Source organism: Phasianus colchicus, chromosome 8 (genome assembly GCF_987193195.1).
Source record: "Phasianus colchicus chromosome 8, bPhaCol1.hap1.1, whole genome shotgun sequence".
NCBI classification, from domain to species: Eukaryota; Metazoa; Chordata; class Aves; order Galliformes; family Phasianidae; genus Phasianus; species Phasianus colchicus.
The window spans coordinates 31,509,934-31,764,865 of record NC_143443.1 but is presented as its reverse complement, the minus strand read 5'-3'; the positions used below and the strand labels follow the sequence as shown (position 1 = coordinate 31,764,865).

At 42.2% G+C, this 254,932-nt stretch overlaps 4 protein-coding genes across 20 annotated transcripts; 2 read left to right on the top strand and 2 right to left on the bottom strand.

The window, feature by feature from the left end:
* Window positions 1-13,519: 13,519 nt before the first annotated feature.
* LOC149917119 (uncharacterized) lies at window positions 13,520-27,588 on the bottom strand. Its single transcript, XM_090145609.1, has 5 exons — window positions 27,410-27,588; window positions 26,282-26,398; window positions 25,961-26,034; window positions 20,370-20,455; window positions 13,520-14,309 (listed from the first exon to the last, which is right to left on the bottom strand). Exons 1-4 carry the CDS (start codon window positions 27,462-27,464, stop codon window positions 20,438-20,440), a joined length of 264 nt encoding a protein of 87 aa, XP_090001735.1. The 5' UTR covers window positions 27,465-27,588; the 3' UTR covers window positions 13,520-14,309; window positions 20,370-20,437.
* A 412-nt stretch (window positions 27,589-28,000) lies between these two features.
* TACC2 (transforming acidic coiled-coil containing protein 2) lies at window positions 28,001-143,357 on the bottom strand. Of its 8 annotated transcripts, none has more exons than XM_090145602.1 (24): window positions 134,270-134,398; window positions 129,094-129,169; window positions 127,747-127,806; window positions 119,338-119,510; window positions 107,563-113,067; window positions 93,685-93,810; window positions 88,945-89,076; window positions 66,429-66,586; window positions 59,245-60,562; window positions 57,108-57,143; window positions 55,174-55,234; window positions 54,011-54,212; window positions 50,082-50,143; window positions 49,140-49,255; window positions 48,193-48,364; window positions 46,823-46,963; window positions 45,814-45,903; window positions 41,160-41,303; window positions 40,341-40,417; window positions 36,434-36,477; window positions 31,107-31,267; window positions 30,476-30,582; window positions 29,354-29,474; window positions 28,001-28,582 (listed from the first exon to the last, which is right to left on the bottom strand). In XM_090145602.1, exons 1-24 carry the CDS (start codon window positions 134,395-134,397, stop codon window positions 28,517-28,519), a joined length of 9,276 nt encoding a protein of 3,091 aa, XP_090001728.1. In that variant the 5' UTR covers window position 134,398; the 3' UTR covers window positions 28,001-28,516. The 8 variants fall into 8 exon arrangements, with proteins under 8 accessions (XP_090001728.1, XP_090001725.1, XP_090001726.1 ...); XM_090145599.1 differs by lacking the exon at window positions 57,108-57,143 and adding an exon at window positions 142,897-143,357 and having other exon boundaries at window positions 28,002-28,582; XM_090145600.1 differs by lacking the exon at window positions 57,108-57,143 and adding an exon at window positions 142,958-143,357 and having other exon boundaries at window positions 28,002-28,582.
* Window positions 143,358-146,220: 2,863 nt separating this feature from the next.
* On the top strand, window positions 146,221-155,736 carry NSMCE4A (NSE4A component of SMC5/6 complex). 2 transcript variants are annotated; one of them, XM_090145608.1, is made up of 11 exons: window positions 146,221-146,766; window positions 148,647-148,727; window positions 149,286-149,416; window positions 151,003-151,154; window positions 151,435-151,534; window positions 152,468-152,558; window positions 153,183-153,277; window positions 153,749-153,797; window positions 154,461-154,552; window positions 155,074-155,162; window positions 155,649-155,736. In XM_090145608.1, the coding sequence occupies exons 1-10, from the start codon at window positions 146,496-146,498 to the stop codon at window positions 155,152-155,154; spliced, it is 1,143 nt and encodes a 380-aa protein (XP_090001734.1). In that variant the 5' UTR covers window positions 146,221-146,495; the 3' UTR covers window positions 155,155-155,162; window positions 155,649-155,736. The 2 variants fall into 2 exon arrangements, with proteins under 2 accessions (XP_090001734.1, XP_031453234.2); XM_031597374.2 differs by having other exon boundaries at window positions 146,625-146,905.
* Window positions 155,737-155,791: 55 nt separating this feature from the next.
* Window positions 155,792-226,374, top strand: ATE1 (arginyltransferase 1). 9 transcript variants are annotated; one of them, XM_090145607.1, is made up of 13 exons: window positions 155,792-155,925; window positions 156,895-156,958; window positions 157,836-157,898; window positions 158,559-158,662; window positions 159,423-159,695; window positions 165,543-165,775; window positions 167,395-167,523; window positions 168,563-168,691; window positions 180,449-180,481; window positions 186,137-186,318; window positions 190,218-190,317; window positions 209,877-209,997; window positions 223,099-226,374. In XM_090145607.1, the coding sequence occupies exons 1-13, from the start codon at window positions 155,838-155,840 to the stop codon at window positions 223,275-223,277; spliced, it is 1,698 nt and encodes a 565-aa protein (XP_090001733.1). In that variant the 5' UTR covers window positions 155,792-155,837; the 3' UTR covers window positions 223,278-226,374. The 9 variants fall into 9 exon arrangements, with proteins under 9 accessions (XP_090001733.1, XP_031453231.2, XP_031453229.2 ...); XM_090145606.1 differs by lacking the exon at window positions 155,792-155,925 and adding an exon at window positions 155,944-156,272 and having other exon boundaries at window positions 223,099-226,373; XM_031597371.2 differs by lacking the exon at window positions 167,395-167,523.
* Window positions 226,375-254,932: the final 28,558 nt, after the last annotated feature.

Sequence of the window (254,932 nt, the reverse complement as noted above, 5' to 3'; positions counted from 1 at the left end):
CCTTGAGGGGAGCGCAGACAAAGCTCTTCCCTCCTGAAGCCAGAGGAGGAGCAGAAAGCATTCAAATCCCTGCACATATAAGCACAGGCTTTAATTCAGAATCTCCTTCAAAGCATAGATAATATGCGTTTTAAAGCCTCTATGTGAGAACTAAAATGTCACCTCTTCTGATAAAATTGCATAGACGGAGCTTGAAAATTAAATCTCTCATAGAGTTTGGATTCATTCATCCAGTCATTGGATGGTGCTGGATCTTGGTGCTGCTATAACCACTGTATGAGAACTGGCACACAGCAATGAAGCGAGTTCTCAGCCTTCTGAGTGGAGAGCTCCATTTCCTGAAAGTCACATTCAAAGCATTTTGGGTTCATTAGCACCGGAAGCTTCGTATGCTTATTTTGCAATTATTTCACTCCTTTGTACGTCATAGCATTGTACCAAAATTGATGTGACGATACTTCAGTTTCTATGAGACTATGCTGTTCTAATTTTCTTCCTTCTTTTTTTTTAATTCTTATTACTGAAAACCAAAAAGCCCTTCTTCTATTTTAGTTCATGGTCATTTTGCTAAAAAAGTGAATTTTCTTTAAAGTGAGTGTCTACAATAAAAAGTTTGAAGTGTCTTATTCGGTTGCAGACTATCCCTTTTTTCCCAAGGATTAAAAGATGAAAGCTTAATCTTCAGAAAAGGGCGTATTCCACACTGAAATCTATGCAAACCGCCAGGAGGGCTCTCAGCTTGCATTGCTGTTGCCATCACTTACTCAGCTCAGAACTGTTCAGTGCCTCCCTTTGTTCCTGTGCCCAGAGATAGTGACAGTCACGGCCTGCTGGGTGGAAGTTTGAAAGCTTTCAGTTTGTTACAGCAAGACCCTGAAGGCATTTGCAATGCCCTGCCCTTAGCACACTCCTCTTGCTCAGCTGTGGCTGCTGTTTCTCATGCTGGGGAATCCCTCGATGATGGCACTCTGGGTGTTTCCATCTGTCTGTGGGAAGCAACAGAGCAAGGCAGCTGCAGTCCCATTGCTGGTACCTAATACCTTAGCGTGGTTTCTCTGCAGATCCTATAATGTAAGGGCTCCTGGCACAACTATCCAGAGAGGCTGTGGGTTCTTCTCCTTGGAAATCTCCAAATCCACCTGGATACGGCCCTGGGCACCTTGCTCTGAGTGGAGCTGGAGTGGGGAAGTCTCTCTGTCCCTGCCCACCTCAACCAGTCTGTGGTTCTGTGGAGCCCATAAGTGCCTCATCTCCATGACGCTTTCTTGCTGGAAGCTTTCTTGCTTTCTGTATAGACAGGTTGGATGTTAGGAAAAATGTCTTCTCAGAAAGAGTGGTGAGGTATTGGCACAGGGCTGCCCAGGGAAGTGGTTGGGTCACTGTCCCCAGAGCTGTGAGGATGTGGTGCTGAGGGACATGGGCAGTGGGCACAGTGGGCTTGGTGATCCTAGGGGACTTTTCCAACCTTAATGATTCTGTGATTCTGTGAGAGGAAGAATTTGCAGGGCTGGAGAACAGCTGATATTGGTGGCCATTAAAAAATGCACGAGCACTAAAGAGTGGGAGACTTTGCTTAACAGCTGACAATGTAACTTGGAAGTTCATAATATGCGATGAAGAAAGCAGTTATTACGGATTTATTAAAGGATAAGTATACTTTATAAAATCCACAGTATTAAATTACTTCAAAGTCCCAGAGAAATCAGGCCTACGCCTGAGCACTGATGATAGATGCTGGAATTGCCCAAAACCTTCAGTTACATTCTTGTTTTTAGCAGCAACAGATAATGAGATTTAAATTCACTGCCACATTTACCATATCAAGTATATATGAAATTCTGAGGTTTTGGAGACTTTCCCAAATTCCAGCATTTTAGCTCTTGATGCCTCCTTCCTGAGTTGTTCCCTGGGTGCTGTTTTACATCTTCAGATAAAATCCTTTTGTAATGTCTCGTGTTGGTTTCTGAGCAGAGGAGCCCTGACCATGTAACTGCTACCCAGGTTCAGGCTGGGATCCAGCTCATGGGAGGTGGGGATGGGTTTGGCACTGAGATGGCTGCCCTGTTCCTGGTGGGCACAGCAGTGCCCACTTTGAAGCATGAGGCAGTTAGGGCCTCTCCTGCTGGGCACCACAGGATGCTCAAGGAGATGATTTCTTTCCAATGCCATTTTCCTAAGCCTCGGTCTCATCAACAAATACACCCCTGGTTGAACATTGCATTGAGAGACATTTAACTGAAAACACATGTGGCACCATTCCAGATGCTGCTCTAGGTTGTCTGAGTTCTGAGCATTTCTTTTCCTTCCACAGATCTTCCACTCTTGCTAAAACCAGCTCCACTGGTTGTAGGAGTAGCTTTGATGGGTTGTGTAAGAAAAGAACTGCTGGGTCATGTCCAGCTCACCAAGCTGATGGTGGTGCTGGCGTCTGCTTTCCATGCAGTCTGTCATCGCAGAGGTGACAGATGCTGACAGCTGTTTGCCGTTGGGCTACCATGCTCATCTCCAGCAACAAGGTCACTGAGTCAGCCAGGTGTCTTTGCATTTTGGAGGAATAGTGTATATTTTCATGGTAAGTGGGCTGGATTTTTGTTTCCCCTGCTATCTGGAATGGCAGCATTTCCAAAATTGGGCTATACTGTGATGCTCTGGGATTTTATTATTGTTATTCTATAGGTAGTTGGGCTATGAAATTCTTCAGTCCTTTTTGCTTTCCGACTGCGTGCAATTCTGGTATTAATAATGAAAATGTGGCTGGTTCTGTCAGTCCTACTCTGTCCCAGGGAAAAGATAACAGGAGTGATTTAATTCTTTGAATTATTTGGTAGGCTCATCACACTTTTAGAAACATCTGAAAGCAACTGTAATGGCACGGGCCATGTGCACGACCTCAGTACAATGAAAATACATCCTCAGATCTTAAATAATGTGTGAGGAACAACTGCACACTGGGATGAATTCAGGTTAGAAGGGAGCAAGATAGGACGATGCTGGGAAAAAAAAAGATAAATATTTGATGGCAGTGAAGATGAATATCTCTCATTTTAATAGAGGTTAGTTAAGGTTTTGTTAAAAGCATCTCTCAGTTTTGTTTAAAGAAACTAAGTGTGGTGCTGGTAGCTTTTGGGGAACCCCAGAGTGCAGGTTCCTGCCCAGGGGAAAGCCAGGCACCAGCCACCCCGGAGCTGCTGGAATTGAGAGCCTCAGCACTGTAGAACTGCTCACTTACTGAGAAATCAAGGCTGTGATAGGAACCAATTTATTCCACAAAATGAAAGAGCTGAGATAAGGAAGAACAAAGGACAAAAGGAAAGAAAGGCAGAAAATAATGATGGCTAACGATTATATGACTAACCAACACCCCCGCAATGATTAAACATTAAACTCCCACAAGCTAAGTAAACACAAAAATACCCTCCAAATTCCCCAAAGGCTTTGTCTTAGCGGCAAGGGCTGAACTTGAGAGAAGAGCACAGCACGTGGTGCCTATGGCTCCCATACAACCCCTGTAGGCGCTCATTAGAGTCCCCCTTCCATGGCTGGTTTCTAGCCCAAAGAAGCAACACGGTGGTATTTTTCCCCCTAAAGGAGTAATTTGGGGTCACGCATCCTTAGCTTTGGAGGCATCCTTAGCTTTTTCAAGGCAGCGGCTTCCCATGCAGCCCCAGTACTGCAGCATGCACAGGCATGCCAGGGCAAGCAGTGCTCAAGCACGTTCTCCTTGCCAGGCTCCTTGCTTACAGAAAACTTCACCTTCCCACCTCCCCTTTGGTGTGCAGCCATGCTTGTGTTGCAGGCTGGAAGCGGGGGCAGCAGGAGGTGCTGAATGGTGATTCAGAGCTGCTCTGAGGTTTTTCCTGTGGATGGCAATGAGTCACTCCAAGGAAGAGGGGATGAGTTGTTGGCAGGGGGGGCTGGGGCCATGGGAACACCTGAAAGTGCTGCAACACCATTCCCAGTCACCTTTAGGCATGTGGAGGAGGTACACAGGGATGTCCTGGCTGCAGATGTGTTGGCAAACACACCAGTGTGGTTAAATTTGTGCCAAAAATCCAGGTGGGCAGAAGGTCAGATGTGCCAAACTGATTTCCGCTTGCAAAGTCTGAAAATAGTTCACTCCTAAAGCTCACCTCCATCACTTCGCACAAAACAAGGCATCCAGAATCAAACTGTTACACATGATATAATAAATGTTCATTTCTTTCAATGCTGCAAAAAGAGGGCAAACCCATGCGGCACTGAAAGTTTGCCCCATGCAAAAGTGGAGCTGTGCACAGTGGGACTGTTCCTCAGCAGAGTAAAAGTCGTGGCTAGACAGATGTAAGCAATTGAGTTATTCTGGCTAATAAATTAATTCAGCCCCAAGGAAGGCAAGTTAATACATAGATAATGTAGATATATACACATATATATGTATACATGTATGTATGCGTGTGTGTAGGTATATATGTATGTGTATGTATGTGTGTATATATATTTTCTTATGTTTGCAGTAGGCTGTGGCCTGCTTGCATCTAGAAAATATGGCTCCGTGAGTGAGGAGTGGTGTAGAAAGCTCAACTGGTTGAACAAATGTCTGTGCAAATGCCCATAGTGTGCTAAAGACTGTTTGAAGGCATAGAAATGTGGGGAGCCAAAGAGGTTGGCTAGCGGGAGAAAAATAAATGAGAATAGAAGGATAGAAGAGCAAAGAAAAGAATGGGAATGAATGTTAGAGGAGTTTAAAACAAAAAGGGAATTATGGAACAGACATCAGGGGAGATTACAGGGAGAAAGCAGACCGAGTTGACCTCTTTCCGATGGCAATGGTGAAATAAAATCCATTATTGGTACCTATAGTGTTTGTGTAGCTCACAGCTTGGCAAATCCAGCCTGGCACAGCCAAAGGCAGAGAGCCGAGTGCTGCTGCTCTGCTGTTTTGCTTCCTTGGACAGAGGCCGTGACACTGCTATTTTCCACTAGACTGGCCCAGTTTGGGTGCTCAGCTGTTTGTTTACAAACAGAGCAGTGTCTCCCACATCTGTCTGCATTCTCCTCGCAGCTACATCATGTTCTCTGCAAGTTCCCACACTGCATGCTGCCCTTTATAGGATGGTTAGTGAGCTGGTGCTCGTCAAACACTGTCCAGCTTAGCTCACCTAACAAAACAGAAGGGCAAACTCGCACCTGATGAAAGCTGTCTTAGCTGTGACATCATGTTTTGCTAGTTTGAACAAACAATTCGAGAAGGTTGAAGAGGAATGAAGAGATGACACAGTAGGATATTTCTGGAAATGTCTAGATTTCTACAAATACAGATGAAATCATAACCAGAACGAAGTGCAGCTGTGCAGGGAAGAGGCACCTCTTGTTTCACCTCTGTCCTCAGGCCAAAAGGAGCCCCAACCTGGCTGGAGAAGAGATGTGGCTGCTCAGCATCACAGCACCCAAAGCAGCCTTAGTTCTTCTTTAACTTTGGGTTATGAGTATGAAGAATCATAGAACAGCTTAGGTTGGAAAGGACCTAAGAGATCATCCAAGCACTGTGCTGGGCTGGGTGCATGCAGCAGGGTGCACAGGGCCCATCCATGGCCTTGGGCACCTCCAGGTGTGGGGCATCCGCACTTCTCTGGGCAATCCTGCATGTGAACTCAGAAGCATTCTGCCTATAAGAGTTATCTGCTAGAGGACATCCCCAAATGTTTTACATTTCCTAAACTACACCGGTGTTGTAATTACACAAATAACCAAACAGAGGTTTTATTAGGAACAGTTTAGACTTACATGCTCAGCCACCTGTTATCTGCTAAAATGGCAGAAATGATTGCTTTAATTCCCTCTTGGAGTAGTGATGTAGTGCAAGCACGCTGCCTTTTTGTTCACAAGCAAAAAATAAATCTTATGCTGAAATGAGCACGTGGTATTTGGCACAGTGTTTTCTTGACCCCAGAATTACCATGAAACGTGTATTTTAATGTTGACAGTAAATGCATTTACAGGAATAGAAGTCCAACTGCAATGATAGGTGAATCAGGTTTAATCAGAAAAAAAAAACAGTGTCCTATTCATAGCTTCAAAGCAGCAATAATTTTGCAGAGGTCGTTATGTCAAGTTATATAAAAAGATGGTTTATAACAAGCAGAATGTGGGCGCTAATGTCAAGGCAAGCCCTCTTGGACACATGTTTTTCCCATAGCTAAGTGACCCTATTCCCAGGTGGCCTGGAGACAAACTCTTTTCCATCTGTTACCATTGCCCTACCCCCTTTGGCTGAGAGAGGGCTGGGGAGCACAGTGGGAGCATGGAGGGACATGGGAAGCTGCAGCTGGGCCTAAATCCTCTTCTTAGCACATCTGAGCCATGTTCAAACAAGCTTTGCCCCATCCAGAGCAGAAGCCACTCTGGTTTTAGGCAGGGTCCAATGTAGCTCTGGCACATCCATACGTGCATCCCGTATGCTGGGACATGCTCGCTCAGAGGATTTGCCCTTCTAGAAAGGACATTTGTTGAAATAAATAATCTGCACCTTTATGGCAGCATAAAATGTCCTGAATCACACCTCTGCTGTATAAAAGTAGGTTGCTGAAGAGGAAGAGTAGGAGACTGATGGCCATGGTTGACCAGTGTGGGCCCAGAGCATGGAGTGAAGAGCTCATACAGCAGTGACAGGGGTGGCCAAAAGCTGTGGACCAAAATTCAAAGTGCAGAAGCAGGAGAGGAGGAGGGGATGTAGGATGGAGGTCAGCAAGGGCACTGAGCAGCATGTAAACCTGCAGCAATTTGCAGAACCAGTTCCACAGGTTATCTAGATGAGGCTCATTCATGGCTTTTATAAAGCCATCTCGCTTGGAAAATATCATTCTATTAAAAAGAAATTAGATAATATGTGTGGAACTGTGGGAAATCTGAGATCTGAACGCCTCCAAACTTTCTTTTCCCATAACCTAGAGCCAGGTTTTGTCACCCGAGCCCATGCCTAATACAGAGGAAACTGCCAATTTTCAGCATGAACCTGTGGGTAATGGAAACAGGCTGCTGGTTGAATTTAACCTTCAGATAAGCATGACAGGAGGAGAGGCTGCAGTTGTTTGTTTTCGCTGTGACAAAATGATTATGGGGCTTCGCCAGTCCTATCAGGTGCTAAAATCAGTTCTCAAGTGAGGAAACACCAGTCCTTATTTACTCAAGAAGGTGGTAGAGGATGAGCATGTGTCATACAGACTGGGATGGAGGGATGGTGTCCATGCTTCAGCTCCTGCATCCCAAACCAAATGAGAATCCATATTGCAGGAACTGTTTTAATTTATTACTAATTTAAAATTCTAATGGGTCTTCTGGTTAAGGACTTGGGTCAGCAGAACAGCTGCAATCTCATTTCTTTGAACTTTTCCAATGACAGAGAGGTAAGCCTGGGCTCTTTGCTTTCCTGCCATGAGGCAGACAAGTGTGTAATCTGCACCTGAAATCTGAGTTTTGCAGACAAAGTAAAAAGAAACAGCCTGACTTCTGAGTAACTCTTCAGAAGTTCTAAGGTGCACACAGACAGCGTCTCTTAAATAACCTTTTGCAGCAGCCACGCAACCTATTCAAAGCTTTTCACAAGAAGCTGGCATTTTGCTGGGGAGCACAGCCTCTTCTGAACACTAAGTGCTAAATTTTAATAAGCTCTTTCTTGTCTGGTGGTTAAACCACAACTCTACAACTCCCAACGCAGGGGTCCCGTGCCTGCCCTTTGTTAGCCTCCCTTTTGACTTCAGATAAGACCTCTGCACCATCAGCACTAACATTTTAAGTGTTCATCTATCTCTGCTGCTCAGCTGAAGTCACTTTGCAGAGCGCTTTGGCTTTGTCGGATGAGAGACATTATTCTTGGTGTAATTTCTGATTTCAGTTCCACCCACACAACCTGCTTCTTCATGCGTAATAGCAGCATCTCTCTGACTTCCTTTCTGCACAAAGGTTTGGCGTTATCTGCATTAGGAAGCACGATTAGGGAAAGAAATATGCTTCTTTATAAAAGTTTTTTAATGCTGAAACATCTGAAAAACTTGCTTCAGTGAGCAGCTTTGCTGAGATAACTCATCGGTATTTTCCATGAAGGTTTGATCCCATGTGCCACCAGCATTTTCTTCAGGGCGCTAAGCATCCATTTTTATCATCAATTTCCATTTCCACTCTTTGAGAGGAACGATTCCAGCAGAGTTTGTACATGCTCAGGCAGCAATTGCATAAAGCACACATGCACGGAGTGTTGTATTTACAGAATCTATGCTTATCAGCCATCTAGCTAACTGTCACCCTTGAAACACTGCTGCTCCTATGAGTCAAGTGAGCTGTGGCTGTGTGTAGATGGAGGGATAAGTGGGCTGAAGAAGTAAGTTGAGCAAAAGTCCCATCAGCAGCTGTCTGAATCTCTAAGCAAACTGCTAGAAGTTGATGTGGAGATTTAAAGTGTTCTGTGCTGACAGGCCCTCATATCTGCCTGTAATTGCATTTGTCATCAACAACAGCTGAACAACAGTAATCAAAGCCAGCTTTTTGTCATTGATTCAGTAGGTGTTGCAACACATTGGACATTTCTCTGGTAATCTTTGTTTGCAACCACATTTGAAAATTCATGGCCTATGCCTTTTTAAAATTATTTTTTTGTGTCTTGGAGTCCAAGCTCTTTTGTTACAGTAAACATTTGCTTGCCCCAAGTACCACATCAGTGCTCAGACATAGCAAGAATAACTGCGGTAGAGTTGATGCTTTTCCAGATGCCTACCTGGCTTCTGCAAGGGGATCACATCGCTCCCGTGTTGTGTGAGCTGTTCACTACTGTGTCTGTGGGTCTGACTTTCTGAAGAGGCATTGAATAAAATTCACTCAAAATTCTGTAATGTGTATGGGAAAACCAACTGCTGCAGTGCCTCTAATTTTGTGCCAAAAATGGCCTACAGTTCTGTTAGAGGAGAAAGCGTTCTGTGGGCACTGCGTAAGTAGTGGGTGACCTGGTTGATGAAGTTCTCCATGGCAGCAGGAAGAACACTGTATTCCATGCTAAGGCATCCATGAACACATCTGATTTTCCTACCTTTTTTGCTGTTTTTCCAAGTTAATGGGATGCTCTGGAGTTTTCACTCACAGTCATGGGATCTTGCAGGATACGTGGAGAGCAAATTGCAGCACAGGCAGATCACTTATGCACTTTTGGTTCAAAATGTGCCTCCTTTGTGCTGAAACTCTGCTCTGAAGGCACCTTCCTGGCTCTGAGGGCACACAGTGCACCTCGGTGAACACTTTGATTGTGAGGAGTAGGCCACTGGTGTGCTGGAAAGCCCCAGCATCAAGCTGGCAGCAGAATCTGCACGGTGCAGGAAACCCATGTTACCACCATCACCAATATTATTAATCAGCCCACGGTTTGCTCAGGCAGGAAATTGTTGCTGGCCACTTTAATTTAGCTAAACAAATGAAACCACCCCATTACTCATTCAAATCTAATAAACCACAGAACACAGAGGAGGAAGTGAGCGCTTTAAGATGGCTTGGAGAAAAGTCCACACGTTGTTTTGCCATTTAATTAAAGCCAGACTCTTTACAGGAAAGGGAGTAATTAAATGGCAACAACATGTGCACGATGATAACCTTCTCAACTGGCATCTCAACGTGCAACTTTCTGCTGGAGGTAAAGGGACTTTTAATGCTGCTCTTCACATTCCCAGAACATTTTGTGCACCTCAGAGTAAGACAAGAATCAGAAAATACACTGGGTACCAGGATGCATCCATTCTGTAAGGCACTGTTGGATAATACGGAGCTTCATTAGAAAGGGATCCTCACACTTCAACCATCTGAAGACTGGCCCTAAAAAGCATCTCAGATCCATCTGTTTTCTGAATATCTTGGTGTATGCTGATCATATTGTGGGTACCCCATGCCTGAAGGTGCTCAAGGCCATGTTGGATGGGGTCCTGGGCAGCCTCAGCTGGTGTGGGGCAGCAAGCCCATGGCAGAGCGGTTGGAACTTGGTGATCTTTAAGGTCCCTTCACCATAAGCCATTCTATGATTCTGTGATCAAGGTTTTAAAATATCAACCTAATATCATTGCGGTTTCAATTGTTGCAATTCTAGTGTTAGTTAAATACTTGATGTATTTGTATGCATATGTAAATATTGTCTTTGCAGTCAGGAAGCAGAAAAAGCATGAAAATACTTGCACTGCAGGACGAGGTAATTGTTTGCTTTCCTTCTCAACATCAAATTACTCCTCCAGATGAAGGTAATTTCACAAACAGCAGAAAGTACCATTTTTGTTGTGGGAATTCTAACTTCAGCATCAAAGCAGTGTAATGAAGCTTCGAGTGCAACTTCTTTCACCTGAAAGAAGAGTTCATAAGTGGAAATTACTTCCTTTGGCATTTTAGATTCCAAATACAAGCACATTTAGACACAAAGGTACTAGCAAGGGAGGTATTGAAATGCTGCAAAAACCATGAGGGTTTTTTTTCAGATGTATCTGAGTTTGTTCCTCTCTGTACAAGGCTCTGCTTGGGGTGTTCACATGTAGCTCCTTCTTGCTTGGAGGATGCTGGGTTTTTGTTGGAAGGTCGTTGCCAGTTTGGGGCTGATCTGACCCAGCTCTGTCACCTGGTTTGCCGTAGGCACTTCATCTGCTGCAGGATGAATCCAACACACGTGGGGAAGGTCATCAGGAGTGTGTATTAGTTGTATTATGTATTAAAGAAGCTCGTATATTTTGTAGAATCCTCTTTCAGTCACCATTAGAATTCATTTGACCCCTGGATTCTTATCCACACAGCACTTGCCTGTCTTTCACCTGCCACAGGTAAGCTACCAAATGGAATGGAATCTGCTCTGCTTCCCATTCTTAAAAATACCCTCCTCACCAGCCTGGATAGTCATACTTAATTTGTTTTGCTATTTGGAAGGGGTTCCAGATTTGACATCCTAGAAAACAGCTGTAACTTTGACGGGAAGAAGAATGTGATTCATAATTTTCCAGAAATAAGCGCATTGCTTTTGTAACATATTGGCATTCCCAAGACAACACATTAACACTTAAAACTCCTAAACATTGCTTGTGATTCTCTGCTATGTGCACCTGTTCCAACACCTGTGCCCCAGCTGTGGGGTGAAGCACGGCTGATGGAAGCAGCCCATCACAGCGAGGTGTGGGGCAGCAGTTTGATGGGCAGCTCTCCTGGGCTGAAGGGCTCCAGCTTCCCCCTTGTTGTAGCAAGAGGTGCAGCTGCACACGTCGCACAGAGAGGAACAAACTCAAAGGAACTTGAAAAAATATCAATAATTAAATACAGTGACTGTCTGAGTGTGACTCAGTCCCAGAAGGAATAGTTGGATGTTTTGAATAATGCACTCTTTGGAAACTTCCAGAAAGTGAAACGAAAAAGATTTATAAAATGCACGCAAGGATAAGAGCAGTCAGTTCTCTAGGCTGAAAATATATTTCATTCTGTCCTCATTTACATCACTGACAGGGCTCCTAACATCCAAGGTGTGTCACCAGAGCTATTTCACACCTGCAGCAGGGAAGTACAAGCTTTTCAGTTCAGAGGTTGTTCCTGACACCTCTCTGTACAACTTCGGACGTATCACAACCCAAACTCATCCAGCCCTTCAAGCTGCTTCCTGAGGCCGTCATACAAAAAGCACTAACCCAGTTTCAAAGTACAGAGTTGGATGTTTTCTGTGTCTGTGTCCAACCCATCGTACGGTGCTGAGGGAGCTGGAGAAGAGCTGCCCTTGTCAGCCCACGTGTACGTCACAAGGAGAGATGGCAGAGCCTGCTTAAACAAAATAATCCAAGACCTCAACTTTCAGAGCATGTTTAGAATCCTTGCTGGTATACTTCATGCTTCATGTTTGCTTAAACAAACTTTTTAAACAGTTTGGTTTTTCTTAAGCAGCCAGATTTATGTCCTGGATTAGTAAATAAACTTGCAGCAGTATGTTTTGCTGCAGTCACTTCTACCCTGCCTATTGCAAAATAAAACAAAACTAGTAGAAAGGCGTACACAGAGCCACAGTACCTAAATTGACATCTTCAATGAGAAAGATCAGAGATTTTAGATTTGGTTTGTTGTTTGCAAACAGCCCATCATTTGCAAGTGCTTAGCTCCAGGGTTCAGGCTCGGTAGCATCACTCTAAGCAAAAGCAAAATGATGGCAAAGTGAAAATGTTAGAGTGGATGCTAAAGTGTGAATCCAGAAGCTGTGTGGCTTAGGGTTGCCTCCTCTTCAGCTGGCACTGCTGGGTTCTGAGCAATTCTAACTTAGGCGCTTCGCAGCAGAGCTCATCACTTTCAGTCCATTCTGCAGTGTCATTCTGCGATAAATATTCATTCTAACGACTGGATGAGAATAAATTTTTTCAAATAAACATTTACTTTGTCCACGCGTGGGTGAGCATTCAGAAGAAACCCCTCACGGGAGCTGTGCTGCACACTGACCTGGTGCAGGCACGCCAAACCCTTCTGCTGAAAGGAGCCGGTAAGGTTTAGATTACAAACACACGATAAATCGTACTTGAAATGATGCCATGTAAATGAAGGGATTGAAAAACAGCTATGTATCTCTGTCCTATTTCCCTTTCCAGGAAGGAACATCTCTTGGGTAATCTAAAAACAAAACAAAGTAGCTGAAAACTTTACTTAACCTCAAGCTAATTTCCTATCCGGACTAAATTTAGCTGCTCAGATTCAGTTTGGTGTGTGTGCCTCCCAACGCACTGCCTTTATGGGGATGTTTGCCTGCTGCAGCTCAGGGCCCTCCAGCTACAATGGGCTGGCTGTGTGCCGTTCCTCAATGCTGGCTTTACCTTGAGATTTCCCTCTGTGGGTGGAAGGAGCAGTGGGGCATGGCTGGGAGAGCTACTGTTGGACTTCTCTCTGGCAAAGGCTCTGTGCAGTAAACAGCTGATGAGAACGCACTTGAGATGGCTTCTGCTTCTCAAGGAGCAGGCAAGAGGATAAAAACATTATCATAAAAGCTTCTCCACACTTATTTTGAAACAGTCATTAAATTCAAGGAAGATCAAGTCTGGTTCCAGCTCAGAATACTTAGATTATTTTTCCGTGAGTCAAGAGTTATTCTCAAACCAGAAATTAGCCTACAAACACCCAGGCCATGCTGATGCACTGAGCATTTCCCAGCACAGGTCACTGCTGCCAGGCTCCCGCTGCAGGAAAAAAGCCATCTGACAAATGGGCTGGAAAGTTTGCAAAACTTTATTCATCCTGCCCGTCTCTGTCTTTCCTAAACCTTTAATTTCAAGGCCAGAAATTATTTGTACCATTGTCAGCTCAAAGCGTATACAATCTGGAAGGACCATCAAAGAGTAAAAAGTGCATTTAAGGACTAAAATTGAAAGCACTTCACTGGATGCAAGGTTTTGGGGAAGCCAAGAGCTTCTTTCATACCTGAGCACTGCACCTTTTTCAAGGTGGCAATCTGGCCAGGATAAGGACATCCAGTCACCAATCTGTCACTGAAAATAGGCCTGGGTGGTTTCTGCTGCACTTTTGGTTGTTCTGGAAGGACTAACATCTGACACAGGTGTTCCCAACACTGTGCTGGACATCCTGCTCCTGGCAGGTTGTCACAGACCCAGACAGCCCCCAGGAAGGCTGTGTGCCATGCGAGCTGGAATGGAATGTAACATAGCATTCTTTTCCCTCTTGCAGCAGTGGCTTCCCTATGTGTCCTTGGCTGTAGCAAACAAACACAATCACAGGCAGGGCAAGCAGATTCAGCGGGTTACTGGTAGGACATGAAGTGGGAAATGATTCAAACAATTAGCTTTAGGAAGGAGAATGTAAGAAATTGTTTTACTGTAACAGTCCCATTTTACACCTCGTGACAACTTAACCTGGCTGAGGGCTGTGAACACTGATTCAGAGCTGGTGATGTGCGGGTGGTGTCAAGGTCTTGAAAAAGGAGAGCTGTGCTGAATACATAACTAACCACTTCATTGAGTAATTAGTAATAGGAAATAAGTGATTCAAGATAAGTAAGTCGCAGGTGGCAAAATGTGGTCGTGTGCTGCCAGTGGTGAAGACCACAGTCCTACTAAAGTTACTGATCCACAGGGCTGAGGTGGTGTTCTGCTAAAGAGGAAATTTATTTTCCCCGCCGTATCCCCAAACAGTTGTTAGTGGAGCAAATCGTCATCCACAGAGGAGGAGAAGTCTGTTTCTGATGTAACATCCCATGTGTTTCCAATCACAATTTTCCATATGCTGCCTTTTGCTGGTGGCTGGTTGCAAACAGTGTGCACACACCGCTTGGCTGAACACTGCTGTGCAGACTGTAAAGGAAATGAAAGAGAAGTGTGAGTTATTTGCCTCTCCGAGCAGCCTACACTCACAAGCCCTGTCTGTATTGAGGCAGGGCACGGCATTGCAAATTGCCAAAGAGCTGCAATTCCTTCACTTTCATCCAATGGACAGCACCAGGTCTTGGTTGGCAGTCCATATGAAGCACTGGAACAGGTTGCTCAAGGAGGCTGTGGATGCCCCATCCCTGCAGGCATTCAAGACCAGGCTGGATGTGGCTCTGGGCAGCCTGGTCTGCTGGTTGGTGACCCTGCACACAGCAGGGGGTTGAATCTAGATGAGCATCGAGGTCCTTTTCAACCCAGGCCATTCTATGATGTCATAGAATTGTTGAATCATTTTCAGTTGAAGGACCCTTACAGGTCATCTAGTCCAACACGATAAACAGGGAAAATGTTATTATATCTCACCTCAAAAAGTGCTAAAGGATCCTAAATGCTGTTTTTCCACCCAAAAAGAAAACAAACAAACAAACAAACGAGTGCAACTTCAATTTTCTGAAGAGGTTATGGCCATTTGTCTTAGCCATGCTATTCCTGGGAACTTGGCAGCCTTTGGTGAGAAAAGAGTTAAACAACAAGTTTGTGCTAAGTGGAAAAAAAACCAAAACATGTTGTTGGAGCTCCTCCTTTCCAGGGTAAATAAGCCTTGGAACTCCATAGCAGCTCTTCTCTTTGAGGTGCTGCACCCGTGGCTTGGCTGGCTTTTGTTGAGTCCCATCTCAGGTCTGACACAAATAATGCACCACATCTGGAAGATGTGGAAAATACCAGCCTAAAAGAAACAAGAAAGGCCCTGAAATGTTCTGAAAAGTAGACGCCTCAGCATGAAGTTCAAGGCACAAATTATTTACATTATGAGGGCTCATCCAGTGAGCTGTGCTGAAAACCTGGACGAGCATCCGGCAAACAGACTTTTACACTATGGCCTTTTCTAGTGTTGCTACAGCAACTGCATGGCTGGAAAAGTCCCAGGTCCTATTTCTCCTTTTTTTTTTTTTCTTTTTTTTTTTCCCTGAAACAGCACCTCCAATGCATAGGATTACATCTCACTCTGGGTCTCGTGTTCAGACCCAAACCCACTCCATGTGGCATTGTGCTTTGGTGAGCCTCTCCTCTGCCCACCAGGGCGTGATGTGGGCCATGTGCTAAGGACTTCCCAGCCCCAATGTAACATAGGCTCTCCTCGTGCTGCCATCACAGCTAGATGGAAAGGAGGTTCCCACAGATGGCTGAGGCTGGAGGCACTTCTGGGTCCCCCTGTCCCAGCCCCTCCCAGAGCAGGGTGCCCAGGACCACGTCAACATGGCTTTGGACATCTCCAAGGAGGAGACCCCACAGCCTCACTTATATATAGAAGTGCATTAAAACATGAAATTAAATCAAGAAATTAAATTAAATTTAGGGCACTTTGTGCAGTGTTAAATTAATCTCAAGTAAGTCAGCAGCATGAACCCGCAATTCCATGACACCACTTTTTCCTATGGGACACCCACCTGCTTCACTGTGTTGTATGGACCTGTTGTGGGTATGAACCAGGTTTGTTTAGGAAGAGAGTGGGTCGCCTGTAAAACCTGGCCCCCTAGGTGAGATAAACTAGATGATTATCTCAATTCCCCACAGAGTCACCAGTTACTCACACTTTATTTTTCGTAGACCTCTGATTCAGAGCTTCAGAAATGTCAATAACTCACTGTAACAGGAGCCACCTAAAGATGCATGTCATGTACATCGAAATACCTCTAAATCCTTTGCAAAGACCTATGTTGTAGCCAGCCACCAAATGCAGAAAGTGGACATTTCTGAGCTTCATTTCACTCTGTCCTTGTTCCCAAGGGAGGAACGTGGAGGAGTTCAATTATCACACCTCAAAATGGTGTAAAAATGCATAATTAATAAACATATCCAGTGTCTACTGAGCAAGACCGAGGGGATAGTTGCAGTAAACCTGATGGTGATGTTAATTATCGTGTTTTCAAATAAATGGTTAAAGAGCATATTCCAAGATGCAGCTGGCAAGAAGAAGCAGAGGGAACATACAGAGACCTCATATTTTGGGTGCTTTTCTACTCCGAGGTCTGATGACAAAAATGGGTCTTTAAATATTTAGTATAAGGCTTTAGTATGTGCTTTAAACAAATGAGTCTGGGATTAAGATTGCATAGGAAGTTTTAATGATCTCGTTGTTTCTATGGATCTGACTGTGCAACAGCTTATAGTGCTATCACTAATAACTAATAGCACTGTATTCTGCATCCTGTGCTTACAGAGCACTTGCTGGTAGTCAGCTGGTGGCTTTACAGAGGAAGCTGTGGGAAGCACTACATTTTCAACTGCCTTAACAATGAACAAAAACATAGCTTATGGTACTAATGTATGTACAGCTCTGCACATTGTTCCTGCTTTGAAAAGGAAGAGGAACGTGGTTGGCTTGTTCAGAAATGAGGCAGAAATGCCATAGAGATTTCATTTCCTGTAAATTAGCTCGCAGAAGCTGCAGTCACTGCAGTCCTACCAGGGGTTTGAGTAGTGTCTTGTTTTGTAATGTCTGCTACATCTTTCTGAGATCACTCATCCAAGGTTAAAAAGACTAAAAACGGGTCTGCTTTTAATTAGTGAAATAACCCAACAGCTCGAGAAGATTGGTGAACTGGTTGGGCTGAGGTCAACACCTTTGGATGGGGAAAAGCGATCATTTCCCCTGATCTGATCTGGTGAGGGGTGGGAGGGGACTCTCAGGGCTTCTCTGCAGCCACCGTGGCCTCGATGTGTCTGGTAATTAAGAGAGTCATTAAATAATCATCCCTGATGTGGCCAGTGACGGTCAACAGGCCGCCGTTCTTGCCACGAGCAGCAGTGCATGTACCCAGTTGGATGTTAAACCCTTCTGAAGTAATTGTTTAAAGTACACGCAGCCAAGCGAAAATAGGAAAATGTTACATGCTGTTTGTGTGCTAGCTGTACACACACCACCGTTCAGGCTCATTAATCAGACTCCAGAAATCATGGGATGGCTCAAAATCTCATTGTTGTTTGGAAATCATCCTTGAGGGGCTCTGCTTGTTTAACTTGGGCTTTCTGCGATTCTAGATGTTTTCAGGGTGCTGCCAGTTTAGCTGCTTCCAGCTAAAAGCATTCTTCTTCCTATCTACAAATCATAGGACTTGTGAATAAATACAAGAGCTGGTGACGTTGTCCAAGTATTTGGTTGGCTTTTATGGGAAGAGAGGTCACCAATGGCTTCTCCTTTCCTCCATCCCTTGCAAGGAGCACAGAAAGGCAAGATTGCAAAAATATTGGCAAATCAAAAATTGTCATCATATCACAGAACATCCCGAGTTGGAAGGGACCCACAAGGATCATTGCATTCAACTCCTTGCTCCAAACAGGACCACCCAAAACGTAGGTAGAAATGCCAACTCTGCTTTAAAAAACCCTATTTGACTCCAAAAGCCATCCTGGGGGAACTGAGCTGAGAATGATGCTACAGTGGCCACTTGAACCAAGAGAAAACACTCTGATAAGTGTTTTAGCTTATACGTATACAATTAAACATATTGTGGGCTTTTTCTGGGAAGTTCATTTCCTCCTCTCCTCTTCCTTCCCTTCCCCTCCCACCTGAAGCGATGGCTACCATAAAAGAGACGCCTTGCTCCCAGATGTATTGCATTTCCTGCAGTAAAAATTAAAATCAGAGCACTACTTAAGAACTTTCTGTGACCGCTTTAGTTCCAAGTGAATAAATCAGTAGGATTTGGTGAGCTTTCCAGCATTTTCTAATTTGTTTCTACTGGCAGAAGCTCTGCAGTGAGTTTCATCCAAACAAATTTGGTGGCAGCATCTGCTCTGCAATGACCTACATGTCTAACTCTAATTTTAGAAAGCGACTTGTAAAAGGTTCAAGGGAGGCTTTCACGGCTTGATCCTGATTTTATTTTCACTCCTTTGAGTGAAGAGCTGATTCATGGCCTTTACGTGGGTAGCATTGGCTCACAGGCCCATGGTTGGCCCCACTTGGGATGAGCTCGTGTCATCCACCTGCACTTGATACCCTCAGAGGGGGACCTCTGTGTTCCTCCAGTTCTTCCCCTTTTTGTGCTTTTTTCCCACATTCCTTTCAGCCATCCATCACAGAAGCTGCTGCTGGGGCATTGCCTGACTGTTTGGTCAAATTTCTGTTGCAGATTTTTGTTCTGATTTCCTCTTTTATGGCTGGAATTCTGTTGTATTCCACATCAGGGTTTCTAAGCTTGGATGGGCCTCAGTGCCCAGGACTTCTCCAAATATATATATATATACATATATATGTATGATTTAATGCAGAGTGTTTAAAAAATGCCTTTTTATGTTGCATCATACTCAAGAAAAAACATAAGCAAAGCCACGTTTTTGAGTCATAAGAGAAAATCTCAGAATCATAGAACCTCCTGAGTTTTAACAGGTGTTTAGGAGGGTGGATAGTGATAGGACAAGGGGGATTGGTTTTAAACTGAGACAGGGGAGGTTTAGGTTGGATATTAGGGGGAAGTTTTTCACACAGAGGCTGGTGAGGCACTGGAACAGGTTGCCCAAGGAGGCTGTGGATGCCCCATCCCTGCAGGCATTCAAGGCCAGGCTGGATGTGGCTCTGGGCAGCCTGGTCTGCTGGTTGGCGACCTGCACACAGCAGGGGGTTGGAACTGGATGAGCATTGTGCTCCTTTTCAACCCAGGATGCTCTATGATTCTGTGAGTTGGAAGGGATCATCGAGCCCAGCTCCTGGCTCCACATGGAGTCACCCAAAAGTCAGACCCTGTGTCTGAGAGCTGTGTCCAGATGTCCCTTGTACCCCATCAGGTTTGTGTTCTTGAAGGTTATTTTACAAAACTAAAATATTATTCTGAAATAAAATTAGTTGCATTGATGATGCTAGTAAAATGTAGCAACAGACATAAGGGATTATTGCTATATACAATGCAAATAAACTGTTTAAGAACATGTTCAGTCCCATGAGACACATATAGGTCTGGCCTTGTGTTTCAAGGATCTTGACTGATTTTCTTTTTCTTTTTTTTTAAGCTAGTGGTAAAAACACAGTTCAGGTCAAAATAGTAAATAATGAATCACCCAGAAATCCATCTCATTTCCTATCTCTCACTGAAAAAACGTTGATCCCAGGCATGGGAGCGTAACTTTGAGCCAAACAATAATTTCTTTATGGTGTGTGTGACTCATAGGAAAGAATGCCTCATGGGGACGACAGTAGAAAAAAAACTAAATGAGAAACCCCATAAGTAAATGCACTTTAAAGGAACAAACGTTCAAGTAAAGGGCAAAAGGTCAGCAGCTGTGTGCTCTTGCCTTGACGCGTCCTCCCTTGGAGCTGAGATGGGGCAGTGGCCAGGAGGCATTGTGGTATGGTTGGGGCCAGCTTGAGCCCACCCACAGGTTAAAGAAACCAAAATCAGAACCAAGACTATGATGTGACACTAAGCTGCAAGGTAGCTCATGTTTTGCAGCAGCTACACTCTTCATTAATGCCACACACTTAAAGACATGTAGAGGACCAATTAATTTCAGGCTACGACTCACGAATCATCGAATGGTTTTGGTTGGAAGGGATCTTCAAGGTCACCTAGTTCACATCCCCTGCTATAGGCAGGGCCATCTCCCACTAGACCAGATTGACCAAAGCCCCATCTAGACAGAGTCCTTAAAAAATTATTTGATGTCTCCCACCCATTGTAGGAGCTTTCACAAAACCACGATTCAGGTTCCAGCAGAGCACAATGTGGGACATTAGGGTAAGGGCCTCTTCTACTCACAGCAAGTGAATTATGTGCTTCTGTACCATAACTGCTATTAGATGTAAAGCAGATAAATCTGATTCTCAATGAACACTTAAAAGACAAAATAAAAAGTTGTGCTTTGGAACAGTTTCTTATTTAAGAGTTAATTCCTGCTGATGTAGGAGAATGCAGAACAAAACTAAAATTTGTCTTTCAAAAGAAGGTGATGGAGATAATGCCTACCCACTGCCATGCACTTCCTCACCTTCTAGAGCAGCAGGGCTGGGCTCATCCAGATGCTTGGGTTGGGCTGGGAAGGTCCACCAGGGAGGCTCACAGAGTGCAGGTAACCTGCAGGAAGAAAACAACAGCTGAGTATTAATTAATTATTGCCTTGTAGGGGTCAAAGCCTTGCATCTACAGTCTGGAAGCCTGCTTCATCATACATCCTTATGAACTGATAAATACAATAGATTTCCATTCACAAACGTAGATTCTTAACTGCTAGAGATGTATTGGCCTTCCTAGCTTATTAAATGGTGATTTCTTTCAACACAAGGAATTGTTTCTATTTAATCATTGCACAATGAGCTCCAATGATGCTGTGCTTGCAGGGACTCACATCCCACATCCTATTCTTTCATTTCAAGTTAATTTAACACTTTTGAAGAATGCAAAGTTTGCACAGATTAAGGGATGGCTCTTGGGTTGGGCGTACCATTGGGTTGGCTGCCACCATCCATCTGTCCATCCATCTGCCAAATATATTTCACTGACTTTCAGACCAGATTTTCAAGGCAGAACCCTAGCAGGATTTCTCCTACATCAGTGTTCGGGGTGAGCAGCTTACAGCACTCCAATTATTTCTCACTTTCATTAAGTCCCAGTTTCTCCCTTATTAGAACAGCATTAGCCAGATGGGGTTTTGTTAGAGGGAAACCACGCTGAGCCCCAGCAAGGTGTGAGCCTTCCTGCAGCCCGCAGACAGCTTCGCCTGGAGGGGCAGCTACAAGAAATCCCATGGAGAGCTTTGCCTTCGTGTTTTCGTGCCCATCGTCATGGTGTTTGTTTGTTTTACAAAGCTCTGCTCCACTGGTAGACGTGGTGCGCTGCGTTACAGCACAGTGTTTCCAGACATGGAAGAATGTTTATAAATCCGTGGGGAAAGATTTAGCTATCTTTGAAAAACAGGCTATTTCTGTATCTGGGTGTCAGGGTGACGTTCCCTCATGAGCCTGCTCCCATCAGCTCCCTGCTGCCCTGGGTCACCACAAGCACTGCTGTGGGACCACTCAGGCCTGTCCTTGGGGGAAAGACTTCTCAGATCCCCAAGCCCAACCCCAGCCCACCCCACCATGCCCACGTCCCTCAGTGCCACATCTCTGTGGCTCTGGATCACCTCCAGGGATGGTGACCCCAACACTCTCTGGGCAGCTGTGCCAATGCATCACCACTCTTTCAGAGAGGAATTGTTTCTTGCTACCCAACCTGAGCCTCCTCTGGCACCGTTTCATGAGGTTGCACACCTCCAAAGCAGCACTGGCACAGCCTCCCTGTGTTGGACAGGATGTGCTGCTTCTGAGGACGAGAAAGCAATGCTACATTCCCGTTTTTTTTTTGGGGGGGGGGTTTAAATAAGTAGCAGAGGGCACAGGCAGCGAGCGGGGACATTTGTGAGCCCCGGGTACCCCCTGCTGGTGGATGTACTAAATTTCAAATTAATTCCATCGTACTGTTCTTACATCTCAAACTGCAGGAGAGACGTTCAGAGTCCGAAACCATCACAGTCCAGGTAGACATAAATTGATGGGTGACTTGCTCAGCATCTTACATTCGGATGGGTGCCATGGTTTACAGGCTTCAAGGCCCACTTTAGTCAAGTACTTCAAAACTCCTCTCCGTCACTTCTATCACTATTCCAGATGTGCAAAAATGAGGTTTCCAAACCAGACATCTGAATCAACCCACTAAGGCACATTATACACACGGACAAAGAAGGGCACCGTTCACTGTCTGGCTGCTGCTTTCCACGAGGTGTCTGCACTCCGGGGACAAACAGCGCAGTGCTGGGGGTGGGAAGCTGGCAGTGAGGAGTGGGAAGGTGGCACTGCTGTCCCTTTGCCATCAGCGAGGTCAGTGGCCTCGTGGGGGTTAACACTGCTGTTTTTAAAAGCAATTAAGATTCTGCATGCTCTCTCACAGCACTCTCTCAGGAGTCTCTGCTGATTGAGGTGGTTTCCTTCAGCTAATGGTGATGGTTGTGATCCCATGGAGAAATGCAATTCAAGCTCCAGCAAGCTCGTTGGAGCTGTGTTTTACCAACAGACACCCACCTCAATGCAGGGCTGAAAGCTGTTCTGGTTATAATACAAATGCAGATATTTCTGCGCTTGCTGAGCAAACTTGAGGAAAAAAAAATGGAGAGGGAGAACTATTTTAAGAGCTGGGATTTGCTCCTGGAGAGCACTCAGCACCAGCCCGGCACAGAGCAGTGAGCATTTGTTGGCCCAGGGCAGTAATCTGCCACTCATCCTGAGCAAAACAACTGCAGGAGCTCACCGGGATTTGCCCCAAATAGCTCCGGGTGTCTGCAGAGCCAAAGTTTGGATAAGCATAAATGGCTTTGTGTAAGCCATGGGGAAGGAGAGGAGTGATGAGATCACAGGGTGTCTGGTCACGTAGGAGCAAAGTTTTATTTTCAGTTTCCACAGAGATCCTGAGATTTGAGCAGACAGAAGATGGCTTTTTAAGGGCTTGGGTGATGCTAACAGTTTTCTTTTTCTTTCTTTTTTTTTTTTTTCCCCATATTGTGCACAACCTCCCACCACGGCCAGCTCTGAAAGCCTTCTGGGTGTGCACAGCTCCCAGCATCACAGCTGAAGCCAGGAGGCAATCAGCAGCAATTGCAGGGCTGCACAGCTGCTGCCCATTGTGCATTCCCCTGGGCTCCAGAAGATGCAAAAGGGGCTGAGGATGATCTGCTGTGGGAGATGACGATGCCCCTCCAGGGATGGGAGGAACCTCCAATAAGAACCTCCAATGAGATGCTTATACTCAGCCCTCCTTCCCACCAGGCCAGGCTGACAAGCACGTTCTTCTCTCTGACCTCAATTCCACTCAGCTCCTCCCTTATCACAGAATCACAAAGGCTGGAAAAGACCTAAGAGTGTTTGAGAAGAATGGGAAAGAGGGAATCACAGTCTGCACTGACAATAGCAAGAGGACAGAAAGCACCCATGGAAACTATTGGTTTGGGCTGTCCCTACATCCTATCAGCTAGTTGTAAGCGAGGTTCTTTCAGTAATAAACATTAAATTTTTCCCCATGCTCACCCAACTGACCCAGCACGCCGATCCAGTGGGCAGAACAGAAGTGCCACCATTCTGAGTCACAGCAGAGCTCACCTCACTGCCAGCTCTGCTCCTCCTCTCCCAGCTCCCAACATGAAGGAAGCCATGAGACTTTGAGACTTCAGAGCAGCCGAACTGAAGACGATTATTTTCTGCCTTACGTAGCTTTGCACACTCACAGTAATGACAGTTTTAAAATATTCCATTTATTTTGTCCCTGTGTTCATCTCCCTGTTAACGTTAATGCCGAGAACTGCTGCAAAACACCTCTCACATCTCCATAAACCAACAAACACAGTGTAGCATTCATAGATATAAGTACACGTGAACAATTCAAGTTCATAAATAGGCAGTAAAAGCATCAGAGCTGTACAAAGTGCTGGATGGCAGAGCCCAGTGGGAGCACACGGTGACAGCTGATGCTTGGCAGGACACACTGCCTCACCTGGTTTCAGCAGAGAAGCTTCATAAGAAATCATTTGCTGTTTTATCTAACACATTTGAGATATAGATCCCTGTGGAGAAACTCCTGCTGGAGCAGAGGCTGCTGGATGAGACTGGCCATCACAACACTCCCATTTATCCAGAGACATTGTCAGACATTGCATATATTTTAATTTGTCTTTAAGGAAATGCATGGAGCATTACAGAGATTGCATTCGATAGAATTTTATCATTACAGAGCAATCAGAAAATAAAGGTAGCATCAATACCTATTTTGTGTAGCGGAACAGATTGAAGGAGCTGATTCAAACTGAGAATGAAATGAAGAATTCTTGTCAGCTCAAATGATTTGTGACACATATGAGATATTTAAGCCTAAATTAATATTCTCAGCCAAGGTGTGGCAGTACAGCAATCTTTCTTTTAACAGCTGTGTCATCCTTGTGATAACAACTACCACAGAGCAGAACCCCCAGGTCTGACAGCCCCTCCCAGCAAAACCCTGAAGGAACGGCCCCAGTCTGACCCCACAGCCTACAGAAGATGATGGAAGGATCCATGCAGAGTGAGCACAACAGAACGAGGAGACAGTGCAGCTGTGGGGGCACAGTGCCCTGAGCATTCATTGATTTCATTTGAAAAAGCTCTCAAGAAGAACCCTGACCAAATTTTGGAAGACGTGCAGGATCCTACCACATGCTGCCTAGTACTGATCTTGCAAAGAACAATACTTAGAAACGAAGTCACGACACATAGCTAGCGGAAAATCTACTTTGTCACATAGTTTGTGAGTTCCATAAACTTCCTTGAATTCCAAATGGGCAACAAAAATCAGAACTTCTCACTGGAAGACCACCTCTATGAGGTGACACCAGCTGGGCTGAAAGCCATCATGTACTGGAGATTAGACCTGGTCAGTACAGCTGGATGCTGACATCTACACAGATCAACCACCTGCCTATGTGTCACTGTGCTATGAATCACCTCTCCTGCCAGCTCTTTGCCAGCATCACTGACCCAACAGCAGCTCAGTGCAATCACGTTGTGTTACATCACTATGGCCCAGGTTGGGCACCACCACAGCTATGGCTGCGCAGTGCCACAGCCCACTCTGGGTCATCTACTTGCTAAAACTGCAATGAATGGGATTATTAAACATGTTAATTTAGTTCCTCAGCTCTCTAGGCATCCCCATGTAATTTCACTTTGCAAAATTAAAAGGATTATATAACCCACCACACAATGCTCTCTTAATGACATCAGTGCAAGGAGGGCTATGCACCATTACATTCTTTAGGACACTGAAGAACACAGTTGAAATACATTAGGAATTTGGGTATACCAAAACACTGTTACCTGTTTTATTAGCTGCCTACAGCACAGCGACTGACCAAAGCTTTCCAAAAGTAGCAGTAGAAATAGGCAGTCTCCAGAAGGCAGATTACCTGCTGAAAACAGCACCCATGCTGCTTTTTTAGCTGCTGCTTCCAGTGTTGTGCTAAGATCTTCGAGTATCAGAGGAGAGGAGACTGGGAAAGTTCTTTTATCCCTATAAATATATGTAATACAATGTGTTTCCAAACATTTTTTTTTTCTCTTAGTAGCTTTCTCTTAGCACTTTGTATCAATACTAAACCATTCTTACATCAAGTTTTCTGCCTTTGTCCAGACTGGAGATATTCTCTGAACAACTCAAGAGCATGCTAGAATTCTCAATCACTTTGTGCCTGAAAATTGTAGCTTGCTTTTGAGTGCATGCCAACAGCAAACAGCAGTTGGAGCACATCACTCCTTACCTTAACTACAAGGCTGCTACCTGCAGCTAAGTCTGCCTACAGCTTCTTCCTACTGAGAAACGCGGTATGCGGAGTAACGCGATACAGTAATGTAAATACAACCATCCCTTTCTATAAAGGCAGTTCCAGGATCCCGTTTCCCCTCACGTCAGTGGGTGCCAACACAGGGACAAGAGGAGGAGGACGAAGCAGCCGCTGGAGGGGCCGAGCCTCACGCTGCGGCTCTTGGCGTTGCAGTGGCTGGAGTAGCAGCAGTGGACGCTCACCCCAGGTGCTCTGGCTCCATCCCTCATCGCCCTCTCACAGAAGGAGCGGAACGAGCAGGACTTCATCACACCACCTGGAACAGAGCACAGTGAGCACACAACGCAGTGCAACGCAACGCAACACACCGCAGTGCCCACCCAGCGGGGACCATCCCACTGTCACACGTTTGGCATCAAGCTGCTGCTAAGCCAATAGAACCAAGATTTGTAAACAGTGCTCATTTAGAGGGGAAAGTGGCTACGCTCTTCTCCTTCCAGCACTGATGACCTTCCTGCTGCTGTTAGCGATGCGATGAGCTGGAGCTGTCCATGGTTACTTACTTGCTTGTCCTCGCATGACCGCACACGCATCGGAATGCCCCGGGCACTGCTGTGTCCCTTGTCTGTTGCAGTCATCATCGCTGGAACCTACACAGGTGTAACACTGCAGTGCTTCACCTGTCGTTAGGAGAGAAAAGAACTCTTGTAGTAGTGGTAGTTAAGAGTTTGCAAAAAAAAAAAAAGACAAAACCAAAAACAACCAAACCCTTTTAAAATACCATCCATGCAGACTTTATGATTTTGCTTGAAGCACATGTGAAAATTGCTAAAAGATTATAAATACCTAAATATTTTGCAAATCCTATCAATTTCCCTTTTTTTAAGGTGCCTTTAAAGATTATAACTGACTTTAAAGATTAAAAAAAATGAGACGTGTTATGATTGCTACAATTGCACTGAGCGTAACTCAAGAATATCACAGAACCACCAAGGTTGGAAAAGACCTCCAAAATCACCCAGTCCAACTGCCCACCTGTGTCAACATTCCCCACTAAACCACATCCTTCAGTACAACATCTAAACGTCCCTTGAACACCTCCAGGAACGGTGAATATCTGGTGCTCTGTGATTGCACCCACATCTTCTTGTAACAGTTGTAGAACAAACTGGAGTCTGATGGTTTTCCCCCTCCATCGTGGTCTTTGGTCCACAGCAGCGTGAGAAAGTACACTGTGAACACCTAAAATCATACTGTGGTCCATACTGAGTCTTCTAAAGATTCAGCTCCACTGGAAGACTAAACAGTACATCTTACGATTTTTGCATCTGTTTAAACACGACAGCTATAATCTAATTTTCCTTATTCCCAAAGTTTATCTTTGGTTGAAACTACACAGAATTTTCAAAGACAAACGCGAACGTGCAGCTTCTTTACAAAGCCCTTGGTGGGCTGTGCAGATCACAAGGCACATTTGCCATCCACAGAGATAACACATTTACATTTCTTTGCAAACATCTCAATATTTCTATTCCATAGCAGAAGTGAAATGCTGCGCTGCTAACCACACACACAAAACACTCTGAAAACCAACCAAGCCGGAAGGAAAGCCCAGAACAGCAGAGAAGCTCAGCCACGTCTGAAACAGGAAATAAGGAATAAAGAACAAAGGAAGAAGAGAGCTGACTTACTTCTGATGACAAAAAGGGAGCTGATGAGAACCAGGCTGAAGACTGTCCGCATCATGGAGATACAAGAGATGCACCATTAGACAAAGAAAGCAGTTTGTTTGCTATTAAAGCTTTAATGCTTATCTTACATACTTAATCCTCTGCAGAGGATGACTTAGAGGATAAGGAGGTGTGCAAGAATGCTGCTTATCTAGCTTATTCTGGGTGTACTTCTAATCACACACACTGCATCTCCACAAATGTGGCAGCAAATTCTTCCATTGGCAGGAAGAACAAAATGTGTTCACTCAACAACAGATTTGCTTAAAAACCACCTCATGTCACAGCACCCAACACAGACAAACAGCCTCACTTCCCTACGTGCTCTTCTGGACCAGGGTGAGAGAATCAGTCATTCCCATTGGATTAAGCTCAAACCCGAGGACAGAAAGGTCCAAATCTAGCATATATATTTGTAGGGAATGCAGGATATAGAAATAGGTGCTCACAGGCAGTATGACCTTGTGGCCAATCCCATCATTGGGCAAGGAGTTCCTTACCAAACCCCGCTGTACCTGGCACAGCAAAAGTAGTCAGCAAGCAAAATACACAAAATAAAGCCACTTGTTTTCAACTTCCAACGAAAAAATTTATTTACAATAGAGAATTTCATTTAAGTGACATGCATCTTGATTTTTTTTTTTCATTTTTCATTTTATTTTACAAATCAGCAAATGCAGATAAAGTTTACACTCCTTAAGGCAAGAGTCCCCATGCAAGTAATACATGTTTATATTAAATCCAAAAGACATCCAACATGGGAACTCATGTACAAAGGGAAGGCTAGGATCAGCAATTTGTAATTTCTTAGAGAACTTGACAATCTCCCTGATACAGGAACTTTGAGATCAACTTGCTATGAATTATACTATGAAAATGCAAACAATAGCAAGAAATTCTGATAGTCATCTTAGTACTGCATACAATTAAATCAACTTTATTTAGAAAGAAAATACAGTAGTGCATACGAAAAAGTGAAAATATAACCCGTCCACATAAATGTATGGACATCAGTGTGCCAATGGTCATATTGCACTCAGTGTTGAAGTCCAGAATTTTGGTTAAAAGTTAGCTTTTCCCCATTTTGGCAATCAGTTCGTCACAAATCTTTGTTAACTCTTCTATCTCTTTATTCTGGAAAACAAAAGGCAGTATTAAGTACCATGAAAAATAATATTATATTGAGTGTATTTAAAAATCAAGCTTTCCTGTATGTGGAAGAACAGCATTTTCTCCAATACTGAGAAAAGTATAGATGTATGTATGATATATATGCACGTGTAGTGCAGCTGTGCATAATGCCTTCAAACAATATGCTTGCTTCTTTCCACACAGAGCTCATCTTACTGCAGTAAATACAACTTAGCACCAAATCACATGATGATTGAGGACCAGCGTGCAGCAGCCACTCCTGGCACATGATAATAACACATAGCATGCTTTTGTTTCAGCCTGTTCCCCATAGCATTACTCTCATTCTGTTTTCATGGGGCTCTAAGCAAGGACCTGCTGTATTTTACTGGAAATAAGCTCCTTTGCTAAGCTAGAGAACGTGAGATATATGCTGGCTGGCTGTGCTTGAGGAGCAGGACAGGACCTTGGGCAGACTTCAACCTACGTCTAAGCTCCAAAGGAGAGCTGGAGGCAGACAGTCCGAGGAAAGGTCATGTCACTGCCTTAGATCCAGACTCATGAAGGTTGGAAAAGACCACTAAGATCATCTACTCCAACTTCCAACCCATCCCCACTGACCACATCCCTGCACCACCTCCACGGTTCTTGAACATCTCCACAAAGGCCCTGTGTTCCTGGGCAGCCCATTCTAGTGCCTCACTGCTCTTCCTGAGAAGACATTTTTCCTAACATCCAACCTGACTTTGTTAAAAGAGCAGAGCTGCTACTTACCTTCTGTTCCAGTGTTCTTTCCAATGCGTCCACCTTCAGCTGCTCTTTACGAAGGCTGGCCTGATAAGCTGCTTGCTCTTGCTGAGCCTTGCCTCTCACTTGTGCAATTTCAGCATTGGCTCTAGAAAAACACAGATTCTTGTCATGTCAAGAGGTCTGCAGGAGAGGATGAAGGGTATCCAAGGATGGACAGGATACCCTTAAGAGATGGGCAGGGCTGCTTCCTGTGTATCTTTGAAGGCAGCCTGAGCCTCACCCCTAGAGACTTTTTGTGGCTCTTTCTCTTGCTCAGCAGTCTGCAAAGCCTTTTCTCTATGTCTATAAGAGAAGGGGTCAAAGATACCACTCAGCAGGAGGTGTTCTGTGAAAGTTTCTCAATCTGATCGCCAGTTCTCACAGATGAGATTCACAGCTGGGAAGCAAATCCAAGCCTCGCTTTACTTTAGGCACTGATCAGTACTAGTGATGTCTTGCAGACATCTCCTGGGCTTAGAGGACGGCATGTGGACTCTAGAAATGCTTACTTGATTATTACACGAAAGCATTAAAGATGGTAACAACAACAATCCCAACTGACCTGCCTGTCTTAAGGCACAATCAGATGTTCACACCTTAATGGTGGCTTGTGGATTTACATGCACTTTTGTGCAAGTGCACATCACCATCAACACAAGCGGGCAAACTCAGCATAAACCAGGGGTCCAGAATTAACAGAGAGATGCCTGCTCTGAATTGCACACTCTGTTCTGCTGACTGATGTTCAGGGCAGTAACACAGCACAGGGCAACAGCAAAGCACTGGGGCACAAATATCAGCTGCAAATGCAAATATCTGAGCACAGCCCTTTGTAGCTGCGTAAGTCTGGCTAACAGCTTCTTCCTCAATCTTCCCTGCCAAATACATGAAGATATTCCATAAAGAGAATTTTAAGGTGCTCAACATGGACCCCTCCTGGGGGATTTTTTCTATGTGAAAATAATTCTTTCTTTAGCTATGGTCAGAAGCTGGAACACAGCGTCTGGAAGGAGCAGTTTTGGAGTGTAAGGCTCAGCCACAGGGACCTTCCTGCAGCATGGAAGAATGGAGATATGCATACCAATGGAGATATGCATAAGCAATTACCTGTCCAGTTTTTCCTCGGCGTGGATTTTGAGTGCTTGATACCTCTGTTCTTCTTTCTTTACTCGTGATAAATACTCCTGCGCACATTTCTTTAATACTTCTTCGTTCTGAAATGAAAACATTACATTACATTTAATCCAAGTCACATTCAGGCACTTGTAAGGAGGCTGTCCAATGCTGACAACTGACATGCCCCCAGAGATTTCATCTGAAGCAATTCTGCACAATGCAAAAAGCTTTATGGTGCTTTTATTTGTGTTTGGTACCTGGCTGGAATCCTCTGTTTGAGGATTACACCACACCATGCACTTTAGACATAATCTCTGAGTGGAGATATAGATTTCCCAGAACCCTCAGCCTGCAAGCCGGCCTCAATATGTGGTAAAATCCAGCAGGTATGTGATATTTATTGCAACTGTACCATCGTATACAGGAACAAGCTATTCTTTCTCAAAGAGAAAGAAAGCACAGTGGGCATTCCTGTTGTGCCTGCCTGCAGCACACTGCAGGGCAATGCAGTAAATCAGTCTTGTGCCCGGAAACAAAAAGGTGCCCCATGTGAAGCAGTGCTGATTCACCACCACACGAGAGCCCTCTCTGCTTTCCTCCTAACAGGAAAGGAGTGACTCACCTTTCGAAACCCCTCCAACACTTCCTTCATTTTTTCATATCTCCTGAAAAGATCTGCCAGGGATTTCTCCACCGAGTTCAGATCCGCCAGCGCTTGCTCCTTCTCCACGATCAGCTGCTGAACCGTGTGATGGGAGACAGACTTCTCTCTCTGCTCATCCTCTGGCAGAAAGAAGATGGGGGAGAAAAAAGAAATCAATATGAACACTGATTTCACTATCATCTATAGTTTCTACTACGCTGTGCTCTGTGCTGTATGTTAGTTAGTCTGCAGAAGATCCAAATGTCATTGTTACTCAAAGATGATATCATGTTTTGGAAAAAGCTTGCTAAATACAGTGATAATTAATTACTGTATTTCCAGGGAAAAAGGTGAAAACATCTTCTTACAGATGATTTATTTCACTTGGAACTCAGCTGCTCCCACAAAAGAGGCGCTGGATTCACTGGAACAGGTTGTCCAAGGAGGCTGTGGATGCCCCATCCCTGCAGGCATTCAAGGCCAGGCTGGATGTGGCTCTGGGCAGCCTGGTCTGCTGGTTGGTGACCTGCACATAGCAGGGGGTTGGAACTAGATGAGCACTGTGGTTCTTTTCAACCCAGGCCATTCTATGATTCTGTGATTCCTCATTTGCCAGAAGAAGCACAAGCTGGAGGAGATTACATGCAGCAGTACTTCAATTGCAGGCAATAAATTATTTGCCACTTCTGACCCATGTTGTGATCTCCCACCATCTTTTCTAACCCCATGCAAACTTGCCACTTCATTTCATTCAGCCCAGCTCAAAATTCTCCCCTTGGAAAACTTTGTAAACTTTTCTTCTTAGGAGCTCTGCAGACAAATGCCAGGAAGGAAATCTGACTTTGGGCAGAGCTGGTTTGTGGAGAGCATCTTCTTAGCTTAAAGAGTGTTTAACTACTACATTTGAGGCAGGGAGGGTGGGAAGAGTAAAACAGGATTCCAAATCCATATGGAAGACAATTTTTTTCAAAGTAATAAATTGGAACAGATTATAACAGTAGGAAAAAAACGTCTGCTATTGCCTACTTGAGTGTTACACTGCTGGCTGCAGATTCTAAAATAAGATTTTTATGTCTCTGTCTTAAGGGCTGCTTTGAACGATGCTGCTATGAGATAAGCTCAGAGAAATGAGCAGCTTTATGTTACTGTTCTCTTATACCTCTGACAGAAATTAAAATGAAGGAAAATGTTCTCCCATCTAAAAAAGCAGTTTTAGAATGTACAACTTTTCATTTAAGCCTCCTATGTTTTGAAATATTTTGACGGGTGTTTAGTTTTTCACTCAAAGAGAAAAATGAGACTGAATCAGAGAGTATTTCATGGCGTTGGTCAACCCTGAAATGTCAAAGTTCATGCTATGAATTCTCAAGCTGCAATTAACCTCTTCCTTTTGCATACTCAATCTCTTTGTAGTCCCCTGTGTTTGTGCCAGCCCAGCAAAGCCCCAGGCAGTGACAAACAAACACCTTTGGGAGGGATGAACCAAGGAGTGCAGAGCTCTGCAATGCCCCATCACTCTGATAACTCTTCTCCCTTTTGAGTACTCAAAGACACACCATGATTATTTGTAATACTCAAATAAAGAGAGAAACCCATCGATTTCTCTTCCCTTATTTATGTAATTCTTTGAGATCTGAGAATCTGCCACCCCGTGCTGCAGCAGAACCTTCTGTAAGCACACTGGAGATACAACCTGCCCAGCTCATCCCCCAAGCACTGACTGCAATGATGCCGGTGTCAGGCAGCACCTCTGCTCACAGCTCCATGCAGGAGAAAGGAGCCATCTACATCACCAAGTGCTTTAAGGCGTTCAAAGTGACAACTCACATCAATAAATGAATCTCCATTTACTTTTTCTGAAATTACTGTGGTATTTTAGCAACTTCTTCCTTAATTGGAGGGCAGCTGAGGCAGCTAGCGATGCAGCCTCACTCCTCATATCTAGGAGCTCTTTGCCTCCCAGCATCATGGGCTGCAGAGGCTGGGCAGACCCACCAACTACTCTCTGCAGCTGTCATTTAGCCTTAAGTAAAAGGCTGCTCAGTGGAGCTGTGCAGGCAGCTCCAATCTCAGCTAACCAGTTACAGCTGCTTATTTCTACACTGTTTCTAAGGCAGTTTATAAAGGCTATGTGACCAGAGCATTTTAATTAAATGGCTTCCATGTCCATACCACACAGTGCCTGTGGGTCACTACCACCACAAGGATGCTCAGGACTACGGATGTCCAAATGGACAGAGTGAGGCCACCACCACAGGAGCAGCAGATCCGCCCCAAGGCTCAGCACAGCATTATCACATAACTGAATGGGAATGCAGCAAACGGAGAACAAAAGCAAAAGAAAGGAAAAATGCAAAGTGGTGGTGTGAAAGTTGGTGAAAAGCTTTACTTACCAGGCTTGCCTGTTTGTTTTTGCAAGCAAATAGCAAGAAGCAACGAAAACGGAAGCAAAATAGAAAATCAGGAATTGTTAGGAAAGCAGAAAATAAGTAATGCAACAACCCGTAATGCACAAAGCATAACATTTGTTTGTCTTCATAATGAAAAGTTCATTATGTCTTTCAGCTTACAAGTACACGGATACATTTTTTAGCAGGAAAAAAAAAAAAAGAGAGAAAAAAAAGCCCAACATCACAAATCCAACAATACAAATAAATCTACAGCAAGGATTTTGGAAGGGGAGGAGGTGAGTGTGCATGTGCTGCAGGGGCCTCTGTGAGCTCAGCCCAGGCTGCAGCACAGCAGCATGGCTGTCCTTTGTCTGCCCAGCCTCAATGGGCAGGAGACTGTGTCAGAGGCTGAGTGTGAGGAAGAACAGTTAAAGCAGCAGGAAGAAACGATGCAGAGACTCTCATAGGGGTCTGTGCACTGACAGCGTGCAAGCTCTGCCTGTACAGCATGGGACTGATTGTATGAGCTGAGGTGGGTTAACATTGGGCTCTGAACATGGCAGCAACAGGAGATCCACCAGAGCCCTTGAAATCAATGGCAATGACAGCTTGCAGGGCATGTTTTCAGTGCTTTATATGCAAACACATCCACAGTCTTATTCCATTAGCATGAAATATTTTCAGTGCTCACTCTGCATACACACGACAGTCTGTAAAAGCTGAGCAGGATCGCTCAACCACGCTGAATATTCATTAAAGGGATTTGTGAAATTGGTTCGCTTGCAATGCCCTCCTAGCAGAGGGCTCTGTAAATAGCTCAGAAGGGTTAGGTCATAAATAGAAAGAGCAGAGGCATTTCTTTTGTGAAAATGCATATTTTGCTCCAGCAGGGAGACGTTAGTGGGATAACAGTTCAGTGAAGTATATGCAAATAGCATGCAGACAATCACTTCCCTCACAGTGTGGCATTTGGGTAAATTCTTTCATCGGAGAGGACAATAATTTACAGCAAATGTCAGGAGAAAGTGGGATAATTAGATGGAAAATTTACACTAAATGCAGGGAGAAGCAGCCTCACATTTATCATGCTGTAAAATCTGCATATTGCTCTAATTAGCACATGCTTTCTGTGTCGCTGCTGTTGTTTCAGTTCTTTTGAAAACGGATGGCAAATTATGTTATTTACAGCCATAACTCTTAAAAACTTGCTGTACATCACTTGGAAGACTCTGGCTGATACTTTGAATTAAAAGTCTGAAATTCTATTTCCTCAGTGGCCAAAGGCCCGATGCTTTAATATCCTTGATTTCTTTAAAGATGATGAATTGGCAACTGCAGAATTTGCCATGCATGCCATGGCTGTGCTGTTATCTTAGAATCTCTGTTCCATACCTTCTCATTGCACTACTCACAGCTGATATACATACGTTTAACCCATTTCTTGAAAAAGAATTTGGGTTTGCAGCCAAAAGAAAGTTCTGTTGCTAGCTGCATGCAGATGCTTGGGGAGAATGGGGCAGGTCCTGTGTCTGTCCATACAAATGGCCACTGAAGCTGAAGAACTCCCTGCAGAGTTCCTGGGCAGCTCTGCACAGGGTAGATACAGGACCTACATGCTGTAAGCACTCAGATCAAACTGCTTAAAAAAAAGAATCACTTGACAGCAGTAGGACACATAAAATAGGAAAAAATGTCCCCAGTGTTTGAAGAAGAAAATTGCATTTTGGAGACTGTGACCCTGATTCTTTACCACGCTTGATAATATCCATAATTGTGCATGAAGCAGCACCAGAGTACACCCAGTGTAAAATAAAGGGAATCAAATTCTTGGCATAGTCTGACCACTCCTGCCTTAACACTTGTATGATGAGAATGACAGAGGTTACATCAGAAAGCAGGCAAACCCATTCAGGTTTACACACAAAAGGCAATGGAGGCAGAACATTGTACAGAGAACAAAGCACACAGATGAAGACTTATTTCTAGACCCTTTTTTTTTTTTTCCCTTTTCATGAAAGGAGGTTGGGGTGCCTCCCATGGGCTGTGAAATGCAAGAAGGCAGCAAAGCAGCAGGCACTTAACAGCCCCTCCCACTGCTCTCCTTGGGCAAAGATAAGCAAGTCTGCTATAGAATTTAGAGAGAACTCAAGCATCAAATGCTAACAAAACAATGGAGAAGAAACCAACAACTTGGGGGTTATGCCAATTTTAAAAGGGGTAAAACATACATATATATTAGAACTCAAAAGCTGTGATAGAAGGCTTTCTTGTGTTAAAACCTTTTTAGAAAGATGCACAGATGCCTTTTGTGTTGCAGGCATGCAGTGCTCTCTATGACAGTTCTCCCAGAGGAGTGAGAAGAATAATTTCTTGACTTCTGCAATAGATTGTGCAAATAGCTTGGAGACCTTTATGTCAGTAGCTGGGGAGGTGGATTGGCCACTCACAATCTCAGCTGGGATTGAAGTTAATCTCGGTTTTGGTCCAACCAATGCACTTAGCACAGATAATCCCTGTTGTTGTAAAGAGCTAAGTTTGGTATCTCCTGTTAAACAGCTGTGAGCGGATGACTACAGGGTTTTCAGGTCATTTTATGTCTCTCCTGGAGATACCTGTAAATGCTGGGCAGTGTTTGAACATGTTTCCCATGGGACACTTTGCTTTGACACAGAAGAAAAAGCCCTGACCTTTCTGCATTACCTGGACTGCCTCAGGGTTTATTTCTGTAAAATGAAGCACCAGCTTCACATCACCACCTAGAAGCACACAATGGATCCTCAGATGCATCCCGATTCCCAGCAGCATGAGCGGGTGGAGCTGGCATCAAAATGAAGCCCACAGACTTAAATCCCATTTCTATGCCCTCTTCGGAAAATCAGAGTGCAGGATAGCATCTTTCATGGCAGAAACACCTACCTATCATCTGAGCAATCGTCTTCTCATATTCTGAAACTATTTTCCTATAAGAAGAAAAAAAGAAAAAAGAAAAACTTTTGGCAAACATCATAATAGCTAATAATTATGTAGAAAATAATGCTACTCAATAACTGAACTTTGGTATAAAAACAGGGTACAGATCCTGCTCCACACTTCTATATGCTCTTTATTCCTATGCAACAAATGAAATTGACAGCTTAAACGTCACTCTTGCATGGGGAGGGAAAAGGAATTACTTTGAATCATACCCGAAGTACATTACTGATCTCAGTTTAAACATAAACAAAATTGCATCAATCTAATTTCAGAGTTGCATCAAGTCTCCTTTTCCTATTGCCTTCTTCCATCCCCTCTTTATTCTCCGTGTCCGCTTACTTTTAATGTAAACATGAACCAAAGCTATCATTGGTAGGTAAGTAAATCCAACAGGGGTACAGCTGGCCCTCATCCAAAATATATCCACTCTTCCACTCTCCAAACGTGAAGAAGTGACCCATCAGCACTTAAAACAACACAACCAAAACATTCGACTATGGAGCACAAAGCCCACCGTGTCCAATTTCACACATCTTTTGAAAAACAGAGGGGGTAAAATGTTACTTTTAAGACTATTTTATTTCGCAGGCTCGCAGTAGGCTTTGAGTTTCCTTCTTGAAAAGAGGTTAGCCAAAATAAGCAGATTAAATGTGATTTAGAAAGATGATCCATCCCTTTCCAGAGCCAAATAAAGCTAATGAAATGGGACTAGCTTGATCTGTGCTTTGATTTGTGAGCCACATAGGATTGCCTATGAAAAACAAAATTACTGCACACTTCATCTGAAGTGAATATTCCAAATAGCCCACTGGTATTTGAATACGTATTTTTTGAAGTCTTTGCTCGCTTTGATTTGCTCCATTTCAGCTAAGTCTGCTGCAGACAGTGAGATTGCAGTAAGGATAAGGGGAAATCCTGGGACAAAAGTCAGTGAGGAAAGGAGAAAGCTGTGGAGATCCCCCAAACCCAGCACAGCATGTATGAAATCTGGATCACAAACAGACCCCAGACAGTGGGATCATTTACACATAAAAGGTAAGCAGCAGGGATTTGAAAGCCGTGTCATCTCCTTGTAGTACCAGCCACCTTCAGGAAGTTTGATCATCTTAGAAAATGAAGCCAAGGACCAATGACAATGAGTACAACACTAAACGTTGTTAGAACACCATACAGCTTCCCAGCCTGGGCTGCACCATATAAGTAGGCAGCAAAGTCAAAGATCCATTTCTTATTTTCATCAGTAAATGTGGATATTACAACGTCACAGCGATTTCAATACTATTTGATTTGGAAAATGAAGTTCTCAAGGCTTGCTCCGTATTCATCACAAAGCTCTTTTTCTGTCAAGCAGACTAAAGAAAAGACATTGCAGGTGGGGAACCCAGGATGCTGTCTGTGATGGAGCATCTCAACTTTGAGGTGCTACATAGGTTTAATTTCTTATATTTTAGACCTTCGGTTTTCCACAGTTTTATAAGTCACGAAAACACAGAAATCCCAGGCTACCTCTCAAAAGGTCTTCTGCTTGACATCCCACACTGAGGTATGGTCAATCAGACCTCCAACAAACCATGTTTAAACATATCTGTCCTGACTCTGGTTCTACCCTTGGGCACAGCCCTGGTTATCTGCTTGATATGTACTGTATCATTATTATAACTTCTCATTCAGCTCCTCTCCTCCAGCTTGGAATCTCTTTCACACTGACATTTTGCTGAAAACTTGGCTAAACTCAGGATATTCCAGGTAGAACAAGGAATGCTTGCATAAAGAAGCATTGCTTCTCCTCCTGCAGAAAAAGTGATGCTATTGTGCTTGCAACTCAATAATCCCAGCCTTTCCCTTCATTCCTTTCTTCCAATTATGTCAGGTCTAATTTCTACATCTCTAATTTACCACACATGAACTGTTTCAACATTTAATCTTCCCAATGAAATCTTGGTGTACACATGCACATTTCATCATTTTGAGACAAAATGACTTCTTCCCCATTTGCCTGTTGAAATTTGGCTTACATAAGGCTTTTTTTTTTTTTTTCCCACAATCAAATCTTATTGAGGACATAGACACAGAAGCAAATTACTGCGAGGTACAGAAAGGAACAGATCCTACAGTGTGTCAGACGCTCTGTCTCTCTGCTCTCCTTTCATTAAGGGATAAGCAACCTCTGCCAGTGCCTGTTTGCAGCCAGCAGGCGTGCGTACCCTGGCAGCCTCCAGAAAATAGACAAAGTACTGCACTGGAGTGTGTGCAATGAACTCTGAGTCATTCTTTACATAATTCCTAGGTTTTCTTCATTCCATGTTTTGTTTTTTGGATTTGACTGCTTGCAGCAGTTCCTTTCCATTTTGCCTCATTATGCACTGAGAGAGCTATGCCAGGGTTTTGGTTCCTTTCCCAGGCGGAGAGCAAGAGAGGTGAGAGAACTCAGCGGGTGCTGGGAGATGGTTCCTCTCAAAGACATAAAGGGGCTGCCCTCGCCTTCTGCAGATGCCTCTCTTAAGATGCATTGGCTCAGAGCCCTGTGCTCCTCTATTCAAATCTGCCACGTGTGACACTTGGCACCTTTGCCAGTGCTTCTGATTTGTGCAGCACAGTGTTCTTTTACCCCTGTTCCATCAGCACAAGTTTCCTGGATGCCAGCAGAAACTGCAGGTGCAGATCACCTCTAAATACAGCTTTCTGGCTTTTGCTTTAAGCTAACTTGGTCTTTAACTCTGGGAAGAAGCAGGTGCTAAAACAGAAAACTCAGTCTCAGAAGGCACCATGGAAATTATAATTTGAAAGATAGATGCTAAAATAATCTGTCTGATCTCTTTTATTTATGAGTTAAAGACAGAGGTAGGGAGAGGGCCTGTCTGTTTGAAGGCAGAAAATAATAGGCTTTAAAAATTCCACACAATACTCCTAAAGAGTCTCTTTTAAAACTGATGACTTTCTCAGATTCAGGTCAATGAATGGGTCAAACTTATCTGTATGCTGTTCTTAAGGCATTACCACTGTGTACAAAAGGAATGGCTGAAACCCTCAGCTGACTAGATGGCAAGCAAAGGTGATGCTTTGAGCAACTTTATCCACTACAGTGACTTTGTTTATCACTTTTGCAAATGCCAGGGACCTTGGCTGGGAAGAAAGGCCAAACCAAGCAGATACAACTAGAAAGAACTGAAAAGTTCAGGGTGCTTCTGTCAGCTCTCAAATTGGGTAGCAAAATCCAAGATCAACACTGGTTAACTGAAATCAAGTTTAGTGTGTGTGTTATAATTAAAAATTCTGTTCAAAGAGAAGGAAGTTGAAACTCTTTGAAAGTCAACACTCAAAGGCAAGAGTGGCTCCCTTGCAAGAAATGTTTTCCTACTGGCAATGGGGTTTTTGTTCTTTAATGTTAAAGAATCTTCTTATAATAATCTCCTGAAGGGAGCCTCTGCTGCTCATACCTGTATTCAAACCTTCACATCCTTTCTTCTGTTGGCAAAACTTCTCATGGAAAGACAGCTTTAAATTAGCAGACAGACACCTCTACCAACACTGCAGGCACAGTCATTCAGTCAGGCAACAGAAACACCACAATGCAGCCCATGTGAGAATTCATAAGTGAGGGGAGCAGCGCAAACTGGAGAAAACTCTTTCCTTATATTAACCTGGGCTAAGACTCCTTATCTCAGTACAGCAATGTAGAAGTTCACAACGATTACCTTCAACAAGTTTAGGATCAGTTTGAAGCCTGCAGTTAAATATAACTAAACAACTTCAGTTAGCCAAAGATCTGTATGGCCATGGCACTCTGTGTGCTGTCCACAGCCTCAAATGAGACTACATTGTTGTGATTAGTGACAAGTGAATAACTCACCTCATTTCCATCACTTCCCTTCTGCTTTCTTCATATTTCTCTTTCCACTCAGATACTTCTCTTTCCTTGGCCACAATCTGAAACAAGGAAAAAGAAAAGTGAAAAGAAGTGATCCATCGAGGAGGAAACAAAGTAAGTGTACAGTGTATGGATATCAAATTCTGACTGATACAGGTACAGTTTCCAAAGGCACAATGGGTTCAAATACGAGCATCCCTGTTGATTTACAGACTGTAAGGTGCAATTTTAAGAAGTTCAGATGTGAAATCATGATCACTTAAAAATACTTCATACAATGCCTGATTTGCAGCCAAGACTGAAATAATTTTGTCCGTGGCTTTGGAATACAGTCCCATGATTTGTTCTCTAAGGGGGTTCCATTGCTTCTCGTCCATATGTAGGGCTGACTATCCATGAGATTTTATACATGAAGGACTTGCGTTCCTTTGTTCTCCTTTCATTCACACTGGAATGGTTAGATGCTGGAATGGGTTTCCTAGAGGTGGTTGTTGTCTTATGCCTGTCCACTTTTAAGTGACTTCTGAATATTGCTCTTAATTATGTTTTTTTACTTTGGGTCAGTCCTGAAGTAGCCCAAAGTTGAACTCAATGACTTTCATAGGTCTCTTCCAGCCAACACTGATTCTCATTTACATCCAAACAGTGTAGCACTTTTTGCTTTGGTAGCCTCCAGCGTGGCTTTAGAATCGCTGAGAACAGTCTCAAGAATGGTAAATGTAATAATAATATGAAGAGTTTGGGAGAAAACAGAAAAGAAGGAGTGCCACATATTTCCTATTCCCAATTCTGAAAAATTACCTCTGCTCTGGCAAGTCGTAGTGCAGCATCCAAGTCTTGCTGGGGGTAGAGAAGACTCGTGGTGCCTTCTGCATCCGAAGCGCCGATCCGTGAGTACAGCACACTTTTAGAGATGGAAACATCTGCTGGGATAGCAGGTTCTCTCTGTGTGTTTGTTTTTTTTTTTAAATACAAAGAAATGAGCCATTAAATACATGTTGAGCTGACGTTTTCTGTGTGCTAGGCACCAGGGTCCTGAGCTAGGACTGAGAGCCAGTGCACTACTAAACTATAACAGCTGTAACATTGACAGGAACATTTCAATGCACATTTAAAATTCATAGTAAGCATCAGGAGAACTAAATTAGCCTTACAGAGAGAAAATAAAGATAGTGCATCATCCACAATATTTTAGGAGCTTATTTTATTACGTCCTGATACAGAAATGTCATGAAAGCATCCACAAGAAACACATGTCAGCAGAGGAAATTAGAATGGGGGGCAGAGAGCTCATTAAAGGGAATTCTGCTTCCATAAAAATAGACGAGAGAAAAAAAACAAAACAGAAGTGAGGAGATGTCTATCTTCCTAGTTCTCACATGCTGATATATTCTGTCATAAACAGTATTTTGTAAGAAGTGTGAATTTGCAGCTGCCATTGCTGCACATTGCTGCTGGTTATTTAGCATGCGATTAATATGTTAAATGATGTTTTGTTAGCAGCTGCCAATCTTGTTCATGCTGGTGGTCAAAACTGGGTCAGAAGGATACAGAATAAGGAAGAGAGCCCAAAAGAGCCGAGTGAAACTGAGATGCCTGACCCTGTGAACACTCGAGATGTAAACAACTCACATCACAGTGCATTAAAAAAAAAAACACAAGGAGTTTATAAACACCCACATCTTGAAACACCATATCCAGCACGCTGATGGCCTGGATATAAATGCTTTCATGCTGCAGCTGCTGCATACTCTTCCCCAAACAAAATGCTGCACCTCCTCCCCTACAGCACTGCCCTCAGTGCAGACTCTCAGATTTATCCCATGAATGGTTCATTTGCTCACAGCCCTTCTCATGTATCCCAGAATAACAGAAAGGATCCAAAGCCACAGTTACTCCTTTGCAGCCCTTTCTGAGCTCCCACAGCACACCTTCCTGAAGAAGCTGTCCTAATGACATGCTAGGAAAACACAGGAATAGATGTTATGAATTCCACATCTGTGAGCAACATGCTGAAACCGTGCCAGCAACACTAAAAGACGAGACAAGAAAATTTAATTAGAGCAATAACAAGCTCAACAGCACTTCAAAACACCACGCTGAACGCCTGTTTATATAGGAGACTTGTTAATTTGTTCTCTATCTTTTGTTCATTTTTAAACACAGGAATCATCTGACTGTGTGCTTTCAGCTGCAGGCCATCCCTCTCTCTTTTTGTCACATTTTACCACACGCACCAACTATTGATCAGTTCTAACAAGGAGGCACAACCTCCAACCCGGTGGCTTTGCACAGTGCAGCAAAAGGCACCACAGGATCTACCAAAATTACACAGCTTGTATTCTCCAGATTTCTCCTGATATACAGTGACAATGCAGGAAAAACACATCTTGGGCACAAGCTCTGTCATCTCTGTGTACGCATATATATAAAAACAATGGTGCTGCCCACAGATCTCAGTAGAACAGGCAAGAAACCAGACCTCTGCTGCTGAAATTCAGTATTCCAGCTTCAAAAAATGCACTTTATTTCCTACTCAAACCCAAAGAGGAAAACTGAGAGACGACAAAGAGCCATTAGAGCATCAAAGCTGCCCTCAGAAGAAAGGCCATCCTGCAGCTCAATCTGTTGAACCACACATATCTTATTTCAAAAGCCTCCTGCCGTGTGAGCTGCTGGGTCTCGTGAGGAAACTGCTGGGAAATATTAATTGTGGCAATGGAAACACACATTTCCCCAAGCTCCTGTAAAAACTTTTGGAAGTAACTGTCAATATGGTGAAGAATTTGAAGGGAACAAAAAAAAACCACCACATTTCAAGAATTTAATACATATTCAGGGATTTCTGTATATCATAGAATCATAGAATGGCCTGGGTTGAAAAGGACCTCAATGCTCATCCAGTTCCAACCCCCTGCTGTGTGCAGGGTCACCAACCAGCAGCCCAGGCTGCCCAGAGCCACATCCAGCCTGGCCTTGAATGCCTGCAGGGATGGGGCATCCACAGCCTCCTTGGGCAACCTGTTCCAGTGTGTCACCAATACCTTGCTAACATGGTTTTTCTAATTCTCTCCTGCAGTTGAGTGAATTTTACAAAAGAATTATTAGTGGCGTATAATAAGCCAAATATTTTCCCCCAAATAACTACTGTAAAAGCTCTTGGAACTGAGCCAGCTCACAGAATCACTGGTGTCTACTGGCCCAACCAGCATTGTCCTGACTCTGGAAGCAGGGCATGCAAACCCCAGCTGGGTTGGCTGGCTTCTTTCTTTGGCAGGAGCATAACTAACCCTCTGTCACAGTCTCCAGCACTGGTCTGATTGGTTTTATCTAAGAGCCAGTTTTACAAACTGATGGCCAGTTTCCTATCTATTATTTTCTGCCTTCAAGTATTCCTATCATCTGAAAACAAAGCAGCCCAATAGGATGACAACATTACCTCAAGTAACTTCACCTATGCTTTAAATTCAATGTCTAACTGCCAAGAAAGTAAGCAGTTAATTGGGGTAATAATAAGCATAGGGATTTATAAACCACTGAACCTCACACAGAAAGATTAGAGTCTGCAGGGGAATTACTACGAGATGTAGGTCACTGTGATCTTAGTGTAAATATTTGAGAGCCCAATGCACTTCCCCTGCACTTCCCAGCACCTTGCACAGAAACCAGATATCTGATCAGACAGAGAGTAAATGTATATTGATTAACCAGCTGTGGTGAGCTCACTTCAAGAAGGTCGGAATGAAAGAAAAGTGAGGCTCTGCAAGGAAAATCATACATCACTTTTATCATACTGTTTAGGGGAATATGTATTTAGCCTAACTGAAAATTAGTATGAGTGCTGGCAAAGGGTAAGCTAAGTGCATATCAAATGATCTTATCTTGTAACTAATTGATGTGTGCACACGGGTCGATAGAGGCATAACAAGCCTAATTTATGCCTGCAACTTTATAGAAAAATGGTGATAGGACATAATAATGTGGACTGTTTGTTATCCAACCTGTAATGGTTCAGCAAATGCTAACCTTGGTTATAAAACATGAAGAGAAAAACTGTGGGCAGCCAACCAGAAGGAAATCATGCCAGATAGTGTCCGAATTTAAGTCACTGCAGTCATCTGGTGGATCCTATTATAGTTAATCCAGGCCACTAGTCACTGCAGGTCACAAGGGTTGCCACCACAGGCTAATTTAATATCAGCAATCTCCCACCTAACCAGTAGAGTTATACAGGGACAAAAGGCCTTTCCAGCCTAGCATGGCACCCATGTTGTTCAGCCAAGAATGCTCCTGTGGCTGGACTGAGACAGGACTTTGTGTCCAGATGCTTCCAATTCTGTGCCAGAGGGTGGAGTTTTGCTTATTTTTCCCTCATCATCCCTACTTATCATTTTTGCTATCTTTGCTACAAAGATTAAATTCACATGAAGCCTGTCCCCCATTTCTAACTTCCAAGGAGTTCATAAATTTCACCATGAAACTACACCTTGTCATCAGCTCAAATGTTGTTATGATGCAATGTACTCAAATATTAAGATGGTACAGGACGAAGCCAAAAGCTTCCTGACTTATTAATGGCCACTGTAACATAAGAAAGGTCACTGGAGAAGGATGTGCCACAGCACATGCCCCTCGTTTGGAATAAAATGACTCACTGCAGCAGGACACTGCCACTCCATCAGCATCCTCCTCAGCTGACAGCACCTCCCAGGAAAGCCATTAACATTTTTTGTTTGACTTTTTTGTTAAAAGCACCGCAAAGGACAACACAAACTAGCTGCACAACTGGCTAATCACCAAACATAGTGCATCACTGCAAGCTTTTCTGTCCTGCAGTAAAGGCAGTAAGGACTGCACGCGTCTCTAAAGCCATGCAATGCATCACTCTGAGGAGGCACTAGCCAGCGTGCTAGAGAAAAGACAATTAAAGGAAAGCTTTAGATCTTCATGAGTGAAACCCCATTGTGTTAGGGAGCCCTTTTCCCTTGGTAGCTCTACAGCCCTTGCAGATCTGTTGCAGTTTCTTTCTTCTGAAGCCTGATGGTAGGGTTGACTCAACTTCTCACTTCTGTACTTGGGTTTCAAGCTGCAGAGACCAACAGCCAAAATCTATAGCATTCTTATAAGGAGTAGGTTTGATACTGTTTTGTTACCAAGTATTTTAGGACAAACCTTAGGATAAACATTTAAAAAAAGCCATCTGGTTGCAGAATCTTTCTCCTGTGATAAGTGTATGCCTGTTTTTTGCCTACAAACTTGCTTATGTTAATCTTCCCATTGGTGGACAGCATTTCTGTGTGCAGTACTGCTTTCAGCATGCTCTTCCATGCCACGCTTTGGTGCTTGTTTTAGTTTTCCACTGCACTCTGAGCAGTTACCTTGTTAAAGAAAAAGCAGCACTCTGTTTCTTAGTCTCTGTGCACACTCACACACATGGCAGGCACAAAACAGATACCTCGGCATCTAAGGAGCGGAAAGAAGACAGGGTAATCTGCCTGGCTAACTTCAGTGCTTCTATCCTCATTGCAGCAAACTCTAACTCCTCCTGTCGAGTGTTTGGTCGTCAGTAATCCACAGAAAAAAATGTATTAAGAACACAGCGAAAATGTTTAACACGTGAAAAAAACTGAATGTTATATCTTGATGTGCAATTCTGGCAATTCCTGGGTGACAAATATCCTATATTACCACCTTTGTTTTGAGCTTTGGTGCAAAATGTCACTTTGTGGGTATTTTTGAGATGGCTTTCTAGGCAATTTTTATTACAATAATTTTGGATAATGTGTTTGTTTAAAAAAAAAAAATGTTTTCTGCAGTTCAAACTGTTTTTCCCACACTTCTCTGCTTCCATTCTCATTTATGCAAATTTATGCCAGCTGCCACCCTCAATTCAACCTTTGCTGTTTTGAAATTTCATTGTGAATATTCTGGAAAATAGGTCCTGACACACAGAACTGTTCTGCAGATGGATTTGCTTTTACTAGAAGAAGCCACACCAAATTATGCATCAGATAGATTATTAGAGTAAATCCTAATTTCCATTTCAGAAGAATCAGGATCTTCATCTCCAAAAATGGACCTACAGATACAGACCTACTAAGGTCAGGTGTCAACGTAATACTCCACACATGGAGACCTGTGTTCAAGCCTTACAGGGTTAGGGTTTTATAGGACTAGAGTTGTCTTTATAAAGACTTCTTCAAAATATATACATCAGTGTTACTGGATAGATGAAACTGTTAAGGACATATAAGTTCAATTTTAGGTATTGCATTAATTAAATTAAAACATTTCTCTTCCTTAGTTTCCTGAAAGGCCAAAGTTACTTTGGAAGAATCAAATCATTGCTTTCTTTCCTTCCCATCCTCCAATCCAAGCCATTTCCCACCCCCTTCACGCAAGGTAAAGCATTCTCTACAGAGTGTAGACAAAAGAAAAGAGAAATTTATATTTCTGCTACAAACCTGAAGTTTCTGAGCAAATACTGGGGGGTTCTTTTCAGCTAAGTCAGGATCTAGATATTCAGGTTGATCACATATTGATGTTTTCTTAGATATCCTGTTGAGAAGAGCATCAGCAGAGACAAAGGAGTCTTCAGGAGATGTCTGAAGGATAAGAAGAGTGTAGAATAATCAACAGAGATTGCCCAAGCAATGCAGGCTAAAAGCAATGTGTCTGCAAATCCCTGATTTCTCATAATTTCATTTTCCATAGAAAATTCCTTTGGAATACACAACTCATAGATGTAACAGACAAACATCAAGAATAATTATTCCCAATTTAAAAACTGAGTAAATTTTTTAAGACTAATACATAGTTAGTGTCATTAAGACCTTTAAAGTCATGGTTCTCAAGCCATGGACCACAGCACACTCTCAATACATCTACTATCAGGTGTTTTGTTCAAACAATAGCTTTTGTTCTGTTCTGATATCTCTAAATGAACCCAAAAGCTTTGAAGATGACCAAAACCAAGGGGAAAAGCGAGCAAGACTCTTCTTCCAAATCTTCTGCTGCTTACTGGAAATAAACTAAGATATGTTCACAATTGTAACATGCTCAGGATAAATACATAACATGAAGCTGGACAGAAGTACAATGAAAAAAATAGACTTCAGGCACTTCAGCACCTGCAATGCTCCATACATTGAAAACTTAGCTTGAAAACTTGTCAAGCTAATTCCTTGCAAGATGGTATCAACAGCATTGTTAAAGAACATAAATGAAGCACAGTATTAAGGTGAACTTAAAGGAACCTTCATGTATTTGAGAACCAATGGTCTGAAGTCAGTAAGCACTGCTGGCCTGAAGTAAGAAAGGGGTCACCATTCAATACCAGAGAAGCCACTGAAAAAAAGTGGTGTCACTGGAAGCTGGGCTGAGTTCTAATGATCAAAAAAGGTGGTTTTTACATTATCAGCACCAGAATTAAAGGTTTTTAAGAAAATCTGAATGTGCAGCTCCTTTTACCAACAGAAATTTAAAATCTTACACCACATACACCAGAGCAAACCATGGTCTTAAGTTTTTATAGAACACCTAATTTATGACCAAAATATCTCCACAAATATTGAGTTGAAGTGTAAACAACTCTGTGTAAGGAAAAAGCATTTCAAAATGTCAGCCTGGAATAAGTGATCACAAGAGCATTTTAAAGTACAGTAAAATTCTTCTGAATTCCATCAAACTTTCATTTGGATCCTACCATATGCTGCTACTAAGAGTATGAGGCCAAGTTCTTGCTCTGCTTGTGAGACCCACCTGTTCTGAGTTTTATAAGATGTGAATTTTCTACAAGAAAATGGTTCCCAAACTTTTAACATAAATTACTTACTATTTCAATAGTCTCTGGGGTTGTTCCTAGTGTCATGGGCTCTAAGTCCTTCTGTTTTGACTTGTCTGGTGACTGTAAGTGTGCCTCTTGGCTGGCAGCAAGGACTCGAGAAGCTGGATGTTGTATTTTCATTCCAGAGGATTGCTGGGCTTCAGGGTCTTCAAAACTTGACCTGGGAAAGGATTGTATGCACACATTCAGGGTGGAGCACAAGACCCTCATCGTTCTGCTTCTGGTAACACCAAAGTATGTCCTCTTCATTATTTCCACGTGTATAAATATAAACACTGCTTCAGCTCATCTTTCTATCATTCTATCTCATAACACTTTGCAATATCCTTTCAAAGCTGCACGCTGGAGTCATCTAAATAAACCCAGTTCCATCAGAAAGGTTATGCACATTCCTCAAATATTTCTCACTTGCCTTTTACCCCTTTCTCACCATGACCTACATCTCTCCCAGGAAACAAATGTTCCTAAAAAGAACAGATGTCCTTAAAGAGCAAAATTTTTGGAAAGTAAACACAACCCACACATGCTGTTCTTATGAACGAGACTCACTTTCTAGAAAATATAGCGTGGAGAGACCAAATGAGAAGTTGCAATTAATAAATGAAGTTTCTAGATTGACATGAAAATGACCTCAGTATCTGAGAATAAAAACCGAAGGAAGAAGCCACAGCCTTGTGAAACTGTTGCCACTATGACTGACTCCATTCAGTAAGAATATAAAGGAGAAATACATGTCCTTATTCCTTCCCATTGCACAACGTCTGTACCTTTGCCCTCTGTTCTCTGTCATATGTGTACACAGATGGGAATCTATTTATAAACAAACAACTCTGCAACAGAGAAGCAGAAAAGAGGAATAACTGCCTGTGTGTTGGGATGGCAACCTATTTCCCTGACATCCTTTTCCACTGCTGCCTTTCCTTGCAGTGACATACCCTGAGCATGGCGTGGTGGAATCAGACAGTCTGACGGGAGGCGATTTGACTGGGCTCTCTTGCTGTGCATCAAACATTAGGTATAAAGATTGTTTCTTCGGGGTGCTATCATCCTGCTGGCAACAGGAAGAGAAAAACTCATTAAGCAATTCAGCTGTTCTCCATTAAAGCTAATTTACTGCCTTAAGTGACCGAATGACTTGACAAACAGCTAACGATACAGGACTGTAATCCTCCCTATGCTAAGTGATACTGATAAAAAATGATCCCTTTCAGGAAGAAATCGATGAAGAACATAACCTAAGCAGTTCGCTCTTTGTAATGGTTCTTTCTCTCCCTCTTTGGGGTTAATCAGATTTCTGGTTCTGTCAGGCTGGAGGCATCTGCTGACTGAAAGTTACCAAAATATTCATTGAATACAACGTTATTCTCATTAGTTTATGGACTTGACACAAACCCCTGGCTTTTGTAAGTCCCCACTGGATCTTGTCAAGCTACCAAATCTATGAATTGAACAGAAAGACAAACATCTGATGACAACATATAGTGTTGCATTCCATATTTGACATTCATTCTGTATTCTCCCAGGATTCTCTCCATCTTCTTTAAAGTTCTGCTCTCCATTTCTTAAAATAGTTCAGAAGCTGGTGCAGACAGCTCTGTGTTCTACACTGCTGGAACTACTGAGCTCCTTTTAGTCTCCAGAAAGAAATGCTATGATCCTAGCTTAAAATAAAATAAAATGGAACAAGCTCTACAGGATATAGGACAACACAGCACATGCAATTTACCCCAGTTATGCCAATTTAAAAGAAACTGGGTTTGCAAATCTGCTGCAGGCACTTTATAATTAATTTAAGAGGTAGTGAGGTTGATGGCATTATCAAGACAGTGCATTATAACAGGGGAATGCAAATGAATGGAAATGGGGTGAGAACTTACAGGCACAGAGGAGCCTATTTTCTCCATATATTCTATTTCATATGAGTTGCCATATTCCAATTCTGCAACAGAAACAAAAAAAGAGCCATTAGATACACACCATTAAATGAGTTTTGCATAAGTAGATGAGATACATTCTCATTTACAAGGGCCGCTTCCACTCCGAACACTTTCCTATGAGATATTAAAAATAGAATATACAGAGAGAAAGCAGAAGATGTACTTTCATTGATTTTCAGCAGTGAACCTATGACACATTTCAAGCAAACGTATTTGCCAGAAAAAAGTCTGCTTTATCAGCTTACCCAGCATTCTGCCTCAGCACCCAGAATATTAACACAGTTCCAGAGCACTTTCAGAGCAGATAACTTTCCTCTATCTTATCACAGAAAACACACTTTTCAATTACTGGTAACGTTGATACCATGTGCCTTTCAAGTATGCAAAAAGGTGTAGCAAGCTGTTATGAAATGAAATAATATGCTTCTTAATGTATATCACATAGTTCTTAATTAAGAACAACAACTGTAGTATCACTTGAGATAAGAAAGATGCACCAAATACCTGCACGCCCACTGAGCAGGGCTGAGACCACAGCCCAGCTTGCTTGGCTATTGTCTCATTTTAGTCATGGAGGAAAAGCCTAAGGTGGGAAGGTTTATGAAGAGCCCTAAATCTAGACCCTAATAAAAATGCAAATCTTTGCTGCTGCTCGACTTCTGATCTTCTAATTACACTGGAGGGAATAACCAGATTTCTTTCTAATCCATCATCAGCCAGTGGTGAGCTGAGAGAGGAGGATGGATAAAACACAGCCAGATGGAATCATAGAATCATAATCATAGAATCACAGAATGACCTGGGTTGAAAAGGACCACAATGCTCACCCAGTTCCAACCCCCTGCTGTGTGCAGGGTCGCCAACCAGCAGCCCAGGCTGCCCAGAGCCACATCCAGCCTGGCCTTGAATGCCTGCAGGGATGGGGCATCCACAGCCTCCTTGGGCAACCTGTTCCAGTGTGTCACCACCCTCTGGGTGAAAAACTTCCTCCTAATATCCAACCTAAACCTCCCCTGTCTCAGTTTAAGAGCATTGCCCCTTGTCCTGTCACTACCCACCCATGTAAACAGCTGTTACCCCTCCCGGAAAGCAGAGCATATCTTCCTGGACCCAAGCAAAAACAAAGATTCTGTTCAGTTACACCATAACTTAAAAATTAAAACCATAATTAATTTGCCCAAATTCCATATTTTACTCTGTTACCATGAGTCTAACCCAATAAACCACTTATCACATTTCCATTATAGAGAGGCCCTAGTGTATGCATTTACACTGAGATAAAAGCATGTACAAAAGTTCCTATAGATTTGGGCAGCTTTTGAAAAGCAGGGCTTGTATCAGGAAGATGAAAGACATCATTAGAACATTTATGCTTTACAAGCAAAACCAAACCTAAAAAAAATCTCTTACATTCTTAGTTATTTTTGTTTTTTTTTAAGTAAAAAGCATCAGAGAGTACAAGCAGTGCAATTCCACAACCTATGTATTTTGTAAAACAACCACAAACTCACATAAAATGACATTTGGGAGATATTAATACTAAAACACCTAAGAGAAAGCTATGATAGGCTCCTGGCTGCTTTAAATTCCTGGCACCATGTGTTTTAATGGTAATAAGAAGCCAGGTGAGGCAGACAACCTCCAGGTATCAGACACGAATTTCTTCCTAGCGAAAGCAAAACCAAAACTGAAACAAGGAGATGATAACAACCTGCCGGACATTGCACTGCAGGAGAAATGAAGAAACATTTCATATACTTCCTATAGCCCAACAAGGAGCAGCACAGGATTTGTGGGGAAGTTTCACAGCCCAACCAACCCCAAAGAAGCCCAGAAGCAGACTGTGCAGCATAGCTGTGCCACCTCCATCCTCTGCTGCCATGGGGAGTTGTCACCCTGCAGCTGCTTTCAGCCCCAGCTTGCTTCTGGGATAGCACACAATTTTACTAAGGAAGCACCAAGGAACAAAAGGAACAACGTGGTTTGCTAAACACAGTGTAGCTTCGTCTCATTGGACTCAAAATTAGATAGCATCTCCTCTCCCAGGTATCACCTCTAAGATACCATCTCCCCTTCAGAATCTTACAGTCCAGTTATCTCCATGCATTCAAAATCTACAAATGCCCAGGATATCATACGAGGTAAGATAATTATCTTTTATAAATGCATACGGCAGACTTACTAAGTGATGCTCTCCAACTCCTCCTACAAATAGCTGCACGGTTACACCAGAACTTTCTGCTAATAATTACTGCCTATTTCTGGTCTGCAAAATGGCCAAAATAATAATAATAATAAAAATGGCAGCAACTACAAGCAGAGTGCAACAGACGAGTGCTGGATGTGCAGGCTGACTCTGTGGTTGGGCTGCATCAGTACAAAAGCAGTGTTAGGTTACAGGGTAACAGTCACACCATGTCTGGGAGGGGTAAAAGAGAAACAGCACTGAGAAACAGCACTGGAACTGCTCAAACATTCCTCAAAGCAGCAGTAGTAAGACTGCCAAGGGAAGAAAATGATTATTTTTAAGAGATCTGAAAAGCGGAAGCGTTGTTGATTATAATTAGCATGTAAGCTGAAACTCCAACTGTACCATGCAGCACACAAGATGAGACAATTAGCATTTAATTAGGAGCTTTCCACACTTTCTTCTTCCACTTTGATAGCTCAAGTGATTGCTTTAGAGTCTCTTACTATCCTTTTGTTCCATTTCCTTTCATACAATTTCCATTTTCCAAGATTTTTTGGGAGGTTATTTTCAAAAAAAATATTCCTTGGCTTTAAAAAAAAAAATTAACAGAATTTCTCATTTGATCATAAAATCAAACGTATTAATACAGGCTGAAATCCTTATCTCAACAGAAGACTCAACAGATTTCTATGAAGTCCAGGCTGTGCAAACACATACGCACGTGTGCATGAACATGTGCAGCCCCATTAAAAGCAGCTTTATCATTCATGCCTTTTAATATCAAACACATTTGACCTAAAAGCTTAGCAGTTCTTAATCAAGCAAAAACTCTTCAAATGGTATAGAACAGCTTTAGTGTTAGCTGGGGACTCAGGTTAAAAGGTTAGGAAAAATAAGGAAATCTGATCGAGAGGAAAAACTTTAAGCCAAGGTAAACTCATGCATTCCTCCCACCCTCAAAGCTGAAAATTTGCCCTCTGAGCAGATGTTGCAGAGCAGTGCTTCCTCTGCTAACCCCAGCCAAGGCCACACACAGGTTTCCAAGTGGCTAAATTCTCTCTTCCACATTTCACAGACCACTGTGATGAGACAACTCTCACCACAGAAAGCTCCAGCTTTGTCTCACAATTGCTTATACTAAGGTACCAGAAAAAAGATCTTAGGCTGACACTTAAGGTGATTTGACTTGGCACCTGAATTACTATCCTGCCCAAAGGATATCCTGGGTATTTCTGTGCATATAGAAACCTGGATCCCAGCAGCCTGAAGGGAGGTGTAATTTAAGGGCCCTAATGTACAAACTTTGAGCACACTTTCTCCCATTCACATTATAGACACAAGCTCGGGCAAAATCCTTGCTGCAGTGAGCCCAAATCTAAGAGCACTGGCAGAGAGCAGTTCAGCCCTGTGAAAACACAGGCAGCACCCAAAGAACACAGCAAGTCTATAAGCAATCATAAAAAGAAAGCAAAAGTCACTGTTCTCTGAAGGGCTCTTTCACTTTCATTTAAGCTGCCTCTCTACCCTCACTTGAAAACTCAAGATGTGACTACTGGGGTCATTTATTCAGCCCCCCATAACTGCCAAGCTCCTCAACCTGATCCAAAGAGCACCAATTTTAGAGTTCCCCAAAATAACACCAGCTGGATGCAGACAGCCCAGTCAGAATACAGCATACCCTCTGTAGGAGAGCTGAACTTGGTCTCATTGACAAATGTGGACAGATCAGAGGGCTGTGGGTAATCCTGCTTGTCCGTGCTCAGGTCCACAGTCATGCAGGTCCATTTCTGGCTGGTCACCGCCAGTTTCTCCTCATCTGTTGCATGAACCACTGCAGATATGACAGGAGGCGTTTCTGGGGTAGGCAGTGGGGTGGGATCCTGTAGAAAACAGGGCTGATTAATTCTGTTATCTTACATCAAGAAATTGCATGGTCAACTCTGAATTCCTCCACCTGACTGCAGTCATCCTTTTAATTCCACGCTCTTCATTGCAGCCATGTCTAAAATGCTTACTGAAAAACATTAAAGTGCTGCATTTAGAAGTGCCCTAGCAACAAGCCTTCCTCCTATTACTGAGCTCTTTGATGATGAACACTCACACTGCAAAGCTGCCTTGATAACAAGGCAGAAAGAAAATCTGGAGCCGTTTAAACCCTTTAAGCACTTGACAGAAGCTGCACCCACTGTCAGGAGTGAAGTCTTTGAGGAGCAAAGCTGATTTTTTAGGCCTTCCTTGCAGGAGCAAGTCTGTGTAGGGCTGCGAGGTCACAAACCCCTTCTGCACTTCTATACCATCAACCTGCATCAATGAGGGGGCAGGATGGGGCAAAAGAAGGCAGGCAGCAGCGTGGAAGGAGCAGTGCTGCATCAAAGCAGTTGGGCCTTTACGCACAGAGAGCTTTTGTTAACTCCCTTCCAAGGGAACCACCTGCCGGCTGTTTACAGCAAGGAATAGAGCCGTCCAAGCACGTGCTCCTGCTACACCAGCCCACTTGTTTTACTTCTGTTTTCCTTGTAGCCCGCAAGCTTTGTGCATCTAGCTTCTTACTTCTGAATATGAAAACTCCAAGGTGGATAGTTGGCTTCATTTTTCTTTTAATGTAGGCCATTTCAAAGCATACTCAATAATACCCTAATTGGGATTCCCAGAGCAATATATACTGCATAGATGCCAAAAGCTTAATACCTCATGATCACAGCCCCACACATTCTACTTGGATGCCAGTATGCTTACATTCTTTACCAAAGTTCTTCTATTATTAAATGTACAATTGTAAATCAAAATGTCTCTTCTTCACCCCTGCAAGAATATATGTATCACAATGATGCAGTACTTTACCTGAGAAGGAGGATCAGATAGTGGAGATCTTTTTGGTGATTTTTTCACCCTAAATGTATCACTAAAAACAAAGTTAAGACAGTTAGCATGGTAATAGCAGAAAGAAATGGGTCATTTCACACTTAGCAAGAGACAGCTACAGAAAGTGCATTCTCTGTAAGCCCTTCTGCTTTTAAATCCCATCCATTAGGCAGCAGCACCACAGAGAAACATGCTGGAGGTACAGACTTTTGTCATGCATTTGGAACAGACCTTGATTCTCAAAAAGCTGAGAAAAGCAGGATTGCCATATTTCTAAATTCACAGAAAAAAATGTGGGTTTTTTTTCCTGCTAACTACTGACAGAATGTTATTTACAAAACAGAGCTGTTGCTCCATTGCAATTCAAATCTCTGCTCCACCACAGAGCAGTGAGTGGCCTTAAGCAAATTATTTAACTTCTGTCTGCTCCAGTTTCCCATCCAAAAATAAAGCCCCAAATACATATTTACAGGAATGACCTGGGAGTTAAACCTGACAGACTCAGTCAGTAAGCTCCAACCACCCCACCAGTCATGAAGATGAGAAAGAAATGGGTATGCTTTGGTGAAGGACATAAAAAAAGGCTGAGGACAATGCCATTGCTGAGATTCCAGCACAAAGTTCCATCCTTACCAACAAACACAACAAATGTCTCCCTTTGAAATATCCCCCCTCACTGCAGCCTTCCAGTACCTACAGGTTGGCTACAAACAGGAGGGGAGTCGGCTCTTTACAAAGGTAGATAATAGCAGGATAAGTGAAAATGGTTTTAAGTTGAGGGAGGGAAGATTTAGGTTGGATGTCAGGAGGAAGTTCTTTACAGAGAGAGTGGTGAGGTGCTGGAACAGCTGCCCAGAGAGGCTGTGAATGCCCCATCCATCCCTGGAGGTGTTCAAGGCCAGGTTGGATGGGGCCCTGGGCAGCCTGGTCTAGTAGTAGATATGGAGGTTGGTGGCCCTGCCTGTGGTGGGGGAGTTGGAGCTTGACGATCTTTGAGGCCCCTTCCAACCCTGGCCATTCTATGACTGAAACAAATACAGCATCAAATATGGCAATGCTGCTTCCACTGCCCAACAACTCACAATGCAAACCAGGAGTGCAGACACTGTAGCCCTCCAAAAATCCCACAGGTTTAAATCAGGCAAAGAGAATGAAGAATTTATGTTATATGGAAGTGCATAACTATAAATGTTGGCTTTATCTTTCTTCACAGTTGGTTTAAAGCCTTTTTTAACAAGGACATCAACCAATTACCTACTCTTTATGCATGTTGCCACAGCTGTTCAAACACTAGAAGCAGCAGAAAACATCACACCCAACTCACTGATAGAAATTTAATGTAAGAACTCGAGGGGCAGTGGCAAAAGTTACTGCCCATCAACTCATTCCTGTCAATGAGTGGCAAGGTCAGCACTGTGAATTGTAATGGTGGCTTTCAATTGGAAGAGGGTAAATCAATACCACTTCTATAGGGAAAAATTAATTGGGTAGCTGAATATTAGGGTGTTCAATGCTACTAATTATCTAGTTAGGATGCTAGAAATAATTAGGACAAGTTATTCCCTTAAGGAGAAATACTTTATGCAGTATTTAAGAAAGATGGATTGTACAATGTTTTTGTGTGATGGTAGGAATAAAACTCTGCTATATTATCTCAAGGATGGGAATTCTGCAGTTTTTAAAAGAGGATCATCTTTGACAGGCAAACAGATAATGAGGCATTAGACTCCTCTAAGTCATTCACAGACGGGCACTTTCCTTAAACAAGCTTTCATATGTGCCAGTGAAGTGATACAGTTAACACAAGAGCTTCATGCTGAATAATAACTGATCATGCTGCAAAATAAACAAGTAAAATTAAAAAGCCCATAAATCAAAGAAGAAAATTGAAATGTTAGCTTAGAATTACTTACAACAGAGAACATACAGACATCACATCTTCTACCATCCTAAGACAAATAAGACAAAGAAAAGAGAGACAGACAGAAGGAACTGACAAAAAAGATAAACCTACAAATACTGTTAATGTGTTACTGCAATCTGATCATGCATATCTTCTACCTGCAGAACCTCTACTTTTTATTGAGCAACAGTTTCAGAAGAAAAAATATTAATACTTAAGGTTTTTACTCTTTAAGTTTAACGTTATGCTTCAGGCATGCGTTCATCTTACAAAGCACATTTGTCAAAGATGAAGATACTGAGCTAAATTCTCATCAACAAATGAACCATTCTTGCCTTCCCTGATGGCAGCCACCTGCTTTCTTCTCAAAGCACACTACTGCTTGTTAGGGATAAGGGATGTCAGACTGTCTGGAATGGCAATTAAGCTTAAGGAAACCACTACTACTTAGCCTGGCAGCTCCTGCTCCATTCCTCACGTGTGAGGCTCCTGAAGCACAGCCTCCAACCACCCAGCACCTTTGGGAGTCGACACAAACCACCTATCTGGATACAGCATCCAGCAGGGACTGAGGAGGCATCAGCTGCTCTTTGTTCACTTTCATCTGAGCAAGATGATCCATCACAAAACAGCTCAGCACTTCAGCATGTGAACAGAGAGTGATCTGCATCAAGCTGATGTCCATTCTAGAAACCTCGTGTTTCCATGTGTACAGCACATGCCTGCCTTCTGCACCTCTAATAAGTCTCATCTAACAACAGCAGTCTTTCTGTACGATGAACACGTTCTCAATCTAGCCCATGGAATTTTATTTCTGCAACTCTCAACAGAAAACAAACAAGCAAACAACAACAAAAAACCTGGCTTGGCAAAATTCTTTAATTTGGATATATGACAGTATCATTTCTAATTCCAACACCTGTCAGCAGCTCAGAGCAGTGTTTTGCACTGGCTTCTCTCTCCTATCCTATTGAGGAGGCACCACCAAGGAGGGTCCAACAGGCAGTATCTTTGCCCAGGCTGGGTTCTCCTGCCCTGGATCCCATAGAAGAGTCACACTGAGGGGCCTTGTTACAGAGAGAGCAGTGACAGGCAGAGACAAATATAGCCTCTGCCTCCCACGGCATCCTCCAGCAAGCTTTAGGCCAATTTTCTTCTAGAAAGTGTTAGAGCTGCAGGCAGCACTGCGCATTAACATGCAGATCCCCTTTGTTAGAAACCACTTGCAAAAGTAGGTTATAGGGCTGCAGTGAGCAGATATCTATTATACTGCCGTGAAAGAAGTCCCAAACAGGAGCGGAAAATTCTTATAGACCTTCTGAAAAAAAGATTATAAAAATCTGCAAACTCCTTTTAAATTCACATCGCCTCAAAATCAGCATCTTTGGAATTGGTTCTGATATTCAGAGCAGCTGGGTGGACCCAAGAAGCTTATACCAGGGGTCCAGCTCCTGGACAACACAAGGAGGCTCTGGCTGGCTATAAATACTGGACTTTAGGGTCTGGCGACATAAAAATTCCCTTCTTTTCCCAAGTGCAACTCAAGTTGTTCCTTTCTTGCAGTCAGAATTCTGCATATTGGTTATGACCTCCTCCCTACTCCTTTAGGGAAGACATTCTTTGCAGGCTTTACATTAACTACATAATCTTCAAATTGCTCAGTTTTACCAAAATACTATAAGTCACTGGATAAAACTTGCCGTGTACAATAGAGGATTTATTCTTGCCTTACTGTTTCATTCCTCACTCAAAAACTATGATTCATAAAATACTCTTTACTGGTGTGAATTATCTTAAACAGTTTCAAATTCCAAAACGAGGTTACCAAAAAACTTGACACAAAATTGATAAAATTTGGACTTAATCAGATTCAAAGCTACACTGGACCCCAAAATTCAAAAACTCAATTCCCAGACCAGTGACCTCATCAGGATTGATTCACTGCTGGTTCTCCCTTTTGATCTGGAAATGCCAAGCTATGGAGGTAACAGGCTGAGGGAAAGCGTGTACAGAAATGAGTCAGTCGTGCAGTAAACAGCACTCAACAGCATCTTCCTTTCTCTTGTCAAAGACAAAACTACTCTAACTGTACTATGGGTAGGAGTGTGCTGCTTCAACTCCAGAAACATCTGAGCCCTTTAACTTACGTCTTTAGTGGCGTCTTCTTCTTTTTTGCAGGTTTATTCAAGTTGTCTCCATCAGTTCCATTTGTTTCGTTGGCACTGGCTGGTATCTCAAAGGAGGCTGGAGATTTAGTGGGTGAGTTGGCAATCTTAGAAGAAGACTTGAAAGGGTCAATGGAGTCCTCGCACACGTCTGGATCAAAACTGTACGTTTGCTGAGGCAGTTTGGGAGATTCTTGCATTTTTGTACTAGAGGAGAACGGGTTAAAATTGGGATCATCCCACTTGTCAATATCAAAAGTGTAGGATCCTTTTGTGATAGGGATTTCGTTTGGATCAGTGGGTGTCTTTGTCGGTGTGGTCGGAGCATTGTCAAGCTTTTCCACTGACTTTTTAGTCTTTGGCCTCCGTAGCGGCATTTTAGCACCAGGCTTTTTACCTGCTTTTTTAGGAGGAGGAGCGCTCTCCTGCTGCTCTTCACCAATCCCTTTTTCTTCCGAATAATCAAATTCCAGCCTCACCGCAACACCTTTGGCTGGAGGATCCTCTTGTCCCCCAGTGTCCGACGGAGTCACCTCCCCAGCCTCCGGTGCAGGTGTAAGAGGTAGCGTTTTCTTATTGGCAGGGGGTGAGTTTTGCACTTTGCTGCCTCCAGTGCTAAAAGCACTAATCCCTTCCAAATTGTCTGGATCCAAAGGGTAGGATCCCTCAGGCACAGCCGAGGCCTCCTGTTTCTCAGCAGAGGTTTTAGAAGGGTCAGTATACTCGGGTTTTACTGAGTCAGCTTTTGCTTCAGGTGCTGGTTTCTCCCCACCTGCAGAAGCTGCTTGGCCAAGGTCAGGAGGTTCTTGTGGCGCTTCCTTCACCAGCGGAGCATCCAGGGATTTTTTTGCTGGCTGCTTCTTTTTTAAGGAAGCGGGCCTGGATTTCTTTGTTCGCTTAAGGGTACTGGAAGCACTGCTTGAACCAGTACCATAAGCATCTGCTGCCGGCGCTAGTGTCTCGCTGTTGCCAAGGTAGGATGCTCCATCAAAATCACTAGCTTGCAAGCTAAGGGACCGAGATAATGTAGATTTGGAAACTGGCACTGAATCGGTAGATTTTCTTCGAACATTCGCTTTGGGGTCACGATTCTTCAATTCTGGAGAGCTCGGTCCTAAGGCATGGAGAGAATCAATCAGCTCAATGTTATCAAAGTCCAAGTTGTAAGTTCCACTGCTGGCTATTGGCTTGTCCTCATCGAAGACGGTGGAGAAAGAATGGCAAGGGGGACGGAAAGGGCTTTCTTCAACTGACTCACTGTGTGACACATCAGTTACAGGGACAGTTTCAGGAGGTAATCCTGTGGAAACAAACAGAAAAGAGTGAATTTCAAATGTCCTTTTGCAATAAATTTCCTTACAATTTGGCCAGTGCTTCAGCAATTACATGTTCATATTAAGTTTTGTTTCCCATGTTCTATTTTTACTTATTTCCCAGAGGAAAAAACAATGGCACATGGCTTCCTCTCCACGAGACATCAAGGCTGCTCCTGTCTGCCTTAAGCAGTCAATACGTTCCACTTTGACCTCATTAATTCCAAGTTTATAATGGAACATCAATCACTAAGAATTCTGTATGAAACAGATTATGTTAAAGATTAAAAAAGAAATCAATTAGACAACTGTACAAATATTCTCAGGTGCATATCTTCCATAAGAACAACCATTACATGCTCCCTACTGATTATTCAAAACATTTCTCAAAGGGTAGTCCTAATTCAACGATGAAGGGAAAATTATATTCTAAAACTGTCCAACAGTTGAATGAAAAGAGAATCTTTTCATTGTAGATGAGCATTTGCTTGCTGAATAGAATCCTAAAAGGTTCTGTTGAGCTCTCTTGACTTAACAATTATATTGGACAAAACAGACAAGCACACAGTGTATATCGAAAGGACAAAAAATACAATAGTAAGAAAGGATTAAGATAACAGTCCTTTCTGCCTTCTATGTCATGAAAATTCGTTACTAGAATGACTTACTGATCCCGAATACGGGTTACTCCTGCTGCCACTGCACTGTTCTGTGTCTGAACCTCACTGCCACCTCCACCAACATGCACGTACCACAGCCAAGGTGTGCAGAGCTCAGAAATCTTCAGTTCCCTACCCAGGCTATGCTTAGCTGGCTCGTCTGTACTTAGCAGCTGAGCTCTTGCTGATGAGCACTGAAAGAAAATACTTCAGTTTTTCCTATTGAGCAACATAGCATTTTTCATGTTGCCAACTTCAAATGAGTTCTTCGCTCATTCTTAAGTGGTTTCAGCAAAATTTCTATGCATCTTTTTCACTTCAATCCTGACACGTTTTGCAAAACAAATTCCCATTTTGCCCAGCTCCGTTCATTAATCTTTTCCATAAAAGCAATACAGGCAGAGAATCAATAAGTACTTTTAGTTAGAAGGCATGAGTGGATGATGAACAGACGATGATCATTTTTTCCTTTATTTCAGAGGAAATTTTATGTCCATATAGAAATTATTGTTTAAGCATGCTGAGAACAGAAGAAATTTTAGGGAATCAGATACATTTCTTTAGAGCAGCACAAAGTATATTCAGACATTTTCAAAGGAATGACAGCAAGATGGATTGTCTTTGAGGAATAGGATTTTACTGAGTTACATGAATTAAAAACATTGTTTTATTGTGGTTGTTTTGTTTTTTCTGAAATGAATGCTAATAACTTGGCAGTACTTCAGGACAGTTTATTATTTCCCTCATCTCCTCTGGGTTGTCCGTGGTTTCAGGCTGGCAGAATGGTCACTAATTAAACACAATTTGCTGAGTTTCTCACACACATCTCTCACTTCTGACACTGGTCAGACTCAAATAGTGTCATAAAAGCCCACATTATACTCATCCGTGCATTTTACATCAAAATGGAATGGAAGACACTTAGCAGGAATACAGAGCAATAAACACTTGCATAGCTCTAACAAGTCAGCAGAGCCCAGATCTAGGTCAGCTTGAAATAAAAGGGAGATCTGAACACAGTCTTCTGAAATTATGTGCTATTTTCATTCCTGCACATGCTGAAGGCCTCACTAGGGTTGAGGTCTCTTGTTTAAAGTCAGTACAAAGATTATATGTATATATAAATCAGTGTTCTGCAGGACTTGGAATGTAGAAGACTGGCTCAGCACAGCTGAGGTTGGGAACAGATCACAGCAGCAAATGAAGGTACAACGCCTTCCATGCTCACAGTAGAACAGCATTCAGATTCGGCATGCTCCACATAATGCAGAGTTTTAAGCTGTTTAATTGCTTATTTCACAGTTTCCTTCAAACCAAACTCAGTACAGATTTCTGCAGAGCGCAGCTCGACTCGCTGCTGTGATGTTTCTATTGTTTCTGTATGGAACAATACGTGAAATAGAGAAAACAGGGCTTCTGGAAGAAATGCAGAGCTGCTGCTTGATTCCTCCAGCACCACAAGTGACACAACTCCACCCTGGTAGCAGCAGGAATATGGGAGGGGAAGAGTGAACAGTACATATTGCAGAGCAACACAACATTGTACTGCTACAAAGACATATTAAGAGCATTCTTTCCTGATGTTAAAATCATACCTGGAGCACAGTGCCATTTGCTTTCTTACATCACAAGATTAAGCAAAACAGTCTTGCTAATTACAGTATTTCATTAAAACATAGCTTGATGGCAGAGGAATGCACTATGCAAAAGAAGGCAGGATTTGCCATGGAGAGAAGCATAACATCTTGAACAAGGACTTTTAGGGGCCCACAGCAAGATACTGACACTCATACAAAATAACACCCATAAGAAACGCCCTCAAGTAGTTAGTAATTATTTTAAGGAGCACAGGTGATAGCAGGGAAATCTCTTTTGTCCCAAACAAACAGGCGAGTCCCAAAAGAAAGCTCCCACTTCACCTCATTACAAAGAAGGTCCACACACTGCTCCTTCCATGCGGACAGCTTTCTGACTGCGGAGGAACTGCCTGGATTGGGTAAGAAAAATCCCCAAACCAACAAAAGCTGAGGCTTTGTGAAGCCAGGCAGTGAGCCCTTGGGATGAGAGCTGCAGCCAGGGAATCTGTACCAAACACAGGCAGTATCACCTCAGGCGAAGGAACGCTTCCAAAAACCACGGAAGCATCTTCCAATATGCTTTAAAGATATTTTAAGCAGAAAAGAAATGACGTATCTCCACCAGCTACCAGCTTGTTGAATCTAAATCTTAGCTGCTTCTTTATGAATAATGAAAATCTATTGAGAAAATAGAGTCAAGAAATTCCAGCTGCTTTTACCTTACGCCTTAAATTATGTTCAATTCCAGTGCTAGAGCTGCACTGCATGCTAGGACAGTAGAGTGTTTTGTTCTTTGTTGATATGTCTCTAAAATAAGAGTGAAATCCAATAGGCTTGGACTGAAAAATAAAAAGCCTTAACGCTGCTGACTTGGAAGCAAAGCAAAACGCTATTTTGAAAGATGTAGAAACAAAACCTGACCAGATCTAATAAAGCAAGAAGAAATTCAACTCTATTTCTGCTTCCCTGAGAAAAAGAGGCAAAAGGAGACCTCTGGAAAATGCATTCAGCACATACCCACACTCTCTGTAATAAAGAAATAACTCACCAGACAAGTACACTTTGCCTGTAGCATACAGGAATTGGAATTACTTCATATTACACATAATCAAACACTGCTTATTTCAAGTTCCTGCTTGTTACAAGAAGTCTTTGAAGTTATGAAATCAGTTGGTAGCATTATTTTTAAGATTACTGTAAAAATACTCCAGCCATTTATTCTGGGAAAAAATTTGGATATAAAGTTTATTTTCAATTTTCCTGTGCCAGGCTTGGAGAGGGGGGAAAAAAAAAAAAAGTTTTCTATACCAAAAATTCAGCTTGCTTTTGCCTGGGTCATCATCTCTGTACTGTAAATGCTGACTTCCACTCCGCTGGCACAGGAAGGAACTGGAGATAGGTCTCCCATTAGAGATGAGTAGGTTGTAGCACAGAAAAGGCTGCAGGGTTTGCAGCTCCCACCACGTGCTGCTCCCTGAGCCCATCCATGTCCCCTGGCCCTTCTCCCCTCACCCTCAGGCCTCTGGCTCAGCCACGAGGCAGGTTTTACACTGCTGGGAGCTGGAATGAAGCCAGGTGAACCGAGCTGCATTTTGGTCCCGTCATATTTATTAAGCTTTGAAGTCGTTCTAATTAAAAACTCTCCTCTTGGCTTTCCAGCAGTGGGGTCCAGCTGTTGCGCTAATGAGAACAGGCAGGATAACTGCAACCGTCTGCATCAATAATTGCTGTCAGATACAGATGAAATAATCCTTCGAGCACTGACTGTGCTCCCTCCTTCCACCTCTCCCACAGAAGACAAAGACACGAGGCCAGCCATTGCTGCCTTGCACCCCAAGTCAGACTCCTTGCCTGCCTGTCTTCCTTATTGCTATTGTGTGAGCTGTATGGTGCAATGAGAAACGCTCCTTCAGCTGCTCCTAAACCCCAGAAAGGGGCTCACTGTTGTGTGCAGCCACGTGCACAACCCACGAGGTAACAGAACTGCAGGATAACTGCTCCTTAGTGGCTTATGGAGTACAAAACATTCAACTAAAACGTCACATTTCCAAAGAAGCATGCAAACACCTCGATTAGAGTCTTCACATTCCTAATTTCTGCTAAAAGATTTCAGAAACAAATGAATGCTTTGTGTTGCCCTCCTACATTTGATTTTCTTCTGCATTACACATCTTTCTTTTCTCCCATAAATCACCCTGTTGTATAACTGCATATTGCATAACTTCGGAGCTCTGTCAGTTTGTAGTAATTTGCCACCCATGAACAAAATCTCATTTGCAAATGAAATGTTTTCCTCTCTGCCATCCAGTGGCTTTTAAGATAGCTCACGTTTGGCTCTGAATAAATATATTCAGTTTCCTCTCTTTCTTCAGGAATATCTGACAGAAAGGAGGGGGAGATGTGGGATACAGGGAGAAAAGACTCACACATGACAGGGAAGCACATGCGTAATCAAGGCCTTGAAGATAATCCACTGCAGTAATTAAAAACACACTCCAATCCTGTTTAGCATATGCATTCTTTTGTTCTCTCAGCAATTAACTTATTTTGTAATCATGGAAATTAAGATTAGAAAAAGGAAAGAAGATGGAGAAACATTTGATACAGTGAAGAGAGAACTGTAAAGGAAAAACTACCAGATCTCATTATTTCATTTCTATTTTATGGGATCAGTTTGTCCTTCTGGGTTCTTATAACATCCTTCTAGGTTCTTATAAACTCTTAGCATAACAACAATCTTCAAGAGCACTTCATGAATAAGCCCTAGAAATATTTTATAGATAGACAGAGATAAGGATAGCTCAAGATATTTCCAAGACTTGTCATATCCCTTAAGGTCGAAACCAAAGTTCAAAAGCCTCCATTATGCATATGAAACACAGGTGAGCTTTAGTCCGCTTTGAGTAAAATCACCTTTTCACAGTTTAGCCAGGTAATCAAGATGACTTGGCTTTTGGATAGGAAAATAGACAGCATAATGGGGAATTCAATCTTAAATTGATGAAGCTGTCATCAGACAACCCAAACAAAGCTAATCTGGGCTAATACAGTGCTTCTACTCCCTCATATTCTATTATTCAATTTGGAGAACAAAGAACACTCTTTTGGAGGCAAAAGTTTCTTTTTTTTTTTTTAATTCAATATTCTCTTCTTGAAAGTTCCTTTGTCAGTGTATACCATTTTCATGTATCTGTATTACACACACACTCATGTACTGCTTTGTTACTCCTATACTGCACCAAAGAACTCATTACTATTGTTCGATGTTCTACTCTTCTTTCTGTTCTGCTTCAGATGACAGCTGAAAGTGACATTTTGTTAGCTGTCACTGTTAACAGCACCTGCATCTCTCTTACTAAAGCTCCTAAAATACTGGGAGGAGGGAATGGAAAAAAATATTCTAGAAAGTACATCTTTTCTTTATTATTTGTCAAATGTTATGGCAGATTCTCTAGTACTTTATTCCAGCAAGCAACTGGGTTTATCCTCTTGTAGTGGATGAAGATGAGTATAAACTCATTAATCTTCCAGAAAACACTTTGTTAGCATCCATTCCTTGTCCCTGCTAATGCAAGCACCTCCCTGCAGCAACCTGTCCCATACTGCATGCTTGTTACCTGTGTCTTCCAGGGGCAGCTGAGGCTTTATTTCTTGCTCTGCTGTGTCTGCTACGATGGCTGCTGCTGTGTCAGGTGGTGGCTGTGGAGGTGATGGAGGAGCCTTGACTGGTGTAGTGGATTCTGGGGTCTCAAATGCTTCTTCTGAGTCAGAGCTCCTGGGGAAAACAAGCAAGAGAGTTTCCTTAATAGGCAGGACTAGTGAGTAGAGTGAAGACTCATGTTTGGAGGAGACAAGTTGTATTTGGAATAGCAGAATTTTCCCATAGCCCTTTTCAAAAAGTAAACACACAGGTTAGTTAGACATGGTGAGACAAGCTATAAAATGTGCTGAGTCCTGGTATTGGCAATCATTCAAATTGACAGTTTCCTGAAGGAAAAGGGATTTGCCCATTTCTTGCAATTCTTTTCAAGGCTGGACTACAGTCCCCATGGCTGCCCACACTCAGCATGACAGTGCAGTAGGGACCAAACCTGCTGTGAAATTAAACCAGAAGCACCCCACAAGCCATCCTGCTGCAACGAGAACTCCTCTCACCTTGTTGAAGTCAAACGATACTTCAGAGCTGCCAGATTCTGCTCACTTTATTAAAGCTCATGATTATTTTAAGCAGATCGATGTCAGCAGAGGTACAAGTACAGGATTTGCATCCTATTACACTTGCTGAAATCTGTCACAGCAGGAAATCTCCTGTGAGCTGGGTAAGAAAAGACCCCACTACCACCTCCACCAGCCTGAGCAACAGAGGGGACCCTGCAGAACATCATGACCCCTCTTCCTGGTGTCACCAGATGCTTCAGGTGGTTTTCTCACCTTCTGAGAAATTTGTCTGCCCAAAGCTTACAACACTTCCTAGAGAACTACTCATCAAAACTGCCTGGGTATCAATTCTTTCTATGGCTGTAAGCCCTCTCTGTGTCATTGCTTAAACCACGCACAGTCATCAGGCTACAGAATGGATGAATGGGAAGAGGCAGGCTGCAGCAATGTGAACTATATCCCTTCAGAGATGCATCGTTCCCCGAGTTGAAACATTTTAAGAAGAGCTGGAAACAAAGAACTTCCATAAACAAAGCTACACAATAGTCATTCAACAGAACAATGTTTCCTCCTACATCCACTGAGATGGTTCAGAAAACTCGTAAGTTGAAGCACCAAGCAAAAAGGCAATTTGATATTTACCTTGTAGAGAAATATTTCCTGTCATAAAAATAAACCTATGATGTTATCATCCAAACCAGCAGAAGTAAGGGCAATTCCTACCTCTTGAGTTTGTCTGTATCACCTGAGCTTCAGCACACATCTTTGATTTGCCAATATTTAATAATCTTGGAAAGACTCCAATACATTTAATGTTCACATGCACTCCAGCATAAGCAGCAATGTAACCAGTAAGAACTGCCTTAACCATAATTCAAATGCTGCTGAGTTTGTCATGAGAAGCAATTACGACAACAGAAAAGAAAAAAGAAATTTGAAAGGAAGCTCAGTATCAGAAAAACATTCTTTGCCACTGCCTGGAGTATGGCAGAGAGCACAAAGCCTGCAAGCACACACCAGCACATTACTCCAAGGCCTACATCACATATCCTAGGACAATGAGATCCCGTGTTGAGCCAGTTCAGCTTTCCCTAGTGAAAATACTGGATGGGCTCTCCTGCATAGGATATTTTTAAGACCATAGCTGTACTTTTAAAGCATACCAAAAGATTTTCCCAGAACAACAGGATTTCCTGTGACAAGGAAATTACATATTTCAGCCAGCTCTATTCATAATGTCATTTCTCTAAGAAATAAAGGGTATACAGGAAAAAAAAACAAAAACAAAAAACCCCACTGCCATAAAGTTCATAGCATAGAACAGACTTCCAGCAGTGGCAGGCACAGACCCAGCAGTGGGCAGGCTCTGCCAAAGGGAAGTGCCTGTTGCATCTTCTATACCATGCTTCTGGAGCTCCAGACAAGGAGAAGACAGGGTAAGAAGGGACACGTGGGTCTTAGAGATGCAGAACTGTTGGTCCCAGCTCATCATTTAGGGGGCACACAACAACATTTACATTACATCACTTGGGCACGCAAGTATACAACTGCAGCCTGAAGAATTGGTTTTTGGGAAAACAAGGAATTAAAAGCTGTAGGATGGAACATACTTTCACACATTCCAAAAGGTAATTGCCAGCTTATGTAATCAATGGGAGCTTGCCTTGAGAGTATATTTTGTATCTTTACATCTGCATCCTTCGTTGGTTTGTTGTTTTTTTTTTTTATGTAATAGGCAAAAAAGATATAGATTGTAGAAGACACCAAATGATGATGATAATAGAGTACAAAATAACTAGAAATATTCTTGTAGTCCATCTCTTTCACCTCTTGGAAGACGGCCAGTAAGCAGTAAATAGAAAGGCAGTCAATAGAACACAGTGAACAGTCTACAGCAGGTACAGATGGCGAGAGGTGGGAGAGGCAAGGAGCAGCCAGGGGAGCAGTTCTCCTGTTCTCATCTGGAGGCTTGGAGGTCTTACCAGCCTGCTGCATTAATCTCAGGAAGAAATAAGAGGAGTAACTTGGGTTGACTTCTTTGCCACCTTCCTCATGGAAACTCAGCCTCAGAACTGATCTTACCATCTTTTTTGTAAAGCACATGCTATGAAGTCGTCCCTTATTTTAGAACAAAAAACCAGCCCTTAGTCACTGTGGCTGGCAAGCACCCAGTAGGCAAGAATTGGATTTCTTGCTGCCACTGCCTCCACTTGCCCTCTTCAAGCATTACAGCCATCAAATTGTGGTCACCCACAGTTCATGTCTGCAGCCTAGAGTCAACATGAAATAGCTTGCAGCAGAACGGTTTCAATGCTTTCGGCCTCACTGGGAATCCTCCAATGTCTCAGGTTCTTCCAACATTTACATTACAGCAGTATAAACAGTGCAAGTGCACGCTCACATCAAAAAAAAAGTCGTGGAGATCTTATAACATGCACACAACAACAAAAGCAAACTGTGTTCCATTACCATACAAGAGTGCTTGGAAAGTAATGAGCTAAAATAAAGGATTCCCAAGTTTGATTGGAGAGCTCTTATTTAAATATTGCCCTCTAATTGCAATGGGCAGGATGTTTGCAGACATACAGGGAAACTGAAAGAGCTATCCCAGATATTAAACAGCCTCTCATATCCATAATGCTAATCTGGCTGATCAATTTGAAGCAGCAAAAACTTCCAAAGATCTGTTTGGGATACAGCTGCAGTCCTAAATACTTGAGGGGGAGGAGATAGAAATTGCTATTTTGTCTCAGTTTATATCTCACATATTTGTCTCACATTTATATCTACACATTCTTTGCTACTGGTTAGAGCTGCATTCCTACAGGCATCGCACAGGTTCCAGTAGATCTAACCTTCCAAAGCACCTAAAATATCACGAAGTTAAGATATTCAGTATTTGCTGAACAATTTATCACATAGCATATGAAGAGTCCAAATGAACAAAAAAAAAAATGCAATTTCTTAAAATGCTCAATTCAGTGCTGAAGATGAATTTTGGTTTTCATTCCTGTAATCCCACTGGGAGATGAACTGGGTATAAAAAGGAGGAATGAGTTCTGTAGTCTCACCTCCATCGATCATTTTCAGAGATGATCCTCATAAAACCTGCATGAATAATTCAGATCTGCTTTATTGATGAGATCAGAGCCGAGGCTGTAGGACTGGCTGTACGTTTCTGAGGTCAATCTCTTTTGTATGTTACTTAAATGGGCACTTACACTGCACTGGCAAGAGCTGCACTGACTGACAGGTCTGAAAAGACACATTTCAAACACAACAAAAGAGCCCAAACAATAATTCATTTCCTGGAGACCAAGTTACCAATGGAAGCCGTGATCCTGACTCTAGGCCTCACTCACTGTGACCAATACATCTGGATGGTTACAGCAAAAGGTCCTTTTTTCATGCCAGCATGAGGTTAGGGTAATATCAAAAACATTTCTGCTCTATGTGCTACCATTTTTGCATGGTAACTGCCTACTCAGCAACTCAAGGCTAACAAAGCACTCTAAATAATGTCTCTTATGATAGTGACTGTTAGCTATGGCATTTTACATCTGCATGTGCTGAGTATCAAACGTTACAGATTTTAAATGCTAATAGTACATTTGTATGGGAACATACAGAAGATGTGAAAAACACACTAGTAGATTTGTCTGGTTATTTACCTATTAGATGATAATGTTTCATACCTGAATTACTGAAATATTCCACCTGTCATCCAAGGATCTGCTAAACACGTGGTATTAAAAATGGCACAAATACAGTGTCAAGCATAAACCTCACAAACAATATTTTCTTTTTCTCTAGTAAAATATACCATTTAAATGACTGAATGTCTCAAAACCAACTCAAAAGTACCGATACCACCGAAAACATTTTGCACAGAGAAGAGCAAAACCATTAACCTCAGCCAAGCCTATCAAAACTCACGGGTCAGTGACTTAACAGGGATCATTTAAAGCCATCTGCCTTTACCACCCCAACCCCTTGGGAAGGCTGGCAGCGTGGGATGTGACTGTCACATCGAGTCAGGGACTGGAGGAGGCTCAAACGTGTCACTTACATATCACCAGACTCCATCTGTAAGACTGTTTCTTTTGGGACACGTCTGACCATTAACTATTAATGGACTGTTGTAAGGATGCTCGGTGACACGACCATCTAACCTACAATTAAATTCCCAACAAGCCTATAGTGTGAGAAGGTGAGCTGCAAAACTCGGCTCAAGAAGGAGATGCTGGAAGGCTGCAGTCAGATTGCCATTGCCCCAGCCTCCATCCTGCTCACCCTGGTGTTGATGTCACTGTCCCACATGGAGCATCCCTGCTGCCTTGCACCTACAGGATCAGCACGCCCACATACATACCAGATTATGCTTTGCGCTTCTCACCTGCCTTGCAGCAATGATGGGATGTTTTATGGCCTTCTCACTTGCAAGGTCTGATAATCGAAACACTGATTTCATCACAGCATCATTTCACTTTAGGCTACATAGCTGGAAAATAATTTCATACATTGCTGCCTTGTAGATCTTTGTTTTTACATTCAAACTGAGTATGTTTCAGTGAAAAATAGGAACAGCAGCTTCTTGAACCACAACAATTTAGAATAATTTTATAGAAGATATCCCTCATTTAATTAAGTTAATTTCCTTGGCATCTTCATTTTTTTTTTTTATCCAGCTGTCTTACAGATAGAATAAAACCCCAATGCAAACTAAATTGTAGGACAACAAAAAGAAGACAGTAGCATTGTTGCTTTTTTTTTTTCATCCAAGAAAGATTTTTGTGAAAGCATTTACTGCAATCAAAGTTGGGAAGTTTAAGTAGGATTTATGCTTCATATTCATGGGTTTCTGCAGCAAAGTAACATTACTCAAAGCTGACTGCAGGTTGTTTCCTAACAGAGGAGCATAAGCCCAGGATAATGTCACATGATCATTCTATGGCTTGAGCTGCAACACAGAAGCACTCTTTGCAGTTCTCACTTAAAAAAAATAGAGGTTTCATCAAATAAATCCCATTCCACTGAAATGACAGAGACCTACTTTAGCACAGTGCAATTACACGAGAACTGATATTGACACAGACGCGTGCAGAAAGCAGGGCAGGCATTCCTCTCCAGAGAAGGATTTAAAGATGATTTCAGCACAAATATCCCTCCAAGCCCCACGGCAAACATGGCTACCCAGGAAAATAATGGATCTCACACTGAAGGTGAGACCTCCCAGCCCATATGCGATGCTCCCCGAAAAGCACAAGGCTTCACTGAGGGATGCAGGGGAGGAAGGGCAGCGTGCTGAGCAACAGCCAGAGCCACATCCCTCCTTTGTGCAGCGTTCACTTCTCCCTCACGCTGTGAGCCCGTGGGATGCTTGCTGCTGTCTGGGCACAGCTCAGAGCTGTAATGATGTGCTACACCTGCGGAAATCTGCGTGAGTGATGCTGGATATAAGCACTGCTGGGTGATGCACAGCTGCTGGTGTCACTTCTCTGAGGCACTTCACGCCACCCTGCAGACATCCTCAGACAGCAGAGCTGGGATACAAGAACCTGCTTGTTGTGGTGGTGGTGTTTCTTTCACATAGGTGAGAAAACAGAAATAAAAGCTATGGCTTACATTTTCAGATCATTACATGGGACTTCAGCCATGGAAAATACTACCCCGTGTGTTATCCAAACCACACAGGTCAATTTGGAGATGTGTTTTCTGAAAAAGGAAACATATGACTCCCATAAGCATTAATCACTTCCTATTAAAAGGCCGATTTTTCTTCATGGGATGATTATATTTAGAGAACAGGAATTAGAACTGCAGCGGAGGAGAATTAAAAGGGCACGATCAACTTAAAAAAATAATGCTGATTGCTGTTTTTTAACCTATTGCATTACAAGTAATCCTCTTTCCATAACTGGTAAAGGGAGAAGGAATCATTTCTCCTGCTTTTACTGTTTGTTTATTCAGCAATTTCGAGAGCGTTTTGTGCAGAAGCCAAATTCATGCTCCCCCAGCAAAAGCCATTTCCTGCTTCATGCAGCAACAAGAAAGAAACGTCTCAAGCTGTGGGAAGCCACATCTGAAAGAGAAGATTGAGGGATATAATACTGCACGCTTACAGCAGCACTTCAAACTACTTAACTCATTTTTCTAACTGATTAGCAAGAAGTTCTCTGTATTGCCTTAAATGACATTAAAATTTCCGTCTTTGTGGCTTTTGCTGAGATCTAATAGTGTTTTTCAATGCTACTGATAGAAATGAATAATGAAATGAACCCCCATTCTTTCTGGCCAGCCTCTCCCTTTCACTGACTGCAGTCTGAAGAATGAAAACACTTTACAGAACCAGGGCTCAGAATTGAAGGATCTGTACGTTCTGTAATCTCCACGCTCCTTGCAGGCAGATGCTTTAATTCTCAGAGGAACAAGAGGAAAATACCATTTAATTAAAGACACTCATCCTCAGACATCACAACAGCACATACACTAACAGGTCCCTAAACAACCAGAGGCTGCAAAACGTTCAAATACCTAAATCTCTTACGGGATGAGAACGGTAAAGATAAAAAGATACTCCAATATCCAGGTAGAGAAACGTTTTCCACAAATATAGTTACAATCAGTTAATACATAGTGATTCCAATCAGTGCTGAACTGCCATTCACTCTCTTAGGCTAAGGATTTGATGTTTAAGTATTTAACACCCATGACAAATACCTTTCCTCTGTCTTCAGTACTGAGCACTCAGGTTTTAATCCAGGAAACAACATCTTGTTAACTACATCCCTACGAAGCAAACCAGGTGCCCGTGCTCATTGCTGAACAGCACCATGCAAAGGCTCCAAGGAAAAATAATCAATAATACATCGGGAGCCAGAACCATACCTTTGAAGTGGCTTTGTTTGCTGGAACTACCTTGGAAATCCAACCAGACTCTCACAAGCCATCTCTCTGCTTATAGGCACACAGCAGGTCCTTTGCCATAGGGCTGCACTGAGCCACGCTGTGAGGAGTGGTACCAGGAAGGTGACATCCATGGCTGGCAGTGGCACCTGGGTGACAAACCATGCCTGGGTTCCTGGATCCAAGGGAACGGCCTCGGACTCCAGGAGTAAACAAAGAAATTCGCATTCCTCGCTCATCCTCCCCCTCCTTGAGCAATGGAACTCAGCACAACGCTGGGCTCATCTTTAATGAGAGCAGTGAACCGGTAACTAGAGCAATAAATCCACGTTTCTGTGCTGAAAGTAAATCAAAGCGCAAAAGCAGGAGCTTGACTGCAACTACTGCTAGGTTTCACATCTGATCTACGTTTAGCCCCAGAAACAAGCTTCTTTTGTTTAGAAAAAAACCTTATTTATAGATTTGAGCATAACTCCAAGGATGCAGTTTAATCTAAATCAAGGAATTGCAAAGCCCCTGATTTTTCTAAAGTTTACTTTTCATCTCACCAGAAGAAATGACCCCAATTCCTTCTCTGGAAGGCAAGAAGCTCCCAAACACTCATTAAGTCCTTAGTCAGACCTCAGAGCTTGGGACAGGAGCAGCACTGTGGGGAAGCTCCAAAAAAATAAAGGAGAGCCCTACAAGCACCCTGAGGTCAGTTTCAGAGAGATCTATACTTACTCAAACCAAAATATGCCCACTTCACATGTTAAGATCTTAGATGGTCTACAGTGCAACCCTCACTTTGCTTTCCAGAGCTAAGAAGTGACTGATCTTCCTGTCTTGCTAAGTGTTACTATCAATGAAGGTTCTCATGCCAAAAAGTGCCTTAAAAGAAACCTCTGAGACCTCAAAGAAGTGGTGGAAAACTGAAACTAATTCACCTTTTTCCCCCTGAACTGGTTCTCTTGTGCTATTGCAAGTATAAAGCCCGACACGCATCGTCTGCTACTCAGCTCAGATGGCTGCTTCAAAGCATTTAAGGATCTGATGAGAAATGACACTGCTTTTTTTTCTAACAAGTTTTGCTATAGCAAAAATAGCACTTTGGGGTTCTTTTTTTTTTTTTTTTTTTTTTGCAGAGAGGAACCCCTTTTTTTTTTTTTTTTTTTTTTACCTATGTCCCTTTTCTGAGACTTCCTCAAAGAAAATGCAAACTACACTGAAATTCTAGCTGTGGTTAAAACTCTGCCACTGCAAAGCCTCTCACCTGGACAGCACATGAAGTTTGTTACAAAGCCAAATCCTTACAAAGCATCAGTGATGGACAAGGAAATGGTATCTATTGGCAACGGATGGTATCCAAGATATTGGCAAACACAAAAACTCTCTACCCGTGTAAGTTCTTAAAACACAGGAACTGAACTAATTTTTATGTACTATAAGCATGTTAGAAAAGCCCTAAAAGCACCCAGCCTATTACCTCTCAAAGAACACCTTCGATTCAAATTTAACAAGCTGTTACTTTGACTGCTGCGTTGAGCAAAGCAAAAAGCAAAGGCAGATAGAGAAGCAGTGCTGAGTGTGACAGCCACAATGCACGTGCAGGAATGCCTCTTCATTCATGTTTTTACTACCTCCCATTTATTATTTTCCAATTTGCTTGTATGTCATAATACATAATAGATGACAGCAGCTCCATTACACATGGCATAGGGCACACCATTCAATATAGAGAGCTTTCTAATGCACACACATTTGCCAGATGTGTGGTGTGCCCTGCTAATAGAAGGTTGAGGGATTCTGGGGTCTTTTTATTTTGTTTTCAAGTCTGAGTGTGACCTGCCTCCCTCTCATGACAGATGTAGCAGTTGATGTAGTACCCTTCCAGATCAAAGGAAGCGCTGTCAGTGACTTCAGAGATGAGATCCTCTGGGCTCAAATAAGGGAGGTTGGAATAAAAGGCAGGAAAGCTTGACAGAAGAATTTCCCTGTTATTTCTGGTCCATTTTCTCTCAAGTGAAACACCCTCATGGCTTCCAGCAATTCACCTTACTTAGCAGACAAAACTAGGAGGTGGAGAGTGCTCTCTGTGCTGCTGGGAATGCTGATTGGTGACTGTCAAATAGAAGGAAAAGATATATGTAGAACACTGACAATAGGCAGGGCTATCTGTCAAAAAGGTCTTAACTCAAATAAATGCCATTTCAATAACAGAAGCCTCCCCTCCTACCAAAAAACCCTCTAATTCTTCTCAATACTTTCAATGTGTATTTCTTAATTTTCCATATTTTTATTCATTAAGGTGATTTCCTACATATAAGCATATAAAATTATGCAAATATTTAACCAGATTATTTTTTTCCTAACTTTTATGAACCACGCATTGGATTCCTTTAGGTTTTGGAGACAGAAAAATGCACAACAAAGCAAGGGCTGCATTTTTGTACATACACATAGATAACTTTTCTTCATACACATGTATACATACCCACACACAAAACAGCTGCTCACACCTCTTACACACAAGGCTGATTCAGCTCAGTTTAAATTCTTTGCAGTCCTTCTGACAACCACAAAAGACCACACCTCAGAAGATAAACAACGCACAAGGGCAGCATCTTGGCTGGCTACCAACCATCAGTGACATTCAATTTCTTTTTTGGAGTCCAATTCAGCTCCCACTGAAGTCAACGGGCATTTCAGCATTGACTTCAGTAGGAGTTGGCTCAGCCTCCAGACATTTTCCCCTCAGATTGGCAGGGGATGGAAATGTTGCAGTGGCAACACATAGAGCTCTCAATGGGAGGAAATAGCACACCACAGCCCTCCAGCCAACCAAGAAATGGGCACTGAACATCAGCCCTGTCCAGCAGCTGCATGGACAGCAGCTACAGTGCTCCACCAAAACCACGTGTGCTTTGTGCTCAGGAGAAAGGAGGACAACTAAAGCAACGCAGAGGTAAGAACCAGATAGGAGCCATTAACTTTCAAAAATCCATCAAGACTTCTGCTTTTATAATGCTTATCAGAATGTTATTATAGCATCACCTAGAGCTAGAAATACATTCTTATTAAGAAGAAAACCACTGATGTGTAAGGGATGGCACATGGAAGCCAGCACAGTGGTGTGTCAGCACTGCACAGGCAGTGTGCAAGGCCACACATGTGCCAGCTGTGGCTGTGTGCACCTGAGCAGAGCCAGGCCTGCTGAGCAGCACCACGCTGTCATTTCCTTCATTCCAGCTATTATGTGATTGAAACATGCCCTCGATTTAGCTCAATCTATGGCCACCAGGGTGCCTGCTGCAATGTGCAAAACACATGACACTGCTCATCATGTCAGTAGTGGGGTCTGAGCCACGTCACTTTTATCTGCAGACAACTTTCATTGGCACAGGCTTCCCCTGGGCCTTCCCTTTTCTATCATTCAAAATTGACTTCTTTTTTCTTTCTCTTTTCTTTTTTTATTTCTAATCTTTATGTAAAAGGAGAATTGCCTACTACCAGTGACCAGATTGCCAACAACCCACAACAGAACAATCAAGGCTGTCGGTACCAAAAATGTTTTTATTACAGATACTTCTTCATTGTAGCTGAAACAAATTTACATTAAAATAGGCATGGGTTTGGTGTGTTTTGTTGTTTTTTTTTTTGTTTGTTTTTTCAAACTACATGCAAATAGAGCATAATTAATCACAGCCACACCTGAAAATCGTAACCTAGACCCCTTCTCAGCACATAAAATTTACCTCAGTCTCTACAATTTCACTAATACTGAGTGAAGAGGTCCATCGTAGGATGCTTTTGAGGAACTCTGAAACCAGCAGCTCTTTAAAGGAAATTGTTTATCTTTGTACTTTTTGATGCTAAATCAATTTCAGCAATGGTTGCTGATTTATGCCGCCGTAACCCAATGAAGGAATGGAGGGCAGCCAAGCCCATCCCTTTGTTAGGAAGCCACCTCCTGTCATTGCCATGCTGTCCCCACTGGGCCCACCGCCCAGGGACGTTGCAGAGGGCAGGCAGTCACACCACCTGCCTGGGACTCAGCTGGATGGTTTTGCCTCTGAACTAGCACAGCCAGTAAGGAATTTGTTTGCGAATGCAAGATAGGTTGAATACAAGCTCATTACAAAAGCGTTACTGAAAGTTACAGTCATTAAAGTATCACGATCTCAGAGCGGGACGGATTACCGTGACATCCAATGAAGAGACTCTTGGTTTGGGAAAACAGGTCTGTACTTTCTCAAGGATAAAAAAAACCACCTCCAAGCTCGTGTTAAAGAGCACACAGTTGGAATGAAAGAAATTGCACAGGCACTTGGTATTTAGGATGAGTAATATCTTTCACTAACGCTTCCCAAGAATATCAACAGTTCCTGAATGACGTCTGTGCTGAAAGTACTTCTGATTACGTTGGACCTTAAGAGACCATATTAAAGTCACTCAGCAGTAACAAACAAAAAAATATTAACATATAAAGCCATCAAAAGAGATGACAATGTCATGTCTACAATAGCATATTACTCACGTACTGTAAGAAAAAATAACTACACCTTGATCAATATGTTCTTAATCTGAATGAATTCTCCAAAGGTCATGAAAACTGTAGATAAAACACACTGAACGCTGCTTTATCTACGCCACTTACATTGCCCAGTCCTCAGATCACCGTTAAAAACACATCCCAGTTTGAGCAGACAAAAATGTAATTAATAAGATTTAAAGGCAATGAGGCATCAGTTCATTCCACAGTACCAGCAAAACATTGTATGTAGCAATGTTAAGACTGCCTATGATGAAACTATATCTTACTGGGTGAAGCCGTGCACCAAGGGAACAAAGGATGCAGAAATGCTGCTAGGCCTGTGCCTTACAGATCTAACAAGACAGCACTGAGCAAAGCTATCTACTGATGTACTGGAATATGACAATAGGGAGCATGAACCTACTTGTAAGGCCTATTACAGAGGCAAAACTATCAGTTACTGCTCTCCCATTCCCCTTCACTCAGAAGCACTTATCTCAAACAGCCGAATGATGCCTCAAATCTAATCACATCTACCTTAATAAGCACATATTACATTACAGTTTCTTTACAGAGTTAAGTGAGGCTGTTTTATAGATTAGCCCTAGTGGATATACCTAAATCTAACCGAAACGCATGATCAGAAATAAGCTCAGTGATCAGACATCTTAGATAAATGGGATCTCTAACTGAAAGGCCAATGAGAGACAAAGCAATTCCTATAAACCCACCCCAAGGTGAAGCCCGTGCTCCAGCAGCTGAGTTTGGGGTGGAGGTCAGGGAAAAGAGGCTGCTCACCACTGAAACCTCAACAGCAAAACCCTAATTTCAAATGGGAAATGACTCTGCTATTTCTGCATGCACGTACGTATCTGTGCGCTATCATACATGATGCAGCAATGTGAAAAAGTGATCACTTCTGCTCAATGTCATATATTTGCTTTTTCCTTTCCTCCCCCTCCAGTGAACTGATCCTTCAGAGCTGCAGACACCTCGCTCTCACAATTCATCACAGAGTGCAATACCAAAGACTGATGCTGACAGGGGTGATGTGACCTGAAAAACAGCATCTGTATAGAGATCAGCAGAGAGAAGCTCTGAGAAAAGCAGCTCCACGCTGCGCATTTTAAACAGAAAACCAAACGATGGTGGGTTTGGGAGGGGGAAGGGGCTGGTTTTTGTTCATTGTAAATGGTCATTGTGCTTGATTCGCTACGCATCCAAAACACAGAGACAAATGCATGGCACCCAGGCATGGCTCCACACCACTGAGGTGGGCAGCCCGAGCGAGATGGGAGCTCTACAAAAGACAGCTCGTGATATTCGGCAACACCACAACCATGTCCCCATCTGAACGCAGCCAGCATTAAACAAAGGCCTCACGCACAGAAATCAGCCCCCCACCACATCGCAGAGCGTAGGTGCGGGAAGGCTGCGGGCCCAGCAGCGCGGCAGAAAAGAGGAGAGCGAAGGGAATGCAGACAGACTTACATCGCCTCCGACGGCTCCCGGGCCAGGCTCCCTGCCTGTGCCTGCTGCAGGGACTGCGAGCCTCCCATCCTCAGCGTGCCCCGGGCTGGCAGCTAGGTGTGCGGGCAGCTCCCTCGGCGAGCCGTGCCTGTGCAGAGCCTGCGGTGCTGCACTGCAGATGGGAACAGCTGCTTGCATCAGTGGCAGCACAGGCAGGAGCACTTGAGCAGCAGCCTCTCTTCTCTGAACTGTTGCCAGTTATTTTTTTTTTTTTTCCCCCCTTCCAGTCCAGATGAACGCTATTTAAAAAATAAAATGAAATCCCGGCCACTGTGACAGGCTAATAATCATCTGCTGAACATCAGAGGTCCGTGCAGCCACGGTGCAAGCGCCTCGAACGCAGCACTGCTGGCTATGGAAACTGCCTTCAGGAAAAAAAAAAAAATCAAAAAAAAAAAGAAGAAAAGCAGACCCTCCCTTTAAGCACACATTGTCAGCTACTGTGGCTCCCTAAGGACCTACAGGCAGGACCATTGCATTGTGTTGACTCAGCTGATTTGAAATGCAAATGCTGGCGGGCATGGGATGCTGTGCATACATTTCCTTTCCATAAGAGGCAAGTTGGACACACTGGGACAACTGCAGAGAGGATTAATAAGCAGAGCGGCCGCTAGTTTCATTTAAACAAATGAGCTCATCCCTCTTGCAGAAATGGAATCGTCCGTGAGGGACAGAGGGAGAATATCATGAGCAGCCAAGGTAAACATGGCAATGTGGGAGCTTTCCTCACCCGCAGTGCTCCATCCGAAGGGACTGGGGCTTTGCCACCACACACACGGCCCCCTGGTAGGGCCAGAAGGTACAGAACCATGGGGATGCTCACAACCTAACCCAAGTGAGAGCAGTGGTAGGGATCTTTCAGCCTGCAAAGCACAAGCAAAAACAAATCACAGTCCAAACCCTTGGAACAGGCTTATCCCTCTGTGAGGGTACTAGGGCAACAGAATTCATAAAATCATTTCTGTTGGAAGTGACCTTAAAGGCTCTCTGGTCCAACCTCCCAGCAATCTGCAGGGATGCCCATAGCTCCATCAGGTGCTCAGAGCCCATCCCCTGATCTCAGGTGTCTCAAGGGATGGGACACCACCACCTCTCTGGGCAGCCTGTGCAGTGCCTCACCACCATTCTTGTAAAAACCTCTCTCCTTCAACCCAGTGTAAAAGTCCCCTCTTTCAGCTTGAAACCATTTCCTCTTATCCTATTACAACAGACCCTACTAAAGAGACTGTCTCCTTCTTTCTTGTGGCCCCCCTCTATGGGGGTACGAGCCAAAAGGGCTGGGCACGAGCACTCCTGTGTATAAATTTTATACACCACATTCAGCAAAGAGGCACTCCATGTGCACACTGTGTTCCACAGCATCCTAAGGACAAAAAGGGTATCAGCTGCATCACTACCTATACTTGGAATTAAACACACGAGAAACAAACAGCTTGAGGCTGCGTGACACTTCTGGATGCATGCTGGGGCAGAGGGGTCAGAAGGCTCAAAATATATTTAACAGGGATATTAGAACTCTCTGACTTCAAAGCACCTTCCCCAGCATTTCAGTGGAGACCTCAGTAGAGTCGCACCTCCAGTAGCTTCTGGTTTTTACTGTTTCTGCTTGCAAGAAGGAAAATCCAGCAGTGTTTGCCCACTGTCTGCACTAGAGCACATGAGCTGCTTTTAAGCCCTTTCACAGCAGAAAGCACTTCTGCAGATACTTACAAGGAGAAGCACTAAATGCTGTAAGCTGGAGAACATTGCTAATGACAGCAAATCTGTACAGTCACATAATAAAATGATTCAGAGTGCTCATTTTTAACAGAACCTCAGGTAATACACCTGTCAGAAGCACATCTGAGTAAAACACAGAATTCAAAGGAAGAGCCTGAAAAGAAAATCTGTATACTTTGGCAGTAGCTTTGCAATGGTTAATAATTCTGATACCAACCCAATGCAGGAAGTGGTACCAGCCTGCAATTACAGGGCTCCATTTAGGGAACCTATTAGGTTGAGGTTACTGCTCAGTTTTATGCGTGGTAGCTGTGCTGAGCTACAGATGATTGGTCTTCTGATTGCCATAAGAGCTCCCTATTGGGTTTTATTTATTGCAGAATAAAGAAAGACAATAATTCTAAGAAAGGCAAACTCCACAGTAAGAAAATGAAGCCCTTGCAGTTTTCTGGGAGCCAAGAGGGAGAACAGAGGCACCATTTGCCCTGCAGTGGAGAAAATAGGGATATTGTGGTACTTTCCTAACAAATGTAAAGTCTGCATTTAAAATGCCTGTCATTTTGCTCCTTGCTACATCCACCTGAAGCCACACTTTTCTTTAAGCTATTCTGGATGCTCAGAACATCACATCGTTTCACTACACACACCTGCATGCAGTGCATGCAATGAAGTGTTATACAATTACAGCAAAAGCAATTTTGGAAAGCTGGCAGAGGCCTTTTATTCCTTTGTGGATACAGAAGCACTGACCCCAACCTCAGGAGTGAACACAGATGCAGAGCAGTCCACAACATGGGCTCTCCCTGCAGCTCCATGTGAGGGGAGCTTTCCCTCTCCTGCCTGGCCCCAGTCCATCCTTTGGGCCTGCCAACAGAAGTGCTAATTTAGTACTAAATTTAGTGCTGGCTTTTAAAAATATAAGAACTGTGTTGATACCATAAAAGTACATCTGGTAAGAACTAGCCTGGGACCTGAAAAACACGCAGCTGAGACTCAAAAACCAAAATCTCACTGCGGCTTCAAAGGAGTTGAAGATGCCCCAGGCATCTCAGCCCAGGGTTGTTTCAGACACAATCCACATAACAACTTACTGTGATTCCAAGGCTCAAAAAGGGTATCTACATATTCAGTGCCATCCTTTAAAATTTATCATTTCCATCTGTTTATTTCATTCACTTTGGCCTATATGAAATATTTGCTACAGCCCTAAATATTTGGTCTTACTCCATTTCGTGTTTATATATAAATTCAGACTTGGGTCGCCAGCACCCAATTTGATATTTTTACCTTCCATCAAAAAGCTGTGCTGGGCAGGATGTGTGATAGGATTTATGATTAAGTAAAACTTATGTTTTGTTCTTGGCTTCACCATAGACCTCGCTAAGCCCTAAGGCCAGTTATAAACATGACCACACACATACATACAACCAAACATCAAAGAGCTCTCTGCAAGAAAGCACTGCCTCTCATATCTACCACCCTCCCTGGGATGGGTGCCCAAATCTCAGACCAAACATCTCAATTGCAATCCAGGATTGGGGTACTGTGCAGAAGCTAGCACTGTGTGCAGCCAACAGCACAGCACAGAGCAAAAGCAAACAACCCAGTAACAAAAGTGGGTTTCTCCGACATGCTGAAGGCTGCTGTCAAAGCCTTGAGGAACAATACTGCCTCTTTTAAAACAATTTTTAAAAGGGGGAAATGTTAACAAAGGATAGATTATTTTTTAAATGGGATCCTAAAAATAAACACTGAGATATAGACGATATTACCTTTGGATCCCACAGCTTTGAATGCAGCCTGGGAAGCAGTTTGTATCCCAAGGATTCCTTTATTTGTAGGCTGCCTGGTTTCAAAGCGCTCATGAATAGGGCATCCACAACATCAGACTGATAAAAAATACCAGTTATAAGCACCATCAGCTTCACTAACAGACTAAAAAGACCGAACTGCACCAAAAAAATCAATGCTGTTCTGTACAGACACAGTTGCAAGGCCAGCCAGTGCCTAGGGGAGGCTGCCTGCACAGTGGAGAGCACATCAGCACATAAAAGCACTGGCAGCTTTTGAAGCACAGCCCTTTTAGGGCACCCCAAGGCTGAGGGCTCCTGCACTCCAAATCCCCCTTCCCCTCCCAGCCGCTTAAGAATTCAAGCACTGGTCATTATAGGATGCATAATGCATGGTTCTAAACATGTCATGCATTTTCTTGCACTTCTTTACCCACCATCACACTTTCCAGCCCAGCAGCAGCTACAATTTCCTTTTCTTGGTTTATTCTTCTCCCTCTTGTAGCCAGATTTTTGTTCCTTACTCCTCTCTCCCTCTCTAAAATTCAAGAGGCCACCAATTGTATAACTGAGAGTCACTCAAACTCAGTGAGCTGCTAAGGCTGCCAGCTGACATGCCACAAACCATTTGCTCCCCTTCACTACAGCTCTTTGCTTTACCTGGTTATTACTACTCTGATGTTAAACACAGAGCTCTGCCAGCAGGAATCAATGCAGCACCACGTTGATCCTGTGTGTATTTCTCCAGACAGTTTGCTCCACAGTCCACTGCCTGCACTGCCATGGCACAGGGACAGTGGCAGGATGTAATGCAGTACCATGCCATCACCAAATATTTCTCTCTCTCTTCCCCTAAGTATGGAGCAACTCCATGCTACAACTGAAAGAACAAAGGAAATACTATGTTAAATACACAACAAATTTATCCTGTTTTGGCTTACTGGAAGAAAAGATAAAATGCTAACATAAATTGTAATGCCTATGTTTTAGTAGTGCCTAACAAATAGGTTTTTAGTTCTGTTCATGTGCATAGTATTATTGAGATAATAGTATATAGTCAGCACTGTAAGGACATATCACCATCCTTAGCTATCCCTAATTTGATCTCATCCAGCACATATAAATCAGAAATTCCATCCTAGATTAAGAACAGAAAAGCTTCAGATTGAAACCATCATTGCAGATCTTTTGTTTGGTTGTTGGTTTTTGCTGATTTTTTTTTGATCATTCATTTTGTCACTGTTCCTTTTATTTACATGGGCTTGGAGAAGGGCACTCAGAGCATAAATGAAACCTAAGCAGGAAAATCATCAAGGACGCTGTTAAATGAGTTTTTCAATATACTCTTCAAGAAAAAGAAAAGCAATTCTTTCTATTGCCTTTGCACAAGGTTGGGCATAACACAGCCCTTTCATTGCTGTGGTATAACAGGATATGCCACGAAATAACACGAGGTGATACTAGGTGTAAATCTTTAGAGGTTTAACTTATTCTTATATCAAATGCCTCCACAAATGCTTTGCTCCACCACTTATCTAGATTAATGTAAGTGATTTGCATTGCTACATTATTACTCCCTGAAAAAAGCACAGTATCTCAGAATTTTAAGCCTGAGCACAATAACAAAATGTTTCTAACTCCCAAGTCAAGAAAAAACCAGCTGACCTGTGATGATGCTCTCAAAATAGACAATGCAGCTCACAGGAAACAATTGCTAGAATATGTTCCCCCCAAAAAAGGAAACAAATAAATACGCCCTCGATGTGCACACACACAATTGATCAGTGTTCAGTTGCTAAGGTCACTGCTTAATCTAAATTGCAAGTGAGATCAATGGCATTAAGAGTTATGGATAATCAAGATGTCTGCTTAGTTATTGAAATTTTCTGCGTTAGAAACCCACTGCAAAGCCAATAAAAGAGGCCTCTAAATGCTTCTCTTCAGGATGCCACGGGTTCTGCAGTCTTTCAGGGCCCAGTGGTGAATTAGGACGGGTAAGGTGAGAACCAAACACAACAGATTCTATACAAACAGGGAGATCTGGTCTTGGAGAGCAGGGAAGACTCCATGGCAGCCACACAGAGATGCCACCCAAGGAACGAGGAAGGCTTTTCATCCCACAGATCTACAAAGACCTACGTTAAGGTCCAAGGGCAGCCTTGAATTGGTGTCTTCTCACATTCACCTACAGCATCATTTTCAATCTGAAAGACTTAACAGAAAATTGGTTTGAGTCTTTTCAGTATTTTTCAGGTTTTTCTTTTTAAAGGATGGGCCAAAATCCAGCAGTAGGGGTAGGTGGAGCTCCTGCCCCAAAAGCACAGGCCCTACTCAGCCATATCACTGACCACTGAGAAATGCAAACCTGGCCCCAGTCTAACCCTGTATTGCCTGCTCTAACACAGGAGATGCCCATATCCCTCAGATCCTCCTCCCTGCTGGCAGCACCAGGCCAGATACATGATGCCTGTCCTGCCCTTGTATTGCCACAGCTTCAGCAAGATGATTAACGCCACTCTAAAATTCCTTGCGGATGGATTAGTGTAATGACATATTCATTTTCACGCTGTTGAACCTGTTTTAGCAGCAAGGAAATTATCATATATCGCCTGAGGGAACCTGTAAAATACACAGCAATAAGCAGCAAGCAGAGGGCCACCATCACCCTTTCGTCCACAGCCACATGCAGGCAGCAGCTTTACAACACACAAATAATTGCCCTCTTAGAGCATAAGCATGCAGGGTGCACCTCGGGGAGTACAAATTCTAAACAAAGATATAGTCAGAAAATTGGTACAGTTTCACATTTCTGTCAAGTGCCCGTTAACATATCATGATTTGGCTTTTAAAATTCAAATCAGTGGAAACTATTTGTTGAATTGTTGCTGTTTTATGGAAGCCGTCCTCTGGCAGACCTTGGGGTCTCCAGGAACCCTGCCCATCACACACAGCCACGGGGTCACCCAGAGAAGCCTGCAGGATGCTGTCCCTTGTCTGGGGACCCCACTATAAAAAGCCTGCAAGCAGTGACAAGAAAATGCACTTAGTCTACAACACTTTGGGCTTTAAACAGAGCAGACGTATTAGGATTTGATGGAACAGGCTGGCAAGACAGAGTGAGCAGCCTGGGACTCTGCAGTGCTGAGCACAGCCCTCAGGTCAAAGGCTGGGAGACACAATCTCATTAAAAAGGCTGAAGTAGAGGAAATGAATGGATGAGCAGAGTGGCTCATTTTTGCCCATTTCTTGGGGGACTGGTTGGTAACATGAAAGATGTCTGTTTATGTCATGCTTGAGGAGGTGAATGCTTTGCAGGTTATCAACCATCAAGCTTCAAGAAAAATCCTTTTAGTTTTCAAGACCTAAGCAACTTCATTTTAACACCTTCACACTGTTGCTTCTAATACAAAAATCACTTCACTTGTGCACTAGTCTACATAACCTAGAAAGCATGCTACAATACAATTCATGCAGTACACTTAAAAACAAAAACTAGAAACAGATGCAGAATGCATCACATCCATCTCTCTCCCTGACAACACAATTGGGAATGGATCAGCTCTCCAGATTCTTGCTAGCTCTATCCACAGTGGTTCCTTAAATGACAAGTTACACTCACTAGCAATATTTCAGCACTTCTACCAAATTATTAAGTGCCTGTGATGCAGCTCATAAGCAGATCATCATAATCACAGAGGAGACTGAAATGCCTCAAGAATCTATTTTGCAGAAAATTGTGCAGAGGCAAAGCACTTGCAGAAGTTTAGCACCTCACTGTGCAGGCAGCTGCCATAAATGTGATGAAATGAAAAATAATCCAGCTTGCACACTATTATTTTCTGTGTTCCTATTTGGGTTGACCTGATAAACAGAAATTACAGAAAAGTGCATGGTGGTCCAAAAAGCATTTTCATAAGGGGCTGATTATAACAACAAAGAACTGTTTGGACAGTAATACAAGGAGAGGAGAATGGAAGAGCTATCTTTATCCTACAGATCTCTCCAATTCCCATCTCTATATTTATTATGATCTCTGATAAACTTGTGTTCATAGTGCAAAAAGTGCAAACACAGAGAAGTTCAGCTTTAGAGAAGGCTGCAGGTGAGCAGACTGCTCATCTCCAAGCATAATGAAGATGTACATTTTGGTTAGCAACAGTCCAGATTGGGTTTTGATGCTGCATCAAGCAATTCTACTAATATAACTTAATTGTTTACTCCATTACTCTGTTGTTTATCTTACCAAAGAGATTCTTAAACACCCATTTTCAGCAGTCAGCTCTGCCTGTCTGTACACTTCTCAAATGAGTTCTCATCTCTTCATGCAGCTTTTAGAGAATGACCAGAATATCCTCTGTTCAGAAAATTCTTTCTAGATGACAGAACTTGCAGGCTGCTGTCAAACAGACCTTCAGACACTTATTTTCCATACCAACTGTATACACTTAAAAAGAGCAGATATAGTACAGTACCATAAAGGAGCAAAGACTTGAACTAACCCTATGTCACAGCAAGCATGTAACTTAAACTAGAGCTTAGGACACCACTTTCTGATCAAAATTCTCAGAAATATGTTGGTGAATTTACATTTATATATTTCCTAGGTATGAAACTGTAGATGATTTTTGAGTAGAGTTTGCTGATAGCTATTCATTCTCTGTTCCAGCAGAACACATCTATTTTTTACATTCCCATCCATGATTCAGAGTATCCTCCTGCTGACACCAGCACCTTCTGACATTTCTGAATGTCAGATTAAGCAGAATAGCTGTATTTCCCATGGTGTCTCCAATCTTGTAGCATGCTTGTCACCAGTCACCAACCTGTATCTGTGTGGTGGAGAAATCCACTCTCCAGAGAGTTCCCATTTAATATTCTCAACTGTGCTGTGACCTTTTCCATTAATAGATGTCACAGTAAGGGCATGCCATTATTGCCAAGCCACAGCAGCACAGTGGTTAATCACCCACAAGACAGGCATCACCCAAAGCTCTGACACAAATATCCAAGGACACGTGTCCTCTTGTCTAGATCTGAGATGGGAGGACACAGCCTGGGGGTTTTCCCAGCAAAATTCCCTGAGGCCATTTAACAGTCAGTGCAAAGCTGAAGGAAAGAAAAATTAGCTTTGAAATGAAGATAACTGAATGTTTCTTTAGCAAAAATGAAACCAAGCTGAACTTCTTTCTTCACTACTGACAACTACAATGCAGCATCTGAAGAGGAATGAGCAAAATGATTCTCTTGAGGAGCAAAAAATAAAAAGACCTAAATATTTAGTAATTTAAAAACAGTGAAGAAGATCAGTGCAGTAATAACTAGTGTAGTCCAAGCTCCCTCTTCTGGTCTTCCAGGGGAAATGTAGTGGAGCAAGGAGGTCTCTATCTAGCAATTAGTTTCAAAATCTAGCCACAAAACACTCACACAACTTAGGCAAAGAACCCAATATTTTCTTAAGACAAAAACATACAGATGTAGAAATTTACTTTAAATGCATGAAATAGCACTGAACACTACCTCTTTATCTCCTCTGTGACACTTTCAGCTTCTTGAGGAGGCAGCTCTACTTCACCACCAGGGGCTGCAGCCACCAGCACATCCCCAGAAATGAGCCCAGCAGCTTCTTCACAGCTATCAGACTTGGAAGTGCTGGAAAATAATTATGAAGAATCATCAGCAGATAAATTTAAAAAGGCCCACGGACCTGCAGTGAAATCTCTTGAAAAGATCAGTTTGTGCTCCTGAAGTTCAGATCTAGTCACTGTTCCAACTCTGGTTCTCTCCCCCCTGCCTCCCATAAATTACTTCTTCCTACAAAGCCCACTGAAATTCTCTGATGACGACATGAAGAGCAGTACTGTTGCAAAGCTTTGACAGCTTCTTACAAACCAAAGCATTATCTTCCAGAGGAATTCAAGACCTGTTCTGTTTGCTGCATGCAATGAAGATGAATGGCAGAAATCCCTAATTACCTCTGTACAGGTCTCACAGAGACCTTTCTCCTCATGATAGATTATAAAAACCTCAGTTTAAGTGACTTCAAAAGAAACCAAAGGAGCATTGCAGCCACCAAGTGCTTCCCAAGGGCAGCTCTGATACACCAGGGGGACAGAAGTGCCCTGAGGCAGCTTCCCAACTTGTTTCTGCAGGTTCAGACCCAAGGAAATGTTGATGGAACCAGGCCAGGGGTGAGAAGCTGCTTTTAGGCTTCCTAAGTTAAGTATTAATGGCTATTTCTGTCATTCTATCCTTTAAATTTAATTTCCTCTCCCCGCCCCCAGTAGTTATACTTGACTAACTGCATTACTGGATGAGAGTTGGTAAGGTTCAGGGACAAATTGTTCCTTTCTTTAGAAACATCTATACAAGCAAGGACAGCCATAAATCACATCTCTCTAACTTTAGCCACAGCATCTATCAGCATGGAGACAGTGATTCCCCAAAGTGTTTATCCACACAGACCACAAGCACTTAAAAGTGGTCTACATAATTAGCTCACATGCACAAAGTAGCTCTGTGCCATATGGGCTAGCTATTATGTTATTTCTTCCAAGAAATTAGCCAATTATCTCTGCTCTGAGCATTTCTCTCTCCCTTCCTTCCTTTCCCACCCTGTCCTGACACCGACGCAAACTTCCCGACTCTCCAGTCCCATCAAGTCCTTTATTTAAAAGCAAGCTGTTTCCTTTTTCCACAGGGAAGACTCTTCCCTTTGCTAAAAATGTCTTTATCCTAATACAGAAATGGCATCAACTACATACAAACGCAGTGTGACTATACAGGGTCACGTGGAGATGAGAGAAAGTTAAGATTTTAAAGGAAAAAGTGAACTGCTAAAAATAAGAGAATGCTGACCACCCATTTGGAGAGCAAACAAAGAATCACCAAATACAAACACTTCCAAGTGGGCCTAGCTAAGCAAGAATACTGAATGTACACACAGCTATGGACATTATGTTGTGCACACAAGTAAGCATCCCAGCTAGCTGTTTGCAGTAGCATTCACATCTCACTGCTCCTTGCAGTCCCTCAGCTCTCCCCTTCACACCTTTCCATATAAAAGGAAAACATCTTCAGCAATATCCTTTGACTGATGCCACTGCTAACACTCTGCAAAGCAAAACAAGCTATCAGAATAGGTGTTTTTAGAAGAGTTCTGCTTCCTGGAACTTGGGAAGCACAGGCCTTGCTTTTACAAGCTGCAACACCAACGTGTGTTAAAGCCCACAACAAACCACGCATTGGCTACTCTTGATCCTGCTGAGTTCAGCTGATCTGAAAGCACACTTTTCCTCTGCCTCTGTGTATTTTTCAGCAATTCTCAAAAGCCACCTCCTGATGCTTCGCGTGCTCCTCCAATCCCCAACACATCTCCCACAAAACAGGAGTGCTGCACCTGCAGTGTAAGCAGGAATACGTCCAGAAAGAATTTCTCCTAGAGCTACATGTACTGATAAAAAAATACTTGGCCAAGCAGCCAGTGAACTCTTGACCTAATTCTTTTCAGTGCCCTGAATATCTGTATATACAGTAAATAAAATGCAGTATTAAGCAGATGTGATGCCATGATGCCCCTGATCAATACATTACCAGCAGGGGAGGAAAAGCAGTCCCTGAGAAACAAAACAAAGATACAGTTTCTTGACTGACAGATGGATGAACAACCTGATCTCTTATTATGCACTGCCATCTGGAAGACATTTGGCACAAACTGACCCCTGCCTTACATGCACCATTATTTTCCCCTGACAAAGTGCCCACCATCTGCATTATATGATGCTCCTGATGGGGAAACAAAAGGAACTTCTTAGTAGAAAACTAAATACATTGCAAGAAAATCCACTTTGTAATCACATTTTATTGCAGATAGACTGGAAAGGATTATGTCACCTAATAACCCTGGCAAGTACAACACACAGGTGTAAGCAGGGAGCATCAATACAGTGACATCACATGTGTGTGCACTGGAGAATTTCTCTGCAGTCACAGTGAAAGCAGTGGTACAGAATTTCTACACAAAAACAGTAAAAAAGAAAAAAAAAAAAAGATAGGCAAGTACTTGCTCCCTGTCACAGGTAAAGAGATGAGGAATAAGACAAAGACACAAAGCAACAAACATCACTCAGATTCCCCTTGGACAAGAAAAGCTCAGTCCTGCAGTCATTGATCCCAAAGGTGGGCACAGCCCCACGTGCCATAGAAGTACTGCTCTCACTGGCTTTCAGCATTACACTGTTACCCAGTCAGCTCTGAACAAAACACTGTAGGTCACTGCTGGAAGCTGGGAGCCTGTTTCAGGCAGGAGTGGAAGTGATGCAGCTGCACAAGATGAACCCAGCCTGCCTACCAGCTGCATCTGCAGGTGGGATCACGTGTGAGCTGCTGCATTTTAGCACCAGACATACAAGGAACACTTCTGCCAGGTGCACACCACCTGCAAAGCTGGCAGGCTGGCCAGGAAAGGCAAGTGAAAGAACAGGCAGGTTTTTATGTCAAAGCAGATACAAAAAGGAAAAAAGAAAACTATACTGATAACAACTGTACAGATTTCGGCTTTTTAAAATTCAAATCCAACAAACAGATGACGACTACCTGCAGCCAGATTCAACCTAGCTGACCGCTGTGCATTTTTTCTCTTGCCTACCTGTTTCAGCAACTGAAAGGCTATCACTTCCTGCAAGCTGCATATCCCTGGTTTGCAGCCTTTATCAGTGACCCCTTGCAGAAATCCGTGCACTTTTACCAGGGGTGGGATACAGAAAAGAGAGCACTGAAACCAGTCCCAGGCACTGACTGCTGTAGGTGTGCCCCATCGCTGCTGTGGGCTCAGCACCTTCTGCCCAAGACCAACTCTTGCATGCTTCAGGTAAAAACCATCTTTAAGACAGAACGTATAAAGCAGACCAAAATAAAAGGCATAATATAATGAACCTTAAAGCTCAGATCAAAACAAGAATGTGAACAGTATGAATCCATAAGGTTTACAGGAAGCAGTAAATTAAGATACTGTGAAGACTAATATTCTAAGATGTTTCCTAAGGTGACATGCCTTTTTGCCTACAAATGGCAAATTATCTCCTCAGGGTCAAAAGAGTTTTGTAATTTAGACTGTATTCAAGAGACCTGATGTAAATCTTCGTGGTACATTTGGTAGTAGGTTTGTTTCTTTTTTTTTTTGTTTTTTGACTCCACTGCACTCAGTACCTCATAGCTCCTCCTCAGTTACTGCTCACTCTTTTCTATTGTTTGCTATTATGACATACGATGCATTAATAAGAGAAAAACAGAATCCCTGGAACAAAATTAATCCAAATAAATTTATTAAATACAAAGAAGCACAACAATTCAAGTAAAAACTTACAAGAACTAGAAGAAATCCACACCACGAGCTGCCTATGTGAGCTTCTCTGGATCCCCTTGTCTACTCTTGGTTGTAGGAAGAAGTTTGTTTCTCAGCTTCACTCAGCATTAGCAGTCTAACTAGCTTGGGGACAGGTGGAAGACGAGCAACAGCTCCACATCAAGGCTACCCGGCTTTTAAGGTGGATTGTGCAAACCCCACAAGGTTCTTTCTGCCTTTGATAGTGTATTACTACTCCTTTAGCTAACCAGTTTAATGCTAGCTTAAATACACTATACATGTTTACACTCCTCTGAATTCACAGTGACTGAAGGTTAAACACACCCTACAAGGCTGTTGGCAGGTAAGGCAAATTTGTACACCCAAAGATCTTGACAACCCAACTGCCACCAGCACAACAAAGCAACAGACTTCCTCCTCAAATAAAAGCAGACAAAAAGCTCTGTGTCCAACAGAAATGAGATAATTGAATGCTTGATCGTCAGCATCCTGCTGTTAAGGAACTTCTCAAGAGTCAGAAAGCTCTGAAGGATCAGTTACCCTGTATTCTAATCCCCTCCAAAAAAACAAACTAAGAAAATACAGTACAAGCATCTAAAAATAATAAATGCCTGTATTGGACCTTCGCATAGTCCAGCCCTCTGCTCCAAAGTGATTCACTCTTAGAGAAGGGAAAACAACATCCCCTTTTGAAGGTTTTACTTGAGCAAAAAAATTTAAATCTCGGTAAAGATTATACAACACTCCACCAGCTACAGATTCAGCAAACCCTTCAGCAAGTGGCCGTAGCAGACATATATTCAACCAGCAAGAGAGATGGCAGTTTCTCAGCTATTGCTGAGCTCTGTGTTCCTCCTCACCCCTCCCGGCACCCCACCATAATGCTCTCACAATACCTTGCTGCAGTCAGCTCAGCAGCATCCGTGGGCTCAACATTTCCATAAGCCGTAGAAACAGCTTGGGGTTGCTCAGGAGGACCAAGGGCAGAAGCCAACTGTATATCATCACCTGGCCCAGGAGGGCTGCGGAGAGAAAAGACATGGAAAAAGGCAGCCTTAGAGGTCTGAATTATGGCAGTGTTACTGTCACTTGGCTGGCTGAAGCCCTTGCTGTTCAGCATGTCTGTGCTGACTTGTGTGCTGGGGAATGCAGGGAAAGTTGGTATTTTTAATATAAGTTGCTGTTGTGTACAGCTTTATTGTTCCCACAAGACTGAAGTCACTGGAATTTTGACTGTGTTACAACTGCAGGAGCAATGAGATAATACAATCCAGCAGCAAATTAAACCAATTGTGATTGTGATTTTTAAAAGCAAGTGAGAAAATAAGCTACTGCTTGAACCAGAGAAACAGCAAGGCTGCCTTGACACAGCCACCTAACACCAGGGAGCTGGAGCCCAGCTTCCACCACCCCAGAGCTTGCTGTGCATTTTAGGGCACAGGGAGCACAGGCCTGTCCCAAAGCTGAGCTAGCAGGGAACCCCCAGCAGGAGCACAGGTGGAAAGGAAGCAATCTAGAAACCCACACTGGAATCAAAGAGGAAAGTTTCCTTGCTAAAGAAGGGTTTTTTGTTTGTTTGTTTTGAATAAAGGCACCAAAACACAGGAACCTCCTGAAAGCAGTATTTTTGTTACCTATTTCAATCTGACTTTCCCCTGTGACCACCCATAGATCAAAGCCCTGGAAGTCTCACATTTCCCTGGAGCTCACCACAGTCCCCAGTTTTCTCTAAAGCAAAAATGTTACCTCCAGTCAGGGCTGCAATTTCACACCTGCGGGTTCTCCCGAGTGGCTCTCAGGTGCCACTTTTCTCAGCTCTATCCTGTCCATATCATTCCCACTCCTACCAAGTGAGTACATCCCTGTACGTACACAGCCAGGACTGCACACGGATGGATTTCAATGGAGGCATATAAACCTGTATCAAGCTGTTCCCTAGTACTTGGAATTTCAGCTCAAAAATGAAACTCTAAATCACATAACAGCTTTAGCACGGGATGGTTACTCCCTTATCTAACTGCAAATCCAGCAGTTCTGTATGATTTTGCACTGTAGTTCAAAGAACATAGGAAGGAGTTAAAGTGCACTATAATAATGTCAACATCATCCTGGAGTTAAAGTGCACCGTAATAACGTCAGCGTTATCCCAGTAATGACTACAGACTGCCATCTGAGCACACTCACATTTCACATCCTTTATCTAAAGAATCCTGTGAAGCAGCACATCCATCTGGGAAAAGCGATGTGTCAAGCCAGCTTTCTGCTTTGCTTTTTACATTTCTGATCCTTTGTATGTCAGTGTTACCACAGATGACCGTGCCCAGCACCAGCTCGGTTCCCTAACCCAGCGAGAAGCGCTTGCTCTCAGCCACTCGTGCTGGCTGCGTGACAAACTCGGGTTTGTAAATCAAAACTCAGGGATGGGGAAGGGGACGGTGCAGCCGTCCATCAGCAGGCCAGGCAGCTCAGTGCTGACACACCACTAAGTCAGCCCGAAGCTGCTCCGACGGGTTCCACCACCGGCATTCCTGGGCCTGGCAGCCACCCTCCCTCACGGGCACCCGCCCGTCCCGCACCAAGGCCTCACAGCCCGCAGGCCGAGCCCTTCAGCATCCCAGCCCTGCCAAAACACCGCCAGCTTTTTCCATTCCGATGCCCAACTTCTGGAGGAGGATCTACTGAAAATGATTTCCAAATTCAACTTGTGACAAGCGTGACTGAAATACTTCTTAAAGGAAAATACTTCACAGTTTAACAAGCAGTTGCTTACTAACAGCTGCAGCTAGCACACTGAATTCAGCCCTGACAGCGTGGAGCTCAGCCTGCTCCAAGCTGCACACAAGAACGATGCTGAACACTGAGTACCCACAGGAGTTTCAGCTCTAAAGACTCTACTTATTGTCAAAAAGATTTTTTTCAAATCACTGTTAAGACGCAAACAGCAAGCTCTGGACAAAGCTTGACCCATACCACTCACATGCATTAAATGCCAATGAATGAATGAGAAATAACCACGTAAGCCTATATAACTACTTCTGCTTAAACATTTGAGGTCTGGCCTCTGTTTATGTAAGAAGCTTTTGGAACAAGGCGGGCAGTGTACTTCAAATATGTAAAAAAAGCACAGCCTTAAACACACGTGAAGGCAAAGCAACAGGTTCCACTCCAGGTCGCAGACACAGGCAGGACAGTGAGCCCTGACAGCTCACCTACTGACAGCAGGGAGAGGCAAACCTTCAAGCCCCAGCTTTAGCTGAAGCTTTAAAACTTTTTGACAGTGGTGCTGGAGACAGAAGGCAGTTGCAGGTCTTGGCATTTTCTCCCCATCCATGTTTTTCCAATCAGGAGAGCTGGATGTGACTCCCTTTGAACAGTCAACAATGGCAGCTCCAAGTTTACTGCAAGGGAAACCAATAAGCATTTCAAGCCCCTCTATCTCCCAGCCCCAGACATTTGGTTGCTTTTAATGAGATAACAGGAAGATTTATAGGTCCTGCTCTTACTCCAGAAATCTCTGGAAAAGAGCATGAAGCACCCTAAGGAAGTGCTGCTCTCAGCATCCTCATGGCTCACTATTTCAGTTTCCTCAAGAAACAAGAAGTTACTCAAAGGATAGAACAAGGCCAATAGAAAAAATCCTCCAGGGTTTGTACTTGGCTTTACAGTCACTCTTAACAATTTTCTTAGCCTCAGTTTACACAAGCATAAGAAAAAACTCCTAACTGACTGCAGAAAAATGATGAGGTTTATTATTTCTGAAATGCACTTAGATGCCACTAGATTTCTTTTCCTAGGAAACTGCAGTCTATTATCAGTTTAAATTCACACACACATTCTACCTTATCGAATTTCTTCCATTTATTAATTAATTTTTCTCTTCTCTTACTTTATTTTGCAGTTTATCTCCTACTTTTCCACACTCACTGAAGTGAACCTCACATGGAGAAACTCCAAGGAAGTGCTACAGTAATGTTCTTTGAAAGTGTTTTCATGACTCCTGGGACTCCTGCTGATAGATTTAGCAGATTAGGAGGTAAGAAGCTATTTCTTAAATTAAAAATCAACCTCACTGATATAAAAGAGAAACTAACCTTGCATGGGAAACAGCTTAGGAGTACTGCACAGACCGCCAGCACAGGATTAAATCCAAACAAACCATTGCTCTTTCCACCCCAACGGTGCTTCTGAGATAAGGGAAGCTCCAACATTATCACGATTTTAGGAAAAATATATGATGCTAAAACTGAAATGTAAAGCCCAGCTGTGTTTCCTAGTGACCTCAGCGGACCATAGAACCCAGCAATGGCTTTATAGGGTAAGTCCAACCACCAGCAAAGTTTCACAAAGACTAGCAGTGGCTGCAGGGTCACAGATGCTTTGCAGGCTGCCACACGTGGGTGAAAGCAGGTAAACAAAGGGCTCAGCCAGGAGCTCAAGCATAGGGAAATACACTGCCTCCTGTAAACCCAACAAAGATCCATTAATACTTTCCAATACATGATTTTGGAAAAATCTTTCCAGTTTCTTACACATTCTAAAAGAGGAACTGTGTCATAAGCGCTTCAGAAGAGCATCCTCCACTCAGACTGTAGGATTTAAAGAGGAGTCCTTCTCTGCCAGGTGCTGTGCAGTGAGATAACCAGGAGATGAGGTGCCATGGGGTGATTAAACAAGTAGTTTTGATGTACAGTGCACAGCAGCGCTTCTATGCTTATGGAAAAAAAAAGTCATTACCATCACTGAGATCTGAGAACTGGCTCCCGGGGAATTACTGCAGTGTCTCCCACACACATGCTCTTCTTCTAGGCCAGGCAATGAGCAGAGTGGCTCCAGATGCTGCATGCCCACCAAAACCTGCCCAGCACAGCGTGGCTCAGCTGTCCCTGTCCCACTTGTCCCTAGCTGGGAGCTGGCATCACCCTGGCTGAGCAGCAGGAACCAGCTGTACCAGTACCTCTCAGAAGGGCTCCCTATGGCAGTACATCACCTCGTCACAGGGCTCAGCAGCCCCCAGGGGAACTCCTGTACCTGCAGGGCAGGTGGCAGTGCTGCCAGGCTGCTGGGACAGGAGGGGAGCGCTGCTGGGAAGCGGTGCTGTTCTGGCAGCGCTGGTGGAAATGCTGACAGGATGTGGAGTTATCTTGGCAGGGTGACGTTATCATCTTGGCAGGGTGACGTTTGGCCACACATCACCTGAGGGCCTGGACTTCTTCCCTCACCCAGCCCCCCTTACTCACAAGTTTTCAGTAACCTAGGCAGCCGTCTTCCTTATTGGCAATTAGTCATAACCATTACACGGAAAAAGATTTTTTTTTTTCCTAGGCACTCTAGCAGACTCCAATCACATTAAACCCTGGCACGTTACTGCACCAAACCCACAAATATTTTAGGTTAAAAGACTCGGAAAGCCCCCAACGCCTCACAGCACTTCCCTCACCAGCTCAGAGTCGGGCCGCACAAACCTTTACAACTCTCACAAGCACAACCCCGACCCGCACGGAACATTCCCGTGACAGCTGACAGCCGCCCGAACCGCCGCACCTCCGGGACTCGAACCCGCGGCCCCGCCGCCGCCCGCAGCTCCGGAGCCGCCCCGGGCACAGCGGGGGCTCGCACATGGGCGCGGGGCTTTCGGCGGCTCCAGAGAGCGCTGCGCACTCTCCGCCTCTCAGAAAGTTGTCGAAAAGATGACAGAAGAAAAGAAAAATAAAGAAACGTATATTATTTAAGAAATTTAACCTTTTAAAGATTTAAATCTTTAAAAGACGCGCTAAACACTTCCCCCCAACACCCCCGAAGCGGCTGCTTACCGCGGCCGGGACTCCCGCACCACCTCCTCCGTTCTCCGTCACCTCCAGCTGCGGGAACGGCCGCGGCCCGGCCCCGCTCCGCCCGGCTCCCCGCCGGCTCCCCCGGCGCCGCCCCGCGCTCACTGCCGGCCCCGGGCAGCCGCAGAGCGAACCCAGCGCCGGGAGGCGGCCCCGCATCGCCCCCGCGGCCCCTCCGCCCGGGGCTGCGGGAGCACAAAGGGCCGAACGCGGCGGCAGCGGGGCCGGCCGGCCGGCCTGGCTCCTCCCAGGAGGCTCCCGCAGCTCGGCACGGGGAAGGGGAGAGCTGCGGGCAGGTTGGGCTGCAACGTGTCTAACGCACAAAGACTCCGATGTTGGGTGTTTCCTTTTTTTTAAAAAAAACCAAGCAGCCCTCGCTTCACGGATGGAGTTCAGACCAACTTGAAGGGCAGCTTTTACAAACTTTTCCCAGCCCTCTGCTCAAGTGGTGAATTAAAGGCAACTTACTAAACTTTTCTCAGGCATCCTGAAACTTTAACAACTTCTACAGCAGTTGGGCTAGAAGTAGGAACCTGAATGGAACTGCTTTATTCCTCCTCCAGTTCTTCCAGGGGGTTGGAACCCAATGATCTTTAAGGTCCCTTTCAACCCAGGGCATTCTGTGATCCTACAAAATCCCACCTCCTAAATCTGCACCATTTTGCCTAGACAAAAATAGAGCAGATTTAATTAACCGCACGCCCTTATGAATCTCTTTGGTCTCCTCTGGGTTTATGGCTACACAAAAGACCAGATTCATCTGTAATTAAGGGTTTGCATTGAGATGCGCTGCTCTGGAACCCCAGTGCGTGCACAAGGGACTTACACCCAGGGAATTAATTTCACGTCTACCCAGGGAGATCATTATCATGCTTATGACCCGTCATACAATAACTACAGACTGCGTGTCTATAATATCTGTCATCCCACAGCAAGCCAGCTGATAGGTTCATTACTTACCAGACTAGGTCTAATGCTGGAGCCACAGAGGCTGAATTCTGGAAGGTGATAAATCCAGCATCTCTTCCTCTGCAGAGCTCAGGGTAGATCTCAAAGGCCTGTGCTGCTCCTGTTAATGTGGGGTTTAGCAATGACAGCAGTTGGGCCCCTAAGAGCACGAATGCATCTGAGCCTCGGGTGGAAAAAGGCAAAACTCACACTCCTTCCACCTGTGTCTGCCAGCAGGTGATGTGAGTTGTCCCTAGATGGGCTCCCCTGCTGCTCTGAACAGCTCCCACCTGTGCAGGAAACACACTGTGCCCAGTTAACTACAGAGACCAAAACTGATACTGAACTGGGTGAGCATACAGATAAACCTGCAGAATGCCCACACTGCTTGTGATGTGAGGCTGGGGCATTGGGTGATAACAACACACAAGCTATGGATTGCTCCTGGAGCCAGGAGCACCCACTCCAACAGCAAAGATTAGGATCAAGCTGAGAGTTATGTTCTGGGGTGAGCAGCTCTCTGCCTCCCAGGCTGCAGGAAACCAGCAATGGAAAAAAGTTGCTGTGATTTCTGATACAGGTACAGGCATCCAGCTGCCATCTCATTTGAGGGGGGAACTGAACTCTGTTGTCATCTGGAAACCATTCTACAAATAATTCTGCAGGTACAGCAGCCTTCAGGGGAGAGAGACCCCAGAGAGAAGGAGGGTCGTTAAAACAAACCTTCATTTGCTTTGTGAACAGCACTTCAGTCCGGCACAGAGCTGCAGACACAGAGTAGCTAAGTTCCTGCTAACACAACCAAACTGAGGTTTTTTTTTTGTTTTTTGGAATGGAATAGTCCTTCCATTCAAATTATGTGCTGTCCCTGCTCATTCATCCACCTCTGGCTGTACCCAAACCCTTTCCCTTACAGCAGCACCTGGGAAGCACTATGGGGGGGGACACAGCTGGGGGCCATGCCCTGCTCTGCCCCACCCCTGTGAATTCAACCTGAGGGTTTTTCCCATCAACCATCATTTTTGCCAAACCAAAGCACTATGGGGTGGGGGGAAATGAGTAAGCACTCAAAAACAAAACCAAACCCCAAGCAAACAAAAAAAAATCCCACAACCTCCATGAATTCCCATGACATTGGCTTGAAAAAAGACTGCTACACTGAATAAATTTAATAACTGCATATTTTCTTCTGAAAATATGCCTGAAAATAGGCTTTGCTTTCTAGCTTTGAGAACGCAGACAGGATGAACTAACATCAGAGTGATAAGCCTTTCCCAGGAAGCAGAGCAACAAGATGCTTTGTTCTCCACTCTCCACCCCTCTTTAAACTGAAATTGAGGTTGACTTTCCAGAAGTCAACAAGGAAAACCAAAAGCTGCAATATTTGTGATAAACATGCAAGAGGTGCAAGGCCAAGATGCATACATTTGTTCTGAGCAATGAGGCAGCAAGAGCATTGGGAAGAATTCTCAATTGCTCTTTGTGAAAACTTAGTGCCCAATTTCAAGGCCATTTGCATGAAAGGAAACAATAAAAATGCACTTAAATTTGTTTAAAATTAAACAGGAGTTTCTCTTCTGTGCTTCCCGGTCGGGGAGTTCATAGCTGTGCACTCTGCAAAACCACAGCATCAATTAGTTGTAGCCCAGCTTGGCTTAGATATCCAAGCCACTTCTGTTACAAACACCTGATATTTATATTTCCACTGCTTTCCACATACAAATTGCCCACACCGTCATTTGTGGTGGTTGAAAATGAGGTTGTGCAACTGCCAGCAGTTATTATTGGCAAGGCTTTGAGTTGGCCATCCCTTCAGAGTCCAGACATTTACCTTAAGCCTCTGCTTTGAAAAAAAAAAAAAATGGAAAGTCAAATCTTAAGTAATTACATTTTGGAAGACTGTAGCGATAGGAAACTGACATTCTGGAAATTTTCAAATTAAACCGATTCCTTAAAAATTCCTCAAAGTGTCATAAGTTCTCTCATTGCATCCCATCACAACAGTCAAAAAAAAAAATCTCAGAGATTTTCAAATATTGAGCAGAAGCAGACTCTGTATTTTGACTCATTTAATGGCACTGTCAAGGAGGGGGTTTAAGTTTTTCACTTATTGTTTTCCTTAGTTGTTAGAAACAGAGAAACGCTCACGTATTTTTTGTTCTCATTCCAGAGAACGGATCCAGTCTCTCTGCCTGCTGCAGTTATTCTTAGCTGGCTTTGATATTTCTATCAGCTAGGAGAGCCTAACAATGTTATCGTGCTAACAAATTCCAAAGATTTTACATAAGCCCTTGAGTGCCTTTAAAAAACGCCGTATTGATTACACTGCTTGTGTTTCACCAGCCAGAGGAGCTATGAAAAAACAACATGCTGAAAGAATAAAAAAAAAAAGCAGCCTGATGGGTTTCAGTCTTGTGAAGCAAGTGCTCTGTTTGTCAGAGCATCATTTACACAGAGAGGCCAAGAGGCCAAGTTTGAGGTTGGAAAACAGCAGCAAGCACAGGCCAGCAGACTGCTTAAATCCTGCTTGAATGCATCCCACCTACTTCCCTCATTTCAGGTTTATAAACCAAAACAGCTAACGTCCCCGTTACCTCAGCAAAGTAGGATCCCTGCTTGTAAGGGGTTTGGGTGAGGAGCCGACTGCACAGCAGCTGAGTCAGAGGCTCAGAGCCAAATTCTTTGCACTGGAGCAGAGATTTGGCCCTAAATTTAGTGGCTTTAAGGGCAGGCTGCAGCTTTTGCCTCTTTGCACACAGCTGTCTGGAAGGATACACCGAGAGGGGAAGGAAACAAATGGACAAGGTTTAAATGGAAGCATCACTGCCAAGTCACGAAGAACAGATCCAAACAGTGCACCAGGGCTGGCCCAGGACAACGTGCCCAGCGTGCCATCCACCAAGGACACCGTGCCCTCTGTGCCATGTGCTGCCCAGCATTTCAAGACAACACACCCAATGTGCCACCCAGAATCTCAGGACAATGCATCCAGTGCACCACCCACCAAGGACAACACACCCAACTTGCCACCCAGCATCACAGAACCTGGAGCAATGAATCCTTTGATTGGAGCAATTACGGTTTCTACACTTCCTGTCATTCAAGGAGAGTTTCCCAAAGGTCAAGTGGACTCTAGTTTAAGAATTAACCTGTAGGATAGTAGTTGAGGTGCGTGCAGATGAGCAGAGTGCAAACAGACCACAAGAAACGCCATGCTTTCCACACACCCCACTCACCAATCCTCACATTTTTAACTGCTGTGTTACATCTTGAGTCTACGTATAGGCGTGGTGATATTAAAGCAAACATCATCTAAAGCCAACTCTGTTATCCTTGCTACATCATGACAACAAACAACTGACTGTCAGGGCCATTCAGATTTGGAAACAAAGCCTGCACAAGGCTGCTTGCCTCATTCATTCCAGAACCGTAAATCTCAACACTTTATATACTTGAGCTTTTGCTGTTCAAAAAGCTTTTTACCTACAGGAGCTCTTAAGATGTGTAGAGTTCAAGTAAGGAAAAAAAAAAAAAAAAGATGGAGGAAAAGCATACAGGATGAGAGAAGCACTGGGGTTCTGTCTCTTCAGACAGCTCCAGAGGAGTCTTTGCTGGGAAGCAGTAATGCCGTGCAAGTATGCCAAGATGCAGAAAACCTGGAAGGAAGCCACATCCAAGTCATGGAGAATATGCTTGTGTCTGTAATTGCTGTTTTCAGAGCTGCCCTCCACAGGGTTCAAAGCTGGAACTAATCCTACTTTGCATATTCTATTAGGAACGGGGACAGTAGGACTCACTCCACGGCACCCAATTTTGCAAGAAGCCAGAAGATAAGAGTTGAAATACAGAAAATGTGGAGATATGTAGGAGATATAAAAACAATTTTGGGAAAATGGCTTGCTTGGAAGAAGCAGGGTTGAAAAATACATCTGGGGAAAGCTTAAACAGAAAAAAAAAAAAAAAGGTAATCCAAAAGTAATTTTTAACATAATGAGAAAAGATGACAAAAATGAGCACTAAGCTGCCTGTGCAAGACGTTGGGCAAAATATCACAGCATCCTTGTTGGATTTGTTTAGCAAATGCCTGGGTTTGATTGAATACATTTCATTTCTGAAGAAGCACAGAAGAATGCTTGAAAAAGGACAGCTCATCTGTCACACGTGTCAGCACGTACCTTACCAACATGTGATAAAGGTTCTCAGTGTTACAGAAGGTTTTCCATAGAACAACAAGTGCCTGCAGTTTGGCGAGGCCAGAGATTGCTTACTGCTGCAGTTTAGCAGAGGCATGCACTCTAATTAAACCCCAAAGCAACAGCAGGGTATCACAGTCCTCCTTTTCACTGGAAGGTGCTCTGAGTACAACTGGGCATGCTGTCAAATCACATTTTATAAATACTTTGCCTTTCCCATTGCCTAAAGTGGCTCTCCATGAGGTCAGAGCCATCTGCTAGAGAAGGTGGCAAAACTCCCTTTGATTCCTTAGAAAGCCCATTGGGCAAGGGTGAAGTTACCATGATGTTATTCTTCCTTTAGTAGAAAATTCCCCACATTACCAATCATAGGCTCCATCCCACCGCCTGCATGCGGCCAGAAATCCCACAGAACTCACCAGCTAGCCAAGGGCTGCAGGCAGAGCTCTGTGCTGCACCACTCCTGAGGATGATGAGGACAGTGAGGTGGGAAGAAAACAGAATTCAGATGCAAATAGGCCAGGAAGAAGGGCAGGAAAGAGAGGGGAAGGATCTTACTAGCTGTGCGTTTTATTCATGTGTAAATTGTCTGCAGCTGTTTTTCCCTTTGTTTTGTGGTCTGGAGATGCTGCACAGGTAAGTTCACTTTGAAGCTAAAAAAAGTAAGCGAAGAAGGGATGGGAAGGAAAGAAAAGGAAGAAGGATAGATCATCACTATTTTGAGAACAGTGTTCTTTTAGCTCCACAATCTTGCGTTCAGATGCTAACGACACAAAGCATTAGCGCTGACTGATCTGGAAAGCAGTTCTACATTCCTCTTCCCTCCTCCAGCAAGGCTGTTAAAGTATTTAATGCTATATTTGTTATGCAGATAAAAATGACCAAGTCAGTGTTTACGAAGGAGCGCACATTCCTTTCATACCTATTGAACTCACCAATTTCTGATGGCAAGAACAAAGCACGCAGACCATCCAAAAGTACGTCTGGACCAACTTTAGAGATCTGATGCACACATAGAACACTGAACATTTTTCCAGTTGCTTTGCTGATGCCAATTGCTGTAATGCACTTTCCGCATGAGAATATTGCTTAGAGAAGTCAGCCAACACAGCAGAACCCTCCATGGACTGCTGCAGTAAGAAGTGCTACAAAAAACTCCCTCAGCACTGTTTCCATTTTGCATGCACTAGCTGGCAGAGTTACAGAAAGTCATCAGGAAACACCACACCATCTCTAAACATCTTCAAGATTTTGCTATCGTTTGCTGGTTGGATCCAGGCTCTGCTCAACACCTGCCATACCCATAGAATGCAAGCAGATACACGTCAGTGGCACGAGGTATAAAGGCTCTCCTGACACAGGCAGACCTCTTTTCTTTCCTCATACAGGAATGAAGAAGTATATGGAGCAGACATGAGTAAGAGGTAAACAAACAGGTCTTGTTCTTTCCCAAGTACGACTCAGACAAGGAAGGGGAACAGCGGTAAGGGACCTTCCAAAGGAAAACGTGGTCAATGCTCCTGTCACAGCCTCTTTCCAGAAATCATTTTCCTTCTTGCTGAAGATTTGAAAGGAATGGTGTCATACTATTGCCTCTTTCCATTTGCCCACCATTGTCCCGCTGCTTCAGCAGGTGGGGCAAGAACACTTTGGGCTGATCCTCATGACAGCACAATGCCCAGAGCCACGGCCAGCAGAAGTAATTCCTCTTTCCTACAAGAAGAAATCCTAACGAGGATTAAAGAGTCAGAGCACAACTCTGCAGCTCAGCACGATTTCAACATGAGGGGTCTTGTAAGGGTGCACCCCTGCAGCCCCACGCTGCACAGAAGCAGTAGAGATGGGAAAAACAGCCCTAGAGTAAATCAGAATATAATGTTTGCTTCTCCTAAATGTGATGTACTTCTTACTATTCTATTTATTTAATAGAATCATAGAATCATTAAGGTTGCAAAAGACCTCTAGGATCCCCAAGTCCAATCCTGACCAATTTCCACCATGCCCACATCCCTCAGTGTCACATTTCCACAGCTCTGAAACACCTCCAGAGACAGTGACCCCAACACTCCCTGGGCAGCTGTGCCACTGCATCACCACTCTTTCAGAGATGATGTTATTCCTAATCTCCAAACTGAATTTGTTTTTGAGTGGGATAGAAGTGTTCTTTCTCCCTGGACTTCTTTCATCAGGCCCAAATCCCTGCATTCAGCTCTTAGCAACACGCTCCTTTTTTGCATGACTACAGTGGTATATCCCCTTCAATGATTAGAGGGCAAATAAACAACTGGAAACTCTGAGACTAGAAGCACTGTGCCTGGAGAGCATGATTTAAATTCAGCTCTTCAAAACCAGCTCAGAGTGAAAGCAAAGCAGACAGCATGCCGAGCTCAGCTGAACCAACACATTCTGCTTCTCACCTGCATTACTGTAAATGAACATTCCTCTAAGAGCCATGCCTGACCAGGAGCAGAGCTTCCCCTCTACCTGTGAATCCCCAGCACCCAAGCCCCAGGAGCTGCAGCATGCCCTGTGTCCCACGTGGCCCCACTCACAGCCACAGCCCCAGAGCAGCAGCTGCTGCTGGCACCAACCCTCCCGCTGCAGGAACAGGTGATGATGCATTCCTGGAGCTTACACAAGTATGAAGCAACCACTCTATGAATTGCCAGCAGCTGTTTCCAGAGCCCCACCCTGCCTGCCACAGGTATTTGTTTAAAGAATGGCACCCGCCCTGGTGGAAGGCGCATGCTTAGGCACATGCATGTATCAGCCTGGTAAGGCTCCTGAACCTGGCTGTGCCAGCAAGCAGTTGGGTAACATCAACACTATGGGGCTGGGAAGCCTTCCATCACATAAAGGGAAATGTAAAAAGAGGAAAGGATCCGGAGAGAAATACCTGCTCTAATTTCATTGTTACTTTACAGGCAGAGCCTAAAGAGAAAGTCACATAGCTCAGGCTTCCAGCACTGGTAATGCTCTTTTAAAGCACATTTTGCTTGTAAACCCAGATCCTATTCAGTCTGCATCCCTGGCTCAGGAGGAACCCCTCACTGTGTTTTCATAGAATTGAGTTGGAAAGGCCCTTTAAAGGCCATCTGGTCCAGCCCCCCTGCAATGCACAGGGACACCTACAGCCCCATCAGGTGCTCATCACCCATTCCCTCATCCCGGGTGTTTGCAGGGATGGGTACCACCACCTCTCTGGGCAAGAAGTGGTAAGTTGGAGGTGGTTACATTTCCACAGCACTCCACAAGTCCCAGCTAGGAATTCACGTCTGAAACAACTCTATATCATTAGAAACACTGAATAATGCAGTGATCAAAGGCACTGTCAGTGGAATGCCAGCATACAGCAGGATGAGAGGGTGGCCTGACAGCTAACTGCGAATAATTGGGCTGTACTCGGGCTTGTTTTTAGTGTGCTGCAGGTCTCATGTAACTGGGTCACCAAAACTCAGGCAAAAGCATGCTCACTTCAGGCTGGGAAGTGCTGTTTGGTGCCTGGCTTCAGGCTATGAGATGTGAACGCTGGAAGCACAAACACATCCATGCAGATGAGGGCAGGGAACTGGGGCAGCAGTGGGACAATGGGAAGAGCCCTCCTCAGGCTGTGGGACACCCATCACACCCAGACCATACACACGACTGCAGTTCTCTCCTGCTGAGTTCACATTTAGATGGATTCAGATAGAATCTCAGAGCTCAGTGAGTGTCCTTGCCCACATTGCAAGTCCACTTCTGACATTCATCTACTGAGCACCAGGGACCTGACAACCGCATCACGCAGCAATTTAAAATACAGTACCTGTCAGTGGGCAGCCCTGCCACAGCCGTGTCTCGAAGCGTGCTGAGGTCGAGCGTCTCAGGCTCCTGGAACGCAAGCGGGGACAGCATCCTTTGGGTGTCCTGCAGTGAGCCTTCATGCCCCAGGTCTGTCCCTCTCAGATGAACATCAGCACCAGCAAAGCCTGCGCATGGGGAGCACTCTCCCTGCTCCATCCCGGCGGTGGCTGTGGAGCAGTCTCCATGCAGCTCTGCCTCCTGCTCCCCAGTACTGCTGCTTAACACCGAGCCACCTTCAGCAGTGACCAGCATCCTTGCTGTGCCTGTCTCAGAGTTGTCCCCAGGTCTTTCAGTGCCTGTTTCAGGGATATCCCCAGGTTTTTCAGTGCCCATCTCAGGAATGGCTCCAGGTTTTCCGGTGGCTGCCTCTGCTGAGCTCAGCACTGTGTCACTGTTCTCTTGTACGTCTCCCTCCATCTCAGCACTGGATCCCAGCTGGGAGTTGGTATGCATACAGCCATCCTGGCTGGCTTCATTTTTTAAGTAATCCATTAACTCACTCATGGCTCCTCTCTCCTCCTGTGGACCTTCTGATGTTCCCATGCATTCCCTGTTTCCTGGATCATCCAGCATCACCCGTGTGTCACTCTGTTCCTCAACGTCATGCATAAAATTGCTCTGGGTGCCTGACTCCTGAATTTCCCCAGGTGACATGCTAACATTGTCTGGCAGTTTTTCACAGCTGTAAGACCCTCCTGGGAGAAGGGCTGAAGCTGCCACATCAGAGATGCTTGTGGCGGTGTCCAGATCACTGCACCCATTCTCCTCTTCTCTTGGCTCAGGACCTAGGCACTGCTCACTGTGACAGCTCACACCCTCCTCAGGTGGCTTGGTGCTGCACTCTGTCATTGAGCTCTCTGTTGGAGCAGCATCCTCTGAGTCCTCTGCTGTCGGGATGCTGGCTGTGCTGGGCTGTTGCTTCTCCTCCAAATGGAAGTTCTCAGCTGCTTCCCCATCAGATGCAGCCGGTCCATGCTTCTTCTCCTCTAAGCCCATTAGCGACGCAGGCTCCACACCACCTGCACGCAGCCCTGCCTCTCCTTCCATCCCACTGCTCTTTAGATACTCAGCATTTGCCTTTTGCAGGTTCTCCGGTGTGCACGCAGCATGTGCAGAGCCCTCCAAGCAGGGAACCTCGCCTAGACCAGGCTGCCTGCTTTCCTTTCCTTGCAGCCCTGCCACTGTGTCCTGCTGCAGAGATCCAGGAGCCGTGCACAGAGCTAAAGGCAGCTCCAGTTCTTCTGCCTGCAAGGGGCTCTTGGATACTGTGCCCACCTCGACCGACCCCAAGAAGTTCCCAGCACCACATGGTTGCACCGTGCCTTCAGTCGTTGGGCTCTGCATGCAGCCTGCATGGCTTTCTGCTGGCAGCTGGGGTAACTCGGTGCTCAGCGTGCTGCAGACTGTTTGCCTGAATATCTGGCTGATGTGCTCCCTGAAGTCCGGCAGGCTGGAGCCCAGCGAGAGGCACGGCACAGCCTCATGCTCCTTTGCAGGACTCTCCGCAGGCTGCTTGCAAGCACCGCTCTCTGCCCTCCTTCTGTTCTTATTCTCCTTTAAAACCCCTTCCCCTAGCTCTGCATTCCCAGCTTTCTCTAAGATCTCACCGTACTTGTCATCTGCGCAGATACGGGTTGCAATTTCCTCATTACAGCTTCCCTGTTTACCAGCAGATGAAAGGCTCAGCAACTTCCCTTCCAGAGCAGGGGCTGCGAGCAGAAGCTCTGCCGAGCTGTCACTCTGCTGTTCTTTGAAGTTTACATCACCTTTTGTTTCTTTGGATTTAATTGCAGATAGCTCTTTCTTCAGCTTCTCAGCATTAAACTGTGATAAGTTTCCAGCACTCTGCCCCACATTTAAAGTCTGTGTGTCTCCATCACCTTGAACTCCCTGCTCTTGAGCCCCTTCTCCATCCCCACCCAGGCCCCCTGCAGAGCTGTTTTCTGCCTTTGCTGCTTTCCCTGTGCCTACTCCAGGTGATTGCAAGGACACCTGAAGACCTGCAGCAATCTGCCCGTGAGTATTACTTTGTGTGTTCTGGAACTCTATAGCTTCCAGCTTGTTATTTAATGATTCCCCTTCAGTACCACTGTCCGCATTGCTTCCAGCTTGCTGGCTGAGATGATGGAATGCAGAGGTCAGTGCAGAGGGGGCTGTAAAATTGGCTTGACACAAACCAGGCTCCTCTGATGCCTGTTGCATGCAGCTAGATTTATGGGACTTATCAGCAGGAATCACTTCACCATGTGCCTGGGGCAGTGAAGGACACCCTTTTGCCCCCAGACCTTTGGCACTTTCCATCTTGCTCATTTCTTCAACTCCAGCATCATCCTCCACACTCACCTCCGTAATCCCACCCCTCTGGGGGAGGCCCCCAGCAGCACTCACACCCTCCATTTCTTCTGAGCTTTTTGCCAACCACATTTCCCCTTGAATTCCTGAGCTGGCCATTTGAGGATCACTTCTCCCAGCACTATCAGAAGTAGATGCTATTTCAGGATTACTGGGCAAAGCCTGCTGTACGTTAACAGCACTTGCTGAATGCTGCATTCCTGGAAGAGCATCTACAGCAGCAGAGTGGCTCTCCCCAGCGCTGCCTTTCATCCCGCAGACGCTGACTGGCCCTTCGTTCTTGTCAGATTCTTTAGAAATCGTATCACTCCGACATGCTTCCTCATGCTGACTAGCTGGGATCAAAGAATTATTGCCCTGCTTGGGCTTGTTTGAGTTCTGCTTACTGCAGCAGCTTTCTTCTGCCCTGAGATCAGTTTTGTTTTGCTCAGTGCAATTTTGCAAATTAAGCACGGTCACACCAGAAGTGTTTTGCAGGTGTTTGCTGCTGCACACACCCTCCAATATCTCAGCACTGCTCTCATCTTCCTCCTCTCCTTCTGCTGTGCTGGAGCCACAATGGAATTCTGCAGGACCCAGCAGAGCTCCTTTATTCATGTGTGGAGGCATTTCTGATGCATTGCTGGGATCCGTTAGTTCCAAAAGCTGCTCAACGTTTAGAGGCCCATCTTTGTGTTCCTGCTCATCCGCTCTCGTGGCAGTCATCAGTGCACTTTGGTGTGCCTGGTGTTTGAGTCCTGGGTTTGAAGTCAGCAATTTCTCTACCTGTTCCACTTGTGGAAGAGCAGCCAGAACATCTGCATTTGCTTGTGGATCTCCAGGACTGTCCTGCAGGGTCTCTGAAGGGCTGTGCTCATCACGCTCAGATAGGTCTTCCAAACTGCACTCCAAAGAGCTCTTCTTGTTACTCTCAGAAAGGTGTTTGCTCCCCTCGATGCTGTCACTCCCTCCTTCCACACAAGCCAGACAAGGAACAGGCTCTGCTGTACCAACTTCAGTTGGCAAAGTTTCTGCAATGGTCATTTGTGCATTGCAGTGACTTTCTTCAGCCACTTGCTCCTGCCAAGCTGGCGTCAGCACAGCAGCTTGGCACTCGGTGCCTGATGCCAGCTCTGTGCTCCCCTCAGAGCCATGCTGCATCTCTCCATGCTCCTCACCATGCCCAGCAGCAGCCACTCGCTCCTCAGCGTATCCCACAGCACAGCCTCCCATCTCTGCCACCTCATTTGAGCCTTGAAGTTCAGGCTTTGATGTGGATGTTTCCATACTTCCTCCAGCCTTGCTGCTGCTTTCGGGCTGTCCTTGACTGCCTGTTTGGCAGTCAATCCCTAACACAGCTTCTCCAGCAAGAGCCTTTTCCCAGGCTTCACCCTGCCCACTCAGCATAATGCCATTGTTCTCAGGGTGGAGGAGCAGTGAACTGTGTGCACCAGCTGAACAAACCTCCTCAGCCCCATGACGGCCTGGCTGCCCTGGAGCTGTATCCTTAGTATGGCAGCAAGCAGAGCCCAGCAGGCACTGTGCCCTCGGGCACAGCACAAAGCTGTCCCTGCTCTCCAGGGCACTTGAGGTGGCTGCTTTCCCTCCACCCTGCTGCTGTTCAGCTCTACAGCCAAGAGACTGTGAGTGGTCTTCAAGGGATTCCAAGTCACCCCTTACATTTAGGGGCTTTCCCACAGCTCCTTCCTTCAGCTCACCTGCTGCAGCCTTAGCACAAGGACTGGGTGCTTCAGGGCTTTGTCCCAGGTGGATTTCTCTTGCATCCTCGTTGTGGATGCCAAGGGAGCTCAGCAGTTGTCTTTCTGCCAAATCTGACCCCGCAGGTAACCCACTGTCTGCTCGTGCCTCCTCTGCTTGTGTTGTGTTTTGCTCTCCTGTTAGGTTCACTGATTCAGTTCTCTTTCGATTCATTTCCATAGATCTGCTCAGAGAACCTCTTAATGCATATTCTTCCAACACTAATCTGTTATCTACCAGGGAATTGTCCTCAGTGGGACTGGTAACACTCTCTGTTTCAGAAAGCACAGACCTCACTCCAGACACATCAGCTTTTATGATTTCATTGCTACTGGCTTCATCTTTTTGGCTTTCAGTTCTGACAGCTGATTTTTGCTCTTCCCCTTGCTTAAACGATGAAGGCTCAGCACTAACAAGCTCATCCTCCTTTGGAAGCTCTCTTTGAGAAATGGCTTCATCTTTCTCAGAGGCTGTTCCCACCGCTTCACTTCTCATTGGATGTTGGTAGTTGTTTGCAAGCATACATTCCCTGAAAGGTTCTTCCAGCTTTGGCACGGGGAGAAGATCTGGAGGGTCAAAAGGCAGCTCTGGCACTAAAGGGCAGGCTGCTGGTGGTGCTCCTTGTCTTTGGGCTGAGGTTACCTCATTTCCTGTCATTACAGCCCCCACCTGCAGGCTGTAGACCTCCCTGGTCTCAGGTCTTGCAGCATTTACAACTGCTCCTGTTGGTGGGTAATTTGGGATTAAGGTTTCCTTTCTCATTAGCAGACCATCTTCACCATCTGTGTTCAGTCTACCTTGCTGCACTACAGCTTGTGCCTGACCTACTTCCCAAAATCCCAGCTCCTGTTCAGCCTTCTGGGCAGGAAAATAATCCCCTGCTCCTGCACCCTGGGGGGAGATGCTGACCTGCAGCTGCCCCCTGCCCCCCAGCTGCTCACTCTGCAACGGGGTCCTCGACTCCCTCAAACGTGCCTCTGTAGGCTCTGCAGGAGGGCTGGGCTTCCCAGGATCATTCCCACCAGTTCTCAGAGCAGCAGGTGCATCCGGGTCACATTTGGGGCCTCTGTCCTCAGAAACACCGTGTGCTGTTCCCTCCTCTTTGTCATTCTTTGCTTCATTGCAGTTTGAGGTTGGCAATACATCACTGCTGCTTGCAAGGTCTGCTGTGACATCCTCCAAACAGCCCTCTGCAGGCACTGAGATAGGCAGACATCTCTCCCTTGCTTCTGCAGCTTGCTGTAAGGCATCAGAGCCCGTATCTCTTCCATCTTCTTGTATGATACTGCACTGTCCTGTCCCCTTGGAAGGCAACGTGCTTGAGTTTGGGTCAGGTACATCTTCAGTGCTGGAGCTACTGAAGCCTTCATCACTGATGCTGCCAACAGTGGAAACATTTGTTTCACATCAATAAAAAGAAGCAAAGAATAAAAACAATTCATGCCATTGATATTTCAAAGCCATGCAGGACATGCATTGAGGAGCTGGCAATCTGCTTGCAGGAACACACCAGGCACACACTGCAGTGGCTCGTTACACCAGTACACGACCTCAGTCCTTGCCTACCAGCTATCATGCCTGTGACATGCAGTTTAACCATTCCCAAATCACAGATTCCAGACTGAGGGAGCAACAAAAGTACCAAAGGAAACAACACCATCTCTTAGAAGCAGTACAGAAAAAACCTTTCTAGAGGGCTACTTCACATGAAGCTAAAGGTTACGCAGCCACAGGGACTGCTGTAATTGTATTGAGTAATAGAAGATGAAGGTCTATCTGTCCTTTTTCCTCCTACTGGCCAGCAGAGCTGCTTGTCACCAGCAGAACCAAAGTCCCAGCCTGCAGAGCCACGCAGCCTGCTTGGTCACCTCACGGCATTCTGTATACCCAAGCTATAGCTATTCAACTACAGATTAGAGTAAAAATGGGAATAGAAATGATGTGGATATCAAATGGATTTATGGAGTTGGGTTCAGGATGAAAGAAGTGGGAGCCAGCTGCCATTTCAGTTCCTTATTCATTCTGTAGCTTTGTTTTCTTACTAATTAACTTGCCAGGATCCTCCAACCCAGAAGCAAGCTCTGCTCCTAGGGAAGAAGCCCTCCGAGCTCCAGGAGGCTGAGTGCTGGAGAAGGAAACACCATCCACAGCAACAGCTCCTCCTGATGGCTTACCTGTGGTTCTTTATCTACTAGTAACTCCATCTGCCAGCTGAGTTAGGAAAGCATGGTAATAAATCCAGGACCAAAACACTGTTAACGTCCATTCTGCAGATCACACATCATGCTGCATTTGTGTTTTGCAGACTTCAAATGACCAAAGTTTCTCAAAGACCTTTTCTCTTTGTCACGTCAGACTTACATTTACAGCTATCAAACATTAAATACTTCTGAACAAGGCTGAATTAGTCACATCCATGAATTTCCTGCTGCCACACCAGTAGCAACTTCTTAAATAGCAGCAAACTTACAACTTCCAGATTCGAGGGGAGAAAACAATTCTCACTCAAGACCCTATCACAGAATACAAAGGTTTTAGATCCCAACCATAATAAATAGCATCTGGATGCCCCCTTTGGATGTCTCCACTGATGTTTCTCCTCCTGCCATAGCTAACAGAGAACAATAAAGAGAAGACATGCTACTACTTTCCACTTTTTTTGTAATCTTGCTTTGCTGGTTGCAGGAACTCTAATGATCAGCCAAACACAGCTGGGAATGACTTAAGCACAACTGATCCTACATGAGGACAGGATGGAATTGATGGCCTCAAAGGTCACACCTCACCCCATTACTTTCCACTGTTTCTAAAAGGAATAACACTACAGGGAAATGACTCCAAGTGCTGAAGATAGTTCTCTCCTTACGAAAATTCAATCTAAATGAAAATACATTAACAATCAATAATTACCTGCAGAGAGCCTGTATTTTCAGACAGCTCAGTACAAAGAACATCAAGCTATGACTAAACTTGTTATTTTCTTTTTAAATACAGGAAAAATGTGTTTTTCTCTTGTGGTTTCTCAATCTCTTCTGCTGGCAATCCAAATGGAAAAACTGCCTTAAAAATTGTTTAAAACATTCAAACAAGAAAGCATCAAAGAATGTTGGAGCTCCTCACAGTTTAGTCAGAGCTCAGGGCAGAAGCAGCCTTTCTGCAAGGAATAATTAATGCTTGTAATAACAGCTACATGTAATTAATATGTAAAAAATAAAATACAGGGCAGCCATACGAAGGCCTAGGTGTATATTTAATGTGAAATATTCAAGTGTCTCACCGCACTTAAAGACATCCAACAGATCCTTCACATGGCTTAGAAGTTAAGCACACATCGATGGGTGTTAACATACTGAATGCTACCCTTCCAGTTACAACAACAAGCAAGAGTGAGTTAAATCTTCGTACAGCCAAGGTGTTTGTTTTATATTAATTACTGAGAAGCTGCTGGTTTGGAAGCACGTGGCAAATTTACCAGTTGATACCTGTAGTTTATTTTCTTCCACCTTCAGAAAGCATTTTGTCTGGTTAAAGTAGACCTGGACCTACACAAGAGCACTGCCAGTTACTGAGATGTTTATTGGGTCAGGGCTGGATGAATTCTCTTTGGTGTGTGCACCCTAAAGGATGTGACAAATTCACAACTCCCATAAATCCTATCAGGACAGGAAGATGTGCCCCAATCGAGCAGCCATCATCACAAAGCCCATTGCATTCTTCTGCCTTCCACAGCAAAGGTGAGGGGACAGGATAAGGCAGCAGCAGCTCCCTGCTCTGTGTGGGAGAAAGCAAGGTGCTCCCAGAGGTTAAACCTTCCCCATGAAGATGATCTAACAACTTAAGATCACAGATAACAGAAGGTTTTCTTTCCTTCTTCGTTTTCCTTTCGAAACATATTGCAAACATTAAAAGGACATTCTGCCTGCCTAGCCCAGCCCAACTAGTGAAGGAAAAGCACCACGTGCTGAAGCCCATGAAGCCCAAAGGTCACAGACAGTTGCCATCCATAACTGATGTGACTCAGGGCCCAAATGGTTGCATTCCCAGGATCACAGCAACCCAAAATCTGAGCATGAAGGGGATGGGCACACAGCACCCTGTAGCCATGGCACAGGCCTGGCTGCTTCTCAATGGTCCCTGTTTGGTTTCTCCCAAGACACCAGAGATGAAGGTTTGCATCTTGAGTTCACACACACAGACACAAAGTGCTGGGGAATTTCACTTAGAGAATCTTGAAAATGAATGAGGAATACAGAAATCATTCCCACATTCCCTTAAAAAAAATAATGAAATAAGAAATTAAGTCAGCACTTTAAAGGCAGAGCAAGACACGATGTGAATTTTCCACTGTAAACAAACACATGAGAAAGCCATCATCCCCGAAGATCTGCTAGCATGAGCCAGATTCCCCCGCCCTCTCTGTGTATCTAAGATTTCAGGAAAAAGTGAAGCAGGAAAATGATCTATAATCCTCCTGAGAACTGTCCCCTCTCCTCCTCTCACCCCCAATCAATTTTTACCTTCCCATCCCACATGCAGAACGAAAGACAGGACCTGCAGTTCTTAGGATATGACCAAATTAGATTGTTCTAACGTGAAGAAAGGGGAGCACAGCCAGGTCTCAGCCCCATCCCTGCCTCAAAGCCAGCAGGATGTGGACAGCCACAAGCTCGGCGCCCCACGAGTCCCCTGGGATGCGTGCACATCAATGGGGCTGGGAATGCAGCCAGTCCATCCACAGAGTGTGCTCATCCCCTGCAGTGCTGCTGGGTGCGTGCCTGCTCAATTGCAGGAAGCACTGCTTCTCCTGGCTGTCCAGTTTGGGATCCTCTGGACACGTGCACCAGCAGTGAGGCATGGTGATATCTCCAGCTCAAAGCCTGGGGCTTGCTAACAGTGCTAGAGAACTTCTGTGAAATAAGCATCTCACTAACAGATTCACTGCTGATGATGCTGTTTTTCAACCTGCAGCACTAGTGACTAGAGATTAAAGAAACAGACCTAAAGTGTTTTAAGCAGAAAGTCACAGACATTCACATAGGATATCAAGAAATACATATCCTAAGAAAGAGCAGTGATGCAGTGGCACAGCTACCCAGAAAGTGGGGGGGGTCACCATCTCTGGGGGTGTTCCAGGACCATGGGGATGTGGCACTGAGGGATGTGGGCAGCGGGCATGGTGAGGTGGGCTGGGGTTGGCCTTATGAATCTAAGAGGGCTTTTCCAGCCTGAACAATGCTGTGATTTTCAATTCCAAAACATGAGGGTTTAAGACTTGCTGGAAACATTCTGAGAACTTGTGGAGGATGGAAGGGAGACACCCAAAAGACTGAAAAAAAGAAAAGCACACAGCTGTTTCCTACCAGCAGATCTTCCATCAGAACACAATAGGCCAGAGGATCCTATCAGTTCAGCTCAGGGTGGAAAAGATGCATTCATAGCAGCACTGAGGAGTGAAAGCTGAAACACACAGCCTGGAATCTGAAACTTCAAAGCTGCTTCCGCTCATTGTCTTCATTTCTGTTGTGGCAGCCCAGATCTCAGCAGCCACCTCAGGAGCCAGGAGTGTGCCAGCAGCTCCAGGGGTACAGCTAAACAGAAAGCAACTGCCTGAGCCCCTGCCCAGTAAATGCTTCCTGAAACAACAGTCCCACAAGTCTCTTCAGAATGACTCAGTGACTCACCCACAACACTCATCTCACAGGAATGATGCTGGATGTTGATGGGTAAAGCTAGAAGTCTACATATAAGCATTCAGATTTTGCAAGGATTCCCTAAGGAACTGCAGCTATGCCGTTCTGTGAGCAATACTCTTAAAGAGTGCAAATGAATCACAACAGTATAGAAATACCTATTTTTATGTATTTATTTATAGAAGTAGACATAGACCCACAGCCTATGTTTCACCCTGCCCATCCCAACACCAGTTCTGACCACGCTGGGGAGTAACAGCACAGCCTTGTGCTAACACACTGCACTCAGCCCATTGCTTTCAAACAACAATCAGACTAACAACCCATTAACTCCACCACCACAAGAAGAGGAAGAAGAGATCTTCTACTCAGAGATAAGAAAATAAACATTTTGAAAACCTGCTGCTGCGAGAGCCCTTGTAACACTTAATGTAACAGAAAGCAGTGATAACAGTGGGGTGACAAAGTCCTAGACTGCAGCAAGTGAGGACAAGCCCAAAAGCAGCAGTCATGGGTGCAGAAATAAAGGAAAGAAGCTGCTCACCTTTGGAAGGCCTCAGGTAGGCAGGGATCTCCAGCAAGATCCCCCTCACCTCCACTGCCAACCCTTAAATGAGGGCTGGGAAGGGGTGGATCCTGGCTCCAGCCCTTCAGGTCACTCAGCTGCATTGCATGCACCTGAGCTCCCCTGGGCTGGCCCTGCCTTCTTGCCAGGTGCTCAATGATTGCTTAAGGCCATAACTTAGTGTTTCTGCTACAGTTCCATACATGGAAGTCAGATACTAAAGCATCAGTATGAAGATTACAGGCACTTCATCTGAATCAATTCTACTCTCTCCCAGTGCCATCACAGCAAGGCCAAGGTCAGCAAAACAAGCTAAGGAACAAAACTCACTGCTCAGTTTTGCAACATGTTCATGGCTATCTGCATTCTCAGAGGAGACCTCCCTAGCAGGACAGACCACTCCCTGTTGTATTAAAACCCACAGTGAGCTCTCCAGCCGAGACCTCACACTCCATATCTCATTTGGCATGACTGAACTCCTTAAACTTCAACAACTAAATAGGGAAGCAGGAATGTGAAGAAACGAAGACCTTATGATTCTTGATGTGTTCTGGTGAATTCCACTTGAAAGAGATGCAGCTAGTCATTCTGCAATGAAATCTCCAGTCCAAACAGAAGTTCAGAAAAACCCTTAAAGAGGTGCCCACAACATAACTGCCCATCTACCAGCAGATTACAGCTATCTGTTCTAAAATGCATTTATCATTCTATCCTGAGGGGCACTGATGATTAGGAAAGCATTCAGCCTCATGTTAAGATCAAGCCAGTATTAGACAGAGGCTTCACCACAGCAGATGAGAAGCTTAGAAGCATGAGAAAATCCAAGTGCTCAAGTATTAATGATTCAAAGAAAGTTCACCCTTTGGGTTATTTAATAGGAACCAAATCACATTGCCTTTTGCCATCCCTATTCACACTGAAAACTATGTTAGCTCTGAAAGTGGATCTCTTGCTTTCATCAGGTGAAGGAAGACATTTAGAAAAAATACGAACAAATATCAGCTGGGTTAATAGTTTTGAGTTACACAGAGCTGAGCATGGCATTTTGCAGTTGTTTACAGTTATGCCTTACTTCACAGCAATATGACTGTGCAAGAGACTTGTCAACATTCTTCTGTCTCAGGTAAGAGTTTATCAGTGTGAGTAAGAAACGTAGAATGTTTAGGCCAATGGTTTCTCCAATAACCAGAGCCTTGTTTACAGCTATGCAGCAAGGTGAGAATGTCACTTTGGTAAGCAGCAAGTAGCCTTGCTTTGGTCAGGTATTTCTGAAGACTGTCATCACCACCATCCATCAGGATGATAGATTTTGAATAGCAGAAAAAAGAGCAAACAAGCCCCAGCTATCAGCAGGATTTTGGTTATATTAACAGGAAGAAGCTTTATTTCTTACCTTGCAGGCCCTGCAGTCAGAGGAGATTCACTCCCATCCAGTTGCACAGCAGCAGGAAGACAATCTGAGACGTGCTGACCTCCAGCTCTTGCCACACTGTTTTCCTGGGGGCTCCTCTTTGTGCTGTGCCCATCACCTGGCAGTTGGCCTAATTCTGAGTCCTGTAGAGCACTCTGGAATGAAACAGGACAATTCAGATCAACACTGTTCTTTTGGAGTGCAGGAAATCCTGGAGGATCTGATGCAGTTTTGCTGTGTCGTCTGACAGACAGCTCCTGTGCACATGTTGTTGCTTTGATGGAACTTGCAGGTTCCAAAGCCAAGCCTTTTTATTTTCATTTTTTCTAATGGCAGAAATAAGGAAGGAATTGGTTAAGCCAAAATTAAACATAAAGGACAGAATGGGGAGAGTAGAATGCAGCAATTGTTCTAAAGCAGCTCAGGGCCTTCCTGACCCAAGGAGCCTATCACTGCTCTTTTCCCAAGCCTGGCTAACACTTACTTGCTCAGTAACTTTGGAATTAATTTAGAGACAGTGCCAACGTCAGACATTCCAACACTCAAATCCAAGCCCAGATTATTTCCCCTCCCAGTTCACCAACGCTCAGAATGTCTCTGAAGTGAGGCAGGTAGCTTGATTCACTGCCATGCTGCATTTCTGTGATAGCACCCATAAGAAACTGTCATTTCTGCTGTATGGCTATGGAAATGTATTACATAAATCTGGTAAAGCTAACCCTCTTCTCACAGGTAAACATTTAGAGTCATAGAATTGCTCACATTGGAAAATACCTTAAAGATCATTGAGTCCAACCATGACCTAACCATACCACTCTAACAACCCTCTGCTAAATCACATCCCTGAGCACCACATCCAAATGGTTTTTAAACACATCCAGGGATGGTGATTCAACCACCTCCCTGGGGAGCCTATTCCAGTGCTTAACAACCCCTTCTGTAAAGAAGCTTGTCCTGATATCCAACCTAAACTTACCCTGGTGCAACTTGAGGCCACATCCTGTCACCAGTGAGACCAACCCTGCTCTGCTGTAAGCACCTTTCTGGTGTTTGAAGAGAGCAATTTATATAGGGTCATCAACCACAGATGAAACATACAAATCCACAATGCTGATGCAAACTGCTGGTTTCATTCTGGGTAGGAGAAGAGCCCTGCAGGGGCAAGCTGTGTCCATGGGGTGCTACCACAGAGCCCAGGGGCTGTTCATAGCAGACAACTTATGGGTATTTTTTTTATGTCTTAGCAGAAGCATCTTTGCAAGGTAAAGAGAAAGCTTGGGTTTATTTTGTTCTTGATACAGTCAGTAGATTTCCCATGGTGGAAAGCCATTGTTTCCAAAATTATGTGTCTCTGTGAACATGGCATGCCCTCACACAACCAAAGGCTTCTCTCGATGAGAGCCAGGAATGGGAGACACCCAGTGGACAAGGAAAGCCCACGTAATGAGCAACTGAAAAGGTCAGGGCACTCAGAGTATGAAAAGACTTTCTTTAGATTCAAGGCAAATTTGATTAACTCTCATATCCTCTGCCTCCCCCCAGAGGAACCCCCTCACTACTGCTCTGTTTGCAGAAGTCCCCTTTATCACACTGCTTTCCGTTTGGACAGTCCAAGGGCTCTGGGTTTCATGACTGTTAAGCACTTACCCAGCATGTGCTGATATCTGGCATTTGGAGTATTTATCTAAGTATATACATTGGCCCTAAAACAGCATATTGCAAAAAACTTCTATGCTCAAGTAAATTTGTTTTTTTTCAGCCAGAAGAAATAGGAGAAAAATATAGTTTAGTTAGCATACAGGGTTTTGTTTTGTTCTTGCAGCATTGTTTTAGGAAGATTTGCTTTTGTTTGCATGAGAAAGTTTGCAGAGAATTCATTTCAGCATGCATAGATGTGTGCAGAGAGAACAAACTGACAAAAATGCATTATTTATCACATGGATACTTAGAATGGCCAGGGTTGAAAAGGACCACAATGATCATCTGGTTCCAACCCCCTGCTGTGTGCAGGGTCACCAACCAGCAGACCAGGCTGCCCAGAGCCACATCCAGCCTGGCCTTGAATGCCTGCAGGGATGGGGCATCCACAGCCTCCTTGGGCAACCTGTTCCAGTGCCTCACCACCCTCTGGGTGAAAAACTTCCTCCTAATATCCAACCTAAATCTCCCCTTCTCAGTTCAACACCATTCCTCCTTGTCCTATCACTATCCACCCTTGCAAACAGCTGTACCCCCTCCTGTTTATACATTCCCTTCAATCAAGGAAAAAAACAAATGGGGGAAATGGTATTTCTGGGGCCATATACAGCTGGACCCAAATATTTTTTTCTGCCCTTCTACCATCAGCACCTCTATTTCCTTCAGCTGAAAAGCACTAGGCTCTCAGTACCACACAGTGCTTCCCAGTGACTGCTCTTACATGAGATCAGCCACCTCCTCATCACAACTAGGGTGTATCCCTGTTAGACAGCACCTACATGCCATGACTTTTATCTGCTGTTCTGCCAAGTCCTAACATTAAAAGAAAAACACAATGGGAGAGGCAGATTGAGAAGATGAGAACGACTGCAACAAATCTCAGTTCAAGAGATAATTAAGCGTGCTATATTGAAGACTACATCAACATTTTCCATGGATTGTCAAGGCAATGGGCTTTTTTAAAAATTATTTTATTTCTATTACTATTATCTTGACAGCTTTGTGCTTCCAGGAATCTCCTGTTTAATTACTTATCATCCATCCCTAAACAACTGCAATCAGTCACTGGAAGACCCAAGTCTTGTTCAAGTTCCCAACATGACCAAATTTAACAGATAATCAACACAGTCTCTGCAACATGGCTCCTGTTAGAGCAGCAAGAAGTTCAGCTATTGACAGCTGCTTCCTTTCTACCCAGGCAGTTGGGTGCAGGAACAACCAAAAAGCAAAGCTGTCCTCTTGTCTTGTCACCCAACAGCACATTTGGCCAGGAAATGATGTTCTCAAGGGAAGCTCAAGAGAGGATTTTAACAGTAATGTGTAACAGAACTTACTGGCCTTCTACATTTAGCTTACTAATTAATTAATCACAAAAGAACACGCTCTGTGAATCTGTGCCAGCCAATGGGAAAACGTAATTCCATTTCTCTATCAAGCTTTTTTTAAGAGAGTTATGCAAATCAGGATCTGAACTTGCTTTACAGAGCATGTTTCTTTAGTTTTTAATGAACATCTGTGGAAACAATTAACAAGAGCATGTTTTTGTTCAGAAGGATCATCAGAAAGCTGATGTCAGATGAATTATTTTTGATGTTTCAATGCACACAGTCTCTGAAGTGATTTACTGCAGAAGATGGCAGCTAAATCCACCCTGCAGTCAGTTGAAATGTAGCACACTCCTGTTCAAAAGGACTCTCATTATGGAAAAAGTAATTGAAAGACTTAATGAAACAACGATATTAACAATCAGAATACATGGGCTCTCAGTAGTTTTGCATCTAACATTAAAAAAATAACAAACTGAGTTTGTCACAGAAAATACGCAAACAACAGAAGGAATGCCAGACAGCCTACATCTGAAGTCACACTCCAAGCAAGTGACCACCCTGCTGCCTCCCTCTCTCCCTCTAGCACAGCAACAGCCCCTCTCCCAGCTTCCCAGCACAGCATCCCTTCCTGCATGCTGCCCTTATGGCAGGCATGAGCATGCCCAGCTCTGGCTGCACCTGAAAGCAATCATGGAAGAATTACATGTAGTTTCCACTCTCAGCAGCTCCCTGTGTTTATGAGGGGAGGAGAAGCTGGAACAAGCCATAATGAATTTCAAATGATAAACCAGAACTTACACTAATCCATGTCTTCCCCTACATGCTTTTTAAAGTTTATTTTTAAAGGTGAGGCTGTGGCAAGCACTGTTCATCAGCTCCAAGCATCCCCATCAGGATTGCAATTTGAAAGCAGTCTTTGGGAGCTCCCTTTTGGATCCAGTACAGTTACCAAGTACTGAATTAGATTTTTCAATGTTAATGTCCTTAGTGATCTGGAGAAATGCTACCAAATTAGATAACGAATGCATGTTGCTTTTAAAATCAGAACTTCAGTGAAATCAGCAAAAAATACAATTCACAGGGCAGGAACTGACTGGTCACTGATGCATCAGGCCAAACTGGATCTCCGTTTGAGATATGAAGAATTACACTAAAACTTAGTTTTGTCACAAGGCAGGAGAGCTGAGTTCTGTTTTTAATGAAATCTGTGCAGCAACCTGCATGGCTCAGCACCTGCCCATTGCTGAGAGCAGCTGTTAGTGAGCATTTCTTGGTTTTTCTCCTCACACTGACAGTATGCCAAGCACTGCAACTATTTGGTTAGTTGGATGTAAGTACTACATGATAATGGGAAATCTCTTTCTGGGAGATTTTATACATATAGAATTTTGCAACTGGAGTGGATTTTTTACTCTATCAGTAATGATGTTATTTGCTGTTGCTTCTGGCTTGGTTAATTTGTCCCTCTCAGGAGCAGTATTTTATGTTCATGCTTTTTCTAATTAAAATCCTCAAAGTGATTGGAATACAAAAAACTGGCTCTTGGTGGAAGTCTCATTTAATCTGCTTCCTACAAACAAAACATGCATGAGAAAAGCAATATGGTAACAGCAGCATTTGAATTTTTTTACATTGTAGGCACTGATGAGCTTTTCCTAGAGAAAAAGAGCTGCTTTCTTCCTGAGAAATAAATCCAAACCTAAACACTTTCGTTGCAAGCATAAACATTTTCATGCATATATGTAAATACACATGCTAATAGATATATGTCACCATACTATCCTTCGTTTGGCACGCTTTACAGAATACACAACTTCCTCTAGGCTACAGCAAGACCTTCAGGCTTCACAGCCCACGTTTCCAGCCCATTGAGGACACTAACAGTTTATCTTCAGGTCCCTGTAACATCAATGTAAGTGTCTTCTCAATGACTTGTTCTTGTGTTTAAGTTATGTTCATAGCACGGGCCTGCACAGAGCTCAGTGGAACATGCTACACAACTCACTCCATGGTTCTTGTTAATCTCATCTTTCCATTTGCTTATGTCATTGAAGTTTAGCAGGCAAAGGAGAATTCATAGCTCTCTGCGTAAGTCCATTTGCTTCTTCACAGCTTTTTTTTATCTTCTTTTGTCCCTCTGCTAACAGTTGAATGAATACCTAGATTCTTTTCTTATGGACAGCAGGTGTATGAGACACACCGAGAAAGAGAGGGGGTCAAGTTGATGATCTGGGAAAAGAAACCTCCATCTCCACATTTGTAATTTAAAGTTGTTTTAGTTAAAATTATTCTTAAGTTATTAAGAACTGGTACAATTTGGAGAAGATGCAGTCAGCCCTTAAATGGGGTCTAAGAGAGGTGCAGCCAGGCTCCATCCCTTCTGGTCACACAGCTGAATTGCCTTCACCTGTGCTCCCAGGGCTGATCGTGTCCTTTCCCCAGGTGCTCAATCAGTGGTTCAGGCCATGACTCAACAGTTACTCAACATGTAACCCATAGTAGTGGAAAACGTTGGCCAGCCATTTTCTCACTATTTCTAAGTAGTGAAATATGGGGAATAATTATACAACTTCTTTATAATTGCATAGTATTTTTCTTTTCAGTCTATACCCATAAATATACATTTCCCATTAGAAATGGTGGTGGCTTTACAGATGTGAAGATAGCTCTAACCATTATTTCAGAAGGGAAGGAATAGATTCCCAACTTCTTTTTCACAGTGCCTTCAAATTAAGAACCCTTCTGCAACTCTGAATCTTCATTCTTCTTTCATCTCCCCTCATTCATTTAAAGAGAAGATGAGAACAAGTACAATCATTATTCATTATAGCGAGAAGTGACCCAGAATCTGCTGCACTTGTACATATGGATGTATAATTCTCAGAAAACAGACTGTGTTCTTTTTGTGTGAATTGGAACAAATGCTTGGTGTTACTCACCAAGAACATTAGAGCAGTAGTAGTTACTGGAAGTAAGCATTAATGAATGACTGCACATAAACTAGAACTATGTAAGTACCAGCAATGGGCACATTGCCATTGCCACTCCATAGAAGACAAATGTTGACTAAAAAGATGTAGAGCATGCCTGCTGATTTGTGCACTCTTGATGTGCAACGGGTGAAATGGAAGGAGTGAAAGAAAGTGATAACTCGGAGAGTAGAATAAGTATCCCATGTAGGGTGACTGTGTACCTCATTAAAATGCTATTGGCACAAAATTGTGTGGAAAATTGGGAATGCGTGTTTGTTGCCAATTGAAAATAAGCAATGGAATGTATACAGATGTTATTGCACTATTCGAGAGGTATGTAAACACACAGTATGAGCACCACAGCCCAGAGGAATTTGCCTAGTTATCCATGGGAATGGAGACTGAGGGCAGGGAAGCTGCTAGAGCACTCGCTGCATTCTGTGCTAATCCCATAATGCTGGGATCTGCAAGAAGAAACCATGCCAATTAACTAGATCCACTGACTTAAGTAAGTTGAAATATGGGAAAAGTTATAATGTGGCATACTAACTGCAGAACTGGGCAGCAGTCAGATTTGTTTGTAACAATTAAATGGAGAGACTCTAGCAGGATCACAGCATGACGCTTGAGACAAACAAATAAACCCTTAAGAAGTTATGGCCCCTCCAGCAAGTATGCATGTGTTACCCATCTCACACATCTCACAGCAGAAAGCAAACAAGAGCACACAAAAAAGATAACCACACATTAGGATTTATGAGTAAAATGAAATGAACAACATAGATGAGTAACAACCAGCTTTGTCTGGCTCCCTACTTACTCGGAAAATGAGGAGAAGAAAGGATAAAGCGAAATAGATAGCAATGATTTCTGTGGTAACTGACTTTGAAATTCCCTCTCCCACTGTGGGGCAGAGTGCTGGCTGCCAGGAGCTCATTTCAGCAGCACCTTCAAAGGGCTTTACAAGTGCTGGATGACTTGGGCTTTTCTGGAGTCATGGGACGGGCTGTGAATGAAGATGATGGCTCTCCTCCTCAGAACTCTGAGTAGCAAGAGCTAAAAGCCTTGGCTACCATCACTGCGTATTAGACAGTCTGTCCTGTTGTAGCTCTAGGAAGGTTTGTGGTGCCCAGTTGTTGGTTAGTTTTGTTGTAGTAAGCTTGGCTTCCTTTATAAGTGGTGCTTAAAAGATGGCACCTGAGCCCATCCAAACATCTAGGGTAGCAGTAATACATCAATCTCTACGAAACTAGGAGCCTCGTTCTGGCTGTGTAGGTGATTTCTGAATACTTTCCAGAAAATTTGGGTAAAACCCGAGGACTGGCCTTGCCATTCCTCAGTACCAATGGTTGGCTGAAGAGAGATGTGTCTGATGGGCAACGCAACTGCTGGGGTCTTGAAGGGTCCCAGAAACTGTAGTACTTCTGCGAGATTCCCACTGAAGAATACTTCCTTTCCTTCCCATATATATCCTCTGCTAAATCAGGGAATCTCTGTTCTTCTGGCTTCCTTCTTTTTCAATTTAAACATATTTATCTTCACATGGAGTTTTGTTTTCAAGGAGAATGCATCCTACAAAGCACTTAGGTTTAATTCAGCATAAGCCCAACATGCTTTGCCACTGACAGGTCCTTGTTTGGAAGCGAGATGCATCATGCTAATAGGGCAGAGCACAAGCCTAGAATCTCTCAGCAGTTCAGACTCTGTGCACTGCTGGAGCAAAACAGAGCATGTTTACTGTATGTAAAGTCACTTTGTTAAATACACTGCTGGCCCCAGCCTCATTTTATCTGTTTATTATCCTTGCTCATTTCTACTAAATTTACATTATATTTTCCTTGGAATCCGATCTTTAAAAGACAGATTGGGTATTTATTTTTCTGTAAGTGCCTACTACGTTCCTCATAGTAGCATATTTATCCTGCAGATCTTCCCTCTTATTAAATAAGTTCTAAACTTAGCACAGATTCTCTCAACTTTAATGCAAACCATGTGTATGGCTTCTAAAGGGCTCAGCTGAGAGCTAGAGCTGGGGAATGATGTTCTCTGATAAATACATAAACAGAAACAACAACTCATGTCAAATGGTACTGCCTATAACAACATCCACAGCTCTACTTCAACTGTGGGAGAATGGAAAGGGAGGCCAATATGCAAAGAGGGTCAAATACAGGCTGTTACACTTAAGCATAGATTGCTACCAAAGAAAGAAGTTAAAAGAAACCAGATTTTTTTTTACAACTTGCTGAAAACTTAAATGTCACTGCCTAGCAAATTCGCTGTTAGTGTCAAAAAACAAAAGCCAAAAGCAGACGCATGAGAAAAAGAAAAGCCAAGCCTGATGCTAACATTCTGAAATGCAAACCATGCAAACCAGTTTCATCATACACTACCTGCTGTGTTCCTTGGCTTGGCGGCATAAGGATGACTTGATTTGCATTGGGAACTTCTGACTAAAAATAAATGCATTTTAAAATTCCAGTCACTATAACAATTTTGACTAATTTTAAGGGGTACTTTCTCAGTGAATGTTCAACAGATTAAGTAGCTTTTAAGACGTTGTTATTATTTTCTGAGTTTCAAAAACATCCTAAGTGAAAGAGAAGAAATTCCCATTATTTATGTAGAATCATAGAAATCATAGAATCACCAGGGTTGGAAAAGACCTCTAAGGTCATCCAGTCCAACCATCCTTCTATCACCAATACAAGTGAAGTTACTTGTGTTGATTTGAATGAATACATCTTCCTGTCCCTGACTCTTAAAAAATGTTGTGACCAAACCCTGTGATAACAACACCACTTGGCCAGAACAGCCAACAGTTACAGCAGAACTCTATTTCAAATACCTCTTTACGACAAAATCTGGCTAACTTTGAATACAGATTGTTGTAGAGGGCCCACTTTGCCACGCACAAGGTACAGTGGCTTTACTCAGACCTGAAGAGGAAAGAAAATGAACCCAAATGCATTTTGCCATCTACCATAAGATGTGGACAAAGAGAGGATGAAACATTCTGGTATTTTAACTGCTGAAATAAACAAATCACAACTTTTATTCAAATGCACAGCAACATAATATCTTCTGATACAATCGTACATGGCCAACTGCAGCACATGGCTTCCCTTCAGTCCTACAATTCAAGGAGAGATGACCAAACAGCAATGCACATTAACAAAGCACCCTTCTTCTCACGTAGATATGAACTCTGAATCAGCACACCAAGGTCACTTGTCGACAAGAACTACTGTGTGTCAGAGCCCTGGGGGCACTTGGAGGCACTGCTGGCCCCCACGGCCTCCCCCACCCTGCCTATGGCCCTAGGGCCCATTCTGGGCCAACACGGCGTGCTCCACATCAGGCCTGCACAGCCATGGGCTGACAGCCAGCACCCATCTTGGCCCATCCCCATCCCTGGGAGGGCCCATACCTGGGGCTGTCCCTGCTGCTCTGCTCCTGGTGCTGGGGACAGCCCTGAGCGTTCCTTGGGATCCCCACAGCTCCTGTCCTGCAGGCAGCAGCCACCTGCATGGTGCTGAGATGTGACGGAGCATTATATCATCACCAAATTGAAAAACAAACAAACAAAAAGTTGCCCTCAATTATCACTGACTGCAATTAAATATGAGTGTAACTGGGAGCAGGAGATAAACACGAGGCAAATAGTTGGTGAAACAGATTTCTGCAAGGTTTGCTCTCTGGCAGTAGGGAAGGAAAAGCAATCATGCTGCCACACTCACCTGATTTTCCACACTACTGTTCTCATTGCCCATTCTGATGCTGACGTCCAGTATCACAGAGCAATTAAAGAGGCCACTGGAAGAAAAGAAAAAGCTCTTAGTTTTCTGTTAAAAAAATAAAACAAAAAAGCTAAAAGCTATAAATTCTGGAGGAGCATCATCTCAGTCACCTTGTCTGCTGCCCCTCCTGACCTTCAGTTCTACAATGATTTTAAATCACAGGTTAGGGACGAGAGCTCTTTTGTAATCTCTGCCTGCTGCCTTTCCCACACTGGCTCTGCTTATGCTGACGGACACTCCCTGAAACTCAGCTTTGTTGCTCTGCTTCTGGATTATCCCATGTCATTTGAGCAGAAAGGCATTTTCCTTGCCAAACCTCCTTTGGATGGACAGCCCATATGAAAACTTTATTATGTTAACTGTATTCAAACCACTTTTCTATCCTGGAGACTCTGGACTGAACTGCAGGCTCACTCTGCCTAGAACCACATTATACCTGGCTGTTCCTGTAACAGAAACAATTTCCCACACATGCCCTGAACTTTAAAGAGGAAAAAATGTATTTTTTTTAAATCCTTATTGCTGAAATCCTACCATGCTTTTTCAAGGTAATATTCTACTCACAATTTTATGACCTAAAACACGTTTTCTTTACACTTGACAGGATCTGCCCACTTTAATTACTATTGGTTTTACACTGGTTCAACTCTAATTACTTAATTTCCAGAACAGTCAGCAGCAGCTCTGCAGGCAGTGCCTCCCCAGGCTCCATGCTTTTGCTGTGTTTTAAAGGCTGCTCAGAAGGAGTGCACACAACAGAGCTGCAGACATTTACTTCTTGTTGTAGACGTTTCATTTTGGAGCTCAGGCATTTAAATTCGCTGTAGTTGTATCCTCAGATGGGTGAATATTACACACACTCTCCCTTCAATTTTTATTTTTATTTATCTAAAGAATGTGAGATCGGTCTGTGGCACACGTCAAGAAAACCTCCATTAAAGCCAGGCTGACAAAGAAAGATTGCACGTTGTTAGCCAAGAAAACCATATAAGCTTTTAAGGAATGTTATTACTTATTACTGCAGCACACTTTTTTTAAACTTGAAAGATTACTCTTCTTCACAGCAGGTTTGGAGGGAGAGGAGTTCAGCGTTGTGCTCATAAGCTATGCTCTGTTTAAACTTGAGTGTCTGCAGGGGATACACCGGTGCTTGAACTTGCTCCTGTTGAAATCCCTGGGACCTGCATTGCACTTCTAGTGATTAATTAGCAGCCCTAGCTTTTATCTGCTATGACTACTGCCAAATCCTCTGCTGTTTTAAAGTAGTCCTGGAAGTACATGGAAGACCATAGGCGATATTTTCACAGCTGCCGTTCTCCAAGCACGCAGTGCTCTATCACCAAGTGTGAATGTGCAAAGCTTTTCAGGTGCAGCTCAGTGAAATGCTCCAGGACAACAGGTTAAGATTATAATATTTTAAATGTGTGTTGTTATGACAGCATTCTCATCCACTGAGCAGTTAACTGAGGTTACAGTGCATAGGAGGGAAACAACTTCTCTACAACAACAAGCTTCCCCCAGCAGCCACACGCTTCCTTAGCAGAGAACAGACTGGCATTTCCATCCACTGACCCACCAGCTTTTCTTTTCCCAGATGCTTTTCTGCTCCCACAGACATCATGTGGAAACCAAAAGCTCTCATTCCCCCTATGAGCACTCACAGTAAGAACAAAAGCTGGGGAAAGAAAGCAGCTCTCCAAGTCCTCATGTATACATCAGTGTGCAATGGGGTCTTATATATTGATGGAAAATGCAAATTCTACAGCTTTTCAAAATTTGTCAAGTTCATCAGTGGATTAGGCAGCATATGAATAGTGCTGCTCTATTTATTTTAAATTAAGCCCAGTGCATAATACGGTTTTGAGGCTTCTGCACCAATGCCAAGATATTGACTGTTAATAACAGCAACAACAGATAGAGGTTGTATTTGTCATATTCACTTGAAAGCAAAAATACTTTATTTATTGTTTTTTATTAAAATGTTCAGGCACTAAATACAAAATTACAAAAAACGTGGCTCAAAGTTTAGCTGTTGAAAATTTCCACCAATGTATCATGTTGTGTTTACCTCCTCCTTTCTCTGCTTAAGAGTATGAAGTTTCACAACAGCCACACAACTGCACATTAAAATTTTCCCAATAATAAAGATAAAAGTGATAAATGAGGAATAATGCATATATTTTCCATTAATCACAGAATCATAGAATCATTAAAGTTGGAAAAGACCTCCAGGATCTTCAAGTCCAACCGTCGATAAGTGAGAATGATAACAGTGAGAGAATTGCACTACCGAGTAACAAAGATATTTCTTCAAATTACAATCTTATTTCCATCCTTTTTACATACATTGTTTTTAAAATGATTTCTCAATGCACAAGCATTGCTTACACTGTAAAATATGTGAGCTTTATCATATGTATGGGATTTCAAATCAGCGTTATAGACATGCTAAAAATCCATTCATAAAATAAACATGGGTTCACCGAAAGATAATCTTTCTCATCTTTCTGCACTATCTTTTGCAATTTACATGTCATTATTAAAATTCTTTTAGCACCACGTATCTCAAAAATGGCTCACTGGTACCAACTTGGACATCAGCCTACAGAGACTTCTGTATATATACAGCAGAAAAACCGCTTCCCTGAAAATGAGAGAGAGACCATTTAGCTTTACACTTACGTTCTGGCACAACTGGGCAGTGCTGGGTGCAGCGATGCTTTCAGAGCATGTCTTCAAACCCTTTCTCCCATCTTTACCTCGTGGGTTTTTGCCTTATTTTCCTCCTGCCTCTCCTCGGCCCAACATGAAATGTAGGCTTTCTTTCAGGGACCCACCTTCATAACCTGCTCAGCAACCAGCCTGCCTCCACCCCAGGCAAAAAGCAAACGAGTTATTCCTCCTCCGCCCGACCTCCCCCTGCTGTGGCTCTGCCTTCCATAAATCCTCTGCTAATGGTTTTCAAATATGTCAGCCTGGAAAAAGCAGCCTTTGGTCAAAGCATATTTGACTGCTGGTGTCCCTTGGTCGATGGTAGGAGAGGTGCTTCTTGCACTGCAGTTCTGCACGTGTTGCCAAGGGAAAATTAGTACTGGGGGGAATATCTGCTCTGCATTTTGTTTGTCTGTTTCATGTTGCCCTTCATTTTATCTCACTACTGTTGAAAGCTCCTCTTGACAGGACAAGGGAAATTGGTTTCAGTGTAGAACAGGGGAGATTTAGATTGGATATAAGGAAGAAATCTTTTATGACAAGGGCGGCGGGGCAGTGGCACAGGCTGCCCAAAAACACAGTGATGCCCCTTCCCTGCAGACACCCAGGGGGATGGGGCTCTGAGCAGGTGATGGAGCTGTGTGCATCCCTGCTCATTGCAGGGCGTTGGTTGGACCAGATGGCCTTTAAATGTCCCTTCCAACTGAAATGATTCTGTGATGCTTTGAAATACCTGTTAATAGTTGCTCCGTTCAAGTTATGCTGAAATCACTTCCAGTGCAATTGTCCGGAAGGGAGGAGATGTGACAAAAACCCTTTGAAATGTGATGTTGCAAGAAGTACTGGTTTATGGACAAGCTAATTGCTGTTCTTGATGTGCATTGTCTGTTCAAGCACAGCTTCGCTGAGGGGTTCTCAGAAAGACAGCTGATAAGAGAAGGTGGTGCAGCAGTGTTTCATTAGTGGTAACTCCAAGGGATTAACGTGTTTCTGCCCTCACCAGTGGTATTTGATAGTGCACACAGCAAAGGAATAGCAAACTGTTGGGTTACTGTGCCTGGAAGAGCTGCAAGGCAGCGTTGCTGAGTCCAGCACACCCAATTCCTACCTGACATGAATGAGAGGCAGGAATTTCATGTGCATCTATGTGCTGGGCCTGGCATTCCTGTGGTCTTTCTCTGCCTCGGTGTACAAACATCTGGCTTGAGAGCATGAGGTATGTGAAGGGCTGGAATGAACAGCTGCCAGAGTGCCCTGCCTTTACAAGCTCGTGTTTCTTAATGAAGTCAGTGAAGCCTCCAGCACTATGGTAGCACATTAATCCACAGTTATTGGTCAGAATTCCGCAGGTCAGAAACAAATTATTTGTATTTTCTGAGCTTTTTCAGGTTTCATGCTAAGGTACATGTGGATAGGTTTGGTGGCATGGGGCTAAGACAAAGTGTCACATAAATCTGTGCTACATCTCAGAGAGCTCAAAATGAAAAAGTCACAGTCTATAGTGAAGCTCTGGAACTAAAATACATGAAAGCAGCTGTCAGATCCCCTTTGTTCTGTTCTCCCCATCCTTTTTCATGATCGAGAAAATTGAAGTTCAATCAAATTAAAGTTTTAGTATGTGCTTCCTTAGAAAACAAAATAGAATCACTGTAATATTCACTGCCTATAGACAATACATAATGAAATGTTTTTGTTTAGGCTCTCTGCCATGAATTTAAGAACAAGGATCCTGTGGGAGCTCAGGGAAACACAAGCCTGACAGTGTATCCTCACTTCTGCTAGTTGGATTATTTCCTCAGTGCAGAAACTGAGCTCATATTTGGTGCTATTCCATTTCTAAGGCAAGAGAATGCCACGAGGTGAGAGCGAGGCAGCTGCCCTGCAAAACAACGGCCTGGCACACATATCAGGGAAAACAACCTTTTGGTAGTCACTCATGATTTCTGGTTATGTATTTGTCTTTTTTATCAACACGTGTGCAAGGGAGAAGGCCTCTCTCTAATGGGTGAACCTTGAGTAAGTTTGCAGAGCCACGCAGACAGCTGCTCTGCTGCCAGCAATGAGTCACGAGGGAGCGACAGACACACTGTGAGCAGCAACTGCTCCGAGCTCCGGGCCCAGAACAGCTCTGTCAGACAACACTGACATTACGTTTTGGCCTTGGACAGGGCCTCATCAGTTTTCTGACCCACTCTGGTGTCTCAGGCCCTGTCCCAACTATGCCAAGCAACCTCTACTCACTTCAATTAGTTCCAACTTATGCAGATGCTGCTCATCTGCTCTGTACCGGTAAGAAGTCAAATCAGTTTGCATAAACCATGACTTGTGAGAGCACTCTTCATCCTCTGATGTCTCAATTTATTCTTTTTGATTTCACGACGGATGAAGATGAAGAAGTACTCACACTGGGCTGCTTTCCTGTGATCCTTCATCCACACCTCTTCCTGCAGGGAACTCCAACTCTTTCTTGATCAAAAGAGGATCTAACCCAGGAGGATTGGAGCACTCAGAGTAGGGGAAAGCACAGCTCATTCTGAAAGGTGAGGTATGTATCTGGTTAATGAATTAAGCACTTCAGTAAGATCCAAACAGTTTGGCATGAATTAGTCTATTTAATCCTATTACATACAATATTTGGCATAATTACCAACCACACACTACTCAGACACCTCAGTTTTATCCATAGAATAAATGCTACCTAAAGTATTTATATGGGACAATTTAGTATGAGCTCAGTTTGCTCGATGGTAGAAGTGCTACCAAATAAGACAGAACATTTTAATGTTTCTTACTTGTACGTGAGAATATGACACACCGAGCAATAAAAGACTGCTGGAGCACTGAGCATGAAGTCATGCACCAGCTGTTCTTGCAGGTAGGAGGAAAGAAAAGGGGAGTGTTCAGAATTTTACTCTTCTCCGATCTTGATATCACTGCTATAAAATAATTTGTATTTTCTGCGTATCAGAATAAAGTTGTAGAGACTTCTGAGACTGACTGACATCCTTCAGCCCTTGTTTCCTGCCCAATTCTCGAAGGGCAACCATCAAGATGTGGGAGGGAAATCATAATCCCATCACGACAGCCGGTGAACACGTAATGATTGAAAAGTGCACAACTTGGTGCTGCTTAGCAACATCAGCAGCTGGATCTGCTGTAAAATCGTGCTGCTGCTTGGCAACAAAAAGCTGAGCTGGCCTTTCGTGAGACTTGTGAAACGGTGTTTTGCTGCTTGCCTCCCAAAAAGAGTCAGAACTCACTCACTGGACTCCATGCTCAGGTAGAAGGTGGCTCTGTGGGTCCAGCTCTGCAGTGCAGCCTGGGCTGCTGGGCAGTGCGTGATGTGCAGGAGGAGGAATGGAGGCACTCTGAGTACCTGCTCTGATTTTTTTAAAAAAACAAATTAAGAAAGTTAAAAACGATTCTTCCTATTTCAAGCTAATTGCCAGCAGTATAAGAACCTGGCATGGAAAAAATCTGATCTATGGCACTCCACCATCGCTTCCCATCAGGCTGTCCAAATTAGCAGTACTTTTAAGCAGAAGTATTTCTAATTAGAAGTACTTCAGGACATTCCCACGCCGTGGGTGTCAATGCAGCAGGGAAATGCCTGGGGCAGCAGCGGCAGTCAGGCTGCAGAGAGGGAGGGAAAGTATTTTGCTATGGTGTGAAAGCTGCAAAAGATATTGTGATCCAAAATGTTTTTGATGGGGTTCAAGGTATCGAAAAGTTTAATTCGTGCTCAGGGCTGTGAAGCACTGTTAAGGCGGCAGTGACAGTTTTATAAAGTGTCATTAGGAAGGTGTCAGTAGGCATAGCACCCCTCCCTAAGCAGCATGGAGATGATAATTAATTTTATTTACATTTTACCCAAGAATATTTCCTTCATGCTGAAAATAAGCCTTTCATTTCAGATCTTAACTAAAAGTATTTGGCGCAATTTGAGAGTGCAAAAAATGTATGTCTAAATATCAGAGCATTTCTCTCTCCAAACCACACTTATAACAGCATTTTTCTTTTTTACCAGGTTCCATGCACAGAACTGAAGGCTGTTGGAGCTGGGGAAATGCAGCCCTGAACTGTAGCATTGAATCTCCAACTGTCCATACCCAGTTCTGGGCGTGGAGAGGAGGACAAGGACTTCTCAGGTAGGTTCCCAATGCCACAAGACTGTGAACAAGGCTTGGAGCTGCCCCACATATCTCAACTGCTGGTCTGTGCCTACCATCACACAGGGCCGCATGTGATTTCCTTGTTATTACTGCCTGCCTTTTGTAAACAGCCAATTATGATTGATGACAAATATCTCACCCATATTTAATCACGAGACATGCATGACTGTGTAACCCAGGTCCACAGCCAACTTGGCAGGGCGCACGTTTGTTTTTGCACTCTGATGTACAGTCATTCACTCAAAGGGAAGGATGCGTGCTCCTAAACCTCAAAGATGAGGCAGAGAAACATTCCTCTGACTTGGGGTGAGTTCTGGAAGGGGTGTTGGCACCTCTGGAGTGAAGGGCACATTTTTGGAAGCACTGACAGATAGTTGTCCTGCTGCAGGGCACAGGCACAGATCTGGGATGGTGGTAAACAGCTCAGAGACAAAAATCCACATTATTCTCATTCAAGATGTGCTGTGGTTTATCAGTCATGAGAACAAGCTATGAAAACAAGTCTCTTGGGAGACTGGTATGTCAAGATAATTTGTTAATAGCACGTCCTGGGCTTGGTTTCAGACTCTCGTCCAAGCAAGTGCACCAGGTCATGGCAGGGCTAATGCTGGAAACTGAGTCACTGGCCTCTGAAACAATCTTGCACTCAAGATAGTGTTGGGAAAGCCATGTGTCATTGTTTACAAGTAGGCTGAAGGCAGCTGAAAAAAAATATATTTACTTTGTAATGAAACTGTGGAGTAACACCAAACTTCTGTTCTATGAAAACTGTTACATTCCATAAGCACAATGCTTGCAGGTAGGTATGATTGGTGATGGAAGTTCTTTACTGATTTACAAAGCAGGATGACAATGACAACACTTTGCAAGGGGAAACTGAGGCACAGAGGGCTTGAGTGATCAAGGCATCAATATGTTGTGTAATCCTGGACTGAGTCTGAAACCAGGGCTAATGTTCAGCACTCAGAACAATGTGTATAGACTGCATTAGGGACTTTTCTCAATGATGTTACACTGATTTAACCTTGCACAGAAAGACCCCGCTGCATTTCAGGGCTACAGGACCTAAATACTTCCTTTAGGCTCATTTGTAAGTGCCAGCCAAGAACGTTTTTCTGCACAGCAATGTCACATAGGTATCATTAAAGACATCACAAACAAATAAATACATAAAGCAGTAAGGCTGAAATCCATTTGACATGCTAAAGATAATAACAGCATAATAATGTGTGCTTTCTTATTGACATTATAACTCTTCCTTCATCTTTATAACGTTATTAAAATGAATGTAATGAGTGCACGCTTAAGGTGAATGTCAATTCTATACCCATTTTTCCCCTTGACTCTGTTGACTCAACTAAGCAGGCATGCAAAACAAGACAATGAGGTCAGTTAAAGACAGTGTCTGAATTCTATATGATGATCTGGTGACAGTGATTGGTGCCTAAGATGCATTTACTCTAAACTGGAGCTCTATGTTTGCTCTTGTGGTTGTGTCTTTTTTAAGAGATGATCTAATGGTGGGAAGGTGCCCTAGCAATCCTGGGGTGTTGGTGGAGATAAAGTTAACTAAGCCGCTCGCTGTTGTTACAGATGGCACAACTCTTCATCCTTTTGACAGACATAAACCTAATCAGCTTCTCCTAACGACAGATTTAAACTCATATAACATATTGCCTTGTCCAGCTGGGCCTACACTATTTATACTCATGTTATCATTTTCCAATAATACAAACAATATCCAGTTTCAGAATTTCGCTCTTCATTTACAGGTGTATTTTCTGCATTAGTGTTTCTCCCATCGTTAGCAAATACTCAGGGCTCAGGCTTTGCAGGATTTTACCTCAGTCTTGCTTTTGATTTGGGAGGGTTCCCTGGAGACCAGGCTCAGAAAATAACTGTTGTTATGTATAACTAGGTGCTGAATTTGCATTTTACATTATTAAGCCAAGATTGTAATCTTGAATGGAAAAATGGGAAGAAAATCTTCAGAAATCATCTGCAATGTTGGCTTCCTGAGTCTGGAAACAGCCTAGTTCAAGATGTCAATTCCCCATTTAATCTCAATAAGATTTTAACACCAAAATCTAATTATGCATTTCAAACATCAGCTGTAGTTATTTTGGTTTTGGTCATTACGACAGATGGAACTTGACAGATGAACAGATGAAACTTGATTCCACAGTTGGTTTCTATTTATCTGCTATTTATCTATTTGTCATTGAGCTGTTCTTTCAGCCCTGGGAAAATTAAAAAAGGTAATCAAGAGAATGGAAATAAGTAGCATTGGTCCAGCTTTCCTCCAACTGCACCTGTGATGTATGTAACCAGCTCTGTCACTTCAGTCCAGTGACTGGAGTTGTATTTGGATGTGGACTCCAAAGTGAAAATGATAATTCTCCCATCCACAACAGCTGTTTTTAATGAATCACAAAGCACTTGGAGATACCACTAAATGAATAAATAACAACACCTCTAGTCCTAGCATGAAACCATGATCATCTCTTGTACCCAAAGAGTGGATAGGAACTGTATTTTAAGTCAATGCAGTGAGCACAAAATAAGGCTCACAGCTGTTTGTCCAGTTTAAAGGTCGTATAAGGTTGGAGGATATGCAATACCACCCTCTGTAGCTAATGGGATAAACTGAACTGAGATTGTCTCTTCTTGTATCCAGATGTGATTATTCTTCTCTCGTGTGATCACACATACATATACTGGAATTCACCAAGTATGGTGAAGGAATAGCATTATTTCTGATAAGTGCAAAAGCATGTAGATTGACCCAAACCTCTTCAATCTTCAGATACGTAAGAACAGAACTTTGCCATGGAAAGATGTTATGAGACTGTAGAATGCATTAAAGCAAAAGGCTAAAGCAGTATTTCCAAAACTCTTGAAACACTGAAATAATGCTGGGCCTGAATATAATGTGCATAACAACAAAGAAATGTTAAGGCTAGTTTATTACAGTGCAAGAATGTCATCTTTAGTAAAAATATGTCAGTGCTCCATCGCCAATGCTCCTGATGCACATCACCTTTGATGAGAGCACTGAATGAAAAGCCCATCACAGAAACTGAAAAAAGACTTGAGGTAGCTCATGAATTTATACATCCCCCATCTCACTGCATCGTGCAGAGATTTTCATATGGGTTCCATAAAATTGTGCAGCACTCCAAATTTGTGGCTAAAAGCAGCTTTTTCTCATATAGAAAGTGGTTAAGTGTAATTTTCAGTTTACAGTTGGAAGTGGCATGGAAACTGTGAGTAATAGACAAGGCAACAAGTAGGCATGCAGCTTACTCCAACAGCTAGTAGCAATTACTGCAGTTTCAGTTCCATATGCTGCATATGTAGTACACACAAAGAAATATTAAAAAAAAACTCAAATCATGATAGACTAATCAAAAGCTTTTTCCATGAGGATGAAAAATAGGACAACAGCTCACACTATCCTAGGATAATAATAACAAAAGTGAAAGACAGCTATGTATAATACATCACACACATAGTGTTAGAGAATTCATAATCTGTACCAAGCAAAACCAAAACGGAGCTCATTAAAATCTAGGCATGCAAGGTCTGTAACTGCAGATTTATTAAGGTGTGCTTTAACAATTAGGATTTTGATACTTGTGAGCTGCTGCTTTGTGCTTTTCTTCTCTTTCTGCAGCAGTCTGCTTCAGGCTGCAGCAAGGAGGTGCTCATAATGCAAGAGTTTGATCATTTGTGCTCCAGGAGACCTACACCTATATATCTCTGCCTCTTTGAGAGGGTGAGTGAAAAGCTGACGTTGAATCTTCAGAGCATGAGGTGGTACTGTTTGACTGACAGCTCAACAGAGCCACAGAAAATAGGGCTAAGGAGGTTTATGTCTCCCCCCAGTTATTTTTTTGTTTGTTTGTTGTTTTCCCAGGTTTTATAGAGGAAACATATTTTGGGAATGGAAGAAAATGTCCTTAAGCTATCTTTCCTGAAGATCTGCTCAGCAAATCCTTGCCACTTGGTCTAATTTGATCACTTCAGTCAGATCTATTCTGCACACGCTGCTATTGCATTGCCTCCTTCCTAAAGATTCCTGTTTTCCTTCGTTATCACTAAAGAGATTATCTTGCCTTCTTAATCACATTTATACTGGTTTTGTTTCCTTCTAAAACACTTCTGTTGCAAATACAACAACTGCTCACAGCTAACAGAATTATTAGCATGACACCTATCTCATTGTGGTTGGATAGCTAGAAAAAGTTTTTATGCTATACACCCAGCCTGCATGAATCAAGAGAATCTTTTCTGATTACTTACATTCAGAAAAGCAGATTTCATTTAGATAAATTAAATCATTCTTACCTTTCACTCATGCAGACAGCCTTTATTGCTAGGAGTCCTGTACAGTTCCCCACAGCACACCACTGCTCTGAATACGAAGCAAACAAACACAGCCTGATCCATTTGCAAGGACTCAGAGCTGGCTGAGCCTTGGTTTGCCCAAGCACCAGGGGTGCTAGCTGGATCATATGCTTACTGTGAAACCAGAGAACTAAATGAGTCTGTCAAGTCCTAACTAGCATTTTATGACAAATTTATTTTGGCAAGAATGTATAGTGCAGTATTGTGTCAGACTTGCTGAGCCTTGTAAATTCTGTATCTGTCTTGATGGCTGATGTATTTTCACAGCAACCCATGTACAAGAGCGTCTAATGGAAAACAACACAAATTAACTCAAACTTCGTTTCACTGTGTGATCTTTAGAAGCCCGTAGTTGAAAAGGACTGTGTCAAGAAAAACTACAGTCTGTGAAGTCTTTACTCTGATGCTGGCTGTCAGCAGTGCAACTCTTCAGTCATTAATTGCGGCGGTTGAATGTAGAATCAATTGAATTTAAGCTCTTTAGTTGGGTTTAAGCTTAGATCAGAGGCACGGGACAAAAGTTCACTCTCTTCAGTTCTGGAATCGTGGGGCTTCTATATGTTTATTCCACTGACATCACAAAACACAAAAGCTGATCTGACAGTTTTCTGAGGTGACTCCACCTCCCCATCTCTCCTGAGAATGGTCAGCTGTCAGTAGGAAACCTTGCTTTCACCTTCCTCATGGGAAGATGCAGCACAACACTGATTAAAAGCTTCCCAGAACTACAGGGCAGTCATTCTCTAATACTGCCACAAAAGGTGAGAGGTGTAAGAGGATTTTAAAGAAAGCCTCAACTGACAAGAGGAATATCCTTGATATTCTTCACAAATACCATCCTCCTTCCTACCCTCCAGATGAATGGAAGCTGGAAATGAATGTAGGGAGCCCACCTCAATCTGGAGGTTGTTCTATGTTCTGAACTTCCACAGAGATGTCTCTTGCTCCCTCTGCCATCCCCATCATCTGTAACATCTCCAAACGATTGCTTCTCTTTCTATTCCTGTTCCACTCGCTCTACATCATGCAGCACAAACTAACCATCAATGTACAATTTAAGTTGATTTTTTATAAGGGAGAAATGGTCTGCAGGCACATTCTGTAAGTGTGAAGTACACTGCTGGACCTGGAGACATTTGTGTCACTTTTTTTTTTCTTTTCTTTTTGTAGGCTGACAAGCTGCCTTTGGACGGGTGTCCCTTTCACCTGTCCCACAAACCAGTGCCTAGGTGACAATTCAAGCTCAGCCAGTCACTGACAACTCGCTTTACTGATAAATGACCAAACTATCAGATAACATAGACCAGCTAAGACCTTTTTCCTGAATGAGGTTGACTTAGATTTCTTGCCACAGCCTGCTTTGGGACTGTCAAAACGTTTGCTTGATGAAAAATGCTAACTAGCTGATTTGAGAGCACGTGCAAACTAATTACTGGTCCCTAGAGCTGAGCACCCAAACCCGTCATTGTCACAGATCTCTGTTTCAAAGATAGAAAAATGCACGTAGATGTAGATGCAGATTCAGATGTGGAGGACAAGGTAAGGGAAACTAAGACAACGAGGCTTAGTTTTTCTGTCCATGGGCCCATCTGACCCCTCTGGCCAACTACCAGCCCTTCTACCAAAGCATAATGGCAATCTAAACCCTGTTTATTAGAAAAATGCAGAAATAATTGAAGTCGCTCTTGCCTTACGTGTTAGCAACATATTTCAATATAATAACACAGTGATAAAATCCTTGTTAGTCTCAAACTAATGAAGTACTATTTTAATCTTAGTTCTCTTAGCAGGAGAGGCTAGAAGTGTCTTTAGATACCTGAAGATCTATAAGAAAGAGGTTTGGGTCACCAGAGGTAACTTTCCACCTATAGGTGTGGATGATGGTCAGCTCTTGCTTAAGGACATGGTTAAACATCTGCATAGTCTTTCTAGAGAATAGCCAGCTAATTTTATCTCTGAAATTCTGCGTATGAAACACATTCTTGTCGTTACATGGCAACGTAAAATCAACAAGCAATCCTTTCTGAAACAAATCCTTAGAACTATTTCTGAAAAAAAAAAAAAAAAGAACCGTGGAAGAGTGCCATATTAAAAAACTCCGGCATTTGCAAATAGCTATTACAGTCTGTAATGTTGCAGAGTGTTTTTCAAATAGCTGTTTTAGGACATGCATGCTAATATCAGTCTGTTGGTCTTAGAAAGATACTATTAAATAGTCATCATCCTGTCGTCTACATTATAGGTTATGTGGATTGTAAAACAAGTTATACAAGAGATCATGAAACTATAGAACCTCAAAGGAACCACTGTGTTTTTTCTGGTAAGCAGAAAAGTTTCTTTTACTTTTAAGACACTCCTTTCACCTTTTAGTAATGTCTAAAGCATAATTAGCAAACTGCTTTGAGTCTAGACATTTTTAACTTTAAAGAACTAATAAAATATTACTTACCAGTTTTCCTCTAGACTAAAAATGAAAATACACCATTCAATTTACCACTGATTTTTCTAACCTTCTGCACTCCTTCTCTCCTAGCTGGTGTATGGATCCCCTTTCTCCCTGGATCACATGAAAGTGTTCTATTAATGTGAATTGGCTTATGTTTGAGAACACTATGCTGGAGAGCTATGAAGTGTAAGGAATCTGACCCAGGGATCTGCAGGGCTGTGACACATCAGTTCTTTACAGGAATTCTCAGTTGCTGGTTGAGAATAACACAAGATAGGTCCAGTACACGGCGTGCAGTCTGCTGTCATTGTTGATGTTAGTAAACCTTCTGCCTAAGTTCGGTGATACACCACTGTAACTGGAATTTTCCCCTCTGGCAGTTACTGCAGGACTGTAAGTACCAGGTGTCAGGCTGCCTCTCCACCCAACTAACTCAGTAAGTTGGGAAAACTATTCACCACTAAAACACACACAGCCACAGCAGTGGCTAGAAGTGATAGCTGCATCAAGAAAAACACTGCAAGCCAGCACTGCTCTGCATATTTCCTGAGGAATGCTTTGCTGGAGTTCAGAACAAACATTCGAGGTCTGGGATTGCTACGAGAGTACCTGGCAGAAGAAAAGTCTCCTGCCACCATTCCATTCTAAACCTCTTTGCCAGTGTTTAGTCTTCTCTCATCCACACACTTGGCAAAGAGGGAAAGCAGCCCGTCTCTTCTCACCGTGGATAAGATGGATCTCTCAGCCCACTTGCCTGAATGCAGTAGTTGAAGACAGACGCACAACTGGGTTTTCTTTTGCTCCAATGGGAGCAAGTCTGACCTATTTTACACACAATTGGAACACTACCTTTGTGATTCTTTTAGGAAAAATACATGCCACTGCAGTACAGATGACTTAACTATAAAATCCCACACCAAGGGTGGGAGAGAAAAGAAAGGAAACCCACACCAAACACCAAAATGACTTTAAGTAGAACACATCTTCTGTTCCATCATTCCTTTGAAAGATCCTCCCTTGGAATATATCATTTCAGACAGAAAAAAGTTGTTTCTTTTTTCATAGATTAAGTTACATGCCTTTAACCGCATGTAATAAAAACATAATGAATTCATTGCAACGTGTGAAGAAATGACTGAATTGTTAGCATAAAGCCAATCACAGAAGCACTTAGGTTTAACATCACTGTTTGCATAGTGTTGGCAACGTCTGAAAGGTGATAACTGCCAGAGACTGCCATAAGGAGAAGGGAATTCCTATGGATTTTCTGAAGGAGAGAGAAATTACTGCCATATCAGAAGTTCACTGTCCAAATAACTGCATACAGTTATGCACAATATTGTGGTCACAACTCCACAGAGCACTAACTGCCTTTTCGTCGTTGTTGTTGCAAAAATATGTTCTGCATTTGATTTTAATTCCTTCGTTTCTCCATTAGAAACGCACTGGCCAGACCACCAAGGCAGCAGCAGTCTGGCTATTCTCCACTCTGATGCATCATAGATGTATGTATATATTTCTTGATCCTGCTTTCAAAGTTCTGTTTTGTATTTTTTTTTTTTCTTTTTAAATAAATTGCTCTTTGAGCATAATGAGAAAGTGGAAGGCATTGGGTATTTTAGTCTGTGCCAAGCAGGATTCTCACACGTTAATGGAGCAACACTGTGTCAGTCTTTCACTTAATGAAACATTCCACATCAATGAAGAGTTCCTGATGCCAAAAAAGGTTTCATCCTGTCTGCTTTCTCCCCCTGACATCACAGCAGATTGGGTCTCACGTGTTTTGCAGAGTTCTATTAATAATTGTTCCTCTGAAAATACCTTCTTGCACTGGCACCACGTATGCTGTGATTTGATGGGCTGTAACCTAACCCACTGTGCTGGAAGGATATCTGGTGCCTGATTTCTACCTCCCATAGGATTATCTGTAAACATGGAAAGAAAAGCTCCTGCAAGAACCTCGTGTATAAATGCATAATGTATAAACGTCCATTTCTACATTAATAAAATTCTTTTTATTATTATTATTTTTTAAGTTAGCCATGCTCATTTAATGGAAGGCTCCTCACCTGTATTTGCTTGCAGAGCTGGCAGCTGAATGGCAAGTATCTCAGACATTGCATTTCTCGTGTTTTCAATTAGTCTAGCACCAGTTATGTTTATTATCTTTATTTCAGGAATAATTATCGCTGTGCATCTGGTCTTATGTTGCAATTTTGTTAGATAATAACGAATCCCTTGCTTTCTCTCTTCATCCTGAACAGCAGCACTTATTTTGGAGTGTTTAAGGGAAATGCAAGAAAGTTGATGCTTTACAACCATATGCAACATTGCTAAGCAGTGATTCCTGTCTCAGTGTAAAATGTGTCTTTTTCCATGAAAGCAAGCAGATTGCAGACCTTGACCTACCCCAAGACACACAGTTAACACCGCTGGTAATTAAGTTCTCAGCACCATAAGAAATAGCATCATTTCTCTTTATTTGATGTCAGTCTGCTTTGAGCTGCTTCCTGAAACGCAGCATCTGTCTGAGCTTCTGTGTGTCGTGAGTTATACAAAACACGTGCTGCTCAGAACGGGAATTCAATTGGAGACTGTAGCTGAGTTCCACTTGCCAGATCAGCAATGCTGGCACAGTGGCTCTGTGGCACTCTCCAGTCATGAGAAAACACACTGAGCTCGTGCTGCCTGACACTTCCACCCCTGAAACCCTGTCCTTTGGAAATGCTGTACCTTTATGCTCAGTGCTCACACATTTGGTTCCTCCAGGTGCTGAAAGTCTTTTATACAGCACAGTATTCTTGTTAGAAGCAAGTTGTTAAGCTGCACAATGCTCGCTAGGTTCTTACTGTGCTTTTTAGTGCTGAATTTTTAATGTGTTGCCTCTTTTAGAACGCTTTGCCATTTTATCGCATGTCTGAGACAAAGAGCAATCTGTGCACCCGATGAATAAAAGGCTCTGCTTGTCTGAGCAGCGAGAAAGGCCAGCCGTGGATCCCAAGCAAGCATCATCTGAAGCCCAAGGCTGATGTTTGTCTGAGGCTGGATAAACGCATTTCCTCCGCAATGCACTCAGCCTGGCCCCCGGCACTGAGCCGCGCACCGCGTCTCCCTTCACAGCTCTCAGTCCTGAGCAAAGCGGTCGCCCCACAGAGCTTCGGATCGGCATCGCGACAGCGAGAGGCGAGCAGCCCATTAAGGCAGGAGGCGAGCAGCCTTATTAACGCAAGAGGTGAAGAGGCGAGCAGCCCATCAAGGCAGGCGGTGCGCGGGCTCTCGGAATGCGGCGCAGCTGCGCCCTCTCCCGGTTCCCCGTTGTGGCGGATGGTGACGCGCGCTGCGGCGGTTTGACCAGCGAACGGGCTCAGGCCGGCCGCGAGCCCCGTCCCGCCGAGGGACAGAAGCGCGTCGGGCGGCAGCGCAGCCGCACCCCCAGTCTCGGCCCCGCAGCTCCTGGCCCCGCGCCGCGCCGCGCCGCGCCGCCCCCGGGCCGCCTCAACTCAGGGCGGGCACCGCCCCGCCGCTGCGCCGGGAGAGAGCGGCTCAGCCCCGCCCCGCCCGCTTCTCCTACGGCGGCCGCGTGGGCCCGGAAGCCGGCGGCGATGGCCGAGTCGGATGGAAGCAGCGATTCCTTCTCCCCGCGGAGTTCCGGCTCTGCCCGCAGCCGCCTCTCGCTGCCGTCCGCTTCTCGCAACGGCTCCGACTCGCAGCGCAGGCGGCGGCGGCTCTCGGGAAACCTCGGCCGCCCGCCCGCCTCCGAGAGAGGAGACGAGGAGGACGGAGAGGAGCCGGGGAGCTCCGAAGGCGGCGGCGATGAGCGCAGCAGGAGGATGATCCGCAACCAGTACCGAGAGCTCATCTGCAGCGTGCAGCGTGAGGCGGGGCCGGGGGATGGGAGCCGTGAGCCGTGAGCTATGTGCTGTGAGCCGTGAGCTATGTGCTGTGAGCCGTGAGCCAGGCCGGCAGGTGCTTCTGCCCCTCTGCTCCGTGCTGGGACGGCTCACCTGGAGCGGTGCGTCCGCATGGGCGGGAGGAGCGCGGAGCTGTTGGAGCGTGTGCGCAGCAGGGGCACGGATGGGAGCAGAGGGGTGGAACCCCTGCCTGCGAGGACGGGCTGAGCTGGGCTGTGCGCTGTGGGGATGGGCGAAACAACCCCAGGCAACCCTACGGGCTTGGGGAGGAGAAGCTGGAGAGCTGCCTGGTGGAAAGGGGCCTCGGTGTTCCGATGGACAGTCGGCTGTATATGAACCAGCAGTGTGCTAGGTGGCCAAGAAGGCCGATGGCATCCTGGCTTGGATCAGGAATGGTGTGGTGAGCAGGACTAGGGAAGTCATCCTGCCCCTGTACTTGGCACTGGTGAGATTTCACCTTGAGAACTGTGTTCAGTTTTGGGCACCTCAGTACAGAAAGGACATTGAGGTGCTGGAGCAGGGCCAAAGAAAGGCAGCAAGGCTGGCAAGGGCTTGGAGAATATCTCTTATGAGGAGAGACTGGAGGAACTGGGGCTGTTCAGTCTGGGGAAAAGAAAGCTTACCTTACTGCTCTCTTCCAAATCTAAAAGGTGATTGCAGTGAGAGTGGGGTTGGTCTCTTCTCACTGGTGACAGGATGAGGGGAAATGGCCTCAAGTTGCACCAGGGTAAGTTTAGGTTGGATATCAGGACAAGCTTCTTTACAGAAAGGGCTGTTAAGCACTGCAATGGGCTGCACAGGGAGGTGGTTGAATCACCATCCCTGGATGTGTTTAAAAACCATTTGGATGTGGTGCTCAGGGATGTGATTTAGTGGAGGGTTGTTAGACTTAGGGTAGCATGGTTAGGTCATGGTTGGATTCAATGATCTTTAAGGTCTTTTCCAACTTGAGTGATTCCATGATTGAGACTGGATATAATGAAGAAGACATTTATGATAAGGATGTTGAGGCACTGTATAGGCTGCCCAGGGAGGTGGTGGTGTTTCAGCTTTGCAGACACCCAGAATGAGGAGATGAGGCAGTGAGCACCTGATGGGGCTGTGGGTGTCCCTGTGCACTGCAGAGGGCTGGACCAGATGGCCTTTAAGGTGCCCTGCCAGCTGAAGCATTTCTATGAGCAGCTCTCCAGATAATTGTCTGTGTTTCTGCTTCTTCCACAGAGGTTTGCACTGTGTTGCTTTTCTCAGTAAGGCATTACAACTGTGGTTTAGTAAGCAGTGCCAAACTTAGTGAGGTCTAGTGCTGATTGCTTCCTGCAGGCTGAATGTATAGAGCCGTTATGAAAGAATACAGCATGGTTTATGGATGGGTCAGTCTGTGCTTAAGTAAGAAAAACAAGTGCTGTCAATGCCAGTGCACTGAGCGTGTTCCTAAAAGAATGGCAGTAAGTAAGAACTGCACATCTGAAAGCCTTGTTAAATCGTATGTATACGTATATATAAGTAACTGTGTTTGACCTGGTGAAATTCAGAAATCACCAAGCATGATTTTTTTTGCCTTTGTTTTTTATCCCTCTGTTTCCTGAAGTCCTCAGTTGAAATGGATAAGGTGAGCGGCAGAGAAACCCCAGCAGTATTTAGTGGCTGCTTTGGCACAGATATGGGTGTTTAGCTGCAGCTAAGAGGAACCTGGGAGTAAAACTCATGAAATGTATTTAATTAACACAACTTCGATAAGATGTGATGTGTGAACAGGACAGTTTTGATTAAGGTGTGTGTGAGTATGTATTGATACTTCTATATTCACATAATTTAGGATTTCATTTGTGTCCTTTCCCCTAGAAAATCGTGAGGATATGCTGAGTTCCAAAAGCAACAGGCTGACAGAAGCTTTGGAGGAAGCCAATCAACTATTCAGTGGAGGTAACAAATTCTGTAGTCCTTGTCAGAGGTGATGGATTAACAGTCAAGCGTGAGGAGACGATACTTTAACAAACAAAAAAGGGCAAGTGAATGAAGTGGACATCCAAGTACTGTATCAGAAATATTAAAACATAATGTTAAGTTAAAGAGGAATTGTTTGAATAAGGTGTTATGAGACAAAAATCTAATTACAGTAATGTTTGTTTGTGCTCAGAAATACTTTGTGCTTTATCTTGACTATGTAGGACAGAAGTAGTACCCAAAAGATATAACTGTAGATGGGTTTGTTTCACTTGAAGGGGAAAAAAACCTCAAAGGTAGAATGAAATGCATTTTTTCATTGTTACAAGGTGACATGTTCATTCTCTGTGCTTGCCCTTGTTCAGCCATCCTCTTCTTTTTCCTTTTCTGATGGAAATGTGAGTATTATGTAAGTAGTTGCATGAGAGGTCATTGCAATAAAATGGTTTACAAAGCTCCACGCTGAGGATCTCCTGTATGCTGAATGTTTTTGACAATTGTGTATTGCTAACATACAGTCTTTTTCTTCTGTAACAGTTTCCTGTGCACGAGAAGCTGCATTGGATGCCCAATTTCTTGTCTTGGCATCAAATCTGGGAAAGGAGAAAGCCAATGAGTTGCGCTCAGAGATCACAACGTTTGATTCTCTAACATTTGCAGAAGATTTGGTAAGTTCCAGACTTAGGTTTTGCCCCTTTTTTTTTTTTATAGAGTCATAAAAGAAAAGCCTGAGATTGTCAGGCAGCACCTGTAAGTTCTGATGGGACATAACCATTTTCATCTGAATTTCCTTAATTAACATTCTGGTTAGTTTTGCTAATTGCTTTAAACAGTGGATTCAGCATTTCCAGTTTGTGTAGGTGAAAATCTTAACTCTCAAATGCAGACATTTCCCTCTCCCCATTCTTGTACTGCTGCAGCTTTATCACAGTTTAGTCAGTGTTTAAGACTACCCTAAAAGCATGCACTTTCTTTGATAGACAGTGTTCTCGTTTCACACTAAGCAGTTTCTTTATTTAGTCTGCTGCTTTATGTGTTTTTGAATGTAGTCTCAAGGTTCCATGTGTATTATTCAAATGTTTTTAGAGATGTCAGTTTATCTGTTTCTGCAGTGGCCAGATGGAAGAATGGCTTCACAATACCACTGAATACCACCACTCTTTCCCCCCCCATTTTCAATTCTTTATTAAAGCTGTTTCCTGGGGAAGGATTGGGGGATGCAAGGTTGGGCCAAATAAACTGTTGTATGATATTTGAAATGATAGGTTTCCTGGAGGTATGTGGTGTTCAAGAACTGTGAGATGTAGTGAAAAATGCATTCCTGCTCCATACGTAACTTAAAGACTGTTAATTATTGGTTTTATTTACCCATAGTTATCTTTTTCATTGCATTACTAATGCTGTGTAGTGATTACTGGAAACAAAAACATTGTGTGTAAGTGGAGATCTACCATGTTAGTTCCTTACAGAAATCAGTGAGTCTTTTATCAGTGCAGCTACTGAAATAGTGGGGCTCATAATCACTATTAGTTGAAAGCTTGGCTTAAGCTTATGGGGAGTTGCTGCTGCAATCAGTGGGGTTATGGCAGGAGTCAACTCTTGTTTTGATTTCATTGACTGGATAAGCACTGCACTCCATTTTTGTTCCACTAATAATTAGAGGGCAGAAACTCATGTAACCTTTGTCTAGGAGTGATGATAATCTAAGCAATGAAAAACATAAGAGGCTATGTGTATTCTCCAGTGTCTGCTGTCATTTGCAATGTAAGAAAGAGAAGTTTGAAGGGGGAAAAATACAATTCTCTGGATCTAGTGAAGTGTTTGGAAATGCTAGATTGATTCATATTTGGAAGCTGAAGATCTCTTGAAATGAGATTTAAATTTAGGTTCCATTTTCTTAAAGTCCATCCCATGTTTTTTCCAGACAGTGGTTTGATGAACTACAGCTCATTCATTTCTATATGAAATTGATTCACTGCAAAACACTAATTTTGGATTTTGTCATCTAACGTAGATGAAAATGTCTGATGTTAAATCCTCTGTGTATATATAGCATGACTTGCCTGTGTAAGTTACAAGTCTGTGCTTTTTCTATGTTGATTGTACCTTCAGGAAAATCAAATTTCCATTGCTATACTATGACATTAAATAGTAATTTAGTAGGACAGACACTAATACAGTTTTTCACCATTGGTCTGTCTAATCATCTTTCTTGATAAGAATTCTCATTGCAGTTTTCTTTTTCCTTTTGTAGCTGACATTCATGGGTATAAATCGCACAGAAACAGAGGGAAACGATAGCGATTCTGAGAGCATGTCAGGTGGCTATTTACCTAGTAATGCCTGGTATAAGCTAGGAGAAGAAGCAGAAAAGTACTTCAGGAGAGCACCTTCTTTTCATTACATGTAAGTTTATTGCAGCACAAGCTAACAACCCTAAGTGGTGTTAATTCTGATTAATTATCTTTAATGCCCTGGGCTTGAGTAGAGTTTAATCTCAGGTCAGCCCTTAAATGGGGTCTAAGAGAGGTGCAGCCAGGCTCCATCCCTTCTGGTCACACAGCTGATTTGCCTTCACCTGTGCTCCCAGGGCTGACGGGGGTCCTTTTCCCAGGTGCTCAATCAGTGGTTCAGGCTGTGATTCAGCAGTTCCCATACACATATATGTTTTTTTTATTCTGCCTAGGTTGGGGTCTTTCAAGTCTGAATCTCCTGTACCCAGGCAGCGGATTGAGAGGCAGAGAAAGGCTCCAGGAGGGGAAGGAAAACGGGCAATGCCTGCTCAGGTTTGTGCACTGCTTTCTTTATTAATGACTTGTTATAACAGAATAATTTCAAGTGACATATAAATCTTTCTGTTATTGTTGTGTAACTCTTACCTGTATCACACTAAAAGATTCAGACTTTACTGGTATGCCTCCTAATTTGTTTTGTGTGGACTACAGCATCTCATTAACTGAGTGGAATGAAGTAGGATTTATGGACTGCTTGTTTATTTTCATTTTCCCTGCTCGTTTCTAGTTTTTGTCCAAGATTCACTTCCAAGAATGGTCTTTCAAAACATTGTATAAATATAAGAAATAATTACAGTGAGTGACTGTCGGATCTTCCAAAATCATAAAAAGACAAATGGAGCTTGTATGGCATTACTGCTGATGAAGGTGTTAAATGCCCAGTTATACCCACAGAACTGTGTCAAAATACAGCAGAGAATGCTGTTTTTTTTCTCAGTTTTCAGAGAGAAGGATGTTAATAAATGTCTTATGAAGAGTGAGAATTTCCAGCTTACTGTGATTTTGCAAGCCTTATAGTATATTTAGGAAGCATTTTTCTTAGATTCTTTAGCGTCTTTGTGAGATGTTGGTACTTCTCAAAGAGGAAGGAGGTTGAATTGATTGAATTAAAAAAAAAGTAAAAAAGATGATGAGTATTCTGTTTGCCAACCAATTCATTTGCGTGGTTGGCCATATTCCAGACTGAAATGCCTGGGACAGTAGTCATCCGAAGAGACCAAGGCAAATTAACTTCTTTGCTCTGAAAACATATCAACTGAAAGTTCACTGCTTTTACTGTACAATGGGAATTCATTCCTAAATCACTTTGTAAGTTCTCAGATGCTTGCATGAGCATCTGTAGCTGTATGTGTGATACAGAGAAAATGCTATCTGTTACATAATGAGTTCATAAAAGGTCAATTTCATATTCTTGTCTTATAACAGTTAAAAAAAATGGAGGAGTCTCATCAGGAAGCCACAGCAAAAGAAGTGGAGAGGATCTTGAGGTTGTTACAGACTCATTTTAGAAATGATCGTAAGTATGACTCAATTTAGCTTTTATAGCATCAATTTGAGACCGAGTACTTTTATCTTCCACAGTTAAGAGCTGTTAAACTACAGAAGCAAAATGAGGTGGAGTTGATACGTAGAAATGTTTATTCTGAAGGTCGTGTACTGACTATGTATGCTTTATGAAATCTGATTGGTTGAGGCTTCATTTTAGACAAAGAAAGGTTGAGGTTGAAAGGGAACTGTAGAGGTCATCTGGTCCAAGCTCCTTACTGATGTAAAGCCACTTGGAGCTGGTGCCCAGGACCGCATCCAGCTCTTGAAACAGATTCCACAACCTGTTTGATGGCAAAGTCAGTTTAAGCTGTGTCTTTATTTTTAAGAGGTAAATCAAATGCGGTGTACCTAAAAATTGGTCTGTACACACGTGTGTATATGTGGGCCAAAAGATGGAATGAAATATTCTCTGGAAACCTTTTTCTGTATGCATACAGTTGTGAAGTCAGTATTATAGCTAAGTCACTGTAAGCATTGACTTAGTTTTTAAAGTGAGTAATGCTGTTAACTTGTGTTTGTGTATTAGTTCTGCAGGTATCAGCTGTTTGTTTTTGTTGTTGTTGTTTTAACTAAACCATTTTGACATTGCCAGCTCATACCCCTATTTCCTTCTTTGATCTTGTGGTTGATCCAAACTCCTTTGCGCGCACTGTGGAAAACATCTTCCATGTGTCCTTCATAGTAAGGGTAAGGCAAGACAAGTTCTTGAAATCTTACTTGAGATGCTGGAATTGCATGGAAATCTTGATTTGTTGTTTTTGTTTTGTGTGACATTGAAATAATAGGATTTAAATATTAGAATTCCTGATTAGGTTTCCACGAACACTCTATGATATTTTGGAAATGGAATAAAACAGAAAATAGACTATTTTTGTACTGATATTTCTTGCTATTGCTGCCAGTTTCACCATGGTTAAATGTTTGCTTTTGCTCTTTTCAAACAAGAGTTCAAGCATGCATATGTTAGTATTAAAGAATTATTACATGTCAGTATTTACTGCATTCTCTTTTGTAAGCACAGTAACTAAATATATTCCTACTGCTCGCTAATTAGGATTATTAATGCATGTTCATGATGATGTAATGTTGAAATAGTGACTATTTATACATATCACTGCATTATAACATCTGAAATCTTCAATCCTACTTTGTTTTTAGGATGGTTTAGCAAGAATAAAGCTAGATGATGATAAATTGCCAGTAATAGGTATGTAAGTCTAGCTTTAAAGAACTGTTTTTATTGTCATAACATTGAAAAGTAGCAATATCTTAATGTGTTCACAAAGCTTTACAGATGTGTAGCTGAAAGAGCAAAAATTTGGGGGTAAGCAGTGAATGTAACTGAAGGCATGAAGAGATTTATAAGACTAATAGAGAAGTTTGAGACTCTTTAAATGTAGAAATATGGAAAACTTCTGTTATGGCAACTTGCACAAATTACTAGTAATAAAAGGTTATTCTGTTACCTCCGAAGTGATATTTTGCTTGATAGCATAGCAGTATGCACATACTTTTGAGGAAAAAATATATTTTCCCTTGTTTATCCAAGATGAGAAGTGCTGCAGATTTAAAACAGTTGGAAAGAAAATGGTATGAATGGGGTCTCCAGTTCCCATTCTCACAGGGTATCGATGGGATTAAGACTTAGTGAGATTTGATAAAAACACCCAGATCCATCTGGGAAGATGGAAGAAGTTAGTTTCTAAATTTTAAAGAGTTAAGACTAGAGTAGTTTCCTAGGCAGCATATAGTACAGGCTACTGTTAGATAGGAATCTAGTGGAGTACACGTTAGTGATATTGATCTTTGTGAAGCTTTTGTGTTCCTGAAGGACACTGTAAAGATAATGAAAATACAATATTTTGAACAGAGCCTGTACAGAACGTTGAAGAAAGAAATGATGACCACAGTACTCAAGCACGGAACCAAGTTGTCATTTCCCTGAGCCATGAAGAATGGAGGGTATAATGACTTAGATTCATTTTCCCTGAAGTTTGAGAATATCTCTGAGAACTGTGTTCTTATTACTCAAACGAGGATGAATGTTCATATATTACTATTACTGTTTCATTTATTACTGCATTTTAATTTTATGGATTCAAGCACAATCACAAATGTTTTTAACCCCAAGAAAATGAAGAAGTAGGATGGCAGTTTCATCTTTAACCAACAAAGCCCTGCCAGCTTAAGTGCTTTTGACTTTAATGACTTGTTTTTACTACTTTGTGAGGACTGCGTAATCACAATCTATTATTTCCCTTTGTGTGTGATATTTGCTCCTAGAGGGGAAGTACATTTTTTCTTCACTGTGTTTTTTTTTATAAAAAGTTTCTTAGCAGATAAAATCTCCTCAGAATGATCAGAACAGGCATTCAAAATAGTGCTTTAGTACGAGAAACTTCATTTACACCTGTTGATAACTGCAGCTGTATTTAAATAGTTCAGCCCTGTAACTCACTTACTTTTCTGTCATTTCTAACTAGGAAATTGTAGAAACATATGAAATAACAGAACCTATGATCAGCCCTCCTGATAGCATTGAAGATGAAATGGAGACAGCTTAATTGTTCAGGTAAATTCTCTTAGTACTAAGGATACTAAACTTAGGAGCTTAAAGATGATACTTAGGAACTAGAAGATACAGTGTGTGACGTCTTTCTGCACGTGGAGGAATTGCAGGGAAACGTGTGATATATGTAGAAGCACTACAGGCTGAGTAATTGTGTGACATCCTGGCTTTTTACATTCTTGATCTCTTCCTGGGTCGTCTAGTTGTCTATGTGGTAATTAACTGACAACTTCATGTGTGATGGTGGTTCACTTGTGGAATGTTACATTGAATTGCACTCCTGAAATGTTATGCTGTGAAGGATCACGTTGTAGTTTCTGTAGTGTTTCTTCTAACATACTGACAGCTGAGCTGGTTAACAGTAGTCTGAGAAGGGCTCAGCCTGTCTGGTTCCTCCCACATCCTTTAAACAATGGCACTGAATTACTCTATTATAATCTCTGTGGTAAGTTCTATATCTTAATACTTCTTTTTTTTTTTTCCCTCTAGGTGCCTTAAAGAAAGCTACTTAAAAATGTATTCTTCAGTTAAGATTTTATCTGTGTATATTGTAATATTAAATTTATTTTTATTCAAACATCGGGGTACTTTAAGCTGACTGCGGTGACAAAAGGCGCTCAGGGACTGGCGGTGCCGCTGAGGCGGGCGGGGCGGCGCTCCGGGTGGAGCCGGGCCGCCATGCGCCGCGCCGTGGTGGAGTACCGCGGCTGGAAGGAGGGCTACCGCTGCGGCTACTGCGCGTCGGCGCAGGGGAAAGTCTCCGCCGGTGAGCGGGGGGATGCGGGACGGGGCCGGTGCCGGGAGCCGCGCCGCTGTGGGAGCGCGGCCGCCCTCACTAAAGATGGAGGAGCTCGGCGGGGAAGCGCGGTGAAGATGGCGGGGTTGCTCCTTCCGGCGGGCTCCGCCCCGCGCCGTGCCCGCAGCAAAGATGGCGGCGGCGGCCGCTTCCGGGCGGCGCGGAGCGCGGTGTGAGGCGGCGGGCGGCGGGGAGCTACTCTGAGTCGGGGAACATGGCGGCGGCCGGCAGCTCGCCGACGATCGTCGAGTACTTCGGGGGAGAGGACGGGTACCGCTGCGGCTACTGCAAGAACGAGAGCGGCAACCTCTCCCACGGTGCGGGCCGGGCGGGCGGGGAGCGGGCCGGGCTCTGAGGGGGCCGCGGGAAGGGAGGGCCGTCCCTGCGGCTCCGTGCCCTGCGCTGGGGCACGAGAACGCCGACAGGCCGCGTCCAGCTCTTACGTGCTGGCAGTGATGCCCGGCCTCGGGACCTTCTCCTTAGACTCCTTGCTGCGAGTCAGGTCAGGTGCTGCTGTTTGGTAGCTGCCTGCAGAAGTTACAGGTTGTTGTGCCCTTCGAGTAACAGAGGGAGCCCGCTTGTTTAGGCATGGCTGTGTTTAAGAAAGCTAAAACCTCGTGTTTCCCAGGTGACTTCCTGCTTATCCTCACGGCAAGGCTGGGAGCTTAAAGCGTTTCTGTTTGGGCAGCTCAGGGTGAGCACACTCCCAGCCCCAGGGGAAGGAATGGAAGGAGAGGAAAACTTGTTGCCGTCTTTTAGTCGCTGATGAGATTCACATACAGCCATGTCCTTGAGAGACATCTGTTGGTGTCGTGTTAGCTGTCTAGTTTTATGTAACTTCTACTTCTGAGTAACTTCTACTTCTGTAGAACTTGTTACATCTTAATGTGTTAAAGGGTAGTTGTCGTTGCCAATCAAGTGTGTCACTGTTTCTTTCAGGTATGTGGGCGCATTCAATGACAGTTCAAGATTACCAGGACCTCATAGATAGAGGATGGCGAAGGTAAACATAAAGTGATACCAAAACATCACCAGCTTAGATTTGTTCTCCTTTTGCTCTCCTTTTCTAATAGAATCCCTTGACCACAGGAAATACTACTTTTCCTTTTCCCAAAGTCTGTTTTTAGGGGTATGTCGATGATAGGTATTTTGTTGTCAGTATTGGAGCTTATGCCTGCAGAGTAAGGAGCAGAAATGAAAGAGCATGTATGCAAGGGGAGTGTAGTGGAAATGTGAAGTCACAGCACCTGGTGGAAGGCAGGGCCAACCTAGGGGAGCTCAGGTGCATGCAATGTACCTGAGTGACTGGAAGGGCTGAAGCCGTGACCCACCCCTTCCCAGACCTCATTTAAGGGTTAGCAGTGGAGGTGAGGAAGGTATCTTGCTGGAGAACCCTGCCTAACTGAGGCCTTCCAAGAGCGAGCAGTCTCCTTTGTTTCTGTGTCCATGGGTGCTGTGTTTTAGCATATGCTTATTTGCTGCAGCCTGGGACTTGGCTACTCTGTGCTATCATTACGGCACTTTCCATTCTGTTACAGGGAGTTCTTGTTACATTGCTTGTAGTTAGTTCCTGGAAGTAAGTGTGGATGTTCAGGTGGGAATGTGCTGGAGAATCTAGGGTATTATTCTGATACATAGAAAGCACGCTAAATGCGACACACTTTTCTTAGTTGTGCTCTCTGGTGAACTTTCGTTAATTAAAATTTATTTATTCTAGATGGATAATACGTTAATATAATGGCAAGGAGCTGTGGAGCTTCCTTCTCTGCTTTTGATATTATTTGTGTAAGATTTTGTTGCTACTTAAACAAAAATGTTGGTTAACATTAATGTTGTAAGATAAAACAATGATGAAAAGCAGTATTTATTATTATTTTTAGGAGTGGAAAATACGTCTACAAACCTATCATGAATCAAACATGTTGTCCTCAATACACAATAAGGTAAGAGAGTTGGGTTATAGTACTTTAAGTGGTTTGACCATTTAAAGTGTGTGCAACCATTATGTTTGTTGGCTTAAACACGCAGGACTTAAGTTCATCTACTTTTCATTTTACCGAGTATGTTCCATTGAGTTTGTGCACAGGCACACTGGTAACTCTGTGATGTTGTCATTGGCTTCGTAATGTTCTTCTGTATGCAGTTTGTTCCCTTCCCTTTTGTTTTGCATTTCAGTCCAAGGCAGGAGTTCAGTGACTGCTGTTTTGTTTGATGCAGGTGAACCAGAATGCTTGTCTCTTCAAAGCTGCTTTAGTAGTCCAAATAAAAGAGACTGTCAGTGGAATAGGTATAAATGATTCTAGATATGCTTTTCTGCATATGCTAGTGGTTAGATTCAACGTAGTGTTTAGATAACTAAGTTAAAAATTCCTAGTGTGTTGGCCTCCTAGGGAGAACTTTTCTTTCTGTATGCTTCAGGTCACAGTGGTATACTTCTATGATTACTGAATGTGTGTGTATTGCATAATAATGATATAATAGAGAACAGGAGAGCGTAATTTTATCAGATCAAAAGTGTTGATAAACTATTTGGCCACTTATTTCATAGATTTCCTTATATTTTGAAGAAATATATGAAGCAGTCATAACTTTTTTTTTTTAAGATGCCAGGCACTGCGTTTTCAGACCTCCAAATCTCACAAGAAAGTTCTGAAGAAAATGTTGAAATTCATTTCTAAAGGAGATGTTTCAAAAGCAGTGAGTGAAGGTAAGAAACTCCTAGATTTGGAAAAAGCAAGACTGATGTCTGAAATGAGGATCAAGTTGCTGACCAAATGATTGAATGGCATCAGTGTGATTTGTTTTGTTTTATTTTTTTCTGCATGCAGTCCCCTTTGTTAAATGCCTGACTAGGTTATGTCTTTACAGTATTTTGAATCAAGGGCACAATGCAGTGCAGAGAACAAATTGTGGCAGCTGCCTTGGTCCACTGGAGGATATTTCATTGCTTTTTGCACGTACCAGTGTATCTTCAGTTTTATGTGTAGACACAAGCTTGCTTTGTAGCTGACACTGTAGAGAATCAGACTGTTGTTAGCTATTGTAAATGTGATAATCTGGAGATGACCAAGCAGGACAGTGGAAACGAAGGAGAAACAGGAAGAAGGATTTTCCTCCAAGTGACTGGGAGATGACACTTTGTTTATCCATCACCAAAAACAGCTACTTCCAGTTATGATGGAACCTGTCGTGTCAGTTCTGAGACATGATTTCCCTCTTCTAAGAGGACTTGAAGTGTGAAATTAGTGGAGACTGCCCAATTCTATTGGAAAAAATAAATCTCTTATTTATAAGATGATGCTAGTAAGACTGGCAAAAAGCTTTCTGTTTTCAGACTGTTCCAGATGCATCTGTTGGAAAAACAGTTGCAAAATTGGAAATAAGTTGATCTTGATGTTAACTGTGCAGGGTGTGAGTTGTGGTTACACTGAAATAAATCAACTCATGCAATTTTTAATTGCTTACAGAAGAGCCTATGGATTCCCATATAGAGGATGCAGTCTCATGTGATTTTGTACATAGAAGTGAATCTCGTGTCAGTGAGGCTGAACTGACTCCGTTAAATGAGGATCACCCAGACAGAGTGGAGAATGAAGATGAGGACAAAGGAGAAACAAAAGAAGAGGTGAATGTGAAGAAGGCAGAGTTGGCTTCTCTTCAGATACATGGAGATAAAGATGCAGCAGTCCCTGGAGAACCATCACCTTCTACTAAAACTGTTCATGCACCACCAAAGCCAGGTAGTTAGGTTTCTGGTAGTAACTGGAACATGTTTTCATTACTTGCAGGTTTTTAAAATCCTTTTTCTTTTTTATCTTGCCTAATAATTCAGGAAATTGTTGTTTCTTGTTCTATATACCCTTGCCCATTTATGAAATCATAGCATGTGTATTGATAGATGCTGCATATTACTTGTAGTTTTTCCTGGAAGTTGCATTGTTTTCCATTATGCTCAGCTTTCCAGTGTAGTTACTGAAAATACCTATATACAATTGACAGTTGTGATGTTTGAAAGCTGTGTAGATTGTGGTCATATATGTCAAGGTGATTGAATATCATCAGACATTGGGATCTATTTCCAGTTTGGATATTTTTGTGTGCAGAAAGATGCATACAGTCCAGCTTTCCCTTTCTCCTATGGGGATGCTGCAACTCAGACTTAGGTACCTTGAGGTGTGTTTGTGCTGCAAAAGTGCTAGCTGCGGGGTCAGGCTAGGGCTTAACATGGTTTCCTTGTGCAGCAGTGGGAAACTAGTTGGAGATCTAATAAGAGTAAGTATTGTTTTTACACTTCTTTGTGTCTGTAGGCTGTCTTGTTATGCAAAGTGTACACCCCATGATTATACTCCACTAACAACTTGCTTAAGGCTGTATTATGTTTTCATAGCCTGTTTGCTGCAGACCTGACTGGCACTAGAAATACACCCAGTCTAATGATGTGTGCTTTAAGGAAATTACATAGCTTTCCTGGAGGGGGAAAGAAAAGTACAGATACTGTTCTTCTGTTTCCTAGTTTCGATTTCTCATCTATTTAGCAGCTTGCCTTGTTCTTGATTTTGGATAACTGGCAATGTCATAAGCAGATATGAAACTTTAAAATTGTAGTAATTTCTACCTTTTTTTTACTGTGAACTTAGAGTTACACTTCTGTAAGGAAGTATGGTAAGTGTGTGTACTAAGTAGGGCAACCTTGAATCTTGACCATCTTAACTGTTAGCACCATGTGTCACAGCTGGTATACTGTGTGCCATGGCCCTGTCTGCACTTGCAGAGAAGTCCTTGAGGGTCATTGGATAAAAAGAAAATGCTGGGAATTTGTGTGGTAACTGTTGAGTCATGGCCTGAACCACTGATTGAGCACCTGAGGAAAGGACCTGGTCAGCCCTGGGAGCACAGGTGAAGTCAATTCAGCTGTGTGATCAGAAGGGATGAAGCCTGGCTGCACCTCTCTTAGATCCCATTTAAGGGCTGGCTGCCACTGGGGAAGGTTCTCCAGTTGGAGATCCCTCCTTTGTGTGGAGTCTTTCCTGCAAGCTTAGATCTTCAGAGATAGGTGAGCACCTTTACTTTTCCTTTGATATGCCATCCTATCTGCGCTGGTCCCTTTGCTGTTACACTCCTCTATTGCCCTTCCCCTGCCTTAATCTTTCTGACTGTGGCAGAAGTTTTGCTGCTGGGGCATTCATGCAGAGTGCTGTGGATTGCCACTCTTGCAGCTTCTTGTATGCCCTGTTCTTGTGGGATGTGGTAAGAGGTAGGTGGGTTATTGTCAGTGTAAGTCATCTCAGTAACAGCCTGAGTGGGAGAAGGAAGTGGATGCATCTTATAAATGCTTTGTGGGCCAAGGGTTGCAGGTGAGGCAGCCTCATCTTGCAGGTTACATTTTCAATTTTGCAGTTTCCAAAATGATTCAGAGACATAAAGGGTATTTTCTGGATTGCAGTTGCATGCGGACTAACAAGCATGGCTGAAATTGGTTGAAATCCTGGTGAGAAGTGGATGCTTTGTGGTTTCTGCATATGTTGGGTCATCATATTAATTCCTAATTTTCACCTATTATGTATTGTGCTGGTGTTAATGAGAGCTTCACAGTACTTCTGTTTTCAAAAGACTTTGCCTCCTCCTGTGGGTTGACTACTTTCAAAGCTGACACTTCAAAAGAATGTGAACAATCACCCATACCAACATCAGGTTTTCAGCAGCGATTTTGCACCTGAACAGAAAGGAAAGCTTGGCCAGAAAACCAGCAGTGCAACACAGAACTAATGCAATTTCCTAGGAAGCTTGCCTGGAATCTTCAAGATTCTATTTTAGTTTGACCATGTAGCTGTGCCGTGCAAATTTCCAAGCTCCTCTTGTTTTTAAAATAATCAGCTTTGAGTCATGTGAACTTCATTTTGGAAACAAACTATGTAGAAATGGACAGCAGGTGGCAGTCTTGGGTAATGAGAGCTGGTTTGGAAGGGGTTGAAAAAACAGTCTTCAGTTATGTCAGTAACACCGAGTAACTTTAAATGCTGCAAATGCAGATGAGGGAAGTTTGAAACGTTGTTTTTACTGAGTGTTTCAGAAAAAGAGGGTTAATTTTATAGAGGAGAAATATTCATTAAAAGGCAATAATAAATTCATCAGAAGTTTTTTTTTATTTTGAGTACGTGGTGTGCCAGGTCAAATTTAGTTCAAAATTTTCCAGATAGAGAGATGTTTAGTTTTCATCTTGGAAAATGTAGACTTATTCTGTAATAAGATTGTTTAATTGCATTTTTATTCTTTTATAAACAGGTCATTGTCCTATAGGAAAAAATGGGCTGTTTCTGCACAGTTTCAGATGAGAGAGGTTTGCTTATGTCTGCATGCACATCCATTGTTTTAAAAAGTTTTTCTAGCTAACTTATAGCTTATAGCAGATATGAGACATGAAACAGAGCCCAAGGCAGATGAAGTGCTGTAACGTTCTTCAGATTTATCATGAGTATTTTAAATAAACTCATCCACTGACTTGTTTATCCCTGGTCAGATCGTCTAACATGTGTAATGGTCTCAGGATATTTGTCCTTTTCTGGTGAATATTTTTGTCTGAATGAGACAAATATCCAAAGACAGTAGGTGAGAGGTAAGGATGCTCGGGTGCAATCTGCTTGTTCATCTGTAGGAAGTCTGAGGGGTGCAGAAATGGTATTAACTTTATTTCTGAAATGCTCTCAGCACTTCAGCTTTCATGGAGCCCACACAGAACAGATGGTCTGGGTGAGCCCTGAGGAGCTTGCACCAGCATTGTACTTATAAACTGTTTTCAAGAGTTTTCCATGGCTCTCACAGAGAGAGTCTTTAAATGAGAACCAGAAACATTGGTACAAATGTAACCTATAGGTTGCAAAAAGTGTTTATGTGTAGGGGTCCTGTTGTTTGTTTTAGTTTAGGTGGTGTTCTTTGTTCTTTCTGTTTTTATATGTCCATATCCAAAACAGAATCTTGATGCTGTGCACTTGAGACAGTAGTACTATGAAAGTTTTATGGATCCTGTAAGTTCTGAGCAGTTCTCGCTGCACTTCTGGTAATGGTAGCTGTATATGTTGAGATAACCATCCCTTTCCTAAGTCTCCGTGTGGCATTTACAAATCGCAGAATGTCCTGGGTTGAAAAGGACCTCAATGATCATCCAGTTCCAACCCCCTGCTGTGTGCAGGGTCACCAACCAGCAGACCAGGCTGCCCAGAGCCACATCCAGCCTGGCCTTGAATGCCTCCAGGGATGGGGCATCCACAGCCTCCTTGGGCAACCTGTTCCAGTGCCTCACCACGCTCTGGCTGAAAAACTTCCTCCTAATATCTAACCTAACCTTTCTCAGTTTAACACCATTCCCTTTTGTCCTATCACAATCCACTCTTGTAAACAGCCATTCACCCTCCTGTTTATACACTCCCTTCAAGTTCTGAAAGGCCACAAGGAGGTCTTCCTGGAGCCTTCTCCAAGCTAAATCATGATTCTCCATGGTCTGAACTGTTGGTTTGATGCAACCAAATGCAGTGTGCTTTGTCCTAGAAAGCAGTTAGCAAGATGTTAACAAATAATTTTCTCGGGCTTAAGAGTAAAATCTGCTTGCCTTAGTTCAGTTGCTATTCCTTTTATCTTGCTCTCATAAAACTGTTATCTCTGGTTTCTAACTTATGTTGTACCTCTAACTAGAGCTTGTGCTTGGGGTTCAATTAAAATAATTAATGTACATCTTGGAAAAAGGCAGGTGACCATTCTTTTCTTTAACCATCTTTGTTGTAAAATGTGCCAGGAAAAACAAAGATGATAAAGTAGAGTTTTATCCTTCAAATAGAATACTGCTTTTCAGTATTGTTGAAAACAGATATGCCCAGAGTGAGTGAAGCCATCACATTCTGTATGGTATGTGCATTAGAAAGAATAGTTTACAGCTTTACTGATGCTTGAAAATTGGTTCCAGTAGGAAGTATTTTGACAATTTCTGTGGTGTATTGGTAACAATAGATGAACCTGTGACTCTGAAGGCTGAAGTTCTATGCAGATGAAGTGAACCTAAGCACGTTGTGAGCCTTTCACCAGTTCTTTTACCATTTCCAGTCTGCTGAAGGATGCAACTGCTTGCCCTTGTCCATGGGGAAAGTTTGAAGTGGGTAGAGGACAAAAGAAAGATGTCATCTTTGGCCACAAAGTTATTGGTGAGAAGGAAAGAAAGCTCTAACTGTATTTTTCTAGGCCTTCTGGAAGAAATGATTTCCACATAGTTTGCAGCCCTCCTACAGAGTGAAGTGGGATAAGGCGTAGTTAAGTCTGCATTTGGATAATTCTTCATTTCTCATAAATATTAGCTGAGTTGGAAATATGTTGCTTTAATGCTTCAAATGAAAGCACCTCACCATTCTGGGTACATTCCCACTAAGTCTTTCAGAAGTTGCCAGTGTGTCCTTTGCAAATATATGGATTTCAGGAGCAGGCTAATAGTGTAAAATACTGCTTCAGCAGTTTGTCATAATATTTGTTACAGTTTTTATTCTGTGCAAGATATATGATTCTGTGCTTCCCTGTGTGGGCCTAGTTTGTTCCATTATTCCTTTCCTTTTGAAATCGTTAGTATTATGGATTATTTTTGGCCTCCAGCTCATTTACCACTGTATGTAAAATAAATAAAAACACAGAACCAGAGTCAATTTTATAAGAATTAACTGGATTAACTGGCTGCTAATACAACTGTGAGTGCAGCTTTCCCTCTGTATGGAACTTTCTACAGCAGCTGCAAGCATCAGGCAGGTATTCCCTGAGAATTCATGAATTCTTCCACTGTTTGCAGCAATGCAGCAGCTTCATATGGCTTTAACACAGCTTCTGGAATGAAGTATGATAGTCACTTCTCTGTGCTTCCTGGAGTGGCTGATAATGGTGTGTAAAGGTGAAAGAACTGAGTGTTGGGGAAAAAATCTTGTTTTTGTAAACTTGCAGAAATCTGGATTTATGCATTTAAAATCAGTATCAATTAAAATCATGAGATGTGGGGAAAAAATGGCAGGTTGGGAATAGGTTATTTATTTGGTGACTGTCCTTTTAGCACATTTTGTGGGTAGAATGGACCACGGGCATCTTTTTCTCCTTGATTTAAGTGGAGTATTAATTTTTTATAGTTCCTGTGCCTTTAATGCAGTAGAATAATTCTTTATGAATTTGACAGTGAGGTTTTGTGGTTATGGGTTTGGTTTTGTGCTTTTTCCTTTCAATATTTCAAGCTGATCCTGCTGCTGTTTAGATACGAGGCAGCATAATATCGTGTATTAAACTTTTTGTTGTTGTATGAAAGGGATTTAAGGACAGACTTAAGAGGAATTCTACTTATACTACTTTTTAAATATATTCCTGATTCTGGATTAGAAAGCTGCAGAGGAAAAAATCATTGCAACTTCACTTGGCACAGGGTATTATCACTAGCTGTAATGTGAAGGACTTGTTAAGTTCAGACCATGGTCTGCAACTACTGGTAGTTTTAACTGTTTCTTTTCAGTCATTGTGTGAGGGCTACTTGTTGCTTGCACAATGTGGTGTTTAATTCTTTGCTTGTTTCCTTGCAGGCAAAGGGGCTGATCAGAGCAAGCCGCCGTGTCGAAAAGCAAAGGACATACGGAAAGAAAGAAAACTGCAGAAACTCCTTCAGAACCAGAGGTGCACCCTTGAAGGCTCTCCACTTCAAGCAGAACATCAGGCTTTACTCTTGCAAAACTCGAAGTCTACAACAAACCAACCAAAAAGCATTGAAGACTTCATTTTTGTCCCTTTACCTGATGATGCACCACACAAATTGGAGGTAATGGCTCATTCACTGCTGTTGAAGGCAAATTAAAAAAAAAGTCTTGTTTTTGGAACTCTACAAATGCTTAGGTGTTTAGTTTCTGTGGCTTTATTAACTGGCTGTAGTTTAAATCTTAGAATTTACGTGGTACGTGGTGATATTTTTGGTACAGCTGAGCTTTATGTAACCACAAGGGGGTAATCTTGCACTTGCAGTCAGTTGTAGAAGAGAGCAGTACAGTGAAAAAACACTTGTAAATTGATTTCATACTGAGTGACTTGAAAATGAAAGACTTCGAATTAACTGAGTGTTGAACGATGAGAGACATTCAATATTTAGTTTTGCAGCATAGAAGTAGTTAAACTATCTATGCTACTGAATCTTGGCTAGAAAGCAGTAACTGTTAATAAAACTAAACAGATGAGAAGATAGCTCTTATTTATAAATGTCTGTGGTATGTGTTGATGTCTTTGGAAACTGTAAAAATTATGGTCGAAACCAGCATAATATATTGGTTGCAATTAAATCTATTTTTACTATAGAACTAGTTACCTGGAAGGCTTTTGGACATGCTGACACTGGTTAATTGTAAATACAATATTTTTTTTCCTCTGGAAGCTGGAAAGCTTTCTGAATATGTACACTTTCCTTTAGTTACTGATGGAATTAAAAATTGAATTTGAATTGTATTTCTGGTACTTATTTAAAATGGTGCTGACTTAAAAGATTGCACTCTAAATAACTGACAGGAAACCATGGAACTGATCTATAATTGCTAACTCTTCCAGGTTTATGATAAGTTACCTAACAAGTATAATAGCCCTGTCTGAATGTTTTCATTAAGATGATGCAGGGAGAATTTAAAGGAGAATGATTTTAGCCAGGTTTTTTTTCCTCAGATTGTTCCTTGCTGTTGTTGACAAATTCTTCTTTGTAGATTAGAGCCAGTGGTATTTGTTAAAATGACCATAGTGAAAATTCACTGTTCATCATGTAATAGGATTCCTTTGGTCAGGAAGCAATCGCTTTTACTAAGAACAGTTTAATTTATGGATTCTTAAAATTTATTTTCTTATATGTAAGGGTGGTGGTAGGAAGGGCACGATTTCCTAACTAAATTAATTAGTAATTGAATAGGGGAACATTGTTTCCTCTTCCTCCTTTAATTTGAAAAATACCTGGAAATCCTCCCAGGACCATTGCAATGCAAATGTGGTCTTTATCCAAAGAGGACAGATGAGTCTTTCATATGCATGAATCCTTCAAGTATTTTTCAGTATGATGAGAAAACACAGGAACAGAAGATCTGAAGATGCATCAAAAATCTCTTTAAAATGTCAGTCTGCTTACCATTTGTGGGTCTTAGTTCCTGAAAACCACTTATGTGGTTCTTCTATAGACATCTTAGTTCGTTCATCATTTGAAAATCTTGCATTTACACTGAATTACATACAAAAGCCTTCAATAATGTAAAGTGAGTAGAAGAATTGGAAGGCTGTTGTCTAATATTAATTGAAGTGGTAGGGTTCTTTTTCAGGAAGTGTAAAATTCTCTCTGTTGTGATGCCTGTATATGTTATAAATGTGTAATTATTGCATGGTGCTGTAATAATAAATGTTTAACTTCTTCTGAAGGTGAGGGTGGTGAGATCATCTCCGCCAAGTTCACAGTTCAAAGCCACATTTCAGGAGTCTTACCAGGTCTATAAACGTTACCAGATGGTTATTCACAAGGACCCACCTGATAAACCAACTATAAATCAGGTCAGAAGGCCAAATGAATTTTATGCAAAACTCAGCTTCCCCTCCATTTCATGCGTCTTGCATAGCTTCTAGAAGAAACGATTGTGGATTTTATATCCATCTTACACTCAGGAGTATGTGAAATACTGTATCAAGTACAATCAACATTCTGAAAGTGCAAACCTTTGATACCTATTTTTTGAGTGCTATGAATATTTGGTCTTAATTGCCTAGCCATCTAACTCTCAACTTTTCTATCTGCTATTGAATAAGAGATGAAAGAGATGAGGCTTCAGAGGTAAAATGTCATGGACCATACAAGGAACTGAATATGGCTGGATGCTTGCCCTGATAAGTAGTCTCATTGGCTTTGGTTTGAATGCATCCATATGTGGAGGGGCAAGCATGATCAGGGCCAACATGTGAGTGAAGAAGTTATCACACACACAAGTTGTTAGTCTGAGGTTCACTTAAATTATGCAAACCTCTTCATTTTCCATCCAAGCACATCAAGTAGTGATCAACTTACTCTGTCTAAATTACACGTTGTTACTACCTCTTGTGATGACCAGGCAATGTGTAATAGCTATGTGCTGGACATATTACTTCTCAAAGTACTACTAAGAAAAAAAAACTTCAGAGTTTTGGAGGAAAAGTGTACGTAGCAAGAATAAGTAATAGCTGAACTGGGGTCAAGTGATGTGCCACTAGAAATTAAAACATTTCAATAGTTCTTGGAGTTGTACATTGAAAAATTTGTTGTTGGTTTGTTAGATACTCGGTCAAAAAATAGGTTGAGTAAGCTCGTGCTTTGGAGTGTTCTAGTGTTATATAATTTTTGTTCTTTAATGGAGGTATCAGCAGTCAGCTTAAGTTAGCATTAGTTGCCATATACTTTCCCCCATAGAAGATTTACTTTTTATTATATTTACAGTAGAATACTGACTTCAAAGGCTTTGAAACGGATAGGAGAAGATCTTCCACTAGCCTTACCTTCAGAAGCATATTACCTGGTTATATGCACTCAAAACAGTATGCTTGTATTTTCCTTGCTCTGAAGGTGAGGTTAGTACGTGTCTCTTTTGAGGACCCACAGTTCAAATCATCCTTCAACCAGTCAGCCACTTTATTTGCCAAGTATCAGATGGCTATACACAAGGACACACCTTCTGAATGTGGCGAAAATGAGGTACAGTTCACTGCATGCACCTTTATGAAAACCTTTTTACTGTGCAGTTAAATGGTGGGAAATGGTATCTGCTGGAATGATTCTAAATGATGAAATACTGGAGTTTCAGTTTGGGAGGGAAAACGTAAACAAACAAGGAGCTTCTGTGTTTTTTAGTAAGCTTCTGCTGTAGGCTTTAATAAGGAAAAGCTGAACCAGAGAGAAAGGGAGGAAGCACTGCTCTCGTGTGACATTAACATGTTAAGTAGGACTGTTGTTACAGGATTTTTAAAGAGGTTTGGAACTGAGATATTTCTGTTGGAAGTGGAATAAGGGTATGGAAGTGCCTTTCTGATGACAAGTATTTCTGCTCTAAAGTTGTTTGCTACTTTCACGCTTTTCCTTAATTTTTCTTTGCTTTGCTTTCTGTAATAGGTTAAGGTTTTAAAAATCTCAGTTTTATTCATGCTTTACTGCCAAGCATAGCTCTTAACTAGACCCCAAGTTTGCAGTAGGAATAGTGCAAAAATACTACTTGGGCTGGTTGCCTTTGATTCAGAGTGCACTGTGCATGAATAAGAGCCTTCTACAATAGGAAAAAGTGTTTGTAGGATGCTAATCCTAATCTAACAAAGCTTAAAACAAAAAGACAAATGGGGTTCTGTGCAAGCAGCCATCTTCTGGTTCTTTGGCTCGTGCCACAGTGTTTTCATTAGCAAAATTAACAGAGCTGTATCTCAGATCCGTCGTTTCTATCTACTGCAAATGTAAGGCTTGAGTATTGATCTGCCAGAGCTTTTGGTTCTTAAGAGCAAGACTTGCAGAAGTGATACCTAGCAAACTGTGGCTGCTTTCCAGGTAGAATAATAAAACCACATAACCACTTTTGGCTTTAGTTTGAGAGAATGTAAGGGGAGCATGTTTGTAAGATCTCTGTAATGCTACTGTGGAAAGCCATAAACTTTATTTCACTGTGTTTTGTAACATAGTGAGACTTACAACAATAACTGCTGCCTTTTTCTCAATTTCTGATATAAATTGAGTTAATTATAATATGGTAAAAATTGGAAATATGTCAGGAAATTCTGACCTATTTAATAGATTTGTAAGAAGCATTACCTGATCCGATCTGTGACTTCATTTGTCTGCTACAGTGACTGTATTTTAGCTTTAATGCTTAGATACAGTAGCATGCCCATGTTGTGTTGTTGCATTGACAGGGTGGTATGAATTTCCTACGTCTACTTATTTGTTCAGTTATGGATTTTTTAAAATAAAAGGCTCGTATCATGAATCAAGGACAATATCAATAACTGCTTACAGCTCAGTTCTGAATAGCACTTGGTGCCCTGTTCATCTAATCCCTTTTGGGGCAGACTGTATGGCTTGGTTTAGGCTTGGGTTTGACGGTCCAAATCACTCATAATTACACAAAAAGTATTTTAATGTCTTAGAGGCCCTAATACTTAATCTTCGTGGGAGGAGAACTATTGGAACCTCTAAGAATGGACAATACTAAGTAGGGTGAAACTGCTCCAAGTTATTTAGAAGGGCAGTGGGAAGTGCTATCTGAAAGCCCTCCATTTATTTTTCTCACTCTTCCTCAGACTTTATGTCATACAGACATTATGGAGCCAGGCATTTCTTTCAAGCATAGGTAAAATGAAATTCTGTATTATCCACAGGGCTTTCTCAGAGTACTAACAGGTCTGCTTTGGGTCTTAAAATGGCAAATATCCAGGATTTTTCTTTGGATCTGAAATCTAGCTTTTAATCTGTGCACATATATCTGTGTATGGTAGATGAACCTCTGAGTTGTTGAGCCTCTTTCAGAGAGATCCCTGTACTCTTTTATACGTGCGGAATGTCTAGTTTAGGAAAAGTATGCAATTTTATATTTGGCTGAACATTTCATATTCAGAAACCAGCCTACATTTAAATTCAGAATCCAACAGAGATGATTATAGGATATATTAACAAGTTCTCTTTGGAATACATCCTTAAGTTGTTGGCATTACAACCGCCTGCATTAGCTAGACTAGTTTTCATATTCACTATATTGCATTAAAATGCAATTTTAGGAAGGGATTTATAGTTTTGGTGATTAATTTAAAATAACACTAATATGGAAAGTTATAAAATGGTTCACAGTATTAACATACGTGAGCCATGAAGCTGATTATTGCTCAGTGAATGTGGAAGGAGGTCTTTTTTGCACCGATGCAACATGTATATATTTTCCATCAAGATTTTAAGTGAGGAGGCAGAACAGATAGTTCTAGTAGTTCTAGCAAAGCTTCTCTTCTCAAAGTGTGGTGTTTAGAAGCAGGAAACCTCTCTCCCAGGTTTGTAAATCCAAGTTTTGCTGTCAGCAAACCCTTAACAACCCCCTGCATCCTTCGTTTTAACAGTGCTCCCTTCAAAGCCATATCTGGCTGTGATTTTACAGTGTGAGCTTGTCTGTGTGTGACAGTGAGAAGATGTTATGGTTGAGGATGTAAGGCAGTTTATTAACTGCTAAATGAAATGCTAGAAAATAAACATTCTGTGTAATTAAGGAGACAAACTGCCTTCCCAGTAAATAACTTCTTTAGTGGCCCATGAAAAGCACTTCTGCCTCCTGCTCTGTGAAATGGCACCAAGTCCAGCAGGCTGTGTCTTTCTGAAGCATGCAGTTTGTCCAGCCCAGCTATTTAATAGTATAAACAAAATAGGAAAGAGCTCTGTGACTGAGTTCAGCCAGTAGTGGAGATTTTCTGGATGAAGTTTATTTTTGATGCACATGGGGCTATCAGCTCTTAATCCAAAGCTGGTAATTTCTACTGCAGCAGCAGCTGTAAGATTGAGTTTCACCTGTGACTAAAGGTGTGCAGATGAGAAGTTCTGTTCATGCTGCTCTGAACATCTATTTAAGTTCAGATACTAGTCAACCTCTAGTAGGTCTATTGAAATACTTTCTGCAGCAAAATAACTAAATAAAAGCTATCTGCATTTTTTTGGTACTGTTTTGCACATTTTAAAGCAATGCAATTATTCTGCTACTATTTCTGACAGCATCCTGCAGTCCTGTCCCTGGCTTTCTGTTATTGAAAATGCATCTTTAAAAATGCATTGCTGGTTCTCTCCTTTTGCTCCTGTACTCCGTCACTACAGCAGTTTTTATTTTCTCATTCTGCAGTGGTGGTCTCGTTCAAAGATGGTGGTTTCTGTAACGTTCTGGCAGTGTTCTGTAGCACAGCTCATACTGATGCAATGCTATCTACTTTTTATTTCTGAAACTGCCTTTCTTAATCTTGATACAAATGGTTTTTGTACAAAACTCCAACTATGCTATCTTCAGTACCTCCTTGCAAACTGTCTGTATTTAACTTCGGCCAGCTATACCCTGCTGAATGCTTTGGCTATCAAACAAAACAGTGTTTTGTCCCTTGTGTTAATTTAGGCCATACTTTAAAAATAAAAAAAAAAAGCAAAAACATTTGTTTTACCACTCTGATAACCTTGTTGAAGGCACTGAGTAACTTAAGATAGCACAGGATTGTGCATTTTAAATGCTTTAGTAAAAGCCAAAGCCTTATCTGTTTATTCTTTAACCTGAGTCATGCTCACCCTAACGTGGTGTTTGGATGCTATCCTTATCCTGGCAGAATGCAGGTGCTTGATAATGATCTTCAAAGCTGGTCTCAAGTTTGAAAGCGGGTGGAATGAGAGAGACAATATGAGAATTCCTTCTGAGCCAGCTGCTTTGTGCTTGGGTGGTGAGTTCCAGCTTCTGTAATGAAGCTCCAGAAAATCAAGCTGGCTGAAAGGACAGCACCTGCTCCCCTCTCTCTTGTGCCTGTGTTACAAATGAATGATATTTTAATATAAACTAACTACAATATACATTTTGTATGCAGGAACTCTTATGAAGACTAGTGACAAGAATACAAGCTGTTTTATACAGACCACTAGCGGGTATATTTTACCACTTAAATATTCCAGTATACTTAATTCTTATCTTTAAGTGGGTTATTGGGAAAATCTGAAAGACCTGGGGGAATCCCAAGAGATTATTGCCCAAGGAGGGTGGTGGAGTTACCATCTCTGGAGGTATTCCAGACCTGTGGAGATGTTGCACTGAAAGATGTGGGCATGGTGGGGATGGGTCAGCTTGGGGATCTTAGTGGTCTTTTCCACAGTTAAGTGTTCTACGATTCTATGACACTATTAAGTGGGAAAGTATTAACAGTGAATGAGTATCTCTGAATGAGTTCTCATACAGACATGAGAAATAAGTGTATTGCTGCCTATTGAACAAATATGTCCAAGGCTGCTCCTGGATGAGCTAAATCCTTGAAGTGCTCATTTTTGGAAGAGCTGAAAATGTGCAAGGGAGGAGTCTGTTCTCATGTTTGTCACATTCTGTGTGTTTCTTTTGCCTGGAAGTTGTGTACATAGATCTCTTCCTGCAGCCCAGGGTGGTAGTTGTGCACTGTTCCAAATAAAATAAAGCTATTGCTTGCTACTATACAACTTTCTCTTGCTGAAGTACTGGAAGATTATATTCAATGTTATATACACAATTCCACATATTGCACTTATAAAAAAAATCCCCTATTGTAAACAACTATGAGAGTTTGTATGTTTACAAGTTACTTTCTTTTTTTCTGCTTGGGTGGTAGAATTGTGTTCATTTTCTGGAAAAAATATTAAACTGTAATGGGGAAAAAGAATTGCAATAACAAAACCTGGGAAAACTTGAATAAGGATAACTTCTGTAATGAGCTGAGAGAGAGGCTGAGCATCCTTTCATTAAGCAAGCATTGTTTCCCTCTATTCTGGTGAAAGATCAGCTGGAGCACAAAGCTGATCAGCAGATCCAGAGTACCATGATCATGCAAATAAATGTAATGAATGGCACTTTGTCCCCTTTTTTCTTCAGCTGTCATAAGAAATATAATGAATCTTCATAATACAGCTTTGTCATAACTTCTGCATAATGAAATGGATAAGTGCAGTTTTGTAACCAGTATTTGATTTTGGTTTTGAAATTCAGCAACAGGCATTTGAATAGCATTGGATTATTTTTTCTGGGTGGCGTAGTAAAACATGGCCTGCATTTTTGTCAGTAGTCTTTATAAGAGTTCCTGCATGCAAGACTGATTGTTGCAGTTAGTTTATATTAAAATATTATAGCAGAGGTATCAAAGCTGTTCTTTGTATTTAGAAATCGAGTTTGGTTCATCCCAAGTTGCTCTCTTCTGCTGCACGCATATGCATTTAGGGGAGGTTTAGGTTAGATATTAGGAGGAAGTTTTTCACTCAGAGGGTGGTGAGGCACTGGAACAGGTTGCCCAAGGAGGCTGTGGATGCTCCATGCCTGGAGGCATTCAAGGCCGGGCTGGATGTGGCTCTGGGCAGCCTGGTCTGCTGGTTGGTGACCCTGCACATAGCAGGGGGTTGAAAACCAGATGATCATTGTGGTCCTTTTCAACCCAGGCCATTCTATGAACTACAGTGTTATTGTTGCCTTGTGGCTTTTCTCTTCCATCTGGCAGAACTCACTCTGTCTGTATTGAATGTGATGCGGTATATAGAAGAAAAAAGCTGCAATGCTATTGCAAACATTTATTCCCAGCTATTTAGTACCATTAGTGTTGTAAAAATAGTGATATGTTGGCTATTTATTTGTTATAATAGTGAGACTTGATTTATGCATGCAGTGAACTTCATCAGCTCTGACAGCTTGTATTTTCCTTGGGTCTTGCTCCTACAAGCAATCAGTTAAATCAACTCTTATCCCCAAACAAAGCACAATTGAAACACATTTTTCTTTCCAATTTAATATGAAATAATATTTTTTGCTTGCAGGCTTGATGGCTACTGCTTTAATTTTCACTAGAACAGCCATAGTATATAGTTCAGTGTATAGCTTCCATTGTTCAGCATAGCTCTGACTCCAGTGCAAAGGTCTGTAGGTCTGTGACTGGTGATGGAGCCATACCTGTGTCAGCTACTCAGGTCGAGTCAGGTGTGGTTTCCTTACATTGCACAGCTGCTAGATGGAGGGAGCCTGTAGACAGGGCTTGGGAAGTGAGGGACTGTGGGAGCTGAGAAGAATCAGAAGTTAGGAGTAGGTCCTGTTGGTGTTTGGGATCTGGATTTGGTTTTACAATCTGGATTTAACACCCTGGTCTGGATGTAGATGTCTACGTTCATAACAGGGGAGTTGGACCAGGTAGCATTTGAAGGCATCACTTCTCAAACAATTCTGTGATTCTACGAATTCCCATGCAAATTTAGTAATATGTTCACAAATAATTGGAGTAAGGAATATGAGCATATAATTCTATTGCTTATCACAAATTCTTATTTAAAGGACTGTTTGCAGATAGTGTTCCAGGCACTTTGGATCCAAATTCCTTGCTAGCACCCCTATATGCAGCTGTATAACCAATTCTGCAAAGGTTATACTCCATGCTTTGTGGGCTGTGCTGTTCTGATGGTACTTCTTATCTTTGGCCACTTTAAGAAAATGTACAGGTTAATGTTATCATAACGTTCCAAGAATAAGATAGAAGAGTGAGTTTTGTGTGTGTTTGTACAGCCTGAGACAGAAACACTTTGGTGGTTGGGTCAAGCATTGGTGTTAAGCAGTGCTACTGGGGCAGCTTTCTCCATTGATGTGTCACTGCCTGGAGCAGATTCTGATTTGTATTATGCTGAGCTAAGAGAAAGCTGTGTTTATATATATTTCTACTTTTGCATGACAGCTTGATACCTGGCTTTCCCTGGAGCAGTTGAAGGGAGGGCTTTGCAGACTGCAGATGTGGAAGACTCTGTGATTCAACATAACCCAGCATTAGAATGGTTAACAGCAATGATTCAGCGTGTTTTGCTACCAGCTTCAGTGCTTTATATACATGAACTGTTAAAATGCTTTTCTTGGTTTTTGAATGGTAGATGCAGATGTGGAGCTGGCTAGCCCCAGAGGCAAAGTTTGTAAACAAAACAAATACACTGAGAACTTCTTGGCCCTTCTGTGACAAGAAAGCAAAGTTCTGATTGCAGTGATGTAATCCCTGGCTAATTTGGGCAGAACGTGGGATAGAACGTGGGATTTCCGTAACAATTAAGTATCCATCTCACTAGAAGCATTGCATTTCTGACCCAATCTTGTCCTCCTTAACATCCTTCTTGGAGTATAAGTTGTCAACACAATATCTGCTTTACATTATGTATGCACTAAAAAATATATATACACAAATGAGCTGTTGGCTACTTTTGCTTTTAAGCTGTATTCAGTTCTTGTACTAAAAAAAGTTTCCAGAGTTTTTACATGATATTTTGCCATGTGTTTGAAATGCAGCATTTTTCTTCTCCCTGCCTCTTCTCTGGCACACATAATGGCTGTTACAAGAGGTTTGGAACAGTGACACTATATGCCCATTTCATTAATGTGATTTTTCAGTTTTCTTATGGTAGCCTTTCCTTTAAGGAAAAGGGCTGAAGTGTGACTGAAACAAACTATGTGCAGCAATACAAGTTAGAAAACATTTCCATAAATAATCATAAAAAATCTACAGTAGTTACCAGAAGGAGCCAGAGAGAACAGTTTATTGTTGTTTGGGCCTACTGGAGCAAGTTAGTTAACTTTTCATGGGTGTTTTATAATGACAAGTTTGTAGAAGAACAGTGTATCTGTGTCAGTTCCCTCTGCAAAGCTGGCTGGACACTCGCTTTGCTTTGTGCTTAACCAAATATTTGTCTTGGAAGAAAAGAATTTAGCAACACACAAAAGATACACTGTTTGAAAAGGTGCAAAAAATTACTGAAATAGGTATGTTTGTTTTTTTTCTTTTTCAGTTCCTTTAATTGCCTCCCAGAAATACACTTGAACTACTGTAGGAAACCAAGCAAGGAGCCTAGGAAATGCTGAGGAGCACGTGCTGATCAACTCCAAGTTGGTATCAGCAGCAAACTCCAAACCCTTAGGTCACTCTAATCTAGCCTCCTCCATTTCTTTGGCTAGCGAGAGAATGTGTAAAAGACAAACCAAGACCTTGTGGTTATTGTAGTCCTCTTAGCTTGCCTAGGCAGCAGCTTTTAGAATGCTCTTGAATGAGTTCTTTAGGTATTGGAGGCAATGGCAGTGCTCACTGGTGACTGGCTCCTCATGGTGGGCCCAGTCCCTTTGCCACAGGGATCTCTTACTGTGCTGATTACAGAGCTGGTGCTGGTCTGTCTGCTCCATTCTGTGTGGCCCTCTGTTGTGGATCCATTAATTTTATTCTTTAAATGCCTATAAGAGCCCGAACATTTTGGTGTCCAGTCAACTAAGCCAATTGTCCATACTGTTTCATTTCAGTTTTTGCATCCCAGTTTACATGGTTTTTCTTATTTTGGCACTGAGTATCAACACTTTACTACAGATCTCCATTATTTTAAGAATGATATTCTCTTAGGAGACAAAGCCACAGTGATTTTAGTCACTCCGTAATAAACTGAAATAGTAATTCTGAAATGTAAATGTTGTCCCATCACCAATTATTTGTTTCGTCAGTCTGATAATCCTTGCTCTGAAAACTGCACTTAAGACAATAAGTCAAACTTTAAACTGACTCTTTTCCTATTTACTGTCTTTTAAATTCTCCTTTTCCACCTTTGGGTCTGTGGCTACTGAAGGACTTTTTTACTGTGTATTTCTTATTTCTGTCACTCTGCAAGTGAAGATGAACAAGGAAAGTTCATGTTTGACAGCAAAGATGTATTTATTTAAACTTGGAAGTTACTGAGTTACCAGGTGAAACCCATGCTGGGTTGGCATACAAAGCATCTGAATGGCTTCCTTTGCCTGTACAGCCTTCCAGTTTTATTGCAGCTTTTTAAAGGTGTGCATGTGCTCAGTTATCTTTCTGCCTTCTCCTTCCAATTTTAATCCTTAGCTTTGTAATCTTCTCTCAGTTTTATTTGAGCTTCTTTCCTGGTCTTCTGGTCGCTGTGATGGCTTTTTTATGGCAACTGAAATTAATTTGCACCAAAGAAAGGATCTTGCTGTTTCGTATATATGGTTTTTAAAAGATTGAAGCTTATGTAATTCAATTTGAAATTAAAATTAGAAAAGTATGACTTTGTGAAAGGAATTTCAATTGTGCCCGTGTGACAGGTTGATTTATTTTACATAAACACCAGCTTTTGACTGCATTTCTTTCATGGGTCGTTGGATCGTTTTTTGGGTTGTGTTCATAATAATCCTGCAGTCATAAAAATGAGTTTGTCACATGAGAAAATGAATCTCGTGCATAGTTGAGCTTAAGTACACATGTAGACAAGGTGTATTCTTGAGCTACGATGGGTGTTGTGGTTTTGGTGGTGTGAGGGCAGAGTATGGGCTGAGATGACAACAACAAAGGTTAGCACATCCAAAATACCTGTTACTTTCCCACTTTGTGTGTGAATTAAATTCAAACATCAAAATGAAATGCTTCATTTGATTCACAATTTCCTGAAGTTTTCTTGAGGTTGATTAAGAAATTGATCTGACCTGAGAACTTCAACAAATGTAAAGGGATGAACTAATCTGTAATAAAACTTGCAGTGTTTCATTCTGCTAAGCCTGTGGTACAAATTCAAGTGCAGTAAATTCTTTTTCTAGCCACCAGTGGAGACGGTTGCAAGCAGAAGTTATGCTTGGAACACTTGGAACGTCCCCCCCACCCAACGTGGAGCCTGGAGAATCCATACAGCTATTTGAAAAGTGTTGTTGGCTCAGTTCTCTCACCCATAGGGTTTGACTTGCACTATAAAGCTAAAGTTACAGATTAAGAACTATTGGGGGTCTTCTGACATCAAAATTAATAACACATGGTTTATTCTTCTGGTGCCTGCACATTCTAAAGGCATTGGCTGTAGAGACTGATGCACGAGCACTGGAGGAATTTGTAAATGTCTGTTCTTTATTTATGGGAGCATAACTCGATAATTCAAATTTTGAGTTACTTTTGTTCTCCTCAAATACTGTCTATGTTTTCTTTTCCCATCGTGCTCTCTGTCCCTATCCAGCAAATCATAAAAAACTTTGGAACTGAATTCAGATATCACAATAACTTGTTTTTCTAAACTCAGTAATTTAGGGTATCCACTGCTCTGGTGATGAGCACATCTAAAATTGCCAATTATGGAAAATGCTCATTACACTGTTTTCAGTTTTTCAGTAGCAGCTTAGTAGAAATTCAGTGTTTATCCCTAAAGTTTATCATTCATTCATAGGTCAGCTAGAACATTACTGTGTGTTTGAGGGGGAAATCTGAAGTCTGTCTCTGTGAAGCCCTGATTCTTTGAGTGTCAGCACTGGAACACCTTTCAGTGCATCCTAGAGGACATTAAAGCTCACTTTGCACTACACTGGGAATGGTCCACTTAATGTTTGCAGATCCATATATATCCCAGAGGCTGTGTTTTTGTTAATAAAATCTGATTTTATAGCATTTTTGAAAGAAAAGAAGTAGTTATAACTACTTAGGCTGTATATGGGACTTGGTCCTAAGTCAGCCATTTGTAGTATTGGCACTTCTTAGTGTTGCTTGTTTTCTCTTGTCCCCTGCATGGGGGGAAGTGAGCAGTCTGGGGCTGATGCGGGTGTCCAGGACCACATCCAGGTGGGTTTGGGGTCTCCCCTTTGCAGATCTCCACCCAGATCCTCTCTGGGTACCTGTGCCAGAGCTCCAGTGCCCACACAGCTTCCTGATGGTCAAATGCTTTGCAAGTAGTCCCCTGCCTTTTGATGCATCTCTGTTTAAGAAGAACTCTTCTCTCATTTAGCTGAGGAGTTTGTAGGATTCTTGACCAAAAACTCCTGTGATTAGTCGTCTTGTGGGTATCATTATATTCTTTTTATCAAGCTGAACATTTCAAGTTCCTGTTTATTATTCTTTACAGTTTGTTAACCACTGACTTATTAAATCACTCTGCTCATTACAGGAGGGGAGGGAACTGTGTAACACAAACTTAGCTGTTTAACAAAGGAATGTTTTGGGGTTAAATACATACCAGAACTTTGTAATATCTTTTAATGTGTTTTATGTGGAGTCTACCAGTAAGGAAGTATTTGTGTCAAATATGTAAATGTTGGTGAGTAAACAGCTATTATATTTTACTGCTCTTAGAATCTTGAACAAGCTCCAGTTCATTAAAAACTTGCCCATTGTTTGATTATTTGTAGCACAACATTTCATACTGAGTAAAGAATCTAGTTTTGAAAATATTTGCACTTTCAGGAAGTTGATTTTTTTTTTCCCCTTCCATCTTTAAATTCAATCAGGCTTGCTTCTGATTGTGATTGCAAATAGCCTTGATTAATTTATATCGAGAGACATGATGGCCCTAAGCTCCATCCTTAGTGATGGACATGCACAATGGAACTATGGGAAAGGGCTTCCTGTTGCAGGAGGTCCCATAGAAAAACAATGTGTAATTTAGAATAAATGACAGATCTGTGTTACAGGGTGATAATTCTCTCTCATCTCACTTTTAAATTTCTATCTTATAGAAGTTAAGTGACTTGGATAATTAGTGATTGTATTTTTTTATTCACAAAACAGAAGGTGGAAATTTGTTGGGAAATTTTATTTCAATTCCTAAAATCTGTTGGTTTTTTTTGTAATTATAATGCTTTGAGACTATATGCTTTTCTGAGCTGTAATGTATCCTGAAGTATTACTAATATTCTTGTTTTTCTACTTTGCATGTTTGGACCATCTTCTGGGACACATTTTTGATGTATTTACCTTGATGCAGTTCACACGATTCCTCTGTGATTCTCCCCTTGAGGTAAGCATTAATTCTAGACACAGGTTGTGAAGTGAATGTATGCTTTCCTTTTTATTTTCTGCAATTGGTACATCATGGGTATAGATGGCACGGATGGGTGTCAGTGTTGTCTCATCGGCAGCCAGTAAGGAAAGTAACACTGAATCTGTAAAGGAGCTTGAGGAGCTGAATAATTATCTACCCCTGAATTTCATATCACTGCATTAGGAGAAAAAAAAAAAAACAACAAAAAGGCAGAAATTACTGTACTCTTGACTTATTTCTTTTAAAGAAAAGAATATATTACTAAATAATTTTCTGACCTTGTATTTCACTCCAGTGTGAGTTAAACGTTGAGGAGAGATGCTGCTGTTTCTTTTCCAATAAGCAAACTGTTGTAGATCTGTTTCACTATCTTTCTTGTTAGTCTTAAAGAGTTAAGTACGGCGTGACTGTAATGAAATTGTCAGGTTATAGTAATTACGCTGGTAACGCGATATGTCGCAGTTTGAATGAATCCATGTGTGGAGAGTTTGTTGCTTTTACTCTGCTGAGTCCACTGGCCTTTGCATTCCTGAAAGCTGAAGAGTAATAGAGCTCATTAGGCTTTATAGGAAAAGGGCTTTTATCACCTCGTCAAGTCAGGCAGCAGACTGCTATTATATTCTTAATTTTGTATGGCTACGGAGATGTTGATGCACACTTCCCCGCCAGGTTTATGCCAGTATTGTTTCTTACAGACACTTTTTATTGACATTTTGAAGCTTGAATTAAATTTTGTGTGGCACCACTACAGATGTCTTCAATTAGATGAAGTTAAATAAAAGGGGTTTTGTATCAGAGGCCAAGAGATTCTTGAAATTCTTTATTCTGAAACAGTTGCCACAAGAAAATCTAGTAGTGAGCAGTCTGTTTACTCTTTGGAACAAAAATAATTTAGAATCAATTTTAAGCCTTACATGATTTCAATTTGTAATTTTAAAAAATATACATATTATTAACTGCAAATATGTATTGATGCCCAAACTCTTCCTGTCTTTATTTCTCCATTTTGCTGGTGTTTAGTTTCAGTTTTGGCTATGGGCTCTGGCATAAAGGAAAATGAATAGTTTTAAAAAATGTTACATTATGTAGTAGCAGAAAACTATGCAATTTTCTAGCAGTAAACAGGATGCAGCAGAGAACTGATTTTGGTTTTTGTTCGGTGTTCCTTTCCTCTTAGAAGCTATATCTGAATATTTGTCTTTTACCCCAGTGGCTCAGCACAGGATTGGCTTACCATTGGAATCACAGGATGGTTGGGTTGGAAGGGACCTTAGAGCCCATCCAGTTCCAATTCTCTGGATGGTTTTCTGGAGGCTGGTGGCCCTGCCTGTGGCAGGGTGTTGGTACATGATGATCTTTAGGGTCCCTTCAAACCCAAGCCACTCTACAATTCTCTGCCATGGCTGACTGCCCCTCACTACACCAGGCTGCCCAGGCCCCATCCAGTCTGGCTTTGAGCACCTTGCAGGGCTCCCTACAAAAAATCAGCATGGCCAATCACCCCTTGTTTTGGATGTGCATACAGCAACATGTTTTTTTTTTTTTTTTTTTTAGTGCACTTCACGTGGTATTTATGAACACTTGGTATTTCTACTGTCTCTGTAATTACTCAGCATGATGGGATCTTTCTGTGCATCTTTGCACTCAGCTCTTGCTGGCACAGTCTGTGGCAGTGTTGAACCATGCTTGTAATAGAAAAGTTTTCTTGTTCAGAGTGAATTTTGTCTGTTTTTTATGTAGTGCCCATTGCTTCCTGTCCTGTCAGTGGGCACCACTGAGAAGAGTCTGGCTCCCTTGTCTTTATTACCTCCTGTCAGGTGTTATACATATAAACAGAACCTTCCCCAGGTCATCTGATTTTGATGCTGAAGGATCTCAGCTCTCTCCTTGTATATCAGATACTCCAGTCCTTCATCATCTTTATGGCCCTTCACGAGTCAGTCTGTATTTCCCTGTATAGAACCCGGTGTTCCAGTTGCATCCGTACGGTGCAGCATAGAGAGGGAAGTATGCAACAGAGCTACCAACACCTGCCTTGAGCTGCTGGCAATGCTCTGCCTGGTGCAGCCAGGTGCTGTAGGTGCTATTTTGATGTGAGGGTGCATTGCTGGTTTTTCTTTATTTTTTTTCTTCTTGTTTGGATGGAAGCCTGCAGTGCTACATCTCTGCTGACACAGCCTATATTTATAGGCTGCATCTCCACTAATCCCTAGTGAAAGGAGGAGACAGTAGTGAACAGGAGATATGTTAATATCCAAGTAAGATAAAAAACTACCATATGGTAGGTTTTGTGTGTGTGCCTTTGGGAGAAGAACTGCTGGAATTTATCACTTCACTTTGGCAAATAATTTCCACTTGAGGTAGAAATCAAGAGTTTCCTGGTTGCTTTTTTTTTTAATTTTTCTTTGTATAGGGTAGCATGGATTTCATATTTTTTTTTCCTTTTTCCATCCACAGCAGAGAGTAAAATGGAAATGTTTGAAGTAGGAGTTTTCATGAAACCTCCCAGAGGAAAACAATCATGTAGTTATCAGGATTAAGACTCATTTTCATGGGGGATGGTACAGTGCCTTCTGTAGTTGCACACCAGTCTGGGTTAGGGGTTAACTAGTCTAATTTCAATATTAATAACACTGAACTGTATTAGAAGTAAAGTGAAAGACCAATGTGCTTTGAAGAAAATTGAGTGCTCTCACCATCACTGAAGTTTCATTATAAGCACTTATTACATTGAATTGTATTAATTGGGGCAACATGTAATGCCAGACTGTATTAAATATTTAAGTGTTAATAATGTATTATAAATTATGATCAATCACCCATTCATGAAGAAAATATGGGGCAGGAATAGCTATGAAAGCTAGGGGGTATTAACAGTTCCTAATATAGCATGTTTAATTGTGCCTTTTATATCATTGCCTGAGTTTTAGTTCTAGTTTTAGTGTTTAATCCTTTCATATAACTTATTTAATGCATGTAATGAATATAAACAAAACAGTTAATTTCAAATGTTTGCATTTCTTTTTTACGTGGGTAGGATAGTGGGGCTTTTGTTTAAGATGACTAGCAGCACCTATCATTTGAACATTAATTGCGTGAGGAAGTAAGAGGATATTGGTTTTGATCTCTTTCCATGCAACACCTCTCACGTTACATTTGTTGATTCATTACTCAGAGAAATGGTGATGTTCTCAGTGGCAAGAGCAGCTCGTGTTTTTGTAGTATAAAGGCTAATGTGTTATTTTGTGTTGATAAGGGCTCCCTTCTCTGGTGGGGCTCAACTGCATGATGTCCCGTGTATATTTTACATAGCCTTTGACAGTTATGGTCCCATGTGGCTGTATCAGCAATGTGAAATGGTATAACCTGCTCATAGGGAGGGTTTCCTATGCTGGGCCTGTTACATGTCTAATGGCCTGGATGGTATGTGAGAAATCAAGGCAAAGGAGCCAAGTATTCATTGAGAAATTGGAGAAAACATAGTACTTACAAATGCTACAAAGGATTATATTGTATGAAAACTTCTCAAGGAGGAGGAGAATGTGCTTTTTAAAAATGTTATTTACTTTATGTAACAGATCCCTGGACATTTTGCCTGAAATGAGTACTGTGCTTGTTATCCTTGTTAAAGAACACAGCCTCTTTTATGTTTGTGGATTTCTTTGTAGTTGAGTTAATGGAATAATGCTGCAGTTTCATGCCTTACTAAAAGTTCTTAACTGAGCTGATGCTGCAGTTGGCAGATGTGACTGAACCCATCCAATGCCATTCCAAGGTAGGGTTTCTGTGCACACAACAGTGTTTTACCTGTAGAAGAAAATTTTTTCCATGTTGTTGCAGACAATCTTTTATCACGTTTATTAATTTCAATGCAATTAATTTTTGAAAAAGAAATGAAACCTGTTTTATCTGGTTATTTAAATCAGTCTGTGTTTAAATTACAAGTGACGTTTCCCCTAGGATTGCTTCCTTTTTTAAGTCACCTGCTGCACCGTGGTGGTTAAGAACTTAACCTGGTCTCTTAGGGTTACCCTTAAAGAAAATCTTTCTTTATTCCAAACTCTCAAACTTTGACCGTGTCTCAGCTTAAAAATTTTAATACTAGCCATGTGATTTCATTTGGCTCTACTGAAAAGTTGAGGATATTGTATGAAACAGTGATTACCAAATGTGTAGGCTTCTCCTAAATGGAAAGAACCTCAGCTTCATGTATCAGTATTCCCCCTCTAATATCTTCATATTCTGCAGATTTAGCTCTCAAAATTTGATCATTTCACTTGTATAGTATCTTCAGCTACGTATCTAGTTTTATGCTATGTGACTGAATAAAAATGTACATGCTTTATTGCACAGCCTTTCTTTTAGGACTTATTGGTTGGGTAAGTCAGTCGAAATGATTTTTGTCCAAATGATTGATTTTTCTTTTGACACACGTGGTAACAATTAGAATAACTTCTACTGCCCGTCATCCCTTCAGTCTATGCTACTGTATCAAAATACTTGATTAAACCCTCCTCCTGCTGTTGTAATGCAAAACAGTTGGTAATAGCAGGTAGTATTGTCAGATTTATTGAGTGAGAAGCTGCTTTTTGAAGATCTGGCAATACAGCGAAAACACAACTAGATGGATAATTAAATTCAGCACTGCGAAATTCAGGATTAAAGTAACTTAATGTTGGAGGAAAAGGCATGCCAGAGTTGACTGCACAATACAATTTAAATTAAGAGATAATTTTCTTTGTAATTTGAGGCATCCTGGCTTAGGTGCTTTTACCCAGTGTGGAAGTGTACTTTGCTGTGAGTTCAAAGCCCAGTGCACATCAGCAGTGGTTTTGCAGAAGCTCTCTTTGTGGGCTGACAGCAAGAAGCTCCAAGTTCTGAGGCAACAGAGAGCTCCAGGCTTGTAGATAAAAGTTCTTTAGTTGGTCATAAAGAGTAAACCCTACATAGTGAGCTGATAAGTGCTTTTTATAAACCTGTTCTCAAAGAATCTCAGTGGCTACACCGAGAAACTGAACTTCTGTGACCAAAGGCATGGATATGCAACCAAGATGGTGATGGGCCCAGAGGGCAAGATGTGTGAGCAGCTGAGCTCCATGGGTCTGCTGGGCATGGAGCAGAGCAGGCTGAGGAGGGAGTCCTCATGGCAGCCCACGGCTCCTCACAGGGTAAAGAGGGGCAGCACTGATCTCTGCTCCCTGGGGTTGGTGACAGGGTCTGAGGGAATGGCATGGAGCTGTATCAGGTGGGGGTTAGGGAAAAGCTCTGCCCCAAAGGGCAGTGGGTATGGCTCTGAGCTGCCAGAGCTCAGGGGGATGCTGGGACACCACTCTCAGACATTGGGTTTGGGTGATGCTATGTGGAGCTGGGGTTGGACTTGATCGTCCTTATGGGTCCCTGCCAACTTGGGATATTTTGTGATTCTACAGTTCTATTCTACAGTGAAAAATCAAAAACGATACAGAGAACTAATATTGTTTCCCGTTTCTCAAATTCCTGTTATCCTTTCTCTAAATGTGTATAGCAGGAAAGATTTCTCACAGTATTGTCTTTTAAAATCTGTCTAAAATTGTTCTACCGGTCTGAAATGAAAATCTACCAGTCTGATAATGATATCCTGTTTTTCCTCAGGCAGAGAATCCACCAAATGGACCAGAATGTGGCTATGGTTCTTTTCACCAGCAGTACTGGCTGGATGGGAAGATAATAGCTGTGGGTGTCATTGATATTCTGCCCTACTGTGTGTCCTCTGTCTATCTGTACTACGATCCAGACTATTCCTTCTTATCTTTGGGAGTCTACTCTGCATTACGGTAAGAAGGTTTTTATTTTCTGATTTGACATAATAGTAAGAATTGATACTTTTTCCTAAACTGAGACTTGATTTCCATTCTAAACATATGCTGCTAACACTATCTCTAGCAAAAATTATTTTTTTTAAATTCTCAACAGTTGGATGCATATCTGAATCCTAAATTTTCTAATCTTTCTAATTAGCTAAATAGACTTAAAGATTAAAAAAGTCTGAAAAGCTCAGAAAGGAAATACCTGGTCTTTATTCCCCAGAAAATAGTTTAGTATTGCTTGGTTTCAATAGAGAAAAGTCTCTTTTTTGTTTGGATGGAAATAATTCTTCCTTTACCTTAGCTTAGTCACCAAGTGAAATTAATCACTTTTATACTTGTGTGCACAGTGAGATTGTAAAAACTGTCTTCTGAATTAGTGGTTTCCTGCTATACTAGTGCTGAGTGTATTTTCAAGTATGTTAATCTCATTACCTTTTGTCTGACAGACAGAGTAATCATGTGAATTTTGAAGCCTTAGGTTAACTATCAAACTTTTTGAGTGTATTCGTCTCTTTGTAGAGGTGACCTTTGTGATTTGTGAATAATCTACATATGAATTACACAAATGCATCTATCAAGAGCAGTTTCACTAAATTCACTGCTAAGTTGCTGAGTTAGTCTAATGGTTTGTTCCTGCTGAAATGAGTCACTGCAGTCACTCTCCATATCTACCATCTATGATTGCTAGAAGCGATCACACCTTTAGCCAGCTTAGTTTACTGAGTAGAAGACTTTGCTTCAGCAACCTGGTTAGTGAGCTGAGCTCTTAGTGAAGAAGCTGTTAGCTCTTGCACCAGCTCCAGTACTATGGTGGAGCCATGAAGCTGAGAATGGCTGGACAGAGGGCAGAACCTCCCACTCTGGTAAGCTTCTAGATCGATTAAGCTCTTTGAGCAGTTTCTCCTGGTGCTTTTGGCAGGAGCTGATAACACTGCCTTCCTGTTGGCTTTCCTCACCTTGTTCCAGAGATTTCCCTTATGAAGGAGAAACTGTAGGATTGTAGAAAAGTTTAGGCAGGAATGGGCCTCTGGGTATCTCTTGTCCTGATCTGTTACCCCAGATCAGGGATAACTTTCAAGTTGTCAGGTGCATTAATGTAACTGTCAGTTACATTGATGTGTAGCATCTCATTTGGTCTGTAGTTTAGTGTCTGATTTACCATTTTTCCAAATCAGAAGGAAATCAGAAATAACAGGTAGAAAAACATTGGAATGACTGTGATGTAGAAGTGATCTTTGTTTCTAATAGTGGTCTGGATTTTAATACAGTTGATACTTAAAATTAGACTTACCTTTTTAATGCAAATTGCTATAAGCAAATTCTAAAACTTGTTTTTCAGTACCTTTATGTATCACATTATTTTATGTAATAATAATCTGACATAATCCATGCTTATGAATTCTTGGAATGATTTAAAATCTTCTACATAATAAATTTAAAGCTTTGTCATTGCAGCATGCTTGTGTGGCTCAACTCATGAAAAAGGAGCTTGTAAATTCTTCTGCATTTAAGGCAATAAAAATAAGTTTTCAGTAGGCTTGGAGGGAGGGGGGCAGTCTTGTTCTCTTTTCAAAAAGGGGGAAAAAGCCCTTAAGACTTGGGGAGGATTTAGGAAGTTGCAAAGGAATCTGATATCTTAAAAGCTGTTGCCAATTTTACTCTGAGGAGGTTAAACTGCATTGCAATGCTATCGCTTCCACTTCATGCTATTCTGAAAATTTTTGCTCCTGAGTCGTAGAAAGGATGCAGTTTGAACATCTTTTGAAATAAGGAGGCATTTGAGTACAGAATGAGGAGAGAAGAGGCTACATGTAATAGATGAGTCTGAGGAAGGGCTGGGGGAAGCTGACCAGGATGTGTGAAGTGATTCTTATTGTCACTTTTCAGCATATTCAGCATTCCCCCTGCTACCTACAATCATTAGTAGTAGGTAACTGCAATATTCATAATCTATCTATTGTAAGAGGAAAAAAATGCTTAAAGTTCTTTTGGAATTGGGTTATTTAGCATTGAAATATTCAGTTTTGTATTGATGTGTTTTGCTCACTAGTTGCCTATTCTTGCCCAGCGTTAACAGCCATTGTAATTCCTTAAATATGTATCTTAAACTGAAAGCCTTAATTTAAAAAAATTAAGTTCAAGCCTGTAACCCCTTTTCCAGGAGAATGATTTAGGCAGAAAACAACTGCAGGTAGGTGTGAGTTGTGCAATGTAGTGCTGCATTGCTGCTGCCAGGTTGGTGTGATGGAAGAGTCTTTTTTTGCATTAGGTCTCAGCTTGGGCTGCAGTGGTACACTTCTCACCCCTGTGCAGCGCTGCAGTTCCCTCCTGGTTTTGGGAACCATAGGTTTGCACATGCTCAGTTGGTCAGTGAACTAGGGAGCAAGAAAGGAATCTTTAAATAAGGTACAATTGTACTCTACAGAGCCCTGGAGGTAAGAGACTGAAGGATGCTTTTTTGTTCCCCAATATTACTTGTCATTCTTAGAGTGTATTTCTGCACTGCCACTTATGTGAAGACACCTGCAGTGATTCTAAGCATGGTATCACTGCTGTTGTGCATTAATTGCTGGGGGATCACAGCAAAACTTACAATAGAGCTGCCCGTAGGACTGCTACTGCAGCCCAACCTCATTGCCTTATGGTCATTAAAAGTTTACTTCTTCACTTTAAATCTTCTTGTTTTATTAAATCAGCCAATGTAGACCAATTGCAAACAGCGTTGAAGGTATTTACAAATACAAAGAATGTTCTTTTCCTGTAGTCTTCCAGGATTGTACAATTGCACTAAGGTATATATTTAATTAGATCTGGGATAATCAGCTTGGAATGGTAAGGATGTTTGACTTCATGCTATGTGTTAAAAGATGTTGTATGTGACATGCATGTTGGTACACTTTTGGTAGTATATAAACCTCACTTTTGGAATCTGTTCTATTTACCTGGATTTTCAGATAGGAAATAACTTGGAGATATTTTCCTTTTTCAGCAGATACGATATAGAATTATAATGTACCCCAATGGTCTCAGCAAAGTATATGGAACTGAAATGTCAGATTTTCAGCATATTCAAACATTCCCATTACTACTATAATTTTAAAGTGATCAGAAAAAGAAAACAACAAACCCCAAATAGGTTTTATACATGTTTCCTACAGGACCATGCTCAGATCTTTTTCTTTCAATGCTGAAAGTAAGAACCAGCATCCAAGTTCCATCAAATTTGATGCAAGTGTGAACTGCAATGTTACAAATACTGTAAAAATGAGTGTTGTAGTAGAGATGCTGGCAGGTTCATTTTGAAAACACTGCTTTCCTCTTGCAAGCAAAATAACAAGCAAACTTATTTTGGAATACGCTCGTGGTTCTCTTTGAGAATAAATGAGAAAATCGTGCAAACAAACATGAGATAAGTGAAAAATGGCTATTGCTGCATGAGGATGGATGTGTTTATGTGTAAGTTACTAGAATGCAAAGAACAGAACAAACGAGGCTTATCCTTGAAGCTTGTTTTTTAAGATTGCTGATGTTTTCCTGAGCTGCGTTAGCCTGCGTGCGTACAATAGCTGGGTCAGATTGCTGTAGAATTCCAATGTGCATGAATATTAACAGGGAATGTGTTAAATAAAGGCTTTTGGTCACTTTCTCTCTGAATTCCAAGTTGGTGACATGGCAAGGCAAAAGGCAAAAATGAGTGTTTTTAAGCCTCAGACAATGTTTTGTTTGTTATCTTCATTGTTTGATTGAAGTCTAGTCCTTCAAGTAAGTCAAAAGCCAGGTGGTTGCAAAGCATTTCTTTGAATGATGAAATGAATGTAGGAATTGTATTCATAAATAATTAGTCCTTTTTTGTTTTCCTTTCGTAGGGAAATTGCTTTTACTAGGCAACTTCATGAGAAAGCTCCTGATCTCTGTTTTTATTATATGGGTTTCTACATTCATTCGTGCCCCAAAATGCGCTACAAGGTAAAGTGTGTTTTTACTTCTTTCCTTTGTGTACAATTATTCAAAGCATTTGACAGTTCTCATAGTAGCATAATATTTTTGTAATTGTCACTTTGGATTTCAAAATAGACTTTACGTGGTTAAATGTGGACACTGGTTACTCTTTAACTTGACTTAGGATTATTTATTTTTTTTAAAGTTTAGCTACATGTGGTATTTATTACAAGTTGGCTTAAAAGCTGTTCACTTGGAGAGATTTTCAAGGCTGTCAGATAATAGTTTGTCATTTGGTTACCTGGGTGTCTCATGTTTACAGTATATTTGGCAACAGACTGAAATTCTCCCTTCTTTGGGTTTGACTGAGTATTTGTGGAACTGTTGCTTAGAGACTGTAGGCAGAGATAGCATGACTTCCTGGGGCTTACTCTGCAGATAAAACTATGAGAAGCCAGATTGTTAGGAATTTTGGATCAAGTAGCAGAAAGGGTGAGGAGAATCCCAGAACGTTTGGCACAACCAGTCCGCCATCGAATCTCCTTTGTAATCTCTGTTAGCCTCAACTTTGTTTAAACCTATATGCCCAAGGGTCCATCTCTTCTGTTTATTTGATCCCAACTATTCTTTATAAAGATATCATTGCTTTTTCAACCTTGCTGCATAATATCAGAATAGTGAAAATGATAGAAATTTGAAGTTTACAAATAATGATGTACATTAATAATATGGAAATGTAGAAAGCAAACGAAATCTAGATCAAGAGTTCTTAGTGTTTTCTTTTCTCGTCCTCAAAATGTGCTAAAAACTGCATTTTCAGCTTGCTTTCAAATAGCCAAAAAGCAGTGATGTTCATAGAAGTGATGGTTGTGAAAGAAAAGCCAAAACACTGAAACAAATCATAAATGCTTCTGGATAATGCTCTTGCCATTGTGAAGTGGTTGAGCAGAGTGGGGAAGAACTGACTTGGCAGATTAAACAATTCAAGCAACACCAGCTTGGCTTAGTGGCATTACATGTTGAATGCCTTGCCTGGTTCTGGTTTAAAGGGATTTTAGAGGCTCCCTTTCCTTAGTGACTTCAGTCTGGGAGAAGGAAAGGCTGTAGGTAAGTGTTACTGAACAGGTGCCATACAAGCAAATTAAATGGGTTAAAGAGCTAACCATTGTTATTTTCTGCTTGTCGTTTTCTGTGCCGCTTGTCTGTGCTCAGATAGTTGGTAATGGAGGCTAGGGACAGCATCTTTCTATAAGAAATGTGTTCTAAGAACACACACATTACATTTGATTACAGTGACATCGCAGGATTTGGGGAATCTTAGGAAATTTTCCTTCAAGCCACAGGTTATAACCAGTAGAAATGCATAAGCTGACATTTCTATTTGATTTTTTTTTTTCAAGAATGCTTCTGGCAAAAACACCTGAGTCTGAATACTGGTTTGCACCATATTGTCTTTTGGAGCTCACTTCGTCAGTCTGAATGCTTGTGAAGCTGCCTTTTTTTTCTGCTGACAGGGGATGCGTAAAGAACAGTGACTTGGTGATGTTGATTTAGGGAGTTTGACAGGGTTCCACTTTGCATTAAGTCAATCTCAGTCTCCTGCACAAGACCTGGCTGAAATAATTGGGGATCTGTGCAACGGACTGTTCTGCCCATTTATGTTATAATCCGAGAGTGATGAATTAATGTTGTCTGCACAAGGACATAGCAGAATGCTTTAGTTTTAAATACACCCCTCCTAGCTTGGAGGTATAGATATCTAGCAGCAAATGTCAAAGTCTTGTTCTACATGAGTACTTCCTTGGAATGCAAATTGTAGACATCTCCTCTGCAATCAGCAGTGCAGCTGTTGGGGTGGCTGCTGCTAAGCATGTCAGGGCAGAACTCAGCTTGTTTTTGGTGGTCAGCCTGTGACATTTTCATCTTCTGCTTCTACAAACAATACAATTTTTGGTGTAAACGGTGTGTGATGTGATGTCCAGTGAAGATCAAAGGCCTGAATGTCATGGAAGAGGATCCTAAAGGGGGGGGGGGATTCCAGTGGCTCGAGAATAGGGCTGAGAAATCTTGAATTATCAGCAGCAAGCTAAATGGGTAAAGAGCATCATCCACCACAATGGATCAGAGTGGTAATTACACAAGTCTTGAAAAGTGAGCTTGCTTTTGACTCCTTTCCTTTCTGTTCTTTTGGTTCCTAAATAGTTTGCATTTGATTGCAATGTCTTTTTCTGTAATGGCAGGGAGCCAGGGAAATTGCAAATGGGGAAAGGAATATTCACAATTTTAGGCTAGTCTTCTGCACTAGGCTCTTCCTAGACTTGTTCCCATCTACGGGTTAATATTTATGTACCAGTGCAATAAAATCTACATTAAATTGAGACAAAAGGATTTCTGTAGTTCTATGAGCTATATTAATATGGAAAAATATGATGAAAAACACAAAGCAGTGGCTTTATTCCATTTTGGGGGGGGATAGATCAGCTACATGCAAGATTAAAATGGTTCTCTGTTAAAATTCACGAGCTTGTGGTTAAACTCTTCAGGCTTTGTTAGATGTGGTAGTTCTTATGTTGGCAAAATAGTATTCTGGAAAAATTTCCAGCACTTGTAAGATGCAAAGTCTTTCTCCTAATGTGTTCTGGAGCCTGTGATAAAACTTGAACTACAAGGAGGTGCTTTATTTTAGGATAATGTTGGACTCAGGCTTGCTTCTCAAGCGTTTGCATTCTGAATCTAATTTTAAATGTATTTTCAGCTGAAGACATTTGTTTACAAACATAGATTTATAAAATTTCAGAACTAAACCAATGGCCACATCAGAGAGATACTTGAGAGCTCTTGGATTGTTTTTATTGTGCCAAGCTTGTCTGATTTATCCCACAATTTTTTTTTCTGTGGTTCTGTGTTATTAAACTTGCATTCTCCAGTTGCTTCTGAGCTCACTGTAATGCTAATCTAATTTCTGTTCTATCCTTCGTAGCTCCTTGATACCGATTTTGAGTCTGTTGGTGGGTGACACCAGGTAGATTTTGTTGGTGAAGTTTGCTCCCTGAGTTTCTTTACTTCTGGTTGTGGGTATTTTGTGATTTATCTTCTTTAAATGCTTTTTCAATGTCAATATTTGCATGTAAATAGTGCCACTGGAGCACCTATTGTCTCTGGGTTTGGCCAACCATCCCCTTGCCCTGACACTGCTCCATGAAGTCAGTAAATGAATAACATCAGCAAGCTTCGAACAGACCCAGTGCCTCCTTGCCTCACTATCTGTGTGCTATTTGAAGACCATTCTGTGATTTGAAGAGATGTTTTGACTGAAATCTTTATCCAGACTTGTATGCAGGCCAATGTAAATGGAATTATTTCAAACAGTCTACTTTGGTATCAAGGCATGGCCAGACTTCAGATAGATGGAATACTAGAAAGGGTTCTGAAATGTCAAAAAAGAAACAAAAGGCTGATTCATCTGTGATTAATCTTTCTTGAACTGAATACCTCAGGCTGACTGCGGTTGTAAGTGGTGCCCCTGGAATTTTATAGAGCTCCAGAGCCAATTTCTTTGGCTGATTTTAGGAATTTCAGCATCACTCCTTCCGCAGCAGTGCGATGTAGCAGCAGCCTGCATCTCCGGCTCCCATGTTGGTCTGCCTCCCACCTGGGGCTTTTTCACCCTTCCTGGCCATTGAAACTCAGTTAACCTTTACAAAAAGCTTGGGTTTCCTGCATAGGCTGAAAAATGCAGAGGAAAGTGACTTACTGCAATGCATCTCAATACAAACCTCTATCATTTTTGGCTATAAGCACAAGCTGCCACAATTCTGCCACTGAAATAGCTTTGAAAAGCATCACTTAGAAAAAGCTGCTGTAGGTATACCTCTGTGCTTTTATCTTCTTATTTAGCATGTATTAAAGCTGCCACCAGCTGTAAGCCTGCTTTTCTCCATGCTGTTACTATTAACAGTGGGAATAGATGATGAATCAAAGTAGGGAACTGGACTTGCTCTTGCTCAGGTCTGTTTGCACTGGTACTAATGGCTTCTCCAGGGTTAATTTTGTTGGTTTATAGGAATACCATCATCGAAATAAATTCAAAATGTGTTTACAACAAGGTCATATACTGTCAACTAAATATTCTGACAAGGCAGTATTTATTATGGTTTACGAAGTTGTTGTGTGCAATGCTACTTTTTGATAAAGATTGTAAATACGTAGGTTGAAAAGCTGATGCATTCTCATAGAAAGCCATACAGGTTTTGATAATGCAGTAGTTTTGGGGTGGCTTTTTTTGTAAAACTGTTTAAGAACAAACGAGATAACAAAAAGCAAAGACTAAAGCATGTACTAATAACAATTGTAAAATAAAAAAATCTGAAAATGATAAATTGCAGAATGGAGTGAAAAGTCTCCCTGCTTTTCAATGGCATCTAGCTTTGGCTTGTTAACATAATTTTTAGCCATATTACTTCCACTTCTTCATGGGACTACTTATGGTCAAGTTACTGCTCTGTGTTGGTATCAGCAGCTGAAACCAAGCTCTCATTTTCTTGGAGCCACAAATGTGCTCTGTGTGTTCCTTCTAATGGTTTGGGTTATTGACTGCAGGGGAAAAAGACCACTCTGAGTTTTGACTTGGCTTCTGGCATTCAAACCCAAAGGCATTCTCTAGAACTCCTTTAAAATGGCTGGCCAAGACTTGCAATGGTACTTCAGATGGTGAACTCAGCTGTTAGGGAAGAATTTTAAAGGGTTTTGTCTTCAACTGTACGTGTTGAATGCTTTTGAAAATCAAATTGCTATAGTATTCCTTCAGTATGTAACTAGTGCAAAAAAATCTACATAGATATTACCCAAGGTGTTGACTTGAAGATTGGTGTTTTTTTTTATGAACCAATACATCATATGTTAAATTCACACTGCAGTGTCCCTTAGAGCTTGCTGTTCCCTTCTTTTATTTTTTTTATTTTTTCATTTGTTGCTTTCTTCCATAAAAGCTTTTTCCTTGCACTTTTCATTGCCCAGGAGACTCCTCCTAGCTGCTTACAGCACACACTGAGTAAATGGTACCAAGCGTGTTGGAGTGAATAGCAGTGGCAACATGGGGCAGGGTGGAAAGTACCATAGGAGGGCAAAAATCAGTTCATCATAGAATATCCTGAGTTGGAGGGGACCCTCAGGGATCGCATAATGCTAGTGGTGAATATTTTCAAGTATTTCCTCTTGGCTTTGGATGGATTTCTCTCCAGGTTGTGAAAACTGGGACAACGGTGTTATCCCAGAAGCACAGAATGGCCAGGGTTGGAAGGGATCTCAAGGATCATGAATCTCCAACCCCCCTGTCACATGCAGGGCCACCAACCTCCGTATCTAATGCTAGACCAGACTGCCCAGGGCCCCATCCAACCTGGCCTTGAACACCTTCAGGGATGGACGGGGCATCCACAGCCCCTCTGGGCAGCTGTTCCAGCACCTCACCACTCTCTCTGTAAAGAATTTCCCCCTGACGTCCAACCTAAATCTTCTCTCCCTCAACTTAAAACCATTTCCCTCATCCTGCAGTTATCTACCCTTTCAAAGAGAATTATGAGCATTGAAAGCCTCTGTTCTGAATAGCAACAACCATTATTGAGTGCTGACAGTGGATTTTCAATGCAAATAAAATTGCTCAAAAGTAGAGTATCTATTTCCCTGTTGTTTATGTCAGTTCAAGATAATGAATGCAATTACTGTTATTATTTCCTCTAAGCTGCTGCACTTTGTAGGGTATGTAATTGGTAAACGATTATGGCTTTTACTTGGTGTGTGTGTTGAAGCTGTGCTGAGTTTCATGCAAGATTTGCAGGGCTAAAACCAGTCGGAATCCACTTTACCACTAGAAACAAATGCAGAACTCAGCCAAGTCTTTGAAGTTAAGAAACTTTAGTTTGCCTTTTTAAAAAAAATATTTGCAATGAGGACTCTTTTCTTCAGTTAGAATTCCTTTGTGGAAAAATGCAAAAATACTCCTCTGGCTCTATTATTCTAATTTTGGAAATGTGGATTCCTTTTTCAGATGTTTACTTCAAGCTTTAGGTGATTGAAGCATAGCAGAACTCAGGTGCAAGCACAACTTTACCAGTTGAAATCAATAAGAAAATACAAACCAAGCCGAAAAATCCCAAGAGAACAAGATTCCATGTAGTTTATTTCAAAGAAATAATGGTTGATGGTTGGACTGGATAATCTTACAGGTTGTTTCCAGCCTTATGATTCTATGATTCTAAATCTTTTAAGTAATTCCAAATATGACGTGATTTAAAATACCAGTATTAAAATACTTGATGATAATATTGATTCTATTAATGATTTTAATATCAGTAACGAGTTCCTATTTCATGTACAATGAGATTACATCTGTGTATAAATATAAAAAACGTGTATAGTTCAGATGTTCTGAAGAATAAAAACATGGTAGAGGTGGTATTAATCACCTATGTGTGTACATCAGTAGCAATATGTATCACTTGCTACGTTAGTTTTTTCTATTTGAGTTGGTTTTCCTACACTGTTTCTTGGATAAATACAATTTTGTTAATTTGTATGAAGCCTAAATAAGCAAAAATCTAAGCCCACCTTCATGAAAGCAGCCAAGGAAGGTAGGCTTTGTTCACCGTAGGCTATTCTGTACCACCAGATGGTTTTTGGAGTTATTAGAGGTAACCTGACTGCCTCTGTCAAAAAGAGCTGTTGAAAAGATTTGTTCAAGACTGTGTTAATAAACCTGACACAAACCATCTTCTGCACGCTAATAGCTGCTGGAAATGTATCATGTCTAATTCATGGCTCTGCGTGGTCGTAAATTCACTGCTTGTTACTGCCTCTGACTGAATTTGAAGGAGGCTTGTGGTGACTTTCAGCAATTAAAGTGAGAACTGTAGACTGTGAAATATATAGACAAAAGTCATGTGGGTTTTGTTTTGTTTTGTTTTTGGGGGGGGGGTGGAATAATTTTTTCACAATTCACATCATTAATTTCTCTCCTTCATCCAAGGAATGATGTCATGGCTCGTGTTTCAGAATTTTCCATTTACAATTCTGTCAATCCACTGGTCAGTGCTAGAAAATGTCAGAAGCATGCAAGTCTACTTGCTTTTTGCAAGTCTCTAACAACAAGTGAGTTAATGAAGTGCTGCTTTGTTGGCTTTGCTGTGTATTTTGTTGACTTAATTATTCTTGGATGCTCTTGAGATGCTGGTTAGCATCCTGAATTTGCTTGGTCTGTTGCTCTTTGGCTGTTCCCAAAGATGAGTGAATTTAGCATATGTTGAGGCAGCCACCTTATGATCCACTGCTGCGCAGGGCTCAATGACTGCAATGCCTTCATTTCCCACACAGCCATGTCTGTGTGTGAGTCCTCAGAGGCATGCAAGTTTTCAAGCTCTGGGCAAGACATCAAAGATGTTGTGTCCTAGAGAACAAACAGCCTTTTAAATCTGTCACTGAAGCCATTGAAACACAGGTCAGCTTTATCTCTGCACCAGGTCTGTTGAACCTGCTGACACCTGCAATATTGGAACTCTCACTGAATTTGGTTGCTCTTATTGTATTCTTTCTGACTTTTGCTTTTCACTGATGAAATTTGCTTTAATTGGGCAGTATTGTCAAGTGGAATTTATTTGATCTGGAAGCCAGGAACTCCTGCTCCTCCTGGCTCTGCAGTATTTCACCTTGCAGTCTTTACAGTAGGAGCTGGTTGACAGGTCAGTTAATCCACACAGATTTTTTTCTCCAATTTTATAGGAAAGATTTAATGGTAGATACCTCTAATGAGGTCTGGTTTTACTAAGAGTCCATATTTTACAGAATTATCACAGTACATTTCTCTGAAGTGTTGCACTTAATTTAGACAACTATTCTTTATTTTGAATGATTGTTTTCTTTGAGTTTGTTTAGCTGCTCACTGTACTGAGTGGAAGTATATTAATGAGGTTCTATTATTTGTTATCAATCCTGATATTACCCACAGTGCTTCCAAGAGTCCAGTTTGTAAAAAGCTTTCTATATTTTACAACAATGATTGGCTTGTACATCAGTGTTGCTTAGGTATGAACTAGAGTCCCAAATTGCTGTACAGGGGAATGATTTGGAATCTGGAAGAAACAGAAAAATAGACTTGTCAGGGTTCTTAAGGGATTTTGTAGTCCTTCTCCAATGCAGGTGCAATTACACTTGTGTTAACTTTCAGGATGCACTGGGACATGTATCTGCCAAAGGTTTTCTTTGACATGTCTTTATACATTGGTAGTTATATATTTCTGTGCTTTATCTTTTGTTGAATTGTCTGACATGAACTTCCTGAACAATATTATTTCCAACTGCCCATCCACTCACCAAAATAAACCCCTCAGTTACTTCTGTTTTCTCCGAGTTGTATTTTTTAATGCTCTTGCCATTCTTTATGATGTCCATTGGATTTTCTTCAGCAGATCCATTTCTTTCCTCTAGAACAATGTCTAAAATTCAGCCTTCAAATGCTGAGGACATACATTATTTACAATGAAGTTAACAATTCTTGTTATATAAGAAGACACACAGAGTCTGAAGACAAGGAGGAAAAGATGGGAATTGAGTATGAAATTTTCAGAATGGGCTAAACTGGGACTTGCTGAGTTTTTTTTGGTGCTAAAGTTGTGGCTGAATGTGGGAGCACACTGTACAACCTTGAATCTCACTTCTGTCCATTCTGTTTTAAATAAGTATCTGTTACAAGTTCCTGTTTTCTTCATTTAAGAGAGAGCATTGCGTTAAACAAGGTGACAGAGCATCGAGGGAGAGGTTTTATAGTTGTTCCCTACAGGATCTATGGAAATTTTTAGGATGAGTTTTATCATCTTTCTTGCAGTAAGTGCTGAAAGAGGTTCAGAGAAAGGAACAAATTAAAAATAAACAAACTCCAGAGCAAATAGCCTTAATACTGGATTGCAGATGACAGTATTTAATTGTTTTGTGGTGTTTTTTTTGCACAATATAAGTATCTCCAGTGGAGGAGGAGCTTACTTCATGCTATCCTGATAGCCACCAACATTTTTCAGTTACGTGTCACTGAAAAATAAATCTGTATTCCCTTTAATTGAGTCCAGGTGGGCCCCCCTAGCAGAACAGCCAATGGAGAAGTTAAATGAAATTGTTTCAGTACAGGGAGATGTTAATAGCAGTTATTTGCAGTGTTATATGTATAGGATGACTGTGAGACTCTGACTAGAAAGCTTTCAAAGGACCAGATCATCTTTTCTTAATCGCATGCTACACTGTTTGCTTCCCTTCCCATTCTCACTCTGAATGAAAATGGTAATTTGAAAATGTTTTCACAAGTAAAACTGAGCTAGACTGACACAGAAGAAAGGGAATGAAAACGATCTCATTGTTAACTAATTGAAGAAGAATGGGTTCATAGAGCAAAAGTACACAGGAACCAAATGCTTTGTTTGATCCCAACACAAATGCTCTGTTGTTCTATGAATGGACAGAAGAGGAGATGAGCTTTTTGTTCCACTAATCTATTGATTTTATTTAAGATACTGAGGCTAGTGTTCTGCAGGGTTACTTAGTGCTAATGTGTTCAGTAAAGTTTATTCATCATTTGTGAATGCTTTTTTTTAACATTCTTTCCATTTTATTCTTTACTGGGTGGCATTGTGTAGCTTGCTATTAATCCTTCTTAATGATCTTCTATTCTGTCTTCCAGAGGCAGCCATTTTTGTGTTACATTCCATTTGGGAGGACTTGCTGCTCTTTGCATCCTCAGGTCACATCTTCCAGTGGCAGTGAAGGATGCTGAGTAAAATCCTGCATGTATCTCATGAATTTTTGGGTTTTGATAGAGCTTGTTTTGGAAGCCCAGACTGAAGTCTTAGTTTGGAAGATAAATTGGTTTCCTTCACAGAATTGTATCTGGTTCACTGTTTGATGGTTTAATGAATTTGTCATCACAAAACTATTTTCAATCATTGGGTTTTGGTAAATGAATTGTGTGTGTTAAATACTGTTTCCATCACACTGACTGAATTTGCAGTCCCCAGGCCCCTGTGTTGACAACCCTACCTTTTTAGGAGATTTTATTATTTTCACTTTGAAAAGTGGGACTGACGAACTGCTAAGATCAAGCACTTGATGTTCTGTAAATGCAGTTCTATTTTTAATACGTCCCTAATCCAGTATTTAGGCATGCATTTAGTATACCTTTGAGTTACCAGATTTTGGTACTATCAGGACATACGTGGTGTATGTATAGTTACTGACTCTAGCCTTCAAACTTGTTTTCCTCTTTTAAGGCAATTTTAAAGGAATCCATTTCCAAACATGTAGCTATGAAAGAAAACTGAAGCGATGGTATTTTAACTCAGATACTTTGGGGATACGTTAATGTTAAGCAGTATTTTTTCCTTAACATGCAAATGTATATGTCTGTACCTTTTCACCTGAATTATTGCCATGGAAGCATAATAGCAAATCTGTTCTAACCAGCTATGAGAATAATGTTGAACATTTACAAATATGCATTTACATAGCTAGTAGATGCAAAACGATGACTGCTACAGAATTTGGTACTGTAATTTCATTTTGTTCAATTTTGGATACTTACTTAAAAATGGACTTACTTGACAAGAAATATTTTGTTTCTAATAAGGGAGAAATAATTTGTTAACATAAGGAGGGATTTGAAAAGAAGTCAATGTGAGAAAGAGCATGTTGAAAGAATGCTGTTAGTGCTTGAGTTTGTTTGCAGTTACCATTCCTTGTGAATAACTTGACAAAAATTCAATGCATCAATCTATCTGGACATATTTTCTGTGTTACCTTATGCTTAATCAGGGTTCCTGTTCTGGATTCCTTCCTGTTTCTTTTTTACCCCAGTTCTGGAGAGGCTCAAGAGCATTGAGGATACTACAAGTCTTAGTTTAGCATTTCTTGTGGCTACGAATGGAGCTCTGACCTGTTCTTCAGTTTTGAGTCTGAAGGTTGAGCAGATGAACAGCAGCGTGTACAGAGAGTCATGTCAGCATGGATTTGGCTTTTGGCAGAGCTGGATTTTTTTTGGTTTGCCTAATATCAGATCAGGTGTGTTTGTGTTCTGTAGGGGGGGCATGGTGCCTAGCTGCTTTGTACCTTTCCATTTGTGGAGACCACAGACATCTCTGTGATGACAAAACGTACTTCTTGGTGATGCAGGTTTGTGTCTCATTGAGGCTGCTCCATTGTTACCAAGGATGGTTCAGTTCAGATGTTGGCTTACAGGTGTTGAGATGGGCACAAGGTGAGGCACTAAAGATGCTCCTGGGGAGCACGGAGAACTCTGTGCACAGATGCTCTCCTCTCAGCAAACAAAGCAGCCTTGTTTAACAAACACTTGACAAGCTCAGCTGACCTGCAGTTAGAACACTCATTTCAGGAATGAAAACTTAAAGTGAAAATAAACATTTTTATGGGCAACAGAAGAAAGTTCTTTTAAGGAACACTACTTTGATGGCTTGAATTTTTGTACATATATACTTTTTTTTGCAGTGTTACTGTTAAGTTCTAACACATGGTTGGAATACTCTGACAAAGCAAACTTTCTCTTTTTTTTTGTTTGTGGATGGAAAGGCAGCGTGACAATGTCTGACAGCAGTGTATAACTTTCTTATTCCTGATAAAGAGTTGTGGGCATTTAAACACTGAGATTTGATTCTTTTTCCTTCAGAATTTTATTATAATTCACTTATTTTTGTGTGCAGTATGAATGCATTAATTTGATTTTCACAAGTTATGTAGCCAGTATCCCACAGAAAGATACGTTTTACTAATTAACTTTCCTGTGCTATATTCTCTGCCCGTTTGCTCAGAATTCTGTAGGTTTTATTTGTAATGCACTTGTGTTTTCCCATGGTCAGTTTGACCAAAAATGTATGGTAGAGTGTAGATTAAAATGCTTCACTTCCAAACATAAAATTGAGTTGTAAGTCGTTATCATCAAAACCAAAATTCATCTGCTGTGGCAGCTGTGTGAATGCTACCAAATCTTCAGATAGAAGCACAGATGAGGCCATTGAAATGTCCATGCAGTGATATAGAATGCTAAACCAAATGCATCAGCTTTTGAGACTACTTCTTTTTTGATTAGTCTTGATCAGTGTAACACATTTTTGATGTATGTACGCGTTTGAGATTTTAAAGTGTTGAAATGTAGATTCTGTTTGAGTACTTAGGAAAGCAACTGTCCTAGCTATTGTATGTGTTTCAGTGTTGAATAGTCAAAGGTTAAGTATTTGTCTCTTGTTGAGTTATTCTTTCTATTGGTGATGTTTCAAAAACAATTGTACCATATATTAATAGAAAGCTCCGAAGTGAAAAATCCTTTCCAGTTCTGGAATATTGATTCAGAGTATTGTTTCTTGTTCTTAAATGCATGCAAGCAAGTAGAAATTAAAGCTGGAGTGCCAGTTTTTTTTGAAGTTGCATTGTTTTTCAACGTGATATAGTTGCATGAGCACTGTAAATGCTTTTTAAAATCTTGCTTTATGTGCACAGCATAGCTTAGCCTAAAGCCAGCTTCCCTCATCTGAGTTCTTAACTGGGAGCGTATTTCAACTCTTTGGACGTCAGTGATCCACAACTATGAAGAGCTGTCAATTAGTCCTCTAATTTATTATGTCTTCAAATACTGCACAGAGTGAGTCAGTAGCTGGGCATGGAGGTGAAATATGGAATGACTCAGTGCGTGGCGACCAGCAGGCACAGACTTTCCTGGGCACGCCTTGTTTTCTTGCCCTTGGAGCCTTGTCTGGGGAGAATTTTGGCAAGTTCTGTGCATTTCTGGCTGAGCTTTTGGAAACCCCATTAAAGGCAGAAACAGGGCTTTGGGTAAGTCTTGTACAGAGGCATTATTCCCATTGATGATGTGAGTTTGGCCAGCGATAAAAAGCAGAGGTGAGGCTGTGATGGGTGTAGGAGGTAATGCAGAGTGGATCTTATAGGACACTGAGGGGCTTTGGGGCTGGTAGTTGGGCATGGAGGGTTGGGTCTGGAGCTGGAAGAAGTGAAAACTGTCTGAAGAGAGCAGCTTGAGAGATATTGGGAAAGATGGGGAAGGCTTGGAGCTGCTGCTGAGCATGAGCAAATGCCAGGGAAAACAGCAAGAGGGCTTGGAGGTAACCACAGAACCAGCAGATATAATGAGGACTTGGGTTTGAGGCCAGACATAAGGGCAAAGCATGTTCCAAAGGGTTAGATTTGGAGAAATTCTTGGGCAGGAGGTGCTGGGGGACTCTGCACCCAGCAGCAGGAGGTGCATTTGTAGGCATAGGGGTGCAGCTGGGTAAGCTGGAGAGCAATGTGTGTGCTGAAAAGTGAATCCTGGTCTTGTTGGAGAATACACATGCTTTTGTCTTCTGTGTAGTCCTTCTGAGTCATTAATGGTCTTATTGGTTTAAAAGGAGGGGAAAAAAAAAGAAAGAATTGAGTTGAAGTGAATCATGAGGGTAAGGGTTTGGGGCTTAGTCTCTCTTTTGCAAACGTCACAGAAGATTCAAAAGTTGATTTGCGTAGTTTTACTTTTTGGCACATCGTAATTCCATTGGGTGGTTTAAAAATAAAAGTTGTGCAGAATGCCTTCACACCTACTTGTGTTGTACTGGTGAATGTTAATGCAGCGCACACTGAGATGCGTGTGTCCTTTTGATTATTTGACTTCATGTTAATTATAAGAAAATGTACAAAATAAAGTATTTAATAATTACAAGAAGTAACGTGAGCTCGTGGCAGCTCTTTAAGTGAATGATATGGGATCCCCATGATTGTAATGCTCACCTTTTTTTTTTTTACCACTTCTCACAGCTGCCAAAATAAACTCCTTTTAAGATAGACTGAAGTCAGCATAGCTGGTGTGTTTCTAATGGAGCATTCCTCCCGAGGCCCTGACTTGGGTTTTATCTTTTGTCATAGCTTTTCCTAATCTCTTGTTCCAAGTTTATTGCTAGGGTCTCCTTAAGAATTTTTGCAGAAGATTTAAAGTAAACCAGCTCCATTTAGGTAATCAGATGATTTGTGTTCTGACCACGTATGAGCTTCTTTTTTTTTTTCCATTGGTTTCCCATAAATTTTCTCTTTAACTATGCTACTTTTTCTAGGAATCTTGAGTAGCTTCCCTGTGGTGGAATATATGATGGTTACTGGCTTCCAGCTTCAGAACTGTGTCTGTGTGGTGCCATCTTTAATTTGACTTATTCACAGCTGGATGTTTAATGGTGATTTTCAGTAAATATTAACTTTTTTAATTTTTTTTTATTTTGAAATCACAAATATTTGCGGTAGGGTGAATGGTTGGACTTGGATGATCTTGGAGGTCTTTTCCAACCTTGGTGATTCTGTGAATAATTCCCTTACATGTTGTCTACTTCTCAAAAGTAGTGTGAGATTTTGGGGCTACAAGATCAGTTTTGGTTACTATGAATAATATTGTTTGGAGATTACAGCATGTTTTCTTTGATAACAAAAGGTAGCTGAGCTTCCAAGAGTAAACAACTGGGCCCTGAAAGATTTGATTGCATAATGACTGCCAAGTTTGGATAAAATCACTCGTGTTTTTGTTACTAGAGAATTGCACGTGCAATTATGGATTCTGTGGTTAAATCCAAATTGTTATTTATTCATCAAATTATCTGCAATCCATACATTGGCTGATTGAACTCCTTTCTGAGATACACTTCCTTGTAAGTGGAATACTTTTGATGATAAATCTGAAGCATCCAACCGTGGATTATTTTCATGGATAAAATAAAGCTTTGTTCATTCTGTGTGTATTAATCTTGAGGGCTAATTTGTTTGTTCAAAAAGAACAAAAACAATATGGTGACTGTGAGGTGGGAGAGAACTGTGCAGGTTGCTTTTTTCCCTTCTTTCTTCCTCCCTTTAGACACACGGGGCACACAGGAGTGACGCTGAGGACTGGAAGCACAAATGGGTTCAGATGTCCAGCTCAGTCCCGCTGCCTGTGAAAGCAGGGCTTTGGGGTTACTCTTCTGGGGTCAGCAGGGACCTTTTCTGTTTGTGGAATGAAGTCAGGGAGCAAGGGTCTGCTGCAGAATTGAGCTGCTGGGATTCCACTGGGGTTGTCTTTCAGTGGAAGGACTGAATTTAATAAACCTGATGCACTCTTAGTCTTGTTGTGCTGCTTAGCATTAATGGATTGCTGTTGATGATTTGGAATTATTTTGTTTACGTAGTCTGAGAGCTTTGTTTTAAGCAGCTGGGTGGAAATTGAGATGAAGGCAGTCTTAATTCACTTTTAATAAAAGATCAATGAGTTTATTGTGAAGAAATAGGAGACAGATGTAAAGTGCACTTGATAAAAGAATTAAATGTGTGTTTAACCTTCCCTTTTTGTTTTTTCAGTGCTACTGGTGCTTGACCTTTTTTGTTTTCCAGACTATTCTCTTTCTTGGTAGTTTTACATTTTAAGTTCTACTTAGACTACAAAAACAAACTCTGCTGATGTTTTCCATCTCAAATGCTTACCAAATCCCTCAGATTTTACAAAATATTCAAAAAGTAATCTCCAGACTTAAGTCTCATTAAAACCTTTGCCCTTCCTGTGGGACAAAAGTTCAGAGAAGTTCTGGTCGATTTTGATTTGGAAACAGTAAAACAAAAAATATCACGGTGTGAAGTATTAATTTAGGCTTGGCAGCTTCACTGTAAAATAGGTTTCCAGAAGTTTCCAATTAAAATGCAGCATATCTAGTAGTATGAGGGGGAAAGCACCTTCAGGGTTTTTTTGTTTATACGAGGGGAAAGTGCCCCAGACTTCTCAGAAAATGAAGTCTTGTAGCTATTTTTATTAAATAGATGGCCGTGTTTATATTGCAAGGAGTTGACTTGGTAGAAGAAATCATATACTCAGGATTTCCTTAGCTATACTACTTTTTAATCAAGTACTGTTGATCTTTTTAATCAAGTTATTTAACAGATGCTTCTATCTGTGAGTCCATCCATCCTCCCCCATCCCCCTTTCCTTATATTTCAAAGAACATAAAGCAAAATTAGAGAGATCAGACTGCTGATCTCTGATGTATGGAGCAGCTTATGTTAGAGGAATGAGTAAAAAGAAAAAACCATGTCCTTTTAGAGTTGTGTGTCTGTAAGATCATGGGAGGCACTTTGATAACACAGTGATTGGGCATGCATGTATATCACAGTGGTAGTAATGGTCATTGAAGGAAACTACAGCTCGAAGGCTGCAGTAATTAAAAGCAGTTGTTCAGGGTTAGGAAAAATGGCTGTCCAAATGCATTGTTTCCAAAGTCAGCTGGTTATGGAATCATCTGTACAGCAAACTGCTGGACATATTGCAGTTGTATCTTGACAGTGCATTTTATCAGCAGGTGGTTACTGGGTTTACGAAGCTGAACCAGAAGAGAAGTGCTATGGGATGGTCTGTAAGCTGGTGGTTTTTGTTGAAAACCTTGTAGTTGAATATTCCCAGGATGGTTTGGGCAGTACAAACAGTGCTATGAGGGCTTCTATACTGCGAGACAAAAGAAAGCAACATGTTTTCAGTTGTGAGTTTTTTTTACTGTAGTCTGACTTTTGAAATGCACATTAATTCATTCTGAAGCCAAAGAGAAATATTTGAAAAGCAAATTCTGACAATCCTTACAAAGTTCTACTGTGATAATAGCTCTGCAGTAGGAGATTCCCTTTCTTATTGATGTACGTTGGGTGTACACTGCAAACTGGTGGTATTAAGAGTAAGAAGGAATATGAATAGTCCTCTTGTAGACGGGGCTTTTTTAGACAATGTAAATATTTGAGTCCATAATGATTTTGAATGTGTGTCTTTTTCTTGAATACAGGCCCTCCTATACATGACATCTAATCTGGTTGGATTCTCAGGTGGAAATTTTTCACAGCGTAGGAATAGGAGGGATAAGGGAAGAAAAGAGATTGATCCATTATCATTTACTTTCATACTGAGTTTTTAACATTTTTAAAAAGAAAATAAATTGGTTGTAATCACTTGAGGAATGGAAAAAAAGGAGTAGAAGCCCTTAGAAATCACTCCATTTGATTTAGAGGTTTCTGTGGGTTGCCTTTTTAATTATGTCAATATAAAGAGAGTGCCAACACTTGACTGGAAAACTCACCCTTGTGTGTCCCTGGGTTCCCACTTCCTCCGCTGAATGATTCATGGGATGTGGCTTTAACTGGGAGAGGAAATAAAATACCTTTAAGGGAGGAAAAAATCTTACCTCTATCATCTTTGGAAATAGTTTTAAAAAGTAAGCAAGAATACTGAAGAGCACCAATGGTTTATTTAACTTTTAGCTCTAACTCTATTTTATGTCTCTGGTTGGTGAGACCTCTCTGTGTCATCGCCTCCGTGTCACTCATCTTCAGGGAAACTTATTGACAAAATTCTAAATTTGAGGGAAGAGGAAACCTCAGAACTGTTTACTCATTTTTGCCTCCTAAATTAGGTGTTGCGATCCCCCAGATAAATACTGAATTTTCAGTGATGGATTTGGGGGTTGGAACTAGTTGGCACTGCTGAAATGTACCACCCACTCCTCACTGTGCTCACATCTGCTGCTTGGTCTCCATACGTGTTTGCTGAGCATCGATGAGTGTCAATGGGTGCCTTTTTTCCACATTTAGGAATTCAATTCCACACCTTTGCTCCTTACACACTTCCATGTCAGATGCCATTGCATCAGACTGCCCCTCTGGTGCCATCTGTCAACCACTGCCACACCACCACCATCTGCCTCTATTGTGAGCCAACATAATAAGATGGGAGGCATTGCTTTTGGATCAGCCATCATAATTTACTGTCTAGTGGCAAGATCTTGTAGAAGGACAATAACTGAGCAGTCTACGTATGTAGGAGCCTATCCATGCTTGCAGGAGAGGCATCTCTGCCACCCTGTGCTTGTGCTTTGGTGGCTGTTCTGAGATGCTTGCTTGGCTATTTCTGCCTCTGGCCAACTGGGAAAATGTCTTTAAATCCACAAGTAGCTATGCTTAATTTTTTTTTGCTTGTTAATGAAAAGGAATACTTTTTCCCTAATCCTTGATTTGTTTCATCTGAATAATTGTCTAAGCACGTTCTTTAGGCATTGCATTCCCATCTCTTTCAAATGTTTAGATAGTTTAACAGTTCAATGCCAGTTCCATTCTCCAGGTTTAGAGAATTTTCTAATGCCATGGAGTTTAAGCTCTTCTGTGAAACTGAAGGAATATTGTTTTCCTCAGATGGAAATGGGAACAAAATCATTCTTTTATTCATGTGGACAGTTGTGACTTCCATCAGACATAACATTTGTATTTCTGACTCAACAATTTAAACTTGATAGGACGTAAATAATGAAAAGTTCATTCTTTGACTCTAAATATTGTCAGGATTTGAACAGAAAGAGAATTAAAAGAAGCTGGAATCTCTGTAAACATCCAGAAAACGGCCTCCAAAACCACGTGTTGTTGCACTGGAGTGGATCTATAAAAGAACAGCAGAGTTTGTGAATGTGACTTTTTACAGAATTATGTTCATTGATGTTGAAAAGAAATCAACAATTAGTTTTTAGTACTTGGCAAAAATATGAATTTTTCTTTCCAAAATCATCATCATCATTATCTATTTAATTCAAATGAAGAACTCTTAATTGCATTGAGGGCAGCATGATGAAATCCTTAGGTGTTTGCAATCTGTTTACTGTATACTTGTTCTTCCAAGCTGATAATGTAGTGAATTTCCAGTTTGAAAATTAAATATTGCCACATATGGCTATGGGGACTGAGAGTAAATGGATTGAATGAATAATGGCTCCAAGATAGATCTTTGTTTTAAGTTATAGGCCAATGAATAATCTTATTTTAAATAATTAAAAAAATTCTTTTTTATTATGGTTATTATTGCTGAGGTGGTGATTTTCTGTGTAACAGAAGGGAAAATAAATATCACGGTTGAGTTTTGGGGAATGTCTGCAAAGAATATCTTAAATAAAATAGCGGAATTTCATAATGATTACCTGTAAGCTATTCCAGGAAAAATTCCATGCATTGACAAGACAGTATTGCTATTTAATGTTCAATGAACAAAATGCTCTATCACTAATACAGTAAAAATAAAATCCTACTTACTGTGAAGCGTTCTTTTTTTATTAAAAAGGGTTTCTTTTTGTTGCTGTTACTTTGCTAGAATGAAGAACATTTGAGACAAGCTGCTTTCTGAGGTGCTGAGTTTTTTAGTGTCAGCACCAGCTCAACAGATCACTAGAGGATAACTTAAACACAGAGTTTCAGTAAGGAGAGCCAAAATTTCTCGAGTACATCTTGGATAACATAAAATATACCATGTTAATTTTATTTTTTCCAAGTGCCAAGGTTAAGTCTGTATTCCTGAGCTAATGCAGAAATTACTAAAGGAATAAGCTTGTGTTTACAGTGAAGCTGTTTCTTACTCAGTTTGTTTAGGTTAGATTAAAACCATTCCTTGCTTGTAGGGAAGTCTGGAAACGTGTAGCCAGACTGTGCTTGTGCAATTGATCTGACTCTTCTTTTTCTCCTTTCCTCCTTTGTAGGGCCAGTATAGACCCTCTGACTTGTTGTGTCCAGAGACATATATTTGGACCCCTATTGAGCAATGCCTCCCACTGCTCGAGCTATCCAAATACTCTCGTTTCAACCAGGATGCAAAAGCAGGTAAGGACACAAGTAATGATAAATGATGTAAATCATCTCTTTCATATTTACTGCATATTAGTACTGTTTGCTTCTGAAAAGTTACAGAAATGTTGTCTTTAAGGGGGTAGAAAGTCTGAAATTCACAACTTCCACGAGCGTTATCGAGTAGGTTGTTTTATCTCTGAACACATGCAACACAAGTTTTAAATCCATTCTGTTTTACAGGTAGTGTGTCGTTCAGAATGAACATTTTTGTGTTTTTCAGGTAATTTTGTATGCTATTTTGTGAACAAAAATGAATATTTATTCCTTCCTTAGGTTCTAGTTGAGTGTCTGAAGAGACAAATTTAGAATCTGTGCAGGAAAGTGAAGTGCAGAGGCATCAGGTGTAAAGAAACAAACTGCTAATTTAGCTTTTCAATCTAGCTGAGATTGTGAAGAATACAACAGGAAAAACACCTCAAACATCTTGAATCACATGGAAAATAAGTCGTACATTCTGTAAAATTACTTATTGATTTGTATTGAAAGGTCAAAATTATTTCTTAAAAACAGGTCAGATACACTGCTAGACACAGATAATGATTTAAAGTTTGGGTACAATTTATATGGGGTGTACTGTACAAATAGAGAAGAACTGCAGGTAGCCATGTGATATGGTGTGAAATAGCCTTGGGAATATGGAACATGGTTGGATGCACTTTGGAAAGAAAAAAACATAACTGTTAGAGATCTCTGTGTTTAAGGTACGTTATATCATCATCAACCAGATATGTCATTAGACTGGTGAAAGAAAATAAAAAGAGAGGTAAAATGAGGAATGGTTTTGGAGGCTAGTGGTGTTAAAAATATTTTTGTTATGCAGTAGGAAAAGAAGTGTATTCATTTAAGATTGACAACTAAATTACTCTGCCTTTGACGATGTTAACCCCATAGAAGCAAGGGGGTATCATCTTCTCAATTCTGTGAAATTCCTGTGGGATGCCAGGCTTTTAGAAACTGCAGGGTATAAAACACTGCATCGTTATCAGCACAAAATATCTCACTCCAGACATTACTGGAGCTGTGACTTACATCCCGTGGTTAAAGGAAATTAAAACATAGCTACGTGTTGAACTGTGTTGGGCCTGCTGAGAGCTTAGCCATTTGAGGTTTAAAGATTTGCTAGCTTTAAGGAAGTTATTTCTCAACAGCAGAATCAGTTTCCTCCTCCTTTTCTTTCCTCTCCACAATAGTCAGCAATATGAGTTTAATTAAGTTACAGCAAATTACAAAATGAGCAATAGAAATAATGATGTGCTTTATTCCTCGTGAATAGCTTTCTGTAACACAGCCCTCGGTTATGTCAGTTAAGTAGGTCATGATTTATCAGCACTGGGACTTCCTATTACAAACTGAGGGCGATAACCAGACCCAGTAAACAACTGGGAGAAATGGTGTGGCTTGCACTGTTGCCCAAGGCAATGAAACAGTCACTGCAAATGGTCATCTTTTAGTATGGTCTGTAATGCCAGAAGATTTCTGAAACATTACCTCACACCAGTTTGTTCGTCATATTTGGCAATTTTCAAACTCCTTTTCCCCTCCCATAAAAAAAAAAAAAAGATGCAGGGTTGCAGGTTATGAAACTGCTACTTCAGGAGAGAGTGCTGCATGCTCTGACCTGGCAAGTCTCTGTGATGGGAGGAGGGTTGCTGAATATTCGTGCCTGTTATCCCGCAGAGCTCTTTGCTATTATCAGGTATTTGTTCCCTTTTCTGAAAAAGCCTGAGATATTCACAGAAAAATAGGAGTTTTCTGAAGTATTAGGAAGTATTCATCATTATTTATGAAGGATTGTGCCTGTTTTACATTATTTGGTTGTCCTGTGCTTCAACATTTGAAAATGTTTTGAAGTATTGTTTTCCGTGTCCTTGTCTGACGTCTGATACTTTTGTTAACAGTTGGAGAATGAAGAGAGGAGAGGCAAACTGAACAAAGTTGTTAACTCTTCATCCCTCAGAGATGAGTCTAGAAAAGTGTCTAGCAGTTAATAACTGAATAAAGCAACTACAGGCACTGTAATAACTCACCTTTTTATTGCTTAGGGTGGTAAATCATGGGTGCCCAGCAGCTGAAATAGATTCAGCTCTTGACTTCTGGCCAGTGTGCTGAGATTCAGCCTTACTTAACCCAAAAACACTCCAGTCATACAGAGAAAATGATGAGCTGTGCCAGCAAACTCTTAGATTTTATGTTTTAATAAACCATGCTGGTAGTCTCTTCATGTGCTTGTATTGGAAAGCACCAGTGACTTTAGGGGGGAAAAGAACTGCATAGCAATGCTAGAACAACATTTGTGGTTAAAAGGTTATACCTTTTGTCAAATGTTCTTTCTAAATCACCAATTTTACCTACATTACACGTGCCTTATGCTGAACAGATTTTTTATTTCTGTTGCCTGGCATCATCTTATAAATGAAAGAAGTTTATGAAGGTTCTGATGTGTTTATTATTAAGCAGCAACAAGTCATTTACATACAAATAAATCAGCAGTTAGTGAGACAGGGCAGTAACTGAGGGTTTGGATAGTGATGAGCTCTGAAAATAGAGGCTATGCTAAACTGCATTTTCTTGAGGTGATGTACAGGCCGTGTGCTCCTCGTTTGTAAGAAAGAAATATATATGAAGCAGAGCTGCCAGTACTGATGGAGTTGTACTGAAGAAAGTAGAAATGAATTAATGATTACTCTGAAGGAAAGTCCAAGTCTGTGACTTGGACAACACATTGAAACTAGTGTCCAAAATTCAGCCATATGATGGTGTGGCCACGGTCAGTTTTTCATGTTAGTCCTCTTTGCAGAACTGGTCTTCAGGGTTTTTATTTCATTGGTACTTTCACTAGCAATTAAGCCTATGGAATAAGTATAGTATGAAAAATATTACAAATAATTTACTTGGTATCTCAACATACTTTTATCCTTCTGCTTCCCATTTTTCTGAATCGAACCCACTGACGTCGTCTTTTCAAACATCTGTTGAGAATTTTGGTTTGTTGCGCCTGAAAGAAGACTGTGAAAATAGTTTTTTGTGAAGTAAAATCTTCATGATAATCTGCTTTGGGGGTGGTAATTAAATTACTGGGAAACTGCAAATCTTTCTTTCTATCACCACTGGACTGTCAACACCTTCAAGAAGCAACTCCAGATAAGCATAGATCCAGTCTTGGTGTAATGTAGTGGTTTCAAAGCCTTCAGTGTGTCGTGTGTAACTGGTGTGTGTGTGTGTGTGTAAATCACTGTAAGCAGGGTGTTCTTTGCTTTTTTTTTTTTTTCCACATAAATGAAAGGCAGTATTTGATCAGGGTTGATGGACATGGCCCACAGAAGTCTCAGTTGTAATCTGCTCCCCACCTTCTGTGTTCAATACTTGGAGAAAAGCCTATGAGTAGTGCAGATCAAAAATGATTTTTTATCTTGACAGGTTTGCTTACTGATATTAATAATTGTTATAGCTAGTACACATCTGTTCAGTGTCCTGTATAACTAATCAATAATAGAACAAAATCAAAATGCAAATGTAATACATCAATTAAAACCAAGCCCCTTCTTTAGATTTGAAACACACACACATGGCAGAGAGACAGACTGCTCTGTGTAAGCTTTGCAAATTCATGGACAGAAAACATTCTGCTCCAGAGAGTAGAGTCTAACACAAAACACCGTGGTGCTAAAAGATGGTATAAGGAAATGGAGAAACAACTCCAGTTTTTGTGGTAGATCTTTCCCACGTATTGCAGAACTGTTAACTCCATTTTCTTTGCTGTGAACCAAACTGAAGTTTTAATAGATTTGCTGCATTGTTCTGCTGCATGTAATAAGTTAGAGCAGTAAAAGGCAAACAACATTCCAGAGACTTAATAACTTCAGAATCCTGACCCTCTTGATTATGCATATTAATGTTTCTTGAGAGGAACCAGGGGGTTATTAGTTCATTAGTAAATAAAACTTAAAGCTCTTATCCAGAAATCTACAGGCTTGGGCGGTTATACAAAAGTGTATTTATTTTAAATAATGTATTTGTATACATAATGTTTTCATTAGAAAAATAATCTGTTGCAACTATTTCAATAACTTTGGTTTCTAGTGCCAACTTCCACACATTTCATTTACAGTTTAGCTACTATTCTTTGCTAATAAAAAGGACTTATTTCAAACATGTTTTGCACTTATTGCATCTATGAACACTGAGTATTTTTTTGCTGGTTGTTCACTTCTGATGGCTTAGGTCATTGGTAAAGTATCAGAGTAGTGTCACATCCTTAAATCTCATCAGCCAATTAATACAAATGCCAGTATGCATTAATGTTTGTAAGCATCGTGTAGTACAGGTTAATGAGCAAGTGGATCAGTGCATTAAAGTTCTTGAGATTATGAAAATGTGGTCACAGATATCACACATGGAAAACTTTAAGCCAGTTGTTTAGAACTGTGCCATCATCTGCTTTGTGGAGAAACTGCTGGTCTCCTCAAAACAACATCCATTAAAGTTATGGTGCGGAGAGTTTTGAAAACATTTTAGTAAATTCTCTTAGATTAATAACTAAATTATTCCCAGTAACTCTTTGCTTTCTTTTAACAGCAATAGGCAATGTAGACAGTGCCAATAAGGTGTAGCCAGGCAAATTTTCACTCATTTTTTTTATTGTACTTGGATTAAATTGCAATGACTGGTGTGGGATTTTGGTCTAATATGCAAAAATACACTCAAATACTCCAGTGATTCTGTAGTAAAAAGATAATGAACTTTATTCACTGGTTAATTTGTGGTACTAAACAGCTGGCACTGCAGCTTTGAAAATGGTTCAGAACCATTTATGCATCAGAAGCAGTGCATGAATTGGACTAAGCATTGGAAGTTAGAGTGAATCATCAGCTCTGGAGTATTGCAAAACAATTGCCAAGAAAGAGAAGACTTTAAATTGTAATTTGAAGTACAGTCACACTATGAACTCCATTTAGTGTTGTTAACAAATCTCAAAGTTTGGTAAATATTTGTTTAAAAGTCAGTGTATAATGTTATGCTAAATGTGTCTGCATCTGACACTGATAGAGTAAACCAACACTCCTCAGGAAGCACCATCATCTGACTTCCAGCATGACTCATGAAAATAAGCTCTAACCCAAAGTTACCATCATAAAGATTGTGTAATAGACAAGTGTATTTTGAAATTATGTAATTTTTGAGGACTTTGCCAGCATATCCTTATTTTTCATGCATATACATAGACATGATGGATCTTGGTTGTGTGTGTTTGCTTCTCCTGTGGTACCGTTATCCAGGTCTTACATGTGGACCTGCTGGGAACATAATTGATTCCATGTCTTAATTTAGCCAGTAAATTGATTGCTGGAATCTGATTTCCTTAGCTGATAAGCTGCTGCCAATTGCTTCAGTTTTGCCTGTTTCATGGAAAAGCTTGTGTTTGTCTAGCAAACTTTTGTCAAGCAATTGACAAAGCAGGCTTAATGAGGACCTTTCCTTGCCCTTCCTTTGAAAAGACCTCTTATTGCTCCCTGCCATTTTCACTTCAATACAATTCAAATGTTTTAATAAGTAGTTTTTAACAACTACACCTTTTCAGAAGTTTTCCTGTTCCCGTTCTGTTGTTTAGAGCTGTGATTCTCAAATGCATAATCCTATAACTCTTCATCCAGGAGATGAGGTTGAAGTGAGGTGGGAGTCAACCTCTTCTCCCAAGTAACAGCAGTAGGTTGAGAAGTTGTGGCCTTCAGTTGCACAAGGGGAGGCTTAGATTGGTTATTTGGAAAAATTTATTCTCAGGAAGTGTGATGATGCACTGGCTGTCCAGGAAGGTGTTCACCATTCCTGGAAGTGTTCCAGAACCACAGACACGTGGCACTGAGGGACATGGGCAAAGAGCATGGTGGGCTGGGGTTGGCTTGGGGATCTTATAGAGATCTTTTCCAGCCTGAATGATTCTATGATTTTATCTTTTGTGTTGTCTTATTACTCTGCTTTTGCTATCATTGCAAGCTTGATGGCTCAGTACTCCATTTTGCTGGGGGGTCTTGAGGCATCATTAAAACCTGTGATTAAAAGTCTTTGGATGTCCAGTTGAAAATGGTCAGCTCTGCAGCTGGAAGGGAAGCCTTCATGTGAAGGTCTGAAGTCCTCAGTCGTCAGCTGGCTCAGGGTCAGTCCCATGGGAAGATTTTGCTTCAGAGAAAGAAAATAAAGCTGTCAGAATGTTTTATTCTTGCATAAATATGATGAAAGTAAGTATATGGAAAAATATTTATAAAGTAGACTGAAGAAAACAACATGCTGGATTGCTGAAATTCACTGTAATTGGTCTAATATTTCTGTCTCAGCCACAAGCAAGTTTCTAGCTCCATGGAAGCAAGTTCACAATCCAGAGAGTCACCATGGCCTGTTAATATTACGCAGCGTTTTCTGATTTTTATTGTGCAATGCAGAATGAATAACTCAGACGTGTATGAAATAAGGCAACAACTCTGTTTCTGTGTTGTCAGCCCTTGTAAAATTAATTTTGCAACTAAAATTACTAAAATTATTTTAATTTAGACTTAAAAATGAAGTCTAAAACACAGAACGTGTCATAAATGTAAGCTAGATTTGCAATGCTGGGAAGTTGCTGAAATTCAGATGACAGTCATGATTTGTTCTCATTAAGGTCACTCTGGCCTTTTAGGCACTGGTCACAGTACAAAACTGAGACTGACTAGTTTTATAGTTAGAATATTACTGCTTACAGTGGAGTTGAGTATTTGGCTGTATTAGTGAATTGTACTGGCTTACAGGATAGCAAACTGTTGAAATGAAAATGCAGCTTACGTAGTGTTTTTGTCTTTTAAATCTGCAGTAACTTGAATGTACTCTTATGCAAAATATATTCAGGAAATAGATGGAATAATCAGTTTGAGACGTCAGTTTACTTAGTAGCTTTAAATTTCTACTCGACTTGGTAACAAGGTATTATGCATTTTTGAAGAAAAATATTTATTCACCTTTTGCATAAGGAATGATGAAGCATTTCATTTGCCCCTAATATAAGATGCTTGTGTGGCAGTTTGTGTTCATTGCTTATCTTTCTTTTTAAGATTCATCCCTGAGTCTTTTCTAACTTCAGTTCACGATTGCATGTTAATGTGCCTCTCCCAACAGTACCTGAGCTGCTTTCTGTCTTTCTGCTTCTAGTCTTGGTATGCATGGTGCATTGCAACAGTGAGTAATTAAAAGTTGCCTGAGTGACCAAAAGGGGTATTTGAAACAGCCCAGAAGCATACTGGCTATACGCTTAATATTCTTAATTGTCAGTTCATGTTCTGGCTTCTTGGATTTGAAGCAGTCAAGAATTGTGCTGTGTTCAAAAGAATTGTGTAGCTCATTTTGTCCTCTGGAAGAGCACCCAAAAGTGAAATAATGTCTCTGACCTACCATCTTTAGGATTATATTCCATTTTGCATAGTTTTAGCATCTTGACTTTGGGGACAGCCTGGATATTGCTGTAGGAAGGTGTTTCAGTGTCATTGAACTAACATTTTCCCAGGTGCTATTAGATTTATTTGTATTGCATCCCTGAAGAGCAAGTCCTTGGAGAATTATCACTATCATTTAAATCTATCCATTTGGTAGGTGGCTCTCCATCATAATAGTTCAGGATAATAAACTGAAGTAGATTAGAATAATCAAATTTTATGAAATTTTCTAAGATTTCATACTTGCCTCTCCCTCAGATGTTTCCAGAACAGTGAGCCATGCTCAGATTTGAGCATTGCTAATATAGACAATATATTTAAAGGATTGCATTTGCAGGTAAGCAGAAGATTTTGCAAGTTGCTGTGAATTATGGCTGAAAACCTATGAATTGCTGTACGCACAAGAAAGGTTTTCCATTGGCCCCTATTCATGTTTACTACTAGAATAATAAGAGTCAAAACACAATGAGTTATTGTTTCCGCATGGCACAGCAGGGTTAGCAGATTTTGAATGCATTTGTCAAGTGATTAGTCTGCTTGCTTCTAAAAGCTGAACTGCAGATCATAAGCCAGTTGAGTGATTTCAGGCACAAAGCCCAAAAGCTGTTGTTTGTGAGGTATCTTCAAGAGTTGCCCTCATCCTACTTTTAAGACTATAATTCTTCTGTCACTTTTTTAAGAATCATTGATAATATTTCGATAAGAACGTTTTCCCTCTTAGAAACTATAGAAATTCTATTTTTGAAAAGCAATTTGAAAAGTTTTTTTTTTCTTGCTAGAGTAACAGAACAGCAACGAGTTGGCTGATGGAAAATATCCTGACCATTTCACTATATTCGCTTTGTGACTTGTGCTTCCTGGTTTTAATTAGGAACTGAATTTTTTTATTCATGTTTCATTTTAACTGTACTCTTTATTTTCATCTGGGTTGGTATTTGTGTACCCCAAGGCATACTGGTCTGTCTTAACGTGTGAATGTAGTATGAAAGAAGCAATATGCAAAAAAGCACATTTCAACAGACTGGTTTACATAATGATAGAATCACAGAATGGCCTGGGTTGAAAAGGACCACAATGATCACCTGGTTTTTCAACCCCCTGCTGTGTGCAGGGTCACCAACCAGCAGACCAGGCTGCCCAGAGCCACATCCAGCCTGGCCTTAAATGCCTGCAGGGATTCACATAAATTGCTCATCTTCTCCCTGCATACTGGTTCATTTGGTTTTGTGGATGATTTCCTATGTTTTGCTGGTTGAGAAAAAATAAATAGTAGTTTAAAAAGGGTAAGAAGAGTTTCAAATCAATACATTAGACTTCTGAGTGGGGTGGTTTATCTTTCCAGTAATTTATCTCTTATATTTCAGTTGTACATTTGAAAAGTTATTACTTTTTTTTCCCCTTTAGAGTCCTTTGTTTTAAAATATTTGGTGATGAATCACGACAAGGTCATGTAAGCTAGATGTTGCATTTGTTTTAAAACATTCTGCAGGCCTGCAGTGTGTTTCAAACAGATGAACATTGCCATAGCACATCGAGCAGAGAATAGATCTCTTGATGGTTTTTACACCAGTTGAGGTGTCTGTGCTTTTGATGAAGGTGAATTTGTGTATACAGTGAACCAAGAAATCCAGCCCAAATCTGCCAAGTCAGTACATGACAGTCATTCCTTAGAATGCTATGCTATCCTTTTTGCTTTCTTGAATTCTTTTTTTTACTGATACATAGACAAGTATCTGTGTCATTTTTCAAAGAAATCCTCCACTTCTTGTTACATTTAGAGAAGTCTGGTCAGGCACCTGCATGAATTTTCCCCTCTAAAAGTTCATTGTGACTTTTTGGCTTGCAGAAGGTCATTTTTTTGCTCAGACTTTTGTATCCCAGCATTGGTCACACAGGGAATGGGTGTCAGACATCAGCTGGTGTCGTGTTAAATATAAAGCAACCTTTATTATGTACTCCTTAGCAGAAGATATTTAATCTTAATTTCTTTTTTAATAACAATATTGGAACCCAATTTAGTTATATTTTCTATTTAATTCTCGTAAATCCATTCTGCTTGGGTTTAGATTGTGAGTGAAGGGATTGCTTGCCTGATGTTGCCTCTAGAGAATAAGCAACCAAAAGCTGATTAAACTTCCAGGTTGGTATTGTGGCAACAGAAGTTCCTATTCACCTTCCTTAAAAGCTTTACTGTATGCCTGGGATTATTTCACTGACACACAACACTTCATGAAAAGATTTCCTTTTTGGATGGGATTAAGTTATATCTATGTATTTAATTATTCTTGCAAAAGGTTATTTTATCATTTAAGCCTTTATTTTTGAAATCAGCGGGAAAACGTTCACTTAAACCAGGTAAATTTTTAGGAGTTTTGGCAATTGAGGACTCTATCCTTCCTTTCAGAATGCATTCTATGAATCAAGAATCAACGTTTGTAGAAAAACCCAGTCAAATACAAATTTGTAGGATGAGACACATCTGGGCTTCAGGTTTTCCTGATGATAAACTTTAGTTATTACCGAGTCTCTATGCGTGTACTTTGTGCTTTACATCCGTCTTTAGCTTCCAAGTCTGCAGGATTTGTATGACAGTGACTTTTCAAGATATTTGGTGTTTTCTTGATTACTCAGGAGGGCATTCTGCTGCCTGCAGGTAGTGCTCTACAGCTGTGCCACAATCCAATGAGGTTCGACCAGCAGCACGGCTTGGCAAGCTCTGCTTCAGCAAGCACTTGGCTGCAGCGTTCAACAAATTTGCTAGAACCTGGGCAGTAATAACTGTTTAATGTAGCTATGGAGCTAGTGCTAGCATGGGTCTGATTCCAAGGAGGATAATGCACCTCCTGTGCTTGATGTAATGAGTAAAAGTAGACTAAGTGTGTAAAAATATGCCGAACAACAAGAACGAAGTTCAGCTGAGCAAGTGAGGCTATAGGGGAATTCAAGGTACAGTAGCTTTAGTTACTGTAAGAAATTGAAGCTGGGGCCAGGAACGCTTGCGAGCCAAAAGATGAACTCATCCACAGTATCAGGCTTCAGAATTATTTAAAAGCAGCGAACATCAGCAGTGAGCAGCTCTGAAAGTGCTTTTGGCAGGAGATTCTTTATGAAGGCTTGGCAGAAATCCAGGTCAGGACACAAACTTACAGTCAGCCAAGAGGTGCAGTAAATACAAACTTTCCAATTTGAGAAGTTAAAATAACTTTACGGCTGTGTCACCTCCAGGAGCTACACTTGCACGTTTTTCCTCTGTGAACTTTGAGAAGGACGGAGAACGTGATGGAAGAGGTGGTGGGACAGGGAGCCTGTTGGGATGTCAGGAAAGTATTGGCAGCACATCAAAAACCTGATGGGTTTCAAAGAGGCAGAAAGGGCTGCAGCGAAGTGCCTTTGACTTTGGCGTTTTATCTAAAGCGATTGCCAACCATAATTAGCAGAGAATGCAATCATAGCAAATGCCGCTCAGATTTTCTTCCTTCAAACCGCTTTTTTTCCTAGTTAAGCTTTAAGAAATACATTGTACTTTTTATGTTAGGAATCAAAACACAGATAAAAGAAATGAAGTCATTCCCAACTTTGTAAAACAGGCTTCATTAAGTCTCACATACTAAATTCAAGCAATCAGCAGAAAAATGGGAGTTACTGTGGATGAATAGGGGTACGTTCTTGAGAGTGCCTTGCTACAAAAAGTATTTAATGACCCCCTTTGTCTTTACTGAAGCAAAAAAGAAGACCCAGAAGGGAGCATTAAGCTTTTCTATAGTGAGGGTTACATTTGAATAGAGATTTGCCTTAGAAATCTCTTTGTATACTTCCAGACTATTTGTTTAGCTTAATGTGGTGAGTTCAAAGGATGCTTATATATGAAAAGCAGGTGAACTCTATTTTTCGGTCTTCAGTAAGTTTCAGGTATGTAAACTAAGGCAAGGCAGCAGTAGGTGACCAGTTTGCTTCCTTCTGTGCTTTAGGTTTGTTGCCATTTGTGAAACAAGCTGTAAAAGTTCTGTCTCTTTTTCTTCCCTTCTAAATAAAGACAGTTTTTACCCATTAAGCAGCCACTGATTTACACAGCAGTTGGTTTGATTTGATGTTGTGTTGCGTGGAGCTTGGTGCAGTTGTTTCTGTCCTCGTCCAGTCAAGGGAGCCTATGTTTAAACATGAACATGAACACACACCATATTGTAACATGGGGCAGAGGTTGATGCAGTACTTACAGCTGGATGGTTATATTTACCTGTGCTGTCTCTTCAGTCAGAATGATGTTCTGATGCCAAAAAAAAAAAAAAGAAAAGGAATTTTTGAGTTATGTCTCTGGGTGCCAGTGTTCTAGTATTTCTGCTGCTGTTTGAATTTCTGTAGTTCTGTTTATGAAGTCATATTTCAGCTTCTGTGTTTGACACTGACATTGATGGCTATTTAAATCTGAAGTTCAGAGAAGTTCAAGATTTTTACCAGTATTTTGCAATAATATTATGAATTTCTATAGAAATTATTTACTGTGAAGGTGGTGGGACTCTGGAACAGGTTGTTCAGAGAGGTTGTGAATGCCCCATCCCTGGAAGTTTTCAATACCTGGATGGGGCTGTGAGTAACCTGGGCTAGTGGGAGGTGTCCCTGCATATAGCAGGGGTTTGGAGCTGGATGATCTTAAAGCCATTCTATGATTCTGTAGAAATTTATCCTGTAGTTGCTTCAGGAATGCATGGTGTGACACATTTTCTCATGTACTTAGGAGTTTTCTAGCACTGTGGATCCAGTTTTTCTGACTCATAGCAGCTATATAAAGTTGCTATTTAGCAACAATAGCATCAGTTGGATTCATAACTGTCATCTGAAATCATAAGAAAATTTTAACTGGTTTATCATTGCTCTTAGATTTCTGGTTAAGTGAAGTCTAAAGGGCTCTGTGGGTGGGGTTAATGAGACTCAGGAATGGTGCATACACCTGAAGGCTTCAGGAATTGCATTGAGCCCGCTGAGCTGCTGTGTGCACTGCTGCCTCTATTCCTGCATCTGCAGAGCTTGGTGTCAGGCTTGAGCAAAGGGCATGTGCTCATTCTACTGGGGAAACTCAAAACCTGGTATAAATGATGAAGAGAAAGGGTTGGCTCAGGGCACGAACCTGGGAAGGTAGTTTATCATCTCGTGCTTACCTGACACAAAAAGCATGGAGCATTTTGCTGTTTTTTAGCCATTTCCCCTGTCAGGGAAAAGGAGTGATTTGGGCTGGTGGTTTTTGTAAAACTATGTGGTAATGAAATGCAGTATGGCAACAACAGGAAGACTTTTCTGGTCAGTTATTTGAAATTATTTCCCGGATAAAGTTTCACTTCTGGCATTGGCCTCCAGTGAATATTAAATGAATGTGAATTTTAAAGTGAAGCAGTAGAGATACCTTCAATAATGCTGTATGTTGCTGTTAGAAACGAGTGATGCTTGATTTTTTTTTTCCCCACGCATTACTTTGCAAACTATATTTTCAACCATAATTCAAGAAAACAGGTTTGCAGATCAGCTCTGCTTTCATCTGCTATTCATATTGAAGTTAATTGCAAAAATCAAGATCATAGGGACAATTTATGTAACTCATTCTTATTGCTTCTGATTCTCTTTGCAGTTGATGAAGATGGTATTAAGGAACTGGGCAGAGTTAGAGTACTTCACAAGAGAACCATAATGCCTTACAGTGTGTATAAGAAGAGGAGGAAGGGGCCGAGCGATGAAGCCAGCGTTCAGCAATATGCAAGTTTGGTTGGACAGACATGTTCAGAAAGAATGTTGTTGTTTAGAAGTTGAGAAACCATCGAATGATGTTTTGATGGCACAACCACCATGGATTGCACTGCCACTGGATGATGTAATGTAGTTGTGTGTTGGTATGCCTACTGGAGTAACAGTATGAAGTACAGGTATATAACTAGGCTTGTGTGAATACATGGAACTGTGTTTAAAGACAACTCCAATGAAACTTTTGACAATACAGCAAGGCTTTAGCAATATAAGCTTAGAAAAACATGCTTGCAGTACATTTTAATTAAATAGTTCTTGTCTTTCTTTGCATTTTGAATAATCCTAAGCAAGCAAAATGAAAAACAGGTGTTTTTTCTGCAGACAAAGGTTGGCTAAATCTCCATTAATGATAATTAAATCACAAGTGTTTTCAAATAGCAGCTTGGCTATCTGTTATATAAAATTGCCATTAAATTTGTACTCACGTTTATATGTTCCTAAACTATTGCAAGAGAATTGAGATGTTGTTACTTTTCAGTTGGAAACTTGAAATAGTTTAATTATATTTCAACACTGTATTTAAAAACAGGAAGAAATAATTTTCACTGCACATTCTTCAGTTGTTTAATGTAGCAGGTTAGCATCTGAGCTTCTACTGAGTGTGGAATCATAGTTGATTGTCAATGGCAGGAGATGCAGCACTTTGGAAAACCTTCCCTTTCAGAGACAAAACAGAGTAGTTGCACTATAAATTTACCAAAGAGATGCAACCAAGTGTCATGGAGTTCTGTGGGGTATTTTGTTGTTGGTTATTTGTTTTAAGCCTTATCCTTTATCTAAAAAAAAGTGGATATTTTAATGCACGTCACTGATGTGAAATAGAGTTTGGGATATTCAGCTTACAGCTCTTTAGTGCACATTTCAGAACTATGCTAAAAATGATGTGAGGTACCACTGCTGGTGGTTGTTGCAATTTTTTCAGCAGAGTTGTATGGGGAGTCTTGCATATCCTATTCCTTGATCTTTGTGACTGTTCTGTTTATGCCACAGTGGCCCACGGGTTATTAACATCTTCAATTGAACATTTCTCTTGGAAACAGAAAGATGTGATATGTTATCAAAGCACTTTATTACTGATATACTAATGCTTTCATTAGTAAACTGCATCTGTATCAAGTCATACAGGGGAAATAATCTTTTTATTCACCAACAACATTATAACAATCCCAGTGTGTTGGTAATTTGCTTATCTTGGGTGACAGGAGCTACTATTTACCTTGAGACAACCTGAAGTTTCCTGTTAACCTTTGAAGAAGGAGAATCTTATTCAAGAATATATGTGTACATGTTTCTTTTTCCCCAGAAGGAAATCAAATTCAACTTTAATCTCTGAAGGTTATGTCTTGTGTCAGTTGTGGGCTTGATTTAATTTTGAACCCTTGGCCAGTATCATTAATCATTGATTTTTATGTGAAACAGCCACAAGAATGTAGAGATTCAAGTGCGTTGGGGATTTATTTTTTTCCCACGTCAGTTTGGTCACTGCAGTATTACAGGTGATGAGTGCGGGTTCATCAGTAACTTTAAAATGTGTTAATTGCTGTGTATTGTATCAATCTACTGCCACTTTGCAACAGAACTGGTTATTTCTGCCAGCCTTGTAGCTGGATGTACGTGCGTTATCTGGAACAGCGAGGTTTGTGTGCTGTACAACCTGTGTCTGCCCACATCTCACCTAAGCCTACTGCTACAAGACCACTAACTGCTATTTATGGCTGTTATAAGGAGTTGTTTGCTGTGGGGGAAATACCTCTTACCACTTGGTGAAACGTTGGAATAGTGTAACATTTTCTGCCTATCCTGTGTGTTGAAATGTGGTGATGCCCATAGAGCTTAAAAACAAAATGGAAACCTTTTTGTGTGATATAAAATCAGTCAAAAGGCACAAAGAAAAATCCACTATGACTTTCAAAATATTAAAGGTAATAAAACTCATTTACTGAAGGACTTGCTGAACCTGGAAGTTCTTTACAGAGAGAGTGGTGAGGTGCTGGAACAGCTGCCCAGGGAGGTTGTGGATGCCCTGTCCCTAGTGGTGTTCAAGTCCAGGTTGGATGGGGCCCTGGGCAGCTTGGTCTGGTATTAAGCCTGGTCTAGTATTAGATATGGAGGTTGGTGGCCCTGCCTACAACAGGGGTTGGAGCTTGATGATCCTTGAAGTCCCTTCCAACCCAAGCCATTCTATGAATTACAAGGGAGCAGACTTTGGTTAACAGCCAGAGCTTGGAAGAGCTCTGTGCCCAATATTTATTGCTGATTTGCCTTCCATGGATGTAACAGACTTTTTTTTTTCTGATCCTCTTTTCTCCTCAGGAGCTTTTAAAGACTACAGTTAAAGAAAAGTGAGGTATGTATGAAAATGAGAATAGAGTACAACTTGAAGTTGTTGTTAGTGCAACAACAAAATGTAAATGACCATTTCCTGTGAGTTCCTACACGGTGCTTTCATTTTCTGACCTCCACTGAAACTGCAGCAGGATGGGCTTTGGATTCTTATTGAGATAAAATTTAAAAAAAAAAAAAGTCAAAATTGAGATGAATTCAGAAATTGAGCTCATCTGATCCAGCATGCTGATATCTGACATGCTTTGGTGTTGCTTTAGAAGGAAGTTAGCACAGTATTTTCCAGGGCTATTTTAGAGGTGGAACGGAGTCCTGAAGATAAAGCTCTCTAAGCTTTGGCATTGATTTCAGTGGAGCTGAAAATTCATCACTACTTTAATTTTATTTAATGAGATTTCACATAGAATTATTAAAGATATTTAATTTAGTACAAAATACTTTATAAGGATTTTTTTTAGTGTAGTAAGTTTGTGAGAGTTAATCCCTAAAGTAAGGTTGCCTTGTTATCTATTGCTAAATGGGCATAAAATGGTGGTAAGAAAACGCAGAGCTGTGATCGATGCTTAAAAAAAAATAATCATGCTTTGTTTTAATTGGAAAAAGTGGGGAGTTTATGCATTTCCAGCATCAACGCATTTCAGTGAATGCAAAAGAACTCGCATGTTGGGTTTGTAATTGCTTTTCAGCAGACCTGTTTGACTTGTAAGTATTGCAAATAAAGCTATTTCTAGTCTCTGTGAGTTATCATAAATAATTAACAGCTTTGAGTGCGACTTCCATCTTACTTTGTAGGAATTAATTATCCTGGTTGTTGAAAAGTGTCCAGTGAACAGCAAAACTGGAGAAGTCAACGAGCAGCAGTGATTAGAAGGTGTGCAAATCAATTCAAAACGTTTGCCCATATTTTAGAACTAAATTTTACTTCTATGTAGGCGGTGTAGTTAAGAGTTTGCTTGTATGCCTTGAAGCAGAAGCTCTATTTCTTTCTCTGAGTAGAATAAAATAAAGCTGTAGGCTTTTCACAGAAGGAGAGTAAATAGAGCTACTGACTAATTAGGTTATATATACTATTTCCAATGGGCTGAAATAAGCAGCCCAGAAATAGGAATTATGTGCTGTTTTCCACAAGGATGACCAAGCACCGATTCATTTTTCCTTCTGGATGGGGCAGAATTCCAGCTAACTCTGGGTTCCTGAGTTAGGCTTTCATCAAAACCCAGTGCCACCATGGCTCAGAGTTTGGTGTGCCAAGGCACGTAGTGATCCAGTGCACGACATGTTGCCAGGTCCCTGCATAGTCCTGGGAGCAGCTGCTTCTCAGTGGGCCTCTCTAGCTGTCACTCTCTTTGAAGCTGAGCCACTCTGCCTGCGTATTCCTGAGTTTCCTCATTCTGCTCATCCCGGATTATCCTTCAGTCATGTGTGATGTGATCTTCTCTGCAGTCTTTCCTTCCCACCCAAGCCTTCCCATGTGTTAACGTTTCTCCTCCCTCAGTTGATCCCGTTGCAGGACTGCACTGTGAAGGATGCAGACAGTTCTTAAGACAGAGACAGTCACCACATTTCAGGGCAATCATCACCTTCCAGAAGCACTGCAGCCATATATTGTACCCATATAAAGCTGGACCTTCAGAGTCTCATCATATACCGAGCATAAAGAAAAGCCAGATTACATTTCCACTTGCCAGATAATTTGTTCAGTGAGCTGAAGCAGTGAAGGCTTTCTGAGCCTGGACTCTGGCTGCCCTTGGAGGCACGGCAAGGAGCTGAGCTGGCTGCTGGTGGTCCTGGGTGGCAAAGAGAAGCAAAAAGTGGCTGCTGTTCAGAGAAGAGCTAGCAGGTAAGTAGCCACATGCTTTGCCTTTATCTGTGAGACAGCTTTGAGTCTCATTAGAGAAATAAAAGGGACCGTGGGGACAAATGATAGAGATGACACCATCTAATTTAGCAGTAGCTGTTAACCAAGTGAGTATGGCATCCAGGCTGAGTATAGGAAATGCATCCTTTTATGAGAGCTTTTAAAAACCCCTGAGGACTAAATGGCTGGGCATGCATGTACTTAATAAGCAGAAGATCAACGAATAGAACTGCAGAAATACGGATCTAGTGCAAAATATGTTGTAAAGCCAAAAGCCATTGTTTACAGGGTACAGATGTGTGGTAGCTCTTCCTGCTACAAAACGTAGTACCCAGGTGGTAGTTGTGAGTGGATTCCTAAATGAGAAATTCTATGAATTAATTTGTTACAATGCTAAGGTCAGTGTCCCAGTTTTTGGGGGCAAAAATCTCGAATTTAAGGATGAATTAGGTTGAAATTGCTCCTCTGTGCATAAGAGCAAAAAAGCATGGCTGGATGGGGTTCAAGCACTGTGCTGCTCCTCCCATTGCTTCCCTCCGGCCTGGGGCAGGGGACCAACAGGGTTGTGTTTCCCACTGATGGCAGTTGGTCTGTCTCTCCTGATCCCTAATGATAGCAGTTTGTTGTGTTCCTTAGAGGGAAGTCTTGCTGGGACTGGTATCCTTATCCTTGAAAGCTGCTAATGCCTGGCATCTGATTTTCATACTTCTTATTGCAAGTTAACTTACTTCATTCTGCCTTCCTGACTGAAGAACCGTGTCTTAGTAAAACATGTTAAAAATAAAAAACACAAACAGTTTTTGTCTCCTCTAAGGCTCTGGGCTGCAGCCACCAGAGGGCACATTCCAGCTTGTGAAGCACTGATGTTGTCGGAGTGCCTGAGCCTTCTGCATCTTCTATTAACTCATTTGGAGCTTCATTTTCTACTCTGCACTAATTGTGGCATATCAGGGAAAAAGAGTATTCAGGTGGGGCTGACAAACGTGAATGAAGCAATTTTTTATAACAGCTTTTAGTTATTTTCATGAGAAGTATTTGAACATCAGATTTATTAAGTTATGCTGTGGATATCTATATACTCTGAAACAAAGATCCATGAAATACATAAGGAGGGCCCAGGTGGCAGAGCTGCATCCCTCAAAGTGCTTTGGATGCTGTTGTAGTGACACACTGGAACAGGTTGCCCAAGGAGGCTGTGGATGCCCCATCCCTGCAGGCATTCAAGGCCAGGCTGGATGTGGCTCTGGGCAGCCTGGGCTGCTGGTTGGTGACCCTGCACATAGCAGGGGGTTGGAACCTGATGATCATTGTGGTCCTTTTCAACCCAAGCCATTCTATGATTCTATGATATGATTCTGTGATACGTAGTTTCAGACCATGCGCAGTTGGCAGCATTGACGATGCCTCGCACAGTGTTGATGAATGCATTCTGACAGCTGCTCTGCTCTTCACGGTGGAACTGCACCAACTAAATCAGTACTTCTCAAGGGAAAAATGCTATCTCCAAAAATGGACCAAGTGTGCTCAGGTGGGGGAGCACTGGAACAGGTTATCCAGACAAGTGGTGGAGTCTCCTTCAATGGAGATATTCAAGACCCAGCTGGATGCTGACCTGTGTGAGCCATTTTAGGGAGTCTGCTTTAGCAGGGCTGGACTTGGTGTTCTTGGAGATCCCTTCCAACCCCTGCCATTCCTGTATTTGTCTGCATGCTCACAGCTTCTGGGCCAGGACAGATGTGTATTGCACTCATCCACAACTAACTCAGAAGCTGCATTTTCAGTTCATAATATCTTTTCAGTGCTCTTGCTAATGCCCTCTCTTTTCAGAAGCTGACTTTTAATAATATATATATGTATATTAATATATTTTTTTTTAAAAAAAGGGATTACTGCTCAGTTCACACCTGCCCCAAAATTCACACAAATTAATCTCTTTTTCAGCAAGGTTTTGGCAAGGTTTCCAGGGTGTTGATTGTGAAAGCCAGAACAAATTTTCATTATTTTTCTTTTTCCTCCTTATGTCTCTTCTTTTTAACCTAAGTTGTTTTCATGTCAGAATTTCTTTCTCACCTATGCAGGGAATGAAATGTTGCCAAAATAAGGTTTCTATTAACACAGTGAACTTAGAGGTCAGGAGACTGCAATGCTTCTCTTCACTGCCAAGGGCACTGCAACCCATTTGTTTTGTGAATATGATACTCGTCTCTATTGCTCAAGATTAAAGCAAAGACAGAGCAGTTGGGAAAAAAGAAAAAGAGTTCCAAATTTTATTTATTATTCCTCATACATATAAATTATTCTGGTGCCCAGAAACTTGGAAAACTAAGCAGTGACAGCTGCTTGCATGTGTCCTCAAACTGAGATTGTCCTCATCCCTGACATTTTTGCAGTCCCTAAAATCCCAGATGCAAACGCTCCTTTCTAAGCTGCCTTTGGTGCAGTCGGACCAGGAAGAAGAGTTAGAATTTTGTAAGTTCTGCAAATCAGACCTGGTTATTTGCACTTGAGATTTGGAGGCCTAGATAACATTGAGTACGTAGCTGACACTCAGATCCTTCAGCATCATTAGCAGTGCCACCATTGGGAACCCTGCCAGGGAGTTCAGCAGCACCAAAGTCTAAGCAGCCTTCTGCAAATTTAGGAGTCAACTGTTCATGCTAGGGCTGAATAATGCTTTTCACTCACTAACGTGGCATATAGTCTTCAGTTACTTCAGTCTGCCACTGACCCAACTCCAGCTTTGGACATTGTGAGTTCCTGCTGGTCTCATTACAAACACTTTTCCTTTCAAATCAATACCATCTTCAGGTGGGAACTCTTTAAATCCTTCTGCATTCGTGGGCAAGTGTGGTTGAACCTGGCATGGCTGAGCATGAAACCCACTGCACCAAGTGGAGTGAAGCTGTCAAAGTATACTTCCCATGTACAAACAGGAATGCAGTTTCTTTGCATGTTGGATTGGTTTGTTTGGTTGGTTTTTTTAGTTGTAAGAGTTGATTTTTCCATTCTAACTCTTTTGTTGGTTTGAATTTTTTTTCCAGTGTCCTCAGTTTTTCCCCTGCACATAGAAGCTGCTTTTATTTCTGTAGACTCTTTAGAAACTGATATATCCAATTCGAGAGCGTATTTAGTCAGGCAGTGTGTTCTTCATTATTACCTTGCAGAGTGACCTCTTAGGAAGCAAAGAATGCATTGACGTTTACAGTTAATAATCTATTGATTTATGGTACAAAACAAAGGCAATCAACGGGAGAGCTGTAATTGTTTCATTAAGTCTTATGAACAGCACATTGTACATTGATCCAAAATGTCTGAGAGCTGCAGCTTTACAATGTCATGACTCTCCCCGTGGGCGCCTTATTTTTCAATTTGCTGGCACTTCAAAGTGCTTTTGGTAGTCTCACAATATCCCATCATTTTGAATCACGTTGTGGTTGCGTGGCAGGTAAGCTACTGTCAAATCTGGTCAACTGAGTGTGGAAGGGCTTCGTACCCTTATAGAGGTGCTGAGAACTTTAGAGGGCACTTTTAAGAAAAGTAAGATCACAAAAATCAAACGTGTAAAATATACTTTACAGTTGTGTGCTGTGCCCACGCTCCAGGCAAGTTCTATTCCTAAAGTTCTATTCCTTCTATTCCTTATGCTTTAGAAATGGGGATGAAAGAATTGTGGCCAGCTTTGCTGGATGTAAGGAGTGCTCTCCTTTCTGCTAACGAGAGAGGACTGTTCTGTTTTCTCACACCTCAACACGTTAAAACCCGAGCTGCTTCACTTTAGAAAAAGCCCCAACCTTTGTGTTGACACAAGAATGTGTCTACTGAGGATTTAGCTCCATTATTTTTCTCTCTGGAATTGACGTTGCAGAAGGAGATGGGTATCTGTTGCTGATGCTCTGGCCTTCAGCCAGGCTGAGGTCTCTTCTGAACAGGTTCCACAGAGAGCAATCATTCCTTCATACTCTGCATTGAGCAGAAATGATGTAGTAGTCTGGGAAGCCAGCAGTCTGTCCTCAGCAGAGGTCCTGCAGTCACTCCTGCTATGCTCTGATGGTTGGATACTTCATAAAAAGTTTCATTCTGATATAACAAAGAGGTTTTCCTGCTCCTGTTCTGGCCAGCATCTGGAATCATTTTCAAACCTCTCTGTACCATTGTTTATTAGTGTGTTTCATAGTAAAATGAGGGTTACAGCCTCCTGAACCATATAGTGATGCTACAAATGCAACACCTACCTGTCTTTACACCTTATTTGCCCTGGATGGGAAACTTTTCTGGGGCAAGGAATAACCATGTACTGCAGCAAAAACATAGAGTGCCTGCAGTTCTTTAAAGGTTAAACTGAGGTGTAATATGGATTCACAAGCTCAAGAAATTGTCTTAATTGTGGATCAATTATGCATTTTCAGATAACCCTCCTATGGCTGTGTTTCTCTTTCTCTTCTCCAAACCTGTGTCTGACCAAAGCTAAAGACTTTGGTCATTAACTGAAGACCATAAAGATCTTCTTACCACGCTTCTCAGAAATTTTACCTGTAGAAGTAAGTGTGAAAGGTGATTTCTGGATACTGTTTTCTTGCTGAGTTGATCCTTGTATTTGTAAAGGAGTATAACAGGAAAAGCCATGAGTTACCTGTAATATTTATTTTGCTGTGACAACGAACAAAGGAAAATGGAAGGCTTTGCACTCCAACCAGCTTTGTAATCTGCCTGCCATTTTAAGTAAGGGTTTCGTGTTTTGGGTAATGAGGCTTTTTGTAATAGATGTGGTCAGGTCAGCTTGAATCCCTTCAGCAAAATGGCCAGAGCAGCCACAGCTCTTCTCATAACATGGAGACAAACCTTCAAGAAGCTTCTAATGATTCTGATGTTTATAGCTTGGAATATTTTGCACACATGTTCCAACTTTGCATTCACAACATTTGCTAAACCAACAGTCTGCAGCAGACATGATAGCTACCACCAGGAAACTTGTTTGACAGTTTAAACAGACAGCATCTGTGTTTCCTACATTTCATAGTACACAAAGAGAATGAGAATTGCCTGTAGCTCAATTAATTCAAGATGTTGTCATAGGATGGGACTGCGTTTTGGAGATGTTAAAAACATCTAATTGAAAAAAGGAATTTTGCTCTTGTATTTGGCTGAGTTTCATCAATATCACCTCCTCAGTGGAATATTACTGAGAGCAGTTGGCTTCAGTTTGGGGAATTAAGATGAATTGGCGTACCTCAGGGCTGTCCTCCTGCACCTCCAGCTGCCTCTTTGTTGAGAGCAAAGGTAGCATTTTCACATTTCAAAGCAAAGCAGGGACTTGAATTGGGTATTACTTGAGCATCTTTTAAAGTAAAAGCAAAATAATCACCGTTATTGTCAGAAGGGTAAGCAGAACCACACTTACACCAAATGCAAAGCACCTCAAAGCATTACCCAGCAAGAACAGCAACCAGCTGAGGATTGCACAACCTGCAGGCAATGGGCAGATCTTGTGGCACCATACTTGGGCTCATAGAGCACGTGAACAGATGCTGAAAGGCAAGCATGGGAGGGAATGTGTGGATGGGGTGAACAATATGAGAGCCAGGACACCGTGCTGTGGTCCAGCATTGCAATTTGCTTTTGGGGACTTAGAGATTTACAACATTTTGGCTGTAATCAATAGGGCTGCATTTTTGGCACCTGTTTCAGGAGTTTTCAGATTTTTGTTGTTATAAGGAACGTTGATAAAAGGAAAATTCACGCTTTAGTGGCAAAATTCCTTAGCTTGTCTGAGGACAAGCTGTAATCGTGGACCAAATTGTGATAGCTGTGTTCAGTAGCACCTAAGTCCACGATTTCATCTGTTGGCTGCAGGGAGGCTCCTTGCAGAGTAAGGTATTATTCAGTGTGTTGTGTGTGAGCCTCCACCTCCTGCAACACACGGTCCTTCTGTCTCCTGAGGCAGGATTAATGCAAGACTGTGCTGTGGATGTGCTGCTACAGTGGCTGCGCTCTGGTGAGGGAGTCCGTAACTGTGTCAGTTTGGGGCTTTTCCTGGTTGTCTGCTCAGAAATACTTAACCACGGAACTTTCTGGCTTTTTAATAGAGGACATACAGTTAAAATAACGCATACTTATTTGAGAATTTATGGGCTGACCTGACTGTCATCTCTAGGGAGTACTCAGTAGGTCAGTCAAAGTGAATTAAAACCAAATGTGTCTGTTTTTCGTGTTTACTCTTTCTGTAAACATAGCACATATGCAGCATGCAGCTGCTATTCTGAAAGGTTTGTTTCCCAATATTTGGAAGATCTGTGTTTTAGGAGTGTTTTCTGTTGATAGCTTGATAGAAAGAAAAAGTGACACTGGACCTCCTAGCAGATCCATTTATCAACGTGTCTGGAAGAATTTCAAGTAAGGTAAGACAGTAATGAAGCTGGAGCTAAGACAGCGTCAACTAGGTTTGAGTAAATAAGAGGTTGAAGAGAGAAGTCAGTGCCTTTTTCTTCAGCTCTTATCAACTCCCAAAGAAATAAAATGAAAAGGTACAGAACATTTCTCCTTGGGGGGAAATTACTCTTTATTTTTATTGATTAATGCCATAGGGCTGTGAACTAGAATGCTTTGTTTTTGTTCCCTTTTCAGTCACTCCTTGCTGTTGATTTTTGTTTGTTTGATGAAGTGTTTTCCAACCTCATTTGGTAGCAAAGGGCTCCATGGAGCTGGAGTTGTCGTGATACTCTGCTGTGATGCTGTGTGTATCACAAACACATGGTGCAGAAGCTGAGTCAGAGGAACTGGCCAAGCTAAGATTAATGTCCTTATGGCAAATTAATGGCATTTTAACCTTAAAGTTGGGGAGGGAATAAAGGCTGCATTTTGCTCCACAGGTGCAAGGTTCTTCAGTGAAGGCAAACGCCTGGCCTTATTACTACAGCATTCATTGACTGAAATGTTCAATCTCTTGTGTTTATTGCCAGTTTGCTCCTTTCAGAGTACAAATGAGGGTGCCGTTTCTATCTGCGTAGTTCTGGTGTTACTAGCCAAGTCTGTAGATGATTATGATCACTGGTTGGAAAAGGGCACTGAATTTTTGTAGGGAAAGACTGGTCCATCTGGTGGGCCTGGTGGTGATGGGTTGGACTGGATGATCTTAGTGGTCTTTTCCAATCTTAACGACTCTATATGTATTGAGAAGTCAAATGGAGGTTTTTTTTTTTTTTTTTTTCCCCAATGCCCCATTATGGGGGGATCTAAGCTCTCCTTTTCCTACTCTTCTTGTCCTACCCCTGGCCAGCAGCTGACCATGGTGGCACACGTGACTGGCACACTCAACCTGAGGGAAGTGCACACAATGAACCCCTTTCCTGGTTGAATAGGCTTGCAGAATGTCAACCAATTTCCCCAGACAGCCGGGACAGTTCGGAGTCATTCTGTATCCTTTTATTGCTGTTGCCATAGTGAAAGACACTAATTCACCTTTGTGCAAAACTTAATAAAAATCAGCCCATCGTTTGTTTGTCTGTGGACCATCGGAAATGCTTGTGCTGAAGTTTTGAGACAGGCTTTTCACAATCTATTAATCCACTCACTAAAGAGTTGGTTATCTCATTCCCTTGTGTGGGATCTTTGCAGAGCACCAAGAGGGTCTGTAGCTGCTTTTGTCTGGAAATGGGCAAAAGGCACCTCGTTACTGTGTGGTTCAACTGAAGTGCCAAAGTTGTCCTTGAGCTGAGCCTTATTCTGTCTTCTGAGGAGAATGGAGCTGTCTGGGGAAACCTGTGAATTGCTAAGAGGGCTGAATTGCTTTGGCGCTAATCAGAAATAGGTTTGGCTCAATTATCAGAAATTGGCTCAATTAAAAGAGGCAAAGTTGTGCGGTAACTGTGAAATATAATAATAATAATGATAGAATCATATCATAGAATCACAGAATGGCCTGGGTTGAAAAGGACCTTAAAGATCATCCAGTTCCAACCCCCTGCTATGTGCAGGTCACCAACCAGCAGACCAGGCTGCCCAGAGCCACATCCAGCCTGGCCTTGAATGCCTGCAGGGATGGGGCATCCACAGCCTCCTTGGGCAACCTGTTCCAGTGCCTCACCACCCTGTGAGTGAAAAACTTCCTCCTAATATCCAACCTAAACCTCCCCTGTCTCAGTTTAAAACCATTCTCAATAATACCAAAAATATTACTAGAATAAAAAAGTTGCTGACATTCAGCCAAGCACAGCAGTTCCCTCATTAAGGCCAGGCAGGGGCCCTGGAGATTCATCTCACCCCAAAACCCAGACCCAATCTGCACTGGGCGTTCAGTGGCACAGCTGAGCTGTGGCCGTCCCCGCCTGCGGTGGGGATGTAGCATTGTGCTGCGGGCATCAATGCTCTCAATGGGATTAGGCTGCAGCAGGGCCGAAAGGCTGTGGGAAAACCTGCGTGTGTCGTGGTTCCCTCGGCTGCCGTCGCAGCAGAACATCGCCGTTCGGCCGACAATGGGGTTAAAAAGTAAGAGCAACTGTTGGTGGGGGCTTGGTTTTGAATTATGTATTCATGAATCTGCATAATGGCCTTTCAGCTGTGGCATTGTTGTTGGCAACACAATCTGGGAATTGTGAGAAGAGACGGAGGGGTGAGGGATGGAGAGGCGAAGAGGGGGGAAAACGCGGAAAAAACTAAGACTTAATCAAAGGAGAGTGACAAACTGAATGAAATGAGATTTTCTTCCCTTCTTATGCTGTGCCTAAGAAACAAGTTTTCAGCTGGAAATGCTGACTGCTCTCACAAACTAATAATACCTCTGCTTTTTCTCTGACTGATTGCTGAAGTCCCTGGGGGGGGATGGAGCGATGCTCGAAGTGCAGGCGTTGTGCCTGCTGATCCCTGCTCACCCCAGCACAACTGGATTTTCCTCTCTTACACAAGGCAGATGAACAGTGAGTTTCCCTGCATGCTCAATGGTAGATGTAGGAATTACATGTCATGGGGAGGAAGGTGCTTCATTAGACAGGGATGCAGGCAGAGCAACAGCCCTCCCTCTCTCATGTCCTTGAATTGGACTCCAAACATGTTTGCTTCTGATGATGATCTACCATTTAGCATTCTTTCCAGATTGATTTTAAAAAATGAAAAAAGAAAAAAAAAATGCTTTCGTCTCAAACAAAATCTCCCAAAATCCGTTCTAAAATGCCAGAGACCTAAGCAAGCCCTAATAAACCCTCCTCAAAGCATTCAAGACCCTCATTCAATATACCCAATGTACTTCTCGACCCAGAGCACACATCCCCTTTATTCCACAGCTCTGGAAAGTTGAAGAATTTTATTTCTGCTCCAACTCAATGTGCAATTTACATGAACGTGCCCAAATAAACTAGCTGATTTGGCACAGCTAGCATGAAATTCATTAGCAAAACATACATTTTTAGAGTCCCCAATCGGCTGGATGTGGCCTGCAATGCTGCTTAACAAACGTGCACATTGTCAGTTGTAACAGCCTCTGGAATTTGGCCCAAACCTGTGATGCTTAAAGCACGAGGATTTTCCATAGCATCTATTTTTAGTAATTATATAGGGTCTGCTTAGACTAATACCTGGACTCCTCTTGATGTTAGATGTATTTATTCTTACTGTGAGGTCAGAAGAAGCAAACACAAGGCAGTTCAGCAGTGCTGCAGTTTTTCCCTGCTGGATAGCTGGAAGTCAGTGAGGTTTATGCATCTTCCCTGTAGGTGAGGCACAGCCACAATGGCACAACAAGCTGGAGGCCATTCCGAAGCATAGTAGGCAACTAAGTGTATTTCCAGAAATGTGAAGTGTCTGTCTGCCACAGTGACTTCTTGGAAGTGATCTGGGCTATGCCATTTGGTGGAGCTGGCACTGCTCATATTGCCTCTTGCTTTGCCTTAGAATCACAGCACGGTTGGCTTGGAAGGGATCTTAAGCCCACCCTGCCCCTCCCCTGCTATGGGCTGGCTGTCCCCCCAGCTCAGGCTGCCCAGGGCCCCATCCATGGATGTGGGCATGTCCAGGAATGGGCATCACAGCTCTGGGCAGCAGTGCCAAGGCCATACTGCCTTCATTGTGGTGAATTTCAACCTGCCCTCTTTCAGTTTAAAACCATTAAGCCCTTGTTCTATTGCTACACTCCTGATGAAGAGTCCTTCCTCAGCATTCTTGTGGGCCCCCTTTAGGTACAGAAAGACTGCTCTAAGGCCTCCCTGTGTGCTCGACCAGTGGATCAGCCCTCTGGCTCGCTTCAGGTTTGAGTGCTGTATCTACATCGTGACATCAGCTCCTTCAGATACCGAAAGCACTACACTGTTCCTTCAAATAAAAGCTGGGCTGTATGCACAGCTGCTCTCTCACCTTACCTCTTGTGGCACTTGGTGGATTTTGGCCAGTTCCATAAAATGAATGGTTTCACTGTTGTGATCATTCAGCACAAGGCATGGATCCACGCTCTGAGATAAATAGGAGCTGCAGCATGGAGCAGAATGGTTGGGGCTCTCCACTACACATAGTTGTGATGGAGACCACTTCCCCAAGCAGAACCACATCTTCCTGCAAAGCTGGATAGCCTTTTCTAGGACTTTAACGCTGCTTCTCCTACTGGAATATGACATTCATGCTCACATCCAAGCCATTAAGCCTTGTCTCCAGCCCCTCGGTCTGCTCTCCACAACCAACCACCATTACCACTCCTGCTGGACTCTTTGGCTGCCATGGAGGCATTTCTCCAAGCCTAGAACAGTTCCTCTCAGAAACCTTTTCTGCTGAAGAAACAGCTTATTCCCGTGTCCTACAAATGATCCCACTCCTGTTTGGCACTCCATTTTCTCTTCCAAATTAAACACAGAGCAACAGAGCGCTTTGTTCTGCAGTGCAACTATGCCTCCCTCCTTTTTCCCTGTGATTTTTCTAAGGAATAATGTGTAAAAAGAACGATATCCCACCTGGCAAAGGCACTCCATCCACTCCTGGCCTCATCTTCCCAGTGAGAGAGAAAAGAAAGTCGGCTTTCATTCTCTCTTCCCTCATGGCAAGCTCTGAAATCAGTCTCAGTGCTTGCTCCCATTGCTTGCACAAGTGTTTTCACTCTGAAAATTCAAGTTGTTTGGCAGCCTGAGTCCACGCAGTCAAGTCCAAACTTGTTTTCTTGTTAACCTTATGCGAGATTCCATGGTTAGAGCATTGGCTATCATTGTATTTCTTTCTGTCACACCTCAGATGTGTGACAGATGTGTCCAGGAGAACTCCATGTTCATAAACCATGCGTGTTGGCTAACGTGAGAGCTGGGGCTCAAGCACAATCAGATTTCTCTGCGTCAACACAGATTTGGAGCAGACCTTGTGTGCGCTCCTCCTGCAAGAGAGATGCGTTTCATCTCCACGTAAGCCACAACGAAAGAATGTTTTGCTAATTCTCATCATTTGCCTTTGCACTGGGCTAACAGCATGCGTGGGGGGCTGGAATGCCTCGGCTGAAGCTTAGCAGCTGTGTGAGAGTGCATCCAGGCCCTGTGAGGTGCCCTCCTCAGAAAGCTGTGATCTTCAGCAGGAGGAGATCCATAGCAGGGTAAGGGGTGGTCGCTGAGCAGAGGTTTGTGCAGCACTTTGTGGGGTTATGGCGGGTTATGAGACATGGAGATCTTCGACGAGCAGTTGGAATTACCCTCTCTTTTTGCCTTTCTGTAGGTAGACCACCTAATCCTGCAGGTCCCAATCACTGTGGAGAAGGCGTTGTAGGTTCTACAACTACAGCACAAAGCCCTTGGCTTGGCATACTGGGGATTTACTGCTGGGAGATGATTAACATTCCTGAGGTAATTTTAAATTAAATGAAGGGAACCATAGCATCAAACCATAGCACTTCCAGATAATTTTTGTAATGGAATAGCATGTCTAGATGTCTGTGACCTGTTTGATTTCTCTTCGGCTGGATTTTTAATTTTATTTAACCAGCACATGAAACAGTATATCCAGAAGCCCAAGATGTCATTTTTGGAAAGGTATGAATACCTCCTTGGCAGTGCTTGAGAGGAAAAATGTAGGCAGGTTGTAGGGCACAGGCCAAAAAGCTTGTCACTTTGGATGCAGAAAATGAGGTCACTATTCATATTTTTTTCTGCTGTTTTTAAACAGATTGGTGAATAAAATGCTATCCAGAATAGTGAGTTGATGGTGTAATTTGTGTTTTCTGTCCATTGAATATTGACTGCTTCTGATTGATTTTAAGAAAGGAAGGAGATGCAAAACGAAGAGGACACATCATAAAACATCAGTCTCACAGTGCTTTTTTCTAGATGCTATTACTGTAGACATTATGTTTTCCATAAACACATGGTTGATGCATGAGATTTTTGAACGTTGCATTTCTGTTGCGCAATAACATATGAGTGAAAGTAATCAAGTTGCAGTGATTTCATTTATTTTGTGTTTCTGCAAAAAAGCAGGAGGAGTTTCGTTGTGACTGCTTTGGGAAGCAGCACTTGGTTGTTTTTGTCTGCTAATACCTAGCCTGAATGAGAGCAGCAACACTCCAAAAAAAAAATGGTTGTTCATAGAGAATTGTGATTCATTGAGCCAAATGCAGTGAGGCAGATGCATTTCATTCTAATTGTATAATTAATTGACTTACCAAGTAATCGACTCATTTTTCTCTATTTTTTCATGTCATTCTGGACGTGTGTTTGCTCATGGCCCCGTGTCAGGTGCAGAAGCAGTGAAGAGCAGGTGAGGCTTCTTAAGATGTTTAATGTTGAGAGTTAAAGTGTAAACCCACTTGGATTTAGCTAAGACTTTGAGGGTCCTTGGTAGTGAAGAAACTGAGCTAGACAGGAAAAGTAAATACTTTGTGGTACAAGAGTGCCAGTGTCTGTTTAAAAGCCCAAGCTCTGCAATCCACATAGGATTGAACAAACAATTTTTTCCTCCTTTCTATCAGTGAATCACCTCTTTCTGTGTTAGCCCTTCTGCTCCATGTTGACTCAAAGCCACTTCTTGTGCCTGGCGCTCTTGACTCTCCCCTCACTGCCACTCCACGCTGTGACAGATCTCCCCCTGGTTTCGACATGGAGTGTCAGGCCCCAGTGAAAAGCATTCTGCAGCGTGAGCAGAAACTGCCTGGCTGTGGTATTTCCTCTGCGTGCCTTGCATCTCTAGCATTATGGCTCGGCTCTCCTCCTCCGCAGCTATCGCATCCCGCGTTTCTCCATAGCTGATTCCCAGATGTACTCAGCCTGTAGCTGACTTTGTGCTGTTCCTGGGCTGTCCTTTGGTTTCGGGGTGACGGCATGACAGTCATGGCCCTTTGTTCTGATGTGACTTGTAAATACGCTCAGGTGCCATTTTGACAGCGGAAGAACAGTTTAAAAAGTGCAAGTCAGCTTGGCAGGGCACAAGTCGTTCTGCTGGAGCTGCTGTCTTTGTTAGGGAGGGAGAAGGGCTTCAGAAAAGACAGCTACCATAGCATGCATTTCCTGACGTCCCCATTACGTGCAAATTCAGGTGACTGTGTTTGTGGGTACCTGGGGCTGAATTTGAATCTGGCCTTGTACTGAGATCCACTTGTGCTCATGCAATCTTGATGGCTGAAAGTAGCACTTCACGTGCCGTAGCTGGGAGTTAATGGCATTTGCATTCTTGGAACAGATTCTTAAAATAAATTTTTCTCACTTTTCTTTTTCTGTATTGAGCTTAAATCAGAAAAACCAAAACGAGGTCTCCTCAGCAGTCATACTTTTCTTTCCAAAGACTCTCTCCGTCCTGTGTGTGAATTTGGCCTCTCATCTTTGCAGGTAGAATAATACTGGTTTACATACCTCTGATATTTTGCAAAGGTTCTCATCCGTCCTGCAATGCCTGCATTTACAGCTTGAGAAGCAACTTAAAGATCCACACTGTAAGAACTAATAGCACTATGTTTTTTTCCTGGATTTCCATGCTGTTTAATAAGCAGGTTGCCTTTACGCAGACCTTAAATCCTATCTGCAGTGTTTAAGGAAGACTTGGGATCTGCTGCCACTCCTCTGATCCTTTGCACTACAGTTTCAGGAGGTGGAATGCATTCCACAGGTAGTTTGCTTTCGTATACTATTAACTCTTATAGCTACTTTAAAGTTAAGCAAATAAGTGAAAAAATTGGTACCTAGATAATTTTTTCAAAGGAATAAGAGAGAATTGACCAGGTGAATACTTGTTTGGTCAAACTGGGAGCAATGTACCATTGCTGCTCACCCCAGTTCCAGTTGGGACCGTTCATCTGGTACGGCCATGTCTCCGAATCCCTACAGATACAGTATTTGCAAACTTAATCAGGAGCAACAGGTTTTTCTCATGACCTATTGTATAGTTTCCCTTCTGAATGGGCTGTTGTGCTGTTCCATCTGCAGGCAGCTCCGGCTGCAACATAAAGAGCTCTGTTCTGCCCTTGTGCCCCTCTGTATTTCACACTGGTGCGCAGAAATGGCACTACACATCTCTTCTTTCAAGTGACACCGAATGCTTCATTTTCTCCCCCATTCACTGAGGATTTAATTGCCCTGCACATCAAAAGGGGAATATCTCCCCAATTACCATCCTCCTTCCCAGAAAATAGTTAACTGCGTATCTCAGGAAACCTGCCAAGATATCCGGGCTCTGAGAGCAGAATGGAAGTGTCCTGATGTGGGCTGGGGGAGCAGGAGAAGAGAAGCTGATGCAGGCAAGCAAGTGTTAAAACACTCCATTTTTTCTGTGCACTCCTTTTAGCAGCAGAAAAAGGAGATACACGCCTGCTTTCTGACCACTCTCAGGGCTTATGCCCTTTCTTCCCATATGAGGATGAACTGCGTTAATTACAGTGGTGACAGAACCAGAGCAGTGTTTTTTTGCAAGGGGTTTGATGCCCTTGCCTTAAAAATATGCTTAGGCTATTTGCCAGTTATGAAGAAATGTTTGACAAAAGAATCAGGTCAGATTCAAGCTGCACTAAGAACTACAGTTGGGGGAGAAATGAGTCTTCAGGTCGCTGTAGGGCTCGGTTTTTAATAATAAAATCTTACAGACAATTGAAACTGATTTTTCATTAAAAGTCTGCAGTCCCTTAGTGGTTCCAGTCCTGGAAATGTAAACCTCTCAAAATTTCAAGAGAATACTTCTGTGTTGGTTTTTCCTCTTATTCCCCTTTTCTCTCTCTCCTTCCTTGATCCCTTTGGTATCTGTTTTACACACCTGCTGGAGGATGAAGCTCTGTTTTTTGTCACCAGGAGGGTTCTCCTTCTACCAAAAAAAAAAAAAAAAGTTAACTGCATTTCTAATGTATAGAAAGTGTACTGAGATTTGTAGAGTTTTTTCCCTCCAGCTTTGCAGCAATGTAGAATTCAGCCAGAAGTGTTGGCTTAAAAGGTTTGCCATATCATACAGGAGTCAGGAGCCTTGTCCTGGGCTGATAATATGGATATGTCTTCAAAGGGAACTAGAAATTCAGAGAAGATTTCACTAGAGCTGAGTATATCAGAGTAAATCTGATCGTAGAATGGTTTGGATTGGAAGGGACCTCGAAGATCATTTAGTTCCAACCTCCTGCCATGGGTAGAGCTGCCAACCAGTAGATTGGACTGCCCAGGCACCCACCCAGCCTGGCCTTAAATGCCTGCAGGAATGGGGCATCCACAGCCTCTCTGGGCAGTCTGTTCCAGTGCCTCACCACTGAGAAAGAACACCTTGAACTGTGAAATGATGGGAGTATGATTCAGAGTCCTGAGAGGTGGCTCAATAGGACAATCTGGGAAAGCCTGGCACTGTGACCACACTGCCTGGAATATAGCTTCATTGAGTCATGGCTCAGAAATGTCTTTTGTGTGTGAGTGCATAGAAGAATATGCACAAGGTGTCCGTCCTGGCCCTGACTCTGCAAATGCTCAGTCGTGTGCTGAAACACATGAAGCATCCTGAAGGCACTGCTTCCTTCCATGAGGATAAAATGCTTTCAGTATTAGGGCTCTTGGTGATTTACTCTCACACGTTTGTTGTGTGGCAATTTTAAGTCTCTGTCTACGAACCAGAAGATTACACAATGAGAAAAAAGGAGAGGGACAGAATTGTTTTCAAGTTTGTCTGGGATGCAGGCAAGCACGAGGAGACAGCAATTTGTGAAGACTGTTTAAGCAGCTGGAAAAAATGCCATTTGTCAGGGAATTACGATAGTCTTGTCTAGACAAGGCCAGTGCCTGAATCAGCTTCCAAATCCTGACAAATCTGTGTGTGCCGCAACCTGGAAACAAAACACAGATTTTCACAGGGATTTCTGTTGCATTAATAAATGCATACTCCCATGCAGATGCACACGGAGAGGAAAAAATCGCATTTGGTTTACCTTGCTGTGGTTTGTGAGGTGGCTGTCAGTCACTCAGACCACAAACATGGCAGGATGTTTGCAAGTGCTCAACTTGGGACCTCTTAGAAGGGACCTCTGAGTGCCATCTGGTCCAACTCCCCTGCAGTGAGCAGGGACAGCACAGGTAGATCAGGTTGCCCAGGGCCTGATCCAGCCTCACCCTGAAAGTGTCCTGGGATGGGGCATCAACCACGTCTCTGGGCAACCTGTTCCAGTCTTACCACCCTCACTGTAAGATTTTTTTCCTTATATCCAACCTAAATCTACCCTCCCTGAGCTTGAAGCTACTTCCCCTTGTTCTATCACCCTGCTAAAGAATCTGTCCCTTTCTTTCCTGTAGCTTCCCTTTAGATATTGACAAGCCGCTATCAGGGCACCTTGCAGTCCGAACAGCCCGAGCTCTCAGCCTGTCCTCATAGGAGAGGTGTTCCATTCCATGGATCATTTTTGTGGCCCTCCTCTGGCCGTTCTCCAACAGTTCAACGTCTCTCCTGTAGAAATCTATCTCCTCTCTATACTAAATGCTTCTGAACATAATGCAACCATCTGTTTATTATCTCAGAAAAAAATTATGCGTGTTTTTATAGGTGCAATAAAACAGAATTTCATTGTCTGCGAGGGGTTTGTGGCTCTTATTTTTAACCATGGCTTTGTGCTGAGAAGACTTGGAGACATCAGCCCCACATTCACTGTTGCTGTCAGCTTCCCTCAGACTGTCGTGACCTGTTTCATTAAAGCTGTTTCCCCCCTCCACTCTCCCCTAGCGTTGTGTTTAACGACAGACTTTCACTGCTGGCATTGGTTTTCATTATTGGTCTTTGCACTTCCAGCATCTGGGAGCAGCACACGCAGCATATGTTCGTATAATTTATTTACATTTAGGGTAAGCGTGGTGTAGATTGTACCACGTGAAGTTCCCCTTTGGATGACTGTTTCCTCGATGTGTTAGCACAGTGTTTTCGGAGCATTAGTGTTTCCTGTAGTAAAGACTTGATTCACTGTTGTGTCCTAATACCAATACCCCAATGCCCGTCTTGTGGTATTTTTAGTTTCAAACACGGGCTGTGATGCTGTGTGATGTCCCACAGCCTAATACTTCTGTTTCTTTCCCTGAACACCTTTATCTTTGTCTTTTAGATCGTGTGTGCGGATGGAGACCGAGGTCAGTGCTCTTCACAATAAAATTGGATGGCATAATTATTGTTCCAGCTCGGTTCAAAGCCTGAATGTTTCCATATTAATGTCTGTCATTCGCTTATTTTGAATGACAGTACTTCTGACTGGGAGCTGCCAAGAACAATTTGAGCATTAAAGATGCATGAGTTTAAAAAAAAAAAAAAAAAGTATTTTTTAAGCCAGTCCATTTGAATGTCTTAGAAATATGTGTTCATATCACATCAAAACTGCCAGCAATGGGAGGGTTTTTCCTTTGCAGAAAGGAGGCCTTGTAAATAGTTGTATTCATTGGAGTTAAAATTAGGTTTCTGTGGTGTTGACTTGCAGCCAGCTTTTCCCACAGGGCAATTTATTAAAAAAAGAAAAAGGAAAAAAAAAAAAGTTGGGGGGGGAAAGGAAGCCCTAAAATAGCAACGTGCATATGACATGTTCTGTGAACTTGAGATCCCATTCAGGCTAAAGCTTTCTTTGTATTTCTTGGTGCCTCCAAGAAAGAGAGTGGCAATAAGCTAGGTTTCCTTACTTTCTAATGCATGGACTGTGACTTTTTTTTTTTTTTCTGATTTGAGTTTTTATAGCTGTATTCTGTTGGATTGTCGTCAGAGAGAAGCAATAATATTCTTCCTCGAACCACTGGTTTGGGAGAACTTGCCCAGGTCCATGAAGATCACGGTTCTCCCACTGTGTTGTTGGATTTTAAAAAGAATAGGGTTCAGATGGATGTCACTGGTTGTTTTGTGTTTTTTTTTTGAGAAAACAGAATAAACATTATGGTCTGCCCAGTGCTTGTGTGTATCACCAAACAAGTGAACTGGAGTTTGTCTTGGACACTGTGGTTTCCTTGTTTTGGTACAGTCTGAAGGCAAAAGCCCTCCGCTTCACCACAGCGCTGCCCATTTGGGCACCAGCAATAATTTTCTTCCTGCCTTTGGCCAGTGTCAGAAATAAATCTTGGACTTTCTCCCGGGCAGACATTGTTCATTTTACCTCTCTCCCCTCTTTCTCATGGCACGGCTCCATGAAGCGGTGGAGCGTGGGCTGCCAGCACAGCTCCTGGGGCTGTAAAACAAAGGGCCCTCCGATGGCAGCTTGGTCAGCATGAGGCTTCTTACAGAGACACTGAAGAGACTTCTTATAGAGGAGACTGAGTTGAATCCCCCCGTTCATCCATACACTGGAAGGAGAACGTGGTGTCATCGAGTGTCACTGGGAGTTGGGAACCACTGGCTGAACCCTCAGCCTACCTCTGCTCTTAGTCTCCCAAATGATCTTTCAGATTCTGGATGAATTATTTTGAGTTCTTTTGTTAAAGGTCTCACAGGTACTGGAGGAAAACGCGGTTTAGGGTTCAGGTGTTATTATCACATGGTTAATTTGTCCTTCCTATTGAGCATTTCAAGGGAACAGAATCACAGAATCACAGAATTGCCAGGGTTGGAAGGGACCTCAAGGATCACGAATCTCCAACCCCCCCTGCCACATGCAGGGCCACCAATCATCCCACCTAATGCTAGACCAGGCTGCTCAGGGCCCCATCCAGTCTGGCCTTGAACACCTCCAGGGATGGACGGGGCATCCACAACCTCTCTGGGCAGCTGTTCCAGCACCTCACCACTCTCTCTGTAAAGAATTTCCCCCTGATGTCCAACCTAAATCTCCCTTCCCTCAACTTAAAACCATTTCCCATTGTCCTGCAACGGGATTGTATCTCTCGGCAGTGTCTGCTTTGTGTGTTTTCTTATCTTCAAAAGCTACTTATTATCAGTCCCAGATGGTGTTGCTGTACCTGCAAATCAATTGCAAGTAGAACAAGCCATCATGTGTGCACGTAACACGATTTGATTTTGTAGGCAGAAAAATATACTCCACCCTGGCTTTTTTGGTTTCTGCTAACATCCCTGTCTGATTCATGGCTACCACCGGTTTACCTGAGCAAAGTGCAACCAAGGTGGAGTCTTAAAGATGGCCATAAATCATTGAAGGTACAATAGCTCTCTTTTCTGACACCCCTCATAAGCCCCTTGTGAATTCCACTGGGCTAATTTGCAACGTACCATGGTCTCAAAAACAAAATCTGCATTCTGAGGGCAATGTCATTGGAGAGTAATTCATAAGGATCAGTCACCCAGAAAGGGAAAGAAACAACATCAAAGGGGAATTCTTAAATGGGTTCTATGTTACTAACAATTATAAAATGAATGCATTGTGCTTTATTATCAAGGAAACTTCATAAACTTTATTATGGTACAGTAAGGCAGCGTAACTATCTGTGGTGGCTACATCCTCTTCCAGTCCTGGTCCAGATTGTGAAGTCTATAGTAATCTACTACTACTATCTATAGTAATACTACTATCTATACTACTAGCTATAGTAATACTACTACTTATAGTAATCTATACTACTGTCTACTACTACTATCTATAGTAATACTACTATCTATAGTGATCTACACTACTATCTACTACTACTTTCTATAGTAATACCTGTCTGCTGGTCTCTGCTCACCCTTCGGCTCAGAAAAAATACCTTTCCCTCCCTTCTGTACCTCTCACCTTTACATTTTTCATTAGCATCCTATTGAAGAGAACCAAAGAGTTATCAGAATCAGCACATTTTGCTTCTTAACATACAAATCCCAACTTATCGAAGAGATTTCTGTTTATCTGGTAGACTGCAAAAGACCCAACTTTTGTTCATTTCATTTTGAGCATTTAGTAGAGCAAGAGCAAAGTAGCTCTTGTGGTTTCTCAAATCAAGTAGCTCTATCTGCCTCTGTGAAGGCACTCAGAACCAGCAGATGAAGGAGTTGGGTACATATCTGCACTGAAGATGTGATGAGAGTCTCTCACAAAGCTACCGAGATTTGTGATTTTTTGGCCTGTTGGATTTTGCTTAGGTTTTGATGGGCGTATTCTGCAGAAAGAACTTTTCTAATTCCCGGTGAATTCAATTAGTGGTGATGGATACCTGTAGCATTCTCTGCTCTTTTATTTTTAAAGCTTTGTCTATGGCAATGTCTCTTTGCAGACTGAGCGGAGAAAATGAACCCTTCCACTTTATTTTTTTTTTCCCCCAGAGCTAAACTAACATTTCTGCCTGCCAGTTGGTCTTGGAACGTTAAATTGAATCAAGAGCAAGAATAGTATAGAGTCTGAAAAGCAACCTTTTTTTGACGTTTTAGGTGTGCAGAAGGACCTGCTTGTGTTAGGTGAAACTTTTAGGGAGGGCTCCATAGGTTCCCCTTCACTTGTTTGCGTTGGCACGTTCAGCAGAAAAGCATTTGAGCATCTGCCATGAGGTTTGTATTTCTGCAGGACTGGGGGCTTGGGGAAAGGGCTGCTGGGTGGGCTTGGATCTCAGGGGTTCCAAATGGCCACGTTTACTTCTTCTCAAGCTTGGCTGCCTGGCTGGGTAGAGCGGAGTGGGGCTGCGTGGCAGGAGTCGCTGCTCGCTCGGAGCTGAGCGCTGGCACTTCTCACAGAGGCAGCAAAGCTTTTCCCTTCCACACACAACCTATTGCCTCTTCGGTGCCAGTAAAAATAAGAGAACGGCACGGCTCAAATAGCAGACCTCCCTCAAAATAACTCTGTGGTTGCGAGCTGAGGGCAGGAATTGCTCCTTCTCGTTAGTGTGCGTGAGATAAATGAGTTGCGTGGTTCTTTCCTGAGCCCCTTTCTTAAAAAGGGGATTGCTTCGAGAAAGTAGATGAGAGCTATTACATACATTTTTCTTGGAGACCTCGCTTGAGCCTTCTTTTTCCTGCACCGCAGGAAAGAGCTGTATTAAAGTATTTTCACCAAATGGAACTTAATTTTCACTATTTTACTGGGTTGTTCTGCTCAGTTTTATCTATTCTTTGTCATTTTTAGTTGACGTGTTTTCCCTGGGATCAAATTATTTTTTCTAACCAGACGTTCCAGTGTGGGAATTTCTCTAATTTACTCCACAATGCACTCGGGTAGGTGGAGGGATGGGGAAAAGTGAGGAATGCAGCAATGCTTCCCCACACCCCGCTCGCTGGCACCCTGAGATTAAAGTTCTTTTTCTCACAACAAACCCCTGACCCCTCTGCTTTCTTGTAACTCAGCATCCTCTAGATGGCCCTTAGGCATAGCTTACCGCATGATATGTGCAGATAGCTTAATAATAGGGTTTCCAGCTGTGAGGGCCTTATGGATGCTGTGAAATCCCAAATCGATTCAAGGAAATCTGCATTACAATGCACTGTTTGGTCCAGGTCTGCGCACTGAGCGGGTACACAAAAGGTAACGGAAACTAAATGTGTCAGGCATCATCTTTCTAATCCAATGTGGGGTCTGTTTAATCCCTTTCAAAAGATGTCTTAAGAACTCCCAGCGTCTTCATTGAGCGCGTTCACCCACTGCCGCCGAGGGGCCGGGACCGCGCCATTGCGGCTCACTGAGCTGCCCTCCACTTTGGCTTAATTAACACGTAGTGGCCCGTCGCTGAGCTGCCCTCGCTGAGTTGTGCTTAATTAACACGTAGAGGCCCGTCGGCTGCTGCCCCGTCCATGCTTCAGCCCACGGGCCTGTTGGTCTATGGGTGGGTCAGTGAGGGGCATGAGGAGAGGGCTGGGAATTTCTTTTCTTTTTTTCTTTTTTATTGCTTCAGCTGGGAGAAATAGAAAAGCCAACGGATGCAGAATGTTTGGGGCAGAAGTCTTAGACCGTCAGCGATGCAAACGCTCAACTCTTACAGCTCTATGCATCTACACTTCCACAGGCACCAGCTCAGCTGACAAAACCTTAAGACCTCATGAAAGCCCTTTGGCTCAGACCCTTTGGCTCAGTCTATGTTTTTCCTTTGCAAATATCAGCCTTCTGGGCCAGCCATGGGAAAAGGAATGCCACAGGGAAGCGGAATGGTGTTGGAAGTTGGTGAGGGTAAATGTGTGGTGTCTAATGACCAAGTTTGATGGCCCAGAAGCTCTAGAACCAGATTCCTGGAGGAGAGTTGTGCCTACAGTATAACCCCCGCTGTAAAGGAGTGGTGCTGTGTTACGGGGCAGCCTGGGGAGGGGAGAAGGCTGAGTGATTGCAGCACTCAGTGTGACAGTAACCAACAGTGAAGTAAGAGTGTTATACCAGGAAGAGAATGAATGCATTGAGCAAGAAAAGATGGATGAAAAATTAAGACCTGATGCAGGCAGGCCAAACTTTTTATCAATACTGCTTTTGCATGCTTGCATATTTTCATAATCAAGTTCTGCCTCTCCCTGTTGGTTCTGGGATCTTCAGTCCCATCCCATTGGTGTCTGGCAGGCTTCAGCAGTGCTCAGGGATGGAGGAGTTCACTCTTTTCAAGGTCTCAACTCAAACCCTGTGACCTGTTTCCTGCCCTTGTTATGGGCCATGTTCCTTGTGGCCATGCTGTCTCATGGAGCCCTAACTTACTTTTTTAGGTAGCACGTATGGTGATGTTGTGGTGGTAGATACAGCAGGAATGCTCAACAGGAAGAGGCTAAAGCTGTTGCCATTGGGACCGGTATGTCAGTAGAGCTATAAATCAATGACTACTTCTAGGTTGATACCTTGGGACAATGTCTGGCCTTAAATGCTTCAGACAAGTCTTACAGCACTGTAGGGCAGAGACCCTGGGGTTTACCAGCTTTTAATCAGCTCCCTACGTTTTCAGTTGATGACAGGCAACTGGAACACAACACATTGCCTTTGCATTGTACTGCATCTTTTCTGGCCTTTTCCAATGGTATTCCGTGGTTGGAGCTGGTGGAAAAGTTTCACTTGCAAGAGGAAAATGTGAAAATACATTGAATATCTTAAGAAATTCCAGACTTTAATAAAAATGGTGTTATCTCTTCATTTATTTGTTTTAAATAGCTCTTTTCATGTGTTGGGACAAAGGGACATTGTATTAACTGTGAAGTGTGAAATGTTTTTCTTGTTTGCTTGGGACAACAACTGGGAATACATGGATTTGCCTATTCACACTGTATTGTTATGACAACATATTTTCACAACGTATTTGAAAGCCTGCGCTATGAAAGGAATAATGTTGACTCTAAATCTGGAGGAGTTTCATGCTTTTGTTTTAAGCTTGCATGTATGAGCTCTGTCAAAATTGTCTTTCATCCGCAGTGTCTGCCTGATTCAAGGGTTCTTTTCTTGTTCAAATATCCTTTAGTAAAACCCATTTGACTGAAAGGCTGAGCAAACATGGGCTGGCTATGATAAGAGTTCTACGTGAAGTCTTTCACATGCTTTGTCAGCATGAGGTTTTTTCAGCCCTGTGCCCAAGTAGAAGGGAAAAAAAAAAAAGTATTTTTCTCCCTCTGCAGTTTTTTTTTTCTTGAAGATCATGATTTTATTTTATAATTGCTGTAATTTTGTGATGGATTTATGATGATAAACCATTACACTTCATGTGAAACGTTAATCCACTATGGATTAGTGTTGCATACTAAGTCCTACCCTGGTGCTGTGTAACTAAAACAAATCACAGCAGAACTTAGGGCCCAGCCTCAACCAAGTGTGCTTTAGTTCCATGTCTCTCTTTTGTAAGCAGCTTGTCAAGCTTTCTTTAACACAGAAATGCTAAAAGGGATCGGGAGGAGTCTAATCCTTTAATTTACTAAGCACAGAAAAGGTGATGGAGAACACACAGCTCAGCTGAATCAAAATCGAAAGGCTTTTTTCTCCCTCCAAATTCAAACATTATACGTGTCAATAGTAACACATGTATAAACAGAATAGAATGGTTCATTTACAGTCTCTCTCTGTTAAGGCTTCAAGTCAAGATGCAGGGTGAGACTTTGCATGGTTCAATCTCAGCTCTGTAACATCCAAGATGGTTACTGCAAAAAAACACCTGTTTGACTTGAGCAAGCTCTTCGTGCCATGCAGCACACAGCCTGTTTCCTCTAGCTAGCTTTGTCCTGCAGCTGGTTTGTAGAAGAGCAAGATGTAACATTTTTCCTTGAAAAACTGTGCTTCACTGCTGCTCATTGCTGCTGTGCTGAATCTTTCCAGCTCCTCTTCATCAACACTCACCTTTGCTTTTCTTGTTGTAAGTCTACATTGGCATCCAGCACTAGGACAGGAAAAAAAGATGACATTTTACCACGTGCCTCTGCTAAACACTAACTAATAATATGCTGGGTACATTCCACTCCACCCAAAGTCCAGAATTGTTCACCATATGAAATGAAGTTAATTCTGTATAATGTTTTGATGAGTAATTTTAATCAAGGTTGTGGAGAAACTGCTCTCAAGTCTGGAAATGTAAGTGCTTCCTGTAGTAAACAAATCTTGTGGTTTTAACATTTCACTTAATCTGATTTTTCAGATGGCAGAACATGTTCCTTCTCTTGCCCTATGGTCTTCAAGGCTGAGGAACACTTTTGTAGCCCAATTTAATTTATTCTTCTCTTCAACCAATGAAAGGGGAGAGGGAGAAAAGGCAGTTTTCATCTTTTGCTTTCACAAGTGAGCAGCTGGTCTTGGCTGTGACTTCTTCCATCTAACTTGTCCTTCACCCTGCAGGTTGGTCTGCAGTGAGTTTGCAGTGATGGCCTCTGGAAGTTCATAGCTTCTTTGCAAAGGGCATGGGAGGATCAGTTTCTTGTTGAAAGAACTGTGTGGGCAACCTGGTGAGATCTGATCCAGGGAGACCTGACCCTTTTTGGCACACGGTGATGACTGTAGGCACCTGGAGCCAAATGGATCCAAAGAGGAAATCTCTTGGCTTCCACAAATTGCTGCCAGGATGAATTTGGTCCATAGATTTTAAGCAATCTTTACTGCATGTTCTGGTGCTTTCAAGGTTCTTAAATTCACAAGCTCTGTACCAATTTATCTGGCACTTGAAAGAAGTAAGAAGCTGCAAAAGAGGTGGCTGCTAGGAGTACTTCTATGGCATAGTTAGCAGGGACTTTTCTGGATGGAAGAACCTGACCTGTTTCCTTCTTGGGCTGTCCCAGGCAATCTATGGCTAAAAAGACCAAGGTTGTTGTCCAGAGAAATTATAAATCAGAAACTTGGAAGTCAAATTTCCATTTGTTGGTCATGATATCCATGGGCAAATAGAACAGGATGTGAATTTGGTAAGAGCTGCAAGAGAACATTGTGGAAAAAAATACTCGATTTTTTGGTGTGCTGAAGCAACATCAACTTTCATTCAATGCAATAGGTGGCACTTGCTGCACGTGATTTTCTCTTGTAATACAGTCTGCATAGATTAACCTACAAACAGCAAGATGAAGCATTCCCGAGTTCTGTGTGTACACATCACCCCTGGTTTGCTACGTACTTCAGAGCACCACAGATCCTGTCCCAGTGCTGAGGAGGTGGGGAGGGCAGCACGGAGCCATGGCATTTTCCTTCAGCATCCCTGGGGCTGCAGATCACATATTTGTGTGACTCAAAACAACCCTTGGAAGAAGATTTCCTGAGAAAATGTGAATGGTCACAGATCATGGATTCACGTTTTAAAACATGCAGTCCTGCATTTCCACGTGATTCTTAATTTGTATGAGCTTTCCATTAATGAAGTTTTTTCCCAGGATGTTTCCAGAGAAGAAGACACAAATGGGAAAGTCACAGACATTGTAATACATATGTGAATAGGAGGATGGTGGTGTGACACAGGCTTTATTAGTATTTAACAATATTCCTCCGTTTGCCATTTGGAAGCACCATTTCACACCCCTGCTGGAAATGTAAGGTCCCGTGAGCCATCCCATCTCCCTCTCTTATTAAATTCTTTGTCACAGGTTTGTCTTTTGCCAAGCACATTACCTGCTATTTTAAAACTGAGACTCTCCAGATGTTAGGTTTTTTTTGTTCAGGCAGGTTTAATGTTCCCCCTCAGAAGTTTCACAGCAAACAAAAGATGCATGCTGCTACAGACAGGATGGGTTTATTTCCTGGCAGGCATTCAAGAGGCTGGGAGGGAAGGGAATGCCTGCTGAAGTTCATGGTTCCCAAACTGCACGAAATGTCTTTTCACTCCACACAGTGGTGAGGATGGACGTGCAGCTTTAGTTACTGTGCAGCATTGTTTGCTTGGGAGAATTAAAACCTGTGTACCATGCACCACTCTGAGGAAGGCAAAGGGGAGAAACCGTCCTACATTCCCCTATAAACATCTCTAGAAAATATTCCATGGAATCTACTCAAGCCTTTGGTTTATTTCGGCCTTTATCTGCTAAGAAAAAACATCTGTGAACATTTAAGTGGATGCATTGTGCTGTGACATCCAGGACCAGAGCAGCCTCTGCTATAGAACTCCACCTGCCTCACACGGCGGGTCAGCCACGAGTGAAAGGGGAAAAATTCTGCAAAGTGTTGGGGACTTAAGTGTCTAGTCATTGTATTTATACCTTAAAGCACTTCTGTGCTGGGAGTACTCTATCCATCTGCACAGCATCCGCCAGTCAGGGATGTTCTTTCTGTGGCATTATCCATTTGTAAGGGAGAAAGGCTGCTCCAGTTTTACAGGGAAGACCTGACTGGCAGAGTTTGTTGTTTCAAAGGGACAGTTCTCTGCAAAAGATGTTCATTTCCTTGTTACGAGGGTTTCTGCTAACAAAGCCAAAATGGAGAGCATCACCCCAGGGTGGTACGCAGCCATTGCTGCTTGGCCCAGAAAGTGCTGCTGGCCTCTGGGGGTTGTTTCCTAAGTCTTCTAAAGGACTGCTAGCTGTGCAGCGTGGGATAGGGATTTATGTCACATCTGAAGCACTTGTCAAATGCTCGACACAATAGATTGGGATGCAGAGGTTACATATAAAACATGAGGCCAAAAGGGTGTCTGATGTCTGCACTCTGCCAAGGTGAAATATGTATAAAACGTGTATTTAACAGAAGAGTGCACTGATTTTCTCTGATCCTGATGATTTCACAAGTCGTTTTGATGCCACGTTTTGTTACCTGAGATACTGTGGAGCCAATAACAGA

Excerpts from the sequence above, each read along its gene's own strand:
- NSMCE4A (XM_090145608.1), top strand. The coding sequence starts at position 146,496 with ATGGCCGAGTCGGATGGAAGCAGCGATTCCTTCTCCCCGCGGAGTTCC. Across the intron at positions 148,728-149,285 it reads CAATCAACTATTCAGTGGAG|TTTCCTGTGCACGAGAAGCT; the intron begins GTAACAAATTCT and ends CTTCTGTAACAG. Across the intron at positions 152,559-153,182 it reads GACTCATTTTAGAAATGATC|CTCATACCCCTATTTCCTTC; the intron begins GTAAGTATGACT and ends TGACATTGCCAG.
- ATE1 (XM_090145606.1), top strand. The coding sequence starts at position 156,170 with ATGGCGGCGGCCGGCAGCTCGCCGACGATCGTCGAGTACTTCGGGGGA. Across the intron at positions 180,482-186,136 it reads TCTGTGATTCTCCCCTTGAG|GCAGAGAATCCACCAAATGG; the intron begins GTAAGCATTAAT and ends GTTTTTCCTCAG. Across the intron at positions 190,318-209,876 it reads GCCCCAAAATGCGCTACAAG|GGCCAGTATAGACCCTCTGA; the intron begins GTAAAGTGTGTT and ends CCTCCTTTGTAG.
- TACC2 (XM_090145602.1), bottom strand. The coding sequence starts at position 134,397 with ATGAGCTGTGCTTTCCCCTACTCTGAGTGCTCCAATCCTCCTGGGTTA. Across the intron at positions 60,563-66,428 it reads GCTGCCCCTGGAAGACACAG|GATTACCTCCTGAAACTGTC; the intron begins GTAACAAGCATG and ends TTGTTTCCACAG. Across the intron at positions 49,256-50,081 it reads AAATAGGCTCCTCTGTGCCT|CAGGATGATAGCACCCCGAA; the intron begins GTAAGTTCTCAC and ends TCCTGTTGCCAG.
- LOC149917119 (XM_090145609.1), bottom strand. The coding sequence starts at position 27,464 with ATGATGCGGACAGTCTTCAGCCTGGTTCTCATCAGCTCCCTTTTTGTC. Across the intron at positions 26,399-27,409 it reads CTCCCTTTTTGTCATCAGAA|GTGAAGCACTGCAGTGTTAC; the intron begins GTAAGTCAGCTC and ends TCCTAACGACAG. Across the intron at positions 26,035-26,281 it reads GGTCATGCGAGGACAAGCAA|GTGGTGTGATGAAGTCCTGC; the intron begins GTAAGTAACCAT and ends GCTCTGTTCCAG.